A 254,801-nucleotide genomic window follows, 5' to 3' on the forward strand; every position below is an offset into this window, starting at 1 on the left:
ATTCCCTGGTACAAGGCGGAGGTCAGGTGAGAAACAGGTCATCCCAGTGGAGCTGGTGACCCCAGGATAAGGGCCCGAGCCGTTCTCTGGCGAGGAGAGGGAGGGGTTTAAGAGAATGTTGAGGTAAAATTGGTAGCTGTTGGTAATTGCTTGGATGAGGGTTAGGGCGACGCACAGAGGAGGTGGATGGCCGCCGCGCTTCAGGCTTGTGTGAGTTGGGTAGAGAGTGGTGACATTCGCTGAGAACAGAAACACAGGGAGTGATCGGGGTTTGAATAGAGAAAAGGGTGCTGAGCCCAGTTTGGAACGGCTGGATTTGAAGTCCCTGTGATGCAAGTCTCTTTTCAGAGATCGGAAAATCAGAAAATCCTCTGACCTTTTCTTTTCGAAGCCTTTGCTTTTCCTCTCCCATTTGAAAGAACAAAGCTTGTGGTAACAGGTTGAAATCAAGACCACAGTTTTCAGAGAATGTTGTGTGTGTGTGTGTGTGTGTTTTCTCTCTTGTCTCACTCATTACAGGTACATTTTCGTCCTTGAGACCTCAGCTCCCTGAGAATTTTGTAGAATATCCATCTTTCTCTCATTCTTAGTTTGGAAGCAATGGACTCCTGTGACTTTCTACTTCTTACACAGAAGCATAATATTTCATTTCTTTGAATATACCTTGTTTTAGAAATTTGGTTTTACAGCCACAAAACTGTATTCTTCTTTATCAAGACTGTTAAAACTGCAACTTCCCTGGTGGCCCAGTGGCTAAGACTCCGGGCTCCCAATGCAGGGGGCCCAGGTTCAATCCCTGGTCAGGGAACTAGATCCCACATGCCGCAACTAAGAGTTAGCATGCCGCAATGAAGATCAAAGATCCTGCATGCGCCAGCTAAGACCCGGTACAGCCAAATAAGTAAATAAATATTTTTTTAAAAAAAGATTGTTAAAACTATTCTTGGGCCTGTGCCTTTCCATATAAAATTTAGAAAAAGCTTGCTTATTTCTACCAAAAGCCATGCTAAAATTTTGATGGGAATTGCGTTAGACCTATAGATCCGTCGGGAAGATTTGGCATCTTTACTCTTGAGTCTTCAAATCCATGAACATTCTATGTTTCTCCATTTATTTAGGTCTTCTTTCATTTTTTTAATCAGAATTTTGTGATTTTTTTCAACACACAGTGCCTATGCATATTTTGTTAGTTTTTTTTTTGTTAGTTTTATACCTCAGTATTTCATTTTCTTTTGAGCTATTTTAATAAATTTATGTATTTATTTTTGACTGTGTTGGGTCTTCATTGCTGTGCGCAGGCCCTCTCTAGCTGTGGCGAGCGGAGCTGCTCCTCATTGCAGTGCACGGGCCTCCCACTGTGGCGGCCTCTCCCGTTGCGGATCACGGGCTCTAGGCACACGGTCTTCAGTAGTTGTGGCACGCGGGCTCAGTAGTTGTGGCTCGCAGGCTCTAGAGCACAGGCTCAGTAGTTGTGGCGCACAGGCTTAGCCGCTTTTGAGCTATTTTAAATGGTATAGTATTTTCAAGTTCAGTTTCAGCAAATTCATTGTTAGCATATAGAAATGCAGTTGAGTTTCTTGTGTAGATCTTGTATTCTGTGACCTTGGTAAACTCACTTATTAATTCTAAAAGTTTTGAAAATCCAATCCCATGGGACTTTCTAAAGAAGAAGTCATGTTATCTGCAAATACAATTTTTTTTTCTTTCTAATCCTTCCAATGTCTTTATATCTTTTTCTTCTCTTATTGTGGTAGCTGGAGTTCCTAGTACTATGTTGAATAAGAGTGGTGAGAACCAACATCCTTACTTGTTTCCAGTCTTAGGTAGAAAACAGTCTTTTACCACTAAGTATGATGTTAGATGTAGGTGGGGTTTGTGTGTGTTGTTTATCAAGTTGAAGTAGTTCCCTTATAGTCCTAATTTGCTGAGATTTTTTTTTTTATCACGAATGGTGATGGATTTTGTCAAAGGCTTGTGTGGAAACACATTTTCAGCTCCTGTGGGTAAACACCAAGGAGCATGATTTCTGGATCATATGGTGAGAATATGTTTAGCTTTGTTAGAAACCACCAACCTGTCTTCCAGAGTGACTGCACCATCCTGCGTTCCACCAGCAGTGATGAGAGTTCCCGCTGCTCCACATCCTCACAAGCATTTTGTGTTGTCAGTGTTCTGGATTTGGGCCATTCTAGTAGGTGTGTAGTGGTATTTCATTGCTGTCTTAAATTGCACTACCCTGATGACATATGATGTGGAGAATTGTTTCATATGCTTATTTGCCATCTGTACATCTTCTTAAGGGAGGTGTCTGTTAAGGTCTTTGGCCTATTTTTTAATTGAGTTGTTTGTTTTCTTATTTTTGAGTTTAAGAGATCTCTGTATATTTTGGATAAGAGTCTTATTATGAGATACGTCTTTTGCAAATACTTTCTCCCAGTCTATGGCTTATTTTCTCATTCTCTTGATATTGTCTTTCGCAGAGCAGAAATTTTTAATTTTAATGAAGTCTGGCTTGTGAATTATTGTTTTCATCATGTCCATTAAGGACCTGGTCTCAGACCCATCCCTACCCCACTGAGAACTCGAACTTTCTTTGAGCTGCACCAGATCCAGGGACCCAGCTGGTACAAGACCCAAGCTGGACCCGCCATATTCAGAACAGCACCTGCCCGCTGCAACCTTATGGTCTCAAGGTCTCCCCTTGTGACTATGCCACCATTTCAGACCTCAAACAATTCTTACTTAACAAGCATGCTTACTTCTTGCAGCTCCAGTTATCACGCTTGGTAAACAACTCATGTAACTAACTGTATAAGCCTCCCTTCCTATGATGCCAACGCTAGCACTCCTTCAAAGATAAGGTTCTTTTCCCAGGTGCCAGGATCGTGCTGACGCGCCGTGGATGTGCTCATCTCTGTTGAAACCTTGGAAGAACGGACCCCTGTTGTGTTTGGTGTGTATTCTTTGTCCTGAAAAGGTATAAAACTGTGCTGAAAACCATGCTTCTCCGATCGCTTTCCTCCTGGATGGAGACTGTACTCCTGGGCTGGTCCTCAGCTTGGCTCAAGTAAAAACTCTCTTCCATTCCTTATTATAGATGGTTTATTGATTATTCACCTTGACGACTATCACTCACCTGAAATGCCAGGTCCTAAAATTCCAAAATTATGTTCAGCAAAAGATCTGATTTAGAAACCGTTCTGAGATACAGTCTCTGAGTGCAGTGTCACACTGATGCTCTCCCCTGCCTGTCCCGGATGGACAGTCCTTTGAGATGCAACTCATGTCCTGTCACCTTGTTCTTACACGTCATGTTTTTAGCTATAGCTTTTACTTTGCACTTTTTCCCAATAATTTCATATTGTTGATTTCCATCAAAATAGACTCCCGTAAACCCCCTCATATTTACTAGTCTAATCATTATTTGCTTTTGAAATAAATAAAAAGGTGAATTTTTATGAGTGCCACTGAATGCATATTGAAACATTATTTCATTCATTTTGATGAAATGTTCTTTTGCCTTTGCAGTCAGAAGTAGCAAGCTTCAAGGCAACAGATTATTTTAACTCAAATTGTTACAAGAAGAATGTGGGTAGGAGAAGCCTATGCAAAAAAGTACAGATAAGTAAACTTTAGTTGCTCCTTTAGAAGAACGTGCAAAAAGTGTCCCCAAGTGCTCGTGGAGGGGAATTCACTGCAGATTGACTGCATTATTCCCAGAGTGGTCCTTTGCGACACCCTCCCCACTGGGTGTCTCACTGGCCCAGGGCAGAAGTCGAGCATTGATTGTGTTTTATTATCTGCACATTGGCGGACAACCAGCTGAATTCTGCAGCTCCAGAGAGTGTAGACAAAGCCTAGAATGATAAACAACAATCTCTCCCTTCTGCTGAATCTTAAACCTTGTAGAGAATAAATTCTCTGATCTAAATTCTGTAGGTGGAAAATCAGACCTAAGTCATTCATACACTTGAGCAGCAATCTTTAAGATTTCAAACTTCACCACAGCAGAGAAGCATTATTTTAGTTGTTGCAGAAACTAGCATTTTCTTGCATCTTAAAATGGCTTTTGAGAAAGAATGATATCGAGCCTGGTGAAGTCAGCTGTGACACAGAGTGACTGTATGTTAATCCCGGGACTCTTGCATCCTTGCTGCTCTGCGTGGAGACTTTTAAGGGAGACCACCAAAAACATTCTTCCAGCTCTGAAGAATGGGGAATGGGCTAGACTTGGAGAATGTCTAGCCATAAAAGGGAGCCAGAGAAAGATGGATATACCAAAATTATTCACCCTCCAACTTAAATTACATTAGCCCACTGGACTACCAGATATTCATACCATAACTTTCCTTAGTTGGCTATGACGCCAACTAGATTCGGGATATACCATCTGCAGTGCTTGCGTTGCTTTAGAATACGGGATTTTAAGATCCTGCAACATTGTTCTGAAACGTTTCAGTAAAATTACTGGGGAGGAAGGAACTGTCCTCTGCCTTTCTGGGAGCTTCTGGCTGGTCTAAGAATTAAACAGACAGGAGACAGATGAAGAGGAGAAAATCAAACAAAAATTTAATAACATGTACACGTGGGAGAAACCCAGGAAAAAAGTAACTCACCAAAATGGCCAAAACCCTCACCCTAAATACCATCTTCAGCTAAAGACAAAGGAGGATGTTGGGGGTAGAGGTTTGGGACTCTGAAGGGGAGGAAGGCATTTCACGTGGAGTCTGAAAAGCACATGTGTGGTAAACAATCAATGGGACAGAGTGGACACATCCCCAGGTCCCCTGAGCCCAGATTCTGTGCAGACATCTCTATTCCAGGAACAGACCCTTTATCCAAATTCTTTAGGCAGCAAAGGGGGAGGTAAAAAGAAAGACTTCCTGAGTCTTCTGTTTCTTAGAAATAATCGGCCTAAATTACTCCTCATGCCAAAGAGACACATTTTGGGTGACAAATTTTGCTTCTGATGTTACAAAGGTCCTTAATGTACCTGCTACAGGAACAAACCCCGCAAGCAGCTCTGAGAGACATTGGGCTGGTTAAAAAGGGAGAAACAAAGTTCCCTTTAAAAATAGAACAGTGGCTAGAATAAGCAGAAAACTGAACAAGCCTACAGGTGACAGAGGGGAAACACATCAAAAGATGGGCAGAGAGCTGGGACCCAAGGAGAGAAGGTTTGCAGAGAAGAAAGGGTCCTTCCCGGGAATCCAGAGACCAGAGTTCTAACCCTAGCCCCTCACCCAGCTAAAATTGCGGGTTTACTTAAATCTGAGATTTAAGTAAATTAAAGATTTAAATTAAGATTTATCAAAATTAAGATTTAAGTAAATTAAGTGTCTCCTCGTGGTTACATTGAGTCCTATTTGTTGCTTTCTTGTTGCCTGTTGTGTGTCAGGTGCTGTACAAGACAACAAGGTAGTGACACCAAGCAGGACCCCGTAGGGCTCCTAGTGAGACAGGAGGGAAGGGGGCAGGGCACAACCTTCGAAAGAATGACATAGCCCGAGGACACAACATAAACTGATTAAAACCAGATGGGTCCAAGATGGCAGACAAGTTGACTTCCACTAGACCTTGAGCCTCAGTATACACTCACTGTAACACATCAGCAAGCTAAATGACACACCCACAGGTGCCATGACAGTTCCAAGACCGACCCTAAGGATCAAAAAGTGGGCGGTGGCCTAATTCCTGGAAATCCCCGCCCCTTCCTAAAATAGCTGGAATACTCCTCCCATTCATTAGCCTATAAAATTGCCCATTCCTATAAAAACTGACAACCTCATACCTTGGTGCCTTTCTCACCTTCTGAGATGGCCCATACTCTGTCTGTGGAGTGTGTTTCTCTCTAAATAAATCCACTTCTTACCTATCGCTTTGTCTCTCACTGAATTCTTTCTGCGATGAGACATCAAGAAGCTGAGCTTCGTTAAGTCCTGAGACCAGGTGTGTGGTCTCAGTTGGGAGACCACAGGTTTTGGCCCGGTTCAAGTCCCAGCCATGTGGGTTCACATCCCAATCAGGGTTTTGGCTGAGTTTGAGTCCCGGCACGTGGGTTCAAGTCCCAATTTGAGGTGCACAGTTTCAGCTGGCAACCACGAAGGGACAGTGATAAGGTAAGAAAATGTTGAGGGTTAGGTCTTGGTCCTAAAGAGGCCTGCTCTGCCTATGTCTGCTCATTTTTGACCAGCAGGTCAACCCCGTATGCTTATGTACATCCAACAACAGATACAGGAGAGAATTGTTAATCTCTATACTCTGCTTGACTCTGAGGTTTTTCTCCTACATTCTTGCATTCTTGTTCATTCCTGCTCTCTTTCTTCCTTTTTCCCTTTCTTTCTTTCTTTCATTTCTTTCTTTCTTTCTTCTGTTAACCCCTGAAGACCTGTGTGACCACCAAGGTGTACTTTTTATTACTCTTACTCTCCTCCCTCTGACCCTTACAGGTGCTGACCCTTTATTCCCAGCTTGTAGCTAGACCAGCTCCCGCTCATTGTCAACACCATTGGGGACGTCTTCTGTGCCGTTTTGTTGAAAGAACTTCTTGGGCAGTAACACCTGGTTGGGAGACTACCTTGGAACGGATAGCATCTAAAATCGTAAGTGCAAATCTTGACCAAATTGCGCAGTGGATTTTGACTTAAGAGTGGAATTTTGGATAGCTCGGGAGTTAAAGACATCACCTTAGGGCTTCCCTGGTGGTGCAGTGGTTGAGAATCTGCCTGCCGATGCAGGGGACATGGGTTCGAGCCCTGGTCTGGGAAGATCCCACGTGCCACAGAGCAGCTGGGCCCGTGAGCCACAATTACTGAGCCTGCGCGTCTGGAGCCTGTGCTCCGCAACAAGAGAGGCCACGATAGTGAGAGGCCCGCGCACCGCGATGAAGAGTGGCCCCCCCCCACCACCCAAAAAAAAAAAAAAAAAAAGAGTGGCCCCCTCTTGCCGCAACTAGAGAAAGCCCTCGCACAGAAACGAAGACCCAACACAGCCATAAATAAATTTTAAAAAAAGACATCACCTTAGGCTTGTCTGAAATGGGTCAGGCTGCATCAATCCCAACCAATACCCCTCTGGGCCATATACACCAGGATTGGGAAAGATTTAGACAACAGGAATTAAAAGGAAAAACTTAGTAGGTTATATAATCAGGTTTGGCCACAATAAGAGTTAGGAAATTTAAAATGGAGTGAAGTACCCTATGTTCAAATTTTCATGGCCTTGTATCTAGGCAATGGAACCCAAAAGGAATTTCAGGCATGTGTAGCTTGGAGGGATAACTCTAGGAAGGACACAGAGGACATTTTAATTGACCCACCCTACAGGGCCACAGATCCCAAATGAACATGGATCCCTCCTCCCCAGACGCACAGGCCCTTTGGCTATGCATTTCATAGCCCAGTCTGCCCCAGACATCAGGTGCGGAATTCAGAAAGCAACTGCTGGTCCTCAGACTCCAATGAATGACTTTTTCCAATTGGCTTATTTGGTTTTCAGGAATAGGGATATGGCCAAAAAGGCTGAACGCACCCAGAGAAATATGCAGAAGGCCCAAATGATTGCAGTGGTTTTGTCCGCTCAGAGACCACCAAAGGGGAAACCAACTCTTCTGGGCCAACCTGGCCCTGGCAGACCACAAGGCCCACGGGTACCCACACAAGGCCAGTGTGCCCTGTGTGGACAAAAGGGGCACCGGAGGGAGGATTGTGATCAACGTGCCCTTTGCAAACAGCCAGGGCATCGGAAGAGGGAATGGCCCAGATGCCAGAGAGCGACGGGGCCCCTCAGCCATTGATGGTTTTGCAATCAGAAGACTGAAGGGGCCCAAGGCCGAAAGTGGCTCTACCTAGAGATACCATCTACGTAACTAATGTCAAGCCTCAGGTGGTCATTGATGTGGTGGGCCACTTGATAAAAATTTTTTATAGACACTGGTGCAAACTTCTGGTCTTAACCCAAAGGGTTGGAAACCTTAGCAATCATAAGAAATATGTAATGAATGGGGTTGTCAGGGAAGAGACAGGGGCACACTTTCCTGGAACCCCTTTTCTGCAAGATCGATGGCCAGCTGTTTTTACATTCCTTTCTGTTTGTGCCTGACTGTCCCATCCCTTTAATGGGAAGAGACTTATTAACCAAGTTAGGGGCCACTCTGTTTCTCGAGGGGCAAGGGAACCACCCTCATCACCAAATGGTTCTAACAAAATGCAAAAAGGAACAGATAAAATCTGAAGCTAAAATAGAAGCCTTAGTAGACCCTGGAATGCAGAATATTGAGGTTCCGGGCTTGGCCAAAGATATCCAGCCAGAGATTATTAAGTAAAAAGGGTTATATAGTGACTAAATATAAGGTACAAATTTCTTAAACCTAGGGAAGAGCCTCAAAAATGTTTGTAAGTAGATTGCCAAAATACGAGGCCACTGGTCTGACTAAACTGACCATAGCTGATATTAAGAGCCTGATAGGAATTTTGGAAGAGGCCTGCTCCCTTAAATTAAACGAGGAAAAGTAAAACTTTCCAACATAGGTGAATGGGTATGTCAGTCCTTCAATATCATTGAGGTAACCACCCAATTCTTTGAAAAAGAAAGCAAAACTGTCCTTGTTTTACAAATGTAGTCTTTACAGGACCAGAGGTGTGGCTCCAAAAATAATCCAAAACCCACCAATCCTTTTACCACTCCCCAAACCTGCCCTATTTATCTTAAGAGGCTTGTAAGTATTAAACAAAAGGGAGGGACTTCCCTGGTGGCGCAGTGGTTAAGAATCCACCTGCCAATGCAGGGGACACAGGTTCGAGCCCTGGTCCGGGAAGATCCCACATGCCGTGGAGCAGCTAAGCCCGTGCACCACAGCTACTGAGCCTGCGCTCTAGAGCCCGTGAGCCACAACTACTGAGCCCGTGAGCCACAACTACTGAAGCCCGCGCACCTAGAGCCTGTGCTCCACAACAAAAGAAGCCACCGCAATGCGAAGCCCGCACACCTCAATGAAGAATAGTCCCTGCTCCCCGCAACTAGAGAAAGCCTGCTCACAGCAACGAAGACCCAACGCAGCCAAAAATAAATAAGTAAATAAATTTTTAAAATTTAAAAAATAAATAAATAAATAAATAAATAAATAAACAAAAGGGAAACAAAGTCATCCTGGGAGGAACTTGCCTGTACCTTTGAGATGCAAATGTCCTATCTGGTCTTCTCAGGAACCCTTACCTCTGCCATCTTTTTAAAGGCAAATTTTAAAAAAAGCGTAAAGTAATTTAGAACTTGACTTGTCAAGGATAAACAGAAATCTTGTGTCTTTTCTGTAAACACTAGTAAAAAGGATTTAGCCATCTAGGTAGGTGACCTTACAGGGGTCCATCAGGTGTTCCTTACAACATGCTGGGCCCGAGACATAATCGAGTTGCAGAACTTCAAGCGTGGCTGTAAGTGTGCACTGGGATCTCCTACAGCATCCCCGCCACGGGCAGGATGGTGAGTCCCTGGGGGCTATGGGTCTCAGCCTCTGGTCTCACACTACGTCTGGAAGCTACGGCATCACGCTCACTACTTTCCTCATGCAGCGGGTCCTACCTCCGTCCCCACCAGAACACGCGGCAGGCACCTTGGTCACGTTTGTTTGGCTTCGCTCCCCAACCCCAGTCAACACCGGGGAAGGGGCGGCCTCCCAGACGGCTGCGGGGCGGTGGAGGTCGCCAGGAGCCTGGATTCCCTCGCTCCAGGCAGGGCTCACGCACATCGGGGCTTTTCCTCAAGGGCTCTCATGGGACGGAAGGTTGGGTGGGGGGACACAGGCCAGGGAGAAACATCACTAACCTTCATGTTCATGAAGGTGTCTTTGGGGTGACTTCCGACTCTCAGGAGAGCAAGGAAGAAGGCAGGGCCCTGAGGCTGGAAGAAGGTCTGTTTCCAGATGTTGGGAAGGTCCCTAAGGGGGGGGAGAGTCAACCCAGTGGACAGGTCATGCCCTTCTCGACAATGTGTCAGTCATGACCTCTGAGGGTCGTCTCCTCCCCGCCAAGCCCGGCGACCCCTCGCACAGCCCGTTCGGGGTCCACGATGCAGTACTGAGACGGCAGACCGGGGCTGGGGACGGGGGACGGTGACCACTCTGCTCCGAACAACTAGGAAACTTGGGGCCATTTCCTTCAGTGTTCTGGGCTGCTGTCTCTTATGAGAAAACAAAGGGGGTTAGTCTGGATGGCCTCCGCTGCTCCCCAGCTTTCATCAGACACCTTCAGTCAATGGTCTGGCACCCACCTTTGTATGAATTTACCCTGCATCTCCAGGCTGTAGATTTTAAATTTCCTCAGTGGAGAACTGTCCAGATAGATGTCCCCAACTAAACCTGCAGAAGCGGGAAGAAAGGGAGCACGAGGCAGGGAGGATGCAGGGATGTGCCCGGGCTGTGGGCAGCGTGCCCCTGAAAGAGGACGGAGGTTTCTGCAGAGCCCTGCATAGATCCCTCCTCCTCCAGCGCCCGCGTGCACCTCTCAGAGCGGGTTCCCACAGTGACTGCACCTCCTACCGTTCTGGCCAGCACAGTGGTTCAGCTAACTTGAACTCTGAGGCAGGTCAAAGCACGCAGAGAAAAAGAAGGAAGGCGTGTGAGCCTGGGCAGCCCAGGGGAAGCCTGGGGAGGCTGGGGGAGGTCAGGGGAGGCCGGGGGAGGCCAGGGGAGGCTGGGGGAGGTCAGGGGAGGCTGGGGGAGGTCAGGGCAGCCCAGGGGAGGCTGGGGAAGGCCAGGGGAGGTCAAGCATGGGCTCCAGAGAAGGAAGATCAAAGTTCCCAGGGAGGCACTCTGACCCCCTTATCCTCCATGGGCATTTCTACAGCCTCCTTCAAAACCCTCCCGGAAGAGGCAGGGCCGTGCGCTGGCTTGGTGCTTAGAGAACACCCTCGGGGGAGCCTTGAGAAAGGACGTGATCATCCTTTCCCCTCGACGCAAGACTCCGTCAAAGCTTCTAGGCATGGGTGTCTCACTGGTCGAAACAGCCCGTTCTCTTCCACACCATGAGCCTGGCCGCAGCGACCCTCGGCCGCGGTAAGAGCAACCAGCATTTGGTGCTCGATTCTCAGGCGTCTGCGTCCTGGGCCCACCCTTCCTCTCCCCATCGATGCTGGGCCCGCAGGCGAGTCGGCCTTGGCTCTCCACCGGGGGCCTCAGCGTCAGGTAGTCCTTGTAGCCCTGCCCAAGGCACACCGCCAGGTGGGGGCCCCTTAGGCCCTCTTTTGGAGACCAGTGAGGTCTCCCCGAGACTAGGACGAGCTAGTAAGCAGGGTGGCCGACAGACCGCGGGCCTCAGGGTCCCCCCAGACCTCTGGCTCTGGGTCAGGCAAACCCTTCGGCACCTCCTCCTCTTACTCACCCACCCCCTCGCGTGCTGGGCCTTTTGAGAAATAAAGAGTCACTTGAACATTTTACCGGAGACTCTTGAGGCTGGTGACCAGCCCAGAGTTTTTGAGCAGCAAATATCCAACGTGGAAAAGTTCTGCTCACCCAGAGTATGGACACCTGCTCACCCTTAGAGGAGCACATAGCTCATCCCTGCTGGGCCCCAAGGCAAGGAGCAATCCGAAGGTCAGCGGGGGAGAAAACAGACCTTCACGGGGCCAGGCCACGCTTACAGCCGAGCCCAGGGCCTAGGCAGGGGCTAGAACTGTTAGTCCATTAACAGTGGATTATGTGCATTATTCCTGGGAGTAGTCAGCTGTTGGCTGGCATGACCCAGGACTCCTATATACTCGTCATCCGAAAACACCTGCCGAAGACAGAGGGAAAGCGTCACTGGGTCCTGATGAGGAAGGAGGGGAAGAGAAGCCTTGGAAAAGCAAAGAAAAGGGCAAGTTCTAGGAGAAGGACTAACTCAGTCTCTCAGAAGGTTACAAGCTGACCACGAGTTCACAAAAGGGAGCATACTGAAAGCAGCTCTGCCCTGAGGTGTGCGAGAAGAATCCTGACACCAGATCTGGGCCTGGGCCACTGCAGGGGGCGGAGGGAAAGAAAAAGAGTGAAAAGGCCTGCAGGGAATGGTCAGGAAAAGGGAGGCAGAGAACAATGGACACTGTGAAAGACGTGATGACCAAGGGGAGGCGGGGCTCCAGGGGCAGCGGGCATGTGCCTGATTCTAGGGATGACCTGAACGTACACCCATCTCTCTTCTGCTACCCGCCATACTGCTTCCGCCCCCTTCCCCTACAGAAGACTGCTCGAGCCATGCAGGACCAGAGAACGATACACCATTTGCCCCTTAGATTATCTGAGTTAGAACACAATTTTTCAAATGAAATTTTACTAGGAGACTATAAAAATTAAAATCCGCAAGTATTAAAAACATTAATATTATATAGAACACAGAATTCACATTTTAAGCTTATAGTCTAATGACAAGGTCTCTATGCTCTACAATCATTTATTGAGCACCTACTGAATGACTAAATATTTCCCTGGAGAAGGGGTCACCACGGTTAAAACACAAGCCCAGCCCCTGAGAGTTACACAAGTTACACAGAGGGGTGATGGGAACAAAGACTGCCGTGGAGGAGGCTCGCAGGAGGGCGGAGCTGTTCCCATGACAACAGCCACGGGAAAGCGACAGGGGCTGTAAGTGCAGGACAGCCAGGATGGGATTCTTTCTCGGGAAGACAACTCCGGTGGCCCTATGTGGGAGGGATCGGCAAAGGAGATACAGGTGGGCTCTCTGAAACGGGAAGGTCAGGTACGAGGGTCTAACCGTAGTGCAGCAAGAGGCAAAGATGACTCTAAGACCGTGACAGCGTGGATTTTAAAAGAAGAGCAGCTGAGTAGGGCAGCACATCAGGGGCCTGGCGAAAGCAAAGTGTGAGGAAAGGACAAGGACGAGGACGAGGACGGCGGCAATGGCTCCAGGCTGGGAGGCTGGGAGGCTGGGAGGCTGGGAGGCTGGGAGGCTGCAGACTGATGTGCGGAATACACGATGTGATTTATTTACGGAGCTAATGACTTTGGTTTTGGACGTGATGAGTTTGAGAAGCCAAAGGAACGTACATCTAAGCGAAGATGCCTGTTCAGCAAACAGCAAGAAACAAGGGTCTGCAGCTGAGAAGTAATGAGGAGCACAGGAAGCCTAGGAAGATGACGCTGAGTGCAGGGAGCAGCGAGAGCCTGCAGAAGGGCTTCCCTGGTGGCGCAGCGGTTGAGAATCCGCCTGCCAATGCAGGGGACACGGGTTCGAGCCCTGGTCCGGGAAGATCCCACATGCCGCGGAGCAACTGGGCCTGTGAGCCACAACCACTGAGCCTGCACGTCTGGAGCCTGTGCTCCGCAACAAGAGAGGCCGCAACAGTGAGAGGCCCGCGCACCGCGATAAAAAGTGGCCCCCGCTTGCCGCAACTAGAGAAAGCCCTCGCACAGAAACGAAGACCCAACACAGCCAAAAATAAATAAATAAATTTATTTAAAAAAAAAAAAGAATATATATGGAAATGTTCAGATAAAGCAGAGGGTGGACCACAGGACATTTACTGTGGAGCTGATGAAGCTGAGACTTCTGGGCCCTTCTAAGATCCTGGGAGAAAACTTAGTGACTTGTTCTTGTGTGTATGTGTTTCTGTAATGTTGGCAAAGGGAGATACAATCCTGCCGTTTACCTGGAAGAGGCAGACGGGGAACAGCTGTTAATCAGCACTAATTGACTACAACGAGTCATGATTTAAATATTGTCAAGTCCGACAGAAGAGATGTGTAAGTTGAGCAAGACACTTAACCTCCCTGCAGTTCACTGTGCTCGTCTGTGGGATGCGAGTGCTTATTGCACTCTATTCCGAGCCCTTTGTGTGGATTCTCTCACTTGATTCACCAGCTATCCTATGAGAGAGGAACTTTTATTCTCTCCAGTTTACAGGAGGAAACAGGCAGAATTTAAGCGATTTTGCTTTAAGCCGCAGTTGGTGGCAAAGCTGGCAATCAAAGGGCAGGGGAGTCTGACCCCAGAGCCCAGGCTCGAGGGGATGGCAGCACCAGTTTTCAGCAGGGCTGCCCTGCAATTCAATTCCAATAAATTAACACAACAAACATCTCTTGGGTGTAACCTCTTGGGTGTCTGTTCGTGCAAGGACCCCCCTGTGAAAACTAGGAGATAGTTTACAGGAAAGTGTTTTGGAGAAGTCCTACTGTTTTTAAAATAACCGTGAGCAGAGACAGTACTTCTAATTTCTCAAATCTATAAGGGATAGAGACATTTTTAACAGGTGACCGAAACCCTCCTCTGTTTAAACATCCATATACTGGAATGGTTAATTTCTCCTCCCCCGTGGCAGGGTCAGAGTAGAGGCAGCCTGAGGAGACCTGGAAGAGTTCAGACCCCTTGGAGATGCAGTTGTAACTGAGGCACCGTGTCCCCGGCTCAAGCCACCCCCCTTCCCCCAGCCCCAACCCCCGGCCCGGCGCTCTGTGCAGGCCTGGTCCTCGATGCCACACCCCGAGCAGCCTTCCAGCCCGTCAGATCCAGCCACGTTGGGCTGCATCTGGTCACCTGTGCGCGTCCTGCGCCCAACAGGGCCCCTGGCAGTGGATTTCCACAGGACCTGTCTGCTCTGCTTCTGCTGGTTTCATTTACGGACCAGCTGAATGGTCGATGACAGAGATGAGCTCCAAGTTCACTGTGTTCTTGCCACAGGGCCCGAATTCAGGCTGCTGGGAAGCTGAGCTCTAATAAATGACCAAAGGCGAAAGCACGTGTGTGCGTAATCCCAGCGGCTCATCGAGCTCTCAAGGGTACCGACGGCGTGCCTGCTCCGGCCTTGGGTCAGAACTGGTTGCTGGAAGCATCCGGAGGACCGGGAGGCCGTCCAGGCCCCAAGGCGGCACCATACCCACCCACCCTCCTGCTACCTGGCAAGTTCAGGCTCAAGCAGCCTCACCTCGCCGGCTTCAAGGACCTAGCGACTGGCCGGCCTCATGCTCCGTCTTTTCCCACTCAAATTCCTCCCCCACAGGCATCCCAGAATGTTCCTCTCAGTGGATTAACCTCATCACATCTTCCTCATTAAGAGCCTTCCGTGGCTCTCCACTGCTCGCAAAATGAAACCCACACCTCGGCCTTCGTAACGCTGCATCCAGATTCAACTTAAATCTTTCCATCCCGGGACCGCCCCGCTGAAGCAAAGTGTAAACAGCTCCCACTCACAGCCTGCACTTTTCCTGCTCCTGGTTCTTTCCTGTCTGAAGCTGACTTTCTTGGTTATGTTTAAATACCACACATCATCATAAAGGCTTAATTTGAATTCCTACTTTCTCCATGAATTTCTTCCTATAACACTGTGCCGCATCATTCCCTCTTCTGTAGACCCATCATCTTGCACTGCAGCTGTGAAGTTAGGCTTCTGAAGGCAGAAATTTAATTTCAACTTCACGGCAGACCCACAGCCTGTCCCCCTGCACTACCCAGTACAGTGCCTTAGACTTCGAGGTCAAAACAGAAAACACCTGTCATAGCTAAGGGCGCATATGTTGGTCTCTCTAAACACTGACTTATAGTTAAAAAAACACCTTGGATATTTCTTTTATAGAGATGAGATGAAATAATGCAATGATCGTTTATAGCAGGGTTCTCTAAAAAGTCTACATCTTTGGGTATTACTTTAAATCTACTTTCATAAATCATAAACACTACTTGCTTTACAAGGCTATTAATAATTTAAGGAACCTATTTTTAAAAAGTCAACTTGGTCAAGGAGAGATTTTTGTTTATTATCCCAAAGTCTAGTTAAATGTTTAATTAAATGTAATAAAAATTTAAAAAATAGTCGTGAAGGCTTACTTAGAAAGATAAAATAAAAGCCAGTAGACCTGAAAATGGTACAGAGAGGGATAGATTTTATTTATTAATGTAGTGATTAAAAACATTTAAAAAGAGGAGCAAAAAAGCAAAAACTCAGAAAACAAATATACTCAAAGCACTTATAAGGAAATGTTACAGGAACTTTGAATACCATTCCCAGACCACATGCTTCTAAAACAAGTATTCACAGTTCCAAATATCTCAGCCCTTGATATTCAGATAGTCCAGAAGTGCAGATACGCCCTAAATCACAGCTCAGAAGGATTTCCAAACACTCATTTCATCATGATTTACATTCAGAGGAGGAGTTGCTGCAAAGGAAGAGCAGCCCACAGAAACCTTCTGCATCTTTAGCTGAGGCACAAAGAACAGAAAAAGACAGGAAGACACTTTCTCTCCATTTCTCCTTTCCCACTCCTTTGCTTTACAGTCAGGAAAAACCCTCAACAGAAGTACCCAGATTCCCAGAAGAGGGATCTGGTGAACCAGCAAAAGGCAGACAAATCAAGACTCTGTGGATCCAGGAAAGGACAGTGGTTTGGTGGTCAGTGTTCACTGGTCACCCTCTGCGTCAGGAAAACAAGGCGGCACGTCTTCTTGTGACGTTCCAGCCAGGGCAGCTCCTGCCGCCCTTCAGGTGCCGCCCTCCAGCTGACGCTGTGATGGTGCCCTCGACAAGCACAGCCCCTCCAGCGCGTCCTGGACTCACTGTGACAGCGTCGTCCACATGGAACCACTCGACACTGATCCTCCCATTGGAGCCTCAGTCCAGGGGCTACTCCTGCAGCAGGCTTCTTGAGATCAGTATCCGCATCACCTCGTTGCTGCCTGCAAGAGCGAAAGGACGCAGGGGCTTAGGAGCTGCTGGGCCTGAGAGTCAGCGAAGCTCTGACTAGGGATGTAAAGGGCAACGTCGCTTTTTATCTTGAAAGATGTCAGGAAGTGAGGAAAAAATTTACTTTTAAAAATACCTCTTGGGCTTCCCTGGTGGTGCAGTGGTTGAGAATCTGCCTGCCAATGCAGGGGACACGGGTTCGAGCCCTGGGCTGGGAAGATCCCACATGCCGCGGAGCAACTAGGCCCGTGAGCCACAGCTGCTGAGCCTGCGCGTCTGGAGCCCGTGCTCCGCAACAAGAGAGGCCACGACACTGAAAGGCCCGCGCACCGCAATGAAGAGTGGCCCCCACTTGCCACAACTAGAGAAAGCCCTCGTACAGAAATGAAGACCCAACACAGCTAAAAATAAATAAATAAATAAAAAATTAAAAAAAAAAAAAAAAACAAAACCTCTTCTGAGTGGCATGGACATATATACACTACCAAATGTAAAATAGATAGCTAGTGGGAAGCAGCCACGTTGCACAGGGAGATCAGCTCAGTGCTTTGTGACCACCTAGAGGGGTGGGATAGGGAGGGTGGGAGGGAGATGCAAGAGGGAGGATATATGGGGATATATGTATATGTATAGCTGATTCACTTTGTTATACAGCAGAAACTAACACACCACTGTAAAGCAATTATACTCCAATAAAGATGTTAAAAACAAAAAAACAAAAAAACCTAACCTCTCCTGATAGTAAAAGTGATTTTATTAGGTAAAAAACAAACAAAATAAACAGCAGAACATACAACAGTATATGTAGTATAATTCTATTTTTAAAAAATGTATCTATGGGGGGTGAGATGAATTGGGAGATTGGGACTAACATATACACACTATGTATAAAACAGATAACTAATGAGAACCCACTGTATAGCACAGGGAACTCTACTCAATGCTCTGTGGTGACCTAAATGGGAAGGAAATCCAAAAAAGAGGGGATATATGTATACGTATAGCTGATGCACTTTGCTGTACAGCAGAAACTAACACAACATTGTAAAGCAACTATCCTCCAATAAAAATTAACTTAAAAAAATGTATCTGGGGCTTCCCTGGTGGCGCAGTGGTTGAGAATCTGCCTGCCAATGCAGGGGACAGGGTTCGAGCCCTGGTCTGGGAAGATCCCACATGCCACGGAGCGACTAGGCCCGTGAGCCACAATTGCTGAGCCTGCGCGTCTGGAGCCTGTGCTCCGCAACAAGAGAGGCCGCGATAGTGAGAGGCCCGCGCACCGCGATGAAGAGTGGCCCCCACTTGCCGCAACTAGAGAAAGCCCTCGCACAGAAACGAAGACCCAACACAGCCATAAATAAATAAATAAAATTAAAAAAAAATGTATCTATACAAGCACAGAAAAAGGTCCAAAAGAAGATATTTTTGGTCTTAAATATAAAAGGAGCCCAAAGTATTACTTCTGATGTCAAAACATGAATGATCTTTTTTCTTTTTTAACTTTTCCTATATTTTGTAAGTCTTCAACAATAAATATACCAACATCATCAGTAATCAGAAAACTGAATTTTAAAAGAACAAAAACATTTTCCCTGGAAGAAGGGGGGGTCAGTTGCTTGCTTCATTTTTCCACTCTTTTTAATGCAAAAAGAAACATTAACCACCATGAGGAATGAGTAATCATACATCTCGAATAAAATCAAAGCTGAAATTTCCTATCTATCCAGTAACAAAGTCTGGGGTGAAACAAGTGACAAAGACCAGTGCGCCCATTTTCCTACAAGCGGATGATGGTGTGGCCTGAAATAAGCATATCTGGCTTTTCTCAGTTATTCTAACAGGGTTGAAAGACAGAGTCAGAATGAAGGGAAGTCTCCTGCACTCACCAAGGCTGGAAAGTAACAGCTACGTACGACTGGAGTCACAGAAGGAATGAGGCGGCAGGGTTTGGCCTGCGCGCTAGCAACCGTGCTCATAAACAGGCTTTAGGGACAAGGTCTGCAGCAGAAAGCAGACACTGAAGCCTGTGACTTGGACGTGACACCCCGTGGTGGCTCTCAATGTGACAGGCAGGAGCAACCTCACTGAAGCCTCGTTAGCGATGCAGATTCCCAGGCCCACCCACGACCCATGGAGTCAGAGGCTCTGTGCTCACAAACCCTCCCAGTAGTCCTGACGCTGGTCGGGTCCGAGAAGCATGCTTCAGAAGCCACAGGGAGGCCCGTGCTTCCTTCACATTCCTTCACTCAAAGTCACTTCCCCAAGCCTTTGCCTCATCTGCTGCCTTGGCTACAGCGTAACAACCTCAGCTACCTACTGGCTAAACAACAGTCATGTAATTTCAAGACTTCCACACCAGCGTGGAGTGGAGAAGGCCATGCAGAGCCTGACGCCAGCAGCTTAGCCATCTCCTGCCTGTGGGCCTGTGATCAGCAAGAAGATGCCCGTGTGTGACAATTAATTTACTGAAAGCTCCATCAGCAACACTGGTGATCACGATCAGTGTGTAGAGGCTGGAGATCAAACTAGCTCACATCTGCCCTGGAAGTTACTGTGGAGAAGTCCTGGGACCCCTGACGACCAGGTACAACGGTGAAGAACAGCCACTGCTGCAATTTTCAAAATGCTTTCTCGGATGTTACCTTAGTTTGCGCTGTCTCTATAAATGACAAAGGCAAAGGGCAGGAGGGGGGTGACTTGGTGACTTCCGCGGGGACAGAGCAGGGCCTCCTGGCCCCCAGGCCAGGTCAGGAGGGCACAGCAGGCCCCTCCAGAGGGGGCCAGGAGCAAGGAGGAGGAAGACAGGCAGCACGGGGACAGACGGCAGGGGTGACAGCTCCGAAAGGGAGAGAACCACCTTGGCCACGTTTACCTTCGAGGATCTGGTGGACCCTGGAGTCCCGCATGTACTGCTGGACTGCGCAGTCCTTCAGGTAGCCGTAGCCCCCGTGCATCTGCAGGGCCTGGTTGCAGATCTGCAGGGACACAGGGATTAGATACCTCGGATTCTGGGAAGGCTCTGGAACAGGGGCTCCTCTCTCCGCCCCAGCCCTGATCTGGCCGCCTGCCCTGAGCCAACACGAGGAAGGTGAAGGTGCCAGCCGGGCCAGAGGGGCTCCAGTTCTGCGTGCACGGGGACAACGAGGGAAGTCTGCCTCCTGAGCGAGCCCGTCCCCACCCACGAGGGACTCAGAGGCCTCTGCCCTTCTCGCCTGCTGTCTGCAGGGAGAGGCTGCCCGCCCCACACCAGCTGGAGTTCTGGCAAGCGGCAGATGCAGCCTCACTGTGGAAATGGCTCTGCCCCTGACATTTAAGCATGGCACAGTGCTGTGGTCTGACCCTTCTTCCAAAGGCAGCATCTCACCCAGCGCACAGCCAAACGGCAGAGACAAAACATGATGTGCAGCGGCGTGGAGCGGGTGAAGCGCCAGCCGAGAGCGCCCGCGTGGGCCTCTCCCGAGTAACTGACGCCTCACGCCGCATGCCAGGAGCGACGGCCGGCCCACCACGTGCCGGTCACCCAGGAGAGGCAGAGCATCCCACTCACCGCAAAGCATTCGTCTGTAGCGAAGAGCTTGGCCATGGAGCACAGGGCCACCGCGTCCTCACGCCCCTCCTGCAGAGCCACGGCTGCGTGGCGGATCATCAGCCGCGAGGCCACCAGCCTGACCACCATATCCGCCAGTTTGAACTGCAGGTACTGCAGTGAGAGGAGAGGAGAGAACCAGACGCAGACAGGCTCGGAGAGCCACCTCTAACCGCGGGCCGCTTCTAAGGGGCCCCAGGCTCCACAAGGAACGTGCCTTGTAAGTCCTAAGTCCACTGCACTCCCTGCACGTCAGCATCTCGCCTCCTTAGGAAGACGCTCCCTCTGTCCCTTCCACCCACAACCACTAAAACGCCCACAGCTCTGCCCGGCACGCCCTGGAGCCCCGCGCCCCTGCACACCTCACGGGGGGTGGGCTGGGACCCAGCGTGGGCAGGGCCGGGAAGCAGTGGACGTGGTGCCCGAGACCCCTGCCCTGGCAGCAGCAGCACAGGCCACAGCAGCGCCCCGAACCCAACAACCCAGACACAGCGGGGCGCCTGCGACCCCGGCTCCAGCCCCGGCCCCCCCACCTGCTGTGGTGGCAGCGCCCGTGACCCAGGCAACCCCGGATGTGGCAGAGGTGCCCGCCATCCGGTGCCCCTTGAGGCGACATCAGCCACAGGCACAGCCCCGGGCACAGCAAGCACCAGCACGCCCAGCACAGCGCCTCTGGCAGCGGCGGCAGAGGCGAGAGAAACCAAAGCCCACACTGCAGCACCACCTGCTGGAAACCAAAGGAAAGTTAGAACCAAGTAACAAAGCTCTACCCAAGAAGGTACTGGCTGCTTCAAATGGGCCAGCAGAGGAACAACTGACCAAGCACCATGCAGAAGCACGGTAACACATGGGACCGCAGAAAGACGACAATTCTCCAGAAACCAGACTTAAAGTCATGGAATACTGGGACCTAACTGATGGAGAATTCAAAATAGCTGCATGAGGAAACGCGATGAGCTACGAGAAAAGTCAGGTGGGCAGTTCAATGAGCTCAGGAATAAAACTAATGAACAGGACTACTTTACCAAAGAGACTGAAACTCTTAAGAAAGAATGAAACCAAAATTCTGGAGCTGAAGAACTCAATAAATGAGATGGAAAGTGCATTAGAAAGCTATGGGGAGAGAGCCAACCACAAGGAAGAGAGAATTAGTGAGCTCCAAGACGGAAATCTAGAAATGATTCAGGTAGGAGAGCAGAGAGAGCTAAGACTCAAAAAACGAAATCCTACAAGAGCTATCCTACTCCATCAGGAAGAGCAACAGAAGGACAGTGGGCATCCCAGAAGGAAAAGGCAGGGGAAGGGAGCACAGAGCTTGTTTACAGAGGTAAGGGCTGAGGGCTTCCCTGGTGGCACAGTGGTTAAGAATCCGCCTGCGAATGCTGGGGACACGGGTTCAAGCCCTGGTCCGGGAAGATCTCACATGCCGTGGAGCAACTAAGCCTGTGCGCCACAACTACTGAGCCTGCACTCTAGGGCCCGTGAGCCACAACTACTGAAGCCCGTGCACCTAGAGCCCGTGCTCCGCAACAAGAGAAGCCTCCGCAATGAGAAGCCCGCACACCGCAACTAGAGAAAAGCCCGCGGGCAGCAACAAAGACCCAACGCAGCCAAAAATAAAATAAATAAATTAAAAAAAAAAAAAAAGAAGTAAAAGCTGAGAACGTCCCAAACCTGGGGAAGGAACTGGATACACAAGTCCATGAAACTAAGAGAACACCTAATTATCTCAACGCAAAAAGATCTCAAAGACACATAATATTAAAACTGCCCAAAGTCAATGACAAAGAAAGAATTTTAAAGGCAGTCAGAAAAAAAGGGCAATAACCTACAAAGGAACCCCATTAGGCTAAGAGCGGAACAGAACTACCTTACAATCCAGCTGTTCCATTTACGGTATTTTTCCAAAGAATATGAAAACACTAATTCAAAAAGATACATGCATCCCTATGTTCACTGCAGCACTATTTACAACAGCCAAGGTGTGGAAGCAACCTAAGTGCCCATCAATAGATAAATGGACAAAGAAGACGGAGTATATGTATACAATGGAATACTACTCAGCCATAAAAAAGAATGGAATCTTGCCATTTGTGACAACATGGATGGACCTAGAGGATATTATGTTAAGTGAAATAACTCAGACAGAGAAAGGCAAATACCATATGATTTCACTCATACGAAGAGTCTAAAAAACACACAATAAATGAATGCACAAAATAAAACAAAACCACATAGATATAGAGAACAGACTGGTGGTTACCAGAGAAGAAGGGGGTGAGGGGAGGGTGAAATGGGTAAAGGAGATCAACGGTATGGTGATGGATGGAAATCAGACTTTCAGTGGTGAGCTCACTGTAGTGCATACAGAAGTCAAATTATAATGTACACATGAAACATATAATGTTATAAACCAGCATTACCTCAATAAAGAAAAAAGAAAGAAAAACTGGAACACAAGCAAAAGAAAAAAGCGATAAATCATCTAATCACATCCCCCTGAAATAATTACTTTTTGCATTTTTCAGACGTATCCCTGAAAATGTTTTATTAATATTTATACAGGGACTTCCCTGGCAGTTCAGTGGTTAAGACTTCACCTTTCAATTCAGGGGGTGTGGGTTCAATCTCCAGTCAGGGAGCTAAGATCCCACCTGCCTCGCTGCCAAAAAACCAAAACATAAAACAGAAGCAATATTGTAACAATTCAATAAAGACTTAAGAAAAAAAAAATGGTCCACATCAAAAAAAAAAATCTTTTAAAAGAAATTTAGGGCTTCCCTGGTGGCACAGTGGTTAAGAATCCGCCTGCCAATGCAGAGGACACGGGTTCGAGCCCTGGTCCGGGAAGATCCCACATGCTGCGGAGCAACTAACCCCGTGCGCCACAACTACTGAGCCTGTGCTCTAGAGCCCGCAAGCCACAACTACTGAGCCCATGTGCCACAACTACCGAAGCCCATGCACCTAGAGCCCATGCTCCACAACAAGAGAAGCCCCTGCTCGCCGCAACTAGAGAAAGCTGTGCACAGCAATGAAGAACCAAAGCAGCCAAAGACAAACAAATTAATTAATTTAAAAAAACTTATACATATTCATGTATTCTGTAAACAAAGCAGAAGCATACTCCTCTAAAATGTCGTGCTTTTTCTTGCCAGTCAATGCATCACGAATCTTTTCACGACTATAAGCAAAAATTATTAAACAATTATTGACAGAAATAGAGCACAAGTTCTGGCTGAAATGGGGGCAGAACCCACAAGAGACATCAGGGCCCCACAGCTGTAGAGAATGTTCTAGAGACAAGAGCAAATGCTGGGACACCGGGGAAGTTACCTGGTTACTGGCCAGGGGCTCTCCAAACTGCTTCCGGACCTTGAGGTGGTCTCGGGTGAGGATGACCGAAGCATACGCAGCGCCCAGAGAGCAGGACGCTAGGAAGGACGGTACCAACACGTCAAGTGAGCCAGGGGACCGCGCTGCCCGCCCGCCGCTCCGGCCCCCTGGGGTCCTCACCGACATTGATCCTCCCCCCGTTCAGTCCTCTCATGGCAATGAGGAAGCCCTGGCCCTCGTCCCCGATCCTGTTGGCCACGGGGACAGCACAGTCTTCAAAGATCACCGCTCGGGTCGGCTGTGAGTTCCACCCCACCTGGCAAAAATCAGGGGCTGTGTGGCTGCCCGGGAGTTGACCGCTCAGGGCAGCGTCCTCTGCACCAGGCTCTCCTATCCCTGGACTTAGTCCCTCGAGAACGTCAATGAGGAAAAACAGAAAGGTCACACAAAGATCCGTCGACTCAGATTTTCCTCTTTCAGCACATTAAGAGCATCGACTTCCTAGTGCCCGCTCCACCAGAACCACCTGTCCCCACACAGTTCTCACGGCTCCTTCAGGATCGGGCAGAACTCTCCTCCTCTGTGGCACCTCCATGAGTAAATTCTTTCATAAAAAACATTGACAGTGGAAGGATTACTCGGGGTATGTGTCCTTTTACAAGGACAGCACAAGGATAATAATGACCAAGAGCCACGCTCGTCCTTTGAAGAACTCAGCGCTTTTGCACGTGGTGCCGTAACGTCCACCACGCTGGCCATCGGCTGCACAGACCCGGCGAGGTGCGGGCACTGGCGCATGGGAGCCAGTCACACACACCTTCTCCCAGCTTGGCTGCCGGTGACGTCACCCTGGCGACACCATCCCGGTGACATCACCCCGGAAGCCAGAAATCGGTCCGGGGAGAGTATTTCCACCACAGAAACTGGCAAACACTGCACATGAGGGGCTTCTTGGTGGCTGCTTTTCCCAGGGAGCTGAGGCTCAGTGAGGCAGATCCCGAAGAGCACAAGACCAGACAAAGCCCCCGGGTCCCCGACAGCTGAGAGCCCCACTGCCCTCGTTCAGGGCTCCCTGCTGTGGGAAGAGGCGCTCCGTCCACAGCCTTTTACTCAAGGTTTTTCTTCCAACATGGGCTCAGTCCTTCTCTTCTGTCCATCACCCACCCCGTAGCCTCAATTCCACTCAAACTGTTCCGCGAACTGTGCGGCTGGGCTTTTTAAACCATACTTTTGCTTCTCCTGCTCCCTGCCCGGGAACACTCCCCATCCCCAACCTCCGTCAAAGTCAAGCTTCACTGCAACCTCCTGAGGCCCTGCCGGTCGCCTGAGCCAGCACTGACCTCGTTGCCTTTCAGGCCCCCAAGTCTGAAACCTTCCCACACTGGCCTGTGTGGTCTCCCTGGAACTTACCTCCCATCCAGAACATACACACCTGGAACGGGGCAGACGGGCAGACCTTAACAACAGCCAATCAACGAGAACCACATACAAACAGCTGCTACCTCCTAGCCCCTTCCTGTGAAAACACCTCCCTTCTCCCCTGGGCAGAGAACCCCGCTCCTCACCCCCCAGAGCCCCTGGGAAGCTGCGGCCAGAAAGACCCTCCTCCCCGCCCGCCCAGGACCAGGGGAGCCCTGTCCCGTCCGTCTGTCTTTCCTTCCACAGACTGCCTTCCCACCGCCACCCCTCCTACGGGAAAACGCATTCTTCTGTACGAAACCTTTTAACAATTAAATCCAAGATAAAGCAATTCCTCACACCACTTTCCCATAAAGCCAATGCAAAACTGGTTGTTTAAAGCTCTCAGCTACAAAATGTGCTCAGTACGCCAAGTCGAAGCATGTGCTTGCAGGAAAGACGGCCATGGGGCTGGAGAGAAAGACCGGCTGCTCAGGCCACCACGGCAGCCAAATCAGCCATGGCGACCAGTGGGTGACCCTGCACCCGGCCTGCGCAGCCCTGCCTGCCTCTCCAACTTCATCCCACGCCGTTCCCTTTGCTCACGACCCCCCCGGCCACACGGAGAGGCTCTGGCTCCTTCAAAGAGGCTCATCCCGTCCCCACCTCGGGCCCTCCGTCCTACTGCCGTCTCTGCCCAGAACCCTCACGGCCGGCCCCGGTGACGTTGCAGACCTCATCTCAAAGGACACCTCATCTTCAGAGTCGTCTGTCCCCACCCCGAGAAGCTCTCCTCCATTCACGTCGCAGCCTCCCGCCTGCCTTCCCCCCTTGCCCTGAGCGCTGACGGAAGGCACCGCGTTTGTTCCTGCGCCCGCCCTCTGCCCTGCCGCTAACAGGCCGATTCTACAGGTCGGGGCACGTCCGTGCGGCCCCTGCTCTGTCCCACCACTCGGTACAGTGGACCCCTGCCAGCTGCTCAGTGAATGAGACACCATTCCAAATTCCCCACACATTATAGGACAGGTAAAGCAAGATGAATAATTAAGAAAAAAACAAGCAAAAAGAGATACAATATATATGCTTAAAAGCGAGAGGAGACAGAAAGTAAAGGGAAAGAGACGCTTTTTGTTTATGGAATTTATTTACAGTTTTTCTCCAGGCCCTAACCTTGTCAGCTATGGTATGCTATCAACCGATACCAGAAATATTGATGTGTTGAAATAATCATCACTATCTTTATAAGCACAAACACCAGAATCAGTATAACTTGGTCCTGTAAAATTATGTCAGGCTCCATGTCAGTCTGTCTTATAACCCCAAAGAGACATTCCTAGGATTAAGAAGTCTTATAGCTACCTATCTCATACACCACGTGTACACAGCTTACATAGCTTATAAAGGTAAGACGATGTCTTATAATCCCAGACAAGCTGTGGTGATTCTTGTACCCCCAGGAGTGAGTGTAAGGCTTTGCACAGTCGGTGTCTAGCAGGCCCTGCTTTGCTGTACGAGAGAAGGGGCACTGAACCTCTGAGCTCCTAGCAGCTGCAAAGGATCAGGAAGGTCGTGAAGGGACGAATGGGGATCCGGGGAGCCAGGAGAGGAGAGGTAGATTAGGGGCCATCTCATTACTGACTTCTCTCCAAAAGCCCCAACTCTAACAGTACCTGCTGGAGGTGGAGGCCAGGCACCTGGCATGGCCCACCTGACTAGATCCCACCCTCATTACCAGTGACAGTTACATAACCACAGGTCTACTGTTCATGGCCTGACTACTTCTTAATCCTAAAAACGTCTTCCCGAAGCCTATGGAAACACTCTTCCTCTTACATTACTGAAAGACCCACAATCGCTTCCAGTGAGTTTTACTGTATTTTTATTTGGAGAAGAAAAGTGGCCCATATGTTTTTCATTGCTGAGACCTCTAGTCTTCTGTAAGCATTTCCTCCTGGGGGAACAAGAGGGCATCAAGATAAGAAGGTAGATAAGAAATACAGGCCAAAAGTGGCTGCAGGAGAGATGACGGAGAAATCCCTCCCACTGATGAACTTACTGGCAAATGCTGCCACTTCACCAGCGGCCCAGCGCACTCTAACAACGCCCTATCCCACCTGATACACTGTCGAAACCCTAATTGAAGCAACAGCCTCCAAGGCCAGTGAGCCAGTGTGGAACCCATTTCCCGAAACAGAGCAGAGGCTGGTCGGGCAGAAGCAAGAGGCTCACAACCCGACTCTCCCTGTCCAACCGCACTCACCTTTCTCTCCTTCTTGCCAAAGCTGAGGCCAGGGGTCCCCTTCTCAACAACTATGCACGAGATGCCTTTGGGGCCTGGTCCTCCTGTTCGGCACATGACCACATAGATGTCTGCTTCGCCTCCACCACTGATGAAGGCCTGCGGGGTTGGAGAGGGGAAAACACTGCGGTCCCCCGACGATGGGACAGTGAGAGAGATGGCGGCACAGAGAAACTAAGGAGGGTTACAAAGAGCCTGCACCGAGGCTGTAAAAAGGAGACACTAGTGAACGGAACGAAGTGGCCTGAGACCAGAAGGGAAACAGTGACGGTGAACACGGGCAAGTCGGTGTGAGGTTCCCTCCCACACGTACCACCCCCGGGAATGTTCACTCGCAGACCCGGGGTCCAGGCTGTGGAGGCAGGAGGGGGACAGCCTCCGAGCGGCCCGGGGAGGACCGAGGACGGCATGCTTGTACCTTGGAGCCACTGAGCACGTAATGATCTCCTCGTCGCTTGGCGGAGGTCAAGAGGGAGGCGGCATCACTCCCACTGCCTGTGGCAGGGACGGGAGGGAAGCGGAGAGGTGGCAGAGAGCTTGGGAAGGTAAGGGAGCCCCGGCAAGGCTCCACCTGAGAAATCTTCCCTTATAAAAAACACCTCAGCGTTTGATACTTTAAAATCCACACGGCTGAGAAGCTCTCTATACTTGTGAAAACTGCATACGGCAATCAGACCCTTTTCCATCTCCCATCACACTAGCTTGCAGGGAGCCTCCTACAAGGAGGTTCTGGTCTGCAGCCTGGAAAGATTCTGCCCTAGAGAGCTCTTCGCCTTTTGACATCAGGTCACGGCCATCAGGTACCCTTGGTCAACAACGGCTACGTGTGCCGGGGGCTGAGAAGGCACACCCCGTGATTTCCCATGAGTCACACCTCCCGCTGCACCTCATCGGCAGCACGGCAAACCCACCTGGTTCAGTGAGGCAGTAGGAAGCAAACTTCTCCATGGTACAGAGTGGAGGGCAAAACCTGTGCCTCTGTTCCTCACTTCCAAAGGTATCAATCATCCAGGCACACATGCTGACAGGTACACCAAGAAGAGACATTGACAGAGATAAAGACGGAAAGAAAAAAAGAAAAGGAAATTTGAGGGGGGAGGGGAATGGGGAAAGAGAACAAAGGCAGCAAAGTAGAGTGAAGCAGAACAGAGTGGGAAGGGAAAAGTCACAATTGAGAAGATTCATCTTTAAAGCAAAGGCCTGGATTAACACATATTCCTGGAACACGTACTACCCAGACGTACCCAGGGCCAAGGTATTTCTCACCTGGATGCTGTTCATACTATTTCTAGTTAGGTTAACTGAGCTCCCTAAAAATCAAGGAGTCCTATGTCCTTTCCCAAATTAGTGGAGGCTTCATTTTTGGGTTGAGGAAAAGGGAACAGGCCCCAACCACTCCACTGGAGAAGCCTGTTTGGTACCAGGTCAATCTGGAATTTGGGAGAAGGCCAGCATTCTCTAAGCAACATACAAGATGACAGATTCAAGTCCAACAGGGAGCAGCAGAGCCAAGTGTGAACTTTTAACTGTCTAGTCCTTCAAGGACAGCCAACCTGAGAAGAGAAACCTTCTCCCTGTTGATATAAAATTTCCCAGTCAACCCGCATGAGCACGTCACTGTGCTTCCCCACCTTGGCCACTCACTTGTGGATGCTTATGTAGGCTGTGGTGCTGGTGCAGCCTGTGGCCAAGGCTTCAAAGATGACAGAGGTGTCGAGCCGTGACAGTCCAGACCCTCCTACGTCTGTTCGTACGTAAATCCCCCCGAAGCCCAGCTGGGCTGCCTTCCGCATCACGTCCACTGGGAACAGCTCCTGCGCACACAGAGGGCAGGGTCATCGGCAAGTGATTCACAGACGGCCTTTTCTTTAGAGGGCACAAGGAAGGGTCAAGACGCTTGCACTCGGGAGAGAGTAGGGGGTCTCTTAACTCAACATGCCTTTTGTCATCTATATAGTGGAACCAGTTAAAATGCATTCTGTAAGGACTGGTTTCTGGCATGAAAGTTTCTTTTTATTATCAATAGAATTGCCTTGGTTTAAGAGTACCCAAATCTTTGTGCAATTAAAAAAAATGATATCTACAGGATGCGGAAGATGCTTTCCAGGAAAGGAATCACACCACTCCTGGAATTTGCATTCGCTGTGAGAGTTTTAGGTGGAGAATAAATACTGAACAATCTGGGTCATAAGGAGGAGATAAGGGTCACTGAGTGAGGCATCTGTGGGAACATCCAGCACAAGGAAAACCCGCACCTTCTGGTCCCACTCCGCCATGTTTGGCGCCATCTCCCGGGCAGCAAAGTCAAAGGCCACTTTCTGGAACTCTTTCTGCTCTTCGTTTAGTCCCGTAGAAGCTGTGGGCGAGGCGGCATTTACTCGGAGCCAGGACAGGGGTCAGGGAAGTGTACTGCAAGCAAGAAGCGCCACGAAGCCCGGGCCGGCAGTGGGCCTACGAGAGCATTCCCACACGGCACACCACCTCTAGCACCCACCGTCAATCAGCGTCTTGATAGAGCATCACCTGCTTCCTTCCTTCTTTACTCCCAGACAGACTGGCTGACTTCATTTACCTTGTTACTTATTCTTTCAATACTCATCTTTATCTCTTCCTCCTCATGAATCCACATTAAAGGAATAATAAACACACACTGACCCTCAAAATTTTGATGAACATTTTTTTCCTTCAGGATGTCCTGCGTTCTCTGTATTGGAATCTGTGCGTATTTGTCTACCAGCTACAACATATTCATTTTAAAAGATCAGTCAGGAAAGGAAGATACGGTACTCTGGCTTACCTTTCAAATTAAGGAAAAGATCCTGTAACAAAGCTGTGCATTTGACAGTCACTGATAACAATGATAATGAGTCTTCCAGTGTTGAAAACATGGCTAAGGCCTTCCTAAATCCGTCTTCACCTAATGGATTCAGAATTTTTAGAATATTTTCTTTCCTAACTGTTAATGCCGTGACTTTGGGTAACTCCTTCACTTCCAGGTCTAAGCTACTTAAAAGCTAAGGAAATGAACTGACTGAGCGATACCAACAGACAGGTAGTGGAGCTTCATCAGGACAAGTTTCTCTAGAACCTCAAACATTTTGTAAAAGACTATACTATTCCAGTATTTCATTGGAGGTGATACTCTTTAGGAGAAAGATATCTGCATCAGCCTACGTGAAATAGTGACCACTCAATTCACAGTGTCATTACTTTACAACTTTTCTTTAAATAGCCAGTTCCCCGAATGACACGAACACTATTTATTTGCTATGTTTTTTTTTCAAACACTGTGCAGAATGAGATAGGACTCAACTGGAAAGCAGAGCGACAGGCCACCTAGCTGGTCATGTGGGCCTGAAATATTTTTCCCGTTTTGCAAGGTGATAAGACTTTCAGCTAGAGGCAGGCCACAAGCTAAAAGGGAAGAACCTAAGCAAAGCTCCTGTGAAAAACCACAACCTTTTGGGGACCGTGTAGAGAATCTAGAAAAGGATGGACCATGAATCCTGGGAGCCACCATGCAGAAGGGTCAGCAACCTGCACAGGGTGACAGACTTACGCTGCTCACATTATCTTTCTTTTGTTTTCTTAGGACTGCCGTTTTGAAGGGACCGCCTGCCTCACATGTGTCTGCTGCAGCTGGAGGCGCAGTGGTGGCTGAGGAAACGTCAGGGGAAGAGGAAGTGCGGGGCTCTGCACTGCTTTCTAAGGTTTCAGCCTTTTGGTCCTGGGGTGATGTTAAGAGCACCAGAGGCGTGGAGGCACCCCGACCACGACTTCCTTCAGTGCCCGACTGTGCTGCGCGGCCCCTCCCACGGAGAACAAGGGCAGGCGGCAGCACGTGTCTCTGGGGTAGGCCTGGGCCTCAGGAGCGGCTGCTGCGTGAAGCAGGACAAAGCTGTCTGTCTGTAGCAGGACCCTCACCAAAATGGGAAACTCAGAAGTGAAGAGTTGTGAGGATTAAAGACGACGCGACCTTGCGAAGTCCAAAGCAGAAAACTACACTGGGTGTTGCTCTCGGAAACGTGGTCAGGGATAAACAATTCATAGTTCCTTGCCTGGGAGTCGGGTCATTTTCCATTCACAAAAGAATACTGACTGAGTGTCTACCATGGAGCAGTGCTCGGGTGTCAAAGATGAAAATGGTCCAGTCACCCAAAGGATGACGTAAGTGGTGAGAAAGCAAACATCTGACTGTACACGGGCTACAAAACTTCCGTCCCAGCAAGAGCTCAATACGTGTCTACAGATATTATTATTAGTATCTGACAGAATAAAACAAGTAGTTCAGGGTATAAAAGGTTTAAGAAGTAGATCTGAATTGCATACAAAGTAAATAAGAGGGAATGGGTGTACACAATCAGATGTACAGGCGCACCTTGTTTCACTGCCCTTCATTTCTCTCTGCAGAATCTGTGTTTTTTACAAACTGAAGGTCTGTAGCAACCCTGTGTTGTCAAATGATGGTTAGCCTTTTTTAGCCATGAAGTATTTTTAAATTAAGGAATGGACATTGTTTTCTTAGACACAATGCTACTGCACGCTTAATAGACTACAGTGCAGTGTAAACGTAACCTTTACAAGTACCGGGAAAACAACAAAGTCGTTATTGCAGTAGCTGCTTCATGACAGTGGTATGGAACCAAACTGCAGTATCTCTGAGGTGCACCTGTATAAATACAACATAATTACATATTTATTTACGATAGATAATAATCAACTCTAGATAATGGAATGCTAACAAAAGGAGAACACTGCTTGGAGAAAAAAAGTGGAAAAGGCAAGTTAAAAAGTAAATTATACACAAGAAAGCATGGTTACTGAGTAAAAATACCTAAGTTCTCAGAAAACATGCACTGAAAAACAAAACAAGACGAAACCCAGGAACTTCCCTGGTGGTGCAGTGGTTAAGAATCCGCCTGTCAATGCAGGGGACACGGGTTCGAGCCTTGGTCCAGGAAGATCCCACATGCAGCGGAGCAACTAAGCCTGTGCACTACAACTACTGAGCCTGGGCTCTAGAGCCCGCGAGCCACAACTACTGAGCCTGCGAGCCACAACTACCGAGACCGCTGTGCCACAACTACTGAAGCCCGCGTGCCTAGAGCCTGTGCTCCACAATGAGAAGTCACCGCAATGAGAAGCCTGCGCACAACGAAGAGTAGCCCCACTCGTTGCAACTAAAGAAAGCCCTCATGCAGCACCGAAGACCCAATGCAGCCAAAAATAAATAAACAAATAAATAAATTTATTAAAAAAAAAAAAAAGAATCTTTGAATGCATCCAAAGGCCAAACCTAGCCAGAGACTCAACAGTTCTGAGAATCCTGGTGCTCAAGGAATGCTTGGGAAGCTGCAGCAAATCACAATGAGGGAGCGCTGGACAAGGAACCAGGGGTTCAAGAGCTGGGTCTGCAACTATTAATTATACAATTTTCAGGAAGTCAGGCCTCCAGACTCCTCCCTCAGCCTCAGGTGCCCCGTTGTAAAACCAGGGGGCTGCACTAGACACTGAGCAAGTTTCCTCATCTGTAAAATGATGTATCAGATATAATGAAAATCATGACGCTCTTAAAATTACTTTTCACATTAAAATATGCCATGAATCAATGAGAAACATTTGTTGATCACTTCCATTAACTTGATATTCTAATATGTAGAATGATACTCTAAAAGGACAGTTTCCTTTCATTTTACTAATTAAAAGAGGATTAAAAAGCACCTTCAACACTGGTTGAAGTTACACCACTAGCCACCGGAAATACTTATATTTAACCAATTTGTTGCCAATCAACAAAGGTGACCTTGCTTACCGAATTCTAAGTGCTAGGATAGGGTGGCACCCTGTGAAGGTGTTTTAGGACATTGAGAAGAAAACTGTCCTATACCTTGGCGTCCTTTACAGCTCTGGATGTCGAGCTAAGGCCCTCAGAAGCTACTCTGCCGTTTTCAAAAGTGTCATTTATTAAAAATTTTAAGAAAGAAAGACTTCAAAAGGAAAAAGTGGTTAGGCGCCCGACAACGTCACAAAGTGTCTGGTTACCCCCTAGGCGGCCTAGGTCCCCCCCCCACTCCGTTACTGGCATCGAAATTATTTGCCTGGTGCCAGGAGACATTAAGATCTGTAAGCTCTGGTAGTTTCCCATTTGCAACAGGTTATTTTTCTGCAGAAATTTCAACAGTTGAAGTGTTTTGTAGTTACAGGTGTTGTTCTATAATTTATATATGGGAGCAAACCTTGTATCACCGGAGATTTTGTTCACCAATCACAACCAGTCCCGGGCTTTTCACATTCTTACTGCCTTTAAAACCGATGGTTGTGATTTAAAAAAACAAAGTCACGAGCTTCCGCGGCGGAGCCCGTCGTTATCCGAAAGCAGATGGGTAACGACGTAGCTCCGAATTGTGAGAGGAAAGGTCGCAGGGGCGGCCTCACAAAACGTACCGCCAGGTTCATAACGCAAAGCACGGTATGGGCGGTCTGTACAAGGACGGACCAGCATCGGCCACGGGGACCGGGCTGAGCCACCGAGGGTCGCCCGCTCCCGGGGCCGCGCCACGTCTAAGCCGGGAAGACCACTAGGCCCGGGGCGCCCGGACGGGCCGACGCGGTGAATGAGGGCGGCCGGGCCGGCCAGGTGGACGGACTCCTACCCCCCAGCGAGCCTTACGGTCGATGCAGGAGACCACGCCCCGCCGGCCGCTTTCGGCGGGGGCCTGGAGCCCGCCGCGCAAGCCGCGCAGCCGCGCCCCGACACGCCAGCACCGGCCCCACAGCATAGCCGCCGCCTGCTCCACTCTTTTCTGCTCGGGCAGAGGTCTGAGCGGCGGTGACCCCGGCCGGTCGGCCACAAGGGCCGCGCCGCACCGCACGCTGGGAGCTGTAGTGCGCGCCGTGGCCCCGCGTGCGGACTCGGGGCGCCTGCGCGAGGAGCCGGGACTACAACTCCCAGAGGCCCCCGGGGCGCGCGCCAAGACTAGAAAGCGCCGCGGGGACGCTGCGCAGCGCCCTGCGGCGCGCGGGGAGGTGGGGTGGGGGTAGCGCTTCGAAGGCCTGCGGACCCGCACGGGTAGCGGTGATTGATAGAGAAGACCACCGGGGGCGCTCAGCGGCGGTCTGTGCTAGGCGGACATACGGGCGTCGGTAACGCGGGAGGATTACGCGGGCGCCCTGGGCGACGGCGGAACCCTCGCTCCTTGGCGCGCGGGGACGCCATGCCGCGAGCCCGGAAGAGGCCGGCGGGGGCCGCGAGGCCAGGTGAGCCGCGCCCGGCTGCTCAGCGCCGCTCACCTTCCGCCCCTGCGCGTGGGGAAAGGCCCGAGTGGGTCGTTTTGAGGTCCGGTGTCCCGAGCCTCCCACCAGGCTCATGCCCAGGGCCCCTCTGCTGCTTGCTTGTCCGAGCGGTAGCTTTTTGGAAAGCACGAAAAGTAGCTGGGATACGGGCTGTCAGGCGCTGAGGCCGGTCACTTACAGTTCCCGCTCCCCGGGGAGCCAGACGAGGAAAGGAAAGGGTCACTGGGGCTGTGAGAGCAGGGAGGGGTTGGGGGGACGCCTTGAGAGGGAGGGGATTTGAGTCTAGCCGTAAAGAATGGGTAGGAACGCGGGATATCCGCGTTGTGTTCACAAGGATGAATGGCATTCTAAATGGAAGAGGAGCAGCAGCAAAGCAACGAACGGCAGAGAAAGTGCTTCTTCGAGACTGGGAAGGGTTCCGAGTTGCCCACAACACATTGTTACTTAACAGCACACACGGTGTTTACAGTGTGCTGATCAAGTACAGGGGAACCCCCAGGACCCTCGGAAGGTTCCACGTTTTAGACGTCCATCATGATGGCATACGTAGGAGCTTGGACTTGGTTCAGAGGCTGCGTAGGATGGTCGTTAAGTGGATTCAGATAGACCAGCGTGGCAGGCCCTGATGTGTGATCTGGGACACATCTTACGGATGGACAGAACACCTCATAGATTGTGTAGACTGAGTTACAGTGAGGGTGGTAACACATAGGGCGTAGGGTAAGAATTTAACAGCTGTTAGTTACTGGGCACCCACTCTGCTCCAGGCACATTTCCCTCACTCTGTAGGATAAAGTCCAGTCTTGACCATGTCTGCAAAGTCCAGAGTAGCTGTTTTATCCAGCTTCTCTTGGCACCTTCAAGGAGTAGAAAGGAGGCAGGCCACAGAGCATACTGAACAAGAAGGAAGAAGTCGAGGTGACATAATAGCTAATATTATTGAGCATTTATGGTAACGCCAGACACTGCCTCAGCCCATTGTTTGTATTATCTTATTTAATCATCAAAGCAAGTCCGTGGAGTAGGTGCCTGGTTTCCTCGTTGGAGAGAACAGCCCCAGCAAAGGCAGAGGAGAGGGTGAGGAAAAGAAAACGTTCACTGACTACTTACTTAATAGATGCCACGGGAGGTATCCTTATCCCACTGAATGGGTAACCCAGAAGATGTCCTGTAAGGTAGACATTCTGGTCCCATTTTTATAGATGAGGAACAAGTTCAACAATGAAGCTGCCACTGTTAGTAACTGACAGCTCCAGAATTTGAGTCCAGTTCTGACTCCAAAGCATGTGCTTTTCCTGCAACAGAACTTTATCTCTCAGCAAGCAAGAAAGTTCTCTTTTTTCTTCTCCTATTGCAGACAAGAAGGGGCCAGAAGGAAAACGTACCAAAACTGAGAACCCAGGGGAGGCATCAGCTAAGGTGGAGAACTCCAGCCTCCAGGAGACTTCAGCCTCTAAAGACTGTGGGAAGAATCTAAGCAGCTACTGGCTGATGAAGTCAGAGCCAGAAAGCCGACTGGAGAAAGGTGTAGATGTGAAGGTGAGGTCCCGCACCTGTCTCCAAAGTGCATGGGGGACACCACAGGGTCCCATCACCCACTTCTTACCTTCGAAGGGTAGGGAAAAGGTGATAAAGAATAGAATCAACAGGATTTATTGCCATCCACTATCTGTTTTGTGAATCTTCTACTTAGGGCAGGGGTTGACAAACATTTTCTCTAAAGGGCCAGGTAGTGCTGTTGCAACTCTGCTGGCATCACAAGAAAGTGGCCATAGACAAATAGTGTGGCTGAGTTCCAATAAAAGTATCTGCAAAATCAGGCATGGGCTAGGTTTGGCCTGAAGGCTATAGTTTTCCAACCCCCGAACTAGGCAACATTCAGTCTTAGGTTGCCTTTCTCTTGCCACCTGCCATGCTCCTAGGTATCTCCCTGCCAACAGTTGGTACACAGGAGGCGAATGTAAATCAAATTTCATAGTAGCCTGGAGAAAATAAAATTAGAGATACTATAGAAGGGATATATAATATTTTAATAAATGAAATACAGATAATCAGCAATTACCAGATTAATTATCCACTCAGCTAATCCTCTTAATTAGCAAGGCTAACAAGGTAACACAAAGCTAACTTCTACTTGCGCAGTATGAGTGGCTCTGTGAAGAGCTTCCCAGTAAGCTCATAGGCCACGCCAGCTGGCAACACCCTATAGGGGAAGGAACTTGTCTGCTTCCATATATTCTTACCAATTGGCCCAGGATTGTTTACTGAATGACCTTATTTCTTGCTTAGTTCAGCATTGAGGATCTCAAAGCACAGCCCAAGCAGACAGCATGCTGGGATGGTGTTCGCAACTACCAGGTAAGCGGGTTAGACAGGACCTCGAGACCCAGGGCGGGGGATAAAAGCCTGCTTCCTTCTGACTTATTCAGTAGCAAAATCTCTTGGCCAAGGTTGTTTTTTCCCAGAACCCAAACCTGAAAATATATTAACAAATGCCTTGATTGCTTTGACTGCATGCAGTTTTCAAATGGCCTGTGTTCCAGCCAGCGTCCTGATACAACTCTGGGTAAAAGGCAAGAATTGAATTGAACTGCGGGGGGTGCAGCGGGGGGCGGGGGGGAAGCTGCAAGAAACAAAATCTCATCTAATAAAAGCAGACTTGATTTCCGGGGGCTAGTGTTTTCTGGCCGGTGGGAGGATAGTTCTTGTTTCTTCTCTGCTGGAACAGGCCCGGAACTTCCTGAGAGCCATGAAGCTGGAGGAAGAAGCCTTCTTCTACCACAGCAACTGCAGAGAGCCAGGCATTGTGGGGCTTATGAAGGTCAGTTGTACAGGCTTAGGTCTGAGTCCATCTGCTTTCACTGCAGGTTAGGGAAACAGCTTAGGTAGGTAACCCTCCTCCCTATCCCTGCTGTCTCAGGAACATGTGACAGGACTGCAACAAGGCAGGCCTTCATTTCCGGCCCCGCTGGCACACACCTCTCTCCATTTCTGCACCTTGGTCTTTCACTCAAAAACAGGCCTGATGATAGCTCTTCCAGGCCAGGAGTTACCAGGATAGAATTAACTGCAGGTGGAGAAACAGTGGTACCAGTAATAACCTTTAATGTTTGGTTTAGGACATACTTTTAAGATTTTTGTCAAAATAGGGTTGATTTCCTCTGCTTGCCTTAGGCTGTGTATTACTTCCAGATACCTGAGCCCTCAGTAGCTCACCAGTGAGACAGATGGGGTAAGAATACGTAGAGTAGGAAATGATAGTTGGACTTGGACTAAAGCCTGGCCATGGAGCTGACTGGACAGACAAATGATTGGAGACTCGGCTTTAATTTCAGATTGTGAAGGAGGCATACCCAGACCACACACAGTTTGAGAAAAACAATCCCCATTATGATCCATCCAGCAAAGAAGACAACCCCAAATGGTCCATGGTAAAGATACTACTATTCTTCCTATTTCACAAAAGAGAAAGGATGGACAGAGAGGGAGGAAGAAGGTCTGGGGTATCTTTAGATCGGGGCACAGAGCCCCGCTGTCAGTCCGGTGAGGTTACCCTGCTTTTGGAGAGAAGGACAAACACTGGCAGCCAGGCCCCAGGACCCCCTGCAAGCAGCTAAAACACAGCAGGCAGAGTCCAGTGGACACGGCTTTCTGTCCCACACACTGTTGCCATGCAGGTGGATGTGCAGTTTGTTCGGATGATGAAGCGTTTCATCCCACTGGCTGAGCTCAAGACCCACCACCAAGCGCACAGAGCCACTGGCGGGCCCTTACAAAACATGGCTCTCTTCACCCGCCAGAGACTCTCGGTCCAGCCCCTGAGCCGAGGTAAGAACGGCCCTTGCCTTTTGATCACAACGCCAGAGGGACGGTGAATCCACACGTACTATAGCTGGTGAGCCCCGAGCACGGTGGTCAAGGTCTGAGTCTGTCTCCCCACCTGTAACTCCCACGAGGGAGTAGCCCCCCCGAGCTGCCCAGGGCAGCCGTGCTCGGCACCTGTCGAAACGCCCCTGAGGGTTCCGAGTGAACGACTGCCGGCCTTGCGACTTGAGAAATGCCTGTCATGACTGCCCTGTTCAGGAGGAGACACAGACCTAATTCTTCCTCTTCTTCTTGCCCTTTTCGGCAGAGGAGTTTGATTTTATTTTGAGCCTGGAGGAAAAGGAACCGAGTTAACGGAGACACGGCTGCTGCAGTGGGCAAGATGTTGCCCCAAAGTCAAGCTTCCACAAGACAAAAGGCGGCGTGGGGAACATGCTGGTTGTGTTCACCCGGGGTTGTGTGTAGACGTCGGGTTTGGGTCCTTTTTAATAAAACATGAATGTCTGAGTTGGAGGCATTTCTTTTAAATCAGCATCGGGGGTAGAATACTCCACTGCACGTTTTTACATCCTCTCGGCCAGATGCAGGGCCCAGTCTGGTGACACCCACTAACATGGATTGTCTCTACACCAGCCTTCCTTGCCCACCCCTGAAGTATCTGGTCCCAGAGTGGGTAAAACCAGCAGTTTCAGGACAGGTTGCCAGACTGGAGTAAAACCAGAATTCCTTCCTCAGCCACGTGCTTGTCTAAAACAGGCATTAATAAAGTGGGTGTCATTGTTCACCAGGGGCCACAGACACCAGGAGGGCAGGTGTCGTGGGTCAGGGCGGGGCGTCCCCCCTTGTGTGCGGCGGGGCAGTAAGAAGAGACCACAGAGTCTGGTGGACCGTGGGCACGATGCCTCGGAGCCCAGGGGCTTGCTTTAATCAGGGAGACCGCTGAAACAGACTGCTTTGTTTAAAACAGCCATTGAAAAGACACACGTTGAGAAACTTGTAAACACCGCAGCTGCTCAGCCCCAGGCCACACTGCTTGGCTCAGTCCCTATGCTCTGCCAGGGTCCCAGGGATGGGCGTGCCCTTCCCCGATGCACTAAGAGGCAAAGAATGGGGCAGGGGAAAGAACAGAAGCTCCCGAGAGGACAGAAGCAAATTCTACCTCTAGTTCTCTCAGGAGACAGGCTTCAGGGGTCGGGAAGGTTGGGAAGTGAATCTGTGGTCGGCTGGAAGGCAGAGGGATCGGCGGGTACCTAGTAGTTAAGGGGCCAGCTGTCGTGGGAGGCGCCAGAGCCCCAGCTCACGCTCTAGAGAAGGCGAGGGACACAGGAGCTGCCTCTCCCACGCTTAGGCCCCCGGCCCTGATAATCCAGGGGCAGCTGCACAGGTGGTCCTGTCCCCACGGGGACTGTCCTTCACATCTGAACCCGGGGTCCAGCCTGGGGGAACCAGCTTCCCTTGCTCGGTTCTGCTGCCCCCAGCCCGCCTCGAGCGTCACCCCGAACGCCCTTCCCTCCCATCTCAGCTCTGATCCGTGAGCCCTGCCCAGTCCGAGGCCTACCGCTGCACCAATTTCTGAGGAAAAGACGGGTCCCCGTTTTCCACACTAACTGAAAGATGACACAAGAACCAACCCCTCTGCTTCCCAAACGACAGAGAACTCAGACCACCAACTGTTGTACCTGCTGGCCATGGGGGTCTGCTTGGTCTTTCCAGAAGGGAAGAGAGGCCAACAGGAGACAGGAAGGACCTCCACACCCTTAACAGGACAGGCGCGGTGCAGTGCGACAGCGGGAGACCCTCTCTAGCATGACCAGAGCATCCACACACACACACCACCAATGGTCCTAAGCTCTGGGCAGCCGGCTGGTGGGGAGGACGGCGGCTCAGGAGGCCCTCCCCTTCCCCCCAGCTCGCAGGGTGAGCACAAAGCTTCTACGTGTCTGAGACCAAGCCCTGGTTCCCAGGAGTGAGATGGGCAGCAGGGAGCCAAGAGGCTCCACTCCCGGGGAGGCGGGGAGAACGGGCCCTTCCCGGACCTCTTCTCGGGGGAAAGATGTCCTCGTTCAGGGGCCGGGGCCAAGGGCCTCCGGCCCTCAGGGCTGCCCGCACCACGCACAGCCGCCGAGGTCCACCCGCTTGCCATCCACCGGTGACACAGATGTCTCTGTGCCCAGGGACATCAGCCAAAGGCCCTACCACAAGCTCCCGTTCCATCCAGGACGTGACTGACCAGAGTCCCCGGGAGGTGCCCGGTCCCAGCGGTGAGAGAAGGGCCAGAAGGAGGGTGGCCTGTGGAGGCTCCAAAGCACCACATCTGAGGCTCCCAAGGAGGTGGCTTCCTGGGCTTGAACCCTCACTGCCAGTTACAGCGGGGCGGGCACCACACCCCCTGCCACTCGCTAAGGGACGGGGGAGGGGAGTGTGAGACAGGACCACCCGTGGGACGCCCCCCCCCCCCCCAGCTCCTGTCCCGGGAGGCTCGGAGCCCGGGCCGCGCTGTGCTCCTGCGGCCCAGGCAGCCCCGCAGACGGCTCTCCCCGGGACGCCCCCTCTCCCTATGCTCCCATCAGCCACAGCGTCCCAGAGACACTCCCTCCCAACCCCAACCCCTTAGGTTCTTCAGGAAAAAGAATTTACATCAAGAACATGATTTGTTTTCAGGTTGCGAGTAGCGGGTCAGCTGAGCATCTTGCTGCCCCGGCCGCTGGTGCCCGGGGGCCTGGAGCCGGGGTGCGAGCCCAGCAGCTTCCTGGCCCCAGGCCTACTGTCTGCTGCTGCCGTCGGACAGCTGGCCGGGGGTCCGCGCCTCCCCCAGGGGGGCCGTGCCCTCGAAGCGCTGCGAGGCGATGGCTGCCTGGTGGGACATGCTCTTCCGAACGATGTCGCCCTTCCGCCACAGCACCACCTCCTGCAGGATGGGCGGGGCGGGGGGGGGGGGCAGGCGACACGTGAGAGGGAGGCCTGGGGAGGGTCCCAGAGGCTCTGCCTTCTCCCGGGAATCTTAGGCAAAAGCCTCCGCTCATATGTCACCAATGACAGCAGCCGTCCACACCTCTGGGCCCCGGGTGCCTGCTGACGGTGTGGCCGGGAGGGCAGAGCAGCCGCAGGGGCTGGGCCCGAGAAAGCAGACTCTGGGTGTCAACTGGGAACCCCCGTCCTTGCTGTGGGGCTCGGGGTAAACTAAGTGGCACAGAGACTAAGCAGCTCGCCCCCCATCCCCGTCCCGTCTGCTTGACCTTGGCGGGAACGATGCCCTCGGATTCTGTCTGGGCGGCCGGGGCCCTGAGGGCGGCCGGCTCACCTGCTGCTTGAAGTAGCGCCGCTCCTCCTCGTCAATCAGCACCAGGTTGAGGTAGTAGCGCACAGAGAACTTCTTGTTGATGTCCCGCATGGTGGGCGTGAGCTCGTAGCCCGCCAGGAAGAGGCGGATGGGGATGGACTCTCCTGCAAGGGCCGGGCGGGAGTCAGGGCGGAGGCAGGGGGCCCCACCTTACACCGCGGTGGAGGGGCCGCCTGCGGCGGGGGGGCGTTGGACACCCAAGCCAACACTTCTGCCTTCGGGGAGGCGCCTGCCGCTGCCCGGTGAGTGTGAACAGCACAAGAATGCTAGGTAAGCATCTTCTGACTCATTTAATGTGTATAGTTGTTGGGTTTAAGAGCCACTGTCAAACCCCAGCTAACCCACCATGTCACCCAGCAATTCTGATGCCACCATCAGGTCCCTCCATCCCAATTAGCATAGCCCCCACCCCGTACCCCTCCCCTCTAAGACGAGTTGGCAGGGTGTGGTGGTCTGGAAAACAGAAAAGCTTCTCTCTGGACCCAGTTCTCTCCACTGACCCGAGGTATGACTCTGAGTAGGTCTGCTGCTTTCCGTGGACTTTCATTTTCTCATGGGGAAAATTACGATATCAGGCTACATAATATTTTAGATCCCTTCCAGCTCTAACACTGTGCCTCTCCTAAGATAAGTGGAACAAAATCAGGGCAGAATCCTGCTGAGAAAGTCCAAACCTACAGTGCGGCCTAAAGCCAAACACGAACCCTGTTTCACTTCGCACTGTTCTGTGCTTCTCTCGGTGTCCTGTCAGCGCCACAGGGAGGGTGAGCTCAGCCCAGCTGCTCGGCCTGGGAAACAGGGAACCAGCAGGCAGGATGGCTCAGCCCTGCCCCGAGGGCCTGAGAAAGCTATGACACCCCTCCTTCCACGGGGAGCAGACTGGGAAAAAACTGAGTGAAACCTCAGCAGCACCAAGCACTGCTACGTGAAAACACTTCATCATCAGCTGCTGCAGAGCCAACGAAGAACGGACATGACTGCTCCTCCCAATAATCACACAACTTCCCACCCAGCTCTCAGCTCCACTCGTCCCGGAGGTCACGCCGGCACCGTGTGCAGCACTGGGAAGTGTCGGTCAGGGTGTCTGTACTTGGCGAATGAATTCAGAGCACGACTCGTTTTACCTGAGCTGGAACTAAGTAACAGAAATGAGGATTCCGCTTTCATCTCTTGCCCCCCAGCAGCAAAGAAATTCAGAATGTCAATAGGAAAGTGTAAACAGAGCATTCAAACTGTATCTGCTAAACTGGTGCTTTTCAAACGTCTTTTGTTTTTTTAACAGACATAACTCTTGAGATTTAAACTCCAGTACAAGCTCAGTCTATAAACGAGGTCCACATGGACGTCTTCTGGGTGAAGGTGAGCGGGGCCTGAGCTCCACATCCCCGACCTCCTTTTCCTCATTCTCGGGACCCACAGCGCACAGTTAAGAGATTAAGAAATTACAGGCTCCCAGGCCACCTAACTTTGACAGGATGATCCCTGAAGCCCCTCCAACACTGGGGCCGGGCCGAGGCCATGGGGCCGGAGCTCACCTCTCACGGGCGCGCCGTCCATGATCTCGTACTTGGCAATGGTGTCGTTCTCGTGGTACACGTTGGGGCCCGTGCCTGTCGTTTCCCGCTTGATGATGTCTATCTCCATGTGCTTGATCTTGATCCTCACCAGCAGGAAGTAGATCTTCCCCACAATGACATCTTTCAAGTGGTACCTGCGGAGAGGAAGGCGAGAGGTGCGGCCCCCGCACGTGACAGGCCTCCTGGTTCCAGGAGAGGGCGCTGCCCCGCAGGGCGAGTCCCAACGACCTTCTACACTTGAACCTGCGTCACTTCCTCTGCTGTCCCGCCTGCACCTCAGAGCGCGGTTCCGTCACCCTCTGCTCAGCGCTTTAACGAGTGCATGTGTTTTAGAGGCTCTGGTGTGAGAGGCTGACCCGCAAGTGCGGGGACTGGGTCCCGCTCTTCCTCCCGCTTCCAGGAACTGGGCCTTCCCCCCGGGGCCAGCCGGCAGCAGGGCTGCTCTGTACCAGGTGTGGCCACAGAAAGCAAACCTTCAACCTGAAGCTCAGGACGGGGGACCTGAGCATTCGAGCTCCCGGATCACAGGGCAGGAGCCCTAGGGAGTGCAAAGAAGACAGATGACGTGGTGGGATCCGAGGAGGGGCAGACACGGGTGTGGGCCCAGGTTCCCAACCTGCAGGCCTGGGGTCTCCCCACCACTCCACGCCACCTTTCTGCCTCCAGCCTGCCTGGGGAGATGGCGGACGCACAAGGACCGAGGAGAGCAGAACTCTGCTGCTTGCAGCGTGTTAGAAGGAATGCTCAGAGCACAGATTCTCTGGGCATTCAAACGTTTAAAGGGCGAACGCTCCTTTGTTCTAAATGAAATCTTACACACAAGAAACACAAAGGAGCCACGCGTGGCGCCCGGGCCCCGCTCCTCCTTCACGGCACCTTTCCACTGACCTGACCAAACCCCTCATTTTTCAGATGAGAAACCCCAGCTACAGAAGTCTTAGTACCTGCTAACCTGAGCCCAAGTCCTTAGTGGCAGAACGGGACGCTGTCCTAAGCTCCGGGCTCTTCCTGTCTGGTCGGACGGCCTGGCACTCACAGGGCAGCCTGCTCTGCAAGGGCAGGACCCGGTCCAGCCCGCCTGTCTGTGACACGCCTGTCTCACGCTCACCTTGGTCTTGACTGCACTGCTGGCTGCGGCACTTGAGCGCCTTCGAGGTGGCACCCCCTTCACTAGGAGGCTGGGGTGCTGGCGGGCAGGCACTTTGGGGGGCTCTGTCCCAGGAGGGCCCGAGAGCCCCAAGACCATGAGGAGGAAGGGCAGGGGCCTGCTCCAGACTCGCCCTGCCTGTCCTGTAGGGGCCCATCGGGGCCACGCTCAGCACCAGGCCAGGCGGCGGTGGGAAACGGCCTTCCCTCCCCGTCCCGGGAAGCACGTGTGTTCCCAGCCCTTCACAGGAGAGCCGCCACTCAGGCCTCCACCCCCCGAGCCTCTGGAGGCCAGCGGGTCTGAGGTGAGGCCTCCCCACGGGGAGAACCCTCATTAGAGACTCGCGGGGGGAAGGATTAGTTCTCTGTGAATAGAATACACGTTTACTTTTGCATATTTGATTTTTGAACATTTTCAGGAATGTATCATTTTAAAAAGAAAGCTGCTTGCAGCACATTTTTGAACTGTCAGTAAGTTTTATGATTTACAAGCACTTACGTATTTAGATGTTGTAATAGCAGGGACAGTTTAAAACATATATGGCCAGTTAAAATAAAATTATTTAAAGACCTTTATAAAAAGGCATCAGATATTCTTTGTTACAATTCATTTTAATTTAAGGAGGAAGCAGTCAACTTGGCTTTCCTCACTTTGGTTTCTAAAGACACACTGTATACAGGATACAAATGATAATAGAATGGTATTCTGAGGTTAATCTCATCAGTAGAAGGAAACAGATGTACCTAGAATCCAAAACAAATACTTTAAAGTTAGTTTCGCTTGACTTTGAAAGACCTCATAGGATGTTTAACTGAAGTTTGCCCTCTTAAGTTAGTACAGTTCAGCTACAGTGAGATGCAGCTCTTTCCTGACCCGCGACCTCGGCCGGCCTGCGTGCACACCCACCACGTTATTTCTGTGGCCACCCCCGCAGGTCACCACCAGCCAGCCGGGCCCGACACTCACTTGGATTTGTTGTACTCAAACTCGATGTGCAGACAGTCCTCGATCCCAACCTCCATCTTGATGGAGGAGTTCAGCTCCGGGTACGTGCTCAGCGTGTGGACCACGATGTCCATCTCCTTGACGACGTCGTTGAGGCGGCGGCTGATGGTGGCGCGAAGGAAATACCTGAGGGACGCAGGCGTGCGGTGAAGGGCCACTCCCAGCCTCCGGGGCCCACCCCGCAGAGGACCCCTGGTAGAGGTCACCCCCGGGGGCTCCGACTGCCCTGAGCGTTCACCGCCGGGCACCCCCTTCCCAGGAAAAGGCACTCACACACAAAATCCTGCAATTACAATTGCAAGGCGATCAAAGGCCTTGCCCCAACCCTCCTCTGAGCCTGAGCTCCGAGGTAAGAGGTGACGCCTCTCTCTGCACCTCAAGAGCAGCCTTGCTGCCACCTGCCAGGCACTGTGCACAGCTTCTATTTCTTCAGCTAACTCCCGGCTCTGTGGGCACAGGGATCGTATACTCTTATGTTTGCACTCTATTTAACAATACTCGACCAATGAGCATTTTTCAAGTCCCTCACAGTTAAACAACAGGAGTAAGATAATGGAGAATCAGGTCAGTGATGCATTGCGCACGTTTACTGCCGGGCCTAGGACGGATAAGGTGGAGTCTCGCGGGGACTCATCGTCCCCTGGGGGAGACGGGCAAATCAACAGAACAATTAGAACACATGCAAAGTGTCCATTCAGAGGCAGGAATCAAGTGCTTTGGGGAGAGAGGGGCGCCTTCAGGAGGAGCAGGCCTTAGAACTAAAGCAACAGAGGTGGGAGAGCCCCAGGTCTGAACTAGGATGGTCTCCGGCTGAGCCTAGGGTCCTGGGACACATTAGAAAGAGGGAGAAACACAGCGCTGAAGGGCAGTGAGCCACGCCTGACCGCCAGCCAGCCCTTCAGTGTGGCGCCCCCCCGCACCCCTCGTCCCCTTGACTTAACTCTGTGCGGCCCTCTAACAAAGCTGGGATGGGAGGCCTTGGTGGAGACCTTGGTGGCCCTCCTCTGCGGCCTCACCACCCCCCGGCCGCCCTCTCCTTCCGCCTGCTCCCTCCACGCAGCCCCAGACATGGCTCCAGCCGGCCCTAAGGCTCAGGCCCTCAAGCCCCCACGCCCTGTGGAGAGGGGCCTGGCAGCAGTGTAGAAGGGAAGGCTCCACGAAGCTTCCAGCGGCTCGAGCGCCTCTCCTGCGCCAGCAGTCTGGAGGCGCAGGGGACTCACTCCGGGGCGCGTTTGCCACATAACTGCTCTGGAGAGGGACACGGGGATCTATATTTTTTAAAGCCCCCTCCACCCCCCCATGATTCTAACACAGGACTCTTGGTAGAGAACTACTGTCTGGCATCTTGATGCTTCAACTTCCCAACTTTCTCAACACATCCAATCTCTCTCCAGCTAAAGCTTCTTCCTGAGTTTATAAAAAGTCCCAAAGCCATCAATCCCCAGGACACTCCCCAGGCCCACACTCTACCTTTCCTCAGAGACAGCTGTCTGGGGGTCTGTTCTAACCCTGCAGCTTCGTCCCCAGCCCCTATGCCTCGCCCCGGCTTCCGTCTCTACCACCCAACAGGAGCTGCCCTCCCAAAGGCAGCACAGGCCTCCCAGCTGCCAAGTCCAGGGGCTTTTTTTTTTGGCATCAGCTCTGCATTAGAGCGTAAAACACTCCCTCCTCCTTCACGCATCACCCCGCTCCTCCTCCGTCCCCAAGAGGCCCAGTAGGGTCCCCAAGAGTCCCAGTAGGTCCCGGGCTCTCCTCTCCCAGAGCTCCCCTCCTGGAAAAACCTATCAGTTACCAGCTCCGAGCGGGTGATTTCTGACAGTGCATTTCTCTATACTGAGCGACAGGCTTGCATTTCCAATTGTCTGTTCTGCCAGTGCTTCAGACTCCTCCCTGGAACTGGATGAATCGTCTCATCTACAGGTCATCTCCTCCTCCTGATGGCCCTATGTCTGCATCTCCACTCAATGGTCAGTTCTGCTGGCGTCTATTAAATTCCTTGTTTTCTGCCTGTTCCCATGGTGTCCACTAAAGGAAAACTCAGGACCAACACTCCATCCACCCATCAAATACGACATAGTGACTTCAATCTTCTAACAGAAGCACCGCCCTGCCTAAAAACAAAGGAAAAGGAGTCCAAAATAATCTTTTCATGTTTCCCCTCTGCCTGTAATAAGACACAAGCCCTTAATCTGGAATGTACATCTTCCATTAACTAATGTTCCCGATTTTACCTCCTTTCTCAGCATGAATCCAAAAGTCTTTGTGTAATTTAGACAGTAACACTTTTCTTTCATTGTGATAAAATACAAAATACAGGGTGCAGAGCATGCACCCCAGAACATGCCACTCTGGCACGAGGATTCTATTGAGCTGAAAGCAACAGAGAAACAGTGCACACAAGACAGACTCCGGGGCCCTCTCCACCAGGAGAGGCTGCGCGGCCTGGGAGCTGCTGGGGGTGCCGCCCGCAGAGCGTTCCTTGCCAAAGCAAGCCTCTCCCCGTGCTTCCCACAACTCGAGCCCCTGGAAGTGCAGGGCCCCTTCTCTGCCTCCTCACTTCTCTGTTAAGATGCTGCATAAGCCCAAGTTTAACTGCCCCTCAGTCACCGGGCAGAGCTCAGGTGGGAGCAATGCACACGGGAATACACCTGCTTGCTTGCCTCTGGCCAATCCGTCTTCCGTCCATCCGATTTGCAGAGCCCCCGCCAATGAACCTAACATGGTGGAGGGAAAAGTTTTTTCCTCTCCTCCAATATATATAACACAATGTACTGCTTTAACCATTTTTACGTGCACAGTTCAGTGGCATTAAGTGCACTCACGGTGCTGGGCAACGGTCACCACTGTCCATCTCCACGTGTTCACCTTCCCCAACTGAAACTCTGCCCCATCAACCACTAACTCCCCAGCCCCCTTCCCCAGCCCCTGGCAACCACCATTCTACTTTCTACCTCTATGATTTTGACTATCTAACTGCTTAAAAACGTGGAATCAGTATTTGTCTCTTTGTATCTGGCTTATGTCACTGGGAACAACGTTCTCAAGGCTCATCCATGCCTTAGCAGGTGTCGGATCTCCCCCCTTTTCAAGGCTGAATACTATTCCACTGTGTGGATACACATGTTGTTCATCCACTCATCTACTCATAGACACTTGGGTTGTATCCACTTTTTGGCTATTGTGAATAATGCTGCTACAAATGTGAGTATACATAAATCTGTTTGAGTCCTTGCTTTCACTTCTTTGGGATTTATACACAGAAGTGGAATTGATGAATCATATGGTAATTCTATTTTGAAGAACCGCCATGCTGTTTTCAACACCTTTCTTTCTGACATAAGAACATTTATGAGAAGTCCACTGCAAAACATCCAATTAAATAGCAATAAGCCCCCAGCCCAGCTTAAGTGATGACTAGATACTCCTCGCTGCTGCCTTCTGAGTGCAGTCACGCAACGCTGCTGAAGCGGGGCAGCACCAGTGCTTAGACCTCTCTGCACAGGCTGGAAAGGAGAGCCTGCAGCCCCTCTTCTGACGGGAGAGGGGAGAGCTTGCAGTAGCCCACACCATGCCACATGCAGGCCTCAGGTGACACCCAAGACCTGGAGCCAGGCAGCCAGAGTGACATCACATACCCCGGAGGCCCTGGAATCAGTCCCCACCCGCAGAGTTTCCAAGACTGGAACAAGGAAAACAATCCCATATACTTAAAAGGTGTGTATTAATGTTTTAAAACTTGTCCTACTGTGTTACGTTTTATTCCCTCATTGTCCCAAAATATGGAGAGGACGGGTCTAGGATTAGAATCCAAATCTATGACCCGCTTCTCAAGTGACAGAGCTCAGGACCCCGCCGCAGCCTCATGCAGAGCTGGATGAGGATCAGTGGCCTGAGGCCCAGCCAGGGGTGTGTGAAAGCCGAGCGTCCAACTTTCGGGAACTTTCAGAATCAGCTGTTAATCACAACATTTAAAATTAAATGATAGACACTTGCAATCAAATGAATTATATTAAGAACAAAGGTAATATCCTAGCTATTCTGAGGTGTCACGGTCCTCTCTGCTCCTGGGGCAGGGCGGGTGACATCTGGTGTCTGTGCAGCAGCGTGCTGTCGAGGGGCAGGTGCATACCTCTCAACTCTGCACCCAGGGGCGCTGGGTCAGTGGCTCGAAAGGGGCCACGGTGGGGATACTGACATTCCAGAAACGGACAGACAAGCCAGGAGCACTCCTCCTGGAGGGAGGCCCACTGCACACCCCCCCCCCCCGCAGCACACCTTCCCTACGGCCACACAGAGCCTCAGAAACGGGACGGCGTCAGGGCCCGTCCATACGGGGCACCCTGGGGGCGCCACTTACCGCAGCTTCACGTTCTGCCCAGTGTAGGACTCATAGGGCTTCTCCACGTGCGTGAACTCAAAGTCGAACGCCTGCGACTGGGTGACCTCTCCGGGCCGGGCCAGGTCCTTCACCAGGGACACGAACTCGTGGTGGTTCCCGCGGTCGTAGTAGAGTTCTGCAGGGAGAGCGTCGGCCACCTCTACCAGACCCTGAGCTACGCGGCCCGGCGAGGGGGCTCCCAGCTGCAGGAGCCTCCCGCCAACACACAGAGCCCCCAGCCTGGCTTATGGCTCCCTCGCTTCCTGCCCTGCCCCTGCGCTGCAGCCCAGAACCCGACACGCTCCTGCTCCAGGGCACCGGGCAGCACCCGTGGGGGACACACCGGGGGGCCGCGATCAAAACGCCACAGCTCCTTAAACATACTTAAAACTACTGCTAACTTTGGAAAGCATATTCGCAGTTCTTCAGTCACATCATCCTCGTAACCACCTTGTAAGACAGCTAGGACGGCCCTATCACCCATTTAACAGCCAAGGAAGCTGAGGCACAGCGGGGTCGGTGACTGGCCTAGGGTCCCAGGTCTCCCGCTGGACTGCGTCTACTTCTGGACCTGGCGAGATGGGGGCAGCGACATAACGCACTGCAGGTGTTGTGAGCACGGGACGAGGTGAAGCAGGTAGAGGACCTGGAGCGGCACTTCAGAGACGGCAGATGCTCCGGAAGTATCAGCTGCCTCTACCCTTCAGAGAGGAGCCCACGGGGCCGACGGGACACAGGGGCTGTAATGATGCCCCACGTCTAAGCTCAGGGTCCCCAGACTTCTGTGAACATCAGAATCACCAGGGGCTGTGTTAACACACAGATGGCTGGGCCCCACCCCTAGTGTTTTTGATTCCGGGGGTCTGAGGTGGGGCCTGAGAATGGACATTGTTAACAGACCCCCAGAGATGCTTCCTGCTGGTCCAGGGACCACAGTCTGAGGAGCACTGCTCTTCACCCATCCTCCTCTGGAAACAGTTCTGCTGTTTATTATGAGTCAGGCCACCTATTTGTCCTAGATTATATATGCCTGTTTGTCCTCTGCTATGTGTTAACTTTTGCTCCAGGCATGGTCGTTAGAGATAAGGCCTACGTCCCCAGCTTCCTGGCACCCCCAGTCCCCGGCTGTGCAGCAGGGACACTTAATACCGACGGCGACTCTACGTGGCCACGTTACAGTCAAGGGACCACCCGTGGGCACCCTGCAGCAGGACAGGCAGCAGGCAGTGTACTCTCGTTGCTTCTGCCGTCGGCTGCCTGGGGAGAGACAGGACCACAGGGAGGCGTGCCTGGGACAGCCGCCCGCCAGGCCTGGCCCGCCTCTCTGGAGCGCAGCGCGCCAGCTCTCTCAGGGACAGCCAGAGCAGCCTGGGCTAGGGCAGACCCCAGACAGCAAAGGTCTGAGCCCCCCAGGATCAAAGCCTTCTTGGGCTCAAGAAACCAGAGCTCTTGCCTCCCAGAGCCGACAGAGTGTCCAGGCCTGCCCTGGGGACGCTCGGGAGGGGAACATGGTTCCAGGGTGCTTTCGGCCTTGCTGCCCTGGCCGCTGGCCCTGACACCACCACCCCCGGAGCCTGTTCTCCCCAGGCAGCGAGGCATCGGAAAGCACAGTGGGCTCTGTCCTAAGGTGTGTCCCGCTCGAGAAGGCAGCAGCGGTGCGGTCAGTCCCCAGCCAGTGTGCTGCTTCTGTACACACACCCAGTGCACCCTGGGAGCACACCTTGTGCTGATGTCCTACACAGCTACGCTTGGATCCACCTGACGTTACAAACAATCCACCTTCTCTTCCAAACACCAAGTGGAATCAGCAGCAGGCAGCGCTCTGGGTAGGGAGTGATGACCCACAAAGCCGCCAAAGGGGGAGGGCACTTCAAACCTTCCGGGCAGGGGGTGCTGGGGAAAGGTGAACAGCCATCCCTCGTTTTGAAATCCAACAACTGTGCCCCCAACCAAGGTAAGGAAGTTCAGTGACCAGGCAGGAACAGAGCCAGTGGCCAGCCTGTGACAAGGGCCCGTCCACTAACTCTTGCTGGTTCTTTGCTACCGGAGTCTCTGTTGATGGGCACTGACCCCTTAACTGGGGAAAGTGGTGCCTCCGTTCCCAAGCACTGGATTCTGCCATAGTTTCAGGGGACAGAAGCAGGCGGAACAAAGCCCCAACGTCTGTGAACTTTAAGTGGGAAATCCCGGAGTCAAGAGAAAGATGGGAAGAGAAGGATGGAAAAACACACAAATGTGCTCACACAGCCTCAGAGGCAACATGAGAAACAAACCAGAGAAGGATCCACAGTGTTCACAGAGAACAGAGCGCCGGCACCAGGGGTCCCAGCAGAGAAGCCTGGCTGGGCTGGGACCCCCGGGGGGACAGGGCCTTCCTGCCTGGCGGCACGTCCTCCCAGGGCTTCCCCGCCTCCCCCCAAACATCATGAAAGAGTGGCCAGTGCGTAGTCCGAGTGGGGCTTTCTAGCGTACACTTTATAAGCCATTTGCAAGGCTTCTGGAAACACTGTGGGGCAAAGGGGCAGAAATAGCAGCCGTACTTCACTATGTGCCAGAAAGTTTGGTTTCCTCTCGCATAAATTAAAACAGAAAACCCAAGACTGTTCTAGCAGGAGGTCTGCCCTAAAGAGACTGTCAACTGCCTCTTTCTTCCCAAGTTACCCCGAGTTCTCCCCAGCCTCCAAAGCCCACAGGGACCAGCCATTTCAAGCCAGAAGGAGGAACTGACCAGTTCTTTCTTAAGGTAACTTCCCCGACTCAGTCCGCCAGGAGGAAATGACTTCTGTAGTCAGGATGTTTTCACCATGAAACTTGCCACCAATGGCTGAGGAGTGAATTTGCCACTGTGGAAGGAAATTGAGCCAGCTCTGCCCCGTGCGGTCATCCCGTGAAAGGCGCCCGGAGACTCGCCGCTGGGCCAGGCTTCCCACCGGCCTTGGAAGAACCCAAAGCCAACCAGGGCAGAAAGAGCTCTTTCAAACAGCCCGCTCTTCACCCTGACTTTCCCAGCTGCTGTCTGCTGACGGGCAACCTGGCCACGATTCACGCTCGCCACGGCCACTTGGACCTCCTGGGCCTGGTAAACCTGCAGGAGCAGTGCCGTCTCCGGGCTGCCCGTGCACAGCCAGCCGCCGCTCTGCTCCAAGCCCTGCAGCAGACTATTAGCGGGTGAGAATCAGTGTGCCTCTCACTTGGCACTCATGGCTTAATGAATTAAAATACAGAAAGCCTCCAGAGTCTTAACAGCACAGGCTCGACTGGGGCTGATGGGTTTAGACTCACCCAGTGGCATTATTTAACAAAAAAAAAAAAAATCCAGAAGTTCTCTCTCTGGCTTTGGAGTGCAGGGGTATTCAGGTTCTCCCTCCTCGCCAAGTGTGACTGTCTAATTACCTTTGGTTTATTTAACCCCATCAGTCTCCAAGGTGGCCTGACACCCTCCACAAGTGTTCCCCCAACGATTCCACCTAAAAAATGGTCTCTCCATCTTCTAATTACAGAACTTCCCTTGATACTCCTTACGTGCCACACTGTGTTCTTCTAAAAACATGGGCCATCTAGTGACACGGGGGGTGCCCTCAGCACACATTCGCTGGCATTGTTGGAGCACAGACCAAGCCTCTGGGAAGTGCACAGTAGACGCAGGAAGAATCCCAAAGTGGCTCAAAAACTTGAGGAGGACAGAAAAATGCATACAACAGGTGGATGAATCAGAGGCAACACCTGAGCTGTCGGTGCAGAACTGAATGGGGGCCTGACAACTCTCATCTCCTTATGTTAAGGGAGAAATCACAAGGCCTCTAGAATAACGGTGGAAGAAAGGCTTCCGTCGGCCAGGGGAGGTCAGGGAAGGCTTTCTGACGGGTGTCATGCCTGCTGGGCTTTAAGAATGAGTGAGAGCTTGGGTGGTAGGCCATTCCTTGCAGAAAGATGTTCATATACAAAGGGAAGAGGCCAAGACCCCTCTAGAAGGAACATGATACTCTGAGGAAAGCACACGTGGAAGGAGTAAAGGGTCGCAGAGACTCGGCCGGAGAAAGGCAGAGGCAGCTCGGGAAAGAGCTGGATGACTTCTCCCCTTCAACCAGCAGGGAGTCAACAAGAAGAATTTTAAGGAGGTGACTGACCATGTCAGCACTGACGTTTAGAAAAGTACACTCTTACAAAAGATGAACTGAAAGAAAAGACAAACAAAGGCAGGCAGGCCAGTCAGGCTGCTACACACAGAAGCATCAAAGTTAGCAGCATCGAGAGCGGAGAGGAAGCACTGACTCGAGATACCCTACAGAGCCGCTGGAGAGGACCCAAACTGAGACGCCAGTTGGATGCGTAGGAGGGGGAGGGAGGGGTCTCGAGGACTCCCGGATTTCTGAGGCTGAATGGACCCAGGTGACAGGCCAGAGTGGAGAAAACAGGAGAAGCAGCAGGGCTGGGGCTGGAGCAGGAAGAGAAAAAGGTTTCTGGTTTGGATGTGTTTTTGAGGGACCTGAGGAGTATCCAGCGGGAGACTCTAGAAGACGGTTAGAAACCCAAGCATGGAACTCAGAGGAGAGTTCAGGTAAGGACAAAGGATTGGGAGTCATCGGACTCTAAGAGGACACTGCAGTGATGGGTGCGGATGAGGCTGCCAGAGTAGCTGAGAGTGTGAGAAGGGCCAGCAGACAGAAGGGCCCCCCTTCCTGCCCACCTCCCAACCCAAGACGGAGACAGGAGCTTTTCCGAGCAGGGGCTGGGCTGCTGTGAGGCATGGGGTCTGAAGAGGACCAATGCAAAGATCACCAGACAGCTGTCTCTGCCTGGACTCTGGGGAGACCCTTCCACAGGTTTTCCCTCGGGCGAGCGCGCCTGCTGGGAGAACACACCGGGCAGGAGGTGCAGGGAGGCGGGCCTGGCGTGAACAGTCCCGTGGGCGGTCGGCAGAGGAATCAGGGCTGACGTTTTAAAGGTCCAGCCCCTGGAAAGTTCTGGATGGATCCAGCTTAACAGGGATTATGAGTATTTGCGATGAATGCCAAACCCTGCACTTCACGTACGTTGATGATCTCTAGTCCTCACGAGACCCTTGCGAAGTCTGTATCTTATAAACGGAGCCTTATCTAAGCTAAGTAACCCTCTGCCTGATCCTCAATCACGCACCGGTCTGTCTTTCTACAGGAGGCACAGGCAAGACACATATGCTTTCATCTGCAGGCAAAAGAAATTAATCATAAGGATAGGAAGGTTAATTACATAAACCACTTCATTTTCAAGCTGTCCAACTCTTCCCAGGAAGCAGGGAAGGAAGGAAAAAAAGAAGGAAAAAAGAACCAAATCCAAGAGACTATGGTTTGTAAGAAGAAAAGTTCTGAGTGAAACCAATGAGGAAGGTGTCCAGAGCACAATGACATCGCCGTTCTCACCCCCGTCCAGCAGTAGGAACATCCTGTGCATCATCCGTACAGCCAGACCTTAGAACCCGACCGAAGTTCCACCCACTTCATGCAGCATCAAGAAAGCAACGAAGGAGAAAACCACACGACCACAACCACGGGGAACTTACTCACCAGCCTCGCTCCAGTGCCCTGAGGTCAGTTCACAGAGCCTCTCAGGTATAGGACACAAATACACCACACTCTGCCCAAAGCCTGGTCCCTAGACATCTCAACAAGGTGCTTCTGTTATTATCCTTGCCTTACAGGTGAGAAAGCTGAGGCCCAGAGAGGGGTACAGCTTCCCCAAAGCCAAGGGTGGACTCAGCCCAGAGTGCTCAGGGGCCCAGGAAGAGTTCTCAATGAAGCAACAGAAGGTCCTGAGAAATCTGAGCAGGGCTGCTGCCCTGGGATGCCAGGAGACAGACAAGAAGCCAGGCAGGGACGGCGCATCCTCAACTCCCTTTCATTCAGACTGCAGGGAGGCCTGGCCAGCGTCCCCCTGAACAGCTCATTTCACAACTGCTGGGGCACAGGGGGGCAGGGGACGCTCTGGTTACCTTTCATGTATTGGCAAGGTGTCACCCCCTGGAATGAAGGTACAGACACTGGCTAGACATGCCTGTCTGCACTCGCATTGCAGAGCCAAAGAATCCAGCAATGACCTTAAAGCTACGACGTGAAAACACTAATTCTAAGGAGGCAAGGACTTCTTCACTTCTTACATCTTACGCCTAGCACAGAACGCTGTGGGTTCATCCTGTCTACCCAGTGGCTCTTTGCTAGGAGTGAGTTTACCTTCCACGGACATAAGACATTTCTGTGGTTCCGGTAGCTGGCGGGTAGAGGCCAAGGAGGCTGTTAAACACTCACCCACAACAAAGAATGATCAGGCCCACAATGTCGACAGCACTGCTGCTGAAAAACCCTACCCAAGCCGGTAGCAAGAGAGCAGAGGGTCTGAAACTCATCTTCAGCTCCCTTTCAGGCCACTCGTATTCTGGGTTTAAAGTCACAACAAACAGGTTCCTATAGGATCAGCCAACCTCCAACCTGATTCCCTTTCCTCAAACAGCAGCAGCCAATACTCCAGGCTGAGCGCTGGGCTGCAGAGGCAGGCCACACGGCCTTTCCCAGGGCTCCAGCGCTTCCTGCCTCTGTAAAAGGGGAGCAAGTTTCTGCGCGGGGCTCTCAGGGAATGACAGTGAGCATTCAACGAGCTTTCGCAGGAAATCCACCCCCCCAGGGCCAGATGTGCAGCGCCTGGTATGGGGTATGAATTCTCCGCCAGAGGTCTTTTCAGGCCACGTGGGTATTTACTGTGAATCTACTCCTGAACGAATGACAATGGCAATTTATTTCAAAAGCACCTGCGAGTTTTAATAAACACAGTGTCCAAAGAGAACTGGAAACAACCCCGTGCTGACTGGCAGCTCTCAGATCTTCGGTACTGCTACTGCCTTTTATTGTCTAGTTGTAATTGCTAACACTCATGTTAGAAGAGTGTTAGAGCCTTGAGAAATTGTGACCACTTAATTTGGGTCTCAGGAGCATAATTTCTTTAAGAAAATGAGTCTGCCAAAGGCTAGGTTCTAATCAAGAAGTCTTAGGTACGCCAGCTGGCTGGACAGAGGGCTGACGCTGGAGCCCGCGGCGCTGCTTTCTCAAACAGCTCCCAGTGAAGGTGGGATGTGAGAGGGTGGGACACAGGTACTAGAAAGGGGTGGACTGGCCGCAGGACTCGGTGGCCACGACCTGCGGGCGGGCCCAGCAGCACGGAAGGCCGGACAGGAACAAGGAGCCCGGACCCCTGGTGGGCAACAAGGCCGCGCGGCCTGGGGCGGGGGAAAGGGGATACGGAGTCCAAGTAATGGGGGCGGGGGTTAGGAGGCAAGGGTTAGGGAGCAGGGTCAAAGTCAAAGGTCGGGGGTCGTGTCAGGGACCAGGGATTAGTGAGCGGGAGTGGGGGGGTCAAAGGTGAGGTCAGGGGTCAGGGGTCGGGGTCAGGGTTGGGGGTGGAGGGCAGGGTCGGGGGCCGGGGCACGGGGGAAGGGGCAAGGGGCGGGGCCGGTGGGGTGGATCCCGCACTCACCAATCTGCCCGATGAACTCGACCTTGATGCCCTGGTGCTCCAGCCGCTTGTTGGGGTTCTTGAGCGCCAGGCTCACCTTCCCGGACACCGTCTCCCCGTCGTAGAAGAGGAAGTACTTGTCCTTCTTCCCATCCTCCGTCTTGTGCTCGGCCCTCTTCCTGCTGTCCGCATCGTTCAGCAGGATGTCCACATCCACGCTCTGCCCGAAGCCGAAGAAGCTCATGTCCCCGCCGGGCCGGCCGGGCCTGGGAAGGCCGGAGGGCTGGACGCGGCGCCGACGCCCGCGCTCGCCGGGCCGGCGCGGTTCCGGGGGCAGCGCAGAGCAGGAGCGAGGCACCCGCCCGCCAGTGCTTGCGGCGCCGACCAGCCAGCCAGCCGCCCGGCCCGGGAGCAGCGCCCGCCGCTTCCGCTGCTCAGCCGGACGCGCCGGACTCGCCGCGCGCATGCGCACGCCCCCGCCTCTCCTGCTCGGCCGCCGAGCCTCCGGCGGAGCGCGCGCTGCGCATGCGCGCCTGGAGAGGGCCGCCCGGCTTTCCCACAGTTGACATGGCGACCAGGGCTTCCTTCTGGAGCTCCGGCCAGATGTCCCGTAAAATTCAGAACTAAAGATGTCCTTTCTGAATGCCCTGTTTTGCTTTTCCTTTATTTAGTTCGGTAAACGGTAGGCCGCCACCCACACTCGAATGTGTACACCTTCGATGCTGTCTGATGGGTAAACGCGGCCCTTTGACACGCACGCGAAATGCCGCTTGACAGGGGGCAGAGGTGACAATTACAACAAAAAAATCCTGCCTCAGATTCTCTTCAGAGTGTCCCCATTTAGGGAGACGGGGTGGGAAGGACATTAGATTTAGCTCTCTTCTTGACCCCCAGTTCCGAGGAAAAGCTGAAAACCACCCCCCACCTCGACTGCGTGGGTGGGTTTGGGCCCGCCTCACCCTTTGCGCATGCGGCGGAAGGCCCTGCTGATTGGCCAGCGGACGGGCCGGCGGGGCGCGGTAATTGGTTCGTGCGAACCCCGTGTCCCCCTGAGCCCGCTGGGCCTTCTCGGCGCGCGCGCCGGAGCAGCTTTGAAAGTTGAGGCGAGCAGCGGTCATGGCGGCTTTGCGGGACCTGGCGAGCGCCTTGCATCCCTGGTGCCCGCTGGACCTCAGTCCAGGTGAGGACGCGGCCGGGGCCTGGGGGCTGCCGGGGGTGCTGGGGAGGGGCCGCGCCGGGCAGCGGCGTTGGCGCTCCTCCGCGGGCTCCTTCCGCTCTGTGCTCCTGCTTCTCGGCCTTGCCTCCGGGTCTGCGCGGACAGCCCCGCTGGTGCCGAGGCTTCGGCAGCGCGTCTGTTTGTTGGGCCGGGCCGACCTCCTGAACTTGAGGCCCAGGGGTGCGGCTGGCGTCCCCGGGCGCCCATCCTCCCTGAAGGGCAGGAGGTGCCCCCCTCCCCCACCTCCAGCCTCTGGTGGCGGCGGCCCCTCGTCCCAGCCTCGCCCGCCGCTTCCCGAGGCTGCGGTCCAACCCGCGCCCTCGCTGTGGCCCGCCTCGGCGCTTGGGGCATCTCCTGCCCCTCTGGTGCCAGCACTTCCATCCCGACCCGGCCCCACACCCCTTCCGGGACCACCTTGAAAAGGCCAGCGTGACCCGCCGGGTCTCTGACCCTTCAGTGGTTCCCCCGGCTTCCTAAGAGTTACCACAGCCTCTGTTTGCGGCGAGAGGCTTCACCTGCCCCTGCGGGTGCGCTCTTCCCAGAGCTGAGCTCTGGAGTCGGACCTGGGGCCGGCGGCTTGGTCCGCCGCTGAGCACCCGAGCCTCGCGGGCCTCGGTCGCTTGTGTCAAATGGGGGTTCTAAGATTACTTCGCGGGCGTTCGTGAAGATTGATTTAGTACCTGCACCTGCTGTTAACAAAACAAACTTGGGTCCGCTTGCCCGTGCGCGGCAAGGCCAGTCTACTGACCCCCGGCTGTGGTGAAGCAAAGTGCAGCCTTCATTGCAGGAACTGACAAGGCGTCCAGGCAGCTTGTGCTTAAAAGACCCCAACTCCCCAAAGGCTTTCAGGGGAAGAGTTTAAAGATAGGGCGAGGGAGGAGAGTTGAGGGGTGTGTGATCAGCTGGTGAACATTCTTCTGATTGGTTGGTGGTGAGGTAGTCAGGGGTCAGCAGTATCAGCCTGGTTCCAACCAGTCTACCGCGCTTGTGGGCAGCAGTTAACTTCTCCCACCCGTGGAGGCGGGGGTGGTTTCAGTGTCTGCAAAACAGCTCAAAGGACATGGCTCAGGCTAGTATCTGTAGTCCTTGAGGAGGAGCTAAAGGTCCTTGACTTTGTTGATTGGCTAATTTATTATTATTTTGCTCTGCTTGACTGTTTTTCTCTCTGCATTTTCTCACTTTTCTCATTAAATTTATCCTTTGACTCGAGTTGTTCTGCAGACAGAGGCAGGCCGAGCAGGTGGGGGGAGGGGCTGGTCTGGGAAGGCCCCTAGGGTCCCGCGGCATTACACCACCTGCTGAGTAAGTGCTGATAGATAACTCACCCTTCACAGCTGAGCTCAGTGCCGTTACGGTGGTGGTGGTTTCTAAACAGGTGATACTTTGTTTCCTTCTGTGCTTTGTTATGGGGTTGTCTCTGCCTGGGATGCCCTTCTCGGTGTCTCTTTCGCCGGTAACCCGCACGTGTTGGAGCAGCTGAAGGATGTCTTCCTTCCCCCCTCCGCCCCCTGCCTCCCCCTGGAATAGTCTCCAGCTGCTCTCTACTGTTGTACGTGTCTACTACTGCTTTAACACCTATCCATTGTAGACGGGGTAATAGCTGTAATTTGTTGACTACATTGGTTTCCTGATTCCAGATATTTTATCACTGGGACTTAGTAGTTTCGATTCAGAAATGAGGTCAGAAATATGGGTGTGCATTTAAAAATATGCATATAAAATAAGTGGGAGAATGTATGAGAGAAAAAGGCAAGAAAAGATGCAAGAACATTTTTAGGAAGCTGATTGTATTTGTTAGGAGATCAGTTAGGGAAGGGTGAATGAATAATTAAAGCATGTTAAATAGTCATTTGCCTCAGCTGTCCCTTTGTGCTGTACACTTTATTTGGGTTTATTAACTTGATTATAAGATTTTCACAAAGGGACAGCTGAGGCAACCTTTTATCAACCTCCTCTTCTCCAGATTGAACGTATGGGAAGGCTGGATCGTCCCCAAAACTGTTACATCTAAAAAGTGTTTTCCTTCTTGATATTTTTAGGTGATGACCAACCTAATAGCCAGCTGTCAGTTAATGATTAAAAAAAGATTTTCTAATCTCTTCTGCTTCCTTCTAATTCTGCCTCACCTGTATGGTATAGTTAAATGTGAGTTGTGACTAGTAAACTTTTCTCTTCATGAATGTACTCTGAGTCTAAAGCTTATTGGCTTTCCTTATTATAGAACATTTGTTGACTTCATTGCATTTTCCCACTAGAATGGGTGGCCACAGTATGGGAACTGGAATTCACGGAAACTGAGCCTTTGGATCCCACCATAGAAGCAGAGATCGTGCAGACCGGACTGAGCGCGTTCACAAATCTCTATGACAGTCTTTTAACTTTTGCTGCTGGAGAGCTTGGAGCTACAGAGGTAAAAACAAACAAACGAACAAAAAATCAAGCTAGCCATTTAGTTGTCAGAAGTGGAAGATAAAAATCCCTATTATCATCTAAAGCTTAGTCTTCTTAGTGTATAGTTCAGAAGGAGTATGATAAAGAGTGGCATAAAGAATGTGGTTCATTTATTGGGGTAGCCGCATAGCTCTCCTCCCAGAGGTTCAAGGTATTAATCTGTGATTCTTTTTCAAGACATGACCACTGTTTACAACAGCAAATTAAAGGAAAAGAATAAAGGCCAAGGCAAGGAGGGAAACCAGATAAGCGAAATAGGGAAAGATGGCCAAGGACAATGCAGTAACAATTCGGGCATGCCTTAACTTTAGGAAAATTGGATATTAAACTGAAAAGTGATGAGTTGAATTAAAAACGGAAAAAAGAGTTCCTTTAAATACTGAGTTCTACCTATTACTATTTAGATCATTAACTGCTTTTCAAAAACTGAGGGACTCAAAAGCAGAACAAAGAATACTTAGATATTAACATCTCTGAAAGATCTAAATTACCAAAAATATTTCAGTTAGAGGTTTCATGTAGCTGTTCAAAAATTAAATCATCCTGTTAAACATTCATTAAGCGTAATGCTGAGTACCGCATAAAGTACCTCGGCAGATAACATGATGGTTAAGGTACAGAGCCTCCCCCTACCTGGGGGAGAGGGGAGAATTAAGCACTGGCTCTTGGGGCGCCCACTGGCATTGCACTGGCCAGGCATGTCCAGCGACCACATCCGCAGGCGTGGAGAAGCACCAGGCCACCGAAGTCTGCATTGTAGAAACTGCTCTAGGACAGGTTAGATGCCATCTCATAGGGGTATGGAAAAGGGAGCATGGTGAGATTGGGAAGGTCCCAGAAAGAAAGTAGCTAGCTGGAGGCAAGTCTTCACAAATGGATAGAATGTTGACTGCAGTAATGCGGGTCCTAGGGCAGCCTACGGAGGGATCATCACGGTGCGGATGTGCAGCGAGTGCCGAGGGGATGGGGGCAGGGCGGGGCACCCAGGACTGAGCTGTAAGTGGGATCCACAGTGGGGTTCGAGGCTGAGGTGTTTGTGGTATACAAGGTTCAGGTCTAAGCATCATACATAGATTAACCCACTCATCCTCACATCCAGCTCTTGGAGGAAGAGGTGCTAGTGAGCCGTAGACTAAGGAACTTGAAGAGATCTGTTTCAGACGGATGTTCTTGACCGAAGATGGACTGAAGTGGGAAACGCTATATGCAGAGAGGTCCCTGGGGACAGTACAGCTGACCCTTGAACAACACGGGTTTGAACTGCACAGGTCCACTTACATGCAGAGTTTTCCGGTGGTAACTACAGGACTCCACGATTCCAGTTGTTTGAGTCTGCGGATGCAGAACCATGGATGTGGAGGAACTGTGTCTGCAGAGGGCCGGCTCTGAATTCCACGAGGACTTTTGACTTGCCCTGTGTTGTTCAACAGTCAACTGTTCAACTGTGTTTTGCTCATCTGTTTTTTTTAATGTGTGTTGCGGCGTGGTCTGGAGTTACGGTTGTGGAAACTGGGGAGGAGGGCTAACAACTAGGGACTTTTTTTTCAGATGGAGTTAATAGAGTTTTGTGAACTTAGCTTTTATCAGGTATGAAATGCTGCAGAGGTGATTGGGTCCCCCAGGGTCACAGTTACAGGCGAGTGGAGTGGAGCTGAGGTGGCCTTAGGAATGAGGATGTAACTGATTTCTTCCAGAAGCTTCGTGGTGAAGGAAAGAGGAGAGTTTTCCCTGTCTTTTCAGGGAAGCAGGATATACAAGGTCTGATGTCTTGAACTTTTGTGAGCTTATGTTTTTTTAAAGTAGCCCAGAATAAACCATATTTAGTTCCTGCTATGTTTGGTTTATACAAATAACCTATTTCCTGTTCACATGTTTAATAGGAGAAAGCATAGAACCGTGATAAAATTAATAAGATTGTGGTTTATGCTCTAGGGTTTATTTCCTGTCTTACCTAGGCTATTTCTGAAATCTCTTGAGGGAGACACTTTCCGGTATTTCCTCTCCTGCTCCCATTGCCCATAGAACATTTCAATTTAAATAAATTGCTCTGATTTCTTCAGTTAGTAATTTGAGTGATAAATGAATTGGGGTACATTTGACATAGATGGAGAGTAACTTGTTTGCATAATTACTGATGTAGGGTGTCCCCGTAGTCTTGGTGTAGTTTTTAGGTATAGTAATTTCAGAAATATATGTGCTTCTTACCCAAAGTTATTTTGAAAGGTTACCCAAATATATGTGCTTCTTACCCAAAGTTATTTTGAAAGGTTAATTAAGTTTCTTGTATAGTTATTTATCTTTGTAATTTTTTTGTTTTGTTTTGGTCACGCCACGCAGCTTGTGGGACCTTAGTTCCCCAACCAGGGATCAAACCCAGGCCCTCAGCAGTGAAAGCGTGGAGTCCTAACCGCTGCACCGCCAGGGAATTCCCCTTGTAATTTTGAATAATACACTTTTAAATTTTGTTTTAGTCCCTGTGAAGATGACAAACATTTACAATTAGGAGCCAGAATGGTCTGTTCCTTTTTTTTTATAAGGCACTAAAAGTACTCAGAAAAATCAGGTAATAGGAGATTTTCCCATTTCTCTAATTATTGGCTCTTATGGTTCGCCCCTCCCCCAGAGCATTTGGACCTTCTTCATGGAGAACAGCATTTCCCACAACGCGCTGATGGCCTTGTTCCATCACTTCGTTCAGATGGTCCTTAAGAAAAACGTCAGTGCCCGGCAGCGGGAATTTGGCCTTCATGCCGCTGGGCTTTATTTTCTGCTGCTGGAAGTACCAGGTATAGTATGTGTGTTTGGTGTGATAGGACAAGGCTTTTAGTTTTTAATTTGTCTACATTGTTTTGTACTTTGTTTCCTCACTCGGAGGCTAGGTGAGAGGAAATCTGTGAAGCACATGTCACGTTACAGGTGTTCCAGAAAGCTCTCCTGTTTTCCTGTAAATGTGTTTTCTGATGTTGTTATGCTGGGTTTGTAACCTAATACAAACGGTCCGAGAGGGGTAAGGCTGGAGGGGGTGTTTCAGAGCTCCGCTCCGACCCACCCCACCCAGCATACCATCCTGATACCGCCCTGCCTTCTGACACCCTGTCCAAGCTGAGAAAAGTGCTGTGGGGGAGGGGGAAGTGTTGTCTCCCCCGCGTGGCTGTGGACAGTAGTTGGGACCGTTCTCATCCGGTAGAGGACGGAGCACAGCTAGTAGGGCTGAGGAAGGAAGCCCGGGGGAGGGGTCTGTCTGTGATGCTCCCCCACTTCCTTCAGGTGGGAGCCATGAAGGAGTCCCTCCTCCCCACTCACCCCAGCTCAGGGCAGGAGAGGGTGGGGCGCAGAGGGAGCTGCAGCTGTGGGACCTTGAGTTCACGTGGAAGAGAAAATCAGGGTCAGCTGGCTTGCAGCTCGTCGTTGCTCGTGTCGGCGCGTTCATAGCAGATGTTAAGGGCCTATTCCATATGACTTGGGAATTAGTGAAGAGATATGTAAAGCCTGGAACACTGATTTGTTTTACTGCTAATGCTCCCATCATGACTTGAAATAATGAAATAAGCTCCCAGAGAACTCACTTGCTGAGCGATATCTCAGGTGTAACTGGGCTCTTAGCAAAGTGGTGGCCTTGGAAACCCAGTTTCACTCTTCCTTGCTGGGCGCAGCGCCTTCTGATTAAGGTTGAGATTCAGCCCAGAGCTGAGGGCTGGCTGTTACTTGTAGGGCCACTTGCAGCTTTCCAGCAAGTCGTACTTCTGCCAGTTACCTTCTGTGTTTAAATGTTTCTGGATTATGGTTGGGGTACTGTTGATACTTAATATTTGATCACGGTTTGTTCTTTTTCAAGATCCCTTGCATTTCCATATGAATTTTAGGATTTGCGTGTCAACTTCTTTCCAAAAAGGCAGCTGGGGTTTTGACAGGGGTTGCATTCACTCTGTAGATCAGTGTGGGGAGTGTTGCTGTCTTAGCAGTGTTCAGTCTTCCAACGTGAGCATGGACGTCTTTCCATTTATTTAGAGCTTTCATTGGTTTTGATGATGTTTTGTAGTTTTCAGGGTACAACTCTTGCACGTCCTTGATTAAATTTATTCCTAAGTATTTTATTCTTTTCTGTGCTATAGTAGTAGATGAACTTGTTTTCTTAATTTAATTTTCGAATTGTTTACTGGTGGTATATAGAAGTACAGCTTATCTTTTTTATTGAAGTATAGTTGATTTCCAATTTTGTGTTAATTTCTTCTGTACAGTAAAGTTATTTAGTTTTATATATATATATACGTACACACACACACACACACACCTGTTCTTTTTTATTTTCTTTTCCATTATGGTTTATCACAGGATATTGAATATAGTTCCCTGTGCTGTACACTAGGACCTCGTTGTTTATCCATCCTGTATATAATAGTTTGCATTTCCTAACCCCAAACTCACAATCCATCCCTCCCCCACCCCCTCCTCCTCGGCAACCACAAGTTTGTTCTCTATGTCTGTGAGTCTGTTTCTGTTTCGTAGGTATGTACATTTGTGCCATCTCTTAGATTCCACCTATAAGTAATATCATATGATATTTGTCTTTCTCTTTCTGACTTACTTCGCTTAGTATGATAATCTTTAGGTCCATCTGTGTTGCTGCAAATGGCCTCATTTCATTCTTTTTTATGGCTGAGTAGTATTCCATTGTGTATATATACAACATCTTCTTTATTCATTTATCTGTCGATGGACACTTAGGTTGTTTCCATGTCTTGGCTATGGTTTTTTTTTTTTTTTTTAATATTCATTTATTTTGGCTGCACTGGGTCTTCGTCGTGGCACGTGGGATCTTTGTTGGGGCATGCAGGGTCTTTAGTTGTGGCATGTGGACTTCTTAGTTGTGGCATGCAAACTCTTAGTTGTGGCATGCATGTGGGATCTAGTTCCCCGACCAGGGATTGAACCCAGGCCCCCTACATTGGGAGCATGGCATCTTACTCACTGGAGCACCAGGGAAGTCCCTTGGCTGATTTTTGGTTATTGATCTTGTACCCTGAAACCTTGCGGAACTCATTTACTGGTTCCAATAGGATTTTCTGTATATAAGATCATGTCATCTGTGAATAGACATAATTTTCCTTATTCCTTTCCTGTCTGTCTATACTTACTTGTGTGTGTATGTTTTAAGTGCTTGCTTTGGGTGTACAATAAGTACTTAAATAGTCTATCTTCCGATAATATTCTACTTATTTATAGATAATGTTAAACCTTAAGACAGTGTGCTTTCCTTTCTCCCCTCCTGTTTGTGCTGTTGTAGTTATACGTTGAATTTCTGTGTCGTAAACCACACAATTTATTCATAACATTTTTCTCTGAATTATCTTTTAAATAATTTTTTTAGAAAATGAAAAAATAAATGTCTTTTCTTTTTAAAAGATTTCATCTCATGTAATTTTCTTTTGGCCTGAAGAACTCTCTTTGACTGTTCTTATGCTGTGCATCTGTTAGCCGTCCACTGTCTTGGATTTTGATTCCATGAAAGTATCTTTCACCTTCAAGAATGTTTTTGCTGAATACAGAATTCTAGGTTGACAGATTTTTTTCTTTCAGTGCTTTTTGGGTGTTACTGCATTGTCTTCTGGTTTACTTCACTTCTGATGAGAAGTCTGCGTGACTCTTATCATTGCTGTTCTGTAGGTTTGTGTCTTTTTTTTTTTTTTTTTTTGGTGTGGTTACCTTGAAGATTTTCTCTATTAGTTTGTTTTGATTTGATTAGATTATTATTAGTTTTGATTTGATTAGATTATCTACCCTTTGGTGTGATTTCCTTGGTGTTTATCATAGTTTGGTTCATTGAGCTTCTTGGGTCTGTGAATTTGTAGTTTTTAACAAATTTGGAAATTTTCCAGTTATTATTCCTGCAGGTATTTTCTTCCCTCTCTTTTTTATGGGATTCCAATTACTCGTATGTTAGATTGCTTGATATCCTCCCATGGGTCCCAGGGCCTTTATTAACTTTTTTTTGCTTCTGTTTCTTAAAGTTCACCTGCCTTTGTTCCTGTAGCATCTCATCAACTGTTGAGATCATCCAGTGAAGTTTTCTTTTTCAGATCCAGAAGTTCCATTTGATTCTTTAAAATATTTTCATTTCTTGCTTTGTTTGCTACTGTTTAATTCTTGAGCTTATTTATAATATCTGCCCTAAGGTTCTTCTCTGCTTGCTCTGTCATTTCTTGGACTGTTTCTAGTGACGATTCTCTTCTCACCACAGGGCACGTTTTCCTCTCTCTGGATGCCCAGTACATTTTTATTGGATGCTGGACATTTTGAATGTGAAGTTTTTGAGTGTCTTGATTTTGTTGTTTTCCTTTAAGTATGTTTTGATAGGCAGCTATTGGTGCATTAACTTGGTCTTTTTGAGGCTTGTTTGAAAGCTTTGTTGGGGCAGCTGTAAAGTAGCCTTTACTCTGGAGCTAGTTTAGCCCTGCTGTTAAGGTGTGTTTCTCTCCGAGTGTGTCGTGAATGTTCCAGGTCACTGTGGCTGGCTGGGGCTCCGACGTATCTCTCCCCTGTGTGCGTTCCGAAAATCGTCCATCTCCCACCTGCTTGGAGGTTTTCTTTGCCCACTGTCATGGATTTCGCCCCATGCGTCCTAGCTAAGGTCAGCCCTGTGCAGACCTCTCAGCACTGTCTCCATGTGGCTTCTCGTTTCCAGTGCTCTGCTCCGTGCATTCCAGCCACCCGGCCTTCCTGACACTGATCCTTGTATTCCTGACGTAGTAAGGCCATCAGAATGTGCTTGGGGTCACCGTTTTTCTGCTGTTGTCCAGACATTGCCTCCAGACACAGAATCGGGTCAATTTTAGGGTTTGTCTCACTGGTTTCCCTTTTCTCAGGGGTTGTGTGGCTAGGCTACCTCTTGCTCTGGGTCTTAGATGGTCACTTTATAAATTTCTATCCAGTTGTATAGTTGTTTATGGCAGGAAGAAAAGTGTAAAACCAGTTACTCTGCTACGGCCAGCTGCAGAAATCTCATTATTTATTTATGATGAGGCCTGTTGCTCACTGCCTAGGGCTGAAGTTGAATGGAACTTTTTTGCTAAAGGTTCACTGTTATTCAAAGTTAAGGAAAAGTCTGGTTTTGCTTTTTAATTTTTCGTTGTTGTTACAGACTTATTTCAAGACAATTAAACCTACCCTGCTTACTCTTTATTCTTTACGAATAGGCAGTATAGCCAACCAAGTTTTCCACCCAGTGATGTTTGACAAATGTATTCAGATTCTAAAGAAGAGCTGGCCTCAGGAATCCAGCTTGAATCAGAAAAGAAAGAAAGAACAACCGAAGAATGCTCAGGCCAACCCAAGGGAGAGTAGGAAGAGAGGAAGGCCCCCCAGGAAAGAGGAGATGGAGGTAAGAGGGAGTGGAGTCATGAAGCATATCTGATTTATTTAAGAATTGATATTAAGGTAGAGTTTCAGGGGTCACGATTATACCAAAGCCCTAGCGTGCTGTCCGCCATCCTTCCCGTAGGACTTGCGGTCGCCTCGTGTACCGCTGAGCATACGTTCTCCTTACCGTCTTCCCAGCCTCCCCATCATCTCTCTCCCACCTTGTTCCCAGGTGTGCTCACCACAGGCCAACAAGTGTGTTTGCCACATTATCTTATTGTCATTAGAGACGGTGGTCGAAGGATCCTGAGGACTCTCGTCCGTAGAACATAATAGAATAACGTTAATTCCTAATTTTTGTGTGACTGGGTAGAGTGGTAGAGGTTCATTGACACCAGAACTTCTAAGAAACCCAAGAAATCTCACTGACGTGAAAGTATGGAACTAGAAACTGTGGTAGCTTCCATCTGGTCCAGCAGCTAGTGGCTGCGGCGGTGGAAACCCCGAGCAGTCGAGGTGCCTGGTCAGCGACCCAGCGCCCACCTGGAGTTTCACTGCCCTTGACTGGGTACGTGGAAACCATGGGACAAACTATTAGGCAGTACTACACAGTCAGCTGTACATTTCTTCATAATCTAGATGGATGAAGTGATTGAAGAACAAGAGGATGAAGAGAATATTTTTTTTTCTTCCCGAGACCTTTGTCAAATTCGAAATGCCATCTTTCACGTCTTGAAGAATTTTTTAAGGCTTCTGCCCAAGTTTTCCCTGAAAGAAAAGCCACAGTGTATACAGAATTGTGTAGAGGTAAGTGAGAATTCCAGGAACCTTGGGCAAGTTCAAAGAGCGAGGACAAGGGCTAATACTTAAAGAGTGGGAAAAACCAGGCCTTTTCTTTGTCTCTGTTTTCCAGGTCTTCGTTGCATTGACTAATTTCGAACCAGTTCTACACGAGTTTCATGTTACACAAGGCAGGTGAGCCATTAAATCTTCCAGTGCTAACGTTTAATTATGGTACAGTGAGTTTTGCTCCATCAGAAGCCTTACTGCCATTTTACCCTAATTGGCACACAGGTAGAATTTATTCATTTAAATATAGCTTATAGGGTTAGGAGCTATTCCAAGTGAAATCACATCCATTAACTAATCTTTTGCTTTTTTTTTTTTTAGAAACCTTAACCAAGCAAAATACATACCAGAACTGGCCTATCATGGACTGTATTTGCTGTGCTCCCCAGTTCACAGGGAAGGCGATAAGGTAAAGGGACAGGACCCCGCTGAGTTACTGGTTGAAGTGGAAGCATGTGGGTCGTGGGATGGAAAACGCTGGAAGCATTCGATGTGATGCCGTGTGAACTCACTAGGTCATTGTCATGACTCGAGGACGTTTGTATAATGAAAATCATCCCCGTCACTACGTGGTGCCCACTGTTCATTCCAGGCTTGTATCCAAGTACCTGGTGGCCACAGGAAGTTCTTGTTGGGTTAAGGCATAAAGAATGGGTCCAGTGTGACCTGGGTAGAGGAAAAGATAAGCTACTGAGCATTACTTTTACAGAAGTATTTACCAAACTCTTCTGAGAAGAGTAGACAGTCACAGACTTCCCAGTTTCCCTCAGCAGTTCCTGTGTGCCCCTGTATTTCTGTTAGTGTTTGTGTTTTAGTGGATGATTGTGCAAACACGTTCCTGGTTAGCATTCGTATATAGATTTGCCCCCAGTGACCTTCGAAGCCCCGCAGCTCTAGACACTGGAGTTAACAGCTCTTTAAGCAGTAGGGTGTTACTAAACCTGGATGTTGTTAATGAAACAGGAGTTTGCAAAAAAACGTGACGGACCAAGGTCTTGTGCCTTTGGTGCCTGCGATACACCTAGTTTCCAGGGGAACGATGTGTGAATGAGAAGGCCCTGGGCACTCGGGGCTCTGCACTTTGTCCAGACTTGGGCCTCCCCCCTCACTGCCTGTGTGTCCTCCTGTGAGGCCTCAGTTTCCTCATCTGGACAGAGAGGGTGAAAGGCTTCCCTTCCTCGTGGATTTCTCAGGAGGATTACAGGGAAGAATGCCTCTGCACAATGCCTGCTGTTTAGAAAGCGTCCCATGTTTCGTTAATTTATTATGTCATTGTCACTTCTCTGTTTGAAATATGGATGTGATAGCATTCACAGTAAAACTTAATTCCTGTGCCCTTTTTAACATTTTAGAAGATAAGGAGGTTGGGAAATTATCCTTTCAGGCAACAGTGTCTCTAAGGACATGGTGTTTTTCATTGTGAAAGTGTTGCCCTGATGTTGGGCGACATTGGTTGTGGCCTGACCTTTAATTACTTGACTTCGGACAACTCAGCTTGGGAGTCTTTTATTATGTATAAAGTAGAGATAATAGTAAAAGTATTAAGAACAAAATGGAAAAGCCTTGCTGACCTCATGGAGTTGAGAGGTTTCAGAGAAAGTGTGGTCAGATCTAGTAACACATGGACGTGCTTAATGCAATACCTGCCACATATTTGGTTTCCAGTAAATTGTTTTATCTACTGGATGAATGAATTAAGTAGCTGAGTAAATGATGTGTGATGGTATATTGGAAGGTGCTCTGTAAGCTTCAGGTGTAATACAGGTGTAAAGAATCATCACTTTCCTCTTTTCTGTAAGGGGTAATCAGTAGCATCCTTTGCCCTTCGTAAGTTACAACTAATTCTCTATAGTCCCTAATTTCTGGGCTGGAGTGTGAGAGGGCGAGCAGAGAAGCCAGCTGGAGTTCCTGTCATTATCCGTAGGCAGCACTTTCACACTGCTGCGTTGTGCATGTATTGATACCTGGTCATCGGCCAGGAAGTGCATCCTTAGTGTTGAACCAAAACCTGTGTCAGCCTCACTTAACTTCAGGTCCTTGAAGTGGTTCACTGTGGTCTGCATCACGGTCTCCAAGGCCCTGGGATTCTCTGTCATGCCTTAAATTGAATTTTCTTTTCTCTTCCAGGTTATCAGATGTGTTTTCCATCGAATGCTCTATGTAATATTAATGTTAGAAGTGGGCAAAGGCTCCCATCATGCCCCCCTTGCCATCACTTCTCCGGCCATCAGTGGTAAAAACCAGGCAGTCCAGTTTGTCAGGTGAAACACAGCTTGGATCTTTACTCTCTGTCGCTCTCCCAGTCTTCTGGAGCCTGTACTAACCAGGATTTCTGACACCTTTAGCAACTAACAAGTGTCTGGGCTGTTTGTGGTTCAGGGTTCAAAGTAAAGCACTTGGTAGCTCATCTGGTTTGTGTGGTCTGGGGTGTTGCGGGGATGAGGGGTCTGCAGTTTGTGGGCCAGCCCGTGAAGTCAGCTCTGAGTTCTGGCAGTGGCCTTAGTATTAGCCGCTCCAAGTCTGCCACCGCCTTTGCTTTTTCTCTCTCCTCTTAGTCTCCTTCTTTTTGTTCCTTGCCACTTTTTTTTTAACTTCTTTAGCAATAATTGATAGACTGATTCTCCCCTCAAGAGTCTCTTAGCTTCACCTGCGAAGTCCTGTGTCTGGCCTTTACTGGGGAAGACATGTTTGCTGTGTCGTCAGCTTTTCTTTCTGTTACTGGCTACTCGGCAGCAGCGTGGAGGTGGTGGGGAGAAGGGGAAGGTGTGCATGTGAGAGTGTGCACATCCCTGGAAGCAGCCGCGGTGCGTGCTGTGGGTGCAGGCGAGGGCTGTGGATGCTGGAATCCAGGTGCAGGCTGCTGTCTGATCCTTGAGCGAGTGTCTCGTTAAGGACTTTTTTAAACATTAAATACCTAAGATGTTTTAAGTAGAAACACTCATTTTAGTTCTTCCATGAGTGCATGATGTCACCGATTGCAGTAATATTCCTATAATGGTACAAGGAAACGTAACACTGAAAATGGGTCCAATCTGGGCATTATAATAATTTCTATTGGGGTTACAGTTTGGAGAGGTACTGTTAGAAATGCATTTCACTGGGCTACCACCGGGTGGTACTGTGTCTCCATCTATCCTCTACCGCAAAAGGATGTATTTCAGCCTTAATCTGAAACGTCGTAGGCAGTCCAAGGGCCCTGTGAGGACGGCACCCCTGCCCCTCGCTGGCTGGCTGGCTGGCTGCTCGCAGCAGCTGGGAGAGCGCCCGGGCCGGGCCGTGGTGGCGGGTGCTCTGCTGCGACACTTCGTCTTCAGGCTCCAGGCACTCGCGGTGCCTGCAGTACAGGGGTGGGTGGTTTTTAACAGTTAGGCTTTCAAAAAGGTAGAAACTTCTCTGTTTTTGAGAACAGATTCAAGGAAAATTGCTACTTTATTGTCACTATAGGTGTATTACAAACCGTGGCTGTGTTTCTTTCCTTTTGTAGCTCACTTGTGGATGAGCTAAAAGAAAGTATGTTTCCAGTCCTTCGTGTCTTACTCCAGCACATCTGTGTCAAGGTACTGTTTGCTTTAATGAGGGTGTATAAACACACATGAAGGTAAACGTGCGCGTGTGTTCTTGGAAATGAGTCTACATCATTACTGAACGTTGTTTTATTTAGTATATTCACTAGGTGTTCCCCTCTGGTGTGGTTTTCGGGGGAAAACAACTTTTTATTTTGGAAAACTTCAAATAGAAATAGAGTAGTGTGACGAACACTGTCTTCAGTGATTTTGTATAAGCTGTAGCTCCTCCAGCACATACGCACACTGGATTTTTCTTCTGAAGCAGATTTCATCATACCCTTTCAGACATAAATATTTCATGTCTCTCTCTAAAGGATAGGAACTCGTTAAAAACATAACCACAAAATATTAACACACCTAAAAAATTCACAGTAATTCCTTAATATTGTCCAGTATCCGGTCAGTGTTTGCATTTCTACTATTGTCTCATAAATTTTTATAACAGTTTGGACAGATGATTCTTTACCTGAACTCTATGGACCCTAGGGGTCCGTAAACTCTCTGAAATTAGGCTCTGAGGAGTGGGCTTACAGGTTTCTTATAGGCTAGTTTCCCAAGGGGTCTGAGACCTAGAACTGGTTAGTCATTTCTGTAACACGTAAACGCTCGGCACTGTCGCGGAGCCAGGCGCACTCAGCGATCATCCGATCGCACTACCACATGCGTCTCCGTCGTCCTGCTGTGGGTACTGGCTGGGCAGCTTCTCAGGGTCTGTGTTTCAGGTGGTCGATAAATCCGAGTACCGGACCTGTGCAGCTCAGTCCCTGGTCCAGCTGCTCAAGAAGCTTCCTTGTGCGGAATATGCTTCTTTCGTGGCCTGGCTTTATGGATATTCACGAAATGCCAAGGTAGGAGCTACATCTGCCTGAAATCGTGGCTCCTGGCTCTGCAACCTTCTAGTGACGGCCAGATCTGAAGATCTGTTTCTGAAGATTAGTTTTCTTTGTCTCTGACGGAGATGCGTGTGGTTTTGCTTTACCAGATCCCGTACCGGGTGTTCACTCTTGATGTTGCCTTGGCTCTGCTGGAACTGCCTGAACGAGAGGTGGACGGCACGCTGCCCCCGGAGCATCAGAAGTTCCTGAAGCATAAGTTCTTGGTGCAGGAAATCATGTTTGCCCGCTGTGTAGACAAGGCCCCGACTGTGCGCAGCAAGGCACTGTCCAGTTTTGCGCACTGCCTGGAGTCCTCTGCTACAGCCGCGTCAGAGAGCGTCCTGGAACTTCTGGCTAACGGTGAGTGTGCCGAGCACCACGAGACCGGGTCTGGCTCCTGCTGGTCCAGAAGCTGCGGCGGCAGGAATGATAGGTGTGCTGTGATAGACTGGGACCCTCAGAGACCCTTTCAGTAGGTTTTACTGTCGAATGACTTCTTGGACGAGCCTTTTTAAGCAGTTCACGTGTTCTTGACCTCAGGCTGAGGTTGTTGGCCGCTCTCACTATTCCTTTGCGTCGTTGGTATTGGCTGTATCGGGTCTGATGACCAGTTTAATGCACAGCCAAGGAGAACACTGAACTGTCAGCATTTAGACTCTGTCTTGTCTTCAGGCCTAATTATCTGGGTTTTGATTCCTCTGTAAATATTTATGTATGGTTTTTGATACTAAGACTTTTCTCTCTTATCTACCTGCTAACTTTTAGCTCCTGCAGTTTCAGGAATAGAGAGCCACCATGACACTTCACTGAAAAATTCATCAGGTAATGAAATGGGTCAATATTTTATCAGATATTGAATAATTGTCCTTTTAATTAAAGGGCTTGCTGACTATTTGCATGTTTTTTTCTATCTCCGTATTAACCTGTTTTAATACTGCACTTTTTTTCTTCATCAAAGAAATTGAAATTCATTTCAGTAATGATGTGTAGTAACTTAAACGTGGAATATGCCATGCTTATATTACTTAAAGGTATAACAAGTTTTTACTGTACTGACTGGGCCTTTTTAAAATTTATTTTTAAGCTTTTTCCTATCAGAGGCAGACATTTAACCCTTCTGGAGGCTCAGAGGTGATCAATATAGACAACAGTGGTGAAACAGCTGGATATAGGGGTACGTCAGATTTTATTCCTATCAGATGAGTAATAACTATTGGATTTCAGACAACTGTAAGTAGAGCCTCAAAACCTTGGAATTTTTTTCTAACTAATTCACCCTCAAGAATTGGAAATTTTTTTCCCTTAAAAGTAGATTAATTTTTATTTTATATCTTTAATCAATGTCTTTGCACTATACTGTATTTCATTTTAAGGTAAAGAATAAGCTACATTTCACTTGTCGTGTACTGAAACCCAGTATTTCTGTCACACTTAAGAGAATGTTAGCAAATATTTTATTTCCTTAGTGGAGTCCGTTGTTCTGAACACTTGGGTTTGCTGGCCAGAAAGGACCAGTTACTAGGAAAGGTGCAATAGAAATTAAATTTGTGTTTGGAGAAAAGTCATCACGGAAGAGGGGAAAAGATAAACAATACTATGGTACTCACCCTTGTGTCTGTTTTTTATTCCTTATTACTTTTCCACCTGGCATCTTGACTCTGATTAAGCCATCCCAGAATCCATTTTTAATACATGGTAGGGAAATGTGAGCCCAAGCTTCCATTGAAAACGTTCAGAATTTAGATAATTTCTCTTCACCAGCAGTATGAACCGTTCTTTAATGGGTCGTACGCATCGTGTGGCGTGGTTATAGGGTGCTGTCTCCCATGGATCCCAGCACAGGATTCTGAACACAAATGATGCCTGTTCTCTTTCAGTGACTTATTGAAGCCAGAATAATCTGGGATGGTAAAGTGTCAGTGTGATTCAGGAGGGAAGAAACACACCTGGGCTAGGTAGTAGATAGACCTGGAGCTACTCTCAGATTCTGTTTCTGTCTAGCTGTATGGTCTTGAGAAAGTCACTTTCCTTTTCTGGGCTTCTGCTTCACTTATACTATGACTTAGCATAATGTAGTAGGGGAAAAACTACATTAGAAATGAGAGGCAATCTGAATTCTTATCCCAACACTGCTACTAAAGAGCTGCATGACCCAAGACATGGGAGTCAGCAGAACTCCCCACCTGCTTGTCACTTCTGATCCTAACACCTTCCCTGTCTTTCACAAAGGGCTGTTGTCAGGTTTATAGAAATTATGTTTAGAGAAGTGACTTTAAAAGAAAAAAGAGAGAACATTTGCAGAGGATAAGTGATATAATGAGATTTATTAGTTTATTCGATAACCATGTGTGTGGTCCCTCCCAATCTGTGCAAGGCATTGCAGGTACAGACTCTAACAAAACATAGTTCCATCTCTTAAGGAGCAGTGGGAGAGGCAGGTATGTGTGTACATAAAATCGTAATATTGTGAGATGGATGCTGAAGCATACGTAAAGTGCCATGAGGGTCATTACTTATCATTGCAGCCTGAAAGATTACGTTTAAGTGACTAGATATAAGCATGTGTTACTCAAATTCAGAGCAATAACTCAATATGTATAAACAGATCCCTAAAATATGTAAAGAAATTTAATCTGGAAAAATGTCTGGTTTAATTCCAGTCTGAGCAAGTTACAGATTCACTGTTGCACAGACACTTCCGAACACTATCGAGTTGTACTGATTTAACGATGCTTCCAAAGTATAAAAATTTGCCAGATGTATAGCGACCATGTTCCCATCTGACTGTTTGGTTTTTTTTTAATAAATGTATTTATTTTATTTATTTATTTTTGGCTGCATTGGGTCTTCGTTGCTGCATGCGGGCTTTCTCTAGTTGCAGCGAGCGGGGGCTACTCTTCGTTGCGGTGCGCGGGCTTCTCTGCGGTGGCTTCTCTTGTTGCAGAGCATGGGCTCTAGGTGCATGGGCTTCAGTAGTCGTGGCTCGCGGGCTCTAGAGTGCAGGCTCAGTAGTTGTGGCACACAGGCTTAGTTGCTCCACAGCATGTGGGATCTTCCCAGACCAGGGCTCGAGCCTGTGTCCCCTGCATTGGCAGGTGGATTCTTAACCACTGCGCCACCAGGGAAGTCCCCTATCTTTTGATAAACTAAAGTAACTTTTTTTTTTTTTTTGGACTGCGTTGGGTCTTCATTGCTGCACGCTGGCTTTCTCTAGTTGTGTCGAGCGGAGGCTACTCTTCATTGTGGTGCGCGGGCTTCTTGTTTCAGTGGCTTCTCTTTTTGCAGAGTACAGGCTGTAGGCACACAGGCTCTAGAGTGTCCGGGCTTCAGTAGTTGCGGCATGTGGGCTCAGTAGTTGGCGGCGTGTGGGCTCTAGAGCGCAGGCTCAGTAGTTGTGGCACACGGGCTTAGTTGCTCCACGGCATGTGAGATCTTCCCGGACCAGGGATTGTACCCGTGTCCCCTGCATTGGCAGGCGGATTCTTAACCACTGCGCCACCAGGTAAGTCCCTAAGGTGACATATTATTGGCATTAACTTTACTTAAAAAAATTTGTATGGTTACTACATGCCAGTCACTGTGCTAATAAGTACCTTTGTTGGTGTTTTTTCGTTTTGTTTTGAGAGAGAATTCACATATAAAATTCACCATTTAAAGTGTATTGAATTCAGTGGTTTTTAGTATATTCATAAAATTGTGTAATCAACTTCCAGAAACTTTTCATTAGCTGAAAAAGAAACCCCATACCCGTGAGCAGTCACTCTCCAGTCTCCCCTTCCCCCTGCCTCTGTCTCTGTGGATTCACCTATTTTGGGCATTCCACATAAATGGAATCCTACAACATGTGACCTTCTGTGGATAGCTTCTTTCAACTACCACTCGTTTTCAAGGTTCATCCGTGTTGTAGCATGTATCAGTACTCTGTTCCTTTTTATGGCTGCATATAGTCCATTGTATGGATAGACCACATTTTGTGTGTTCATTCAGTCTGGCAGTTCCTCAGAACGTTAGGCATAGAGTTACCACATGACCCAGCAGTTCCACTCCTGGGTGTGCACCCACAAGGAATGAAAATATATTCATACCCAAAACTGGTACAAGAATGTTCATAAGAGCATCGTTCATAATAGCCAAAAAGGTGGAAACAACACAAATGTCCACTTATCTTTTTGAGGTGAAAGTTCTTCATCTATTCTGCATCCAAGCTCCTCATCAGATATAATTTGCACATATCTTTTTCTCATTCTGTGGGTTATCTTTTCACTTTCTTGATGGTGTTCTAAGAGTTTTATAGTTTTAGCTTTTACATTTTTGTCTTGGTTCAATTTTGAGTTAATTTTTGCATATGGTGTGAGGTAGGGGTCCAGCTTTCACATGTGAATATCAAATTGATGGAGCACCCTTTGTTTAAAGGACTGTTTTTTCACCTTTGAATGCTCTTGGCACTCTTGTCAAAAATCAGTTAACCATAGGCATGTGCGCTTATTTCTGTACTCTCAATTCTATTCCATTGATATTTCATTGTCCATCTGTATGCCGGTGCCACTCTGTGTTGATTACTGTTGCTTTACAGTAATTTTGAAATCAGAAAGTGTGGGCTCTGCATCCTTGTTCTTGCTTTTCAAGATTGGTTTGGCTATTCTGTGTCTCTTGTATTTCCATATGAATTTTAGGTTCGGCTGTCAATGTCTGCAAAAAAGCCAGCTTGCGTTTTGATAGGAATTGACCTCTTAATCAATGTGGGATGTATTGCCATCTTAAAAATACTAAGCTTTCCAATCCATGAACAAGGGGTGCCTTTCTATATTTAGGTCTCCTTTAATTTGTTTCAATGATGTTTTATAGTTTGCAGTGTATAACTCTTGCTCTTTGAACATATTCCTAAGTATTTTATTCTCTTTGATACTATTGTAAATGAAATTGCTTTCTTAATTTCATTTTTGAATTGTTTATTGCTAGGTTTTACAACTGATTTTTGATGATTGATCTTATGTCCTGTGACACTGTTAAATTTGTTACTAGCCTTAAAAGGTTTTGTGTGTGTGTGTGTGTGTGAGATTCCTTAGGATTTTCTACATATCAGATCATGCCATCTGTGAATAGAGTTATTTGTTTTATCCAGCCTGAATGCCTTTATTTCTTTTTCTTTCCTATTTTCCCCAGCTAGGACCTCTAGTGGTGTTGAAAAGAAGTGGGGAAAGCAGAGGTCCTTGTCTTTCTTCTGTTCTTAGAGGGAAAGCTTTTCGTCTTTCACCATTGAGTGGTTAGCTGTGAGTTTTTTCAGGATGGCCTTTATCGGTGTGCAGGAGTTTCCTTCTGTTCTGAGTTTGTTGAGTGTTTTTATCATGAATAGGTGTAGGATTTTGCAAACACTTTTTCTGCATCTATGGAGATGATCATGTGGCCTTTGTCCTTTGTTCTATGGTGGTATATCACAGTGAGTGATTTTCCCATGTCCTGGGATAAATCCCAAGCATGGGGCTTCCCTGGTGGCGCAGTGGTTGAGAATCTGCCTGCCAACGCAGGGGACACGGGTTCGAGCCCTGGTCTGGGAGGATCCCACATACCGCGGAGCAACTAGGCCCGTGAGCCACAACTACTGAGCCTGCGCGTCTGGAGCCTGTGCTCCGCAACAAGAGAAGCCGCGGATAGTGAGAGGCCCGCACACCGCAATGAAGAGTGGCCCCCGCTTGCCTCAACTAGAGAAAGCCCTTGCACAGAAACGAAGACCCAACACAGCCAAAAATAAATAAATAAATGAATTAATTTTTAAAAAAACTTACTAAAAAAGAAAAATCCCAAGCATGGCGTATAATCCTTTTTGTATCTTGCTAGGTTTAATTTGCTAATATTTTGCTGAGGATTTTATGTCTGTATTCAGAAGGGATTTGGGTCTGTTGTACTCTTGAGCTGTTTTGTCTGGTTTTGCTCTTAGGATAATACTGGCTTCACAGAGGGAGGTGGAAAGTGAAACAGAAGAGATTCTGTTTTTTGAAAGAGTTTATGAAGCATTGGTATTAATTTTTGTTAATTGGCGATTTTGTTAATATTTGGCAGACTTTTCCAGTAAAGCTGTCTGGTCCTGGCCCTTTGTGTATGGGGGGAAGTTTGTCTTTGTTTCTTCTTGAGTCAGTTTCCCTAATTCTTATCTTTGTAGAAATTTCATCTAGGTTACTTAATTTGTTAGCATAAAATTGTTTGTAGTGTTCGTAGTGTAACCTTTTTATTTCTGTAAAGTCAGTAGTAATGTTCCCTCGTTCATTCCTGATTTTAGCAATTTGACTTTTCTCTCTTATTTTCTTAGTCTAGGAAAATGTTGTTAATTTTGTTGATATTTTTCAAGGAACCTACTTTGATTTCATTGATTTTCTTTATTGCTTTCCGTATTCTGTTTCATTTTTTAATGTTCTTTCTTGTACCTCAGCAGTTCTTAAGTGTGGTTTGGGGTCCCTAAGCCTCCTTCAGTGGGTCCTTTAAGTGAATACAGTTTTCATAATAATATCTAGATGTCATTTACCTTCTACACTCTGATTTTCTCACAAGTGTAACTTGGAGTATTGCAGAGGTCCCAGACAGACAGAAGCAGATAGAAGCAGAGATGAGAATCCATCAGTTGTCTTTTATTAAGCCAGACATTAAAGAGTTTGCAAAAATGTAAATCAGTGGCATTCTTTTCACTAAATTTTTTTTGTTTTGGACAATAGTTATTTTTTAGTTAAAAAATATACCATTTATAAGTGACGTGCCTTGCTATTTTAAAATGAATTATTAAATCTTTTTACAATTCTCAGTTTAAATTTCTAATTCATATTAAAAGATATAATCCACGTTAAAAAAGCTCTTAGGAGTCTTCAGTAATTTCTAATAGTGTAAAGGGACCATTAATGGAAAGGTTTTAAAACTACTGTTATGTATTGTTTTACTTAGTCTTTAAAAAACCCGATGGTTTAGATCTTACCATTTGTAGTAAACAGAATAGAGATCTAAATAATTCATTCAGAATTTTAGACTTAGGAGCCTGGATTTAAAACTAAATTTTCCAGAATTTATGCCCTTTTAAAATTTTACTACTCTGCCTTTTGCATTATTGTGAATAGCTAATTATTTGAATTTTCTTCTTTTTCTATGTCATTTCATGCTCTGATTTCTTATGATTTAAAACCAGCTAATGAGTCAGTCTTGGATTACAGCATGTTCTCAGGATTGTGTGGTGTTCTCAGGCTGTAATGACTGTGATGTTTCCTCAACAGGAAGGGGTCTCATGATGATGTTGAGGAGCAGGGTCGGAGACGAGAAGACCAACGTCAGGAAGTCTGCACTCCAGGTGTGAGTTTTTCTGGACATTCTTTTCATGTACTCTTTTTAAGCACTAACAACTTGAAGATGCAAGAGACTATTTTAAAAACCCTTTGGCCATATTCATTACTCACTTTTCTCCTAATGTTAGTTCACCTTGTTCCTGTTAAATGTAAATTACATAGATGAACTGAAGGATCATCTGTTCTTAAGTGTTCCTACTGGGTTGCTGGCTTTTTAGGAATCACAATTTTATATCCTTAATTTCATTTTTTAGAATAAGGATTCTTAACCTGGGGACCATGGATGGATTTTGATAGGGTTCATGAAACCCCTGAAATTGTTTCAGAGTACTAGTTTGTATAAAATGTATGTCAAGTTTTCTCCAGAAAGGTGTTAAATTTCATCAGATTCTAAAAGGTGGGATGTTACTGGGAAGGGGGATGGATCTATGATCTCAAAAATGAAAGAATCACAAACTTAAAAGGCAGTGTTTTATCTGCAGTTTTGCTTTTTGTATTGACATTATGCCTAAGTCACCCCTTCATGTTACACATGACCTTCTAGGTCTTAGTGAGCATTTTGAAGCACTGTGATGTCTCGGGTATGAAAGAAGAGCTGTCCATCCTGCAGGACCGGTGTCGGGACATTGCTGTGTCTGTCCGCAAGCAGGCCTTGCAGTCTCTCACCGAGCTTCTTACGGTGAGACGCAGCCACCGTGTGTCTGATGGGTGGTATTTTACGTTACAAATAATTCAGCTTGATGAAGTACCTGTTAGAAACTCTCCTAAGTCCACTGTAGGACTCTACAGTGTAAGAGAAAGAAATCTGTCCATTACCTCTGGTAGATTGCATTTCATATTAAATATAATATGACTAATGCTAGAGAATGCTAATGGTTAGCATTCTCTTGACTTCAGGTTAAATCTCATATAGAAATGTGAATTTTAAAATTAATTTGATTAGGCAAGAGGCCTAGATTAATTTTTGTCCATTAAAACCTATATAGGTGATATTGCCAAAAGAGCAGATCCACTAATCCTATATGTAATTTACTTTTGCCAAATAATTAGTTTTTGAAGAATTTTAAAAGTGAGTTTTTTTCTTTATTTCATGATAGAAGGCATTAAGCAATGCATGTTTTGACTTTCTCTGTTAGCATCTATTCTAATTACTCCTTAGGATAAAAATTTATTATTTGCTCTCGATCGTGAATTACGAAAAAGTGCTGCTTCACTACCAATAATAAGATAATCACTGTGTAAGTCTAAAATTCCAGTATGGGATTTCCCTGGTGGTGCAGTGGTTAAGAATCTACCTGCCAATGCAGGGTACACAGGTTCAATCCCTGGTCCGGGAAGATCCCACATGCCACGGAGCAGCTAGGCGCATGTGTCACAACTACTGGACCTATGCTCTAGAGCCCATGCTCCGCAACAAGGGAAGCCACAGCAATGAGAAGCCCGTGTGCAGCAACGAAGACCCAATGCAGCCAAAAATAAATAAATAAATTTAAAATTTCAGTATGCACTGATTTACAGTTACTGGAGCTTGAATTTGGTTTTCACATATATTTGGAATGTTGTTTTTTTTCCCACTGTATGTTTTATTTGTAATTATGTGAGTAACTACTTGTAACATATCCTAAAACATCGATCACAGCTTCCCCGATTTGTGTTCAGACCTGTGATAGCGTAGGCGTCTTTATGACTTCCTGACTTTCAACTCCTCAGGCACAGCCTCAGTGTGTCCAGGTGCAGAAGGCCTGGCTGGGGGGCGTTGTCCCGGCCGTGATGGACGGTGAGAGCACCGTGCAGGACAAGGCCCTGGAGTGTCTGGACCAGCTCCTGCTGCAGAACATCAGGCATCATGGTCAGTTCCACTGCGGGGACGGCAGCCAGGTGCTCGCCTGGACGCTGCTGACAGTGCTGAGCACAGAGCGCCCGGAGCTGGGGTACGTTCGCGTGCAACTGGTTGTCCTTAGGAAGGGCTTTCGTTGCCAGTTCCTGTGTCGACCTCGGAAAATCAGCTCTCCGCATTGCTTAATATACGAAGACTCAATCTTGGTCTTTTTCCCTTGACCTAGTTCAAATCTCTTAGCATTTTTGTGGTGACGGTTTTTGTGAAGCCTTCCTTTGCTTTTCTCTGAGTGTTTTCCAGCTTCGAATTGATGTCTTAATATGTAGTAGAAAGCATTAATGGATTTGCTGTATTAACGTTAACTTTCCACAGTACTAGTTACTATGATAGATGACTTCCTGGGTATGACAAGTTAGACTTTTTCTGACATCGTATCGGGTTGGTTGGCTTAATCACACTGCAGCATTTTCTCCATTTGATAACATTTGCTGGGTGTTCACTGTGCAGTGAGCAATGCAGTGAAGAGTTAGCACCTGCACTGATCAATTTTAATCTCTACTGCAGTAATCTTGCGGCTGGTTTGTGTTTGTGCTCCCTTGACTGTCTTTTCCTTTCCTTTTTTTCTTTATCATACAAGAAACACCTCCCTGCTTGTTTACATGTACTTTTGGAGGAATTATCATACAATAGAAAGAATAATAGATGTAGTATCATAATAGATACTAATAGTTGTTAACCATGCTCCAATATAAAATAAAAATTAAAAAAAAAAAGATACTGATAGATAATAATAGATTTAGTATACCGTCTGTGGCCCTGGCAAATCACCCCATCTCTCTGGGCCTTAGTTTTCTCATTTGTAAGAAGAGTCGGTTACACTACATGATCTCGTAAGGTCCCTTTTGTTGTTAAAAATCTGACTGAAAATGCATTCACTCATTAAATATTTTCTCAGTACCAACTATATGCTTTGCTGAAATTCCTGGAAGAGAGAGGAATTTAGCCAGCAGTAGAATCAACTACTTTTTTTTGCTTTTCTTAGGGATATCTTACTGTGCACACCCAGTGTATACTAGCTCATGAGAAACTGTTGGGAGGTTTATTTCATTTCTTTTTTTTAACTTTTATGTTAAAATATAACATGTATAGAAAAACGTACAAACTGTAAGATCAATAAATATCAAAAAGAAAATATAGCCATGTAACCACCACCCAGGTCCAGAAATAGAACATTGCTCGGCCTGAGAAAACTCTTCCTTCCCATCGCTCTCCTTCCCTCCTCAAAGGGCACGACCACTGTGATTTTAACACCATGTGTGAGTTTTCTCTACTCTTCATCTTCATGTAAGTGGAATTATGTGGTATGTATTCTTTGTGTGTCTGACTCCTTTTACTCAAAGGAATACAAGATTTCATTCAAGTTATTGTGTGCAGCTATAGCTCATTCACGTTCATTGCTCTGTGTGTGTGTGTATGACATTTGTGAATAAGCTACAGTTTATGTATCCAGTCAACTGTTGATAGATTATGGGTCGTTTCCAGTTTTTTATTACGAGGTATAATGCTGTTGTGAATATTCCCATGCGTATCTTTGGCACACATTTCTCTTGGATGTACACCTAGGAGCAGTGCTGTTGAGTATGCTTTTGTTCATCTTTCATGGTTACTGCCAGACAGCTTTCCAGAGTGGTGGGACCAAGTTACATTTCCTTGCAGCACTTAATGAGAGTTCCAGTTGCTCCATATCTTGGCCTGCATTTCGTGTTGTCAGTCTTCCTTTTTAGCCTTTTTGGTCCATTTTGGACCAATACTGGTATTTCTTGGTGGTTTTAATTTGCACTGCCATGTTGACTAATGCAGTTGAGCCTCTTTTCGTAGGTGGATTAGCATTTAGATATTCACATTGTGAATTACCTGCCCAGGTCTCTGGCCCTTTTTTTTTTTTTTAATTAGGCTGTCACTCTTTTGCTTGTTCAGGCAGAAGTGTTCATTATATACTTATGTACAAGCATTGTTATATGTATTACAGACATCTCTCCCATCCCATGATTTGCCTCTTTACTCTCTTAATGATGTCTTTTGATGAGTTCAGTTTGTCAGTGGTTTTCTTTATAGTTAATGTATTTTTAAAGAAATCTTTTCCTACCTCAGAATCATATACATATTTTCCCATATAATCTCCTAGAAGTCTGATTTTTTTCTTTCCCCTTTATAGTTAGGTCTTTAACTTACCTGCAATTAAGATGTGTCATAGCTTCCTTCATAGGCTCTCTGTTTTCATTTTAAGATGGGGGAAACACCTGTGCATATTTGAAGTCAGAAAACCAGTATGTAGAAAATATCGAGGATGATTGAAAGGGATAAAGTTTCTGAAAAAGAACAATATGTGAAAGGATACACTTTATAAAGTAGGAGGAGAGAGCTCCAGAAATAAAAGGAAACACAGAGAACAGGAAGAGAGAAACACAAAAGAGGACATAATATAAGCACTAGAGCTTTCAGCCTTTTTCTTCTCCGTAAAGTGATGCTCAGTGTTTGCCCAGTACAGCATGTTCACAGCAGCGTGATCCACAGAAGCTAAAAGGTGGAAACAATCCAGGTGTCCATGCACTGGTGAAGAGATAAATAAGATGTGGTCTATACACGCAATGAAATATTACTCAGCCTTAAGAAGTCACAAAATTCTGACAGATGCTGTAACATGGATGAACCTTGAAAACATGCTAAGTGAAATAAGCCAGACATGAAAGGACAAATATTGGATGGTTCCTCTTATGTGAGGTCCCTAGAATAGTTAGACTCTGGGAGGCAGAAAGGGGCGGTGGGGAGGAACTGCTTAAGGGGTACGGTATGGAGTCTCAGTGTGGGGTGAGAAAAAGCTCTGGAGGTGGGTGGTTGCACAACAGTGCAAATGGGCTTAATGCCACTGATCGCTGTACTTTAAAATGGTTAAAAAGATAAGTTTTGTTATGTACATTACCACAATTTAGAAAACAATGTATTTGCCCAAGTTAGGAAGGAGAGGGTGGAATTAGGGGCAACAGTTCTCAAAGTGTGGTGGATTCAGGAGCTTAGACTCTCTTGTCGTCTTAAAAACACACATACACAGAGAGAGCTGTGAGTTCAGTTTTATTTGGGGTTTACTGAGGACTGTAGTCCAAGAGACAGCCTCTCTGTAACTGAGGAACTGCTCTGAAGAGGTGGGGGGGGGGGGGCGGGTCAGTATATACGTGATTTTGGTGAGGGGCGTACGGGCAATCAAGCACACGTCTCGGCAGAAGGTTGCTGCTGGTCACGAGGAGCGGATGTCTCTGTTAATGATTTTAGTGCTTTTCTAGGTATGAGAAGATGCAAGAAGTTGGGCTCATAAAATCTTCTGAAAATACCTACCTATCTGAAGGCCTGTTCTGCCAGTTTTCCTAGAGCACAGAGTGCGTCATTCCTGATCTCTACCCTGAGCTCCTTTTATAATTCTAAAATTTCAAGTTACCAAATATCTGGAGAGATTATTTTTAAGTAGACATTCTTAAAACATAATTAGTCCTCAAGAGTTCACTCAAAAGTTCTTATTTCATTTACATTTAATTTACTTTAAAGAATTTCACAATACCAAGTTATTTTTCTTGCTGACAGATTTGCAGCAGACATAATAAGATCTTACTTGACCTCTGTTAAACCTGGCTGCACTGTATTAAACTTCATGTTGTTGGCTCTAAAGACATGTCTGTATTAATTAAACCAACAGACTTTAACACCAGGCGTTAATACTGAATATTTCCCAATTCACATGAGCCTGAAATTCATTTGGGTTAGTTTCTTTTATATTTCTGAGAGTTTATATAAGTGCTTAATTTCCTTTAAGCCAATTAAGTAGAGCTCATTTACAAATTAATTTTGATAATACCATCCAAAGATAAAAAAATTTATATATATAAAAAATGCACATATAGACAGACACAACCAGAGATCTCATGGCTTCATTTTAAAACTTAGTCATGAATCAGGTATTACAGTGTAAGACCATCATGGCTGCTCGGATCACTGAATGGCCAGTTCTTGTATGTGACCCCTGGATGAGCAAGTGTTCTAATTAATGAGTGGGTTTCCCTCTGGGACCACTGCGCAGTGTGAGGGCTCTGCCTCTTCCATTCCTGTAAGTTTCTCAGTTGCCTGAGAAGGCCGTGACTGACCACGGGGACTCTTGGACCTTTTCTTCAGAGCAGCGCTCTCACGTAATATCTTCACTTTTATCCTGACAAATTCTGTTCAGGCAGCTGAATTGGGGAAAGGTTTCAGGTCAGTCTCCTACCTAAACACTCAGCTCAGACTGCCCAGTGTCTCAACTGAGCAAGGGGGCCAGGTACCTGTTTTATACTTTGAAATAAAGCTCAAGGTTATCAACTAATATGGCAGATCTGAGAACCAGGAGAGACTCACCCAAATTCGTCTGGACTCTCTGAGGAGGTGGACGGGTGCAAGAGGCCTCTGCTGGTACCAGGCTCTGGTTCTTGTAGAGTTCAGACAGAGAGAAGTCTGCTCTGGGTCCTGTTTTTTTTTTTCCAAAGGTTTTTTTTTTTTTTTGATGTGGTCCAATTTTAAAGTCTATTGAATTTGTTACAATATTGCTTCCGTTTTATGTTTTGGTTTTTTGGCCTCAAGGCATGTGGGATCTTAGCTCCCCCACCAGGGATTGAACCCGTACCCCCTGCATTGGAAGGCGAGGTCTTAACCACTGGACCACCAGGGAAGTCCCCTGCTCTGGATCCCTTTGTGGTCGCCAAAACTGTCAACAACAAAAAAAACCACACAGTGTAACAGCTGTGAGTTCAGTTTTATTTGGGGCTTACTGAGGACTATAGCTTGGGAGACAGCCTCTCAGTAGCTCTGAGGAACTGCTCCAAAGAGGTAGCAGAGGGGGGAGGTCAGTATATACGTGATTTTGGTGAGGGGCGTATGGGCAATCAAGCACACGTCTCAGCAGAAGGTTGCTGCTGGTCACGAGGAGCGGATGTCTCTGTTAATGATTTTAGTGCTTTTCTAGGTATGAGAAGATGCAAGAAGTTGGGCTCATAAAATCTTCCTGAAAATACCTACCTATCTGAAGGCCTGTTCTGCCAGTTTTCCCAGAGCACAGAGGGCCTCATTCCTGGTCTTGGCCCTGAACTCCTCTCAGGAGGTGTAGAAGGTGAAGGGACTGCAATGGCCAGTGACCTTATCCTTGTAGAGGCGGATGGCAAGTGGCAGTTTTTAGTTGGCAGCCTTTATCGTAATATTAAGATGTCATGTGCCATTGCCACTTTTACTCTTTGACAGTACTAGAGTTCCTAGAAGCCATGTGATGATATTGAAACAAATTGAATGGAGAATCAGATGTAAGAATGCACGTCTTTTGTTTAAGCCAGGCCATAAGGAGATTTACAAAAGTACAAAGCAATGTCACTGTTCTTACCAAGTTTTTTTTTGTTTTGAGAAAGATACCAGGTTTTGGGGGGGGAAAGAATTGCATTATTTATGTTAACATGTAATTAGCTTATTGTTATTTCTGACAAATTAATAGATAAGTATTTTTAAATTTCTGTTTTAACTTCTAGTATGGCAAATATTGATAGGTATAACCCGCATGAACAAAAATGGTCTTCGAGGTGGTCAGTAATTTTTAAGAGTTTAAAAGGGCCCTGAGCAGAAAAAGTGTGAGAGCCACTGAACAAGGGAATCAACTTTAAAAAAGGATTGAGAACAGTTGGGCTAGTGGAATAGAGTTGTATAAATAAACTCTTGTGATCACAAGTTCTTTAATAAGCAGAAGGTAACTGGGATTCCAGGAGCTGCTCGGGACAGGAGACTCCGCAGAGCAGGTGAGCTTCGAGTTTGGACCTTGGCGGTTAACAAGGGGCGGGAGGTGCTCTCGTGGAGGACGCAGCCAGTGCAGGGCCGCGGGCGCATGCGTGGTGTGTGCTGCAGGGGCCCCAGGAGTTCATAGCACAGGAGGTGTCACGGATCGGCTGTGTCTGTGACCAGAGTCTGAGGACACAGGCCACCGGTGAATGACTCGAGCTCAAGGCGTGGCGACCGGGTCCAGGGGAAGCAGCTGGCTGCAGAGGAGCTGTCCAGCGGTGGGAAGCTGGGGAGGGGGGACCGGCTCTGAGGGCTGAGGACGCCCTGCGCCCTCCACTCTGGTTGCCCACAGGCCAGTGGAAAGGGAGTCACGGCAGCCAGGAGGGAGCACGTGGAGCAGCATGGTTTTTTACCTTTTTTTCTTTTGTCAGCTTAGGGTAGCTTCCTTTTGATGGTGGTGTGACCTCAATCATCCCTAGAGGTGGAAAGAGTTGAGAGTAACCAGTCAGGCCTAATGGTGAGGGTCTCCAGGCAGGAAATAGCAACGCAAAGGCTTAGAGGCCCGCCGCTCCAGGAATCCTAACTGAAAGGGCTTCTGGGTGGGGTTGCTGTTGAACAAGGCCCGGAAAGCAGAGGTGGGGCGGGGGCGGGGGGTGGAGGGAGGGCTGGGGATGGAGTCCCATTTTCAGGGTGAGCTTACGACGATCCTGGTGATGGAGGACATCGCCCAGAGTTAGGTTGTAGGTTAGAGAAGATGACTAAGAACAGACCTCTTCAAAATCAGCCGTTGGTGTGATTAGAAGAAAAGGAATTAGTGAAAAGGTCAAACAAGTCGACTGGAGTGTAAGGGAGAGCGTGGTCAGTTCTGTCCAGCAGGGGGCACTGAGATGGGCACTGAGGGGGGTTGCTTTGGTTTGATATTAGGATAGAGGTCTGCAGTGCTTTTCAGGAAACCAGGTGGTGTTTGCTGAACCGCATTCTGAGTGGTGAAGCATCCCCTGTTTGTGATGGGCAGTGCGGCTAATGGAGGGTCCAGTTGGGAGGCTTTGGGGATGGCTCAGCCCATGTGGAGGGTGTGCGTGGTCAGAGAGGAGCCAGATTTGAGATCTCAAAGCTGGAAGTTCAGAGGACGTTTTGTTGTTCTGTTTGCTTCCTGCAGTAAACTTCAGTTAATATTCTGTGTGATGCTTGTACGTAAACTTTTAAATATTTGTTGATTTCATGTATCTTGCTTTTGGATAGCAGTCAGATATAAATTATGTTAGTCATTTGCAGTAAAACTCTAGATAGATTTTTAACCAAAAGCTAATTTATTAATAAAACCATTCATTTATATGCATATGCTTATTGTGTGTAGATGTGTTTATTTTCTTATAGTTGCCTTCTGCGTGCTTTGAGAATTCTTTTTTTCATTTAATGAGAAAGTCTTGCTAATCTGAGTGTGTGTGTGTGCCTAGCAGTAGAAGAAATTAATTGGGGGAAGAAATGTATTTTTCTCTCCACTTAAATATATAATACTGCATTTGTCTCATGAGTCATATGATGTCATTCAGTGCTATAGGAAAAAGTAAAATAAGAAATGGTTTAAAAATAGCAATGACATCACACAAACACTTTAATACATCAGAAGCATTTTTTATTTTAGAAAAGTTTGATATATGTATTTCTGAGTGGTATTGGCAGGTCATAGCAAAGTCGAGCTCATTTCATATCACCATATTTAAATGCTAGGATGTCATTTCTCTCCAATCCTTCCATTGAAAAAAGGACAACGTCTACATTTTTTTGTTACTAAAACCCTGTAGACTCTGGATGTACCTGTTATTGGTAACTTACCCCATACGTTTGCATAGAAATTTTAGAGGGTCTCAAGTGAATTATGAAATTTTATTATTTTCTTTAAAAATAAATACTTTATGGGCAGGGGAGGGGTAAATATACCTTATTCAGTGCAATAATAATTAGAAAGATACGTAGTTTGCTATCAGATGAGCCACTAGCCAGGAACCTCTGTTTGCATGTTTTATGTGCCAGAATCCTGGAGCAGAAGTTGATACCCTTCACCGAGGGTCAGGTCTGAACAGTTTTGTGTATTTACGGTTACAATTCTGCTTTCTCATCTTTTTTCCAGCCGCTATTTAAATAAGGCTTTTCATGTCTGGTCCAAGAAAGATAAGTTCTCCTCCACTTTTGTAAGCAATGTGCTCTCCCACACTGGCAAGGAGCACGCTGCCCCGGCCTGGATGCTGCTCTCCAAGGTTGCTGGCTCGTCACCCACGCTGGACTACACCCACGTCATAAAGTCCTGGGAGAAAATAAGCAGGTTCGCGTGCTTGTAATGTAGCTGCCACCAGACACAAGAGAGTCTTGGAAACAAAGCTCATGTCTTAAGGAAGTGGGCTCTTTCATAGCTGCTAATATACCCAGATCTTTTCTTTAAATTCTGGCATAAAAACAAACAGGAAAAAAAGAATCACTTTTAGGCTTTCATTGTCCAAGTACATTAAGTGCCTTAATGCTCCCCAACTCGACTCCTAAACCATGCTACCCTACTTCCTCCAGTACTGATAATCCAGAAGAAAAGTATTTTGTTGGCAGCAATTTTTACTTTGGTTCTATACTGATATTTCTTCTGCCCTTTCCACAGGCAGCAGGACCCCAATGCAGACACCTTAGGGCACATCCTCTGTGTTATCGGGCATATTGCAAAGCATCTTCCTCAGAGCACCCGGAACAAGGTGACAGGTGAGTGTCTACTGGAGAATCATGAAAAGGCTCTGCCTCTCACTTTATATATATTTTTAAGAGTTAAACTTCAAGGGAATTGACTCTCTTTTTTAGATGTTATCAAAAGTAAGCTGAATGGATTCTGGTGGTCACCAAAGTTGATCAGCCCAGCTGTTGATACTTTGCAAAGACTCTGTAGAGCATCTGCAGAGACGCCAGCGGAGGAGCAGGTACGCTACAGACTCTCCTGGGTGTGTCTGTCATTTGTCTGTACGTAGACGTAATGCTCTGCCTTGAAGCTGGGGATGTGTTCTCCGCGGAGACCTGGAAGGGTGGGTGGTCCCCATCAGTTAGTTCTCCAAGGAAGCACCTACGTGACAAGCAGTTGACGTTCCCCAAGAAGATCTTGGCTGCTGAAGACACACAGCTCCTTTAGGAGGTCACCTCCTTGGTTCTGGGTACCAGTGTCTTCTAGGAAGCACACCAGCCGGACACCTGTTCCCAAGATCGAATCTACAAGGTTGTCTTTTAATCATCGTAACCTCGGTGCTCACAATAGCTTGTTAGACCCTCCTCCCTCACTCCAAGGATGTGTAAGTGGTTTCCTCCTAGTCACGGCTTCCCTCCAGACCAGAAGATTTCTGATTAGTCATCATCCTGTCACGCTAGTATCTCTTGTCCCCAGAGTTCCCAGAGCCTCCTGCTGACATTCCCTATGGATTCATCATCACAACCCCAAACCAGCGTTCTGTGTGACAGAGAGGGTTACTTTGACTCCCCAAAAGCTATCCATTTAAGTATCTCTAATGATAAATTATCTTACTACCATGTATTCAATTTTTATCATGAAATATACTCCTAGACAGTGCTAATCATAATGAAAAATTTTAGGACTGGGGGTTATTAATAATGATTTTAGAAGTCAAAAATTAATTTAAATAATTGCTGAAATATATTTAAATCTCCCAGAATAAAAACATTATTGCTTCATCTGAGCTACCTGCCACCTTCCTAAGCTTCATATTCTCGTATAGGTTCTTTTTAAAAAGTCCTTTCCTGATAAGTTAACCATTGTAGTAAGACAATATACTGTAACTTTTTTGCTTAGGACTTAAAACAGGTTAAAATTTAGTTAATTAAAAATGCCCAGCTCTTTCTGTGTCTGGTGTTTACCTGGCATAAACCTTTTGGCACTTTTTGGTGAAGGGGATACTTGCTTTATTTGATTTTCTGTTTATCTCTGATCCAAGAAAGTGTGTGAAAAACTTTTAAATAAGGAACATTACCTAAGTAGGGAGCATATTTGAATAGCAGAAAACAGGTAAAAACAAAACAAAAGGCTGATGATGAGGAACGAATGCTGTAGGAAAAAATGGAGGTTCTGTGGCAGAATGTGAGGGCGCCGTCCCCCAAGTGTCTGCGGCACGTCGCTCGTTAGTGCGGAGCCAGGCCTGCACCACGGGCCCCTCCCAGACTCTGAGGTCTTCCTCTCACTAGCAGCCGGGTGCTGGGCCTAAGGACTCAGCCAAGCTGGGACAGAGCGCGTGCATTTCAGAAGCTCCAGGTTGTGCAGTCTGTTAACATCTTAAGTGCAGTCATTTTGTAAAACGTTAATAAAGACAATAGCTTTGACACATTTTAGGCCGAGTCAGACTACGAATGTCTGGATCGTGATGATGGTTTGCCAGCAATTTGGCAAACTTAGAGTACCGTCTTGTGGTATTGCTGCTGGGCACTCCCTGGGGTGTGGTTCAGACTGCCCCTTCCTAAGGCACCTGCCGCATAATGTGGGAGACCTACACGTTAACCTGTAATCCCAACGTCTTAGAATAATTCCTGAAACGGAAGCAAGTGTCTGGTAACGTGGCGGTCCTGGGGCGGAGCCACTCAGCTCACCCTGGGTGTGTAGGGACGGCCTCCCGGGGAAAGTGGCTTCCGGGTTATAGGGTGTGACCGAGCTCCTCGGCCCATAAGCGTGGTGAGATGTGTGGGCTGGAGGTGGGACCCCCTTGAGGTCACTTTAACTAATAAGAGACTCTGAAAACTTGCCTCTGATGAATACATTTCAGGAGGGTAAAAACTGTTCTTTTTTATTCTGTCTTTTTGAAATATACTCTTTATTACAGTAGTTAATTCACCATCTACATATGCCAGAAGAATTGCAATGTTTTTCTCTATTGGAGGAGCACTGCTATTGCAGATCTCTTATAAATTAGGGCAGTAGATCTTCCTAAATAGATGTCTTTCCCTCTTATAGGTCAAATGTAACAATAGAAAGAAAGATAATACATAAATATATATGTTTGTAGTAAATATAGCATATTACAAAGAGCATAGATAAGTGTTCTTCGTGAATTCCACTTAGCCAGTTCGCATTGCCAGATTGCTGAAAGAGCAAAGATGCAAAAGCATGATGGCTGGGGTTTCCATGGCTTGCGGTTTATGCATTTGAAGGCCGTAGAGTTTCTTGTGAGCAAGTTGTGTGTCGCGGCAGTGTGATGGATGCGCGGTGCCCTTCAGAGATGGCCTTTGCCTTGCCGCAGGGATTACTGGTGCAGGCGTGCGAGGACGTGCTCTCCGCCTGTGTGCGCTGCCTCTCCGACATCGTTCTGAAGGAGGACGGGACCGGGAGGATGAACGAAGACCTGGCGGTGAGTAGCTGCCGCTCTTAGCGTCCTCCTCCCCTCTTCGCGTCGGCCGGCCCTGTAGACGGCGGTGTGAGGTGCGTCTTCAGTACTCTTAGCAAGAAAGGGATTTTCCTAGCCTGGGGCTTACTCTTGTTTCAGAAGAACTTTTTACTGGTGACCTATTCATTTTTCTCTCCCATACTTATCATCTGGGGGAAAATGATGGTAAATCCTTCTCCCAGGTGGGTCCTGTGAGATTCCTGATCCGACAGGGAAAACACAGTGTGTGTTGTGAGCTCAGAAGTAATAGGTGAGAAAAGAGTAAAGTGAGCATCCTCTTTGTTCTGTCGGCTTGTTGGTTTGATGTTTTTTTTAAAATTGTCTAATGTGTCTGGCAAGCTGTTTGAATATCAGACTATAGAACAGCTCCCAGGTAATGTCTAAAACAAATGAGATATTTGAAAGCTGGAGAAGCTGCTGCCCTGGGAGCAGTGAGATTGTGTGGCATGCACCCTGCTTTAGAAGTTGTGCCGTGAAGAGGTGCCTTTGAGCCAGTGAACGCGGGGCCCGTTTTCTGGTTCAAGTAGCTGACTGTCAGCAAAACGTGATTCTGATTCCAGCATCTGACGCTGTCCCATAAGGGCAAAAATGAGCTGCTTTTTGATGCCCTTCAGACTAGGCCATCATTTCGCCAAAACTGGTCATTTTCCTTGTCTGTTTGAAAATTAGTAGAGCACTTCCCTTCTGTGTTCAATTCCTTCTTTGCCCCCTCACACTTGGACCTGGGGATTGATGGCCATGTTTAGATTTGTTGGAGGAGAAGACCCTTTGTGCCAGGGCATTAATACACACCCAGTTCGGTAATAAAAATATCCTGATCAACGAGAACCCAGATGTTTTGGGTCAGAGGCCACAATGTTTAGAGTGGTCCCGACCCGGGGTTTCTCTGGAGGGTCTTGCTCCACTCATTTGTCTGGGATTCCCGACCCAATCTAAGAAAAATGCTTACTATGACCAGTGAGTTTTCCCCGCTAAGATTTTTTTTTTTCTGTTAAATATGTCACCAAAATTTACCCTTTGGTCAAAATATATGGAGAAGTTTGCCCTATATATATTGTTTACTTCACTCTTCTTTAAATATAATTCAAATGTGCTGCTAATCCACTGAGATACAGTGTGTTCAGTTCTCTTTAAACACACACATCCTTATTATTAGCTTTTTTACTCTAAAAAGCCTTTATTCAACATTTTGCTGTTTATTTAGCATCACCCTTGTATTTTTGCGATTGAAAAAAATAAGTATTACTTAACTGTTAAGCTGAAGGTCCTTAATAAAGACACAGTAGTGGTGGCTTGAGGAAGCACGTTCTCACAAGTTCTGGTAGGAGTCTTACTAGTAAGCTAAGCAGGAGGACAGTGTGGAAGTGAGTTTAAAGCGTGCAACAGGCTATACGCCCTCTCACCCCGCACGTCCCCTCTGAGGAGGCAGAACACTGTCCCAGGGCACAAAGGTGTCCATCAGAGCTGATGCAAACAGGAAGGGATTAGGTCAACATAAATGTATAGTAATAGTGCGGTCAACCTTGATGACATTCAGAGTTTTTAACATACTTAACGTAGTCATTAAACATATTGATCGTATATATTGACATGAAAGGATGCCTGATACTGAAATTTAGAATCACAAACTTCAACCTAGTGTGATTGGCAAGTGTGTGAGAAAAGCCAACATGAAGCCGTGTGACTGTAAAAAGAAAGTCATACAGAAAAACAAGGATGGTGTCTGTGGGTGGCGGGATTGTCAGTCAGCTGTTCTGTGTCCCCACTTACCTGGAAGCACCGAGGTCCACTCTGTTGTCACAGCACCCCTTTGACTTGCAGGAGTATCTAGATATAGATGATAAACCTATACAGTCACCCTAGTTGAAGCAGTGACTGGATTTTTACAATGGCTGTGTGTTGTTGTGGGGGAAAAAACCAGCCATTTAATTTGGGGGACAGAAAAGTACTCCACTGACATGGCCTTAACCTAGATAGAGTTCGTTTTCTTTTGCCTTATTCTTACTGCAAAACCCATTCCCTTGGCAGGTGAAGTACATTTTCACCTTAGGAGACGTCGCCCAGCTCTGCCCAGCCAGAGTGGACAAGAGAGCCTTCCTGCTGATGCAATCCATCCTGGCTGCTTCCGCCAGCACGGAGCATTGTAAGGCCCTTGGCGTGCCTTCCGCGCCTGCTGCCTCGGGGTGGGTTTGCCCTGTGGCAGTGCAGCAAGACCTCTCCTCCCTTCCCTTCCCTCCCGTAGTGACCACGTCGGACCCAGGCGGCAGTGAGGCCACATCCTCCCAGCCCATCTCCCGGTTCCAGGGCTCTGTCATGCCCTCTGTGATCAGAGCACATGCCGTCATCACCTTGGGTGAGTGAGGAGACACAGGGCAGCCTCTCCACGTGTGCTTTGTGATTTATAAGCTTGTAAGCTCGGGGGGTAACTGTAGGAGCGCCCAGCTCTGCAGGATACTCCCTGTTTAATTTATTACCATCAAACCTGTGATTGTTTTATACTCATAATGTAGCACCATGAAGTCTGTTCTTCAAGAGCTGTATGCCAGACACTGCACTGAGTTCTGGGAATGAAGAAATAAGTTTGCAGTTCACATCATAAAGAGATGGAGAGCATAGGCAGAACTCTCTATGACAAATCACAGTAAGATTCTTTTTGACCCACCTTCTAGAGAAATGGAAATAAAAGCAAAAATAAACAAATGGGACCTAATGAAACTTAAAAGCTTTTGCACAGCAAAGGAAACCATAAATAAGACGAAAAGACAACCCTCAGAATGGGAGAAAATATTTGCAAATGAAGCAACTGACAAAGGATTAATCTCCAAACTTTACAAGCAGTTCATGCAGCTCAATATCAAAAAAACAAACAACCCAATCCAAAAATGGGCAGAAGACCTAAATAGACATTTCTCCAAAGAAGATAATACAGATTGCCAACAAACACATGAAAGGATGCTCAACATCACTAATCATGAGAGAAATGCAAATCAAAACTACAATGAGGTATCACCTCACACCAGTCAGAATGGCCATCATCAAAAAATCTACAAACAATAAATACTGCAGAGGGTGTGGAGAAAAGGGAACCTTCTTGCACCGTTGGTGGGAATGTAAATTGATACAGCCACTATGGAGAACAGTATGGAGGTTCCTCAAAAAACTAAAAATAGAACTACCATATGACCCAGCAATCCCACTACTGGGCATATACCCTGAGAAAACCATAATTCAAAAAGAGTCATGTACCAAAATGTTCATTGCAGCTCTATTTACAATAGCCAGGACATGGAAGCAATTTAAGTGTCCATTGACAGATGAATGGATAAAGAAGATGTGGCACATACATACAATGGAATGTTACTCAGCCATAAAGAGAAACGAAATTGAGTTATTTGTAGTGAGGTGGATGGACCTAGAGTCTGTCATACAGAGTGAAGTAAGTCAGCAAGAGAAAAACAAATAGCATATGTTAGCACATATATATGGAATCTAAAAAAAAAAAAAAGGTTCTGAAGAACCTAGGAGCAGGACAGGGATAAAGACACAGGCGTAGAGAATGGACTTGAGGACATGGGGATGGGGAAGGGTAAGCTGGGATGAAGTGAGAGAGTGGTATGGACATATATATACACTACCAAATGTAAAATAGATAGCTAGTGGGAAGCAGCTGCATAGCACAGGGAGATCAGCTTGGTGCTTTGCGATGACCTAGAGAGTTGGGATAGAGAGGGTGGGAGGGAGACGCAAGAGGGAGGGGATATGGGGACATATGTATACGTATAGCTGATTCACTTTGTTATAAAGCAGAAACTAACACACAGACACACACAGAGATAGTTTATTTGATACTTTGCATGACCTCACACTGTTGTTTATCTTAAGAAGACTGACTTCTGTCAGTATTCACAAAAAAATTTGAATTTTTTTTTGTGATTGTGTATGCTCAACACGTGTTACGAATTTTTTGGTAATAGTTATTTTTCAAAAATCTCAGAAGTGTAAATAAGAGCAGAATGTTCCCCAGGCCAAAAAAAAAACACATACAAACACAAAACTCAACAACAGCCTTCCTTCTCCTAACTATGAACAAGAAATGAAATAAATGACACGATTATGTATTCACCTAGCTCAGATTTCAAGTTCATTATTAAACTTTTTAGCTTCTATCAATTATGTGTATAATCAAAAGTAAAAAGTATCATCGGTTACATTTTATTGGTGTTTTTCCAGGTAAGTTGATAACTCCAAAATTCAGATGTTGACTTTGAAAGGAAGTGAAGGAACATCTCGGAGTGTCTGTCTCATGAAACCCGGGGTTATTTGGCACTTCTTAATATTTAGTATGGGTCTGTCTGCCTTGGATTTTTTGTTTGTGATTGTTGTTGATGTGATGTTTTAACTTTGATTAAATAAAATCCATAGCAGGATACAGCTGGAGAAAATGTGAGGCAGAGAATGACAGTCGAGTCAGGGTGTCTGTCTTTCTCGGCGGCAGGGAAGCTGTGCCTGCAGCACGAGGATCTGGCGAAGAATAGCATCCCGGCCCTGGTGCGGGAGCTGGAGGTGTGCGGGGATGTGGCCGTCCGCAACAACGCCATCATCGTCCTGTGCGACCTCTGCATCCGGTACACGGTCATGGTGGACAAGTACATCCCCAGCATCTCTGTGTGTCTGAAGGACTCGGACCCCTTCATCCGCAAGCAGACACTCTTCTTGCTCACTAACCTCCTGCAGGTGCGCACGAGGGCTCACCCGGCCGGCCGCTCCTGTTCGGGGGTCTGAGCAGTGTAGGAGTCGGGCGGCACTGTAGTAGAGGCACAGGTATTTGCTCACGTGCAGTTTCACATACCACTCTTCTGACGTTCTGGACAGACGTTTAAACAGGTTGTTACTTCCTAATATTCCTTCTGGGTGTTTGTTCAGAGACCCCCTTGTGCAGGGTGAAGTTTGTTTTCACAAGTAAACAGCACGTAGAGAAAAGCACGTATAGACGAGTAGGTCTGGTTCCGATTCTGTGAACGGTCGGTGTTCCCAGACGGACCTTCATCGTTTGTACAATGAGGACCCTCACGCTTGCCCGGGTGACCTCGCAGACATGCTCCGAGATCCCGCAGAGACACGTCTGCGTGGACAGAGCTCGAGCGCGCATGTGTAGCCTGATGTGAGGGGAAAATGCTGTTTGATCTCTAAGTGTGTTGTGTGTCTGTTCTGATGTGTCCATGCCCTCACTGTCTCGTGCGGGGTGCAGCCGCCTCCCCGCAGGCAGGGGCACTGAGTCACGGTCAGTCTCTCCTGCCCACACTCTCCCATGTGAGCGCCCATGGCCCCAGGGACAGAGGGCTGTGTGCTGAGGCCCCCGTAAGCATGAGCCTTCGTTCTCTCGAGCAGGAGGACTTCGTGAAGTGGAAGGGCTCCCTGTTCTTCCGGTTTGTCAGCACGCTGGTGGACCCGCACCCAGACATCGCCAGGTGAGTCTTTCCTCGCGCCAGCCAGCCGGCCGAGTGATTGGCCTAGTTTCTGGAAAAGATCTCTTTTTCTTTAAAACTGGTTTAGAGTTGCGTTATTTATGATTTAGTGAGCTTTTGGCAGTTGCCAGAAAATTAGCCAGTTTTTAAAATACTAAGCTGTGTAACAAAGCTTTAGTTTTCACGTAAGTTTAAAAACAAAAAACGAAGAAGCCCTTATCCAGATTGACCATAAAATAATCCCAGCCCTGACCACATTTGCTGACACTTTGTTCTTCCAAACGGAGGAGGGAAGAGCAGCGTGGGCCTCTGCCGTGGTCAGCTGTCGAGAGCAGAAGCCAGTAAGTGTTGGCTTCTAGGCCGGTGTAGGAAGAGTTCAGACTTTCTCCTGAGTGCAGAAGCTGCAAGGAAGAAATTCTAGGGATTAACACAGAATTGCTCAGTGTGAAATCATAGGGTATGGTTTACAAGGCTCCTTGGAAATGGGTATTTCCCAAGAATTGGAAGGCAGGGGGACTGCCTTGCCACTGTTAATTCTTATCCTTCTATAATTAAAGATGTATTTTCAAGGGGTTTAGAAATGATCTCACAGAATTTGCTAACCTTGATTATATTATATGAGTAATTCTTTTTAAAGCAAGTCTGCAGTTGGAAAATATAATGTTGAATGCATGGCAGAAGCTACCACAGTTGGGAAGAGGTCTTTACAGATTCATTAACTATAAATAGCATATAGTAATGGGTCCCTCTGGTTCCAAATATGGTCACCAGTGGTTTACTCTAGTTCCGTGGAAGGATTTCTGTTCGGTTTCCTTTGGGTATATTTTTCCAAGGAGAAACATTTTACATAGTAAACTGGTAGAAGGTTAACATCCTAATTAGCACGTCTAGAGTCAGAGAGGAAAGCTAAGGCTGCTATGCTTTCTTTTTCTGTGTATAATTGGGAAAGGGATGGGGCAGCTATGCCGTGCCCTCTCGCCTTCCCCTTCTGCCACAGGCCGGCCCTGCAGCCCGTGTGCCACGTGCGGCCCAGGAGCAGGCAGGAGCTCCAGCGCTGGGGGGCTTGGGGAGGACACGCCCGGGAGGGGAGGGTGGGTGTTTAACCTGCCTGTCGGTGTCTTCCCCACTTGCATCAGCTCCTCCACGTGTATGTTACGGCCTTGTTCGCTCCATAGACCATGTGCAGGGCCTGTGCCACAGGTGATGAGAGCATGAGTCAGAAGGAAACTAGAAGGACAGGCAGAAATCTCCACTGTAGTGAGAAAACCAGTACTTCTGGTAGCATTTTCTCCCTCCCCCTTAAACCTTTCCATTTTATCCCTGCGTTCTGGATTTGTTTGAACCATGGTAAAAATGTGGAGCATGATTTGAAAAGCTTTGAAAAACTAAATTAATCTGTCCTCTATTTTTAGGCCAAAGGTCAGGCCTATCTGCTTACTTTAAACATCTTAATTTTTCCATATGTATCTGGTAAGACAGATCTTCCCAAGAGACTATAGCGGCAGAGCCCTGTGAATTTATTTTTGGTCCAGGTGGTGGATTTCCTGGCAATTCTGGCATGAACAAAGATGCATGACATTTTTTTTAATTAATTTTTATTGGAGTATAGTTCATTTACAATGTTGTGTTAGTTTCTGCTGTACAGCAAAGCAAATCTGTTATACATATACATATATCCACTCTTCTTTAGATTCTTTTCCCCTATAGGTCATTAGAGAGTATTGAGTAGAGTTCCTGTGCTATACAGATCCTTAATAGTTATCTATTTTATATATATTAGTACATGTATGTCAAGCCCAATCTCCCAGTTTACTCCTCCCCTCGTTTTCCCCCTTGGTAACCGTAAGTTTGTTTTCTACATCTGTGAATCTTTCTGTTTTGTAAATAAATTCATTTGTACCCTTTTTTTTTTTTGGTTCCACCTGTAAGTGATATCATGATATTTGTCTTTCTCTGTCTGGCTTACTTCAATCAGTATGACAATCTCTAGGTCCACCCATGTTGCTGCAAATAGCGTTATTTCATTCTTTTTCATGGCTGAGTAATATTCCATTGTATATATGTACCACATCTTCTTCGTCCATTGCTCTGTCCATGGACATTTAGGTTGCTTCCATGTCTTGGCTGTTGTGACTAGTGCTGCAGTGAACATTGGGGTGCATGTATCTTTTCGAATTATGGTTTTCTTGCACAGCATTTTTAATTGGTCCTATAAACCCCCAATATGAGGGCTACAAAATTGTATGACCTGTTTCCTCGTCTATCCACTAGGTGGTGCCCGTGTAGCACAGCAGGCAGGGTGACGGCCAGGTGGCAGGTGGGCTGTTTCAGGGGAGCCGGGCAGATGCTCTGGGCGTGCAAGAAGGCAGGGGCCGGAGGGGTTCAGGGCAAGATGGTGACTACAGTGATGGGCCATGGAGATAGAGAAGGAAGTAAGGCAGAGATGGCTTGGTTTGGGAGAAAAGGGAGGAATTGAGGATCTAGAGGGCTCCGTGCAGGACACGTGAGGGGATGAAGGAGTCAGAAAGCTGCATGGGTTGGCAGGTGAGGGTGGGTTGTCCGACCTCAGAAGTGGGGGCTTCGGTGTCGTGACACAGAGTCCTGGTGGGGGGCGGTCCCTGAGTTGATGAAGCCGGGGGACCAGGAGGCTGTGTGGACACTGAAAGGGCTCTGAGAGATTGTCCCAGGCCTTCTGGGCTGTTGGAACAAGTCCCACAGACTGGGCAGCCGATAAACAGCAGGAACTGCCCCTCCCTGTTTGGAGGTGGGGAGTGTGAGGGGAGGCGCTTCCAGAGAGCAGACCTCTGACCCTGTCCTCACGGCACCGTGTCCTCACGCTGCGGCAGGGGAGGAGGGACTCGGGCTTCGTTTATAAGATGCTCACCCCGTCGGTGAGAGCTCTGCCCTCGTGACCCAGTCACCTCCCACAGGCCCTCCTCCTAATACCACCCGCTCGGGGCTCGGTTTCCGACATAAGAATTCGGGGGGATACAAACTGGGATTCAGACCATAGCAGCGATGTTGGGGTTTGGAACGGAGAAAACCAGGCAGCGCTTACCGAGGGGTCAAAACAGGCACGTGGCAGGAGCGTCCAGAGGAAAGGCCGAGCCCCGCGGGAGCCTGGTGGAGGGCGTGGCTTCTCAGCAGCAGCCCGCCCTCTCCCCTCCCGCACGCCCTCCCCCAGCCAGCTTCTGCTTCACACCACCTTTGGCAACACATTCTGTACGGTTTCCATAACATCTGTGCACCTGGTGGAACACAGGCTTCCCCGAGAGGCAGGGGTTGTTTTGTTTACTGCTGTATCCCTCGCATCTGAAACTGAGGAGACACTCAGTGGACATTTTGTGCGTGAATGAATGAAAGTGTGGGGGGAGTGTGGTCCTCGTGCCTGGACTGTGGGTCCTTGGAGGACAGCCCGCTTGTTTATGAAGAGGAGGGACAGAGTGGGAAGCAGCCGACACGTCGTGGAACCAGGACCACAAAGCATACAGCGGGAAGATGGCAGGCGGGAAAGGACCTGGGAAGCGAGCCCCGGGTGACAGCGAGGAGGGCCGGAGAGCGAGGGCGCGTGGGTCAAAGTCCGTGTGGATGCAGGGAATTGATCCTGGTGTGGATGGCTCTGAGCCCCCGTCCCGGTCTGAGAACGGCCAAATCAGGACTCTGAGTCCATCCACAGCGGCCTTCGCTGAGCAGATAGCTGCTTCAGAGTAGCATTTGCTCGGGAAGACATCTGAAAGAAGTGGGGTTTTTATGATTCTTGCTAAATCTAAAAGAGGAGGGACTTCCCTGGTGGTCCAGTGGTTAATACTCCGAGCTCCCAATGCAGGGGTCCCGGGTTTGATCCCTGGTCAGAGAACCAGATCCCACATGCATGTCGAAACTAAGAGCTCGCATGCCACAACTAAAAGATCCCGCGTGCTGCAACTAAGACCCAGTGCAGCCAAATAAATAAATAAATTAAAAAAAAAAAAAAATCTAAAAAAGGAAGTGACCAGACGGCTCTTCTCTTGTGGCCTCATTGGGCTGATTGAAACCGAGAATTGGATTCTTAGTATTACTCGGGATTAGCTGGCCTTCCTTCTGTTTTACGTATGAGACAGTTCCTGCCGTGTGAAATCTGCAGTGTCCCTGACCTGGTGGTTTGTTGTGTGTGGTCCCCGTTAACTGTCCTGTGGGGTGAGGAGAGTGAGAAAGGGTGCCGGCCCTAAGAGGCATCATTAGGATGCTGGTTTCTTTTAACTTGTCAGCTGACAAACTAAAAAAACCGTCCCTCTTGCCCAGTTGGTCAAGCTGGTGGGGGACCTGTGAGTCTTAATCCAGTCAAGGCTGAATCTTGTCCTGTGGGTCCCAGTCATTATGCAGCCAGCAGTATTAGTGCTGGGTTTTACCACTGACTGTGCACCTGTTCTGGTGACGCCGAGCCCCAGCATCCAAATCCTCCTTTGCATAATTTATGTTAAACTGGATTTTTTTTTTTTTCTTCTAATGGCTGCGTTGGGTCTTCGTTGCTGCCCGCTGGCTTTCTCTAGTTGTGGCGAGCAGGGGCTTCTCTTCGTTGCCATGCGCAGGCTTCTCATTGCGGTGGCTTCTCTTGTTGTGGAGCACAGGCTCGAGGCACATGGGCTTCCGTAGTTGTGGCACGTGGGCTCTAGAGTGCAGGCTCAGTAGTTGTGGCACACGGGCTTAGTTGCTCCACGGCATGTGGGATCTTCCCCGACCAGGGCTTGAACCCGTGTCCCCTGCATTGGCAGATGGATTCTTAACTACTGCGCCACCAGGGAAGTCCCTAAACTGTGGAATTTATTTGTACAGTTAGTTAAGCTGGTTATTCACCAGTGTGCTTGCCCATCAGTCACCACCTGTACGTGTTCTTGACCTAAAGTGAGTAGATGAGCATTTGACATCAAATGGAAGCCTAAAGCAGCCCATCTTCTTGCAGAAGCATCGCTGGATTCTCTCTGGTTGTATGTATTCATAGGAATGACTTCCAAGTCTGGCAGCTGTGAAAACCCTTGAAGTTAACCCGTGAAGGGTTAACTGTCATCAGATACCTCAGGGGTGAAGTCAGGTTGTTTCTTGGGGATGTGTTTGTTTATTTAGCGGTTTTCTCCATTCGTGGTCACTGCTGGTCTAGCAGAGTAACCTTGTCAGGAAAGCCCCTCCTCTGATCCTGTGGCCTCCGCCCCCAGCCTGCTTTAAGAGCCTGAGCAGGTTTGTGTGGAGTGGACCGAGGGCGCTTACGGCGCTCGGGCCTCCTCCCCAGGGAATTCCCTTCGGTAGGTAGAGTTTTCGCTGTGCTGTGGTTGCAGGTGCGTCAGGGTGAACAGTCAGAGGGTTGCTGTTGGCAGCAGGTCACTTCACTGTCGAGATCTCTGACCTGCCTCCTCTGGCTCGTAGTGGGTGTGTGTGCTGTGAACAGACTGATTTTGCCCTTAGCCTGAAGGAGAGCATCAGGGGGGAAGGGACTCTCCTGGGGTCCCGCGCGTCCCAAGGCCAAGAGCAAAGTGCTCAGACTGTGCTTGTTGCTGCTCCTCCCGCCAAGAGCGGCGGGGCTCCTGTCGAGTGGAAGTTCCATTGAGCTTGAACAGGTTGGTCTGGCCGGTGTGACCGATCAGAGCCAGGCTCCACTGCCTTGGGTTGACCCCCGAGCGGAGGCCAGGCCTGGGCGTTCCCTCGCCTGTCCGCGTGTGCCTGCTTTGGGGTCGTGGGCACTGGGCCCTATGTGTCCCTGTGCAGCCTGGGTTGAGCGGTTGCTGCCTGTGGCGGGTCCTTGTCCTGCTGACCCGAACTAACCTGCTCTTGTGCTTAATCCCGGTGCTCGAGAAGGTTCAGAGTTCAAGTTGCGGTGGGAGGGTGAGGTTCACTCCGGGTGGTTGTGGCCAGCGGGTCCGCCTGAAGGAGCCGTTTTGGCTGGGGAGGGAAGTTCTGCACGTGAGGTGTAGCTCAGTGACAGCGGCCTGTGAGTTTTGCAAGGAGAGCTGGTGGTGAGACCTGGGTTCACAGGGCAGGACAGGCCGAGGAGCCGAGTGACGGGAGTGCAGCTGTCGCCACCCTCTCCACGGTCCCCTCTGTTGCAGGGTCTTGGTGTGACTTAGAGGCTGTCTCCCGGTAGCACACGGTCCCCTGTCCCCTTCTCCGCAGCACTGGGAAGTTCTGCCTGGCCCACCTCCTGCTGAAGAGGAACCCTGCCATGTTTTTCCAGCACTTCATCGAGTGCATCTTCCACTTCAGCAGCTACGAGAAGCATGAGAAGTACAACAGGTTCCCCCAGTCGGAGAGGTCAGCGCCGCTGGGGCAGGGTGCGGGGAGATGGGCAGCATCGCCTCCTGGGCGTGCGGGTGGCTCCAGCTGCCATTGGAAGTGAATTCCTCTCGGCCTCGCCCACGGGCAGTGCTCAGAGGGTCCTGTTCTGCTCTAGAGAGAAGCGGCTGTTCTCACTGAAGGGGAAGACAAACAAGGAGAAGCGGATGAAAATCTACAAGTTCCTCCTGGAGCACTTCACAGACGAGCAGCGGTTCAACATCACTTCCAAAATCTGCCTGAGCATCCTGGGTAGGCAGGACCGGCCGGTGTAGGGGATGAGATGTGTGTGAAGGACCCAGCTGCCCTGCAGCCGGGGGGCGCTTATGTCCTTGGCCGTCAGCTGTGCTGTTTAGGCCGACGGACCACCGGCTGCGCATCCCCCCTTGCCCCGCCCCTGGCAGCGTCTCTCAGAAGCCCATCTCTGCTTCCTCCAGCGTGCTTTGCTGACGGCGTCCTGCCCCTGGACATGGAAGCCAGCGAGCTGCTCTCGGACGCGTTTGAGGTGCTCAGCTCAAAGGAGATCAAGCTGCTGGCGATGAGGGCCAAACCAGACAAGGACCAGCTCGTGGAGGAGGAGGACCTGGCCCTGGCCAACGTGGTCATGCAGGAGGCGCAGAAGAAGCTCATCTCCCAGGTGAGTGTGCTGCTCCTGAAAGGGGCCTGTGCGCCCCCTGCCCCGAGTCCCGGCTGTCTGCCAAGGCCCCGCCTCGCTCTTCCCAGCGGCCTCCACGCTCACCTGGGGGGGCTGTCCTCCACCTGCGCCCGTGGCTCCAGCGGCTCCCGTGAGCCTGGACCTGCGAGCCTGTGGCCTGGCTGTGCTGCGGGCATCTCAGGCAGAATCGCTCGTCTCTCCTTCCTCCTACGTGTCTCTCTCATTGTGGTTCCCAGGGGCTCTGTTGTGGAGAAGAGCACCTTTATCTGCCAAGTTACCCTAAAGGGAGCCCGAGTCTGGCAGGCCAGGCACAGAGCACTGCTTGGCCAGTGCATGTGAGGATTGGGATTCGAACAACAGCTGTGGTCCTCACCAGGCCCAGGTTCTGGTACCGAGCCTGCATTGCCACCTGAGCCCTGAAGGCTTCTGACCCCAAAGGAGTGGACTTTGGTCACATCCAATGTGTCCCCAGGTCCTGTCCATTCATCCCACAAATCCGTCTGTCTCACGTTCCCACTAGCTCTGCATTTATTTAACCTGTACCACTTCCATCTCTTGTTTCTTTTTGTTCTAGACTGTGCACCGCCTTGCTGCCAGGACAGTCTTTTTTTTCTTTTTTTTTTTTTTTCTTATTAGGCATCAATTTTATACACATCAGTGTATACATGTCAATCCCAATCGCCTAATTCAGCACAAAACCATCCCCACCCCACCGCAGTTTTCCCCCCTTGGTGTCCATATGTCCGTTCTCTACATCTGTGTCTCAACTTCTGCCCTGCAAACCGGCTCATCTGTACCATTTTTCTAGGTTCCACATACATGCGTTAATATACGGTATTTGTTTTTCTCTTTCTGACTTACTTCACTCTGTATGACAGTCTCTAGATCCATCCACGTCTCAACAAATGACTCAATTTCGTTCCTTTTTATGGCTGAGTAATATTCCATTTTATATATGTACCACAACTTCTTTATCCATTCGTCTGTTGATGGGCATTTAAGTTGCTTCCATGACCTAGCTATTGTAAATAGTGCTGCAATGAACATTCGGGTGCATGTGTCTTTTTGAATTACGGTTTTCTCTGGGTATATGCCCAGTAGTGGGATTGCTGGGTCATATGGTAATTCTATTTTTAGTTTTTTAAGGAAACTCCATATTGTTCTCCATAGTGGCTGTATCAATTTACATTCCCACCAACAGTGCAAGAGGGTTCCCTTTTCTCCACACCCTCTCCAGCATTTGTTGTTTGTAGATTTTCTGATGATGCCCATTCTAACTGGTGTGAGGTGATACCTCATTGTAGTTTTGATTTGCATTTGTCTGATAATTAGTGATGTTGAGCATCTTTTCATGTGCTTGGTGGCCGTCTGTATGTCTTTGGAGAAATGTCTATTTAGGTCTTCTGCCCATTTTTGGATTGGGGTGTTTGTTTCTTTAATATTGAGCTGAATGAGCTGTTTCTATATTTTGGAGATTAATACTTTGTCCGTTGATTCGTTTGCAAATATTTTCTCCCATTCTGAGGGTTGTCTTTTCGTCTTGTTTATGGTTTCCTTTGCTGCGCAAAAGCTTTGAAGTTTCATTAGGTCCCATTTGTTTATTTTTGTTTTTATTTCCATTACTCTAGGAGGTGGATCAAAAAAGATCTTGCTGTGATTTATGTCAAAGAGTGTTCTTCCTATGTTTTCCTCTAAGAGTCTTATAGTGTCCAGTCTTATATTTAGGTCTCGAATCCATTTTGAGTTTATTTTTGTGTATGGTGTTAGGGAGTATTCTAATTTCATTCTTTTACATGTAGCTGTCCAGTTTTCCCAGCACCACTTATTGAAGAGACTGTCTTTTCTCCATTGTATATCTTTGCCTCCTTTGTCATAGATTAGTTGACTATAGGTGCGTGGGTTTATCTCTGGGCTTTCTATCTTGTTCCATTGATCTATGTTTCTGTTTTTGTGCCAGTACCATATTGTCTTGATTACTGTAGCTTTGTAGTATAGTCTGAAGTCAGGGAGTCTGATTCCTCCAGCTCCGTTTTTTTCCCTCAAGACTGCTTTGGCTATTCGGGGTCTTTTGTGTCTCCATACAAATTTTAAGATGATTTGTTCTAGTTCCGTAAAAAATGCCATTGGTAATTTGATAGGGATTGCATTGAATCTGTAGATTGCTTTGGGTAGTATAGTCATTTTCACAATGTTGATTCTTCCAATCCAAGAACATGGTATATCTCTCCATCTGTTGGTATCATCTTTAATTTCTTTCATCAGTGTCTTATAGTTTTCTGCATACAGGTCTTTTGTCTCCCTAGGTAGGTTTATTCCTAGGTATTTTATTCTTTTTGTTGCAATGGTAAATGGGAGTGTTTCCATAAATTCTCTTTCAGATTTTTCATCATTAGTGTATAGGAATGCAAGAGATTTCTGTGCATTAATTTTGTATCCTGCAACTTTACCATATTCATTAATTAGCTCTAGCAGTTTTCTGGTGGCAGTTTTAGGATTCTGTATGTATAGTATCATGTCGTCCGCAAACAGTGACAGTTTTACTTCTTCTTTTCCAATTTGTATTCCTTTTATTTCTTTTTCTTCTCTGATTGCCATGGCTAGGACTTCCAGAACTATGTTGAATAACAGTGGTGAGAGTGGACATCCTTGTCTCGTTCCTGATCTTAGAGGAAATGCTTTCAGTTTTTCACCATTGAGAATGATGTTTGCTGTGGGTTTGTCATATATGGCCTTTATTATGTTGAGGTAGGTTCCCTCTATGCCCACTTTCTGGAGAGTTTTTATCAGAAATGGGTGTTGAATTTTGTCAAAAGCTTTTTCTGCATCAATTGAGATGATCATATGGTTTTTCTTCTTCAATTTGTTAATATGGTGTATCACATTGATTGATTTGCGTATATTGAAGAATCCTTGCATCCCTGGGATAAATCCCACTTGATCGTGGTGTATGATCCTTTTAATGTGTTGTTGGATTCTGTTTGCTAGTATTTTGTTGAGGATTTTTGCATCTATATTCATCAGTGATATTGGTCTAATTTTCTTTCTTTGTAGTGTCTTTGTCTGGTTTTGGTATCAGGGTGATGGTGGCCTCATAGAATGAGTTTGGGAGTGTTCCTTCCTCTGCAATTTTTTGGAAGAGTTTGAGAAGGATAGGTGTTAGCTCTTCTCTAAACGTTTGATAGAATTCACCTGTGAAGCCATCTGGTCCTGGACTTTTGTTTGTTGGAAGATTTTTAATCACAGTTTCAATTTCATTGCTTGTGATTGCTCTGTTCATATTTTCTGTTTCTTCCTGGTTCAGTCTTGGAAGGTTATACCTTTCTAAGAATTTGTCCATTTCTTCCAGGTTGTCCATTTTATTGGCATAGAGTTGCTTGTAGTAGTCTCTTAGGATGCTTTGTATTTCTGCGGTGTCTGTTGTAACTTCTCCTTTTTCATTTCTAATTTTATTGATTTGAGTCCTCTCCCTCTTTTTCTTGATGAGTCTGGCTAATGGCTTATCAATTTTGTTTATCTTCTCAAAGAACCAGCTGTTAGTTTTATTGATCTTTGCTATTGTTTTCTTTGTTTCTATTTCATTTATTTCTGCTCTGATCTTTATGATTTCTTTCCTTCTGCTAACTTTGGGTTTTGTTTGTTCTTCTTTCTCTAGTTTCTTTAGGTGTAAGGTTAAATTGTTTACTTGAGATTTTTCTTGTTTCTTTAGGTAGGCTAGTATAGCTATAAACTTCTCTCTTAGAACTGCTTTTGCTGCATCCCATAGGTTTTGGGTCGTCGTGTTTTCATTGTCATTTGTCTCTAGGTATTTTTTGATTTCCTCTTTGATTTCTTCAGTGATCTCTTGGTTATTTAGTAACGTATTGTTTAGCCTCCATGTGTTTGTCTTTTTTACGTTTTTTTCCCTGTAATTCATTTCTAATCTCATAGCATTGTGGTCAGAAAAGATGCTTGATATGATTTCAATTTTCTTAAATTTACTGAGGCTTGATTTGTGACCCAAGATGTGATCTATCCTGGAGAATGTTCCGTGCGCACTTGAGAAGAACGTGTAATCTGCTGTTTTTGGATGGAATGTCCTGTAAATATCAATTAAATCTATCTGGTCTATTGTGTCATTTAAAGCTTCTGTTTCCTTATTTATTTTCATTTTGGATGATCTGTCCATTGGTGTAAGTGAGGTGTTAAAGTCCCCCACTATTATTGTGTTACTGTGAATTTCCTCTTTTATGGCTGTTAGCAGTTGCCTTATGTATTGAGGTGCTCCAATGTTGGGTGCATATATATTTACAATTGTTATGTCTTCTTCTTGGATTGATCCCTTGATCATTATGTAGTGTCCTTCTTTGTCTCTTGTAACCTTCTTTACTTTAAAGTCTATTTTATCTGGATGAGTATAGCTACTCCAGCTTTCTTTTGATTTCCATTTGCATGGAATATCTTTTTCCATCCCCTCACTTTCAGTCTGTATGTGTCCCTAGGTCTAAAGTGGGTCTCTTGTAGACAGCATATATATGGGTCTTGTTTTTGTATCCATTCAGCAAGCCTGTGTCTTTTGGTTGGAGCATTTAATCCATTCACATTTAAGGTAATTATCGATATGTATGTTCCTGTGACCATTTTCTTAATTGTTTTGGGTTTGTTTTTGTAGGTCCTTTTCTTCTCTTGTGTTTCCCACTTAGAGAAGTTCCTGTAGCATTTGTTGTAAAGCTGGTTTGGTGGTGCTGAATTCTCTTAGCTTTTGCTTGTCTGTAAAGCTTTTGATTTCTCCATCAAATCTAAATGAGATCCTTGCCGGGTAGAGTAATCTTGGTTGTAGGTTCTTCCCTTTCAGCACTTTAAGTATATCATGCCACTCCCTTCTGGCTTGTAGAGTTTCTGCTGAGAAATCAGCTGTTAACCTTATGGGAGTTCCCTTGTATATTATTTGTCGTTTTTCCCTTGCTGCTTTCAATAATTTTTCTTTGTCTTTAATTTTTGCCATTTTGATTACTATGTGTCTCGGCGTGTTTCTCCTTGGGTTTATCCTGTGTGGGACTCTGCGCTTCCTGGACTTGGGTGGCTGTTTCCTTTCCCATGTTAGGGAAGTTTTCGACTATAATCTCTTCAAATATTTTCTCTGGTCCTTTCTCTCTCTCTTCTCCTTCTGGGACCCCTATAATGCGAATGTTGTTGCGTTTAATGTTGTCCCAGAGGTCTCTTAGGCTGTCTTCATTTCTTTTCATTCTTTTTTCTTTAGTCTGTTCCGCAGCAGTGAATTCCACCATTCTGTCTTCCAGGTCACTTATCCGTTCTTCTGCCTCAGTTATTCTGCTATTGATTCCTTCTAGTGTAGTTTTCATTTCAGTTATTGTATTGGTCATCTCTGTTTGTTTGTTCTTTAATTCTTCTAGGTCTTTGTTAATCATTTCTTGCATCTTCTCAATCTTTGCCTCCATTCTTATTCCGAGGTCCTGGATCATCTTCACTATCATTATTCTGGATTCTTTCTCTGGAAGGTTGCCTATCTCCACTTCATTTAGTTGTTTTTCTGGGGTTTTTTCTTGTTCCTTCATCTGGTACATAGCCCTCTGCCTTTTCATCTTGTCTATCTTTCTGTAACTGTGGGTTTTGGTCCACAGGCTGCAGGATTGTAGTTTTTCTTGCTTCTGCTGTCTGCCCTCTGGTGGTTGAGGCTATCTAAGAGGCTTGATGGGAGGCTCTGGTGGTGGGTAGAGCTGACTGTTGCTGTGGCAGACAGAGCTCCTTAACACTTTAATCCACTTGACTGTTGATGGGTGGGGCTGGGTTCCCTCCCTGTTGGTTGTTTTGCCTGAGGCAACCCAACACTGGAGCCTACCTGGGCTCTTTGATGGGGTTAATGGCAGACTCTGGGAGGGCTCACGCCAAGGAGCACTTCCCAGAACTTCCGCTGCCAGTGTCCTTGTCCCCACGGTGACACAGAGCCACCCCCCGCCTCTGCAGGAGACCCCCCAACACCAGCAGGTAGGTCTGGTTCAGCCTCCTCCAGGGTCACTGCTCCTTCCCCTGGGTCCCGATGCGCACACTACTTTGTGTGTGCCCTCCAAGAGTGGGGTCTCTGTTTCCCCCAGTCCTGTCGAAGTCCTGCAATCAATTCCCCCTCGTCTTCAAAGTCTGATTCTCTAGGAATTCCTCCTCCCGTTGCCGGACCCCCAGGTTGGGAAGCCTGACGTGGGGCTCAGAAGCTTCACTCCAGTGGGTGGAATTCGGTGGTATAAGTGTTCTCCAGTCTGTGAGTCACCCACCCAGCAGTTATGGGATTTGATTTTACTCTGATTGTGCCCCTCCTACAGTCTCACTGTGGCTTCTCCTCTGTCTTTGGACGTGGGGTATCCTCCCTGGTGAGTTCCAGTGTCTTCCTGTCGATGATTGGCCAGCAGCCAGTTGTGATTCTGGTGCTCTCACAAGAGGGAGTGAGAGCATGTCCTTCTACTCCGCCATCTTCTGGTTTCTACCAGGGCAGTCTTTCTTAAGTGCAAATTTGATCATTTTATTCTCCTGCTTAAAATAGACTGAGGCAGAGGGGGAGCAGGGGACTTTTGGGGCCATGGATCGTGGGTGATTGTCTAGGTGCGGTGTTGGTTACTCAGCATATACTTGTGCCAAAACTTGTTCATCTGTTCACCTAACATGGGTAAATGTTATGGTATGTAAGTTACACCTCATCAATGATATCTTTAATAAGTGGGTTGGTGGCTTCCTGTCACCTTCTGGATAAAATCCCAGTTCTTCTTCAAGGCACACAGAACTCCTGTGTGCACAGCATGCCCTTCCCTCCACGCCTCCTCCCATCCCTCCAGCCCGCTGACTCTCGGCCTCCGTGGAGATGTGCTCTCCTGCTCTGTGCCTTTGCACGCTGCCGTTTCTGCCCAAGGTGCCCTGTCCCACCCCGTCCTCGCCTGCTGCCACCCAATCCCTGCACATCCCAAAGGTCTTCCCTGATACACATCCCGCCCTGCTCCTTCCCTCTTAGGCATCCCCCTTCCAAAGTCCCTTAACACCTGCCACTCGTCACCTGGCCACACACTGTAACGCACAGCCTGGCCTAGAAGTAACTTGAAGGCAAGAGTTCTTGGCCTCATTTCTGTAGCCCTGGGGCTTAGCCTTGTGTCTGGTAGAGAGAAGGTGTTGGATGATATTTGTGGAGTGAATGCATTTAAGCCATTTTTTAAGGCTTTCCCTATACTTAGCCTCTGCTCAGACTCATCTTTATTAAATTATTTATTCCTTTAGTCTTTGCCCTCCTGTTTCAAGAACTCTGATAAGACTTTTTAGAAATGAGTGGATTACAAGTAAGGAACATATACTAGTGACTGTAAATGAGGAAAAGAATAATTTTCAGATTCAGAATGATAGTCTTGCATATGTGGGCTACTGTAATGAGGTATTTTTAATTCTAAGAGATTTAGTGCAGACCTTTGTGGTTAGTGATTGTTCTTGGTGAAGACTGCGAAGGCACTGTGTAAATTTACCCAGCACATTCTAAATGTGTGCAGAGTTACAGAGGGGGACACGCAAACCGTCTCCAGGCCTGGCCCCTCCCGTGTCGCCCTCCCACCTGCAGGGACGCAGATGTCCCCAGTCCCAGGGAGGATGTTGAAAGGAGGGGTCCGGCGAGGAGCCAGAGGTCCGTGGTGGGTTGTGGGGAGGTTTGGAGCTTGTGTCAAGTTCTTCACTCAGTTGTCCCTTGAGCAGTGCAGGGGCTGGGGCACCTCTTCCCACGCAGTTGAAAATCTCTGTAACTTACAGACTGGGGTTGTTCAAGGGTTAACTGTATTTCTAGTTTCTTTTTCTTGTTTAGAAATAAGAATAGTACTTGTCTGCATCCTGCTTTACAAAGCCCTCTGAGCATTTTTTTTTTTAAAGGATTGGCATTCTTTTTTTTTTTTTAAATTAATTAATTAATTAATTAATTTATGGCTGTGTTGGGTCTTCGTTTCTGTGCGAGGGCTCTCTCTACTTGCGGCAAGTGGGGGCCACTCTTCATCGCGGTGCGCGGGCCTCTCACCATCACGGCCTCTCCCGCCGCGGAGCACAGGCTCCAGACGCGCAGGCTCAGTAGTTGTGGTGCACGGGCCCAGCCGCTCCGCGGCACGTGGGATCCTCCCATACCAGGGCTCGAACCCGTGTCCCCTGCATTGGCAGGCAGGTTCCCAACCACTGCGCCACCAGGGAAGCCCCCTCTGAGCATTTTGAGGTAATGGTTTTACAGTCTCCCCAGCTGAGGTGGCGTTCCTCTCCAATCCCCAGAATCATATCAAAAATGAAAAGTAAACTTAGGTCGTGTACGAGATCAGCCACGCAGGCAGAACTAGGCTGAGGGAAAGTCTTTGTCTTTCAGAACTTTGTGCATCTCACACAGTCTTTGTTTGTGTTACCACAGGTTCAGAAGAGGAATTTCATAGAAAATATTATTCCAATTATCATCTCCCTGAAGTCTGTACTAGAGAAGAATAAGATCCCAGCTCTGCGGGAACTCATGCACTATCTCAGGGTAAAGACGGCCTTGGGATTTGTGGTTGGTGCCAGCCCCCGTTGGTTACTCAGGATGTCCCGCAGTCCTGACCATGGGTCCATCTGGGCTCGGAGCTGTGCCCCAGACCGGCCTTTGACTGGGGGGAAGACAGATTGACTCCGCAGGTTCCTCGGAAGCTGGTCCTGCCTTTTTCGGGCAGTTGAGTCTGTCCTTGCTGACAATTACATTCAGTTTTGAAGCTTCTCAGCTGCGGCCACAAGCAGAGCCCTCGTCTTAGTTTACTCGTGTGGGATAAAGTGGAAATGCTCATCGTTTAATTCAGGACTCTTGCCTCCAACGCTGTCTCTGGGTTCCCAGTCGGGAGACGCTGTCCAGAGCAGTGGCTTCGGGGCGTCCTGACCCTGGTCTGCGCAGTGGGGCACGCGTACATGCAGAGCGGACATAAATGAGGCCTCAGGCCTCTCTGCAGAATCTTTCAATTAGAAAGAAATGCAGCATTTTTTTCCTTTTTGTTTACACTAGGCTATTTTCTTCCTCAGAAAATGCTAAGAATCATTTTTTTCCACAAAGGGCTCTGAAAGAATTAGATTGAATAATAATTTTTCAAATATCTCTTTATCATACAGAAGTGAAGGTGGGAAAGACAGGCTGACTGTGGAGAAAATGAGGACTTCAGGTCACTCATGTTTTTCTTGCCCTGCTAAACCTCAGAGAGGAATAAAAAGAGCTTAGGTCCTAGGTAGACTCCTTAAACACGTGAGGAAAGTAAGTCCCCTTTTCTGAGCACACACCGAGCACGGCCACACGGCTTCATGTGGACCCCATCGGAGCAGCTCCCGCAGTCCTCTCCTCCACCTGGGAGCTCTGGGGCGGCTGGAGGACTGGGTGGGTCTCATCCCCTAGTGGTTGGGGCCACGGTAGATCTTTTCTTCCTCCAACATGTTAGGGAAAATGGTGTCTTCCTTATGGCAGAGAGGCTGGGTCCTAGCATCCGTCCTTAAGACCTGAGAGCATCCGCGCCCTGATGTGCTCGCAGCCTCCGTCAGGACGTGCAGATGGCTCCGAGCCGCAGCTGCATCCCCTGAGAAAGCCGGTGTGGGCAGCTCCCCGTGGCCGGCTCCAGCCAGGACACTGTGTTGCCCGCTCCCCAGCCTCTGGCTGGGATTCCTGAGGGGCTGCCTCGTGGCACCACAAGAGCCTTTGCACTGGTGGTGACCCAGAGCCGAGCCAGGCTGCCCAGATACACCTCCACCCCCATCCAGCTGTCAGGGCAGTTCTGTGCCCTGTGACGGGCTGCTTTAGGCTAAGATGGTGGGATTCCGGGTTACCTGGCAGATACGCGGGAAGCGTCCAGGGGCTCAGGCCCCTGCCCGTGTGGTCAGTACAGTGCAGCCGGCACTTCCTGGGGAAATACCGTCAGGTTCACTCGTCGGTCGACGTAGTGGAAACCGCCTGCTCTCAGCACGTGTCCTCAGTGCTGTTCCTGTTATTGATGATGTCATGTGGGAGAGCTCATTCCCTTATTCAAGAGAATGCTCACGGATGCCTTGGGTCTGTTTTAGGAGGTGATGCAGGATTACCGAGATGAAATCAAGGATTTCTTCGCGGTTGACAAGCAGCTGGCCTCAGAGCTCGAGTATGACATGAAGCGGTACCAGGAGCAGCTGGCCCAGGAGCAGGAGCTGGCGCGGCGGGCCGAGGCGGACGGGGCGGCCGCGAGCACCGAGGGGGCGTGGGCCGGGCAGGTGGGTGGGTGGCCCCTCTCCAGTCTGCTCCCTGCCGCCCGCCTCCCCGGCGTGGCCCAGCATGCACGTGTGAGCGCCGTCGTCCGAGCGAGGCCCTGGGGTGGCTGGAGGCCTGAGGGTGGCTCAGTGTTCCTGTGTCCTGCGGACAACATCGCCAAGGGCCTTCTCTCCGTCGCCCCCGCCCATCTGGAAAGTCACTGAGCCCCAGTGGGGGGAGCGTGCGAGTTCCCGGAGAGCGAGGACCCTGCTGAGGGTCCCTGCTCTGATGGCAGAGAGCCTGGTCTCCCCCGCAGCCCCCCGGGTGCGCCGCCTCCCAGACTCCCGGACAGCCCTGTGAGTGCCGTGCCAGGCAGCTGCCGGGGCCACCGGTCTGACACGGAGCTGCTCAGAGGGTGTAAACATTTCTTGACGTTAAGTGTTGGAAGATACATAGTCTTAATTTCTCTTCTGCGACAGGTTGTTCCAAGTTTGGAAACGCCAGCTCCTGCCGGCCGAGAAAATGGCACCATGGGCACCGCCGCCAGCCAGCCGTCCACATCCAGGCCCCACGCTGCCCACATGCCTGCACCTCTGTCCCTGGACACCGGGCCACTGAAGAGGCTGGTGCCCAAAGCCAGGTGTGCAGGGCCGAGTCACCACGTCCCCAGAGGCACCTCCCAGGTCACCCTGAGCATTGTTCGTGTGTTGGCGCAGATTGGGCCCGAGGGAGGATGAGGGCGCGTCTCACCTCTGTGCTTCACTGGTGTCTTTGCAACAACAGGCCCATGTCGCCGAGCACCATCGCCATCCTGAATTCCGTCAAGAAGGCCGTGGAGTCAAGCGGCCGGCATCGCGGCCGGAGAGTGGGGCTGCCACCCTTCACCATGTGTCCCGAGAGCCCAGGCGAGCCCCCTGAGCGCGGTGAGTCCACCGGGCGGCTCCAGGGCTCTCGGAGACCCGGGCCCCCTTCTCCTTCCCCATCAAAGCATTTCTGTTTGTTGTCTTTAAACAAGGGACTTTGGGGACTTGGGGTCACAGGGAGTAAAACAATCCTGTTTATGATGGAGGATCTGGAAAATGGGGTGATGTGGAGACCCAGCCGTAGCTGTGAGGTGTGTGTGTGGTTTTGTGTATGCAGTTGTGGTGGAGGTTATGTGGCTTCGTAACTGTCCTGCACACAGTCCCACGACCACAGCAACACGGGGAGGGCTTCCCGTCGCCCCTCTGCAGTGCCTTGGCGGCCATGACGTGTTCCTCACCTTCCTGTTCCTGGAAATGTAGGTTTTCTCAGCGTTTTGAAACAAAGCACATCGCAAAGAACATCCTGGAACATACAGTCTTGTATGTGTGTGATCTTTAGGATTAATCCCCCTGAATGTCTTTAACCTTTTGATGGTCAGACTGTCGTCTCCAGTTCCCCTCAGTGACACCCCTTCCGTGGCCCATGAGAGCCCAGGTCCTACGGAGAAACACTGGTTTCATAATTTTCCACTTTGTCTGCTGAGCTTTATAGACCAAAAATTTTCATTTTCATTTCCACTTGTTTGAATCCCAGTGAGAAAGGCCGTTGTTTCTTGTGTTTGTCATTTATTTGTATCTTTCTGAATTACCTCTTTAAAAGAACACTTTATTGGGGACATTAAGTGTATTGTGTAGTTGCAAGTGTTTTTTCTCATTGGAATGTTTTGTCCCTGGGGCTGTTTGGGTTTTCAGAGAGGTAACGCTCTCCGATTTCATCCCAGTGTCCTCGCAGGGCTTGGAGCAGGAGTCCAGCGGAGCTCTTGACCTCATAACGAAGCGGGCGATCAGCACCCCTGACCGTAAGTGGTTCGCGGGGACGAGCCGCTCTCCTGGCTCTGCGGCAGGTACCGCGTGTGCGGGGGTCGCAGCAGAGCTGCTTCAGCCGTGTCACGGGGCATCAGGTCAGACTGGGCACAGCTGGCCGCCGCCCTCTTCCAGGTGCTTTTACACCTGTGACTCCTCAGGTGGCCAGCACCTCAGGCCACCCGCTTCAGGGGCCAGGTGTCAGTGCTTGCGGCACCGCGCGTCACTGCGGGCTGACCGAGCGGGCTGAGGCCTCCCCTGCTGGCCGTGAGGACAGCCTGTGTCCTCTCTTTCCCACTGGGAGGCTTTTCTAACGTCCCGTGCTTTCCTTCTATTTAAATACAGAGGTGAGTTAGAAGTGTGTGTATTCCTATTACTCATTTTATACAGCCTATTATCTCAAAACCCATAAAAACCATTATTTTGAGCTAAGTACTGCAGTATGAAGAAACTCTGCCTGTCCAGAGTCTGTAGGATGTTTGCAGGGCCCCGCCTGGCGTGGCCCATAGGCCTCTGCCCATCTCCCGCCACCTGCCCCTGGCTCTGCACCCCAGGGTGGGCAGTCCTCCCAAGGGTGCAGGAGCCCCGCTCTCCTGTCATCCGCGTCCTGGGGCCCCTCCCCTGGCCGTCACCCCTTCACTTCCAGAAGAAGCCCCGTTTGACCCTCAGAGTGGATGAGGTGCCCCTGGCACCACACTTGCAAGTCCTTCACCGTCCGTCTGGCTTTGGTTTGTAACTGTTTGCTCTTCCCCATGTCCGGGGGCTCTCCGGGCCTGGACGCTGAGGGCTGCGAGCCGGCGTGGTAAGAGGTCAGGTGGGTGGCCGAGCTGGGCAAGACCTCGGGTGCTCCTGCTCCGGCCCCACTGCGCTCTCGGCACTGATCGTAGGCGTTGTTACAGGAGGAGCGGAATGAGCCGCTGCCCGTGATGCTGAGGCCTCAGGGCGTTGGGCCGTCGCACAGTCTGCCCCGTCAGCGAGCACTTACTGGGCGCATGCTGTGTTCGTGCGCCTTGCCTGGTGGCTCTGTTACCTGTGAGCTCTTAGAATCCTTAACCGGTTAGAGATGATTTTCATCCAAGTCGTCCTTTTAAGGGAGACTAATGGATGAACAGAACTCCTACCCCACCCCTCCCCAGATGACGCCTGAATCGTGACAGCTTTTGCCATGAAGAGCAGGGGTAATTTGGGCTCCTGTATGTCTAACGGGTCGAATGTTATGTATGTAAAAAGTCACCCTTTTTCAAGCAGAAGAGTGCAGTGTGTGCTCTGTGCTCCTGTCCTGGCGGTTTGGTGCCAGACGCTGTGGGAGGGAGTGCAGTTCCCGTCCTCTGCTTGTCCCCCAGTCCCTGCTCTGTCCTGACTGCATGAGCCCCTCACAGGAGGCCCGGCTGCTGCCACTTGGATTTGCACTGGAAGTGAGACTACTTTCTCAAGTCTCTTGAATGTAAAATTCCTGGGGCTCTCTCCTCACACTGAACCAGAAAGAAATGCTGGAAGATTTCCTCCTAGCTCTCCCTCCTCTGAGAATTATCAGATAACTTAAGAAGCCCACGTTCTGCCTTCTCTGGTTTATATACCGGTTCTGTCACCACTTCTCAGGTGGGGTGACCATGGGGAAGTGGTCTCAGCTGCACTCGGTGTGGACACAGCATTTCTGCCGAGTGGAAATGAGGGATTTTCAGAGCCAGATTTTAACTGAAAATGGGGGGAAGTGGGGGGTAGCAAGTCCCTCTTACGCTGTAAGTCGGTGGTGAAGGTGCTGCCGCCTGGACGCGCCAGGCTGTGCAGGGAGGGGGCTCGGAGCCCCCGGGGGCCCAGGGTCTCTGGACAGCAGCGGTGGAAACATGCCCTGCTGCTGCCTGTTCAGGGGGCACAAGAGGCTCCTGGGCCCACGGCACCACGGATGCACCGACAGACGCTAGCCAGCCACGGCGCAGGGGATGCCCAGAGCCTGGCCGTTCTGGCGCGTGCGGTGACAGCACGCCTACCGGCTACGAGGTGGGGGCGTCTCGGGGGCAGTGGGGGCCAGACCCCCTGAGCACGGAGCCACCGGGGTGCACACGCGGATCTGGGCACAGATTTGCCTCTGGGGATGGGGGGACCCAGGGTAGTAAACGACAGTCGTGGTTCAGTGTTTTCAGCACTTACCTTGTACCAAGTACTGTGTTAAGGACTTAACACAAGTGATCTCATTCAAACCTGGCAGTTCTCCTGAGGGAGGTGCATGTGTCTCCCCTTTAGAGATTAAGAAATTCGAGGTTCCCACAGTAGCTCGCACAACCGGTGGGACGCAGAGCCCGAGTCTGACCAAGGTGGGAGGGGAGGTGGCAGGCAAGGGGACATCTGGGGTAGCAACAGGGCTGCAGTGACCAGAGGGAGGGAGGGAGCAGGGCAGCATCTTCAGGGGACTCTGGAGCAGTGACAGGAAGAGCAGGGGACTCTGCAGGGGGATCTGAGCTGCGGTGGGGCCTCAGGCACGACAAGTGGCCGGCGAGAAGCCAAGGCTGTGCGCGCTGGTTCTCGGAGGGCAGTCAGGCCAGCGGTCTGGTGCTGCAGGGTGGCCCGATGACGGAGGCCGGGCTCGGGCACCGCGTGGGCCTGAGTGGACCCGCATCTGACCTCGCTCAGTTCCTCTCCCTGAAGGCCTTCGCTAACCCTCCCCTGACTCTCCCCGCCACCCAGGGACCATCCAGAATGTCACGTTTGGAGCGGGACTCAGCTACATCAGCTCACCCCGGACACCCTTTCCCGTCAGAGGCCACTCCCCCCCGGCCAGGTCCACGAGCCGTGCCGACACCTCAGGAAGTCTGGGGGTGTCCGAGGCCCCGGGCCAGGGGGACAACGTTCTTTGTCTGTCGCTGCCCGACATGCCGTAAGTTCCCCAGCCCCCGCCCAGACGTGTTCCTGTTGGGGGGCGGGGGGGCCGTCCCACCCCAGGTGACACCCCAGGTGACACGCCTATTCCCCCCAGGCCCCCGCAGCCTCCACAGTGGAAAGTGACATCTCCCGCCAGAGGAAAGGACAGCACAGCCCCCAGGAGGTCACGCCGCAAGGCCCCCCTGAAAACAGCCAACTGACCACTGCCCCTGGCCCCAGACGCTTCCACCGTGAGCAAAGGGCTCGCCTGTGAGTCCAGCGCCGCCTAGCTTTTCACCTGTGTGGTTGGTCAACCTTTTCAATTTCTCCTTATGAAATACCTGGTTAAAAAGTGTAAAATACTAGAGAAATGCCTTAGGCATTTAATACTGTAACTTTACTCCAGACGGAAGGAGGCTGTCAGAGGGCGGCTTCCCACGCTGCTTCTCCTGAAGCTGGAGAAGGTCCTGCTCTTGCAGAAAGGCCTCCTTCCCCGGCTTCTCCCCACCGTGGTTTGTGACCCTCTTTTCCCCACTTCAGCCAGCCTGTGTCATGTGCTAATTGTGTGCAATAAACCGAGAGATTTGTGAATTTAAAAAAAAAGCTTTGAAAATATCCAGTCCCTTCTCATAAGCGCTGTTCTGGTCGTTAAAGAACACAATCCTTGAGCTTTCTCTTCTGTAAGTCAAGCTTCTGTTAGCTGGTTTCAGTTTGTTATACTAAGTACATAGTTTCCCGTATCTGATGTCAAAATCTTGATTGTAATATTTTTTCTATTCTTATTTATAAATTGCAGACTTTTAAAGCTTTTTCAAATGAATAAAAGTATGAGTACAGCCTTCGAGAATTTTTAGCGCAGGACTTTTATCGGTAGTCATTTAATTGACATAAAGTGTTTAAGAACCCAAATCTTCCCCGTTAGGGAAAAAGGACTCAATCTGTCTTTAACGTCCAGGTCCTCTGTCCCTGCCTCTGTCTGTCTCCTCACAGCAGACATCTTAGCACAGACCATACGTCTCTGCTTAAGAAAACCCTGTGTGTTCCCCACCCGGAGCAAGAGCGGCGCTAATACGCACGCAGTCTGCTAAGGGCTGTTCCTGCGGGAGAGTGGCCTTAGGTTCCTCTGTCGGCGCCGTCAGGTAACCTTAAAGCACTTGTATGTGTGTGTTTTGTCCAAGAATGACCAGAAAGAAATCTGTTTGGTTCACGTCTTAATCCCAGTTCTACAGAAGTAAAAGCACAGGGTTGCTGCTTGCGTGTCCTGCACGTGACGGGGCGGTTGGATAAGAGGGTGGATGTCGTGACCCCCCAGCTCCCGTGTGTGAGCTGACACGCGTGTGTGGAATCAGTCACAGGGCTGCCCCTAAGCGAACACCCTCACCTCCGTCCAGCGCTTCAAACCTAGGGCCGCGCCGGACACGACACAGGAAGGAGAGGAATGAAGAGGCTGAGCTGCTTTTTATTTTTTTAGAAGCTTTTATAAATGAGGTTTAAGAAATACCAACTCACAGGTGTGTTTGTTAGTAGCACAGGTCTGTGGCACTGTGTACAGCTGCAGCCACACAAAGGCCCCAGCAGCCCACGTGGCCTCGCGTCTCCAGCAACGTTTACATCTTAAAATCACTCGATGCTCCTTTTCTGTCTGCGTTTTTACAGCAACGCGCAGCAACCTCCCAGACCCCACACTCACTCCTCTCTCCTCCGTCAGAGCCAGGTCACGTGGCAGCAGGGCGGAGGTTTTAGGGTGCAAGAAGACTACCCCATCACTGTGACAGCCGAGGAGGAGGCTGGAGCTGCCCCCACAGGCGGAAGGGCCCTACCCTTCTCCACCCAGAGGAGCTGAGGATGAAGGGACGGTCTTAGGTCTACGCTCTCAAGACCCAGACGGAAGAAGTCAGGCACCCCAGCGTGACGAGGTGCTGCCCTCTGCTGCTGCAAATAAATACTCCACGACAGAGCGTTCACACGACTCAGAAAGAAAGGGCAACGGAAGTCTCGAGTATTCAAGTAAGAAGACACTGAAAGTTTCATCCCAAGACGACTCTGTTCTACATAAAAACCATCCTGTAACACAGTCGGAGGCATCCTTCTGAGAAGCTCCTTGCTCCCAAGGGCTTCACACTGAGTTAACACAGCAGCGTGTCTGAGGCTGAGAACAAAGGGTGCTGTTCCTGACGCCCCCACAAAGCAGGCAGCATGTGGGGCACGATCAGGAAGTTGCCTTTGACTCAGGCACACACTTTGCCCATCGTCAGTCGGGCCGTCGCCCGGCCGCCCTTCCTGCTGTTCTTCAGAGGCTGGCCTTGCAGCCCTGCAGAACAGCTTCCTGTGAGGCGAGACAGAACCTGCGCTGTCTTTATGGCAGAGAGGGACAGTGGGGTTCATTGTCTTTAAAAATATATAAATGTAGTTAACAGATTTGATTTCAAAACTGCCTTTGGCCCTGGACCGTCGTATGAACTACACAAGTAAGTAAAATGAATTTAAAAGCCGGACAGCAGGGCTGCTGTTTCCTGAGCCATCTTCAGCCAAAAACCTCTGTCCCAGGGAAGCTAGGCTGGGGTGCCACACCGAGGACCCCGCCCTTGCCGCCGTCCTGGGTTGACCCACGTGGTAGGTGAATGGCACCCTTAGGTAGGGCTGATCCACGCACGGTCAGCGTCGGGGCATCGGACGAGGGTGGGTGGGCGGGCGGGCAGGCCTGGAGTCAGGAGCCAACACCACTCCGAGCAGGTGTGCGGCCCAACCCCGGGCACCAACCAGCACGGTCTGCACACTGCGTCTGGGTCTGGGGCAGAGGTGGTCTGAGTAGCCCGAGGAAGAGGCAGCGTGAAGCTAACCCGAGAGCCCCTCATGTCCCTTCTGGAGAGATGCCAACAGACCAAGACAATACTCAACTGGAATTTTCTTAAAGGTTTCCTAAGCACAAGAAACAGTGGTGTTTCCAATTGAACAGGAGCAGCTTGGGCTCCTGCCTTAAGTTGAACTTTTAAAAAAAGAGGTTATTTAACATTGTATGACAACTTATTTACAGTTTAAATAGAAATTTTCAATAATCAAAATACATCTTTAGCAAAAATTTAGAATGTAAAATTTTATAAAATAAACACCCATAGAAAAGCAGAACGTTGTATCAGTACCATTTCAGATTTAGCGTAAGATGCAGGTCTTCCTTCAGCACTGGGACCCCCCAGGGATGAGCAGGGTTCCCACAGGTAAGAAGATTCCCTCCTCCTAACGAGCAATTTACCTTCCTGATTTGGACTGTTGTTGTAAAACGCTGACCCAAAAGATTCCCCAAGATGGACACTAGGGCAGTGACAGCAAAGCCTCAGGGCGAAGTGGCCTGACCACTTGGCCCCCGGCTCACGGGCCACCGTGAAGCCAGGTCACTGCAGCTGAGGCTCACGCCTTGACCCCCTCTGCCAGCCCTTGGATACCGATGCCAACACCACCTGCCACGGGGCAGATCACCACGCCTCCCGGGCCCTTGGCGCCTGCCCTGAGGCCACCCAGACCCCGATGGGGTCGGCCTTGAGAACCCAGTCACTTTTTGGCCTTGTGACGGTGCCCATCTTGAGGAAAACTCTTTTATTCGTGTGGCTTGTTAAAAAGTAAGAAAGGAGTAGCGGTCAACTTTGGCCAAAACAAAAAGCTTTCGTGTGCATGTCCAGCCCCGTCTGGCTCCCCTCGTGGGGCTGCTCCCAGCAGGGTCCCCCGTGGAGGTATCCACGTGTGCATGCGGCCGTGCTGCCGTCTAGATCACGAACGAGGACTTGTGTCTGAAGTCACCCTGCAAGGCCAACGCCGGGTTAGAGGGCGGCCCGCGGCCACGCAGGGCCCGGCGTGCGGTGGGAAGGGAGCCTGACACCGCTTCCCCACAGCGTGCTCTGAGGAGAGGCCGCGAGGCCTGTGGACTGAGTGCCCCGCGAGCGCACAGCCAGGGGCAGGGCTGAGGGCTCGCGCTTCGGACGTGACTCAGAAATCTCTTCTACGGACCTGCTTGGTTCTCAGGGGAATGTCGTCTTCCCTGCTCGGGACACTGCAGCCTCTAGGCTGCCTTACCTCCTCGTCCGTCCTGATGTAGTTAACTCCATCCGGCTTCCCTGGGTTCTTGTAGCTGAAACAGAGGAGGGGGAGCCGAGTGACCCCCAGGGGACCACAGACATGCCCACTGGAACCTCGTTCGTGTAGGACAGGCTCACCTTTCCCCGTTCTGCTTATTGTTGATGAAGTAGCCACGTCTGTAGGCACAGCAGATGCCCACTGTGATCAGGGCCAGTACAGTCAGGACAACCAGGACTCCCCCAATAATCCCGCCGATGTTGAGGTCATCTGGAGAAGAGGAGGGGTCAGAAGACGCGGCCTGCTGCCCCTGCCCCTCCCGGCCCGGAGCACCTCCGCCCACAGGCCATGACACCCACCCGCTGCACCAAAGCCACGTGGCATTGCCTGTGGGGGCGTCACAATCCTCTGGGGACATTATTACTGGACGACATGGTTACACTACAAAGACAGAGCTAGGAGCCAGAGTCCTAAGGAAGAAAAAATTCCGAAATTTCTAGGGCTGCCCCTTTGCTGCGGATTGTTTTTAAAGGGGCAAATATGAGGTGCAAACGTGGCCTCGCGGCCACCAGCCATCCCACAGGAGACCCTCAGCTGCATTCTCTCGTTTCAGTATGGGGCCCTAAAAATGCAACAGAAACTACACGGGGTGTAGCGACCAAAGCCATCTAACTCGGAAGCTGCTGAAATTCTCCCTCTAGTACAGTGTTCTTGAATGTGGGTGCACTGTTATTTAAAAATAAGTCCATTTGAAATTTTGATTTCATAATGTCAGTTCCCAAGCTCTGTCCGTAGAGTCCAGAGGTCTGGGGCAAAGCCCAGGAATCTCCCTCCTGCCGAGAGCAGCTTCCCAAACCTGACAGCAGCCAGGAGAGTCGCCTGGAGGCTGACTCCACAGGCGAGGGTGGGCCCTGGAATCTAACCCTGTCCTGCCCTCAACCCCCCCCTAGAGCCAACACGCCCAGAGAAAGAAGCACCCGAACAGGGTAGAATTACTGGGGCTAAACCCTGGCTTTCAGCTTACTGCAAAACGGTTAAACTTGATACATTTCTGGAGAACCTTGTGTCTCGATAATTCTATCAGTTACCAAAGAAATGGAGTTCATGAAACTTCGTTAAAAGTTACATGATGAGGAGAGGACCCGCGTGTCAGTCCTACAGCTGCTCGTTGGTGCGTCCTCGCCTCCTCCCACCGGACCCGGGTGGAGCCCGTGTGCCCGTGCAGAGGGGTCACAGCTGAGGGGCACCAGCGAGCGTGACCGTCCCATCCACCTGCCGGCCTGCAGGGCGAGGCTCGGCAGAGACACTCACACACTTCCATGTCCTGCTCCTCGCAGCGGGCCGAGCCCGCGTCGTTGGATGCGATGCAGTAGTACTGGCCCGAGTCCTCCTTGTGGATGGCGCTGAACACCTGTTTGGGGACTGGGAGTGAACGGGGACCCGACGACAGGGCTCGGTGCACAGCGAGCCCCCTCCGTGCCAGGGGCACCAGAGCCGGCGCAGCCGGGCTTCACTGCGCGCGACTCCAGCCCGCTGCCTCCTCACTTCCCACCACAAGGTCGTCCACCAACATCTGTGTGTCTCTGGAAGGACTTTTTAAAGTCGTGCCCACGACGCCACGACCGTGCTGAACGCAGCCAGCAGTTCCTCAACATCAGACGTGCGGCCGGGGAGCAAGTCCCAGCTGCCTCCCGACTCTGCCCCGAGGACAGCACCGGTCAGGCCACCTACACCCTCCTCAGTCACTGCCCCCTTTCCTTGGCCCCCTTACAACTTTTCTGTCTGTAAAGGGAGGGCAGGGTCCCCGACGTGTGGGGTTCGGAGCTGCCGTCTCGTAAAGTTTACTGTCTCTTAATAACCACTCTTCCCACGACACAGACGTGCGCACCCGCCCCTCTTCGGAGAGACCTTACCAGAGTGCCCGTGTCAGGGTTGAAGAGGAAAGAGGAGTTTCGGAACCGGGGATTGGCCCTGGAATCTGTGGGCAGCGGCACGTCGTTGCGGTACCAGCTGTAGTGCGGCCGGGGGTAGCCCTCGCCCTCCTGGCAGGTCAGCGTGGCCGCCTTGCCCACAGGCACAGCCCTCGGCACCCTGCACAATGGGGGCACCGGCTTCACTGCAGGAGAAGCACGGCAGGGGGTTACGGTCAGCAACAGGGCCCTGTTCTCACCACAGCCCACGATGAACCTGCTCCAAAAACGAGAGAGCCAGCCGGGCTCCAGACACCGCATCACGGGCAGGCCCGCTCCCCCGCGGCTCGTGCCGCCTGTGGTTGCCCCCGTAGATGACCCCCCCAGCGTTCCCAGTGCCTCCACCCCCTCCAGCAGATGGACAGACGAGGCAGAAGCTCCCCTTCTCACCTCCAACCCAACGCAGGCAGCCTGAGCTCCCCCTTCCCCGCCCTGCCCCGCCAAGCACCACACCCCCAGGGACGTGACCGTAGAAGCAAAGGAAGGAAGGAAGCCGGTCTTCTCCCCACAGGCAGGCGCGTGAGCCGAGGGCAGGGGCCGCCACCCCACGTGCACCCGCACCTTGCACGGTTAACTCGATGACAATCTCATCAATCTCCTTGCGGTCGTGCCGAGCAACCACCTCACAGCGGTAAAGGGCTGAGTCCGTCCGGGTCACATTCCAGATCTTCAGAGAGGTTTTCCCCAGCAGTTCTGCACGGCCAGCCAGGTCTCCTGTACAGGAGAAGACAGGGCACTGAGGGGCTCTTTACAGACAGCTCTGCCGCTTGAAGGAGGAGGTTCCGGGGCCATCTCTGGTGCCTCGGCAGGAAAACTGCAACTGGCTCGTCTCCGTTCCTGTGAGAACGCCGAGCACCGAGGGAGCGCCTGGGCTGTAAGAGGACTTGGCCGTGTGTCTCTGTTGTTAAGGCAAGGGCCTCTTTTTCTTTTCATCATTCCCAGGAAGGGTTCCCCATTAAAAGAGAAAACAAGTCAAACAACATTAAAAGACAAGCAGCATTCCACAAACGGTGCTGGGACAGCTGGGTACCCACGTGCAAGAGAATGACGTGGACCCCTACCTCACACCACACACAACACAGACCTTACTGCACGAGCTGAAACTGTGAAACCCTTAGGAAAAAACAGAGACATGAATAACCGTGACCTTGGATTAGACAGTGATCTCTTAGGTCACCAAAAGCACAAGCCCACACACACACAAAGTTATATCAGCCTTCACGAGTCTTTCATAAAAAATTAAAAACTTTTGTGCTTCAAAGGACAGAAGCAAGTAAGACAATCCGCTGACTGGGAGAAAATCATATATCTGACAAAGGACTAGTATACAGAACGTATGAAAATTTGCAATTCAACAAATAAACAACCTAATTAAAAATGGACAAAGGATTTGAATAGACATTTCTCCAGAAAGATACACAAATAGCCAATAAGCACGTGAAAAGATTCTCAACATCATTAGCTGTCAGGGAAATGCAAATCAGAACCACAATGACATACCACTTCACACCCCCTAGGATGACTGGAATCAAAACAATGGATAATTGCAAGCGTTACTGAGGATGTGGGGAAACACACAGCCAAGGGGAACGTAAAATTGTCCAGCCACTGTGGAAAAGAGTTTGGCAGTTTCTTAAAAAACTAAACATGTGATACCATATGACCCCACAACTGTACTCCTGCTCATTATCCCCAAGAAGTGAAAAATCACATTTGCACAAAAACCTGTACAATGTTTATGAACATTATTGATAATAGCCAAAAAATGGAAACAACCCAAATGTAGAGCAGTTGATGAAATGCATTAAAAATGTGGCATATCTATAATGCAATATTATTCATTGATATAAAGAAGAACAGGGACTTCCCTGGTGGTCCAGTGGTTAAGAATCCGCCTTCCAATGCAGGGGACACGGGTTCAATCTCTGGTCAGGGAACTAAGATCCCACATGCCGTGGGGCAATTAAGCCTGCGCGCTCTAGAGCCCGTGCGCCACAACTAAAGATCCCACATGCCGCAATGAATATCCCGCGTGCTGCAGCTCAGACCTGACAAAGCCAAATAAATAATTTTTTTTTTTTTAAAAAAAGAAGAACAAAGTACAGACACTTGCTACAACATGGATGAACCTTGAAAACGATACGCTAAGTGAAAGAAGCCAGGACCAAATATTGTATGACTCCATTTATAGGAAGCATCCAGAACAGGCAAATCCACAGAGACAAAGTGGATTAGTGGCTGCCAGGTCGGGGAAGAAGGGATGGACACGGTTTCTTTTTGGGGTGGGGATGTGCTGGAATCTGACAGTGACGGCCACACATCTTTGCTGAATGTACTAACCACCAAGTACACGCTTCAAAACAGTGAGTTTCATGCTATGTGAATTACTGTGTCTCAATTAAAACATTTTTAAAGTATAAAGGACACAGTAACTCTTTCAAAGAAGCACAAAGAACCCAGGCACTGACAAATAGGGAAAGAGTTAGAAAAGAAAATGACACAAAAATTAGAAACGAATTTACTAAACCTGCCAATTGGTGACAAGTCTAGAAAGGATTTACCACACGTGATGGAAACAGCAAAATGCTTTTGATAAGAGAACATTTCCGAAGGCGTTTTCTAGTGGGAAGGTTTGTCATCCAGGCATCAGCAGGGGTCAGAATGTCCACCGTGTGGGAAACAAGTAAATGCAAACCCATCAGGCGCTGTTGGCACAGCCCTGCCCTAAGGCAAGGTCTCCCTCCAGGCCTCTATTTTGTGTGGCAGTTTCTGGGAAGAAACAGAAAGTTGCTTAAGAACATTCCTGCTCAGTCAGGGCTTATCAAGAACAGCCTGAGGAAGCTGCCAGAGAAAACCGATTTGTTTCCTGAGAATAACATTGCCATCTCTTCGTAAATCAGAGGTGGGAGGATACTGGTGGGGAAACAGAACTGTTTTTAAGAGCCCATGACCCCTGATGATGTGGAGGACCTGAGGCAGAAAGGCCGTGACTTCAGGTTGATCTGCAAAGCCTCCACCCCTTCCCTGAAACCCACACTGTCACGTTCTCAGAGGGCTCGGGGCGCCCGCCTCTGCAGCTGCGCTGACCCTTCCATCCGCCTGCTGTCCCCCAGGGTGGCCCCCTCGCCCCATCGCGACCCCTCACCCCGTCCACACTACCCTGACCCCCTCCTGGCCTCTGCAAAAGAATCCCGAACTGGGCCCTGCTCTCAGCTGTGCCCACCACCAGCCCCCTGTCTGCAAAGCAACCACCCCCGTCTCTAAAGCATCAGTGGGACCACATCACACCCCTCCTGAGGCCTTCCAAGCGCCATCCACCTCGTGTCCGCCCTCCGCTGCTGGGCCGAGAGCCGGCGGTCCCTCCGAGAAGCTCCCTGTGCTTCCATGTCTTTCTGCCCCACGTGCTCCTGGCCCAGCACCTCCCTGCAGCCCCGACCCTGCCCTCCCACGCGGTGCGCTCAGCACCCAGGTGTGTACAGTGGGCGCTGTCCCCCTGCTGTTCCATACTGTCCTGCTAGTGAAGTCACTTATATAGTCGTGGGTCACAATAGGGAGGTGGCCTCGGAGAATGTTCACTCAGGTACCTCAAAGCGACGGCTGCGTGTGGACTAAAATCCTAACTGATGAAGTGATAGTTACTGAAGCAGGGTCACAGGTGCAGGGAGGTTCCATACACTATTCTCACTACTTTTGCACGTTGACTTTTCCATACGTAAAACAAGACAGGACACCAATCCCGGCTACAGATGCAGGTCCAGTTAGAGCAAAGTCTTGGCCACAAGTGCATGCCTGGGCCTTCTGTACAAACGAGAGGACCACAGGATCATACCCTGAATTTTGTTGTCAAAAAACACATATGTGGTTTGTTCATCTTGGATTTTCTTCCACTCAATCCTGGGGTCATTTGTCTGTGAATCCGTAATGATACAAGATAGTTCCACACCTAATGAGCAAAGGAAAAAAGAGAACTGTCAGTGAATGTGGAACAATTCTAGGTTCACTTGTATACCCAGACCCTGCAAGCTATATGTATATTTAGGTCTGTCATGTAGATTAAAAATCTAGCTAGCTCCAGGCTCCAAGAGACTTTAGTTTTAGCCAGAAAAACAATAAAGATGATTAGCAAAGACTTTTATTAAAGAGAGTACACGTTCCCCCTAATACTCTGCTTGTACATAAGAACATTCTTGGTTGTGTAAACGCAAAGCCAGGCCAGGAATCAGGTTTCAGCCAACAGAAAGCCTGCAGAGTTGCCCGTGGGCTACTGAAGCAGTGCTTCACTCACACGTGCACATCAGATGACTGCTGGGGAGCCAGCCACCCCCAAGCCTCTTGGGCAGGGCACATCTGTGTGTGTCTATCCTGCATCGGCTGCCAGACCACCAAGTGGTGCCCCTTTGCCTAACCCCTCCCTTGTACTTACTTTCATATTCCTGTACCACTGGGTTTCGGTTGCTGGATTTGAGATTCACAGCCCCTATCAAGCAGCCTGAAGGAAAAAAGAAAAGTAAAATCAGACACAATGCAACACTAAAAGAGCAGAGAACCCGCTCTTGAGATCAGACTTTCCCTTCATGGAGGCTTCAATCACTAACCACAGAGGATGTAAAATGTCATATTCCAAAACAAAGTCTCATAGATACAGCAGGGTGACTGCTTTCTCTCAGTCTGACCTTCACTGGAAGGAACCCAGGAGAAAGAGAATTCTCAGAGTGCACTTTCCTTCTTGGTCCCAGAACAAAGCCCCTACAACTTTCAAGACCTTCCTCTAAGAATGTACTTTTTAAACAGGATTGTAAGAGAGTTACACAACAACAGATTGGACAACCTAGAAGAAATGGACAAATTCTTAGAATCATACAACTTTCTAAGACTGAATCATGAAGAAAGAAAATCTAAATAGATCACTAGTAAGGAGACTGAAACAGTAATCAAAAGCTCCCCCAAAACAAAAGTCCAGGACCAGTCAGCTTCACTGGTAAATCCTACCAAACATTCAAAGATTTGATACCTGTCCTCAAACTATCCCCAAAAATTGAAGAGGAGAGAACACTTCCTAACTCATTTTTCAAGGCCAACATTACCCTGATACCAAAACCGACAAAGATAACACACAAAAAGAAAATTACAGGCCAATATCTCTGATGAACACAGATGCAAAAATTCTCAACAAAATATTAGCAAACTGAATACAACAATACATTAAAAAGATCATACACCATGAACAAGTGAGACTTACCCCAGGGATGCAAGGATGGTTCAATATCCACAAATCAATGAACATGATACACCACATTAACAAAATGGAGGATAAAAACCATATGAGCATCTCAGTAGATGCAGAAAGAACATTTCACAAGATTCAACACCTATTTATGACAAAACTCTCAAAAAATGGGTATAGAAGGAAGCTCAACATAATAAAGGCCACAAATGACAAACCCACAGCTAACATCACACTCTACAGCAAGGGTCCCTAGCCTCTGGGCCGTGGACCAGTAGGCCTGTTAGGAGCCAGGCCACATAGCAGGAGGTAAATGGTGGGCAAGCGACCAAAGCTTCATCTTCCACTCCCTGTCGCTCACGTTACCGCCTAAACCACCCCACCCCCAGTCCGAGGAAAAACTGTCTTCCATGAAACTGGTCCCTGGTGCCAAAAAGGTTGGGGACCGCTGCTCTACAGTGAAAAACTAAAAGCTTTCCTTTAAAATCGGGAACAAGGTAAGGATGCCCACTCTCACCGCTCCTATTCAACACAGGAAGTCCTAGCCAGAGCAATTAGCCATGAAAAGAAAATTAAAACATCCGGGGACTTCCCTGGTGGCGCAGTGGTTAAGAATCCGCCTGCCAATGCAGGGGACACAGGTTTGATCCCTGGTCCGGGAAGATCCACATGCCATGGAGCAACTAAGCCCGTGCGCCACAACTACTGAGCCTCTGCTCTAGAGCCCGCGAGCCACAGCTACTGAGCCCATGCACCACAACTGCTGGAGCCCACGTGCTCTAGGGCCTGTGCTCCGCAACAAGAGAAGCCACCGCGATGAGAAGCCCGCGCACCACAACAAAGAGTAGCCCCCACTCGCCGCAACTAGAGAAAGCCCGTGTGCAGCAACGAAGACCCAACACAGCCAAAAAATAAATTTTTAAAAAAAGAAAAAAAATTTATAAAAAAAATAAAAACATCCAAATTGGAAAGGAAGAAGTGAAATTATCACTATTTGTAGATGACATGATTTTATATACAGAAAATCCTAAAGACTCCACCAAAAAACTATTAGATATAATAAATGAATTCAGTAAAGTTGAAGGGTACAAAATCAACATACAGAAATCTGTTCTATTTCTAAACATTAACAACAAGCTAGCAGAAAGAGAAATTAAGGAAACAATCCCATTTATAACTGCAACAAAAAGAATAAAATAACCTAAGAATAAATTTAACCAAAGAGGTGAAAGGCCTGTACACAGAAAACTATAAGACATTGTTCAAAGAAACTGAAGAAGACACAAAGAAAAGGAAAGACATTCTGTGCTCATGGACTGAAAGAATTAACACTGTTAAAATGTCCATATTACCTAAAGCAACCACAGATTCAATGCAATCCCTATCAACATCCCAAGGGCATTTTTCACAGAAATAGAACAAAAAATTCTAAAATTTATATACAACCACAAAAGACCCTGAATAACCAAAGCAATCCTGAGAAAAAAAGAACAAAGCTGGAGATATCACACTCCCTGATTTCAAACTATATTATAAAGCTTTAGAACTCAAAGCAGCATGATATTGGCAGAAAAAGATATAGCTCAATGGAACAGAATTGAAAGTCCAGAAATAAACCCACACATATATGGACAATTAATTTATGACAAAGGAGCAAACAGCATACAATGGAGAAAGGATAGTCTTCAATAAATGGTGTTGGGAAAACTGCACAACCACATGCAAAAAAAAAAAAAAATTGAAACTAGATGACTATCATACGCCATACACAAAAATCAACCCCAAACGGATTAGAGATTGAATGTAAGCCATGAAACCATAAAACTCTAAAAGAAAACATAGGCAGTACTCCTTTGACATCAGTCTTAGCAATATCTTTCTAGATATGCCTCCTCAGCAAGGGAAACAAAAGCAAAAAAAAACAAATGGGACCACATCAAACTAAAAACCTTTTGCACAGCAAAGAAAACAACAAAATGAAAACACAAGCTACCAAATAGGAGAAGATATTTGCAAATCATATATCCAATAAGGCATTAATGCTCAAAATATATAAAGAACAACCAAAAAAACCCCCAAATAACCTGATTAAAAAATGGGCAGAGGAACTGAACATACATTTTTCCAAAGAAGACATACAGATGGCCAACAGATATGAAAAGATGTTCACCGTCACTAATTATCAGGGAAACGCAAATCAAAACCACGATGAGATATCACATTATATCTATCAGAATGGCTGTTATCAAAAAGGCAAGAAATGACAAGTGTTGGCAAGGATGTGGAGAAAAGGAAACCGCGGTGCACGTGGATAATGTAAACTGGTGCAGCCACTGTGGAAAACAGTATGGAGATCCTTAAAAAACTAACACTAGAACTACCATATGACTGAGCAATTCCACTCCTGGGTATTTATCGGAAGAAAACTAAAACACTAATTATAAAAGATATATGCACCCCTATGTTCACTGCAGCATTATTTATAGTAGCCAAGATATGGAAGCAACCTAAGTGGCCATCAATGGAAAAATGGATAAAGATGTGGCATGTGTGTGTATGTATATGTGTGTGTGGAATGGAATATTACTCAGCCATAAAAAAGGATGGAATCTTGCCATTTGCAACAACATGGATGAACCTTGAGGATATTATGCTAAGTGAAATATCAGGTGAAGAAAGGCAAATACCATATGATTTCACTCATACGTGGAATATAAAAAAACAAAATGACAAAATAAATGAACCAAACCAAACTATAACAAACATGTAGATTCAGAGAACAGAGTAATGGTTACCAGAGGGGGTGGGGATGGGTAAAGGGGGTCAATATGGTGATGCGTGGAAAGTAAACTCTTGGTGGTAAGCTGCTGTAGTGGATACAGAAGTAGAAGTATAATGTTGTGCACACGAAGCTTATATAATGTTATAAATCAATGTTACCTCAATAAAAAAAATTTTTTTAAAGAATTTTCTCTTGCTTAGAGTCACTGTTAATCTTTTCATCACCTCCCAGACCCACATGGGCCTTCTTGTCATTCCTCCCTCCTGCCTGGTACCTTCCCCTGCAGGATGGCATGGACATTCTGGGTACGGTTACCAACCAGGTGAGAGACCACCTTGCTGGATTAGCTGTTTATCTAACCTGTGATTTCCATCCATTAAAAAGTTTGCACCAGTCTTTGGTAAAATAAGAAAAATAACAACATGGTGATTTTCATGAAGCTTAGCTGAATGAAGCTATCGATGAAATCAAAATATGCTATTTGCATGGTGATCTCTTTCAAAATTAGCACCTGACTATCCACGTGTTTAAACAACGTTGAAATCAGTTATCATGGTCTCAAAATGGCTTAGCTGATTTTCCTGGAGACAAGATCAACTAGGTACATTGACCACCTACAAAATGTCATTCTTCAGCTACTTGGCCTCTAGGAGAATATGCCATCCCCAGAGAAGGCCTTCCTACATTAACCCTCATTAAGGTCCCTGGACCTCAGCTTACCACACCAGGTAAGAAAATGTGAAAACTTGTACTCTGAGCTGCAGGTCACAACAATCCATTCTTTTATTTTTAAATCTTATTTAATGGTTCAGCTACATGTATACATTCCAAGTATATGTTTTGATGCTTTCTGTCTTATTTAGTAAGACTTCATTAATTACAGCAGAAGCCTTAAAGAATGTAATAATAGGGATGAAAACCAGAAGTATAGGGGCTTCCCTGGTGGCGCAGCGGTTGAGAATCCGCCTGCCAATGCAGGGGACACAGGTTCAAGCCCTGGTCCGGGAAGATCCCACATGCCGCGGAGCAACTAAGCCTGTGGACCACAACTACTGAGCCTGCGCTCTAGAGCCCGCGAGCCACAACTACTGAGTCCACGAGCCACAACTACTGAGCCTGCGCTCTAGAGCCTGTGCTCCACAAGAGAAGTCACCGCAATGAGAAGCCTGTGCACCGCAATGAAGAGTAGCCCCCGCTCGCCGCAACTAGAGAAAGCCCGCGTGCAGCAACAAAGACCCAACAGAGCCTAAATAAATAAATAAACTTTAAAATTAAAAAAAAAAAGTAGTATAATATACCTGAACTGTCATTAGTTGCTACAACAATCACTTCTACTTCAGATTGCAGATCCAGGACAAGTGGCACCTGCTCTGTTTTGTTTTATAACCACGTGCTACTCCTTTTGGGGAAACCCACCCACACTAATGCAGCCCTTTCCACTGCTCCTTCCATCCAGAAGCCCCCAGGGACCCACTAACAGAGAGGAACACGAGACGCTCTGAGTATCTACCAAGGCCACACAGGTTCCCTCTAAGGAAAGTGACCTCAGACAGTCCTTTCAGTGCGATCACTGTAATTTAGGTGATGAGACACCAAAACTGTGGTCCCAAATGACTATGACCAGGGATCAGCTTCTGACCCAAAGGCCATCTAAGGGGCCTTAGAGGTAAGTCACGAGAGCTTTGCCTGACTGGATAATGACAGGACAACCCAATCTGAGGCTTTCTCTTGAGAAGTATGAAGCTGAGAGAAATAAGAGAATAAACTAGAGAGTGTACAGTCACGAGAGAAACAGCTGAAGTAGAGCCTGAGGACGCAGAGCTGGCGACAGATGAGCCAGGGGACACTGAGGTTACTCTAGTGTCCACAAAGGTCACACTGTCACGGGGGCGACTCTTCACAATAAACCTCTTAGGGAAACCAAGACCACTTGTTTCTTATAACCTAAAAGAAGCTAAGGTAACACAGTCCCAGATGATGGAGATGATCACCTCTCTTTTCTCCCCCTGCATTGTGGCCAAGGTGAATGCACCCCAAGGCCTGACTCTCTCCTGCCCAACCACATGAGCGAGGGCAGAGCTAGACGAAGTGATGGCTCACAGCAGCCGGGCCCTGGCGCTGCCGAGGCCCCACGCTGAGTCTCTCCTCAGCGTTCCCTTCTGCTCCCAAACTGTTCTTAAATGTAGAAACGGTTACGCTCCTTACTTTGCCCACCTCCAACAGCCCAGGGTCCCACTTTAAACTACAGAAGTAACTTGTGTATCAGAACGGTGTCGTGAGGATCGGAAGCCCCAGACCGAACGCTCGAAGACATCATAGGTGACTCCTCCGGATATAAGCCAGTGCCTGGGCACGAGGTTCTGACATAAGCCAACCTGGTGCTGCCGGAATACACTGAGGCTACATTATGTAAGACTGAGCAAAGGGTTTTGGGAAGGACGGAGAAAAAAGGGGGAAATCCGTTACAGCATCCATCACATGCAGCTGTGCCTCTTTAATTTCGTACCAACCTTGGCTTGCCTGCCAGACTCTAAGCTCTTTGGGACAATCCAGTCATTCAGCAATTTTTTATTTATTGCCTTTTATAAGCCAGATACTGGCCTAAACATGAGGGATGATACGTGAATAAAAGATAAAAATGTATGCCCTCATGGAGCTTACATTCCATCAACGGTACAAAGACACAAGTATCATACGCACTCACCTTGGTATCTTCAAATCTAGTGTGGAATGGTATTTAGCAGGGACTCCAAAAGTGTTTACCGAATAAATCAATGTGCATTTTTTATGTTCTAGGTTGGATCTCCTTGAGTTTTCCAAAACATCATTTAGTTGAATTCAGTTTGCTCACAGAGCTGTAATGTGGCTACTCTCTTTTTCATCTTGCCCAGGAACCCATTATTAAATCTTGGACTCAGAAGGAATCTAAGACGTGTGTAGTTGTCTGTTTCTATTCAAATCCTCTGAAAGAAATGTAAGACTGTCCTCTGGAGGCAGGCGTGGTAAGTTCCAAGTATACTGTGTTCACTTAATGTGACCTTGAGCCAGCCTCCCCCAATGGTTACATAATTACAGCACAATATCAAAACCAGAAAACTGACGCGTGTAGTGTATGTGGATGGTGGTACATCATTCATCACACGTGAAGGTTCCTGTAACCACCACTGCAGTCAAGACACAGACCTCTTCCATCACCGAAGACCTCCCTCCTGCAGGCCCTCACCATCCCTCAGCACTGGCAACTGTTCATCTGTCCCCCATGGCCATAATTCTGTCATTTGGAGAATGCTATATAACAGGAAATACACAGTCGGTGGCCTTTTGAGGCTGACTTTTTCGTTCAGAATAAAGCCCTTTGGATCCATCCACCTTGCGTGTAATGACAGTTTGCTTCTTTGTACAGCCAAGCAGCGCCCCGCACCGGGGATGCACCACACTTTGTTTAACCACTCACCCACGGAAAGACATCTGGGTTGTTTCCAGTTTGGGGCTATGATGAATAAAACTGCTGTGACATTTGTGCACAGACTTTTGTATGAACATAAGCTTCCTTTTCTCTGGGACAAATGTCCACGAGCACAAACCCTCGTCGTATGTTGTGGCATGGTTAGTTTTTAAAAGAAACTAATAACTGTTTTCCAGAGTTGGGCTGGACCAAAAATTCATTGTAGGAAAGTTTTCTTTCTAAATTTTGTTTTTTAAACTTAGCAGGGTACACTGGACCACTCTGTACTACCTTTGCAACTTCTTGTGAATCTATAATTATTTCAACATTAAATCGTAGAACACTTCTCTATTTCTAAAATGATGATAGTGAAATCAGTATGGCATTTGGAATCGGTTGGGTATGCAAAAAACTTAAGTAACAGTTTTAAAGCACTGATATTCACAATACACCAGAAATCATATACTTAACAACTATTTAAACTTAGATAAAAATTTTTATGTAAGGTCTCCTGAATTCTTTCAGTGAGTACATCAGTTAAAAAATCAAGTGGCATGGGACTTCCCTGGTGGTCCAGTGGTTAAGAATCCGCCTTCCAATGCAGGGGATGCGCGTTCGATCACTGGTCAGGGAGCTAAGATCCCGAATGCCGCAGGGTAACTAAGCCTGCACACCACGACTACTGCGCTCACGCACCTCACGCGCCACAACTAGAGAGAAGCCCATGCACCGCAACAAAGAGCCCGTGTGCTGCAACTAAGACCTGACACAGCCAAATAAATAAATATTTTTTTAAATTAAAAAAAAATCAACTGGCGTAACCGTATTCATGACCAAAGTATATAAAAGGAATACTCGTGTGGTCATGAATAATCTGCAGTGCATTTCACTGAACAGTAATGTCTGAGGTTTTGCTTTTGGAGTCTCTAAAAAACAGCAGCAGCAGGTAGAAAGTCTGCTGTTCCTACCCAGCTGAAGGTTAGTGAACAGAGAAAACAGGAGTCAGGGTGACATCAAGATCCCCTCCTTTATCAAATGTGGTATTTTTATCTCAGGAGATTCTTACAACTGAATGTGAGACGTGGGGCTCCGCCCTTTGTACGCTCACTGCGTTTTCCACTTTTCCCACTGTCTCACCATCATCACTATTTAACAATGTTTTTCATTCTGGTACAACATACACAACATAAAATTTACCATTTTAACCACTCTTAGGTGTAAAACCTCAGCGGCATTAGGTACATACACAATGTGTGCAGCCAACACCACCATCTGTCTCCACAACTTGCTCATCGTACCAAACAGAAACTCCATCCCCATTAAACAGCAGCTCCCCACTTCTTTGGAACCCTGGCCCCTGGCAACTTCCAGGCCATTGTCTCTGGACTTGCCTACTTGACAGACCTCACAAGTGGAATCACACTATATTTGTCCTTTTATGTCTGGCTTCTTTCATGCAGGATGAGGTTTCCAAGGTACATCCATGTAACATGCAGCAGCATCCCATTCCTTTCAAGGTTGAATGATACGCCACTGTACGTACACAATCATCCCTCGGTATCTGCAGTGGATTGGTTCCAGGACACCCCTCGGCTAGCAAAATCCATGAACGCTCAAGTCCTTCACATGAAGGGGCCTAGTGTTTGCATATAACCTACACAACCTCTCAGGTACTTTAAATCATCTCTAGGTTACCTATAATGCCTAATACAATGCCAATGCTATATAAAAAGTTGCCAGGGCGAGGCAAATTCAAGTGTGGCTTTTTGTAACTTTCTGGAATCTTTTTTCAAATATTTTGGATCTGCATTTGTTAAATCCATGGATATGGAACCCATAGATACGGAGTGCTGACTGTATACCATGTCTTGTTTATCCATTCATCTGTTGATGGACATTAGGTTGTTTCTACCTTTTGGCCCTTGTGAATAATGCTGCTGTGAACAGTGGTGTACAAATATCTATCTGAGTCCCCGCTTTCAACTATTTGCGGTATGCACCTAGAAGCTTAATTACTGGATCATATTGCAATCCTATGTGTAACTGTTTGAAGAACTCCCAAACTTTTCCACAGTGGACACACCATTTTATGATCCCATCAGCAATGCAGACAGATTCTAATTTCTCCACATCCTCACCAACATTCGTAATTTTCTTTTTTTTTTTCAGTAATATCCATCCTAATGGGTGTGAAGTGGTGTCTCACTGTGGTTTTTATTTGCATTTCCATAAAGGCTAATAATGCACATCTTTTCATGTGTTTATTGACCATTTGCATATCTTCTTTGGAGAAATGTTTATTCAAATCCTTTGCCATTTTTTAAATTGGACTGTTTGGGGTTTTTGTTGTTGAGTTGTAGGAGCTCTTTATATATTCTGGATATCAATCCCTTGTTATATATGTGCTTTGCAAATACCTCCTCCCACTCTAAGTTGTATTTTTACTCTCTTGATAGTATCCTTTGATGTACAAAAGTTTTTAATTTCAATGAAGTCCAATTTAACTATTTTTTTCTTTTGTTGCCTGCCTGTGCTTTTGATGTCATATCCAAGAAATCATTGCCAAATCCAATGTCATGAATATCTTCCACTGTTTTCTTCTAAGAATTTTATAGTTTTAAATCATATGTTTAGGTCTTTGGTCCATTTTAATTTTTTATAAGGCAAGGATCCAACTTCATTATTTAGAATGTGTATATCCAGTTTTTCTTACATCATTTGTTGAAAAGACTGTGCTTCTCCATTCAATGGTCTTGGCACCCTTGTCAGAAATTATTTGACTATATACACAAGAGTTTATTTCAGGGCTCTCTGTTCTGTTCCATTGGTCCATACGTCTCTCTTTATGCCAGTACCATACTGTTTTGATTACTGTAGCTTCATAGTAAGTTTTGTAATCAGCAAGTGTGAGTCCTCCAACTTTGTTCTTTTTTTTTTTTTCAAGATGACTTCGGCTATTCAGGTTCCCTTGAGATTCCATATAAAACTTTAGGATGGGATTTTCTATTTCTGAAGAAAAACCATTGGGATTTTGATAGAGAATGTATTGAATCTGTAGATGGCTTTCCATAGTTTTAACAATATTAGGTTTTCTAATCCATAAACATGGAGTATCTTCCATTTATTTGTATCTCCTTTAATTTCTTTCAGCAGTGTTTTGTAGATTTCAGTGTACTATGTCTTTTACCTCCTTGATTAAATTTATTCCTAAGTATTTTATTCATTTAGATACTACTGTAAATGGGATTGTTTTAATTTCCTTTTCTGATTGTTCTTTGTTAGTGTATAGAAATGCAACTGATATTTGTATGTTGGTTTTGTTTTCTGTTTTCCTGTTATTAGCTCTAACAAGGTTTTTTGTTTGTTTCTTTGTTTTGTTTTTGGTGTAATCTTTCGGGTTTTCCACGTATAAGATTAAATCATCCATGAATAGGGATAATTTTATGTTTTCCTTTCCAATTTGGATAACTTTTAAATTTCTTTTTGTTGCCTAATTGCTCTGGCTAGAAATTCCAATGTTATGTAGAATAAAAGTGGTGAGCTCTGGTATCCTACTCTTCTTCCTGATCTTAGGGAAAAACCTTTCAGTCTTTCACCACTAATTATGACACTGGCTATAAGGTTTTTCATATATCTTTTATTATGTTGAAGGAGATCTCATCTACTCCTAGTTTATTGAGTGTTTTTATTATGAAAGGGTGTTGAATTTGTCAAATATTTTTCTGCACCAATTGAGATAATCATGTGGTTCTTTTCCTATATTCTATTAATGTGGTGTATTACCGTAATTTTCATATGTTAAACCATTCTTGCATTCTGGGAACAAATCCCATTCATTCACGGTGTATAATCCTTTTAGTGTGTTGTGGAATTCCATCCGCTAGTATGTTTCGGAAGAATTTTGCATAAATGTTAAGGAATATTGGTCTATAGCTTTCTTGTAGTGGCTTTGCCTGGTGTTAGTATCAGGGTAATGCTGGCCTTATAGAATGAGTTAGGAAGTATTCTCTTCAATCTTTGGGAAGAGTTTGAGAAGGACTGGTATTAATTCTTTAAATGTTTGGTAGAATCCATCAGTGAAACCACCAGGTCCAAGCTTTTCTGTTTTTAATTACTGTAGTTCTATTCAGATGTTCTATTTCTTTCTTTTTTTTTTTTTTTAATTAATTTATTTATTTTTGGCTGTGTTGGGTCTTCGTTTCTGTGCGAGGGCTTTCTCTAGTTGCAGCGAGCGGGGGCTACTCTTCATCGCGGTGCGCAGGCCTCTCACTATCGCGGCCTCTCTTGTTGTGGAGCACAGGCTCCAGACGCGCAGGCTCAGTAGTCGTGGCTCACGGGCCCAGTTGCTCCGCGGCATGTGGGATCTTCCCAGATCAGGGCTCGAACCCGTGTCCCCTGCATTGGCAGGCAGATTCTCAACCACTGCGCCACCAGGGAAGCCCCAGATGTTCTATTTCTTAATGACTACATTTTGCTAGATTTTATGTTTTTAGGAATTTGTCCATTTCATCTAGGTTATCCAACTTGTTGATATATTTGTTCATAGCACTGTCTTATAATCCTATTTATTTCCATAAAATCAGTAGTTATAGCCCCACTTTCTTTGCTAATTTTAGTAATTCAAGTCTTTTTTCCTTACTGAATCTAGTTAAATGTTTGTCAACTTTGCTGTTCTTTTCAAAAAAGCAACTTTTGTTTTCATTGATTTTTCCCTACTGTTTTTCTTTTCTCTTTTTCATTAACCTCTAATCTTTATTAATTCCTTCCTTCTGCTAGTTTTGGGTTTAGTTTATTCTCCTTTGTCCAGTTCCTTAAGGTGTAAGATTGTTATTGATTTGAGATTTTTTTTTTGAAATTTACATGTCTTAGTACTGCTTTTGCTGAATCCATTAAGTTTTGTTTTCATTTTCATTTTCTCCAGGTATTTTCTAACTTCCTTTTTAACTTCTTTGACCCATTGGTTAAGAGTATGTTGATTTCCACATATCTGTAAATATTCTAGTTTCCTTCAGTTATTTACTTCTAACTTCATTCCACTGTGATTAGAAAAGATACTTTATATGCTTAAAAAATTTTTTTAATTAAGACTTGTGTTTTGACCTAACATATGATCTATCCTAGAGAATGTTCCATCTGCACATGTGGAAAATGTGTATTCTGCTGTTTTGGGGTGTAGTGTTCTGTATATGTTAGGTCTGACTGGTCCATATTGTTCTTCAAGTCCTATAATTCCTTATTGATCTTCTATCTTGTCTATCTGTTATTGAAAATAGGGCACTGAAATGTCCGATTATTATTGTAAAACAATCTGTTTCTCGCTTCAATCCTCTCAATGTTTGCTTCATATATTATGGGGCTTAGATATTTCATGTATATGTTTATAACTGTTATGTTTTCTTGGTGAATCAATATACATTGTCATTCTTTGTCTCTTGTAACAGTTTTCTGACTTAAAGTCTATTTTGTCTGATATGAGTATAGCTACCTCAGCTCTCTTTTGATTATTATTTGCATAGAATGTCTTTTTCCATCCTTTCACTTTACCAACCTATTTGTGTTTAGGTCTAAAGTGAGTGTCTTGTAGATAGCATAAAGTTGGATCACATTATTTTATCCATTCTGCCAATCTCTGCCTTTTGACTGGACAGTTTGATCCATTTTCATTTAATTAACTGATAAAGGACTTACTTTTGCTATTTTGCTACTTGTCTTCTGTGTATATTATTCTTTTGTCCCTCATTTCATCCATTACTGCCTTCTTTTGTATTTTGTTGATTTTTTTTGTACTGACACATTTTGATTCCCTTCTCATATCCTTTAGTGTATACTCATGATAACCAAACTTTGTGGTTATCATGAGGATTATCATAACATCCTAAAATTATAACAAACTTGAATTGATACCAATTTAACTTTAATTGTATACAAAAACTCTACTGTCCTTCCCTTTATGTTACTGAAGACACAAATTACATCTTTATACATTGTGTACCTTATCAATAATGGATTTATCTTTTAAATTCTACAGAAATAAAAAGTGCAGTTACAAACCAAAATTATAGTAAGACTAGCATTTATATTTGTCCATTAATTACCTCTACTGGAGACCTTTAGATCTTCATACGCTTTGAGTTACTGTCTAGTAATCCTTCAACTTGAAGGATTTCCTTTAGCACTTTTTGTAGAGCAGGGCTAGTGGTCATGAACTCCCTCAGCTTTTGTTCTTCTGGGAATGTCTTAATTTTTCCCTCATTTTTGAAAGTCAGTGTTGCCAGATATAAAATCTTCTGTTTACAGTGTTGTTGTTGGTTTTTTTTTTCTTTCAACACATTAAATCTTTCATCGCACTGTCTTCTGGCATCCAACATTTCTGATGAGAAATCAGCTAAAGATCTTGTTGAGTATCCCCTGTATGTAATGAGACACTTCTCCCTTGCTGTTTTCAAGATTCTCTCTTTGTCTTTAGCTTTTGACTGTTTGATTATAATGTGTCTCAGGGTGGGTCCTCTTGGGTTTATCCTACTTAGAGTTCACCGAGCTTCTTGGATTTGTAGATAAATGCCATATGTCAAATTGGGGGAGTTTTCAGCCATTATTTCTTCAGATAATCTTTCTGCCTCTCTCTCTCCCTCTTCTCCTGGGACTCCCATAAAACATATGGGATGAATTGTGAATTGTGTCCCCCTGCCACCCAAATTCATATATTGAAGGCTTCACCCCCAGCAACCCAGAATGTGACTATATGTGGAGATAGGGTCCTTAAAGAGGTAATAAGTTAAAATGAGGCTGTTAGGGGCCCTAATCCAATCTGACTAGTGCTCTTATAAAAATAGGAGATTAGGACACATAGAATGATGTGTGTGCAGAGGAAAGACCATGTGAGGGCACAGCAAGAAGGTGGCCATATGCAAGCCAAAGAGAAGCCTCAGAAGAAATCAACTGCCAATATCTTGATCTTGAACATCTACCCTCCAGAACTATAAGAAAGTAAATTTCTGTTGTTTAAGCCACTCAGTCTCTGATATTGTTATAGCAGCCTAGCAAACTGATACAGGCTCTGTTCACATTTCTCCATTATTTTTCCTCTCTGCTGCCAGACATGATAATTTCAATTTTCTTATCTTCTAGTTCACTGATTCTTCTGCCTGCTCAAATAAGCTGTTTACCCCCTCCAGTAAATTTTTCATTTCAGTTACTACACTTTTCAGCTCCAAAATTTCTTTTTGATTCCTTTTTATAACTTCTCTCTTTATTGATACTTTGTTGCTCATATGTTTTCCCTTAGTCTGAGCATATTTAAGACAATTTGTCTTTGTCTAGTAAGTCCAATATCTGGGCCTCCTCTGGGACAGTTTCTGTTCATTCATTTTGCTCTTTTGAATGAGCCACGTTTTCCTGTTTCTTTGTATGCTTTGTGATTTTTTTTGTTGTTGTTGAAAACTGGGCATCTGACTATTATAAAGCAGTTTCTCTGGAAATCAGATCCTCCCTACCCAGGGTTTGCCCTGTGTGTGTGTATGTGTGCACACGTGTGTGTGTATTCAAAATTATTATTGTTGAAGGCTGTAGGAGTCCGTTTGTTTTGAGTTCCAAACTTTTTTCTCAAACACTATTTCCTTTCAAGCATGATCACTGAGGTTCCTTTACCTCATCTTCAAATAATGTTCTGATTAAGAGTCCCTTGAACGCCAAGTGCTAAAACAAACAAAAACACCAGGAGGGAGAGAGGGAGGGAGGCAGGGAGGAGCCCCCTCTCCCAAGTCTTCGCAAACTGGCTCTGTAGGTACTCCTTCACCTTTCAGCTAGGCTTGCTTGGAGTGTAGGGCTCACCTTGAGATGCGATGTGGTTGCTTTTGTCCTACCGTCCCCGTCTCACCACAGTTTCTCTCCTGAGCCTCAGATGGCCTATTGTGTGCCTCCACCAGAATCTCTTCAGGCAGTTGTGGGTTTGTCATCCCCTTGTAGCTCTTACAAGCAGTGCCTGCTGCCCTTCCCACCTACATCCCAAGTCATGGAGACAAAGACAAGCCCCTCGTCTAGTTCCTTCAGGTATCCCCAGGCAGGTGAGAATGATGGACACAATAATTTGCAAATAGGGTTTGTTCTGCTCCCTCCAATTTGGTGGGAGGAGGGGAGGAGGCTGTGCTGGGTAGAGGGTGGGGCAAGGGTGAGAAAATGTCTCATGAAACTTTCCTACCACTCTGAAGATCTTTTTTTCTTGATCAGGCATTTATGTGGTTGCTATAAACCTTCGACTGTTTCCAGATCTCCTACACAGTTGGTTCGGCTCCTGTTTGTTTCTCCAATGTTTCTGTCGGGGAACAAGAGCCTGGAGTTTCCTATTCTACCTCTTCCTGATGTCACTGCAGGTGAAAATTGCTGCTTTTTTTCTTTTTTCTTTCAGCCATTCTTATGCATCTCCAATTCCCTACCACCATACCTGAGATGCAAGAGTTTCTGGAAATGTTATTGACTGTGAGGAAGAGAGACACGATTTCAATAGAATATGACAAATGTCACAAAAGAAGCCTGCAGAGCACAATGAAGCTAGCCGGAGAACCAGGATCCAAGCCCAGGACTGTCCAACTCACCATCTTTGCCCTTTTGGTGTCACTTCTGACAGTGCACCTCTCACTGTAAGTTGGGAAACTGGCAGGTTTGGTTTCCATGATTTCCCGGGATTCACTGCTTCAAGTAGGACTGACAAATGTGTTTCCAACACAGAAGAACTATAGGTGGTCCAGTCCAGGACAGAGGACCGATCCAATCAGTCTTGGGCTTGTAATTTCATTTTCAAAGCTCTTCTATATGTTTTTTTTTAAAGACTGATTGATTGATTGATTGATTGCTATGTTGGGTCTTCGTTTCTGTGCCAGGGCTTTCTCTAGTTGTGGCAAGCGGGGGCCACTCTTCATCGTGGTGCGCGGGCCTCTCACTATCGTGGCCTCTCTTGTTGCGGAGCACAGGCTCCAGACGCGCAGGCTCAGTAATTGTGGCTCACGGGCCCAGTTACTCCGCGGCATGTGGGATCTTCCCAGACCAGGGCTCGAACCCGTGTCCCCTGCATTGGCAGGCAGATTCTCAACCACTGCACCACCAGGGAAGCCCAGCTCTTCTATATGTTGAAGCTATGAACTACTATCAAGAATCTGGGCCCTATTTTTAATACTCCTATTGACTTTCAGTGTGATTTTGTACCCCTCATTTCTTCCAACTGTAAAATATTATTAGAAATTCTTTACCCTTCTTTCACCAGTAATTGATGATAAATAAACATTTAGAAGAGGGGTCATTTATTATCATTGTTATTATTATAGTTGCTTTATAGGAACCAACATTCTTCTAGTGGCCCAAGGAACAGTAAGTTTCATACTTAATGGCTTTAGGCCTGAGGCCAGAAAATATATTAACCCTGGATACCATGAGTGGAATAATACGAATGAGAATTCCAAGAAAATTCAATACAATGTCTAAGACATGAGAAGGAGAGACAGGCTAAAAAAGAAAAAGGAAAGAAAGAAGGGGAGCAAGAGGAACTGAAAAGGGGAGGACTGAAAGGCAGTGAAAAAGAAAAAAAAATAAATGAAAACATCAAAGTGATGATTCCTGACTTTACACCAAATCCAGAAATTCTAAATCTTTTGAGCATCAAAATATGCTTGAATTCATAGCTGGCAAAGGCTGTTGGTCTTCTGGCTCGATGGTGTTTAATCCCAGCTGGGGTACAGATCAGTTCTGAGGATGCAGACACTGGGGTCCACTCCTGGGAGGCCCATCTCTGCAAGTGAGCAGAGATGACAAAGGATTTATGAAACCACACAGAATGGCATTTCCAACTATGTTAAGGAGAAAACCGGACCTCAAGCTGGTGTGTTCTCCAGCTGATAATAATTACAAAAATATACCAGCTCAGTGCTGAGCCAAGGTTTAAACCCAGGAGGGAAATCTTTTTTTTCCTTTCTTTTTTCTTTTCTTGTAAATAACACCCAAAAGGCTCTGACTTTATTGTTACAAGCAAAAAATACCACCACTTGGCTCACGGTGAGAACTGATATGTGCTTTCTGCACGCAGGTACCTCATACCAACCGAAGAGCCACGCTGCCACACTCCGGGGCAGGGAGGGCAGGGTCAGGAGCTGAGGACGCATGCGGGGACAGGACGGCCAGCCTCGTGGGTCTCTCTCCCTGTTGTTGTCCTCTGTGCCCTTCTTCATGTTATTCTAGGAGCAGCAGTGGTCACTCTATTCTCCACTGGGACTACTTGTTTGAAAAATATTAAACCAAGTTGTATCTCCAGAGGCATCATGCTGTGAAGTGGCTTATTACAATGGCGTTCTTTATTCTTGAAACCACGTCCATCAGAGGTGGCACAGCCCAGGGCTGGGGAAAGAGGTGAGGATGATTCCAACTCCTTCCTCAGCTCACGCTTCAAGATGGTGAGGGTGAGTGGCATTTCCAGGTTACGAAGCAGCAGCTAAGCGACTGGCCTCAGCGGAGGATGCAGCTTGTCCTCTAGCTCATCCTCAGACTCAGTCCCACACTCTTCCCATTTCACTGTATTGTCTACAGTTCCTTCTTTTCCCTGTGGCTCCATGAAAGAATTCATTAAAATGCGGTTGGGGACTTCCCTGGTGGTGCAGTGGTTAAGAATCCACCTGCCAGTGCAGGGGACACGGGTTCGAGCCCCGGTCTGGGAAGATCCCACATGCCGCAGAGTGACTAAGCCTGTGTGCCACAACTACTGAGCCTGCGCTTTGGAGCCTGTGAGCCACAACTACTGAGCCCATGGGCCTAGAGCCCATGCTCCACAACAGGAGAAGCCACCGCGGTGAGAAGCCCGTGCACGGCAACAAAGACCCAATGCAGCCCAAAAAAAAAAAAAAACGCGGTTCGTTTTATATGTGATGCCCACGTGACAAGAAATGTGGCAGATGACAGAAGTCTGAGAACTCTTCCTCTACAATCTAACCACTTATTTCCCCAATGCTAGATGACACTAAAATGGCCCAAAGGCAAGGCTATTCCACGACACGTCAGGGCCAGGTCACCTCTGCTCCATGGATGCCAACCACAGCAAGCTCCTAGAGAGGCCACGGAGGACCAACCCGCTCTCCTCGGGGCCCAGCAGCGGTACAAGCAGCGGAGGACCGACCCGCTCTCCTCGGGGCCCAGCAGCAGTACAAGCAGCGGAGGACCCACCCGCTCTCCTCGGGGCGCAGCAGCGGTACAAGCAGCGGAGGACCGACCCGCTCTCCTCGGGGCCCAGCAGCGGTACAAGCAGCGGAGGACCGACCCGCTCTCCTCGGGGCCCAGCAGCGGTACAAGCAGCGGAGGACCGACCCGCTCTCCTTGGGGCCCAGCAGTGGTACAAGCAGCAGACTTGGGGAGGAAGAGGCAAAGCCAAGATTCAGGAAGGTGACATGTGGGACACGCCCAGGCCACGAACAGCAGCGTCTGGCACAAGTTTTCTAGTAGGAAGACCTGACCAAGGCTGACTGCTGTCCTGGCTCGTCAAAGATGTCCTGAGCCATCTCCACCACTCGTCTCCAGACCACCCAGTAGTGCCCCTTCCTGTATCTGTCTGCCAAGCCTGAAGGACAAGGTACTACTGTGAGGGAGGGCCCCAGCTGGGAATCCCGCCTGGAGGACTCAGAGACAGGCCCCCCGGGTCAGGAGGCCTGCACTCAGACACAGACGACAGTCATGCACAAAAAGGGACCCAAAGGGCCCTACAGCGCGGGCTCAGCTGGAAGAAACAGAGAGATGGCGGCAGGGCAGGCACACGGAGGCATCGTCTGCGTAAGTCACGGCCCTGGACACCAGTCTTTGCCCCTCGGCTGGGGTGCCCGGCACAGCAGACGCAGAGTAAGAGCCAGAGGACCGGAGTCCATTTCTAAGTTCCAGTATCATCTGGCTAAGCAACTGGGCTCCAGGATGTCAAGGACCCCACCCCTCTGGACAGTGGTCTGCAAGGGAAACATGCTCTTCCTGAGACGACCAGGGTGGGCTGGGGCAGGGGTGCCGGACAGAAAATGAACTTCACCATCGGCAGGGCTCCGGGAGAGGAGCTGACGGACGGGGGACACGAGGCCTCGATGCGCACAAGGAGTCGGGTGGGAGAGTGCAGGTCCACCGCTGCTTGTGGCTCAACCACGATGATGCTGAAAAGGAGAACTGAACCGCTGGGGCCTTTTCTCGGAACAGGACCGATGCCCAGCTTGCAGGACGACCTAACACGGAGAGAGGAACCAAGCAGGAGGGGGTGGGAAGGCCCGGGTGCTGCGGGGGCCTCATCCTGTGCGTCGGCTCCTGCCCCCCAGCTCCCGTCGCGGGGAAGGGGGACCACTCGAGCCCAGCTGGTTCACGTCTGTGAGCAGAGAGCGAAAACCAGAAGCCAGGAGTGCCGACGCCCAGTCCCTGCTTCCCTGCTCTAGCTCACAGTCTCTCACAAGAAGCAACACGCCCAGAACCAGAAGAGACAGCAACAAGGGCGTGTGAGGAGGAGCGGAGCCTGAGGAAGCCCGGCTCATATCCCACTGTTCTTCCGGACCTCCCTCAGCCCAGGCGCAAGGGACGCGGCCTTGAGAAAGCCTCGCGAACCACGGGCAGACGGCATCTCCAGCAGCCCCCTTTCCCTCCAGGAAGCCGGGGGAGTCGGGGAGCAGGCAGACGCGGAGGAGGCCATGCTGGGTCCGGCGGCTCCTGGCCCCTCGTCTGCCCGTCTCTCTCCCGGTCTGGAACCATCCCAGCAGCTCTTAGCCACAAGTACAGTTTCTTACTTCGGTTGCGGGAGACCTTTCAGAAATCCTGCCAGGGCCTGGGGGCCTGGTGCCAGGCAGGCTGTAGCGGGATCACCTCAGGGGGCCCGTCTAAAAGCCCGCTTCCCAACCCCCCTCCTCGGCCCGAGAGCACACGCCCCAGATTCTAACTCAGCAGCTCAGGCAAGGCCCGGATCTGTGTCTCTCCAAGCCTCTCACGTGATTCTCATGTGCGGCCCATCTGGCAACCCCACTGAGCCCTTCATGAAGTCAGGGCCACCCCAAATCGAGCGCCGGGTCCACAGAGGCACAGCCCCGTGGCTGGGCTTCAGGATGCTGCCTGCTCCCCTTTACTTTCTCAAGAAATTACTAACCACAAAGTGCTTGTGAATCCTCAGGCAAAGGAACTAATAACAACAGAAAATATTATCATAAAAAAGTACATTTAAGCCGGAACAGCTGTGGAGGTAAGGCAGTCCCGGCCCCAGGCTCCCTGACCCAGCAGAGGCTGCCTTGCTGTGGTCAGCTCTCCGAGGAGCCCACACTGGAGCTCGCGTCCTGGCGCGGAGTGAGACCAAGGGAAAACGAAACGCCGAGGTCGACCTCTCAACCCACATCCAGACACGTCAAGGCTGTGAAGTGGAAACTACCCGTCTTTTCCTCCTGTGGAAGCAAAACCACTCTGAACACAGCAAGACAGGCCTGCTGGCTCCTGGACGGGCACGGGGTGGGGGCCTTCCTTCTACCTTCAACAGCACCTGTGATCATTTAACTGCAGAGACAGCTCTCAACAAGAAGTCAGACTGATTTGGGTTTCTATTCATTACTCTAAACCGAGAGGGAAAAGCAGCTCTTTTAGAAAATGTTCCCACTCCAAGTCAGATGTGTGTCTGGCTCTGTAAAGAGTTATATTTAGCCTCTGACATTCCATCCAGCATGTCCCCCGCTCTCGACCAGGCCTGGAGCAGTACGGGCGCACGGTGGCTCCACTGCGGGCCTCGCTGCTCCCCCGGGCTCCAGGCTAAATATAAACGGCAGCGCAGGCTCTGCAGCGAGAACACTGCATGGCCATCCTCAAGACAACTTCTGTGTGCTTGCTTAGCAGAACCCATCCTAGAGAAGAAAATACCCCATCACAGCATGTTTTCAACACTGTTCTGGTTCCTTAACCAATTTTTAGAGGAATTTAAGAGCAGGGGGAGAAGTCCATGTCCGTGAGATTTTCCAGACACACAGCAAAGAATCCACAGTAAACCCATCAAGTATGGGCTCTGACGAGAACACAGGCAGCTGAAGCTCTGGTTAAAGATGGCCCGCTGTTACTCTGGCTAAACTACATTGTTATCCAAAGAGACCCTTAAAACTAAAGTATAGGGCTTCCCTGGTGGCGCAATGGTTAAGAATCCGCCTGCCAATGCAGGGGACACAGGTTTGATCCCTGGTCCGGGAAGATCCCACGTGCCGCGGACCAACTAAGCCCGTGCGCCACAACTACTGAAGCCCGCGCACCTAGAGCCCGTGCTCCGCAACGAGAAGCCACCACAATGAGAAGCCCATGCACTGCAACGAAGAGTAGCCCCCGCTCACCACAACTAGAGAAAGCCCGCACACAGCAACGAAGACCCAGTGCAGCCAAAAATAAATAAATACATACATACATACATACTAAAGTATAAAGAGACCCAAACAAACATCATGGAATTCCAAATAAATCTGGCTGTGATGGTCCAAGTGTCAGCTTGGAGGGTGTTTTGGGATGCGATTAACATTAAATTGTGAACTTTTAATGCACTGCCTTCCGTAATGTGGGGGGCCTCATCCAATCAGTTGAGGGGCATGAACAAATCAAAAAGACCAGTCTCCCCAGGCTGGAGGGTGTTTCTCCACCAGACGGCACCCTCAGACCTCCTGGGTCTCCAGCTGGCAAGCCCGCCCTGCAGATTGTCTACTCACCAGCCTCCGTAATCACACAAGCCAGTTCTTTATAATCAATCTCTTTATCTGTACAGAAGATATATACATAAGGTAAATAAATTCTACTGTGTTCTATTCACACACACACACATCCTGTTTGTTGTGTTTCTCTGGAGAGCCTGACTCATACCCTGGCCACGGCGTGTCTTGCTCTGAATCCCGAGTTTATCGGAAACTGCTCACGTGCCCCATGAAGAATGCTCAGTGGCGACACCAGACAGTCTCAGCACCGTCACATCCTGCTTCAGGGGTCGGCTCAGCAGCAGGACGTCAGCTGAGGCACTACTGACGTGAGTTCACTTAATTCTGTCTCCAAGCCAAAGCCGTGGAAGATTTCTGACCACGAGTCCGACTAACCAGGCCAGGTCAAAGCAGATAAAAGTCCATCAAGCGGTCACCTGGACAGAGTGTCTGAAGAGCTAACGCTCTGGAGGGACCCCCCTCCTTCTTTCATCTCAGGCACGGTCCAGGGAGACCGTCCAGGGTTACCAAGGGAGGAGTGTCCGTCACTAAAGGAAGCCGAAGGGGACAACCGGGGGGAAAGGGGGAAGGGCTGGGTCCTACACGCCCGTCGGCATCAAACCACTCAGTAAACCAGAGCTTGGGGAGTCGGCCCAGAAGGGCAGAGGAAGGGGGGTGCAGCCGAGCAGAGTGGGGTGGAGGCAGAGGGCCTGGCAGAGGAAGGGAAAGGGCACCCAGACAGGCAGCACGGCTGCGGCGCCAGTGCAGTGGTCCTCGGTGTCTGTAGCAGCTCCAGGCGCATCTGTGCAGGGACAGAGCCGCTGCAGGGCCCTGTTCTCCCCGTGAGCTGGGCTTGTGCTGAAACGGGTACCAGCTGCACGGGCTCCAGTGGGCCTGGCGGACGGCGGGCACCATCGTCACATGAACCCAGCACCGCAGACCAGTCGGACCAACTGTACGCCAGCCCTGGCTCTAAAGCCCAGATCAACGTACAAAAGCCTCAGAGGCACTGGGGTCTGACAAGTATGTGTGACCGTCGCAGACCATGTGTCAAGCACGTCATTCTGTAAAACGCCTCCCCGGGAAATAAGTCCCCCAAACCTGGCCCTGAGCGTGAGCCCCGTTCTGCTGTTACAGATTCTGGGGTCAGAGAATGCCAAGGGTGAGAGGACGAACGCTCGCAGCCGCAAAGAAACCCTCCAAGTGCGTCTGCGCAGCCCATCCCAGAGGCGCTGGGGGTTGCCTGCCGCTTGGGTCAAAGGCCCGAGGGGTGTGTCACTGCCGAGGACCACAGCGGAGGCAGGGCTCCCGATGGTGCTGTTTCTTTCGGCCGTGTCGGGTCTTAGCTGCCGCATGCGGGATCATCCTTGTGGCATGCAGGCTTCTCTCTAGTTGTGGCGCTTGGGCTCTAGAGTGCGCAGGCCCAGTAGTTGCAGCACGTGGGCTCTCTAGTTGTGGCGCTTGGGCTCTAGAGTGCACAGGCCCAGTAGCTGCAGTGTGCAGGCTCTCTACTTGTGGCACTTGGGCTCTAGAGCGCACGGGCTCAGTAGTTGTGGCGTGCAGGCTTAGTTGCCCTGTGGCATGTGGGATCTTAGTTCCCCTACCAGGGATCGAACCCATGTCCCCTGCATTGCAAGGCAGATTCTTAACCACTGGACCCCCAGGGAAGTCCCCTAATGGTGCTGTTTCTGTTCCCGTTTTATTCCACTGATTCACCAACAAGAGGAAACAAATTCGAGCTACAGTAAGTGGGTTTTAGGGTCAGCATGTTGGAAAAGCTATGAAATACTCCAGTGGGGACCGAGGTGCTGGGGTGGGGAGGTGGAGGGGGTCTATACACACTGGTTTTAGCGCCGTCCCACCTGAGGTGGAAGAATAGATTCTATTTCTTCTCTAACATGGGGGGATGGCCTCTGAGTCATACACAGACTAAACAAATCATTATAAAGCAATTTAATTTGCTTTTTCTTGTCTCAAGAAAGAGTGAAGCATTCAATCCACTTACATTTTAAATTCAGACCAAATTAAACATATATATTCAAAAATATAACTAACGCTAAAAAATAAATATTTTAATTTTACATTAAAGCTAGTTGTAAGGAGACAAAGAAACAAGGAAATATGAGAGAAAAATCTAGAGTTTAGTGACACAGGCACAGTCACGACTAAATACATAAAGTTTACTGAATAAATGCACATATAAATCAATTCAGGAAGGGAATCCCTGGCAGTCCAATGGTTAGGGCTCCACACATTCACTGCCAAGGGCATGGTTTTGATCCCTGGTCGGGGAACTAAGATCCCACAAGTAGCACGGCAAAAAAAAAAAAAAAAAGAAGAAGAAGAAGAAAAGAAATAGCATTAAAAAACGAACATAGGAAAAGGGAGAAAGTGCAGAAGTGTAAGAAAGGAGATAGAAGAGGAAAAGGAATACAGACCAACAGTCGGCACTAGAGATTGCTCAAACATCTGCCGTGGCAGCTTCAGTCTGATTTTTTTAACCTGGTCTTTACCAGCTCCAGTATGGACAGGAAAATCAGAGATGCCTGATTTTCTGAAATTCTTCCCTGGGAAGCCACATCAAAGACTCTACCACTCTGGGACAAAAAGCGAGCAAAGCCATGGTTGTCTTCGCTTGTTTCTCTGCTGATTTCAACCTAACAAGAACTCCAGCTCCGGCTGACCTGCACGGTATTTCATGTCAAAAGCTGCTCTGAAGAAATGACTTTAGCATTATATGGTTTATTTTAATATCAAAATACACTATAAGGATCCATGTAATAACTTATTTTAATAAATAACTTCATTTTTAAAAAGAGGCAAGGGGCTGCCTGATAGACATATTAGGGTGCAGTACTGTGATGGTGAATCCATGGCCAAGCATTCACCAAACCCTTCAGAACTCTACACCACAAAGAGTGAACTTTATACTGCATGAACATTTTAAAAATATGTATCATACAAAATGTCCAGGGAACCGGGATGGAATGTGTACTCTGAGAAATGAAACTAACTGTATTACAAGTAAAATAACCTCACTTAAGGAGATGGGGAAGAAAGGAGTTGACATAAATGACTTTGGGAAACAGCGTTTTGACTGGATATAACAAGGGTACCAAGAGAAGAATTTTGCACAAACACTGCACTCTAGCTGGTAAATTTACTTCTCATAGCAGCATGGGTTAGCAACTCTGAAAATACTTTACATGTATAACAGGGTTGAGTAAATAAGAACTATAAAGATGTCATCAATAATGAGCGCCACGTTTCTCACTGTCAAAGAAAGAAGTTATGAATATGAAAGAGGGAAGCTAGAAGTAGCCCTGTAGTGCTGGACCAGTCAGAGACACTAGTACAAATCAATGTTTATTTCAAATATACACAAATAGAGAAATAAGTACAGACATGTGTGCATACATGGGTTAGTATAAATACATACATCTCCTAGCCCTGTCTACCAAGAGCCTAGAAGTATTGACACCTCCATAACAAAGAGCACACTCAGTGCCCGGATCCTGATTTCTAAATACCATTCTCTGGTAAAGGGAACTAGGGGTACTTGGAAAAATGGTAATTCAAAGGCTGGGGCAGGGAAAATACAAGATAAGCCTGGAGCATCTTGTAGTGCCAGAAAGTGAGGAAGTGTTAAAACAAACAAAAATATCAAAGGACCAGAAGCCCAACTGAAAGAGCTTCCAAAGGCTAAAGCTGGAAGATCTGAGTAAAAAATAAATGACAGACTGTTATAACACAAAGAATAAAATAAATATCTATGAGTCCATAAGATATGAATAAGCAAATGAATAAGCAAATGGAAGGGAGACAGAGAACTTTCTTTATGGAAGAATCCCAATTAATAATGTAGAATGAATGAGGGAAACAGAAAACCACCTTTAGAACAACAAAGTAATAGTTGCTTCAGGCAAGATCCACTGATGACTGACAAACTTAGTTGAAAAACTTTAAAGAGAAACAGAATATTTGGACAGCTTCAGAATATCTGATCCCACCAAATATTTATTAGCTATTGTGGTGGTTTCTCATATGTCCACAAATTATTTGATACTCTGCCCTCCCCTTGAGGTAGGCTGGCTGAACCTCTAATAGTGTTCAAAAAAGGAAAAACAGTAACTTCACAGGGGAGAAACCCAGAAGCCACCACCTAAACCCAGAGATCAAGGCAACATCATCAGTGAAATGTCATGGTAATATGATGATAAGAAGGGTACTACACCTCTATGGAATTCTGCCACCTACCCCCTCAAAATCTATAACCCAAGGCCAATCATGAGAAGACACCCAAAAAAACTCAAATTGAGGGACATTCTACAAAATACCCAACCACTACTCTTTAAATGTGTCAAGCTCATGAGTAATAGCTAAGAAACTAACAAAGGAGATAAAATAAAATAATAAATGATCTGAAAGAAGTGAGAAAAGAGGAACAAAGAACAGATGAGACATGTAGAAAACAAACAGCAAAATAATAGATGTAAACCTAACTATAAAAATAATCACATTAAATGTAAATGGTCTAAACATCCCAATTAAAAGGCAGAGATTGTCAGAGTTCTTTAAAATGCAAGACATCTTTAAATATAAAGATACAAAAAGATTAGAAATAAGAGGATATATTGGGTGGGCCAAAAGTTTCATTCATTTTTTCCCATAAGATGGCTCTAGTAGCACTTAGTTGTCTTTAACTTCATTCAAAACAATTTTGTTAGATTGTATGTGACAGCTGTCATTATCAGCATGCATTTAAAAAAAGACTTATCAAAATTGGTGAATTTTTGTGTAGCCATTTTAACACTGAAGATGGAAGAAAAAAAGCAACATTTTCAGCATATTATGCTTTATTATTTCAAGAAAGGTAAAAACGCAACTGAAACGCACAAAAAGATTTGTTCAGCATATGGAGAAGGTTCTGTGACTGATCGAATATGTCAAAAGTGATTTGCTAAGTCTCATGCTGGAGATTTCTCGCTGGACAATGCTCCACCGTCGGGTAGACCAGTTGAAGTTGACAGCGATCAAATCGAGAGAATAATTGAGAACAACCAACATCAAACCACACAAGAGACAGCCAACATACTCAAAGTATCCAAATTAAGCACTGAAAATCATTTGCACCAGCTTGGTAATGTGAATCACTTTGATGTTTGGGTTCCACATAAGTTAAGCAAAAAAAACCTTCTTGACCATATTTCCGCATGCGATTCTCTACTTAAATGGAACAAAAACGTTCCGTTTTTAAAACAAATTGTGACGAGCAATGAAAAGTGAATACCATACAATAATGTGGGACAGAAGAGATCATGGGGCAAGTGAAATGAACCACCACCAACCACACCAAAGGCCGGTCTTCATCCAAAGAAGGTGATGTTGTGTATATGGTGGGATTGGAAAGGGAGTCCTCTATTATGAGCTCCTTATGGAAAACCAAACCATTAATTCCAACAAGTACTGCTCCCAGTTAGACCAAATGAAAGCAGCACTCCACAAAAAGAGTCCAGAATTAGACAAAAGAAAACGCATAATCTTCCATCAGGATAACGCAAGATTGCATGTTTCTTTGATGACCAGGCAAAAACTGTTACAGCTTGGCTGGGAAGTTCTGATTCACCTGCCATATTCACCAGACATTATACCTTCCGATTTCCATTTATTTCGGTCTTTACAAAATTCTCTTAGTGGAAAAAATTTCAATTCCCTGGAATTGAAAAGACACCTGGAACAGTTCTTTGCTCAAAAAGATAAAAAGTTTTGGGAAGATGGAATTATGAAGTTGCCTGAAAAATGGCAGAAGGCAGTGGAACAAAACAGTGAATATGTTGTTCAATAAAGTTCTTGGTGAAAATGAAAAATGTGTCTTTTATTTTTACTTAAAAAAACCAAAGGCACTTTTTGGCTCACCTAATACTATGCTAACACTAGTCAAGAGAAAAGTGGGGTACCTATATTAATATCAAAGTAAACTTTAGAGCAAAAACTATTAACAGGGATTTTTAGAAATGTCATTCATGTTAAAGGGGTCGATTCATCAAGAGGACATAATTACAATTTATTTATTTTTATTTTTCTTCCAGTCTTCTTGAGATATTACTGACATACAGCACTGTATGTTTAAGGTGTATAGCATAATAATTTGATTTACATACGTCATGAAATGATTATCACAGTAAGTTTAGTAAACATCTATCACCTCATACAGATACAAAATTAAAGAAATGGAAAATTTTTTTCATGTGATGAGAGCTCTTAGGATTTACTCTCTTGACATCATTCATATATAGCATACGAGTGTTAATTACATTTATCATGTTGTACATTCCATGCCTAGCACTTATTTATCTTATAACTGGAAGTCTGTACCTTTTGTCTGCCTTCATCCAATTCCCCCTCCCCCTAGCACCCACCTCTGGTAACCACAAATCTGATGTCTTTTTCTATGAGTTTGTTTGTTTATTGAAGTGTAATTGACCTACAACACTATGTTAGTTCCTATTACACAACATAGTGATTTGGTATTTCTATACATTTCAAAATGATCACCATAAGTCTAGTTACGATACATCACCATACAAAGATACTACATAGTTATTAACTACATTCCCTACACTTCACATTTCATACCCATACACCTATTTCTTTCCTCCCCCCCACCCCCTTGCATCTGGCAACCACCTATTTGTTTTCTGTATCTATGACCTTGTCTCTGTTATGTTTCTTCATTTGTTTTGTGTTTTAAATTTCAAACATAAGTGAAATCATACAATGTTTGTCTTTCTTTGAATCATTTCACTTAGCATAATACTCTCTAGGTCCATGCATGTTGTTGCCAATGGTAAGATTTAATTCTTTTTTTAATAGCCAAGTAATATTCCACAATGTGTGTATGTGTGTGTATGTATGTATGTGTGTGTATGTGTGTGTATATATATATATATCTATATATATATCTATATATAGATATATATATATATCTATCTATATCTCACATCTTCTTTACCCATTCACCTATTGATGGGCACTTAGGTTGCTTCTATGTCTTCGCTACTGTAAACAGTGCTGCAATGGACACAGAAGTGCATATACCTTTTCTGATTAGTATTATTGTTTTCTTCAAATAAATATTCAGGAGTGGAATTGCTGATCACATGGTAGTTCCATTCTTAATTTTTTGAGGAATCTCCATACTGTTTTCCACAGTGGCTGCACCAATTTACATTCCACCAAAAGTGCATAAGGGCTCCCTTTTCTCCACATCCTCACCAACATTGTTATTTGTTGTCTTTTTGATAACAGCCATTCTGACAGTTGTGAGGTGACATCTCATTGTGGTTTTGGTTTGCATTTCCCTGATGACTAGTGATGGTGATCACCTTTCATGTTGACCATTAGTATGTCTTCTTTGGGAAAATGTCTGTTCAGCTCCTCTGCCCATTTTTTAATCATGTTGTTTGGGGTTTTTTTGAGGTTGAGTCGTATGAGTTCTTTCTACATTTTGGATAGTAACCTTTTATCAGATATATCGTTTGCAAATATCTCCTCCCACCCACTAGGTGGCCTTTTCACTTTGTTGATAAGTTTCACTGTGTAAAAGCTTTTTAGTTTGATGTAGTCCCATATGTTTATTGTTGCTTTGGTTTCCTTTGCCTGAAGAGACAGATCAAAAAAAAAAATATTGCTAAGACTAATGTCAAAGAGTGTACTGCCTATGTTTTCTTCTAGAAGTTTTATGGTTTCAGGTCTTACATTTAAGTCTTTAATCCATTTTGAGTTTATTTTTGTATATGGTGAGAAAGTAGTCCAGTTTGATTCTGTTGTGTGTAGCTGTCCAGTTTTCCCAACACCATTTATTGATGAGGTATATTCTGGCCTCCTTTGTCATAGACTAACTGCCCATATATATGTGGGTTCATTTCTGGGCTCTCTATTCTGATCCACTGATCTGTGCATCTGTTTTTGTGCCAGCACCATACTGTCTTGATTACTGTAGCTTTGCAGTATAGTTTGAAATCAGGAAGCATGATACCTCCAGCTTTGTTCTTCTTTCTCAAGACTGTTATGGCTCTTTGGGATCTTTTGTGTTTCCAAACAAGTTTTAAGATTATTTGTTCTAGTTCTGTGGAAAATGCCACTGGTATTTTGATAGGGATTGCAATGAATCTGGAGATTGTCTTGGGTAGTATAGTCATTTTAACAACATTAATTCTTCCAATCCATGAAGTTGGTGTATCTTTCCATCTGTTTGTGTCATCTTTAATTTCTTTAATCAGTATCTTATAGTTTTCTGAGTACTAGTCATTTACCTCCATAGATTTATTCCTAGGTAGTTTATTCTCTTCTGGTGCGATTGTAAATGGGATTTTTTTCTTAATTTCTCTTTCTGATTGATTACTGTTCGTATACAGAAGTGCAACAGATTTCTCTATATTAATTCCGTATCCTGCAACTTTACCAAATTCATTGATGAGCTCTAGTAGCTTTTTGGTGGCATCTTGAGGACTTTCTATGTATAGTATCATGTCATCTGCAAACAGTGACAGTTTTACTTCTTCCTTGCCAGTTTGGATTCCTTTTCTTTTTCTTGTCTGATGTGCCTAGGAGTTCCAATACCATGTTGAGAGTCGGCATCCTTGTCTTGTTCTTGATCTTAGAGAAAATGCTTTTGGCTCTCCACCACTGAATATGATGTTAGTTGTGGGCTTGTCATATATGGCCTTTATTATGTTGAGGTATGTTCCCTCTATACCCACTGTTTTGAGAGTTTTTATCATAAGTGGATGTTGAATGTTGTCAAAAGCTTTTTCTGCATATATTGAGATTACCATATGATTTTTATTCTTCAATTTGTTAATAGGATATAACAATGTTAAACAAGTATGCACCTAATAACAAAGCTACAAAATATATGATATATAAATCCAGTTATTATTGGGTACATTTCAATACACTTCTCTCAGTAATTAACAGAACAAGTAGAAAGAAAATCAATAAGGATATAGAAGATTTTAAAAAGCACTGTCAATGTGACTTAGTTGACATTTATAGAACATTTTACCCAAAGACAGTAAAATACACATTCTTCTCAAGTGCACATGGAATATTTACCACAGTAGATCATATTCTGGGAGATAAAACAAATCACAATAAATTTTAAAAAATTCAAGTCATACAAAGTCTGTTCTCTAGCCACAAAATTAAACTAGAAATCAATTACAGAAAAGTATCTGAAAAATCCCGAATATTTGTAGACTGAATAACATAATTTTCAATAACCCATAGATCAAAGAAGAAATCAAAAGAAAATTAGAAAGTATTTTAAACTGAATGAAGATGAGAACATGACATAAGAATTTGTGGTAGGCCACTAAAGCAGTAATTAGAGTGAAATTTATACCAGTAAAGGCCTACATTAGAAAAGAAGGTCTCAAATCAACGATCTCAGCTTCTACATTATGACAGCAGAAAGAGAGAAGCAAATTGTATCCAAAATAAGCAGAATAAAGTAAATAACAGAGATCAAAGCAGAAGTCACAAGAGAGAAAACAGACAAATAGAGAAAAACTAATAAAACCAAAAGGTGGCTCTTTGGGGCTTCCCTGGTGGCGCAGTGGTTGAGAGTCCGCCTGCCAATGCAGGAGACGCGGGTTCGAGCCCTGGTCTGGGAAGATCCCACATGCTGTGGAGCAACTGGGCCCGTGAGCCACAACTGCTGAGCCTGCGCGTCTGGAGCCTGTGCTCTGCAACAAGAGAGGCCGCGATAGTGAGAGGCCCGCGCACTGCGATGAAGAGTGGCCCCCGCTTGCCACAACTAGAGAAAGCCCTCGCACAGAAACGAAGACCCAACATAGCCATAAATAAATATAAATAAATAAATAAACAAACAAATAAATAAATAAATTTATTTTTTTAAAAAAAGGTGGCTCTTTGGAAAGATCACAAAATTAATAAGCTTCCACCTAGACTGGTCAGGGAAAATAGAAGACACAGAGTAACACTGTCAGAATTGAGAGGGGTGACTACAACTGCACAGATATTAAAAGAACATTGAGACAACATTATGAGCAAGTTTATGCTTATAAATCTGACAACTTGGAGTAAATAAATTCCTTGAATGACGCAAACCACCAAAACTTACTTGAAGAAATGAGTAACTTTCACTCAGAGTTTTACTTTATGAGTACTTTTACTTTCCTTTACTCCTTAATAAAGAGATGAATATCTATATGTCTATTTTTTAAAAAAAAGAACTTAGGGACTTTCCTGGTGGCGCAGTGGTTAAGAATCCACCTGCCAATGCAGGGGACACGGGTTCAAGCCCTGGTCTGGGAAGATCCCACATGCCGCGGAGCAACTAAGCCTGCGCACCACAACTACTGAGCGTGCGCTCTAGAGCCTGCGAGCCACAACTACTGAGCCCACCTGCCGCAACTACTGAAGCCTGTGCACCTAGAGCCGGTGCTCCGCAACAAAGAGAAGCCACCACAAGAAGAAGCCTGCGCACCACAATGAAGAGTAGCTCCCGCTTGCCACAACTAGAGAAAGCCCGTGCGCAGCAACGAAGACCCAACACAGCCAAAAATAAATAAAATTTTTTTTTTAAAAAAAGAATAATTTATAGGTTAAAAACCTCCCCACAAAAAAACAAACTCCAGGTCTACACAGCTTCACTGGTAAATTCTACAAAACATCTTAAGGAAAAATAATACCAATTCTGAACAAACTGCTCCAGAAATGTGAAGAAAAGGAAATATTTCCCAACTTATTCATTCTATGAGGCCAGCATTACCCCAGTATCAAAACTAGACACATTATAAGAAAATAAAATACAGACCAATATATCTCATGAACATAGATGCTTGCTTAAATATTTGAAAACCAATTAATATAATTCATCATACGATCAAACTAAAAAAGAAAAACTATATGACATTCTCAATAAATCCAAAAATAATCTGACAAAATCTAACCATTATCCATTAACCGTCTAACCATTATCTACCATTCCTGATAAAAATTTTTGTAATAGAAAAGAACTTCCGGGCTTCCCTGGTGGCGCAGTGGTTGAGAGTCTGCCCGCCAATGCAGGGGACGCGGGTTCGAGCCCTGGTCTGGGAGGATCCCACATGCCGCGGAGCAACTGGGCCCGTGAGCCACAATTACTGAGACTGCGCGTCTGGAGCCTGTGCTCCGCAACAAGAGAGGCCGCGATAGTGAGAGGCCCGCGCACCGCGATGAAGAGTGGTCCCGGCTTGCCACAACTAGAGAAAGCCCTCGCACAGAAACGAAGACCCAACACATGCCATAAAAATAAATAAAAATTAAAAAAAAAAAAAGAACTTCCTTAGATAACAGAAAAAAAAAAGTCAACAAACCAGCTTGAGAGAATTTCCTAATCTTGATAAACAGTATCCACAACAAATCTACAGCTAAGATTGATTATAATTAATGATAAAAGACTGCTTTCCCCCTAAGATCAGGAACAGGACAAGGATATCTGCTCTCACCATTTCCAGTCAACATTGTATTGGACAGTTTAGCCAGTGCAATCAGGCATGAAAAGAATTTTAAAATGCATCCAGATTGGAAAAGAAGTAAATCTATCTTTATTTGCAGACATCAGGATCATCTATGTCAGGAGTCAGCAAACTACGATGCAAAGGCCATATACATCTTGCTCCCTGTTTTCTCTTGCTGTTGTTTGTTTATTTGGATAAATAAAGTTTCACTGGAACACAGCTCCACCCATTCATCTACTTACTGCTCTCACCCCAAAGCGGCAGAGTAGAGTAACTGAGACAGAGGTGTTATGGAAAGGAAACACAAGAAAAAATGCTCCCCATCTTTAGCCATTATTGAAATGTAAGTTAAAGTAATGAGACACCACTACACACCTATTAGGATGGTTAAAACTAAAAAGACTGACTAGGTCAAGTCTTTTCGCAACAAGGATGCGAAAAACTGGATTTCTCATCCACCGTAGGTGGGAGTGTAAAATGGCACAATCACTTTGGAAGTGAGTTTGGCAGTTTCTTTAAAATTTAAACACATACCTATCATTTGATTCATTTTATTTATCTATATATCATTCTATTCCCAGATACCTACCAAAAAGAATGATGTTCAAAGAAATACTTGTACACAAATATTCACAGCAACTTTATTTGTAATAGCTAAAAACTGGAAACAACACAAACCACCATAAACAATGAATAGATGAACAAGCTGCAGTTATTTCCATTCACCAGTAAAAAGAAGTGAATTACTGACGCTGCTGCAACATGGATGAATCTCAAAATAATTATACTGAGTGAACTAAGCCAGATGAGAAAGAGTACCTGTGGTATGATTCCATTTACACGAAGTTCTGTGGAATCCAAACCAGCATGCAGTGACAGAAAATAGTAAGTGGTTGCCTGGGGCCAGGGCAGGATGGGGTGGGATGCGGATGGTGGGCAGAGAGGAAGGGGCACTAGGAAACTTGGTAGCGGTGGACAGGACCAAAATCTTGACTGTGGCAGAAGTCACAGGAGTTCATGTACAGGCCAAACTTATCAAACTACACTAAATATGTGTGGTTTATCATATGTCAATTATATCTCAACTGTTTTTTCTAAAAGTTTCCAAAACTGAAAAACAGGTGCAGATGGGTGGCCCTGTGACATGGTGACCTGCAGAATAAGGATGCAGCAGCTCTAAGCCAGAGCCCTCGCTCCCAAGACTGGACACAGGTACAGAGGAACCCGAACTTCTTCCTTTCTGAGGAGCTTAGGGCATAAGGATACAGGACTAACACGGTTCCTTGAAGATGCCGCTTTGTCCTCACTACACCTTTCCTACGCCGGGGCTGCACCCCACACACCCATTGTTTAACTCAGCTACAGAAAGACACCAGTGACAATTCAAGCACCTTCATTTCTGCCCTTCTGCATGATCCTATGGGTGAGTAAAATCATAGTTTTCAAAAGGAAGGAGCTCCTAATTTTTCTCAGACCATGTAACAATCTTCCCCACACATCCAGAATTAAGTTTTTGGCCCTGTTTTTGAACTTTAAAATGGGACCCTACAATGTACCAAAGAATAAAGCAAAGAATGGGAAAGTGCAGAAATGGTTAAAAATCACAAGTTAAAAGCAAACTGTAAGGACTTCCCTGGTGGCGCAGTGGTTAAGAATCCACCTGCCAATGCAGGGGACACGGGTTCGAGCCCTGGTGTGGGAAGATCCCACACGCCGTGGAGCAACTAAAAGCCCGTGCGCCACAACTACTGAGCCTGCACTCTAGAGCCCATGAGCCACAACTACTGAGCCTAAGTGCCGCAACTACTGAAGCCCGCGTGCCTAGAGCCTGTGCTCCACAACAAAGAGAAGCCACCGCAATGAGAAGCCCACGCACTGCAACGAAAGAGTAGCCCCTGCTCACTGCAACTAGAGAAAGACCACGTGCAGCAACAAAGACCCAATGCAGCCAAAAAAATAAATAAAATATTAAAAAAAGCAAACTATATAAAATAAACAAGGTCCTACTGTATAGCACGGGGAATTATACTGAATATTTTGTAATAACCTATAAGGGAAAAATATCTGAAAAAAAATATAACTGAATCACTGTGCTGTATACCTGAAACTAACACAACGTTGTAAAACAACTATACTCCAATTAAAAAAAATTACATGGCACATATACATGCACCTTAAATGTATTTGATTTTCATTTCTCAAAAATAAATAAATAATTTGCAAAATGAAATGGAAAAAGCAAACTGGAGCTTCGAAAAAAATGTGTTGTTCTCATTCCCGATAAATAATAAAGCAGGAATCTCTGTGTTCTTTTTAGATAATTTGTCTCAGCGGAGAAGTGTTTCACTTTTTCGTTTCTGTAGATCCATAAATTAACAGGATACCCACATGCCCAATCTCCCACTGTTATAACTCAGGCCCAGCGTATTCCCTGAGCCAAGCAACTCAGCGATCGGGGTCCAGCCTCTCCTCCCTCCTCCCCAGCCTCCTTAACACACGAAGGCGAAGGCGGGTTTCAGAACCAAGGAAGACAGCAGGTCTCTAAAAACAGAAAATAGCTTGTACGTGACAAGCAGCCCTCTCATGTGGCAACATTTAACACAGGAAAGCAATTTAAAATGAGCTGTACACTCGGGAACAGGAATGACATGCAGGTTCCAAGTCAAACTACAGCCATACGCTAAACAAGAATGCAGCGTGTGTGTGCACATGACATGAATTACAGATGTTCACACAGATACAGGGCTGTGCACCGTCTCGCACACACGCACGCGCACCGACGTCCTCAGGAGCACGCCTGCGTGCCAAGCACCGGCCCCTGCAGGCTCTGGGCTCTCACAGTCCTCCCGGCAGCCCCGCGAGGCAGCACTGTGATGACCGCACCCCCAAACAGAGAGGCGGGCCCGCGGAGAGGCCCCGCGGGGAGAGGGTCAGCGCGGCCCCAGACGTGCGCTCTCGCCCGGGCTGCTGTCCTGCCGCGTGCGGTTCCACGCATGCTGCCGCCAAGGAGTACCAGCTCACCGCCAGCTGGGACACATCAGCGAAGAGCGGGACCGCAAGGTGGTCTCAGAGCTCACGGGAGCCTGATGACAGGTTTCTTCATCCTGCTACCCGCCCCCCCCCCCCCACCCCGTTCAACGTGCAGCTTCCTGAGGGATTTTCCTCGTCATCTGGGCCTGAAAAGCACGGTGCTTCCCCTGCGTCGCGCCCCCCCCCCCATCAGGAAAGGCTGTGTGGGTGGACCCTGGGCCCTGGGCCCTGGGGGGGCTGGGGCAGGGGCGGTGGGGGGGGGCAGCCATGCCTCCGGAAACGCGGGGTCTTGCAATTAAGTCCCGGAAACTCGTCTGGATCAGAGAAGTGGTCATTCCACGGAAGGTCCAGAGAAAGGCACTAAAAAGGGGGACAGGGGGTCACGTCAAACCCTCTCCTAATGGAAGCAGAAGCTTGGGGATAGTTCACCCGGCCGGTTGCATCATGTTTCACCGCGTGTACCGGACCCTCCACCACGTAGAGGGCGGGGGTGAGGAAAAGAACCTCTAGACCAGGAGCGGCCTCGGCGCCCGCCAGGCCCGTGCTGCTGTAACCGGCCCCCCAGCCCCGAGAAGACCTCTGCAGGAGGTCGGAGGAGGGGGCCGGCGCTGGCTCTTCAGAAGACCATAAAAATCAGGCCTGAAAACACAAGAGAAGGCAGTGCTGTTGGTCTAATTCACAGCCAGTCATCAGCTGAGGGCCCTGACGGCGCCCTGGGGTGATGGATGCAGCGGAAGGCTTCCCACCGGTGACAGGTGACAGGTGACACTGACCCACTGCACAGGGAACGCGGCCTGGGAGCCTTTCGGCTCAGGGACCACTGGTTCTGGCTTTACATGCCCGGGAAAAGCAGATCTTGCCCTGGAAGAAACAGTTCACACCTTTCTCGGCTCATTAAAGCTAATTTTGAAAATTCCGAATATCTCACGTGAACCTTCTAATGGATTTTATCTGGCTTCGGTTATTGTGCTTTTTGTAAGAACTAGCTCGCTTCAATAACACACCTCTTTCCAATGGAAGCTTTTGTTAGCTTGGAAGCTTTTGTTAGCTTGGAAGCGTTGAGCCTTCCTCTCTGAAGGTGAACTTTCTGGCTCTCTCCTTAGACAACAGCCGTCTACACCGCAGTCTACACTGCAGCCTCCGCGTTCACAGGCAGGCAGAGACCCACAGGGAGAGGAAGGAGCGGCCAGCGGCCAGCGTGGTCTCCTCCCGGGGGGGGGAGGGGCACGGCCTTGGCCACGCCTCATCGCGATGCCCTGTGCATACAGCAGTCACTCAATAAATACGGACTGGACCCAGGGGGTGGGGGTGGGGGACCCTGAGGTTTGGGGAATGAAGTGGCAAAGCTCAAGGGGGATGTTTCCCGTGCGCCCTACAAAGTGGACAGGTTTGTCACGGACTGGAAATGACCGGAAAAGACAAACCGTGCTCACAATTGCGAAAGCATGAAATGTTCCAAGAGCTCAAGGGCTAGAGCCCTTAATAACGGCATGAACTCAGTATCCATCTTACAGCACCAAGAAGGGCACAGATCGGGAAGAGGAAAATTATGAATAGGTTTTAAATTTAAAAACCTGAAGATCACACCTTAAAATGACTTTCCATGATTTGGGGGATTTTTAAAGTGGCATCTTGTAATAGAAAAAGAAAGCAAGAAAACATAAACCTGAAGTAAACATTCTTTGGTCAGAAATATAACAAATATTATTTAAAGTAAAATACAGTTTTAAATTGTTTTTAATTCTTTGTAGTTTGGATTCTGCGTTCCTAACAATGCTTCCTTCTCCGCTAGTAGGAAAAAACCTGCAGAGCTGACTCACAACCACAAGCCAGCCTGCTCCCCGCTCAAGGCCAGCGCAGGCCAGGAGGTGTCTCTGCAACAGACACTGAGCTTGTCACTGATGCCCGAAAGAGACCCCAGCAGTGTGAGTTGAGAATGTCACTAATCTAAGGTGAAGGTGTCGCTCAGCACCCTGTTTCCCACACACGAGGTAGGGAGCAGGTGACCAGCCAGGACTCCATCCAACGTGCAAAAACGCCCTGAAATGCAGAGCAGCAACTGCAGATAGTTTTTAGGAGGTATTTCCACTCCGCGTTAATGTAGGGGAAACTGGGAAGTGGGTGTAGCTCCACACTCCCACTCAGGCGGGAGTCATGACCCAAGCTGGGCACTGCGTGTCTCTGGGCCTCTCACAGCAGAGGGTCTCCACTGCAGAGACCCTGCCACCCGGGTCACCCGGAATCCCCTGGAGTCGTCTCTGGGTGTCACGGCTGGGGGCGCTGCTAGTGGCACTGAGAGGCCGGGGTGCTGTGTTTATCCACAACACACAGGGCCGCGCCCCCAAAACAAAGGATTAACCGGCCCAAAACGTCAACAGCGCCGAGCTTGAGAAACCCTGTCTCACAGTCTCTTTCAGCTCTAAAGCTCTATAACCTACATGTCTGTTGAGTTGAGGGGTAGATACTACTTCTTTGGGTATAAAGCTAACAAAGAGGATTGAAGGACTTGCTGAGACCAAGTGTAAACCAAGGTGCACCCAGGTCTCCTATAACCAGACAGGTAGTGAGAAATCAGGCCTGTAAGACGGTTCCCTCCTCCACAGAAGTCCAACACCAACATCCCTCGTAGGAAGAGGGAATGGTTTTTCGCATCTTATCTCGCGGGTCTGGAACGAGGCGGATTGCAGGACTCGGCTCTTCAGCTGACGCCCTGAACTGAGCAAGAACGTAACCCAGGAGAGCTGGGAGGCCACACTCCATGCCTAATGCATGGTCTGTTTTAGCACTTCTTGGAAACTACATGCCCCTTGGGTCTAAACAGAGGCATGTGACTTGCTGAGTTCCTGAGGGCTTTCCTTCATCCTCTCCCCTACTTTCTCTGGACACGCTCGCAGCTGAGGGCGCCCACCATCATGTGGCACCCTGGTCCCAGGACACGGGATTCCTGTGGATACTGAGGCCTATATACTCACGTGACATTTTCTTGTCCTGAACTCATCCATTCTTCATAGCTATTTATCTAAAAAGATGCTTATTTTTAATGTAAACACACTGATTTATATTGGCAGCTCCTCTACTTAAAGATATGCTGGAATTTCCACTGAAACTTTTTATTATTCAAAGTTTGCTAGTGCAGGCCTAAAAATGTCCCCAAGCAAAAGAGGTCTAATCTTTTCTACAAATATCACTGAACCACTTTTTAAATCCAAGAATGTCAGATAACTTCTTCTTCTTTACTCTTGAAACTTAAAACTGGATTTTTGTTTTCCTAAGAAAAAATCTGGACACCAATCTGTACTTTAGATGAAATGTCTTTCCTACACAGAAAAAATAAATGTAAAAACTTTCTATCCCATCAAAATAGGCCATCAGGGAAGCTTTAATATGAGAAAGTTCCTCTAAATTAGGTTTGTAACCTAAACAACCAGAGGACTATATATAAAATAGATAACTCATAAGGACCTGCTGTACAGCACAGGGAGCTCTACTCAGTACTCTGCAATGGCCTATATAAGAATCTAAAAAAGAACGGATATATGTATATGTATAACTGATTCACTTTGCTGTACAGCAGAAACTAACACAACATTGTTAACCAACTATACTCCAATAAAAATTAAAAAAAAAAAAAAAGAACCAGAGGACTAATGAAATTCTAGAACCCAAGGGGAATAAAGCCAAGAATGATACTGTTTACATCCGCACAGCACTTTATAATGTACAGGACCACTTTCACGTACAGTCTCACTTGATGCACATAAGAGTCCTGTAAAGTGGGTATTTATCTATAGATAAAGAGAAGAGGGCTCGGATATAGTAGGAGACAATCACAGCCTCAAAACTTGAAAGTATCAGAGACCAAAGTAGAAACCAGGTCTTCTGACTCGAAATTATTTTAAAATAACAATTAAGAAACATACAAATTAGGCCTTGGTTTCTCATCTGTCCAGGTTGTAATTTGTTTGAATAGAAATATGTGTCAGCCCCCATCTAAATGTCTAGTGAAGCCCCTGCCCCTTTCCCAAACCACAACTAAGAACAGACACTCACCTCCCTGTGCTGGGCCAGTGCAAGGCCACGAAGGCAGCAGAGGGGAAGAAAAGCACAGTCTTACCTGATTATAGCTAAGGCGTCTAAGTTCTGCAAATCTGAGGACACTGCTAGGATGAAACCTGGGGCCTCGGAAGGGGCCTCCTTGTAATGGAGGAGTCCAAAAGCCTACGCTTGATAAGGTTCATTTTCAATTTGCCTCTGATTAACTGAGCATTCAATGAATTGTAGTAAAGTAGTAACAGCAGCATCAACAGTTAGCAGTGACAGTAAATCCCGAAAACCCAGCACTGAGAGCTTGTTACTATACCAGGCCCTCTGCTAAGCACTTAATGTAATTAATTTTAATTTTACTATATCGATTAGTGTAATTTTTGTTATCACTCATACAGATAACTTTGATAGGAACACTATAATATAGTCACTGGTTTGCAAAACAATCCTACAGAGTTATACGTTTTTCTACTCTTTTATAGATAAGGAGATTGACTTGGACAAGTCCTACAGTGGAGCTGAGATTCAAACCTTGGTCTAGCTTACGTTCTTCCTGATGAACAGGAATTCAGAAAGGAAGAGATCGCTACAGGCCAGAGACCTAAAAAAGCCTTTACAGAGAAGTGTGTTGAGCTGGATACTGGGGATGAGCGGAACTGAACAAAGAGGGTGACCTGCACTGGGGCAGGTGGGCGATGACAATAAAACAGAAATGGCAACGCACAAGGGTGACTCAGGAGACAGTGATGGAACACTTCTACAGAGCCCAAGACCATGCTCCAAATCGTGTGATTTCCCCGACAAAACTGAATTAAGTGAATACACTCTTAGGGTCAATTTTCTCTTTATGACATAGCCATTATCTTGTAAAGGAAAAGGAAAAGGCTACGTTTCTCTAGAGCCCAACTCCTCTACGGAGAGGGCTGGTGTGGACGCCAAAGTGCCTCGTCTCTGCCACCCGAAGCCCAAACCTGGCGATTCTCCCGTGAAGGCAGCGCCCCTGCTGGAAGCCCAGGACTGTACAACCCAGCCCTGTGGGGCAGGGCAGGAGAGCCGAGACAGGACCCCCAAACTGGAGCCTCTGAGCGCCAGTTAAAGAGTCTGCCTCCAAGTTTCGTGAGAAGTAGCTTCAAAACTGGGAGCTGAAAGGCGCTGCTCGCACAAGGACAGAAGCACCAAAGTCCTAACACGTTTTATTTACTCTGCACCTAGAAAACGTACCTGCCGAGGACAGCACAGAAAGCAGATCTGTTAGTGGAAGAGGGAACAAAACACGAAAACAAACTCGTCCCAGAGAACGTCACCAGCCTGAGGATGCCCGGGGGAGCAGAGACCACACGGGGGTGGACAGGGGAGCACGGTCAGCCATGGGGCCGCCGGGAGGGTATCTGTTCCGGCTTCAGCAAGGGCCAGATCCCTCATCCAACGTCACGAGACGTCCTTTAGGTCTGTCCTCTCATCACCATTGCCTAGGGTAGAGACAGACAGACAGACACGGACACCGAGGGAGACGGAAAGGCAGCTCCAGCAAGGGTTTCTCTGCTTTTCCTGGGGCTTCACCCTGCACACCTGCTGGAGCTGTGCTAACGCGACAGAGCACTGCGGAAATCACAGAATTAAGCACCTCTGAAGCCACATGCATACTTTGTTTTCCATTTAAATCAAAGTCTTCCCTCTGACCTACCCACAGAGCGAGCTAAACTGGAAATGTACGCAAATTACGACCAGATGCTTCACACGGCCAGTCACCATCCATAACACAGCCTCACAGAAGCGTCAGGCTGGGACGGAGTTAAGGGAAAGAAGAAGTAACAGAATAATAAAATAACACGCTTGTATACCAGTCCTGAGCTCTGCATGCAGTCAGCATCTACCTCAGAAGACACGCACTCCAGGGCCCCTGGGCCCCTGAGAAGGCCTCTCAACCTGAGGTCGTAAATGATCTTCTGGGGGTTGTAACCCCCAAAGTAGTATATAAAACTTCCACATATGTACATGAAAGTACTATTTGGAAAAAAGGGCCATAACTTCCATCATCTACACGGTGTTTCTGACATAAACTACTCCACAGATGAAGGTCTGAAACAGGACCTGGTGAATTAAAGACACAAACATTTGTTCTTACTAAACCACTGCTCTACAGATTCACCGCTAACGTTCTCTACCAGCAGTGGACTTAAAAGCGAGACCAAATATGGTCAGAGTGAAAACTCCATATCTGACACTAGATATCAAACAACAGATTACCAACCCAACCAAATAGTGGTCTATTTTTTTCTTCCTGGTAAACAAACACAGGAACTCTTAAAACACTAGATATAGTAAGTACGGTTGTAGCAGATTAAAAAAACAAAACAAACACAAAACCTGAGGTTCTGAAAGATGTAATTTCCTAACCTCTTGGAGTAGAAGAGGGCTTCAAACCAAGGTTACCCAGCTCTAAAAACTTCCAAACTTTCAGAAGAGGAAGACATTTCTATAACTGGGCTTTCAAAACCTTCAAATGCACTTTTTATTAACAAATAAAGTAATTCAACGAATCAGTTAAAAATTCTCTTGTATTCCCATAAAACCACTTCTTTGGATCTGAAACTCACACTGTGAGTTATCTAACAGGGGAAAGAAATGTGAATGTGTTGGTGGTAGGGGAAGAGGAATGCTGCTTAAATTACTTTCAAGCGACTTGGATTAAAACCAATATTATTTCCCCAAGGTCCCAAAATGAATCACGTGCAAAGCTGGGAAGTGGGTCCAGAATTCCTGACACCCACGTGTGCTCCCCCCTCCACCCAGAAAAGTATCTGAGAGGCAGCGGACAGCGGAGTCTGGGATGGGTGGTCCCTCTCACCTCACCCTGTAGGAATCTGAATCTGAAAATCTGGAGAATTCTTCACCTGTCCTGTTACCAGCAGAGTGGGGAGCTGCTGTCCCAGACACCTGTCGAGTGTGGGACGGCAGTAATTCTCCAAATTTTAAGTTGCTGTGTCTCAAATGATCAATGCTCACTGCTCTTCAGATAAACCCACCCAAGGACAGGGATGACGGCTGTGCAGTTGGGTATATATATGTCTTTATAACAGGACAGCCCCATCCTGACAGCAGTGATGCTTAGCAAGACTCATTCAATCCCTTCCCTCAACCCTATCAGACCTTCGTGGGTGCATATGTGCTCCGAAAAAACAGAGCCAATATTTTAACTTCGTTTTATACTTGAAAAATGAAAACAAAAGCATTACCTTCAGAATATAAACTTTTAAAGGAAGGTGTGTGACCCTTAAGTTATATAGAAGGGGGCCTACGTTAGGTACAGCCGAGGTTCTTGTTTCCAGCTCCAGCCGTGGCTTAGCTTCTCCAAAAGGCCTCGGCACTCCAACTTTGGAGAGCCCACGCAAGCAAACTGTAGTTTTTACTGCACCTCTGGGCTCTTGGGAAGTGGGCGATCTTTAACGCGGGAAGTGGGCGATCTTAAACGCAGCAAGTGAAATAGCTGTAGTCTGAACCCAGAAAATAATAGGATGGGTGGGGCATGACCCTGAGGGTCATTAGGGAGACTGTGCCAATGGGCCAGCAGGAAGGCAGAGCTGAGCCTGAGATTTCCAAACACTGCCAGGCCCTGAAAGCCATCCCAGATGACCATCGTCTCTCACACAAAGCGTCCCCAGATTTGCACAGGTTGCGATCAACCAAACACTGCCAGGGCCCCTGAAAGCCATCCCAGATGACCATCGTCTCTCACAAAAAGCGTCCCCAGATCCGCACAGATTGCGATCAACCAAACGCCATTTACAAGTAAAGAAAAACAAGTCACTGAAAGTAAGAGTCATAAGAAACAACAAACATTAGATTTAGACCCCCAAGAACTTCAGATATTTGAAGTCTCACATGCAGAATATAAAACAGCTGTGCGTGAAATGTTTAAAAATAAAAAAGTAAGGGCTTCCCTGGTGGGGCAGTGGAGAACCCGCCTGCCAATGCAGGGGACACGGGTCCGAGCCCTGGTCCGGGAAGATCCCACATGCCGCGGAACAACTAAGCCCGTGCACCACAACTACTGAGCCTGTGCTCTAGAGCCTGTGAGCCACAACTACTGAAGCCCGCGAGCCACAACTACTGAAGCCTGCATGCCTAGAGCCCGTGCTCCACAAGAGAAGCCACCGCAAGGAGAAGCCTGCACACCACAACGAAGAGTAGCCCCCGCTTGCCACAACTAGAGAAAGCCTGAGTGAAGCAACAAAGGCCCAACGCAGCCAAAAATAAATAAATAATTTTTTTAAAAATAAATAAATAAAATAAAAAAGGAGTGAAAAATTAGCAGGCAAAAGAAACCAGATTATAAAACGAACCAAGTAAACTTTTAGAAATGAATATAATGGGTTAAAAAAAAAACTTCATACATTGGTTAAATAACAGATTAGACATGGCTGGCAAAAGAAACAGTTGTAAAACAAAACTAAATAAATAACCCAGAACAGCACAAAGACAGAAGACCATGAAATTACAACAGAAAGGTTAACAGTCTTGGAAGATGGAAGACTGAATATATCTAATCAGAGTTCCAAAAGGAAAGAGTTACGAAAATAGAAGCTGGGCAGTATTTGAACTCACACTACCTGAGAATTCTCCAGAAAGATATAAAGTCACAGATACACAAAGTATAACAAATTAACAAGTAGATTAAAAAGAAATGCACCCTAGACACACATAGTAACATTTCAGAACGCCAAAGAGAAGACAAGATCTTTAAAGTAGCTGGAGAAAGACAGGCTGATGACGTGACTGCAGGTTTCACAACAGGAACGATGGAAACCAGAAAGCATCCGTGTAATGGAGCCCAGGCTCCAAGTCAAAATAACTGTCAACCTAAAGTTACATACCCAGTAAATCTATACTTCAAGAACAAGATGAAAATAAATATATTTTCGGATATAAACAAAAATGAATTCAACATCGAGAGACCTACCCTAAAGGGAGTGACTGTGAACTATTCTAGACGCTTCCTAACTGACCTTCCCTCTCCCACCATCTTGAATATAATATCAGTCCAACACATCTAAAATCATTTGATCAGATCACTTTCTGCTTCAAACTGCCACATGAATTTCTAGAACCTACATAATAAGGTCCATGACCATCTATCTGGCTCCTCAACTTACCAGCTGTGACCTGGGCCAGGTAACTAACCTGCCTGAGCCTCAGGTTCAGCACCTGCAAAGTGAGCCCTATAGGGACTGACCGCTGACATGGGCTAAGACCCCCATAACGTAGCGCTCTCCGCAGTGCCTGGCGCACTTTCAATAACTGGCAGCTGTTATTAGTTATCATTATGATAACTCATTGGTCCCAAAATACAACATATGCATTCCCAATGCCACACCTGTGCTCACGGTATTTCCTCCACTTCACTGGCCCCTAACACGTCCATTCCCCAAAAATCTGCACTAAGTCAACCAAATTATTGTCAAAAGTCCAGCTGCTTCTTGAAATTTTCCTCTACCAGGCCAGCCCAAAGTAAGTGCTCTCGCTTCTAAACACGTAAAACATTTACCCAAAGTGCTACTCTGTTCATTAACTACCTAAACTGTGCGATGTTTCTGGTCTGGGGCAGCGCTTAGCTTAGCTGGCCCTGTTCTGCCCGTGGAAAGCTCTACTGCCATGAAAACGGAGCTTTTTGCCTAATAATGATGGATTGGCTGATTGAGCTCCAGCACCCTGGTAGAGACACTTTAGAGGAAAAACATGGCACCAAATTTAAAAAAAAGAAAAAGGAAAGAAAAGGCAGTTGTCTTAGGATGTGCTGCATTCCTTGTAATTCTCCAGACAGCTGCACTTCATTCTAAAGACGTCAAATATTTTCCTTAGAGAAAGACATCCCATGAGGAAGTCCTGGTGGGCAGGAAGAAGTGATAAGGGAACTTCAGCTGTCGGCTTACTTCAGGAAACATCTTTCAGAGTCTGTTTCCCAAGGAAGTCAATTTGACCTGGTATTTGTATCACCCAAGACAAAGAAAACAGTCCCCCAGGAGCTGCCCGGCTGGCACGAACGAGGGGTCCAGTAAACACGGGCTGATGCCGAAAAGGCAGACCAAAGCAGCTACTCAGATGATTCCGTTTGTTTGTTCAAAAAAAGGAAGAGGCAGGTATTCTCATCAGCTCTCTTTCAGTTTGCCAGCTAAGCACTTGCTGAGGGTGCCACACCTGGCTGCCCCACCCAAGAGCCAGTAACAGCAAATCTCTCAAATGAGTCACAAAGGATGCGTGATCAAACCCAACTTCAAGGCTGCCCGTCCTTCTTGCACTGCAGCTGACATTAATTCAGGAGCTAGAAAAAGCCACAATCACATGCTATCACTTTTAACTAAGTTTTCCCACTTTAAAAGAAAATCCTTACTAAGTGTCAATTCTAAAATTCCACTATTTTGTCTAGGAGGCCCCAAAAAATGCAATTGTTTTCATTATATATAAAAAAATCCTTATCCAAGAAAACTTGGGGGGAAAAAACCAAAAGAATCAGCCAGAAAAACAAGAGAGAAGTAGAAAACAATCAGCCATTAGACCTGGTGGTCCAGTGGTTAGGACTCTGCGCTTCCACTGCAGGGGGCACGGGTTCGATCCCTGTTCGGGGAACTAAGATCCCACGTGCTGCACAGCACAGCCAAAATAAATAAATAATAAAATTTTTTAAAAAAATGAGCCATAAGACCTGCTACTCAAAGACAGCACCTATCAACATTTTGGTTCACTATCTTCCAGATGTTTTTCCTCTAAGGATAAGATGTTTTGTGTAATTGGAATCCTATGGTATACGACTGTGTTACTTAAATGACTTCACAAGCATTTCCCCATGTTTTTTTCTTCTTCTTAACCTCATAAAACTACATAGAGTAGATGAGAGAAAGAAGATGTTTAAAGTAAACCAAGTCAAGAAATACCATTCTCGTTCTTCCACAAAAACTGTTTTTACTGTAGTAAAAAACAAGAATTTCCAAAAGTTTCTGGGGTCATTGGAGATAAGATACATAAAAAGATGCTTGGACGCATAGGAAGTGTTTAAGAAATGTTAACTGACTTTCAAGTGACAAAGACAATATTTACTATAGCCCCTGAAAAGATACAAAAGAAATTAAATTCAGCCTCTGTTCCCAATGAATTTTTAATAACACTGAGAAGATAAAATGTATTTACACCCAACAACTAAAGTGCAACATAATTCGGCATGCAATAATCCTGGCTCTTCAAGGGCTTAGGATGCCTTATTCCTTTCTGCACCCCTAGCATGAAGGACATATTACAGATACTCAGTAAATGTCTGTTGTACTGAACAGAACTACAAACTACAAGCCATGCTTTAGAGACAGTAAAGATCACTGTGAGCTGAGGTTAAGTTGGGCAAAGCAGACAACGTGAACATGGCAGAACTTGATTAAGGCCTTAGATCTCCATACAGAGAACCACATTGGACACTGTCCTTACTAAACTAGGTGTAAAAGAATGTGCTTACCAAAACTTTCTTTCAGGAACCCTTTAGACTCCACTGAAGCTATCTGCATATACTGTGAGCATCCAGAGGGTAAACACAGGAGATCTGAAATCTGTTTCAGCCCTAACAGCATCACATTCACCACCTGATTATAAACTTGTCTTAAAGAGAATCCAGCTTCATGACTAGGGTATCACTCAGCAGACTCCATACACCCTAACTTCATCCACACACAAATTTTCCTTTGTTTTACTCCACTTGTGCTTGCGAAAAAATGCAAAGAATTTATGGAGAAGGAATTTGCTAATATTACATCGCTAACAGCTGCTGGTTGGATTGTACTAAATCCACAGCCTCTTCAGTCACATTATATGGCCAACTCAAAAAGTGGGCTATTAATACAAATCTGGTTTCTTTCAAAAGAATTGATTTAAGCCTACCCAGCCAGGCTGCCTTAAGAGCTAGTTTCCCAGAGCTTGGGGTTGGGTGTGTGAGCATTTTGTCTGTATGTAACGCTGCAATTACTTGTGATTAAGAATCTCTAATAGCTGCCCATTCAGTCTCCCCAGCCTGAAGCACTCAGAACAAATGCCTTCAACAGGCCTTTCAGGAATGAACAGCTGATCTGAAGCAGTGCATGCTTCTGGGCAGGTGGTCCTTGTTTTTCTGAACACACACATGCACACGCATGTCTGATAACGCTTATATCAGTCAGATATAATTAATTCAAAAGACTGAAAACAACACAAAATAGGTCATTTAAAAATGTTTCAGAGGTCCAAACATACGCAAATGGAAAATTTATAATTTTTTTCAAAAATTTCCCGGAAATTATGATTTTCAGATTTTGCTAAACTTTCACACACAAATTGTCTTATCCCAAGAATACAAACTGTAACTGTTTTAACTCTAAATGAAGCACTTCTCTAGGACATCAAAAGATTTGGAAACCCAACGATAATTACCACATAATCATTCAAAAAAGACATGTGGTATATAACATTTGCAAAGAGGAGTTGCACCTGTCACCAATTCAACAAAAGAATACTTTATCTACAAACCACGCAGCGTTGAACATTTAATAATCTGGTTAAAATGATCCATAACAAGAACTCCATGTCAAACGGAATAATACAAGTAACCAAAAAAATGGATTAACACAAATGGTTGATTTCCGCATCTGAAACACATGGGATGTCACCCGGAGCAAGTTACTGAATCTCTCCGTACTTGTTTCTTAGTCCACAAAATGGGGAAAATGATACGAACAACCTCTTAGAGTTATTCATATTAAATGAATACATATTAAATTTTTATAACAGAACCTGGCAAAGGGTAGCTAATAAAGAATGTTTTTATTAAATCAGGAACCAGATTTTTTTAAAATGAGAACACGCAAAAATAATAGCAATTGAAAAGTGTAATCATGAAAATAAAAGAGACACAGCTGTGATGCCCTGTGAAGGAATAGTTTTCAAGATATTACTGTATATTTAGAGCATAAGCAAATAATAGAAAAGAGCTCCCTACTAAAAATGATAGCTACATCCCTTCAAAGTGTATTAATACATCCTACCACCTCTATTCTTTGTCATTAGTGCTATTTTGCAAAACTGTGATTATTCCTCCTATGTTCTACAGGTGAATCCCAGTCCTTAACATTAAGAAAGGCACACAAGTAGCCCCTCCAGGAGACCAAAAGAAGAAGTTAATGGAGGCTTTCCTGGCGGTCCAGTGGTCAAGACCCCCGCTCCCAATGCAGGGGGGAAGGGTTCCATCCCTAGTGGGAGAACTAAGATCTCGTATGCCACACGGTGTGGCCAAAAAAAAAAAAAAAAAATTAAATTATATTAAAAAAAAACGTTTTTTAAATAAGAAGTTAAGGGGATGTGAAGGCCTTAGCATCCACTAGTTTCACTAACAAACCACCAACTTGAAACTCATTCCTGAACTAAACTGCCAAATGTTTCTGCAATGAAAACTGCAAACTCTCATGTGAACAGATCTTCTCAACAATAGGGAGTTGTTCCAGTCTGTGAATAGGACAGTGTCAGTGTGACCAACAAAGCCGGGAGGGGACATTCCTGACACCCCTGTCCCCTGGCTAGCCTTTGATCATTCATCTCTCCCTACCACACGTTTATGGAAACCACTTTCAAGCACAGCATAGGGACAACATCGACTCCCAGAACTTATCCCTCATCACAGAGCCCTGCTCCCCGGCTTCTGCCCGGACCCTCACTGTTCACGCCACCCCTGAGGACCACCCCCCAGTGAGCCTCCAACACAGGAGCCTTTGTTTTCCTAGTACGCCCACCCCACCCCCCAACAGTCACTTGGGGCTTCGCTGTATATACTCTGGCAAACATCATGGGATGACGATGGCAACTCAGCAGACCACAGACCGACCCGAGAACGGGGGGGAACTGCTGATGCCCCAGGCGAGGCTGGTGCGGCGCTCGGGACCCCGGGTCTGAGTGTCCCTTGCTCCTGGGGGCAGACTTCGGGCTCAGTGTTCTCTCTGGACTCTGCTCTGAGGACTACGTGGGACCGCGGTCTCGAGCGCCCAGCGCGCGCCCACGGCCCCCAGCGTGTGGTCCCGCCGTCCGGCTGCCCGAGGCCTCCAGCCGGGGACTGGGGGGGCCTGGGGGGAGGAAGGACAGACCAAGGCCCCGTCCGGGCGGCCCCCGGGCCACTCCAGGGCGGGCTGCAGGGCTGGGCGCCGGCGGGACAAAGGGGACCGGGAACGGGTCGGCTTTGTTCGCGCAGTGATGGAGCGCAGGGCCACGGGCCCCGGGCCGGACTCCGCACCCCGGGACGCCCTGCACCCAGACCCCCAGACCCCCGGGACTCCGTACCTCCGGGACCCCCCGACGCCTGCACCTCTTCCCCGGCCCGCACCCCCTACCTCGACCCGGGACCCGCACCTCTGCGCCCCCCGCACCTTCGGGGCCGCTCCCCGCCCCTCCCGGACCCCGGGACCCCCGCATCCCTGACCCCGTACATGGGCCGGACCCCCGCATCCCCGGGATTCCCCTCCCTGAACCCAGGAACCCCCCGCACCGCCCACCCCCGGGCCCCCGCGCCCGCCCCCCGCTCCGCCCGGGCCCCTCCGGCCGCGCCCGGCAGAGGCCCGCGGACTCACCCCGTAGGAGCAGCAGCAGGGCGAGCGCGGGCCGCCGCCTCAGCGCCATGTCGAGAGCAGCTGAGGGGCCGAGGGCCCGCTCCCGGCGCAGGCGCCCTGCCCGCGGCCCTGCGCCCGCCCCGGTCACCATAGCGACCACGGCGGCGCGCCGTCGCCATGGTGCACGGGAAGCCCGAGACGAGTCTGGTTGCTATGGAGGCAGGGATGCTCTGGACCGGGACCCCGGGGTCTCTTTCAAAGAATTTGGTAGAAGGAGGTGAAGGAGCGCTTTCAAGAGTGGGCGGGGTTAATTTCCACATCTATAAAATGAATCCGTCACTACAGATCCGGGAAGGAACGCTCCATTAAAATTTGAGAAATGAAGTGCTTCTTATTTTACAAATAAGGATGGAGCCCAGTTACCGTGGAAGCATTATTGCCTGCGCCTCTTTTGGGGCCCAGATTCTAAATGTGATGAGAGGGAAAAGCACTGAAATCTGTATAAAACATAAGCAAGACGTGCATTATACAGTACATAAAAGTGATGTATTTCTAAAATAAACATAATCCTTCGTTTCTGTGTTAGATCAAAAGCATGATGGTATACCAAATAGTTTGTTATGCAGAAAAGCAAGATAATTCTTTGCTCTGATTTCTGAATATTGGGAAATGTTAAGGTTAGGGAGGAAAAATGGAACAGAATCTTATGAGGACCAGCACACAAGATGAAGAGAAGGATTAAACATACTGGAAATTGGACTCAGGGATGCAGGAGATCTTGATACGTTTAATACTGTGGGAAATTCTTTTATTATTTATTTATTTATTTATTTATTTATTTATTTGGCTGCGTGGGGTCTTAGTAACAGCACACAGGATCTTTGTTGTGGCGTATGGGATCTTTAGTTGCGGCATGTGGGATCTAGTTCCCTGACCAGGGATCGAACCCAGGCCCCCTGCATTGAGAGCGCTGAGTCTTAACCACTGGACCACCAGGGAAGTCCCACTGTGGGAAATTCTTGAAATAGCTTGTTTTACATCCAACGTGGAAAGTACATCCTTAATGCTCCAGGAAGCAACAGAGTCAAAACAGAATTCTCAGTATAGTTATTAGTAAAATATGACAGAGTTTCTTTCCAATGACTAATATTTTTTAATGTTTAACTTAGGGACTTCATTTTTCATACAGTCACCCTAGGATTTTTTTGTTTTGTTTTTTGTTTTTTTAGTATTTTAGTATTTTTAGTTTTTACAAAGTAGAATTTTGTAAGTGTGTATATATGTATGTATATACAGGGACTTCCCTGGTGGCACAGTGGTTAAGAATCCACCTGCCAATGCAGGGGACACGGGTTCAAGCCCTGGCCCGGGAAGATCCCACATGCCACGGAGCAACTAAGCCTGTACGCCACAACTACTGAGCCCACGCTCTAGAGCCCATGCTCTGCAACAAGAGAAGCCACTACAATGAGAAGCCCACACACTTCAATGAAGAGTAGTCCCTGCTGGACACAACTAGAGAAAGCCCGTGCACAGCAATGAAGACCCAATGCAGCCAAAAATTAATTAATTTAAAAAAATAAGTATGTATACACATATATAATTTACTATACTAAATTATGAATGCCAAGAAACATGAAATAGATTGAAGTTGTTGACAAGGATATGCTTCAACTGCCATCACTATATGATCTTCTTTCTAAGTCTTTGTAACTGCTCACACTTTTGTAAGTGTGAATTAATTACATTCCTCCAAATCTCATAAAGACAGAATAAAAATATTGAAATAACTCCATCACCTCTTGTGTTTCTATTGTCTTTCCTTTACTAAACATTCTTTCTGCTCTAGTTTACCATGTTCCCAAGTCACAAGTAAAAATTATTTTATGGTGATGGTCTGTCCCATCACTAAACACAATAGAGAAATTAAAAACAGTAGAATTCTACTTAAGCTCACTGACTTTTTTTCCTTCTGCTTTCTCTTTGCTCTGCCATTCCCTTTAGCTCCTGGTTATATGCTCAGGCATGTTTGCCATTGTGGTGACCTGGGAAATACGAGGTGGTGTCTGATTGTGGAAAGAGCAGTTTTCAGAAGCAGTGCCTCTTTTCTCCTGCTGAATTTCCTGTGTTTGCATTATGAAATTGTTCTGTCTGTTAAAGGGTCTTTTCTGCTAGGGAATCTTTTGAAACTCAGAACAAGATCACAGAGAAAGGCTCCACGAATATTCTATATGGAGCAGAGGTTCCTATGAGACTGAATGCAGGTGCTTCGTTGTAAAACATTGATTTTCCTCCACAGATGGAGTACACATGTCATGACCAGTGGCTGAGACAGGATCCTGGAATGGAGCCTAACTAGTGACATGGTAGGAGGCACTTGACTGTCAAGTGATCTGCTCCTGCTTATGATTTCACTGTTCTCTGGAGAGCTCTGGCCCTGTGCAGAAAGGCAGCAGAGCCCCGGACGCATTCAGTGAGTAAGGCTGTGGAGTCTGTGCTTCTTTCACCACATTATCCAACTAACTATGCTTGTTTCTAATGGTGGCTTACTAAGGAGAGATACATGTCTTAAAAGAGCTCAGGGAACTAAATGTATGTGTGCTAAACTTGAACAAAAGCATTTGCAATGCTTTTCAAACCAACACAAAGTGCAAATAGAGTAGCAAATAGAGTAGTGGAATTTTCTTTCGAGACTTGAAATCAAGCAGGACCCTGTGGGGTACCCCCAGGTACAAAAGCCTTTCCGTGTCCCCCGTTTCTTATTTGTAGTGTTGACTGAAAAAAAATGCACAACCTAAAAGTTGAGAATTGGGTTTCATTTGGCGGACTTGCTGAGGACTTAAGCCTGGGTGGCAGCCTCCCCGATAGCTCTGAGGCACTGCTCCAAAGAGGTGAGGGAAGAGCCAGGATATATAAGAATTTTTGCAACAAAAACCAGGTTGTCAGAACAGCAAGAGATTACTGTTAATTAAAGAAAAACCAGACATCTCAAATTAATGAATTAAGTGCTTTTCTACATATAGGAAGATGCAAGAGTCTGGACTTACTGAAATCATTCCTTTGATATGCTCCTTAACTATCTAGGGCCAGTATCCTGTTTTTCTCCCTCCTGAGTCCCTTCAGGGTATACAGTTGGGGGCGGCTCCGGTGGCTGAGGGCTTGATGGCCGAAACATCCTTTGTTTACTGATATGGAGGGCAGACATTCTTCGTCCACAGCAGGGAAAAGGCTTCAGCCTCCTAGACCTTCCCTGCGTTCCAAAGGGCAGATGCAAATGGTTACTGATTAGAGAAGAGAGGGGCTGCAGAGACAAGGGAGGAGCAGTTGAGAAACCATAGTGCTTCCATAAAGAGGGGTCCTGTTTCCTCCTTAAGGGATTTACATAACAATATGTCTTTGAGTTCTTCAGCAGGAACCAGGGCCCCCACCCAGGTGGAGGATGGTAATTTCAGGCTGAGCACAAGATTCCTGGGGCACTGCCCTGTTACGTCCCCACCAACCAAACAGAAGGAAGTCACACACCTTGAAGCCCTCACCCCCAATTTGGCCTTTAAAAACTGTTCCCCAAAAACCACCTGGGACTATGGGGGTTTGGGGCATGCGCCCTCACCCATTCTCCTCGCATGGCCCTGCAATAAACCTTTCTCTGCTCCGAACTTCAATGTTGCGGTTTGTTTGGCCTCACTGTGCGTCGAGCACACGAACTTGGGTTCAAAAACAAACTCACCTCCAAACAGACTGGAGAGATGCTGGAAGCAACATGGGGGGGACATGGGCTCTGGAGTCTGAAGGACAATGATTCAAATTCTTGGTTTTTGTAAACTTGGGAAAGTTGCTTAACTTCTCTAAGCCTTGGATTCCTTGTCTGTAAAACAGGGATAACAATACCCACCTCAAATGGTCATGTTGAAGATCATGTGAGATAAAGATTTGGAGCATACCAGGGGCTCAATACATGTTTGTTGCCTGGACCCCTTCCCTTTCCTACTATTTTGGTTCAGATTGGGCAAAATGGTATAACATTCCTGGAAAGTCTTGATAAAAAAAGAAACTTAAGCCTGCAGATGGGTCAGAAGGAATGAGAAGCAGAGAGGGAGTTTTACATCAAAGTGTGTTTATTCTCTTGGTGTTGATGCCGAATCCAGCCTCTGTACCCCAACACTGAATTAAATCTCAGACACAAAGTTTTGGTGAAGTAGAAAAGAATAGCTTCATTGCTTTGCCAGGCAAAGGGGGCCACAGCAGAGTAATGCCCTCAAAACTGTGTGTCCCGCCCTGGAGGGGGTAGTGAGGAGTTTTATAGTGATGGTTCAGACAGGAGGGTGTGACCAGCTGGTGGACGTTGTTCTGCAATCAGAAGAATTGGTGGTGAGGTAATCAGGGGTCAACATCATCAACCTGGTTCCAACTGGTCTGGGGTCTCCGTGCTCATGGGTGGCAGACAGTTAACTTCTCCCCCCTGGAGGGAGTTTCAGTATCTGCAAAACAGCTCAAAGACATTGTGATGTGCATTCCCTGCGGGGGCAACAGGACCTGCCTCACGGCTGCACTGTGGTTTCTCCACTGCTCCTCCCCTGTCTCTGCAGCCCCTCCCTTCCCTGATTAGCAACTGTTTGAACCTGCCCTTTGGAACTCTGGGAAGGTCTTGGAGGCTGAATGAAGCCTGTTTCCTGCAAACAAGAAATGGGGGACACAGAAAGACTTTTGTGCCCTGGAGCCCCACAGGGTCCTGCTCAGATTCAGTGTGACTAACTTCTGAAAAAGTAACAGGACTGTGCTTCTGTTCCTTTGCTGTGCATTCTACGCCAGAGCAATGACCTGAAGTCAGCCTCCCGGCAGGAGAGAGTGGGATCCACTGACAGGGAAGTCACTGACCCCAGAGCCTCCCATTAAAGCGCCCCCGCTGGGTTGATCCAAGGTTCTGCGGCTCCAGGTTCCCTCTCTTCAAGTCCCAACTTCTTGCAATATTTCCAACTCTGTTCTCACACATTTGTCTCGTCTATCATCTTCTCTTTCTCTTCAGTGTCTTTCCTTCGGGTTTTTTTGAATAGGAGGACACCTCTCCATAAGCTAAGGAAACAGTATGTGGACTGAAAAAAAAACGCACAACCTGGAAGTTGAAAGTTATGTTTTATTCGGGACCTTACTGAGGTCAGCAGCTGGGGAGACAGCCTCGCAGATAGCTCTGAGGGACTGCTCCAAAGAGGTAGGGGAGAGCCAGGATGTATAGAAGTTTCTGCTGAAAAAAATCACATGTAGTCAAACATCAAAAGATGACTGCTAATCACAAAAAACCAGACATCTCAAATTAATGATTTCAGTGCTTTTCTATGTATGGGAGGATGCAAGAGTCTGGGCTCATTGAAATCAGTCCTTTGATGTGCACCTTAACTATCTAGGGCCTGTATCCTTTTTTCCTCCATCCTGAGTTCCTCCCAGGGCTCACAGCAGGGTGGGCTGCAGTGTCTGATGGCTTGCTGGTGGGCAGCATTCATTGTTTACCAGAATGGCAGGCGACATTCTTTGTTTAATGAAATGGCAGGCAACAATTTTTTTGTGCGCAAGTAGCAGACATCCCCTTTAGCAATAGGGTAGGGGGTCCCCGGAGACAGAGAACCAGGCATGGCTTTCTAGACATAAGAGAAGGCATTTTTGGCCTAAGCCATTTTGTGATCGAATCTTGGCCACAGTGCTTGCCCTTGAACAGGTCTCGGTGATCCATGCTCTCAGGGAAGTAAGGGAATGTGGGAACACAGGATAAGCAGTCAAGAAACAACAGCTCAGAAGTAGAACAGAGTCCCATTTCCTCTTCAAGGGCTACATATAACATGTGATCCAGTCTCTGAGCTCTGCAGGAACTAAGGCCCCCACCCAGGAGGAGGACGGAGCAATGATGTGGACCCTCAGGTGTGGACTCTGTTGACCTTTGCCCCAATTCTATGCTGAGTTTGCCTCTGCTCAAGCCCCTTCATGAAGATGCACGTGACCCTTAGGGTAAAACTTCCCCAGTTTTGCTCTTCGGGTAGACACTGCTTCGGCAAAGATCCCCTGTGTTCTCCTCACTTGCTGCAAGTAATAAATCCTTCCTTCTCCCACTCTTTGGCTTGGTTGTGTCTTTTGGCTCCACACCCACCAAGAGGTGAACCCAGTTTTTCTGGGGTAACAACCAGACATGCTGCTTATGCTGGATTAAGAAGCAAAATCTGCACTTTGATTTATTTGCACGTTCCTCTCCTTTGTAGGGGTTCACTCGAAAAAGGTCATATTAATGCTAAAGTTTGGGCTTACAGTGGCTTCCTAGAGAGGAACTTTTGTAAGAAGCGATTGAGCAGGACTTACACGTTTCACCCGAAGGAGGCTCGGTGTCGTGTGCTAGAGTGTGTCAGTGTGCGTGTGTGTTTAAGTAAAGATATCATACATGCTGTGGGTGAAAGAAAGAGCCCCTCCCCTCTGCCCAGGGTCAGCATCAGCCAGGACCTCTTTATTCCCCAGCGTGCAGGCAGCCATGGCACCACCAACAGGGGCGGACAGTAACACGGCCACGAGGAAGCCTGACGTAGGAGCTGCTTCTCCCGGGCTGAGAGCCCTAAGCTCCCTGTCAGGGCGTCAGCCTCAGCACCTTCTCTGAGGAAGCAGAGAAACAGGGCTTGGCTGAGTGCCAAGACGCCAGGGACGAGGGTCAGGGATGCTGATAAACAGCACTGCCCATCGCCTTCCGGAAGGACATCTGGCGAGAGATAAAACAGACCAGCTCCTTCTTTCTCTCCACTTGGCCTCAAGAACATTTCCACTGACCTGGAGAAAAGTGAGAAACTTTTCCTAATCTATGCTCCGGGGCTGGGGACACGTGTGCGACCCGGTTGTCCTGGAGCAAAGCCAGGAGCGCCTGTGAGGGTGAGAAGACGCAGGGCAGACAGGTACCTGCAGCCCGTGGTGCCCCAGTCGTGTGCCTCCAGGACGCCCCAACCGACGTGTTTACAGACTGGAGATATTTTTATACCAACCCTCCAATGAGAGCTAATTTTCTCTTCACACAAATGGTACTACGGAGTGTTTACTTCCTAGAGGCACCGGAGAGAGACCAGGGTGTCCTCTTCTGCTGCAGGAGGCCTGTCTGCCTTGGAGTCCCTCCGGGGGTCAGCCCCTCCTCCAGGGTTTGGGGTTAGGGGAAGGAGCTCCTCCCTGCTCCTGCTATTATGTTTATCTTGGGGTCTCTGTCCAACATTCCCAAACCCCAGGGGCCACAGCTGCTCAGCCTGGGGCCCGTCTGTCTCCTGCCTCAGTTAGGTACAGACTTCTGCATATACATTCAGTTAAATTTATTTATTGTGCCACTTAAAAGGTCAATATCTTTGCCTTCCTTTTTTACTTTAGTTATTAATATCTGGGAAAGTTTGGTTAAATATCAGGCTGTGATTATGGATGTCTCATCATTGCGGTTCTATGTTTGCTACACGTGCACAGGTTCGGGAGCACCGTGCCATCCCGAGGACACCATGGGGCAAGCTTGTGGCTTTCACCCTCCTGGCCTCCCCTCCTCCCCTCCCCCTCTGCCTAGGCCTCAACCAGGAAAAGGCTGCCCTTGCCAGCCTCAGGCCTCAGCAGCCTCTCCCTGTCAAGTTCCCTGAAGCCTTAGCTGCTCTCCCAAGCGGGCCTGGTGAACATTTTCCTCCAAACAGACATAGTTCTCTCCATAAGTGAAATCACGGCAAACGATCATGTGATAGCCATGCTTTCCAAGTCACGGCCTCCAGCTGGAGGACCACGGGTCAGTGCTGGCCTTGTGTCACGTCTTCTGAGGGCCTGCCGCACGGCGCTTGCTTGATGACCGCATTAGAATGTTGAGAAACACATGCACATAGACGTCATAATAATGACATATGCTACAGAATCTCCTGTAAAAGATCTTTCAGAATAAAGGAATATCTTTGTGTTTGGAATGATTGAGGAAATCTTCTTCCTGCAGATGTGGAGAGAACTGTATAACCTTTGATAATCACCTTCCATCATTTAACTATCCATCCGGCAAACGCCATGCGTATTGTGTTTGTGCCTGGTACCAAGCGAAGAACCAGAAATAATATGGGCACAGTTTCCTTCTTCAAGGAGCCCACAGTCCGGTAGGAGAGAGAGGGGGAAAAATAATCATGCCCTAGGCATCAAGTAACTCACAGAATGAGCTAACGTGGATCTCCACTGCTCTGTTGCATCACACAGGGAGATTCTCAATAAAATAGGGACAGAAAAATTAAAATGCATATTGAGTTTGAAATAAAGAAATCCATAAGCAACAGAAACAAGGAAAAATTAAAATGCATGTTGAGTTCGAAATAAAGAAATCCATAAGCAACAGAAACAAGGAAGGAATTTAAAGCCAAAGTAGTAAGTCTGCAAACTGAAGCCACGGCAAAGCTAACGGGAGGAGGGGGCTGTGCAGAACCAGGGGAGCAGTTCATCACCACACCGGGAAGGGACAGGCCTTAGGGCCCATGTGAAGCAGGGCTTCAGAGGGAAATCCCGGCTCCCTCAGGGGAATTTGGCTGGGAAAAACCTCCATCCATCATTTTCTGCCCTAGGCTCTGGGTAAGAAAAAGAAAACAGTTTCCTGTGAGAAACTCAAATTTCCAGGTGTGGGATGTGAACTTACACCATCTCTCAGGGTGTGGGAATCCCCAAACCCCCAAATTAATGTAAAACTTGTTCTCACAGTGGGGAAACCTCTGGGCAACCAGTTGAAGCAAACCGACAACTCTTCCTGGCTGTCCTGAGGGCATAAGGGCCCCACAGAATAAACAACCCCGCAAGGATGCTAAGCATGATTTACAAGCTCCGGAGAAGACAGCCTGCCTCAGAGGCAGCCCGTGACCAGCAGGAGACTCACCCCTCAAATCCTGAGATAATGAAATAATCCAAAATAAGTTGCCCTACAAAGTACACAGAGATAAGAGGGCTAGAAAACATGGAGGAATAAAAGGGCATCGGAAGGACTAGGAAGACAAGAAAAAGAGCCACAGAGAGTTTCTGTTAACGCAAGTTCGTGTGCCCGATTACGTACAGTGAGGCCAAACAAACTGAAATGTCAGAGTTTGGAGCAGAGAAAGGTTTATTGCAAGGCCAGGCAAGGAGACAAGGCAGCTCATGCCCTACAAAGCCCCAAGCTCCCTGAAGGGTTTTGGCAAAGCACTTTTAAAAGCTGGGGTGGGGGGGTGGCGGGGGGGCAGGGGGAGGTGACGCAGGGTAAATGATCAGCTTGTGCACAATTCTCTGGTTGTCTGACGGTGAGGTAGCTGAGTGGTGTCACAGGAGTTAACATTATCAGGAGGCCTGGGGCTCTGTGCTCATGGTCCTCAAGTCGTTAACATCCTCCATTTGTTGGAGAGGGGGTTTTTTACATCCACAAAACAACTCAGGAAGTGTGCATCAAACACTATTATCTAGGTACTTCAGAGAGGAGCAAAGCAGAGGATATGGGGGAGGGCCTGTCCCTGGAAGGCCCCCATGGGGTCCTGCTCACATTTCTAGGAATGAAACATTTAGGAGGGAAAAAAAGAACTCAGTGGATGAATTGACAGTTGACTGAAAGAAAATTAGCAAAGTGAGAGATCTTAGGAAATTACTCAGGATGAGGCACAGAGAAGTAAAGACATGAAAATGTGAAAAAGATGTTAAGATATGCAATAGAGGATAAGAATTGTAGAGGAATAAAATAAGAACAAGGAAAAAGCAGTAACTGAAGAGATAACGGCTCAGAAATTCCAGAATTGATGAAAGACATGAATCCTTAGTTTGAGGAGGTATCCCACATGATAGCCCAGGATAAAGAAATGTCTCCTTTTGGTTTAGTCACCCAGCCACATGGACCATCCCTAGACATAACAGGGTGAAGTATCAGAACCCAAAACTAGAAGAAACATCCCAAAGTTAGTTACGTTGAAAAGATGGTCTATTTACAAGGGAATAACAGCAGTAATAGTAGAGGCTGGAACAAAAGGAAATAACTGCCCCAAAGAGCTGAGGGAAATGAGAAGTCAGTCCAGGATTCTATCTCCTGGTAAAGTAGGGCTCAAGAGTTAAGGTAAAAAATGTGAGAGCAGATCAGCTGTTTAGGTGCCGAAAGAGATACTCAAGGATGCTCTAAAAGAAAAGCATAAAAAGAATAGGAGGAAACAATCCAGAAGGAAGCAATGGGATGAAAGAAGCAAAGATGAGCGAAAACTTTGGTAAGCAGGTGGGCATCTGCAAGTAAGCACTGGCTCTACAAACACATAATAATATAATAATAATAACCTATCCTGTGAATTTTGAAAAATAAAGCCAAACTACTAGACACTAATAACATAAAAAACTAGGGTTGGAAGACACTTAGAGCATAGGGAGGACAGTTAATGTTTAAATTAGACTTTTAAAATTAGAGCATGGAGTTGGAACATTTAGTGGGTGCCCCTTAAAAGAAAAGAAGTGCTCAACTTCCAGATCAGTGGAGCAGGTGAAGGGGTCTTCAGCAAAGGTCCTTGGATGCCAGGCTGAGCTTTGTACCACATCCCACAGGAGACGGGAATTACGGAAGGCTTTCTAACAGGGGATCGAGCCCCACCTTACACACCCGACACACCCCGGGCAGAATTAAGCACTTACTCCATGTTCCAAAGCCTCTTGGAGGGTATCTCTGAAATAGCATCTATCACAGTCTGTCGTTATTTATGTACACATGTATATAGCATGCAACTGTCTTTCTTCTGGTCTGTGAACTCCTAAAGGGAAGAAACATTTCAGAAATCTAAGTTAGCTACCTTTTATGGGAATGGTGAGGGTCTGACACCAGCGACCTTTCTGTGAGTGGCAGAGGGTGCCGGCTCTATGCTCTCCCAGCTTCTGTCCCCTCCCTTGGGTGGCCGGCCCACCCCTCTTCGGGGCACTGCCTGGGGCCCCCAGGGCACCCTGCACCTGCTCAGGGAGCCCAGTGCCTGGGAGTCAGTGTCGCAGGTGGGGAGGGGCTTCTTCTGCTAGGATGAGGCCCAGCTCCCTGGCTTTCCCTCCAGGCTCCTCTAAGGATGGGCTGGGGCTGAGGCTTTGCCTGAAAGGCACCCTTTCTCTCCCCTCCCTGACCCGCTCCCCACCCTCTGACTGTCCCCCCCTGGGGGGGCACTCTGTTCCACACAAATCCTCACCACCTTGGGTCTGCTTCCCACGCTACCCGGAAGGAGGCCGGGGTCCTCAGTCACAAAGCACTGGGTCTGGGCTCAGGGCATGCTGGCTCTGACCCAGCCACTGTCGCAAGTTCAAGTCTCTCCAGCTCTTTTCTTTCCTCCCCCCTCCCCCTCCCCCTCCTCCCTCCTCCCTCACCTCCCCCGCCTCCCCCCTCCTCCCCCTCCTCCCCCTCCTCCCCCTCCTCCTCCTCCTCCTACCTCCCCCAAACTCCCCCACCTCCCCCCACCCCATCTCCTCTTTTCCTTCCTCCAGGAGCAAATCAGCCACCGTCTTCTCGGGCTGGGCCGGGCGGGGAGCAAGGATGCCCAGGGTTGTCCACTGAGCAGGCAGTCCTGGGTTAAATTCTCCCAATTCTCTGGGTTTGTTTTCCTAATTCTTTCACGGGGATGGATCGCGTGGTCTCCCGTCCTGTGATGATCTACGGGGAACAAGGGACATGAACTTCGGAAGAAGGAAAAGGAAAGGGCCCACGTACAGAGGATGGGTGTTCTGTGCAGGTCGGTGGAGAAAGTTTTCCAGCCACCACGTCCTCCTACCCCCCCTGGCTGGACGTCCAGGTCGGTGGATGCAAGGAGGCCGGGTCCGGGTGGGGAGGGCCGCCAGGTCCCTCCGCAGGCCTGGGAGCGCTAACGGAGCGCGGGAGGATTAGCCACACGCCGCTTAATTCCTGTTAATCAGGATTGAGGGGCCCGTGTGCTCCTAAGTAGCAGCTGAGCTGCCAACCGGCCGCCTGGGCTCCCCGCCCCCGCACTCCCATCGCCCCAGTCCCAGGCTGGTCCTCCCCCGGCCTCTCAGCTTCCATCCCCTCTCCCGCCTCTGGGATTTTTTTTTTTTCTCCCACTGGCTCGTTGGTCTTCACCGTCCCAGCCGCTGCTCCCATCTCTGTGGTGTGGTCCTTCCCTTCTCCTGCAGGTTCCCCCTTGTTTTGAACACACGCAGCCCCACGCTCTTGTAACTTCTGTTCTTGCATCAACAAACTCCCTGACCCTTGGTTGACCTGCAAAGGCCAAGTTCAAAGGCAACCCTTCCTGGCTCCTGCGGAGCCGGGCGCATCTCCCTCATACCTGACCTCACAGAAGATTCCAAAGCTGGGGCTCCCTCTCCTCATTGCCGAGGACAGACTGTCCTGTTTCTCCTCCTCCACCTCCACGTCTACCTCCTCCAGCTGAGCTCAGAGCCAGCCTGTGCTGAGTGGGAAACAAACTTCCCACCCAAGGTCAGACGGTGATCAGGCCTCACCCTGCGTGGGGTTGTTATTGTCTCTGCATCACCCTGTGTCTGCTGTCTCGGTGTCTGTGTGTGTGTGTGTGTGCGCGTGCGTGCATGTGTGTGCACAGGGGCGTGCATCTACCTGTCTGCGTGGAGCAGTGCCTATGAGATAATATGCACGAACTCTGTGTGGAGCCCCCGTGTGAGAAGCGTGGGGAGGTGGAGTGGGGGGGACGGGGGCTGGCGAGGGGAGGAACCCGTGTGCGCAGATGCGTGTCTGAGCTGTGTGTTGCAGAAAGCTGTTGGGGTGTGTGTGTGTGTGTGTGTGTGTGTGTGGAAAATGACATTTGTAGAAATGCATATTTAACCACAGAAATGAACTGAGGTGGGAAAAGTGTTTGATTGTGTGGACTTTGGGAAGGTTGGGTTTTGGATGAAAAACAGAGAGGAAGCTTCTTAGAAGCATCCAAACGGAAGTTGACTACCTTTTATGGTTATCTCATGGATAAGCCCCTTAAAATGTCCGATTCTGGGGCAGCAGCAAACATCCAGGGTTTGGCTTCCCTCCAAGAACTGGCTTTGTTTCCAAGAAGCTTGTTAGACTAAGAAAAAAGCATCTTTGACCTTGTCCCACCCCCACTCTCAAACTCCAAGGACAGGGACTTCCCTGGTGGCGCAGTGGTAAGAATCCGCCCACCAATGCAGGGAACACGCGCTGGAGCCCTGGTCCGGGAAGATCCCACATGCTGCGGAGCCACTAAGGCTCTGCGCCACAACTACTGAGCCTGCGCTCTAGAGCCCGTGAGCCACAACTACTGAGCCCACACGCCACAACTACTGAAGCGCGCACGCCTAGAGCCCGTGCTCCACAACAAGAGAAGCCACCGCAATGAGAAGCCCGCGCACCACAACGAAGAGTAGCCCTCGCTCGCGGCAACTAGAGAAAGCCCATGCACACAGCAACGAAGACCCAACGCAGCCAAAAAAACCCCAAAACAACTCCAAGGACACACACACACACACACATCCCCCTCCTCCAGCTCCCCCCCACCCCCGACGCTGGCCCTCTCACCTGAGCAGGGTCCAACCGCGTGGTCCCCAACGGCTGACAAAGGAGAGGAGGGGGCAGAGAGCAGCCCTGGTCTGGGCCTCCCCCGCGCTCCGATCCCGCTGCAGAGCCCACCGTGGCCCCTCAGGATAGCCACCCGGCCGCCCGGACAGCAGGTGTCGGCCACCAGCGGGCTGGCCGGGCGCCAGGCTCATGGCGCCACCTGGCGGCCACTCCTGCCGCCACAGCTCCTTCCCCGCCCACCCAGCCCTAACGCAGGCCGTGCTGGCTTCCAACCCCAGCTGTTTGTTCTGTGTCCACTGTTCAGAGGGACTTCTGTGGACTGACGTGGACGGGGCACAGAACCAGAAAGGGTTATAGCCCTGAAACCCACGGGTCAGAGACCTGGTTGGGGTGAGGAAGAGGAGAGGGGCCAGCTAGGAAAATTCCAGGTGTTTCAGTCTGGGCTGGGCCGGGGCGAGCCCCTAACCCAGGCTGTGAGATGACTTTTCTACCCTCTTTAAGAGCATTTCCGTATTCATCTAAAAATGCAGGATTGGGAGCCGGGCAGCCTGCACTGGCGGCCTGGGGTCTACCAGCCGTGAGGGCGAGACCCCTCTGGCGGCGGGGGAGAGGGGAGTGGGCCACAGGGAGGGCCCCCAAGCCTGGGAGGGGAATCCGCGGCCTAGGGCCAGCAGAAGGAGCGCTGGAGGTGAATGCTGCTTCTCTACTCACTCTGTGACCTTGAGAGAACTGCTTAGCCTCTCTGGGCCTCGCCTTAAATTTCAGAACCACCCGCTGTAAGGCCTCGGTCTGTGTTCAAGCCGCAGCCGCCATCATGTCCTCTTTCGTGCTGCAGTCACACCGGTCTATTCTCCTCCTCCCAAACAGACATCGCTGGCTCTTAAAGTCTGCTGGTGTCATTCTGTTTGCTTGGGGTGCCCACCCCACCTCATCTGTGCCTCTAAATTCCATCCATCCCCACAGTGAACCCAAATTCCACTCCTTCCCTGGAGCTTCTCCTGATCTTCCCAACTGCATATCCATCCCCTCGTCCTCTCCTGGACCCACCCAGGGACCCTTCTCCTGGGTGATGCTTCACAGTACATCCCGGTCGTCTGGGCCTTTATCTTACACCCTCGCCAGGTGGCCAGCTCCACCAGTGGATACCATCCTAGCTCGTCTTTGCGGAGCCTGCCTGGCACTGCTCTGGCCACGCTGCGTGCTGAGCAGACCCCTTAGTGAATAAAGGGGAATGTCCTTTTTTTTCATATCTCAGCTTAGGTGTCATTGCTCCCAGTAAGTCTCCATGAACATCCCACCCCACCCCACTCCTGCTGCTTCTAGAACAAGCCTTCCTCCTGTCCTCCTGCTTAGCGCACTGGCCTGCAGCTGCCTCCTTGCCTTTCTCACCTACGCGGCGATTAGCTCCTTGAGGAAAGACTAGTCTTTGGGTCACCATTGCCTGGACTGTTCATGACACATGGTAGGAGCTCAGTAACTATCTGGTGACGGAATAGGTGGATATGTGCGTGGATGGGTAGGTGCCTGGAAATGCGGAGGCTGCGGACGGGCTAAGGGTGGTCTTTAAGACCCCCTTACAAGCTAATATTTATGATTACAGAGCTGGGAGCTCTTCTTTGAGGGAGAGTAGCCCCGGCTATTTGCGAAACCACAGGGTGATCTTGGTGGGCTGCAGACGTTGTTGTCCCCTGAAGGGACGTTGTTTGCTTCTGTGGGGATCTGGCCTCCCACTCCACGGGGAATTTCGTGTTCCCTGGGCTCAGCCTGGCCCAGAACTTGGCAAGATCTCTGGGGTGTTCTTTTTGTCACCAGCCCGGGTAGGAGGGCGGACGGGTGGGTGGGAACCGTTTTGGGAAAGAGTGTTGGGGAGTGTTTGTGTGTGTGGTGAGTCAGGGCCTCGGAGCCCTACTCTCTGCCCCCCTCTCCGTGGGGGGGGGTTCTCACCACTCAGAGGGGGTGGAGGGCCACCAACTGTCTTTGGAAAGTTTTCTGAGTCACAGCTTCTCCCAAGTCAGCTGGGGCTTATGTAACGGGCCCTCTGTTCTAAAGACAACAAGACCTGATGGGCCGGGATGGCTGCTGCACCCCCAGCAGGACCTGCCTGCTCCAGCCCCTGTTACCTGCCCAGCCAGGTGGTGGCCCCCTTAGGAAGTAGCACTTTGACGTTTATTCCCACTGGAAGGGGGTTTAGGTCATCTTCACAGGCCCCGTGGGGATGCCTTCCTTTCCCTCCCGTTGGTCCCGCATCAGGCGGGGCTGATGGGAAGATGGGGCGCCCACAGCACCCTGTGACTCCTGCATCCGCCCGAGCCCCAGCGGCAGGTGAGGTCAGGGCCGGCTCCCAGGTCCCTGGCTGCTGCAGGGCCGCCCTCTCTCTGCTCTCTTATCACCTCACTCTCCAGGCAGAGGGAGATGCAGCTTTGGGCTTCCTGTCTCTGACACCAGAGCCCATTTGCCTGTCACAACATGGTTCTGTCAGGGAGCCCAGATAAGGCCCAGAGTGATTTTGTAGACAGACTGGCGGGGAGAGGCTTGGCCAAGGGACGCAGGCCCTGGGGCCCCGGGAGAAAGCAGGGCTCGGGAGTCCGTGGAGAGTCGAGGGGCTTCCACAGGCTTCTGTGAGGCAGCCGGAGGCCCCTGGGGATGCCCAGCGTTGCTGCCCTTTACGACTTGCTGGAAGGAAAGCGCTTTTTCTCATGCCTCAGGTTCAGGGGGCTGGGGCTGGAAGCTCTGGAAAAGCGGGGAAAGTAAGGAGGTGTGTTTTGGGGGGCGACCCATTGCAGCATCCTGCCGGCTACTCCCCAGAACGAGAGGGAGTGACACCAGGCTGGAAGCTGAGGATGAACTTCCAGACGGTGAGGATGGCCACACGGGCCCAGTGGCCTGGGAGGGAGCATGTTGTAGACAAGAAGGAGAGCTTAGGGTGGCAGTCGGAGCAGCTGGTGGTCCGCGGGAGCCTCCAGCCCATCGCAACCCTCTGCCCCTTCCTCAATGCGAGGACGTTTCATGGGGGCCCAGGCGGCCCTGAGCCCAGACGGGGGAGCTAGAGGAAGGACCTCAAGGGGCCCTGAGATGAGCGGGACCAGCTGAGAAAGAGCCGGGTGGGCAGCAGGGAGGGAGGCAGGCGGTGAGCCGGGCCCGGATGGCCCAGGTGGATACGGACAAGTCCCAGAGGAGAGGACACCAGCCTTCCCTCTGCCCGGGCACCTGGAGGCAGGAGAAGCACAGCAGACCTTCCTGGGTCCCATTGAGCAAAAGCTGGGGAGACCTGGGAGGGGAGGCAGGAACAGGAGAGGCAGAGAAGAGGGAGAAAGGACAGAAGTGCCCAGCAACCAGCAGGGCTGGCGGTGGTCGGGGGGGTGGGGGGGGGGACGGGTGACAGTGCAGGGGAGGGAGCTGCGGCCCTGGGCAGGGGCCAAGCTGAGCCAGGATTTCTGAAGTGAGCTCTAATTTCATTTCGGGCTGTGGTGGAGCCAGGGGCAGGATCTGTTTCACCCTCACAGGCTGAGCCCCGAGGCCCTGGAATTTCAGGCCCTCCTACCTTATCTGCAGCTTGGGGACATAATCCAACTGGTTAGGTAGGGCCTGGGGAAAGCGTCCAGGAGCCCTGACCCAAGCCTGAGGCACTCACTGTGGTCAGCGCCCACACGGGCATCCCTGGCTGGGGTCTGTCGGACAGTCCACTTCCTCGGGCAGGTCTTCCTTCCTGGGGTGCAGCTGTCCCTGCGCTCCTTCTGGACCTCAGGGAATCTCCACTGCTCTGAAGAGGAGGGGCCACAGTGCAGAGGTCACACCTGCACATCGGAACCCGAGCCTGGCTGACCCCCAGGCTCTCCCTGAGCCAGTCACCCCCGGCCCTGACCTGCGTCCCCTTCTCAAGGGGAGTCTGCTGACGGGTCTCACCTGGGGGCGCGGGCGAGGACCCCTGGGACCCCTGGGACAACGTGCGCAGAGACATCTGCCTCTTTGGCTTCCCACGGAGTTGGCTCTGGTTTTCACGCACCACCGACCTCACACACGTGATCCTGTTTGTCCCAGATGGAGACCGCGTGTCCCCGTGACGCCTGCCTCTTCCTCCTGCACCGGGAACAGCCCCTGCTCAGCCCCCTTTTCTTGCCCATAAATGTCCTCCCACCTCCAGTACAGAAAACGCGCTAGTCACCCGCACGGCTTTTTGGAGAGCCGCCTCTTTCCCAAAGCCCCCGCTGAGGGTTCTAACCCACTCAATTCCTTCCTCCTCTGACTTACTGTGTTTCCAGCCAGCGCCTGGAAATTTAACATCGAAATCATAGAATGATAGAGTTTGCGGGCAGGAAGGGCCCTGACAAATGACCCCTGTCCGTTGCTCTTAATCAGGATGGTGGAGAAGTAGCAATATATTGACTGGCATCCTCGGGCATTCCCCACCGGTGTCACAAATCAACCACAGCCTCAGAGTCCTTCTCAACCCAGCGCTCCAGGCAGAAGTGCTACCGCCGTCCTTAACCTAGACAGTCGGAGGTCACCTGCACAGGTGGGGAACCCGCTTCGGGCCGCACAGTGCGGGCTGGAGCTCTGGTCTAGTCCTTACCCAGTGCTCCTTGGACCACGCCGGGGCCTCTCTGTCTTCTGGTTGTCCTCTGCCCTCCCCATGAGGCGATGTCTTAAACTGCTCTGGCATCGGGTCAGGACTCCACCTGTTCACCTGCTGATGGCGTGGCCCCCTGGGGTTTCTCCCCATGTCCTGTAACTTGTCTTCAGAACCCGTGTGAAGGGGCAGGGGAACCGGGGCTAAAGGAGGTTCAGTCTGCGTGCTGGTCAAGCCCACCCGGCTCCGCATCCTCCCCTTTGCCCCCAGCAGCTCCGGTCCCTGGGAAGCTGCAGAGGGTGCTGGCCTCGGGGCCAGAGTGTCCTCTTCTGTCTGCGGCTGGTCTGCTGAGGGGCCTCTGTCTCCACCCATCCAAGGGAGAGGAGGAGGAAATCTGATGCCCACCTCTCGGGGCCCCAAGGGCGTGCGGAAAGGTCTCCTGAAGGGGGTCCTGTGTCCTGGGGGAAGGGTGGGGGCAGTGGAGGGGACACGGCTGACGTCCAGGTTGCTGGAGGTGCTTTTGCCCCAACTACGACTCCTGGAGGCCAGACAGAGTCTTTCCCTGCCCGGTGCCCCAAGCTAGAAGCCTCAGCATACCCCCGGCCCCGGCCAGTTCTCCGGGTACCCCCTCCTGATCTCCCTGCCACCCTGGGCCTCTCTCATGGCACCTTGCTGATCTGCAGGTCTGCAGGGCCCCTAGTTGAGCTCCATAGTCATGTCACAGCTTCGCTGGACTTTTCTCTCCAGAACCTAGATTTCCTCGTGCTGTTCTCCGCCGCAGCTCGCCATCAGTGCACCTCCTTCAGGGGGAAGGCAAGCTCCTTGCCCCGGTTCCCAGCCTCTGCACCCTTTGCCTCTCGGATCGCGTGCTCCGCCGTGCTCTGCAGGACGTCAGCACCATCCCTGGTCTCTGTCAGCTAGAGGCCTGTTCCCCCAGCCCGGCAGCTTTCACCAACCAACATGTGTCCAGACACTGCAAAATGTCCTCTGGGACACCATCGATTGAGAACCACTGTCTTCGCTCACAGATCAGGCCGATAATAATGACTGATAAGTTAGTGTGTATTTCACCCTTCCCCTGAGTGAATCTTCAGAACCTCCCTGTGGGGCGGCCCTATCAGTATCCCCACTTTATAGATGCTTAGAAGGCACCTCTTGGAAGGGATTCAGATCTTTCCAGAGAGCCAAAGATTTTCCCTTCCATGTGGGGTGAGAAGAGAGGATTATAATTCAAAACCTCTTCTCCTTGAGGCCAGGTTGCTGAGCCAGAGTCAAGGCAGGATCTGAAACTGGGCTGCCTGCTGGCGGGGTCTGCCTCCACCCCCACCCCCACCAACCACACCCCTCCCCCTCCCCCTTCCCACCCCACCTCTCCCCACCCCCGCCCCATGCGGCCTGCTCCTCCCCGCCACCCCCAGGCACTGTCTACCCTCCCCAAGCCCACACCTTCCCAGGGAGGTCTCCGCATCACTCAGGCCCAGGGAGACCCTCTGCCCTCTTCTCTGCAGGAAGGGGCAGTGACCCACCCCACCCCGGGGCGATGCAGGCTGGGACACAGCCTTGGTGTCGGGTGATTGCACAGGGCTGTGATGGTCAGGGGCTCTGCTCTGCTCTCCGTTGCAGTGAAGGGGTGCACGCTCCCCAGATGCTTGTGGAGTGGGATGGAGCGTGGGGACAGATGGTCAGCCCTCCGAGGGCCGATGCCCAGTGTCCATTGGACACCAGGAGCTACAGAGCCTCTGGGCGGACAAACCGGACACATGCCCCCTCCGGGCACATGGGCTGGGTTCGGGCCCCTCCGTTGGCCGGGGCCTTTGAGCCGGGCGTGAACTACAGCCCAGCTCAGCGGGACGTAGTGGAGCTCAGGATGCCCAGAGGCTCTGTAGCTCCTGGTGTGTTATGGACACTGGGCATCGGCCCTTGGAGGGGCTGGCCATCTGTCCCCCCCTCCATCCCGCCCCTGCAGAGGCCAGAGCGGCTTCCGGTGAAGGCCTTCTGGAGCGTCCTCGTCTCTCTCCGCTCCCCAGGGAGCAGCGCAGGGCACTGCCATGTGTCTTTTTTGTCTGCCCACGCATACACGCAGTGGGCACACACCTGCACCAACCCCCCCCAGCGAAGGTGGCCACACCCATGCGCAGGGACACCGAGAGTGTCTGTCACACGCTGTGCAGAATCTGCACGTGTGCACATGTGCCTTGTGACACCAGGACACATGCTCATATATGGTCACGTCAACGTAGACCCTGGGTAAGGGACACACAGGCCTTCTAGATCTCCGAAGGACGTAGTCTGCGCCCTGCACTATCCCTGTGGAGCGGGGGGAGAGGAGGCCGCTCTGGCCTGTGCAGGGGCAGGTGCCGAGGCGGAGAAATCAGGGACCACCTTCCCTCCTCCTGTCCCTCTTTCTGAGCTGCCTCTCCGAGCAGCGGCCAGGCCCCCAAACCGCTGCACAAGCTGGCCCCAGCTAGCCGGACCACTGCTGGGCTGGGGAGGGGGCTCTCAGGGCCAAGGGAGGGGGGTGGGCTGGGCTGGGTGAGTCTCCAGAGAAGCCCAGTTCTTGTTCCCTAGTGACAATCAGAGCAGAGAAGGGCCTTCCTGAGAACATGTCAGTGTTTTGGGGTGAGGATGGCGGGCAGAGAATCGAGAAAATTCAGGGGCCAGGGCCACTCCCGAGACAGGGGCCCAGGACTGTGTCTGTGGCCACATATTCACGTGAGGGCACCCACCTGGGCGGGTGTGAGGGGCTGTGGCCTGGGAGGGGGCAGAGGTCAACAGGAAAACGCAGAGATACAGCCCAGCCCGGTCAGAGTGTTCCTGCAGGTGGGGGAAGGGCAGGGACCTTGCTTGTACGCCCACATGTGCACGCACCAGAGCAGGGGACCACTGTGCACCCGCGGACCCCTGTGTGCACCGTCCCTGCACCCCCAGGGGTCCCCTCTCAGCCCAGACTTTGCCTCACATGCGTACACACAGCTTTCACTGCCCCCAAATTCCTCCACTTCTGAAAAAGACAAGGGGAAAAAGGGCCAAGATACAAGAGGAGATAAAAATAGCTGAAAATAAGCTCTTTGGGTCAGAAAGCTCCCCTTTTCAGTGAGTCACCAGTTTTCCAGACTGAGCACACATGCACACACGCACACACACGTACACAATCCTGCCTCCAAGTCCTTGCACAGACCCTCGGTCTCACGCTCTGTCCTCAGAGGTAAAATTACCCTCCAAGGGGGGTCCTGTGGGCTTTGGGGAGCTTGGCAGGCAAAGTCCCCACCCTGTCCCCTGCCCCTCGCCCCCTGCGCTCAGCTTCTTCGACTGCCCTGCATTTCCTGGTCCCCCCCGCAGCGGGGCACCCGCAGGAAAGGGTGGTCAGGCGGGAGCATCCGAGGCTGGAGTGGGCAGACAGGCGCCCCCTGCCAGGCCCTCTCGGCCAGGCAGGATCTGTGAGCGTGCTCCGGGAATTGCATCGGTGGCTTTGGGGGGGCACGACGGCGTGGCGGCCTTCCACAAGGCGAGGCCAGCAGAGGCATCCTAGCGGAGACAGGGCTCCCTGAGATCCTGGGCCACCGCGGCCCCTCCCTGCCTTCCCCAGCCTCCTGCAGACACGAGGGGTGTCTCTGCACAGCTACTGTCCTGAGCTGGGCAGGACCAGTCCTGCCCTCCTGCACTCCTCCAGGCTCCTCTGGTGCAGACAGCAGCCCGGACGGCAGCCTGTCCTCCAGACCCCACTGCCTCTGTCATTCATTCTCTCCCCTCTTCCCCCTCCTCCTCGCCTTCCTTTTCTCTCTCTCTTTCCCTCACATCCTTCCCTCCGTCCTCTCTCCACCGCCACCCCTGTGTGTGAAGCCCAAGTCAGCTTCATTCCAGGCCTTTAAAGAACTCAGGTCCTGAGCGGCCCCTCCCACCTGCTCCCAGGAGCATGACCCCCTGGTGACCCTTCGTCCCTCTGAGCCTCTGGGGTCCCTACTCACCAGGACTTAGCTGGACATCACGTCCCTGGGCCTTTTCAGGAAACGGGGATGTGGTGGCCAGAGAGGATTTACCTGAAAATGCGGAGCAAATCTGAGGAAGTGGCTCTGGGCCTTGGGACGTGTCCTGTGTCCAGGATTACGACGAGCCCTTTGGAGGGTGGTGCTGGGGCCACCACGCCCGTCTCCTCGGGGCAGCTCTGGGACCCTGTGTCCTCTTCCCAGACCGTTGTACCCAGGCCAGCTGGGCCTCGCCGTGCTTGGGGTGGGCTCTGCATTCGGGCTGCGGCCTCCACCTGATGGCTCTGTGGCTTTGGCGAGTTCGCGTCTCTGGGCCTTTGTTTCTTCAACTGCCAAAGGGAATAATAATACCACCACCTACATCATAGGGTCCTTTTATGTCTGTGGTGCTTCAAACAGTGAAAGCAGGCCCCTGGCAAGTACCTCACAAGGGCCAGGTCAGCTGGCTGAGTCTTTCCACGGTTCCTTCCCCTCAGAAGCACCGTCCCGAGGAACCCCATCCCTTCCCTGGGGGAGCTTCTGGGGCGTCAGAGTCAAGATGCAGGACCTGAGTCTCCTGTCTCCCCCAGGGGGTCTCCCGTTCCCCCCGGGGGGGTCCCCCGTCTCCCCAGGGGGTATCTGTCCCCTCTGGGGGTCCCCTGTGTCCCCTAGGCTGTGCCCGTTTGGGCAGCACTTGAGTGTTGCCCACCTGTGTCCCCTCTTTCCCAGCCTGAGCTGAACAAGGGAAGAGAGGAGGCTATTTTTAGCCCCAGACAGAAGCAGCAGCGGTGCAGCCACTGCACAGAGCTCCGCTCTCCAAGGGAGGGTCCAGCCCCCAGGCAAGCCTGAGGAAGGAGAGGAGGGCCGGTCCAGGGGGCCTGGGACCCCAGCTCCTTGTCCTCCCTCCTGGGAAGGCAGCCTGGCCCCCAGATGAGCTGCCCTCTGGCCCCCTCCCCCAGTGTCTTAATCCCCGGGGGGCTTAGTGGCTGAGCTGCAGAGGCTGCAAAGTGGGACAGGAAAGTAGGGTCAGAGGCAAGGTGGAGAGGCTGGGGGTTGCAGGCTGTGTCCTGAGGCCGGGCACACTGGTCCTCGGTGGACTCAGAATTCCTCTCTCTTTGCAGCTGAGGACTCAGGCTCCCCAGGTCCAGGGTCTGAGACATGCCAGGCACAGCTGCCCTGCTTCTGGAAGCTCTGCCCTCCTGTCTGCACGAGCACCTACCCCCCTACCCCACCGAAGGGTCTTGGGCAGTGGTGGCATGCCTCCCAAGATGCGTCAGGAGGTCTGGGTTTGCCTTGATCTCCCCAAGGTGACCAGTCTTTCACAGGAGATGAAAAGGGTGCTGAAAAATCAGCATTGAATCATAAAATGATTCTTGCAATTCTTGAGTCACAGCCTCCGTATGACTGTGATTCTTGTCATCACTGCAGACCAGGTAGTGGTGGGCATGGAAGAGAAGTGCCTAGATCAATACGTTAACCACATTTTCATCTGCCCAGGCCCTGACCCAGGCTCTAAGGATGGCTTAGAGAGTGAACAAGTGGGCCAGAAACTTACCCTTGAGAAACTTACATCCTAGAGCTTAGAAGCTCTTTCATATTGAAAAACATACACGCATAAACCCAGGGAACAGGAGCCCAATGCTTTTATGTCTGTAAATGCTGCAAAGGCGCTTAGCAACTGGTTGTGAAGATCTGATTTCTCTGGAGTCTGGATTCCTGATGCTTTCAGGCAACAATTCTCAACCTTTCACATCCTGCATCTCTTTGTAAATCAATTAAGGCTGTACGCTTCTCTCCAGAAAAATGTCCAGAGCACAGACACTCAGAAGTCTACCTCGGACTGGAAGGGCTCACAAGCCCGGGAAGCTGACGCAAGGGCCTGTGCTTAGAGGCCCTGTTTGAAGAGCGGGAAGCCGCTGCCTGGCCTGTGCTGAGGGCTCCGTTACTGCGTCCCCAGCGACAGGTTGCGGCTGAATTTTAATCACAGTGCGGATTAGGGCCCAGACAGCCCAGGCTATGGAAACATTTCTAAGTCCTACCAAACTATAGAAAACCCATTTGCAAAAATCCTAACACATTAACATCTTGGTGTGGCCTAACAAGCTCTGTGACCTTGGCCAAGCCCCCCCCGCTTTGGGGGTCTCAGCTTTCTCATCTGTGGAATGAGGGGGCTGGACACTGAAGTAGAGCTGAGGTTCCTCCCAGCACGGATGTGCCCAGAACCTCCGCCGTGGTCCCTACAGGTGTGTCCTCCACTGAGGGGACGGGGAGAAGAGCCTCCACGTGCCCACACCTCAGGGGGGCCGGGACCTGGGCCCAGACCGAGCGCTGGGGAGGAGTCTCCAGCAGCCAGTCCACCCACGCTGTGCTCCCGGCCACCCGGCCCCTGCACGCCCGCCTCCTTCATCAGTCACACCCCCTTCCCCCCCCCACGCCGCCCTGCTGCTGGAATTAGGGTTTAGCCCCTGCTTTGGGCCTGAGGCCGAGGTCGCCTGCTCTGACAGAGGTAACAGCCTCACAGATCAGCGCAGCCCAGACACCTGGAGATGGAGGGGGGCAGGCTTCTCCATAGCGACAGGGTCGGCTTCCTGGGCAGCTGGGCGCCCTGCACGGGGGAGGCCCCGCGTCCTCAGCCTGCGGCACCTGCTGGGAGCGGACGGGGTGGGGGGAGGAGATGCAGCCCCTCTGCTCCAGGACCTGTGGGCTGCGGCTCTGGGCATGGAAGGGGGCAGGTCCTGGCACCACCTGGCCTTTGCGCTTCTGGGCCAGCGTGGCTTCAACAGGACTCAGGGGCTCCAGGTGCCGAGTGATAAGATCTGCAAACTCCAGTCCCTCCTTCGGAATCCATGCCGCCTTTTCCTCCCTCTTCCTGGGCCTCCTCGGCACTCCTGGAATTTAAATGTCTCTAACTGACCACTCAGGTCCTCTGTAGACTGCAGATGTGGAGGGCAGCGAGTGGAGGTGCTGCTGCAGGGGCGGCCAGGCTCACTCACCTTTTTGTCCAGGGAGGAAGACCCCCTGAGGCCCCTGGGAGAGGAGAGCAGAGGCGCCTGACTCAGCATCTTAGCGGCAGCACCAGGAAGCGCCTGGCCCAGGTGTGCTAGTTTCCTTTACACACTTGCTCACCGGCGCCCACACACAGGTACACGTGTGCACACCCGACGCAAAGGCCACGATCACGGACACATGCGTGAACCTGTCTGCAGAACTTCCTTCTTACCGTCACCCAGACAAACACACGCAGACCCTGCTCACACCTCCGCAGGAAGACATCCTTCCCTTGCCTGGGCATTTTCCCGTCCCGCGTTTGTCATGGCTCGGGGGCCGACATGCACGCTGCACGGTGACCCCCAGCACGCTCACGTGCCTTTCCCAGCTCACCTTGAAAACGCGCAGTGCAGTGCGTGCTCACACGCCCCGAGCCCCTCTGTTCCAGGCCCCATGCAGGGTGACAATCCACCCGTCGCACACCCCCTCCTTCCTCAAGCAGCATCCCTGGGGGGACACATCTTCCCAGCCGCGCCTCTTCCCTCAGAGCTGAGTATGGGCAGCAATGTCATGTGGGGAAGGAGGCTGGGAGCCTGGGCTGTCTGCTCAGCCCGGCTCATAATAAGTTCCTTGGCTCATTTATCCTTGCATAACCTCACTTGCCTTGTGAGGCCATCAATAAACAGATACTCAAATCCGGCCTCACTTTCCTCATCCATAGAGTAAATGAAAATACCATCGCTTTATCTCCATCATGGCAATGTTATGGGAACCAACCCTGATATATAAGGAAGCAGCCTGGGAAGTGTAACGCGCATGACACATGGGCTATTAGGGCCATTGGTCCCGTGTGTGATGTCCAGTCCGAGAGCCAGCAAAGGTAGGGGCAGCATTTTCCCGGTGTGAGTGGGTCCCAGAGCTGGTCTTGCCAGGGTTCCTGGTCCAGGGCTCAGTGAACCAAAGCAGAAATTTCACTCCCAGTCACCCTTCCTTCCCGCTGGTTTCACCCTCATCTTCACTCTCGTCTGCCCCAGACACATCCTGTCTACAGAGCCAAGGTCTTAGGAAGAGCCAGGAGTGCCGGCATGGGGTCCAGCATCCGCCCTGGGCGTGTGGGCTCACGTGGGCCTGGCTCCCAGGCTCCTGTGGGCTTGTGCCTGGGAGAGCTCCTCTCTGCTCCTGGGCCCTGGAGCCGTGCCAAGCAGCTGCCAGAACGGGAGGCCCTGTGGTGTGGATGGGCTGCTCCTGAATCTGCGATACCCCAGCTCCACTGCCCCGAGGCAACCCCCACTAGCACCCTGAGCCGGGCGTGGGAAGGCCGGGTTTTGCCCAGCCTGAGTCCTCAGTGAGCTGTGCCATGGTGGCTGGTACAGGCTGGGGTAGCACAAGGAGGGCGGGCAGCACGCTGGGGCCAGTGCCAGCTATGGAAGGAGGCCAGCAGCTGGCCTCTAGCTGGCTTTTGTCCACAGGAACATGTGAGAGGTGATGGGCCCATTCTGTAGGAGGGCTGTCTGGCTTTGGGGCTCAGAACAGTCTCAGAGTCAGCTCAGAGCTTTTATTCCTTTAGCTCAGCGCTAATGAGCCCAGGATAGGGCCTGTCTCCCTGGTAGTCCTCCCGCAGCACTATTTAGAGAAGATATTCCACTGGGACACCTGGTACTTTGCAGAGCAGAGGAACATTTCTGGACTTTCTGGGGGGAGAGGGAGGCTGAGGCTGGGATATCAGGAAAAGGGCCTCCTGCCAGCAGGCTCAGGGACTTGGAAGCTCTGGGCTCCCCTAGGTGGACGGGGATGGGGTGGACGAGGGCCCCAGGTAAGCCTTCTGCAGGGGTGAGTGTGCGGGGACCCTCTTCCCTTCTCCCTCCTCCGGCTCTGCAGTTTCCGGAAGGCAGGCTGGCCTGGAGGCCTGGTTGGAGCTGGGCAGACAGACAGGGCCTGGTGCTGAGCTGGTCTGGGGGTGGAGCCTGTGAAGTCCGCAGAGCTCCAGCCTGACTCCGCCCCTTCCCTCCCGCAGATCAAAGGGATGACATCACCCGAGTGAGGGCTCCGGCCTGCATGGGCTGCTATCTGGAAGCTGGCACCGCGGGGCTCCAGGACTTCCTGGGTAGGCCAGGCCTGCTTCTCTGCTCATCTCCTGAATCCTGCTCGGGGCCCCTGGGTCTCTGCTTTGGGGTCCTGGAGCCAGCACCTGGATATTCAGACGTCCAAGTCTGGGGCTCGGTTCTTCCACCAGAGACCATCCCTGGGGCAGGCGGCCGGGCGTTCCTCCCCACCCGGCCTGCACAGGCTGCTCCGTGGTTCTGAGGCTCCACGGAGGGGGACTTGACCCCCCGCTCCGGCCAGGCGACAGTTAGCCGCAGCGAATCCACCGTCCCCCTGCTGTGGGTCCACACCTCCCCAGCCCACTGGGTGCTGGTGGCGCCTGCTTGCGGAGCATATGCTTGGCTGGTTGCTTGGTGTCTGCTGTTTATTCGTCTCTTCCCACTTAACTTCTGTTCCCGCCAGGCCCATCTGGCTCCCTGGGACCTGTCTTTCCCGCGGGTGCCCCCCTGCCCCGCTGTCCTCCTCCACCGCTTCCCTCCCAGGGCCTGGCTCTCCCCTCTGGGCCACCGAGGGAGCCCTTGACCTTGGGTGTGGGGGCAGTGAGGGGCATCGGTGTCCCTGCAGTGTTCAGGCCACCCTTGGGGAGGGAGGTTGAGGTGGGTGGTGGGGGGTAGCATGGGAGGGGCCTGGACGGGAGAGGGGGCTGGGGCTGGTGGGAACCCCGCCTTCCCCGGTCATTCTGAGCGTCCTTCGCATCAAGGGCTTTGCTGGGCTGCGGAGGGGCCGGGGTGTGGGTGGGACGCCGTGTAGATACTGCCCTCGTCCCGAAGCAGGGGTAGGAAAGTGACCGTGAGTAGCAGCAGGAGAGCATGAGGCCAGGGAAGCCCCAAGGTTCTTCTGACCCAGAGCCTGGGGTGGACCCCAGCCCTTCCTGCTGAGCGGGGCCGTGGCAGTCTGGTGGTTTGGGTAAAAGGAAAATCGGTGGCAGCGAGAAGCCTCCCCTCGGCCAGCAGATCAGTCCCGCCCCGGCCCATCGCCCCCGAGTCATTGCCCCTCCCCTGGCCTCCTGCCTGCTTGCACACCCACACACACATTGCACACACTCACCCCCAGAGCACATCTCCCGGGTGAGATGTGGCGGCTTCTGGCTCCACTGGGACCCATGAGGGGCTGGCGGAGCCTGAAGGAAGACGGAGAGGAGGAGACGGAACCCCGCAGGGCAGGGACTGGGCCGCTCCTCTGGGCTGCGCGGGGCCCGAGTCAGCAAGGACCCTCCGCAGGCTCCCTGGAAGCATCTGCTCCCCTCGGGAGCCGCGGGGCGTGGCGGCCAGGCCTTGCCGTGTGCTGCTGCGTCTGCCCGCTCCGCCGGCTCCTGGCCCCCTCCCTCGGCCTCCATTCCTCTCCCCCTTCCTTCCTCCTGAGCCTCCTTGTTCCTGCCTCTCCCCCATCCCTGTCCAGCCACGTCCACCCGTGCCACAGTCCCAGCCTTCCCCGCCTCGGCCTTCATCTATCCAGTTTCTTCTCGCGTCTCTGCTGTTTCTCCCGTGTTCAGATTCTCTCCATCATACATATTCAGTGGCTCCTTGAAAATCCACCTAGATTATTCTCAGTGCTAACAGCCTGGATCTGCTTCAGGAATAAAGAATAACACTTCTCACGCTGTAATTCTGCGTCCCTGTCTCCGACCCCGGCCTGCGTTAACTGCCTGGCAAGAGCTGGCGAGGCCGCCTACCCTCTCGGTGCCTCCTCCAACGTGAGGCCTGTGCTGCACGGCGAGGACCAGCAGGACACGAGGTCAGGGGACACGAAGCCCCATGCCTCGGGGACAGGTTCCCGTGGAAGGGATTTGAGGAGTTCAGTCCTAGAAATTCACGTAGGCTCCAAGCATCTGACCCTTTGGTGACTGACAATCCTTTTACACCTGCCCTATTGCACACCCCTTACAACTCGTGTGGGAGGTTCAGAAACGGAGGAACTGTGGCTCCGGGCCGGGAGTTGCTCCACCAGCACCTGCAGTGCTGGACCAACAGCTGGGCTTGGGATTCCAGCCCTTGGCCACGGCCGCTGAATGAACAGAGAGATCCGGAAAGATGTGGGGAGTGGCCATTGAGGGAGGAGGGCCTGAGACGCTGCACCCTGACCCCCGGGGGGAGGGAGGGGAGAGGAGGACAGGGAGGAGGGCCTGAGACGCTGCACCCCGGCCCCCCGGGGGGAGGGCGGGGAGGAGGGGGAAGCAGGCCCGGCGGGGCCACAAGCGCGGGAGGCGGGGCGGGGCTCACGGTCCCCCAGCCCCCCGGTTTCCGGCTCCTTTCTCTGCCCAACCTTCATGGCACCTGCCCGTCTTCCCCCATCCTTGGGGTCCGGCCCCCACCTCTGCTCCCCTTCTTTTCCGCCTTTCCCATTCCTCACCTCTCTTTGCCCCCGACCACCTCCTTGTAAGCTGCCCGGCCTTCGTCTCTCAGTGACAACGTGGCCAGTGCAGCCTCAAGGTGGCTGGACCGACCCTCCTTTATGAACCCCGTGGGCTGTCGGAGTGGACCACATCCCTCCTCCACAGCTCCTGACTCTGGGCTAAACTCCCAGGGTGGGCCCCGTGCACCCCTTCTTTATGAGCCCTGGCACCCAGCTGACGGGCACCCGGCCACACGGACTCGCCTCGAGGCTGGTCGTGGGGCCTCGGGCAGCTGTGGTGCAAGCAGACCTCCTTTTCTCCAGGGAAGGCTCCCGCCACCCCCTCCTGCCCACACAGCCAGCCTCCGATACCCAAAGAGGACGGTTCCACCCTGAGATGCCTACCTCGGTTTTACATGGGACTCCTGGGCCAATGTCCTAATGTTTTATTAAACTTTCTTTTATTTCTGTCTGGAAAAGAAAAACAAATCTAACAAACCCTTCAACACCCACTCTGTTTCAAACACTCTGTCCCACCGAAGAGGTTCCATCGATGTGGTCCTCAGGTGGGGAGGGAAGCCACGCCCTGCGGCACCCTTTCATCACACCTCCTTCCCTGCTGACCCCCCCGGCTCTCATGCCCCGAGCCCTGGTCTCCCGTGCAGTGTGAGGAGGTGCAGGGAGAGCTTGGGCTCGGGGTCTCCGGGCCCCCTGCCCTGGGGCTGCAGGTGGTGTCGGTTTTAGGAGAGCAGTGAGCTGGGGCCCCTCGGATTCCCCCGGGAGATTCCCCGGGGCGCAGCTGGTGCCGGGAGAGCTCAGTGAGCCCAGCTCGGCCCGGCCGGTCCAGCTGTGAGGCCTGGGGCGCTCATGAGCCTCTCTGAGCTCAGGTCCTTATCTGTGAGGAAGCAGCAGTAATAACCCTGCGTCGCCGCGTTGCCGAGAAGATTAAATGAAGAAGCAGGAGTGCAAGCATTGGGTGCGTGCACAGAGCTCTGGAGACGCAGCATGGAGTGCCGAGGCGTCGGCACCACACGGGGAAGACGGGCAGCCCCTGCCCTCGGGGAGGCTCAGCGAGGAGCACCGATGCCCGGGGCCTCCGGAGAGGCCGGCGACCTCACTGCCTACGCCAGCTCCGTCAGCGTCCCGTCATCTGCCTCGACGGGCACAGACGGCACATCACCATCTTCAGACCCTCGCCTCTGGTGCCAGAGATGCGGGAACTAGGTCAGCCCATCCAGGCCGGAGGCGAGGCCCCGGCAAGAGAGAAGCCTGATCTCCTGCCTGGATGAGAAGGCAGGAGGTGGGCACAGAAAACATGATCTCACTGTAAAATTGACAAATACCGTTGGTGCGGGAAACAGCAGAGGCACTGAGGAACTCTTTGTCCTTCCGCGGTCTGTGCCGTATTCTTGGGGAACCACAAGTCCTCCCGAGAGCCCTTGTCGGCTTGGATCACACGTCTGCACCCAGCCTCGCAGACACGTCCACTTAATACAGGTTACTTGACTGAGTGACTGGGAAAGAGCAGGGACAAAGAGAAGAGAGCTGAGCTGCTTTATATAATCCGTTGTGCAGAAGGCCCGAGCTTCCCGGCTTTTGTGCTGACTGGGGCACAATTTAAATACGACTTCCTGCCTCAAAAGAAATCATAGCACCAACAAACCAAATGCCTTGCACGCTTTGCATTTTGGCAGGTTTGCATAGGACAGGGGCACCTGGCTGCTGGGGGCGGAGGCATCGCTGGGTTGGGAGGGGGCCGAGGAGCTGCAGAGCTCGGAGGATAGTGCAGAGTGTTAGGACGGGCCAGCGAGTCCGGAGACTACAGGAGAGGAAGCCGAGGCCCAGACACTCAGGATCACCCAGCTTGTTGGAGGCAGAAGTGGGAACAGCACAAGTATCTTCTGACCCCCAATCTTGAGCTCTTCCCAGGATTGCAAGCTTCCCCCTAAGAAATAACTCCAAAAAGGGACGTGACTCCAGAGACAGGCTGAGCTTGGTCAGCTTCTGGCACAGAAGGCGTCCATCCCCGAGAGAGGGGTACTGAGGACACCCTGAGATCCTGCCGTGGCCTGCAGATGTGAGGGCTTCCCAAGGAAGCAGAGATATGGAGGAAAGTTTGGAGATGCACAGCCTGCAGCTTGGGGCAGAGACCCCGTCTCCAGGCTTCCCCGCTGACCCTCCTTTGTACTCAGGCTTGGTGAGGACCCCAGTCTCCACCTCTGCTGTGGTCGGAGAGGGGGATGGGGTGAGAGCCTTGCTCTGGCTTCTGCTTGTTGGCTGTGCCTCCTGGTCTCCTGCTTGGATGCAGCCAGGAGGGTAAGAAGAACGGAAAGAGAAATAAAAGTAGCTGGAGGATGAAGGATGCCCATCTGCCGTGTGGTGATGGGGCCTGAGGAGGAAGAAGGACTATGTAGGCTCCCAGCTAAGAGGCTGAATCGGGGCTCCCTGGCGTCCACAGGCCCGAGGAGCAGCCCCTGCTTGTGGGAGGTCAGAGAATAGAACAGAAAGCTGACAGACTTGGAGGCAGTTAAATCCGGGCTGAGGTCCTGCTGCTCTGGGTCACATCGCCATCCTCTCTGAGCTCTCTCCATAACACGGGCAGCACTACCAACCTTAAAGGGTTCGAGTGAAGATTCAACAGTACAGTTCCAGCCCAGCTCCTGTGAAGCACCTCCACTCAGAGCACAGAAACCAGCACCACGCCCATGATCCCGGGTTCCTGGGACATCCGCGGGCTGGTGCACGCCGCCCGCCTGCTCCCAGAGTACACAGGCCCGAACCACGAGGAGAAGAAGTACACGATGGGGGACGCTCCCGACTGTGACAGAAGCCAGCGGCTGAGAGAAAAATCCAAGCTGGGCCTGGACTTCCCCAATCTGCCCTACTCAATTGACGTGGCTCCTGCGCTCACCCAGAGCAACGCCGTCCTTCGCAAGCACAACCTGCGGCGAGACAGAGCAAGAGAAGATTCGCGTGGACGTATTGGAGAACCAGGTTGTGGATGTCCGCTTGTACATGGCCAGGATCTGCTACAGCTCTGACTTTGAGAACCTGAAGCCTGCATACCTGAAGGAGACCCCTGAAAAGATGAGGCTCTTCTCGGGTTTTCTGGGGAAGAGGCCTTGGTTTGCAGGGAACAAGCTCACCTATGTGGATGTCCTGGCTATAACCTCCTGATGTGCGCTGCACACGCGAGCCCGAGTGCCTGGATGAATTCCCAAACCTGAAAGACTTCATTTCCCCTTTTGAGGGCCTGGAGAAGACCTCTGCCTACATGAAGTCCACTCACTTGCTCCCAGGCCCTCTGTTTCTGAAGATTGCTATGTGGGGCAACAAGTAGTGCCCTGTAACCAGGAGATGGTGCCCTGGAAAACAGCTGGATCTCCCTGCACCCGGAACCACCTGTCTTTTTCTGTCTCCTTCTATTCACTCTAGATGCCTTCTTGGCCCCCTTATCTCCCTCCCAACTCCCTTTTCATCTATCCTTTAAAGCTTCAGTCCCCACTTTTCTTCAGCAAAGTTCCTCCCCGCCCCACATTGTCCCTCCTGCACTAAAGACAACCAGACGACCCTTCCCTTCCATGGTTGCTTCTGCTATGAGGAGCCCAGCCAGAACCCTGGCCCACAGAGCTCGCTCTGAGCTCCCAGCCCTGCCCTGGAGACCGGAACTGGCCTGGTGTGCAGGCCCTGCTTCCCGGTGTGGTTCCGGCCCAGCCCTGTCTGAACCCCAGGAAAGCTTTAATCATACCTGCAGGAAAAAAAAAAAAAAAAGATTCAACAATAAATGTACTAGAATCCCTGGAGCGTAGTAGGTGCTTCTAACTGCTAGTTCCCTTCCTCTCATGATCCCAGCCAGCCCAGCGTCCTCGCTTTGCCCTCCAAGCTTCTGAGAGCAGAGACCAGGTGACGTCCTCCAGGTGCCCCAGTTGTTCTGGCAGCGGGGGGTCCAGTGACTCCTGTCCAGGGTCTTCTTCCTGTGGAGCTTCCTGGAGTCACCGCCAGGCACCAGAGACCTGGTCACAGACTCTTGGACACGTGTCTTAAAGACAATGATGCCAAGTGATCGCACAGCAGATCCCGGGGTTCAGGAGAAATGTAACTGTTGGTCTAAAGCCACACGTCAGGGCTACCCTGGTGGCACAGTGGTTGAGAATCTGCCTGTCAATGCAGGGGACACGGGTTCGAGCCCTGGTCTGGGAAGATCCCACATGCCGCGGAGCAACTGGGCCCGTGAGCCACAACTACTGAGCCTGCGCGTCTGGAGCCTGTGCTCCGCAACAAGAGAGGCCACGATAGTGAGAGGCCCGCGCACTGCGATGAAGAGTGGCCCCCACTTGCCGCAACTGGAGAGAGCCCTCGCACAGAAACGAAGACCCAACACGGCCAAAAGAAAATAAATATATAAATCAATTAATTTAAAAAAAATTATAAAAGAGGACCTGTTTCTTTCTGTTAAAAAAAATAAAAAATAAAAATAAAGCCACACGTCACCAATGCACAGCGAGGGGGCACTTTGGCCACGAGGGCCCTGAACCCCAGACCAGCTCGGAGGGCCTGCCCTTGTCTGGAGAGGTGAACAGGTCATAGCCTCGCAGCCTTGGTCCCTCTGCCACCTGCTGGCACATCAGTAAGAGATGGATCTGCAGGCAGACAGACGTCAGTTCCAATCTCAGCTTTATTACCTTCTGGCTGCACGACGTGGGCAGGTGGCTTGACATCCCTAAGGCCAGCTCTCTTGTCTCAAAAGGAGGACGATGGCTCGCTCGGAAGGCAGCCTCCAAGAGCAAGCTGCGAGAGGCATACCATTTAATCACCACCCAGTGGGGATGACTGGACAGTGCTTCGGGTGATGGTGGTGTTAAGTGGCCCAACAACCAGACCAGTGACTGGTGGCCTGACACGGTACTTCACTAACCTCTGACCTCATCTGTCCCTTTGTCTCGCTTAAATCAGACCCAGTGCCATCAAGTCCCAATCTCTTGACGCCTCCTGTCAGCCTGACCCTCCGTGGTCCCCGCATCTTCTGAGTGGCCCTGCTGGAAGAGATCCATCCCACCTGGTCGCTGGCTCACCTGGAGCACAGCAGGTAGGTCTCCCTCCTAGGGTGACTCCTTGGGCCAGGAGCCAGCGGTCCCCGGCAGGAGGGGGCCGGGGCCCCTGGAAGAGGGATGGGCATCCTGCTTCTGGGGTTGGCCCTCTGCTTGGGAGCTGGCTCAGGCCCGTCACCGGTCGCTCAGGCTCCCGGGGAGGCTGCCGTGTGGGGTGTGTGACCAGCCCTTTGCCCTCTGTGCCCCTGGCCCGCATCCGGCAGACCCGTTCACACCGCAGTCAGCCACTTAGGGAGAAGAAAGAACAGGGGGAGCTGGAGAAATCTGTCCAGACCCCAATGAATAGCTTCCCAAGCCTGCCAGTTGCCATGGCAGCCAGCCGGGAGCACCGTTTCCAGGGCCCGAGGCGCTCAGACCTGCATAAGGGGCAGCTCTGCTGGGCTGCTGCCCACTCACCTCCCCCACCCAGCCTCCTGGCTCCTTAGCAACTGCCGTCACCAGCGCCATCGCAACCACCGCTGCAGCTTCTGCACTGGCGGCTGGGCGTGGGGGTGGGGCACTGTCCAGGGATGCTCTCGGGGGGAGCCAGGGAGTGCATGGCCGGCAGAGCCGAGGTGCTTATGAGCTTGGGAGGGGAAAGCCTGGGCCAGCTTTGCTGCCACGGCCCCGGGATCCTTCCTGACTACATGGAAAAGCAGCTCGAAATCTTGGGGTCAGATGATCACCCCTGATTTCTAAGAACACGTTTGTGTATCTCTGTGTATGTGGAGTTTTCTGAGAAAGAGTTTATAGTTTTTATCCAACTCTCAAAGAAGACTAAGATCCCCAGTAGGTAAGAGCTGCAATTACGGAGGCTTTTGCTTTCAGAATCAGAATTATCTCAGGGCCTGGTTGATCCACAGGCTTGGGAGGTGCGCGCAGAGGAAGGGCTGAGCGCGGCAGGGTAGGGACAGACGGCGTGCTACCCGGGGACCCCCACAGGGCCTGAAACCTCCCATCTGCCCCACTGGGCGCCTCTGGGAATAGGGGGTGGGGTGTCTCTCCTGACCATCCTGAACGTTCCGTCCTTCCCGCCCTCCTCCGCCCCGCAGCTCTGCCCCGAGGTCAGCCGTGTAAACCACACGTCTTTGCTGCGCCCAGGCCCTGAGCTCCGCGTCTTACACACCCTCTCCACAGGGTCCCATCAACCCTCACGCCGGGGGAGGACGTTCCCTCACCACTGCTGTTTAGAGAGGAGAATATTGAAGCAACAAAAAAGTAAGCCATCTGCCAAGTCGATGCAGTTAGGTGTCGGAGGAGCGAGGGGACGTGGACCAGGGCGCCCCGGCCTGACCCCAGCCTGTGAGCTCGGGGCCCGGTCTCTGCTCTCCCAGCCACACACCGAGGATCCTGACGAGTCCCGCCCCAAAGGAGTTAAAAGAGGCAGCACGACATTTGAAAAGCGCTTAGAGCAGCCCCTACCACCAAACGAAGCAGAGGCAGAGCAGGGTGCAGCCACATTCCGTCCGGTTCTGGCGCTCAGGCGCCCCGAGAAGGTGTTCGTGGTGCTCCGTGTCATCTCGCCAGGGCCGGACCACGACACGCGGAGTCACTGCTCCACACTTGGTACCACGTCACCGAGGTGGGACAGGTGCATGGGCTCCTGGAGCTGGGTTTCCCTGTCTCCCAGGAGCAGGGGTCACAGTGTACCCTATTTTCTTGGGGGACACTGTGTAGAGTCACTGTTGGCTATGCGCCGGTCAAAGGAAGTGACCTCAGAGAGTCCTTGTAGATTGTGCTACAGAAATGCGCCCATGCCTGTGGGTCAGGGCAGAGAGCCCGGGCTGGGGTCCCTGGGCGGGTGCCCCTGGGCAGGCAGGTGGCACGGTGCCTCTGGGCGCCATGCGCCTGCATCAGCGGCCAGAGCGAGGAAGCTCGGCGATTCCGAGGGAGCAGGAAGGCAGCAGGGGCCCAGCCGCCCCGGGCTTCGCTGGCAGGTGGTAGGGGGGCTGGAGAGGGAGGTGAGGGGAGCTGCGGGTGAGCCCTGGAACGCCCCCAGGCCGGGTGGGCTGTTGGCATCCTCGCAGCGGGTGATGGGGAAATGATGGCTTTATTTGTCACTGCTGGGGAGAAGCACAGGGTACCATCCGATCCGCGAGCAGAGGGGTCAGTCATCTGCGGGCTCTGGGGGAGCAATCTCACGGCCCCTCTTCTTGCCCCAGAGGCGCATGGTGTTGAGAGCAGATGGTGAGGGGGAGGCTGGTGGGTCCTGATTCCTGAGTCACTTGTCTGCCGGGCTTCCTTTCGGGGGTGCCAGCAAGCACAGCACGCTCCAGCATCGTGGACAAACAAGCAGCCGGATGGCAGGGAGGCGAGGGTCAGACAAAGGAGGTGACGCCGTGAGTGACTCGCTCTCAGTCAGCAGCCGTAATCGGAGGTGATTAATCCCCGGAGGAGAACGCCTGGGCGTCATCACCGACTTGGGGCCACCGCTTCCTCGTGGCTGCTCTGTTCCCCGCCTCGCCTGCCCCGCTCGCAGGCTGGAGGGGGAGGCTTGCTGAAAAGGTGAGTGATTCAGAGGCACTTTAAAAAGCAGCGTTTCTTAAGCTGATGAGCTTCTGATTCTGAATCAAAGGGTTTTTTTTTTTCTTTAATTTTCCAGTGGTAATGTGAGGAGGTTGGGGTCTTTTCTGAGAATTAGGAGCGGAGCCCAGGGTGGACACTGCCAGGGCCCTGGCCAGGCGAAGCAGTGATATGCCCACACCAGAAAAGTGAGGGGCTTGGGGACGGCCCTGATGGGAGGGGCTGGCAGGCTGTCCGGTTAAGGGACCTGGCCATGAACCCAGTTTGGACTCCCTAGCTCTGCTCAGGTGACCCCACCTCTCTGAGGCTGTTTCCTCACCCGTAAGAAGAGAATAGAATTCCTGCTCATAGGGATTGTGGGGACCAGACTGTAGCAGCAGAGGCGGGCAGGGCAGCACTGAGCATCTGCCCTAAACGAAGAAGGTAACTTTTCATCAGTTTCTCGCCTCTGCTCCAAAGGCAAGGAAGAAATCCTGACCAAGGGGACCAGGTTTACAGTACACTGTGGTCACAGTGGAACAGTAAGTTGGGTGACACAATGATGCAAATTGCCCTAAAAAACACAATAAATATTTAACGAAAGAGGCCGTTTTATTATTGGCAACTGCCTTTGGGAAGGTACCAAAGGTGCACATATCTTGAAAATGCCTCATTGGCTTCTGAGGAGACCTAGATGGTACCCCTTCTGTCCTGGGTTCGGAGTCTTAGAAACTAGAAGTTGGGAAAGTGTGAACATTCAGTGTAGAATGATCAAGATACCATTTTCATAAATAATCAAGATACTAGACCTTGGAGGGTTCGTCAAATGCTCCACCTCAGGCCAGGGCGACACCAAACATATGCCTTGAAAGAGAGTCTAATTCTTTTCCAACTTTTCTTTTCTTTTAGTAAGCTTTTTATATTTATTTATTTATTTATGGTTGTACCGGGTCTTAGTTGCGGCTTGCAGGCTCCTTAGATGTGGCACGTGAACTCTTAGTTGCAGCATGCATGTGGGATCTAGTTCCCTGACCAGGAATCGAACCCAGGCCCCCTGCATTGGGAGCGCAGAGTCTTATCCACTGTGCCACCAGGGAAGTCCTTCCAACTTTTCTTTATCCCAAAGGAGAAGGAAGAATCCTTGACCGGTGAGAAGAACAAGGATGGGACTTCAAGTGGCTGCCAGAATGCAAACACGGGATGGTTGACATGAGGTGCAAAGGTACAAAGTTAGGGATGTCACCACGTTAACCTCTAGGAGGCATTGGCCAGAGCCTGCAGGGCGATCCCAGACCAGCGGACCACCCGGCAGCCCCAGAGCCCCTGTAAGATCACAGCTGAGGACACCCACCTGAGGGGGCCAGGGCTCTGCTGGGGCTCCCGCCAAGATGCTGCCTCCATCCTGGTGTCCGTGGGCTCCCTCCTGCCCTGACCACCCCGACTGCCTGACCGTTCTGGGCACCGTGGCCATGAGCCGGCCTGTTCAGCTAGTGTGAGCCACTCACACACAGCTTTCCTTCTGTTTCCCAGTGTTTGTTATGACCTTGGGAGGAGCAAAGGCCATTTTTCCTTGGCAGGTCTGGGCTTCGGGCCTGTCTGAATTCTGGATGCAGAATGCATCCAGAACAGCCCCACAGACACAAGAGCTCTACAATCAGGACGACTTAACCATCAGATTGGGAGCCAAGTCACCAAGATCCTGGTTCTTACACCTGCCGGTGGGAGGGGCCTGATGCCCTTGAAGCATCGTTCTCTGCCCCCAGAAGCCAGTGCTTCTCCCAAAGTCCAGCTCCTCACACACGCCCCGGCCTCCCCTGGCGTCAGAGCAGCAGAAAAGGCTCCTGGGAAACTTCCTCCTCACTTGGCGCGTGTGGGCTGCAGCCTCTTGCCATTGAAGGCCAGGCCAACAACCATCAGTGTGTAGATTGAGCTGCTAACACGGGAGGAGCAGAGTGAAAAGGGGGGGTTGCAGAGCTGGGTGGGCTCTTCTAGGGGAAGGTGGCTTCTCCGACGAGGGGTCAACCAGCCGCTCCTGCCACTGTGCCAAGAAGGGGAGGGGCCTGAATGGGGGGCTATCCCAGCGCCCGCCCCCCACAGGAGCAGCAGGAAGGGGCAGGAAGACAAGCTGGCTTGTCTCCGTCCCCTCCAGCTGTCGGTCCCAGGCCGTCACTCCGCACACGTCCCCCATGCTGGAAGGATTTCCCCTGTCCATCCTCTAGTCGGATGTTGGGTCTTGGTCCTCCTGTGAATTTCTGCCACAAGCAAAACTTTGCTGAGTCTGTGACCACAAGGCATTTAAGATGCAGAGTCTGTCCCCGCGGGGTGGGGGGAGGGGACAGGACAGAGGGGTGGGGCCCAGGATGGCGCTCCGTGGGGAGCCAGAGGGGCAGGTAGCTTCAGGGTACACACTTGGGAGTCCAGGTGAGGCAGCCGACACCTGGCGAGACGAATGGGTTTGTTTAGGAGCTCCTGCTCGTCGGCTCCTGCACAACTACGCTCAGGTCATCAGAGGCCGGGGCCTTCCTGCCACCGCAGAGGCCGTCCCGTCCAGCATGACGTGGTGGCACAGCTCTGGGGGTGGAGTGGCAACCCCGTGTAACCTCGACCCCTTTCAGGCATCCCGTGCCTGGCACTAAGTGTCTCTGGAGTCCTGAGGTCTGCCTGGCCTGACCGCCTCGGCGGTGGAGCACGGGGGGCGCTGGACCCTCTGGGGTTTCAGCCTGGAGAAGCCTCCTGACTCTGCAGGAACCAACGCTCGGAGCAAGTCCCCCGGTCTCTGCTGCAGCCTCTGTGCCTCCCACCTCCTTGATCTCTCCTGCCTCCAGGGGGGCTCGTGGCCTTCCCGGCGATGCCGTCACTTCCTTACACTTGGACTCGTCATCGTCTCACTCCCACAGCTGATCCCGAGCGCGCCCCCCACCTCCTCCTCCTCTCCACGCGCTGCTCCGGGCGCAGCTGCTCTGTCCCCACCAGACGCGCTCTCCAAGCCTCGCTCCTGCCCGGGGAGGGGCGCCCACCTCTCTGCAGACCAGACTCCTGCTGGCCACGTGAGCTCTTCTGCACACACTCAGCAAACGTCTTTTGCACCCTTGCTATGTGCTGGGCGCCATGCTACAACCGGCTCGCTGCCCTCGAGCAGTGCTCAGGTGAGTGAGGAAGCCGCCAGGTAAATCAATGGCTTCACTGCAGCGTGATGGCCCATGTTTGGCCATAATGGACACAGGCAAAAGGAGTTTAAAAACAAAAAAGAGGGATAGTCAAGTCAACCTGGGGAGCAGGAAGCTCCCGGAGAAGGTGGTGCTTGGCTGGACCACTGGGGGTCAACTAGGGGAAGGGCGTGAGGGAAGGGAAAACGCAAAAGGGAGAGCGCCAGGCGGGTGTCCAGCTGCCTGGAACTCACTGGAAATCTCTCCTCTCCTCACCGAAGGGAGGGTGTCATGGTGGAAATGTCCCCCCAGCAGGAAAGTCAGATACAGGTGTGGACCCGGGGCAAGTCACTGACCCTGAACTCATGGAAAATGAGAAAATTGGACACCATGGTCTCTCAAGTCCCTTCCAGCCCCAGAACCGCCCTCTCCCCCTAGACCACTCTAGAAACCCAAACAGAAACAGATACGGTTCGTGGGCACCAAGGCCTCCTCCCAAGAAGGCAGGTTAGGCAGCCCACCCCGGAGATGGGGCTGGAGGGGAAGAAGGGAGCTTGCCCCCCTTTGTTGGGCAGGATCCCTCTACCTCTGGGCAGGAGGACATCAGGGCAAGAAACCCACAACTGATCAAGATGCCAGTGGGAGCTCTTCTGTCACGATGTTTCACTCCAGCGCCTTCATTTCTATTATTACACCAGTGATTTATTCCAAAAACATAAACCCAGCAGCAAAAGAGTAACTGGCTCCCTAGGGAGAGGTCTCCCCCCTGCAAGCCGCCGCCCCAGCTCAGTGTGCCTGCTGTGCTTGGGCTCAGTCCCACTCTTGGGCGTCAGTGGGCGGGGGATGACAGCAGGGCTGGCCAGGGAGCCTTCATCTCAGAGTCTGCCCGGACACTGGGCCTTACCGAGCAGTCCTGTCAGCGAGGCGCTGCTCTCATGGATTTGAAACCTGGGTGAACGACATTCTGCCCTCCGAGCTGTAGTTTCCTCACCTCTGAAATGCGGAGGAAAATTCTTGACAGTTTACGAACCCAGGGAAATGCAAAGACTTGGGTCCCGGCCGGGGGACGGATTAGATCCAAACGGTGCCGTGTCTCCTGTTGCCTGGTGCTCCCCATCTGAGAAGGATGAACACAGCTCACAGCAGTGCGCCTTCTCCAGGGGCCACCACGGGCACCTCCTGTTAGCTCTGCTCCCAAACCGCAGGGCTGGGCAGAGATATGCTGTCATGGACGGCAGGGCCTGGGACCACCCGCTGTGTCCTTGAGCCGAAAAACCTGGAGTTTAAAACATCCGCCCAATAATCCACTGTGCTTGGCTTCTCCTGGCTGAGGGGGAAACCGGTGAAGGTTGTGTAGGGGGCTGGGCTGGGCAGACGTGTCACTGGGGCATTCTGGGTAACTGCTTCCTCCTCGGGACCCAGGGGGATGTTCTGCTTTCACAATGCTGTCGTTTGTCACTCAGCATATGCTAGCATGTATTTCAGTGACTTTAAAAAAAATATAGCCCGTCTGCATTTCAAGCCTTTCAAGGGAAAGAGCAGAGTGATACACACAGTAGGTGTTCAATAAATGGCTGGTTTTCTAATTGCTGATGATTATAACCCCAGCTTCAGGGTTTATGAGTTTATTAAAGAATTAGAATTGTGAACTGTCAAAACATAGGGGTCTTAAAGTCCCAGGCCAACTTCCTCACAGACCTGCACAGCATAAGCTGTAATATTTCTCTTTAAAATCCTCTAACAGGTGTGTGAGACGGGCAGGCCGACACCTCTCATCATTTGGCTCTCACTTTGCATCTTGCCCACGGTCCGTCAGCAGCGACAGAGTCGGGCTGGAACACTGACTCCAGGCTCATTTTTTTTCTACCACATCCTGAGTCCTTTTGGTGTGTGGACCAAGGCAGTGGTTTCTGGATGGTTCTGTGAACTTAGCTATGGGTCAGAAGGCTGAGGCTACAGAGGAGAAGGCAGCCTCTCCAAGTTCCAAAGTGCAGTGCTGGGCCCTCTGGGCTCTGGAGCAGGATGGCCACACACCCCCCCCCATACTGCCCCCCCCCCCGACCCGCTGCCATGTCCCCTTCCACCGGGGGAGGAATATGGTCACGGCCACGTCCTGCGGGCAGTAAAGGCCCACTGGACACCGCCTGGGGGGGGTGTGTTAGACGTGTAGGAGTGGAAAGTAGTGGATTAAGGCTGCTTTCTCTTCTCTCGCCAAAGGGAAGTCCCTGCACAGCTATGAAATGGCAGCGAGCTTTGAAGAAGGCTTTCTAACCACCCAGAGCCAGTCCTGGGTTTTGACGCTCTGTCACTTAGCACAGTTCCTTCCCCACCAACTGTCTGCTATGACACCACGGAGCTAAATAGCAGAGCTGCCGAAATTACAGTCAAAGGAGAGGGGAATTAAGACACCAGCAAGGGAGGAAAGATTTTTTTGAAGCAAGGAAGGGAGTAAGACAGCAACCAATAAAACAGACAGAAGCAAGATGCCTGTTCCAGGTGGCGAGAGGCGGGGATGTCTTGTCTGTGGCACCTTGGTCTAAGATGACGAAGAGGCTCAAAGAGCGTGTGGTGACAGCAGCCCCCGCCAACAGGGGGCATCTCATCACGAGCTACTTACCCCATCACGTGACCTCGGGGGCCAACCAGATGGCTTACGAGCTTAGCAGTTCTTCTTCCTTAACTTCAGCAAGAGAAGGCTTGACCAGAGGAAGGAGAAGGGGCCACAGGGAGGGCACATCTGCCTGTTGGACGCCTATGATTTCACAGAGGGAAAGAGCGGGAGTCCTCGTAAGTAAGGGCAGACGCCTGTGTAGAAGCCAACCACCGTGCTCTCTGACCAGGCTGTCCGCTCAGCCAGGACCGATGGATCTGCTCCAAGAACACAGAGGTGGGTTTTCCAGATGATGAGGGCAACGCAGAACAGGCACTTGGCACAAAGGCTTGAACAGAGAACAGCTGTCTTAAGACCCTGCCACGCTTCTAGCCCGAGTGACTGCTGCTGAGTGGGTCTGCCCTCTCTGCCACCTGCCCCGTGTCTAAATGCACGGTGAAGATCCGGGCAGGAGTATCATGATAGGGCACCTGCGATTTGTCCAGGAGCAGGAATAAGTATTGCATGTTCTCCTCTGACATAATCTTTTCTCTTCCTTGGTCCCTTCCCCTCCCCTCCAAGTCCCCAAAGGGGTCAGCTTTCTCAAAAGAAGGTCTTGGTTCTCCTCCCCTAGTTTCTTGCCTCTGTCTCCCCAGCCCCCATCCTCCTCACTAACCCCCGCCAAGTGAAAAGGTCTTCATTTAATTAGAAGACTACTGGCCCCGCAGCCCCTGTCAGTGCAGGTTTTCTGAGAACTGGATTCTGCCTGGCCACGATTCCCTCTTCTTTGTGACATCAGAGGCGTCCAAGACTCCACTACGAATGACTGAGAAACTGACTTGCCAGTTACCAGTGGTGGAAACTTATAAACCCCAGGACTCACCATTTAGAATCAAATTCTTCTCAAGCTGGGTGAGATCTCCAGAATGACGCAGTGTTAGAGGCTGAAGAGGTCTTCGCGATTTTCACCTTGACTCCTTTACAAGAAGAGGAACCTGAAATCCAGAGGTGACCAAGGGCTTCCTCAAGGTTCTCCCCCTACCCCAACTCACCTGTAGTTCACCCTGCCCTCACCTTTAGATGTAATTGCTTTAAAGTCATCTCTCCTCTTCCTAAACTTCTTATAAGGGAAAGTGTTTTTAAGCTTGGTATGCAGAAGATGATCCAGACGCTTCTAAATCTCTAAGACAGGATGTGCCATCCTAACATCAGTAAAGTCTTTCCATCTAACTTCCATTGGTTTTGCTGCCATCTTTCCTAAACCTCTGCAGTAAAGAGAGAAAGGGGGTCCCACCTTATACGTACCCTTATGTATTTTTCACTGGGTGTCAAATAGGCAAATCTGATCTCCCTGTGGCCTTGCTTCCCTTGTTGAAGTTGACATATGAGAACTTCCTTGCTCATAAGCCATCTGCTTAGCCCCTGAAAGTCAAATGAAGGTTGTCAGTCCATTGGAGAACTGACTCTTTGCCTAATGACAGAAAAGTAATATCTTTAAAAGCTTTCTCTTTTATTTCATGCCAAAGTTCAGGTTGATTTATAGGGTCGATCCAGCCTGGGCTTCTGGCACCCAAGCCCGTCAGAGAGGAAAACTGGCAGGAGAACAAGACAGAGACCTTCGTAGGTGGGACTGTGGAATAAAGATGCAGTGGGCGGGTCTTGGGAGAGCTCCCCAGTTTTGTACTATGTAGTTCTCGAGACGTACCCGTGAGCATCTTGAAGCATCTGAGGAACTGCTAAGAAGCCAAGCTAAAAATACCAGGGAACAGCGCAATCAAGGAGAAATGCAGAGCTGGGCGTGAGCTCCCCCTGGAAGGTGTGAGACTCGGGCACGGGGGCCAGCCTGCCGTGCACACCTCGGGCTGAACCCCGAGTCAGTCTGACACAGGTGCGAGGAGTGGATGTTTCTGGCTTTAGACCCTTTTATTTGTAAATCCTCCAGTCCAGTTGTGCACAAGTGTCTCATGAGCACCGACCACGTGCCTGGAACTAACAGGGGAGGACACACCGCTCCTCGGGAACGTGACTGTGAAACCTGTTGCTGCTCCCCTCGCCCTTGGTGACAAGTGTGACTTGGCTTCCGTGGCTTCTGGCTCTCTGTCCACCCCACTTTCAGGATCGTACTTCTTCTAACACTTAATCATGTGTCCCTGACAAATATTTTCTCTAGTCTGCTTTTACGAACCGTCTGTTCCTGATTATGGGGAACATTTTACCATTATCACATCCTCCCACCCCTAACCTCCAGGGGTTCCATCAGCAGCTTAATGGTCTCTGGGCAGCAGGACCCACTCCCCTCAACCTTTCTGCTCGAGACATTGTCGAATCTCAAAGGACCTCCCCTCAAGGTTCTCTTAACTTGAGGAGCAGGGGGTGGGGGGGAGGAATGGTGAGTAGGGGGACAGTCTTGCTTTCTTCCTGAGGGTCCTGTTCTCCATGTTGGTGAAAACCACTCAGAATCATGTACTTTTTCATGTTTTAAAATAACAATTGTTATTTGAGACAAAGACTTGTCTTTGAGGAATCAGAAGTCTAAAGACAGACATCCTGATACGGGCAGCCATCCACAGGACAAAAAGAGCAAACTTTAAAAAAGTAACACGAGACATTAAGCATTTATATCATGCATACATTAAGGTAAGTGGGTTTGCACTCTGATATAATTTGGTTAATCTGTTCCTGGCTGTTCCCTCAGGAAACGCTCCCTCCCTTGGATCCTAAATTATTTTCAAAGACTTAGAGGACAGAGGTGCAGATACGGGTAACCTTCTGGCTGTAGCATCTTGCTGCTGTCTTGTCACCTGTGAGAGGTGGATTGAGCAAGAGGTCACGAGGTGACTCAAGAGAGCTGAGTGCTAGTGATGAACTTTTGGGCAGGTTTTCAAAAATGTAAAATACCTGTTTTCATTTGTTCAGACTTGACCCCTTTGTAAAATTTTCCTTTTGAGCGCCGTATGGAAATAGCCCGTGCACACAGTATGTGTGGTCTTACTTACAAGTCAACAAGCTTACCTTGGCGGTAGGTAGGTTCTGCTTTTCCTAGGAACTCTGAAGGGCTTCGCATTTTGTGAATGGAGAAATGGTAAGTTCCTTACGGGCTGGAGCCCGGAGATGCTGAAGCAGGTCTGCTTTTCCCGGAGCCAAGATCCCCGTGTGGCCTGTGGGCTGCTCAACACGCGGTGGACGCCTGGGAGGCAGTGAGCAGGTGAGGAAGGACGTGCTGGTCCCTCCAGGCATCCCCGCTCCTTCCCAAAGGGTCGTTCTTTGGGAAATTCCTGTAAGTACCAGAGCGCCTCCTATAGGAGTTGGATTGAGAGCAGAGCCCTGCAAAGTCCCCACCTGCGGGCCTGACCACGGCAGCCTCTTGGAGGAAGTGGAGCCGGGGCTCCGCCGTGGGGCGTTACTGGAGGGGAAGGACCCAGAGGCTAAGCCCCTCCCGGGGAGTCTGCCATGACCGTGTGGGTGGGGTGCGGCGCTTTCCCAGGCGACTAAGACGGGGACAGGGAACGTCCTTGCGCTGAGCCGAGGTTCTCGGGAAGATGCTGTTTTCTCTGCCCCCGGGATCTGGGGATCTGCGTCCCAGCCCTTCCTCTGGCAGTCCCGTTTGCATAATGTGATCTTGGCCGGATTTGCTGCATCCTGGCAGAGATCCCGACACCTACTTCACCTACCTCGAGCCCTGAAGGGCGTGGGAGCTGGTGGAGAAGCTCTCCCCCAGGGGGTCTGAGGTCGGCCTCTGCCGGCTTCTCCTGTCAGATGGCGTCATTTCGTGGGCGACAAGGTCCTGGCTGCCCTCCCATCTCTCCGTCGGCCTGTCCTGCCCCTGGTCCTCCCTCGAGGGACAAAGCATCTGAGCAGATGGGCCCTGATTTTATTACTCACCAGGGTAAGTGGGGTCATCACAACCCGTGATCTCTGAGTTCAGACTCACTGCCCCCATGGAGCTGGGGGCCGGGGTCACAGCCACTCTGTGCGGTGGCCCAGACAGAGAGTGGAGCACTGCTGGAGAGTTTCCCCGCACCTTCCTCGCCTTCCTTCCATTTGGGAGGCCAGCTTAGTGGCTGTCAGCCTCTCAAAGGTGCAGCCGAGACGCTGCCATCTCTGCTTGCGGGCTTGGGTGCAGCCTCCAGGGGCATAACTCTGGGCAGAGGCCACAGGGCCACTCAGTGCCTGCAGGCCGCCTGGCTAGTCCTGTGCCCAGCCTTCCGGACCTGGCCTGCCGGTCTGGAAGCACTCCCGAGGGATGCGCCCCAGGCAAGGACACAGAGCCTCAGGAAACACACTTATCTGCTTCGTGGGAAACCGGGAGCCTCACAGGGTAAAGCTTTTAAATGTAACTCATGGTAATTTCTCAGTTACAACACCGACCACATAAATCACTAAAGGGAAAAAAAATCCCAGCCAGACCCAGTTTCAGCGTCCAAGCTGATGGGCCTCATGGAGGCTGATATCCTGGTGAAAACTCCTAGTTCGAGGTCTTTATAAATGCTTCTTTCTTGGGATTGTCCTAGGACCCCATGAGGAAAGAAAACTTGTGAGGCTTGGACTGTGGAACGAGGGAAGACCGGAGCCCCAGCCAGGGGTGGGCTTCAAGCACCAGCTGGATGGTTTCCTTCGATGGGAAGAGCGTGGCAGCTGAGCGTCCAGGAGGATGGCGTGTCCCTCCCCAGGCCTGCCCGCCTCCCCTCTGTGTCCCAGAGCTTTGACTGCATTGCTCACGCGCTCCCCCCCAGCACCCCTTCTCTCTGCTCGCCACCCCTCCCCCAAGGCGGCATCAGCCCTCCCACTGCCTCTGACCCCTCCCCGGGCTCTGGCTTGCCTTCACTCCCTGCAGCGGGGTTAGGCTCCTGGTGGCCAGACCACCGCCCACCTTCCTAACAGGGGAGGAACACCAGTGGCTTCTGCGTGCTCTCTGACCTCTATCCCAGTGGATGCCTTTTTTCCTTCCTCTCCTTGCCTTTGGCTAGAATTGTTGTCCCCTGTCCCCCTCCGTGGCCTAAAGTCCATTCTCTTTCTCCAATCATCCATGTGGTGGCCAGTCTCCAGCATGGCCCCCGATGACCCTCACCTGCTGGGACCCACACCCTTCGAGGTCCCCATCCACACCTGGGTGCCCAGTCGGAAGCTGTAGAGGCACAGAAGGGGGAAGCCGCGGGAAGCCGGCTGCCTCGTCAGGAGGTAGCCCAGCAGCCCCGTGGAGGGGCCTACCAGGGACGAGCTCCTGCCAAAAGCCAGGGGAACTTCCCGGCGTGTGACTGAGCCGCCGGGAGGTGGGTCCTCCAGCCCCAGTCAAGCCTGTAGGTGACGCAGCCCTGGCTGACACCTGCCCGCAGCCTCAGGAGAGACACCCTGAGCCGGGACCATCCAGCAGAGCTGCTGTCGGCTTCCTCCTGGGTTCCACAAACTGTGCGGAACGATTAATGTTTATTGTTTTCAGCCACTGTTTCTTTCTCGGAGTGGTTTGTTAAACAGCAGTAGATTATTGATACGGTGTGTTTCTCTATGATGGGGTTTCTTTCACCACGCCCTGCCCAATAATGTCTTTTACTGGAGCCGAGCCTGTTGATAAATCAGCCTTCCTTTATCCAATCAAACTGAAGAATGTTCCTCTCATTTATTTTGTGGGCTTAGCATAGTGCCTGGTAAATAGCTTGTCTCAGTATTAAAAAATATGGAGCAAATGCCAGAGGAATCAGGCGAATTAATTAAATCAATGAATTTCAGTATCTGTCAAATAAGTGTTACTGATAAAGTTAAAACACAGTGAGGGGCTTCCCTGGTGGCACAGTGGTTAAGAATCTGCCTGCCAATGCAGGGGGCAAGGGTTCAAGCCCCGGTCCGGGAAGATCCCACATGCCGTGGAGCAACGAAGCCCATGCACCACAACTACTGAGCCTGTGCTCTAGAGCCCGCGAGCCACAACTACTGAGCCCGTGTGCCACAACTACTGAAGCCCACACGCCTAGAGCCCGTGATCTGCAACAAGAGAAGACACCGCAATGAGAGGCCCGCGCACCACAATGAAGAGTAGCCCCCGCTCGCCGCAACTAGAGAAAGCCCATGGGCAGCAATGAGGACCTAACGCAGCCAAAAATAAATAAATAAATTTATTAAAGAAACAAAAACAGAAAAACCGCAATGAGCTTTTGCCTCATTGCAGCTGAGAAGGCAACATGGGTCACCAGCAGCTCTACTGGAGCCATCTGGGAAAATTCGGCCAGGGTTCTCACTCAAACCGGCACAGTGTGATCCGGAAATACGGCCTCAATATACACCGCCAGTGTTTCTGCTGGTACGCGAAGGACATCGGCTTCATTGGGTTGGACTAGGTGTGAACTTCTTGAATGGGTCATCAAGCATATCTTCCTCAGAAACAATACTAACTCTTTGCATATAAAATAAAAATTTTAATGCTTCAAAAAAACCCAAAATGAAACTCATTTCTGGATATCGTCACGTGACTTATGGGGGAGGGGAAGTCAGGTGGTAAAGTTTACCTCTTATTGCTAGATTGATAATAAAAATTACTGCTGTTCGCTAAATACACACCAGCTGATGACGGTGGGGCACCGGAAGCGCATCTGGCATCAGAGGATGGCAAATTATATATAAAAAGTGCCGAGGCTGGTCTTTCAGTTAAGTGACTAGTCCCATGGATGACTGGATCTGAGCCCAGACCTTCACAGTTACCTCGGGTGTCTGGAACACGGCACCCATGGGGTCACCCTTGCAGGTTCCCAGCCACAAACTCTCACTTCTCTCATCTAGCTGAATTCTGTGGCTTCCGTGACAAAGGAGAAGAAATTCTAAGAAAGAGGGAATGAAACTCTTAATGACCTGGGTCCTTGGACTCATTAATCAATAGAAATTGATCAGAGGCCAGAGGAGAAATTCAGGCAAGGCTTTACTGGGGCCCCTGCAGCACAGGGACTGTAGGCAAGTAACAGGTGCCCTTGCTGCTCCCCAAGGAGGGCGGGCTGCTCCCTTAAATGGGGTGAGGGTAGGGATGGATCCAAGGGTCTGGCCAGAGGGGGGCCTTAGGTGGTCTGCCCATCCCCTTAGTGATGTGTGTGCAGGGATCGTGCACAGGACCCTGCTCTTGCCCCCAGCACCTCAGAAGTGGCTGTTGGTTTGTGACCTTTTTGTATCTTCTTGTTGATAATTTGGCCCCTTGCCAGGCCTGCAGTTATTTTTAGTCCCTTATAGTTTCTTTGTATCTGTTGCTCAAGGAGATGTTTGTCCAGGTGCAGGTCCTGCAGCAAAGGGCCCAGGGCCCAGCCTGTCTCAAAACCAGAATTTACTCTATGGCAAATGAATTACTTACAAAGTTACATTTCAACTTTATGGTGACCTTGTGAGATGGGAGCTGTTATCCCTGTTTATAGATGAGAACCAGGGTCCATTCTCTTAAGCAACATGCCAACTTCACATAAACGAGGAAATCATGAGACCATCATTCAGACCAGAATCTGCCTGGTTCCAGTCTTCCTGTTACCAGACACAAGTTCATGTGCCCAACACAGAATGAGGCCAAACAATACCGAAACATCGGAGTCTGGAGCAGAAAAAGGTTCATTGCAGAGCTCAGCAAGGAGACGGGTGGCTCATGCCCCCAAAACCCCCCGAACTCCCGAAGGCTTTCAGCAGAGCATTTTTAGAGGCCAGGTGAGGGGGGCGGGTCGCAGGGCCTGCGAGCAGCTCGTGCACAGTTCTCTGGTTGGTTGATGGTGAGGTCACAGGGTTAACATGATCAATCCTGAGGCTCCAGGAGGCCTGGGGACTATGTGCTCACGGTCATCAGGTAGTTAACAACTTCCATTTGGTGGTGGTTTTAGCATCTGCAAAACAACTCAGGAAGTGTGCATCGGATACTATGATGTGGCTACTTCAGAGAGGAGCCCAGCGGAGGATACGGGCGAGGGCCTGTCCCGGGAAGGCCCCATACGGTCCTGCTCGGTTACATTCCCACTACCATTGTTCGCAGAACCCAAGATCGGGAAGGCAGCTTTGGAATCTTCTAGACGAGCTCCTCTAACACACCTGAGGAGACGGAGACTAAAAAGTCACGAGTGATGGAATTAGCTCAGCTGTTAACGGTGTGACCAGATTGGTTTGGGACTTCCGGTTTGGTTTTCTTTTCACGCCACCGTTTGAGGGTAAGATCCACCGTGTGCATCTGCACCGCTCCTAGAAGAGCACTCAGAGTTTATGAGGACTTGGATGCGTGACAGAGTTTTAATCCACATCCTTGAAGACATCCTGCTTTTTAAAATCAACGTACATATCACGCTCTTGAAAATGGGGGAAGACAGTGGTCTCACTTGCCGGCTGCCCTTTGAGCCAGCGGGGCTGGGGGCCGGCAGAGCAGGAGGTGCACCGGCCCCACGTGTGCCGCGCCGGCCATCCCGGAGGGGCTGAGGGCCCAGTGGGTGGCTTCGCAGACGCAGGGGACCCCCTGGGCGGATCGTGGCTGATTCCGAGGTCTTCTCTGATAATAGCACCAGTTTAATTATAATCCAGAGTGTAAACTCGAGTTTGCTTACATCTCGAGTATGTTTCATTTCAAATGTGACTTTCCAGCTCCTTCTCTCTCCTTTTCTTCGCTTCGTGCCATAAAATATTTGCATATTTGAATGTCAAGATTTTCCAAGTGCTGGAAGCAACAGGCTCTGGTATGTTCTCAAGTTATTTTGTACAGGCAGCATCTGTCTTGTTTCAGCAGTCACCAGAGCTGAGAAGTGACCCAAGAGCAGCCTGCCAGGAAGATAGAGTGTGGGATCCGAGGGGGTTCCTCCTAAAACAGAGCCCACCAGGGCCGGGGCCCTGCCGTCCCAGGCAGCTTCAGAACACATGTTTCCCCAGCTTATTTTTATTTATGTATTTATTTTAAAAGAAAGGCAGATAACCAAAGGAAACAAATACTGAATTGACAGCTACGGAATGTATCTTTGGAACTTGCTAGACTAATTACTGAGGCTCCAAAATCACTTTAAAAGCAACACATTTTGTTTTGCAATATACATTCTTGTTGCCAATTTTTTTTTTTTTTTTTTTTGTAATTTCAATCAGAATCCACCTCAAACTGGATTGTTGATTGCCAGAGAAGTGGCATCAGGAGGGAATACTCTCATTAGGGCAGCACATTTCAAGGAATTGCCTGACTTTTTTCTGTATATAGAATGATGTCAGGAAAACTTTTCTACAATGTTTTCTCAGAGCCGTATACGGCTTCCTTCTGAAGCAATGCCTTCTGTTCAAGCAATTATAATAGTAGCTGCTTACACGTACCAGGAGAAACCTAGCCTAATCCTCACAGCTCCCCTAGGTGGAAGGCATCCTTATTACCTGCATTTTAGGCGCGTAAACTGAGGCTCAGGGAAGATGCTTTTCCGAAGGGCATATGATGGAAAATGGTGGAGACTGGATTTGGTTGGAGATTATTTGCATTTACTGTGTGCATTGTATTATTGTTATTTGTAAAGAGAGCAGGACAGCAAGATCTACTCATTTAACCTCCTGATGTTTGAAGGCTCAGACCCTGAATTTTCTAGGGATCGTTCTGATAATTTCCAGAAAGTATGATTTTCTGTTAATATTTGATCAAGGAAGTAGGACTCTGGCTTAAACGCAGAAATGTGACTGCTTTGAAACCACACTTGCCAGAAACATTTGTTCATTTAACAAAAATGTATTAAGTACCTACCGTGTGTCAGGGACTGTGGTCCCCACTGGGGAAATAATTGTGAGCAAGTAGAGCTATTCTGGAAATTCAGAATATGACGCTGAGCACAAGGGGGAGGTCCAGATCGTCTGGTTGGGGCCGTTCCGTCCATCTCATCAGAGAGTCTTTTACCCTAATCGGAGATGCTCTTGGAATCCGATAGGTGACCTAGTTAATCTGAGCATACTTTGCTGTTTCATCCACTCATTCAATTATTTATGTAATTCATATTTATTTAATACTTAGTACGTACCATGGACCTCAGTCAGGTACAGTTCCTGTTCTCATTGAGCCAAGAGGGTGATGACAAATATGAACCAATAAACACGTAAAAAATACAATCATGACTTAGCAAGTCCTAGGGGCCGGGGGCCTCTGTGAGGAATATTTGAGCTTGGGGGCTGCTCTGCTCGGCTCTGGGGATTGTCGTGGGAGAGGTGGCAGCCGAGTCCAGCCTGTTCTCCGGGCTGAGGGCCTGCACGGCCGGCGCCGCCCAGGGTGGACACCTCCTCCTCATTCCCACAGTCACCTTTGCGGGGGTGGCCCCGAGGAGGTGCCAGCCAGGTGCGGCAGGGTGACAGGAGGGCGGCGTGGGTGGGCTTGGGGCGGGGCCTCGCCAGCCACACGCGGCCGCGGGACTCGGTCTCAGTGCGTGAGAAGCTGTAGAAGCTTCAAGCAGGGTTTGTATTTTTGAAAGCAACCTCCATCTTCAGCCTTTTCGCAGGGCCTACACCCCCAATCTCCCCACATCCTCTCTAAGCCACTACCCCGTCATCTGTAAAACAGGTGTTCATACCTGTTAAAACATCTGTTAAAACAGGTGTTAATACCTGTGTGTTTCCAGGCTTTTTAAAAAAGTAAGTGACAAAGTGACACATGTCAGGTTCCCGTGAGCACGCTTCTCGGGGGCCTCCGCGCAGAGGAATCGTAACGGACGTTGCTCGGGATTGTGGGTCGAGTCCCACAGACCAGGTCCTCCGGTTTGCCATCAAGAGTTACGCTTCCTGTTTGGAATAAGAATTGTTCTGTCACGATGATTCAAAGAAGGTCACAGCTATTGATTGGGGGGGTCCTTGTCCTTTGCACTTGCCTCTCCGACATCTGTCTCTCCGTCAGTGCTGATAACTCAGAAGGACTGTGGGAAGAACCTCAGCCCACCCATCCTCAGCACTGGTGTGTGTGCGCACGTGTGTGTGTGCACGTGTGGTCTTTGCAGGCAGTCACCCAGAGGACGTGATGTTGCTGTAAGCTCCTTTAACTTGAGAAAACTATAGAAGATGCAGTTTTTAAAAGCTGACACCTCTGTTATATTTTGGTATCTGTCTGAACGAGCGCAGCATTTAGAGACCCACAGAGTTCTCGCCGACAGCTCTGCAGGTACAGTCTGTCCTGAAAGGTATTTCCTCTGGCTTCAGGCCCGGCTGAGATGGATAAAGTGGGGCCCCTGGGGGCGGGGACATCTGGGCTGCGTCTCAGGCCACTGGAGCCTGTGGCTTTACCCATCAGGATGTGGCCGTGACTCTCTCCTCCCCTGCCCGGGCCGCCGCAGGGCCTGGCGGGCTTGTTGGATACTGCTGTTGAGCGGCAAACAGACAGGCTGGACCTGGTGCAGCTCACAAGGCGGCTGGAGCTCAGGAGGCTGCGCGGGGTCAAGGGGTGACGTGTTCAAGGTGTACGAAGTGATGAGCTGACTTACACGATGTTCTGTGTCAATCACATCTCAGTAAAGCTGGAAAAATAAATAAATAAAACTCTTCTGGAAAAAAAATGAGGTGAGGTAAGGACTATCGCAGTTAGAAAGGCGTAAATGCTCTGAAAGTAGGAAACATCTTAGATCCTTAGACCCAAGGTTCTGACCCAGGCCGCTAAGCCCTGGTCCTGGCTCTCAGCTCCTTTGGTGAAGGGGCAGAGGAGACCCCCGGGACGCAGGCCCAGGGAGGAGACCACTGCCTTGCTGCTGTGTCTAAATTACACATGTTTTCGTCAGATCTGTTAGCAGCATGTCACCGCCTTCTCAAGTACAGCCAGGAAGTAGGAATCCGCAGTCCCGAGGGGGAGACTTTGAGGGGCTGGGCCCAGCTTTGTAAACAAAGTGGCTGGTTTTTCATTAATAAAATGGCTCAGGCCTCTGGTTTCTCACCCACCTCTGGAGTCCACCTTCAGTCCTTAACCCAGCTCAGCTTCTAGAAGGACTAGTCCTGCCCTGAAAGTGCCCAAGACACAGACGGGCACAGCCCTGCCCACCTGTCTCTCTCCTGCAAGCAGGGACGGAGGGAGGTACGGGCTGCAGGGCTTCGAGCAGGAAGGCTGGTTTGGAATGACTGGGAGGGGCTTGCTGGCACGGGGAGGATGGGGACCCGCCCACTGCGGTGCTCAGGGCTGTCTTGGTTGTCACACTCACCCAGGTCCCACGTCCTGGGAACACTTCCGTCCCCAGATGGCTGGTCACCCCGGGAAGGTACTAATGATGCCGCCACAGGCCTCCAGCCAGCAGACCGGCCTTGTCGCAAAGCCTTTCCTGGTAGAGGTGTCACATCCGACCAGGATTTTCTGGGCTCTGGGACAAGAGGAGATGTTAAGTGCAAGCGTGGTGTCGTGGGACGTTACCACCAGTGTCCCCGTGCCCCCTTAGCCCCTGCTTTGACCGCTCACCAAGCAAGCAAACAAACTGCAGACCTGGAGAGAATCTGGAGACCCCCGGCCTCCTCCTCCAGTGCGTGCGTGCCCCGCCCCGTCCTGCTCCCTCCAGAGGGCAGGCACTTCGTCTGCCCACAGCGGACGCAGCTTCCTGGGCTCCTCCTGCCCAAGGCCTCTTGTTTTCATCAGGTAACGGGTTAAGGGTGAGATTCATGGCCAGAGGCTCAGGGACAGAGCTGGGGGTAGACATCCAGGGGCCAGTCTCCTCCACCAGGTCACAGAGGCATGTCGCTCAGTGAGGCAGGGCCTTCTGGGCAGGGCCAGAGGGGGCCATGGACTGGCCCGGCCCTGTGCTCAGCCTTCGCATGTAGCACCTCGTGAAATCCTCCCAAGCCTCAGGACGTGTTGCCGCCCCCTTCCAGAAGACAGATGAAAACCCGGGCTCAGGGCACACGCCGAGGTCGAGGCAGAGCTGAAACCAGAAGCAGGTCTTCTGACTCTGGCCCAGGCCCTCGATCCCCAGGGGCCTCCGTGGAGTCCTCTGTTTCGGCGGTGAGTGTGCACCGTGCAGGGGTCTAGAGGTGGCCACGGTCCGCCTCGGTCCTGCCCAGAGGGGCGGGATGACTGGCCTGCCCCCCACGGCTGTCCCGTGGCCTTGCCTCAGCCGGCACCGCGGCGGGCTCCCCACTTTGGAAGAGAGTCTTCCCAGCCAGTGCCCAGAGATCACGCTGTTGGTGGCGAATGGTCTGGAAAAGCTGTAATTACGCCTTCTCAGCCCCAGGGGCGCTGCACCTGTTTCCTGTTTAAGGTCCCTGTGTACAGACAGCATCTCTGTCCTCACAGGTGGGCGGGAAGGAGCACGCTGAGGGAGGCGACGCGATGCCACGTTGACAGCCGGCCGTGGCTCTCGGCTGTGGTCCGGCGTGGTCACCAAGCTCCCCACCCCACCTGGAGGCTGGCAAAGTTTCCTTATTCTTTCCTTTAAAACACGTATAATAAGTTCCTCCTACGTGCCTGGCACTTTTTATCTGGAAATATTACTCATGAAGTAAGTTTTTTTTTCTTTAAAATCACTCCTGTGGGCAGCTACTTCCCTTCGGATGGGAGAAATGAGGGAGGTGGAGGCCCCCCTAGCCCGTCTCACAGGCCCCTTCCTTCCACGGGGTCGTGGGGATGGGGCTGCTGGGGGAAGGAGGGCAATGACTGTCCCTGAAGGGAGTTCCGGGGGAGCCGGGCACCAGCGGGCGTCCCTGCCACTCCTTCTGGGTCAGGACCCGCCGACTGGAGGTCAAGACATGAGAGCAGCTCCCGCTTCGCTCCTGGAGACGAAGCTCCTAATGGCCACGTCTGCTCTGCCAGGAGGCCCCGCGGTGCTGGGCAGCCCGGGCTCGCCCAGGGCCTCGGGGCCTCGAGTGACACTGGGAGGGTCCACCGCAGCCTGGGCGGGGGAGGGGGGGAAAGATGGGCCGGAGCATCGGCTCTGGCCTCTCCCGTCCTCCTCACAGGCTCATCTGTTCACTAACTTGTTCACTCAGCAAGTTATCTGTGTCTCTGATACATGCCGGATGCGGCTCTGGGCATCAGAGACACGGTGGAGACGAAGGACATGATCTCCCCTCTCGGAGCCGTCCTGCTAGTGGGCAAGCCAGACAGGGAGCAGGTACACAAACTGCCTGGAAGTGACGAGGGAAACCAGGGGGCGGGCAAGGCTGGGGGGGTGGTTAGAGATGGGGTGTGTGTGGTGGTTGTGCGTGTGATCATAGTGTGTGATTGTGTGATTGCGTGTGGTGGTGTGATTATGTGTGTGGTTGTGTATGGTTGTTGCATGTGTGGTTGTTGTGTGTGTGATTATTGCGTGTGTGGTTGTTGCGCGTGTGGTTGCTGCGTGTGTGGTTGTTGTGTGGGCGGTTGTTGTGTGTGATTATTGCGTGTGTGGTTGTTGCGCGTGTGGTTGCTGCGCGTGTGGTTGCTGCGCGTGTGGTTGCTGCGCGTGTTGTTGTTGCGTGTGTGGTTGTTGCCCACTGGTCTCGGCCTATCCGTAACCAGCACTGTGGCAGGACAGGCCCTGTTGTTCTCGTTGATTGCAAGATGCCCTCAGCAACAACCATCGCGTCCTGGAAATTACACGGCACACCTGGGGCCACGCAGCGAGTTGTGAGGGGCTGCGGGGTGGGGGGTGAGCGAGCGAGCAGGGCCTGGGGCTCTGCTTTCACTGGGGTCGAGGGTGGGGGCCTGGGGTGTCACAGGCTCAGGCTTTATTGGTGACTTTAAAACAGAAGAGCAGGAATTTAAAGTGCAAAGAGAGAAAACAAGTGGCCCCAGCTGTCAGTCACTGAAATCAACCAGGGTCTCTAAAGCAAAGGGGCCTGGCTGGGGGTCCGGCCGTGTGGTTATGCGAGATGCCCCCTACCCCTGCTGCCCAGGAGTGGTTGCCTTGCAGGCACAGCCTGTCAGGCACTTGCTTTACAAAGGAAAAACTGAGGTCGGGCCTCAGGCACGGAGATTACATGCAGAGTGATCAGGGAAGGTTTCCCCAGACGCTTATTCATGTTTAGCAGATACCTGAGCAGAGTGAGGCAGGGGCTGCATGGAAGCTGAAGGAGGAGGTAGAGTGAGGCAGGGGCTGCATGGAAGCTGAGGGAGGAGGTTCCAGTGAACACACAGCACGTGCAGATGCAGCCACAGTGACCTGCTTAGGCGAGGAGGCCGGCCTGGGGTGGGCTTCCTGCCCCTGTGAGTAAATGGAAGTCCTTGCTTTAGTGTCCGCGGCCCCCGGGACCCAGCCACAAGACCACCTCTGGGATCTGTCTTCTGCGCCCTCTCGTGTCCTAAGGAGCCACCCACGCTCACTTCTCCCCCGCTCCACACGCATCCAGGGCCCCGAGATCCCAGCTGTCTCTGCACTGACCTGCCTTCTGCCAGCGAGGACCCCATTCACCCTCTCACTCAGTTCCGCATGCGGCCTCCAGACCATGGACACTCTTTCCCCCATGACGACGTTCTTCCAGCGTTGACAAAACACTGCCAAATACATGAGTGACTGTGACCCTCACTACAGGGCAGTGATGGGCAACTTTGTGTGTCCACCTGGCTGGGCCAAGGTGAGCAGATGCAAGTCAGACGTGGTTCTGCAGTGTGTCTGATAGTTCCACGAGGGTATTTTTGGACGAGATTAACATTCAAATCGGTGGACTTAGAATAAAGCAGAGTGTCCTGCATGATGTGGGTGGGCCTCGTCCAATCAGTTGAAGGCCCGAATGCAACAAAAGCCTGACGTCCCCTGAGCACAGGAATTCTGCAGCAGACAGACTTTGGACTTGAGCTGCAACATTGCTCCCCTGGGCCTCCACCCTGCAGGTGTTGGAACTTCCAGCCTACATGATCATGTGAGCCAATTCCTTAAAATAAACTTCTCTCTATACACATCCTGTTGGTTCTGTTTCTCTGGAGAGCCCTGACAAATACCGGTGAGAATTATCCCCTTTTTACAGACATAGAAATTGAGGCTCAGAAAGGTTAAGTCGCTTATTCATAGCTGGTTCAAGGACTCGAATTCAGCTCTGCTAGGCTTTAAATCTACCAGGTTTTCCTTAAATGCCTGCCCCCTTTTGTCCCTTTCGGCTCTGACATTGTCAACAGTTTTTCACGTCTTAGGGCATTGTGTCTAAACTCCTTGATGTTGAGGGTCTTCATGACATAACTTTATTTTCTCCCTTCCAGTCAGGCAGTTTGTCTCAGCTTCTCAGGCACCCATGGGGGAGCAGCTCCTGGGGAAGCAGCGGAATTTATACCCTAAACTGAAGAGACACGGGTCATCCAGCAGGTTAAAGGTATAATGAAAAGCTAAAGATATAAATCTGCTTTGCAAATATGATGAAAGTAAGGCATCTCTTCTTGGACTAAATAGGGGTTGAAACATAAGTTCCAATGTCAGTGATCTCGTAACCGACAGGGAAGGATGGGCTGGCCATTGATCGGAGCCAGACAACCCCAGGGTGACAGTGGTGTCTGGGGGCCATGTGGTCACCAACTGAAACGGGCCCACAAGCCACATCTGGCTCTTTAAATTTAAACTAACTATGATGGGGGGGAGGGATAAATTGGGAGATTGGGATTGACATATACACACTACTGTATATAAAATATTGGGCTGGCCAAAAAGTGCCTTCGGTATTTAAGTAAAAATAAAAGACACATTTTTCATTTTCACCAAGAACTTCATTGAACAACATAGTCACTGTTTTGTTCCACTACCTTCTGCCATTTTTCAGGCCACCTCATAATTCCATCTTCCCAAAACTTTTTATCTTTTTGAGCAAAGAACTGTTCCAGGTGCCTTTTACAGTCTTCCAGGGAATTGAAATTTTTTCCATTAAGAGAATTTTGTAAAGACTGAAATAAATGGAAATCCGAAGGTGCAATGTCTGGTGAATATTCATCCTGGCAGATGAATCAGAACTTCCTAGCCAAGCTGTAACACTTTTTGCCTGGTCATCAAAGAAACATGTGGTCTTGCGTTATCCTGATGGAAGATTATGTGTATTCTGTTAACTAATTCCGGACGGTTTTCATTGAGCGCTGCTTTCAGTTGGTCTAACTGTTCCAACAAGTTAGTGCTTGTTGGAATTAATTGTTTGGTTTTCTGTAAGGAGCTTATAATAGAGGACTCCCTTCCAATCCCACCATATACACAACATCACCTTCTTTGGATGAAGACCGGCCTTTGGTGTGGTTGGTGGTGGTTCATTTCACTTGCCCCACGATCTCTTCCGTTCCACGTTATTGTACAGTATCCACTTTTCATCGCCCGTCACAATTTGTTTTGAAAACGGAACGTTTTTGTTATGTTTAAGTAAAGAATCGCATGCGGAAATATGGTCAAGAAGGTTTTTTTTGCTTAACTTACGTGGAAGCCAAACATCAGAACGATTCACATAACCAAGCTGGTGCAAATGATTTTCAGAGCTCGATTTGGATATTTTGAGTGTGTTGGCTATCTCCCGCATGGTATAACATTGATTGTTCTCAATTACTGTCTCGATTTGATCGCTATAAACTTCAACTGGTCTACCCGACCGCTGAGCGTTGGCCAGCAAGAAATCTCCAACACGAAACTTTGCAAACCACTTTTGACACGTTTGATCAGTCACAGCACCTTCTCCATACACTGCACAAATCTTTTTTGTGTGTTTCAGTTGCATTTTTACCTTTCTTGAAATAATAAAGCATAATATGCCAAAAATGTTGCTTTTCTTCCATCTTCAATATTAAAACGACTACACAAAAATTCACTAATTTTGATAAGTCTTTTTAAAATGCACACTGATATGACAGCTGTCACAATACAATCTAGCAAAATTGTTTTGAACGAAGTTAAAGACAGTAAAGCGCTACTAGAGCCATCTTACGGAAAAAAACAAACTAACCTTTTGGCCAACCCAATAGATAACTACTAAGAACTTACTGTATTGCACAGGGAGCTCTACTCAATACTCTGTAATGACCAATATGGGAAAAGAATCTTAAAAAGGAGTGGATATATGTATTTGTATGACGGATTCACGTTGTTGTACAGCAGAAACTAATGCAACATTGTAAATCAACTATACTCCAGTAAAAATTATTTTAAAAATGAACTATGATTAAATAGAATTAAAGCCTCAGTTCCCCCGTTGTGTTACCCTGAGGAAAGGCCACCTGTGGCTGGCAAGAGGTCACCATGTTGACCGTGTCCACCACGGCACCAAGTCCTATCAGACAGCACTGACGTGGGGAGACTGGCCCCAGATACAAACGTCCCCGACACAGCTGGCTAGTGACCGAGAGAAGGCCGAAGAATCTTCACGGTTAAATTGGGGACTCAAATGCCTGTGGGAAGAATCCCTCCCTCAGTTCCGGGGTGAAGAGCAAGGCGTGGGGATGGCAGCTGGGCTGCGGGCAGAGGGCCAGCCCTGCCTAGACCAGGTGCCCAGGGCTGTCCCGCAGGACTCAGCCAGGAGCTCCTTGCGGTTGGAGGCCCAGGTGAGGCCTCAGTTCCCAGCTGCCAGGTGGTTTCAACAACTATGTTAGATATGCTTGATACAAATCTATAGATCCAATGAAAAGACATAACATTAGAAAGTTTGACTACAATCTATATTGCAAATTATGTTATTTATTAGAGTGCGCTGCTGTTATATCGTAACTTATTCAGTTTGAAGGAAAATGGGGCATTTATAGATTTGATATTATTTTGAATGAACAGAAATCTCAAATCCTGAAGACACTTGGAAACTCTGTCTCTAAGAAGGTCATTCCCACCTGCACAAACAGGTGCCCTGGGAGAAAGCAGTGGCTGTGTTTTCTGATTTCCCCTTTTGCTTTTCTCCTCTTACATTTCCAGAATAATTTCAACCTTGTATCAACCAACCTCAGGCAAACAGGTGATTGTTCCTACTGCAGGGACAGGGCAGAGATCAGATCAGCACCCCTGGGGTGGGGATGCAGGGCTGCTGCCACTGGAGAGCAGACAGTGCCGCTGACACCTGGTGATCCCCACCTGCCTGGGGCGCTCCCTTCCCGGGAGACCGGCTCCAAGGGGTGACCCGAGGCGAAATTCTGAAACAAAAGCCTCTGTCTCAGCGCGTCCTCCCCCTTCCTTTTCGGTGCGCTTTGCTTTTCTGGCTCCCAGCTCATGTCTGATCTGTTCTTATGATACAATGAGAACCTGGTAATACTGCTGTTCCACGTCTCCCGGGTTGTATATTAAGAATAACATTTACATTTTTAACAAAAAGCTTCCGGAGACAGCGCTGAACTCCAGGCAGGGGGGCGGCAGGGAGGGGGGCGTCTGGCTGAGGATCCGGTCAGCGTCGCTGGCAGCACTGAGGACTCTTACAACATCTGTCCTGTTTCCGCCGCTGTTGTCCGCGCACAGCCCTGGAACGTGGCTTCTAGAGGTGCTGTCAGGTAAGAGGTTTGCCAACGCGCCATCGCGATGGGACTCCATCGACCCCGAGTGCAGGGGGCCAGCGAGGACCAGGTCAAACGTCAGTCGGCACCCGGTCCTGGGCAGGTGGTCTGCTGGTCTGGACCTGAGCGGGTTTATGCACAAGGCAGGCCGGGGTTCTGGAAACCCGAGTTGGAGGAGGACTGAGAGAAATCAGGTCTGGACAGAGCAGGGGCTGTGGGAACCCTGTGCCGAGGCTGCTTCCTGGGCCAACAGCTGGCCCTCGGGGGCTTTTCCGAGGGGCAGCTCTGGACTGGCAGGTGTGAGGGGGCCCCTGGGGCAAGTGGGCCCTGGTGGGTGGTCGGCCCCCGCGAGTCAGCTTCTGGAGGGCCTGGGGGCAAGGCTGGTGGAGCTGGAGGAAGTAGAGGGGTATCTGCGGTCAAGCAGGTAGAGGTGAAGTGGCGCCAGCACTCCCGTGGACCGGGGCCAAAACCTGGTCGTACCAACACCTTGGTGAACACGTAGGAGCTGGGCCTTCCCCCAGGACCGCCGCGTCAGGGGAGAGGGCTTGCCCTACTTTGTACTTTCCGTGCCCAGCACAGCGTGTGGCTCACTATGAATGCACAATCTAGGTCTAATCAACACTCACTGAGCTCCCACTGTTCGGGGAATATGGGGCTGAGTGATGGGATGATCTGGTCCCCATGCGAGTAGACGGACAGCGGTGAAGCGGGACGCGACAGCCACGGTCACCTCTGAGGGTTCTGGTGAGTAGAATGGGGGACTGGAGCGTGTCTGGGCGGAGGGACCACCTTGCATTGGGTGGTGGTACCTGAAGGACGAGAAAGAAGCAGCCACGCCACCATCTGGGGGTGGGGAGGCGGCTCCAGGCCGAGGGCAAAACCCCTGGGCAGCAGGGAGCTGGCTGTGTCTGGGATGCAGAAAGGAGGCCAGTGTGACTTTGGCAGAGGGCACGAACTTGGAGAGGCCGGCGGGCATCGATCCAGAGTTTCTGAAAGGAGTGCTGCGGGCATTTGGGGTGAGACGGGCGTGGGTGTTAGGTGGTGTTTAGCCCGCTAATTGTTAATAGCACCTCATCTCCCAAGTCGTTCTGACAACCAAAAATCCCCCAGTGCATTTCCATTCCTACACACTGCCTAACAGGGGCCACTCTACACAGGACACATGTATAGGAAGATATTTATCATAAGGATATAAATATGCAATTATGCCCAAGAGCTGCAGTCAGCAAGTTGGACCCGGGAGAGAAGATGGTGTGAGGTCCAGTCTGAAGGCCAGCAGTTTCAAGACCCAGGAAGAGCTGATGTTTCAGTTTGAGTCCGAAGGCAGGAAGAGACTGCTGTCCCAGCTCAAGGCTGTCAGGCAGGAGGAGCTGCCTCTGACTCGCGGGAGTGTCAGCCCTTTTGTTCTACTCGGACCGTCAGCTGATTGGGTGAGGCCCACTCACACGGGAGAGGGCAATCTGCTTTTCTCAGTCTGCAGATTCACACGTTCATCTCATCCGAAAGTCTCATGGGCTCACCCAAAATAATGTTGTCCGAATACCTGGGCATCCTGTGCCCAGTCAAGTTGACACAAAATTAAGCATCACAGTCATGTAGGGCCCTGATAGTCTTCCCGTGTGTTAAGACCCGGGTGGAGTGAGCTTGCTGGGGTAAGTCATGGGGAAAGTGGGAGGTGACAGTCCCGAGGCACTAAAACTGCCCCGGCCCCGCCTGGTGGTGATCAGGTTTGGGGTGTGTTGTCTTGTACGAATAAGAATAGTAAGAACCATTTTTAACAGTGCTCAGCAAACCCACACACAGGATCTCATTTCACCTCCTGGTCGTCTCGTGAGGCTGGCTAAGGATGATGCACTATCATTGCTGTTTCACAGAGAGAACAGCCTCAGAAAGGGTCAGAAGTTTGCCAAGGTTGTACATGTGGTGCATCAGGGCTGGGGTGACAATGTCTCCCGGCGCTGGGGAGGCCGAGGTGGGAGAACAGGGTGGCCGCAGCGTCTGGAGGGAGCTGCAGAGGGCGGGGGGCAGCCACGCGTGCGCTGCAGGCAGGAGAAAGTCTTCAAGGACGTGGAGCGCTGCCCGAGCCACACAGGGTGATGTAGCAGAGCTGTCACTCACAGGGAGAGACGGCTGTGGGCACGGAGGCTGCCGGCAGTGGCAGCCGGGGTCAGGGTGACTCAGGGAGCAGAAACCGGGGCTGGCGGGGAGGTGGCCAGACGGTGGGGTGAGGAACGGCCAAACCTGTCACCTAAAGCCTCAGAGGGAGAGGCCGGGGAGACGGAAGACAGCGTGGGGGGACGGGGGCTGCCCCTTCCTGGAGATGAGCTGGGGCTGCTGCCCGCCCTGCTTCCCTCCCCGGAGGGCTGGGGCTCGGGAAGGTCTGGAGGAGGCTGCCCGGGCCTTTCGGTGCCGATGGCGAGGGCGCAGAGAAGCGGGCAAGCTGAGGCCTCGGGCGCTCCCACCCACCCCCCGGCATCTTCTGTGAGCTGTTCCAAGTTGGAGCCCGGTGTGGACACCGTGCGCGGTACCTGCCTGCCGCAGGGAGAGGGCAGGGGTGGGGGAGAGGAGGCGGGAGCCTGTCCTGGGGGGTCTCCTCACCGCGTCGGGGAGGATGGCTGGCTCACGGGCCCGAGCCACCCGGGGACCACAGTGAGCTGTCCCGTGGGCAGGGCTTCCTGTGTCTCAGGAGCAGGTTCACGGCCACAGCAGAGTCTGGGCAGGGAGGCCGGGAGCGAGGCTGCGGGGAGGCTGGGCCATGGGGGTCCTGGACCCGCAGAGAAGCGCGGTCACGTGGAGAACAGAGGGGAGAAGACCCGGAAGTCTGGAAAACAACGGCCTTTCTCCGCGCGGAGTCCTCGGAGGCGGCTTGGTGGGCGGAGGCACCGGCTTTGGGTCGTGGCCTGGAGGAAGGACAGCGTGGACGTGGACCTGGTGCCCCCTGGAGCTGGGCCCACACAGGCCCTGCCGGGGGCCGGGGGCCGGGGCTGGTCCCTCCCTCCGTGCGAGGTCCAGGCTGCTGGGACCTCTGCCCCGCCCATCTTTCTGGCCCTGTGCTCACAGGCACGGAAGCCCCCTCGTTTCTGGGCCAGCGTCACCCTGCTGCCGGGTGCACACCCCGAGTTCTCACTGAAGCCAGGCCCGCCTTTTCCGTCACACAGCACAGTCCTGTCAATCCCCGAGCTTTGCCTTGCTGTGTGTATCCGCATCCATCACCTCTGTTCACGGCTGTCCTACACCCATCCATCCATCAACGCATCTAGCCATCACCTGTTTTCCTTTTTTAAAGTGATTTTATCCAGGTATGATTGACCTATAACATTATATTAGTTTCAGGTGTACAACACAGCGATTTGATATTTGTGTACACTGCAAAATGAGTCTAGTTAACAGCTGTCACCATGCATTGCTACAAAAAAACTTCTTTCTTGTGATGAGAACTTTAAAGCTTTACTCTTTGAGCAACTTTCAAATATGTAAAATAGTATTAGTAACTGTAGTTGCCATGCTGTACATCCCCATGACTTATTTATTTTATAACTGAAGTTTGTACCTTTTGACCCCCTTCACCCATTTCACACCCCCCTCCCCCTCCCCCGACTTGTGTGGCCACCAATCTGTTCTCTGTAGGTATGAGCTTGTTTTGTTTGGTTTTTAGATTCCGCATATAAGTGAGATCATACAGTATTTGTCTTTCTCTGTCTGACTTATTTCACTGAGCATAATGACCTCAAGGACCACCCATGTTGCTGCAGATGGCAAGATTTACTTTTTATTTATATATGTACCACATCTTCTTTATCCATTCACCCATAGATGGACATTCAGATTGCTTCTATGTCTTGGCTATTGTAAATAGTGCTGCAGTGAACATGGGAGTGCAGATATTTTTTCAAATTAGTGTTTCTGTTTTCTCTGCCCAGAAGTGGAATTGCTGGATCGGATGGCAGTTTTATTTTCAGTTTTCTGAGGCGCCTCCATGCTGTTCTCCCCAGTGGCTGCACCAGCTTACATCCCCACCAGCAGTGCACGAGGGCTCCCTTCCTCCACACCCTCGCCAGCAAGCTCATTTTGGTGCTAGAGGGTGGGTGAGCCGTGGCCAAAGATGACAGTGCGCCTGAATCTAGGTTCCCAGGACAGATGTAATGCGCTCCCCCAAAACGGGGAAGGAAGAGCTTCCTAGTAGCAAACTGATGGGAGAAAACTTAAATGAACATATTGTTTGCTTTTAATCTGCACAAAAAATGCTGCTCTCCAACTTGCCTTTTTTGATTAAACAGAACAAACATTTTTTTCTTGTCAATAAAAAAACCTTTCTTACCAGTTTTTAAAAAAGGCAAACACTGGGCTATTATCAGAATTCAGGCCTCTGGTCTTCCTTTTCCCGTCAACAAGTCCCCAGAGAGTGACCCCTCCCTGAGACGCTCATTGCCCTGCCTGACTTCCGTCCCTGGGTCAGGAGCACCTTGCCTGAGAGGGGGGCCGGGGGCCACCTCCTCCTCAGCTGGCCTGCCCCCCTGCCTGGGGGAGAACTCCCACCCCAAGAGGGTCACCAAGGGGCCTGTGGGCTGGGCTGGCTGGGCAGGGTGGTGGATGGGGTCCCTGGCAGGATGCAGGGCAGTGAAATCGCCTCAGGAACGGCTCCGCTCCCTGCTCCCCATCACAGGGTCCGTGGGCGGCTCACTGCGTCTTAGGTGCCAGGGAAGGGGCTGCCAGCCGCTGGTGACCAAGGCTGTCCTGCAGAGGATTAATCCAGCACCGTTCACCAGGGTGTTTGTGGCCGTTTCCCCTGATTCTGATGTTCAGTTTTGATTGTCTAACTAGACATTTGTTGCTCCTCCCTCTCCGTCCTTTCCATGGTCAAGTGGGATGTGACCTCGGAGCGTGTTTGAGCCGTGCTGCCCTCATAAACGACCGGCAAGGGGCTTCCGGGACCGCGCCCTCTGGTCCGCTCCATACGCTGCCCCGTCCCCGTCCCCGCAAGTCTCAAGTAGAGCAGGTGGGCCTGCACCTTGTCCCCAGCATCGCACCACCCAGAGGCTCCAGGGCACTCCTCCCTGTTTATGCAGTTTCCTTCCGGAGTGGTGTCTCTTTCTGTCTGCAGGGTAGGGAAATTAAACCAGTAGGCGGGAGTTTGCCCCAAATTCCTTCCGAGCTGTTTTCTGTGCCTCAGGCTGACACAGGCTGTGAGAAGCGTCCTCCCGGGGGCACGGAAGTGGCCGGGTCCCAGCTCTTGGGAGGGCGCCAGCATGACTCCACCCCAAGGCCATTTTGTTCAGCCATCAGCACCAACTGTCTGCTGAGTGCAAAGCATTACACTAGGTCTGTACTCCTCCCCCCACCCTCTTCCTTCCGTGTATCTCCCTGCCTCCCCCATCTCAGGACCGCCGGAGAGGCGAGGGGGAAGACCAGCCTTCTCTGCAGCCCCGCCCCTGATGATGTGGGCAGTGCCCCCAGGTCCTCCGGTCTAACGTTCTGCTCCGGGGCCCCAAGCCAAGCTGTAAAGCCGGCTCCCTCGGCCTGGTCTGCTCACTGCCACGCTCTCTCCTGCACACTAACAGCCAGGGAGAGAGGAAAGAAACTCTGGAAGGAACCCAAAGTGCCCATTAGATGACTGTTATTATGTTGCAGCGATATAAGTGTGAGGTCTTAATAAAATCCAGCATTTTCCAATTAGCTGTTGCTTAATTAACGTCATGAATATTCAGAGCCTCACGCCCTTTTGCATCCTCCCCCCTCAATCTCTCCCAGCCCAGCCTGCTCCATCAAACTGTACTTGGGACACCTGGGCTGGGAGGTGGAGACCCGCAGAGCTCAGGCCTCCTCTGCCTCTGCAAGGCTGGGCGTCCGCAGGACCCCTGAGGTCCTAGTTCTCACTACCTCCCCCTTCCAGGGGCAGGAAGCCTCTGGCCATCCAAGCTCCCCACTGGGAAAGTGCTAAATGTACAGATTTCCTTACTTGCCACGAAGCCTGTGAGGATGGTTACTTCTGCAGAAGGCCCCCCTGGACCTTTAAGCACAGGCTGTTCGAATAATTAATACACCTGGTTGCTCCTGGCTGTTGGTGGTTTCCTCCCTCTTGCCTGCCTTCCTTCCGTCCTTCCGTCCTTCCCTCCCTCCCTTCTTTCCTTCCCTCCTTCCCACCTCCCCTCCCTCCCTCATCCAGTGTGTTTCCCGGACGGCTCACCTGGGAGACCGTACAGAAGTGCAAGCCCAGGGGCTCCTGGTCAGATGGAAGGAAGCCGGTCTCCCCGTTAGAAAGAGGACAGCAGGCCTAAAGTGGAGTCACGTGTGCTTAAGCCCCGTCACCAAACCGAGACTTCATACCTCACTTAATCACAGCTTCAGCCTCTCCGGAGTGGACTCTTGAACGAGTCCATGTGGAATGACCTGGTCCGCACTAGGGGGGTGGTCTGCCGGGCAGACCCCTGCCACCCGGCCCCTGAGGGAGGGTGGCTTTGCCACGGCCAGCCTTACCGGCGTGCTGCTGGTAGTTTCCTCCCCCCGCCCTGCCTGTGGAAGTCCTTCATTTTGCTCCTTGGAGCCCCTTTCTGTCTGCTGGATGGACGCAGCCCGATTCATGAACATTTGAATGAAGCCAGTAAGAGCTTTGACACCTTCTCGGTAGAACTTTGCGTTTTAAACACCCCGAACTGCACTAAAGGCCGTCTTCTTCCCCTCCCGGCTGTGGGAGGACAGGAGAGGAAGAGCCCCCCCGGGCAGCCTCCCACCCCGCGAAGGCTGCGTGTGCTGCAGTGGCTGTAATTTGGGCTTAGCTTGGAGGTAATTTCCCGGTGGCGCCTGCAGCTGCTTAATGCAGGCTGTCAAAATGATGTAAAATTGTGCTCTGCCGGCCGCCCGGCTGACTTTATTCAGCTCCATCTAACGTGACAATTTTGTCACAGCTCGTATTACAGAGCGGTTTTGACTGGAGGTTAATGCAGCCTTCCCAGTCAGCTGGTCTCCACGCCAGGAGCGAGAGGTGACGATTTCTCCGTGGAGAAAGGTCTCTGTGCCCGGCGATGACCCGGGCCCTGCCCTCCCTGGAGCTTGCCCGGCCTGGGGCTGAAGGCTGAGGGGGGCAGGTGAGGAGGGGGCTGGAGTCTGTGCTAACGGGGCAGTTAGGGGCCTCGGATGCACTCGGGGACGCTGGAGCCGAGAGCACTGTCGGGACGGGCCCAGGCTCCGGGTGACTTGGTGAGTCCCCTGGTCCAGACTCTTTGCTGGACTGAGGTCTCCCCGCTCTGCATCCGGGCGGAGGGGCAGCTGCCGGGGCCCTGGGCCAACAGTGACAGACACGCTTAGAACCCCAGCCGGGTTCTAAGTCACGTGGCTCATCCGAGTTCCGGTTTCCTCATCTGCAGACCTGTGAGGACTGAGCACGGCGTCGCGGGCAGAAGATGCAAGACGGCAGCCTCCACCCTCCCGTCGTCCTGCCCCTGCTCCTGGCAGAACGGAGTCTGAACCGTGCACCGACGTCTGTGTGGACGTGGAGGAGAGTCTGACTTCTGCTTCCTCCGTGTCTGTAACAGCCCAGCTTGATTTTTAAGCTCTCGTGTGGGTAAGAGTTGGGAATTTAATACATATTCCAAGGACCCCGTATATTCCTGCAGAATCCTTGGCCCCTGGTTTAGATGAGATGTCTAATCAAGTGTTTTATCTTCTATAATTTAAACCAATTTCTCTACCCAGTGGATCTTGTCTTCTGAGGGAAACAGAACATGAAGGAATGGGTGAGGCTTGTTGAGACCTGCCCCCTGCAGGCCCTTGCCTCCCGGTATACCTGTGACACACCTTAACCAAGGCCCCGTGGCCTGCAAAGCGTCCAGCTCCCTCCGCTGGGATGAGCCCGAGCTCAGGCTGGAGCCACATCATCTGGCACCCGGCCTGGCCACTGCACCGTCGTGCCTGTGAAGGCACTGGTGCGGTGGCCACCACGGCTCCAGCCTGGAGAAGCAGCAGCTCCATTCTGGGCTGGGTCCTGAGAGGTGTGGGCAAGGGACAGCCTCCCAAGGGTCCTGGGCCAGGCCTGCTGCGGGGTCAGGGACTGCACCTCGTTGCCTGGCTTTGGGACGTCCCACTTCGCCTGCTTCTCAAAACGGCCCCTCCTCTCTGCCAGCTGTTGGTTATTGATGCTTATTTTTAACTTGCTTGCGATGAAGGTGAGTCAGAACTGCCCCCACCAGCTGCAGGTGGTCCTAACTGGGGAGTTAGGGGTTTGGGCCTCTAGGTCCCCTCTGGGGCTCTCCTCTATCCCCGTCCAGTTGAATTGACTCTGGCCACTCTGATGTCCTGTCCTGCTCCCAGGACCAGCTGACTCGGCCACAAGAGATTCTTTGGTCCTGTCTGAATGCCCGGGTCCTGTCTCTCCCCTTCCTCGGCACCCCTGGGAACATCTGCACCATGGAAGGCACTTTATTTGTCTTCATCAAACAAGAGTTAAAAATAAAAATCAATAACCACCAGATTATCAAGGGAGGATTAATTCAACTTCTATAAATGCTAATGAGATCAGGAACGCTAGCCAGCGAGGAAGGCAAGGATTAGCGCCCTTCTGCTGGGCTCTCAGAGGGCTTAACAGGCTCTCTCACAGAGGCCTGTGGACTCCGGCCCCGTGACCTCAGCCTGGCGAGGCCTGAGCCCCCAGGACTCGGGCTGCATCTGGCCCCAGTGTCGCCCTGCTGATGTGTGGGCAGAGTGTGACCAGAATGCCACTTTCCTGGGAGCAGAATAGACTCTTGGTCAGGACCCGAGGGTCTCTGGTTTGGGGCTGCTTGGGGGGCTGGGTGTAGCTGTGGCGGGTTAGGGAGGCCGCCCCCTCCGTGGGCACGTGCTCTGGTGGGCTTTGGTGCCCTCCCATGCTTGGCTCCCCAGGATCTTCCGGGATGTCGCGGTCCCAGGGGGAGGCTGAGCCCCAGGCCTGCAGGACCTGCACCTCCCCCGAGCCGTTGTGCGTCACGAGCTGTGCTCCGGCGGGACCCCCCCTCCTCGAAGGGTCTCCTCGCCAGGCTGCTCGGCTTCAGGAATCAAGGGGCTCCACTCTCTCCTTCAAGGCTTGGCCCAGATGTCTCCTCCTCCGTCCCTAAGCCCGCCCCCTGCCCACACCGCTGACTCCCCTTGCCCTCCTCTGTTCTGCTCCAAAGCCCCCAGCACCTCCTGACACCCCACACTGTCCGCTCGGCAGGGTTACAGTTTGGTCGTGTGCACCCCCAGTCACAGGGTGTGCTCACCTGTGGGGGACCCAGCCCACACCCGCTCAGGGAGAGACGTGGAAGGGCAAGGTGTCTTCCCTTCCTTCCTCTGCCCGCGATGTGAGGAAGGGATGGAGGATTCATGAGGCGGGCCTAAAGGGCAGGGCCGCAAACTCGGGTCCATCCCCCGGGGACACACTCAGCAGACAGCACGAGCCGCTGGTGCAGGAAACAGGCCAGCGACTCGCCCAGACGCGCTGGAGGGAAAGCCGGTGGGAAAGGCTACGGACCGCGTGCTTCCGTCTGTTAGACACACGCGGTGGTGACGGGGAGCGGATCAGCGGGGTGGGTGAGGGCTTGCATACTAAGGGGTGGTGGAGGGAGTTTAGGGGGAGGTGATGGCGCTGTCATGTGACCTGCTCAGGATCGTGGTTATACGGACCTATATGTGGGTAGGAATTCATTAGAACTCTTCACCAAAGGAAAAAAGAGCCGCGTTTGCTGCTGTATAATAATTATATGATAAATAAAAATATCTTTAAAAGAGGAAAGGGTGGCGTTTATCCCGAGGCACAAGTCCTAGGATTGCCCGTCACTGGAGTGTGAATCCTCAGACACCACAGGCCCTGTGCTTGTGAGTGGGAGGGGTGTGTCCCCCCCGCCCCACGTACACACGGCAGCTGCGATGCAGGGTGTCTGCGTGCACTTTTGAAAGGACAGCAGGGTTTTAACACAGAGCAAGGCCTCTTTGGCCAACCATTTACTGCGACAAGAAGGAAATACACCATGAATAGACTTT

At 49.7% G+C, this 254,801-nt stretch overlaps 5 protein-coding genes and 1 pseudogene across 14 annotated transcripts; 3 read left to right on the plus strand and 3 right to left on the minus strand.

Moving 5' to 3' along the window:
- Window positions 1–16,455: 16,455 nt before the first annotated feature.
- On the minus strand, window positions 16,456–34,164 carry ACAD8 (acyl-CoA dehydrogenase family member 8). The gene is made up of 11 exons (XM_082477482.1): window positions 33,949–34,164; window positions 29,534–29,634; window positions 28,923–29,092; window positions 28,190–28,299; window positions 27,697–27,773; window positions 27,240–27,377; window positions 23,762–23,897; window positions 23,582–23,679; window positions 20,207–20,359; window positions 19,532–19,634; window positions 16,456–16,652 (listed from the first exon to the last, which is right to left on the minus strand). Exons 1-11 carry the CDS (start codon window positions 34,055–34,057, stop codon window positions 16,600–16,602), a joined length of 1,248 nt encoding a protein of 415 aa, XP_082333608.1. The 5' UTR covers window positions 34,058–34,164; the 3' UTR covers window positions 16,456–16,599.
- Window positions 34,165–34,258: 94 nt separating this feature from the next.
- Window positions 34,259–38,903, plus strand: THYN1 (thymocyte nuclear protein 1). 3 transcript variants are annotated; one of them, XM_082477488.1, is made up of 7 exons: window positions 34,259–34,535; window positions 35,929–36,110; window positions 36,861–36,929; window positions 37,300–37,392; window positions 37,907–38,002; window positions 38,249–38,399; window positions 38,704–38,903. In XM_082477488.1, exons 1-7 carry the CDS (start codon window positions 34,493–34,495, stop codon window positions 38,748–38,750), a joined length of 681 nt encoding a protein of 226 aa, XP_082333614.1. In that variant the 5' UTR covers window positions 34,259–34,492; the 3' UTR covers window positions 38,751–38,903. The 3 variants fall into 3 exon arrangements, with proteins under 3 accessions (XP_082333614.1, XP_082333616.1, XP_082333615.1); XM_082477490.1 differs by lacking the exon at window positions 37,907–38,002; XM_082477489.1 differs by lacking the exon at window positions 37,300–37,392.
- A 378-nt stretch (window positions 38,904–39,281) lies between these two features.
- On the minus strand, window positions 39,282–57,789 carry VPS26B (VPS26 retromer complex component B). The gene is made up of 6 exons (XM_082477483.1): window positions 57,344–57,789; window positions 49,823–49,979; window positions 45,427–45,591; window positions 43,272–43,447; window positions 41,698–41,840; window positions 39,282–41,304 (listed from the first exon to the last, which is right to left on the minus strand). Exons 1-6 carry the CDS (start codon window positions 57,786–57,788, stop codon window positions 41,158–41,160), a joined length of 1,233 nt encoding a protein of 410 aa, XP_082333609.1. The 5' UTR covers window position 57,789; the 3' UTR covers window positions 39,282–41,157.
- A 67-nt stretch (window positions 57,790–57,856) lies between these two features.
- Window positions 57,857–122,214, plus strand: NCAPD3 (non-SMC condensin II complex subunit D3). Of its 4 annotated transcripts, none has more exons than XM_082477478.1 (34): window positions 57,857–58,502; window positions 60,794–60,948; window positions 63,613–63,775; window positions 68,183–68,367; window positions 68,985–69,152; window positions 69,259–69,320; window positions 69,516–69,603; window positions 71,322–71,455; window positions 72,679–72,751; window positions 73,483–73,608; window positions 73,743–73,995; window positions 74,401–74,457; window positions 74,720–74,809; window positions 80,886–80,959; window positions 81,499–81,633; window positions 82,665–82,885; window positions 90,758–90,949; window positions 91,274–91,371; window positions 91,468–91,583; window positions 93,897–94,004; window positions 96,069–96,183; window positions 96,283–96,393; window positions 98,536–98,774; window positions 99,429–99,508; window positions 105,647–105,784; window positions 105,897–106,057; window positions 106,243–106,442; window positions 114,862–114,972; window positions 116,517–116,768; window positions 117,156–117,316; window positions 117,460–117,599; window positions 118,421–118,498; window positions 121,185–121,374; window positions 121,474–122,214. In XM_082477478.1, the coding sequence occupies exons 1-34, from the start codon at window positions 58,439–58,441 to the stop codon at window positions 121,577–121,579; spliced, it is 4,644 nt and encodes a 1,547-aa protein (XP_082333604.1). In that variant the 5' UTR covers window positions 57,857–58,438; the 3' UTR covers window positions 121,580–122,214. The 4 variants fall into 4 exon arrangements, with proteins under 4 accessions (XP_082333604.1, XP_082333606.1, XP_082333605.1 ...); XM_082477480.1 differs by having other exon boundaries at window positions 57,858–58,502; window positions 116,517–116,699; XM_082477479.1 differs by having other exon boundaries at window positions 57,858–58,502; window positions 105,924–106,057.
- Window positions 122,215–122,814: 600 nt separating this feature from the next.
- Window positions 122,815–182,891, minus strand: JAM3 (junctional adhesion molecule 3; the record flags this gene model as incomplete). Of its 4 annotated transcripts, XM_082477485.1 has the most annotated exons (10): window positions 122,815–123,684; window positions 124,257–124,344; window positions 125,424–125,478; window positions 125,564–125,693; window positions 126,735–126,834; window positions 127,337–127,539; window positions 127,955–128,107; window positions 131,223–131,336; window positions 131,817–131,882; window positions 182,762–182,891. In XM_082477485.1, the coding sequence occupies 9 exons, from the start codon at window positions 182,889–182,891 to the stop codon at window positions 124,267–124,269; spliced, it is 1,029 nt and encodes a 342-aa protein (XP_082333611.1). In that variant the 3' UTR covers window positions 122,815–123,684; window positions 124,257–124,266. The 4 variants fall into 4 exon arrangements, with proteins under 4 accessions (XP_082333611.1, XP_082333613.1, XP_082333610.1 ...); XM_082477487.1 differs by lacking the exon at window positions 124,257–124,344; XM_082477484.1 differs by having other exon boundaries at window positions 122,815–124,344.
- A 29,397-nt stretch (window positions 182,892–212,288) lies between these two features.
- LOC309668028 (glutathione S-transferase Mu 1 pseudogene) lies at window positions 212,289–217,375 on the plus strand (annotated as a pseudogene). Its single transcript has one exon. The product of its transcript is annotated as a glutathione S-transferase Mu 1 pseudogene (transcript).
- The last annotated feature ends 37,426 nt before the right edge of the window (window positions 217,376–254,801 follow it).

This window comes from Balaenoptera physalus, assembly GCF_965194825.1.
Source record: "Balaenoptera physalus genome assembly, chromosome: 10".
Taxonomy (NCBI): Eukaryota; Metazoa; Chordata; class Mammalia; order Artiodactyla; family Balaenopteridae; genus Balaenoptera; species Balaenoptera physalus.

What these genes read in the sequence shown, in the direction of transcription:
- ACAD8 (XM_082477482.1), bottom strand. Translation starts at nt 34,057, where the DNA reads ATGCTGTGGGGCCGGTGCTGGCGTGTCGGGGCGCGGCTGCGCGGCTTG. An exon ending in AGCCCCTGGCCAGTAACCAG is followed by an intron (nt 20,360 to 23,581) that starts GTAACTTCCCCG and finishes CTCTCACTGCAG; the next exon opens with TACCTGCAGTTCAAACTGGC. An exon ending in CTACAGACGAATGCTTTGCG is followed by an intron (nt 19,635 to 20,206) that starts GTGAGTGGGATG and finishes GTGTCCCTGCAG; the next exon opens with ATCTGCAACCAGGCCCTGCA.
- THYN1 (XM_082477488.1), top strand. Translation starts at nt 34,493, where the DNA reads ATGCCGCGAGCCCGGAAGAGGCCGGCGGGGGCCGCGAGGCCAG. An exon ending in AGAAAGGTGTAGATGTGAAG is followed by an intron (nt 36,111 to 36,860) that starts GTGAGGTCCCGC and finishes TTTCTTGCTTAG; the next exon opens with TTCAGCATTGAGGATCTCAA. An exon ending in ATGGTGTTCGCAACTACCAG is followed by an intron (nt 36,930 to 37,299) that starts GTAAGCGGGTTA and finishes CTGCTGGAACAG; the next exon opens with GCCCGGAACTTCCTGAGAGC.
- VPS26B (XM_082477483.1), bottom strand. Translation starts at nt 57,788, where the DNA reads ATGCGCGCGGCGAGTCCGGCGCGTCCGGCTGAGCAGCGGAAGCGGCGG. An exon ending in GGACGGCGCGCCCGTGAGAG is followed by an intron (nt 41,841 to 43,271) that starts GTGAGCTCCGGC and finishes CGGCCCTTGCAG; the next exon opens with GAGAGTCCATCCCCATCCGC. An exon ending in GGCGCTACTTCAAGCAGCAG is followed by an intron (nt 41,305 to 41,697) that starts GTGAGCCGGCCG and finishes CCCATCCTGCAG; the next exon opens with GAGGTGGTGCTGTGGCGGAA.
- NCAPD3 (XM_082477478.1), top strand. Translation starts at nt 58,439, where the DNA reads ATGGCGGCTTTGCGGGACCTGGCGAGCGCCTTGCATCCCTGGTGCCCG. An exon ending in TCTGCTGCTGGAAGTACCAG is followed by an intron (nt 63,776 to 68,182) that starts GTATAGTATGTG and finishes CTTTACGAATAG; the next exon opens with GCAGTATAGCCAACCAAGTT. An exon ending in AGGCTGGTGCCCAAAGCCAG is followed by an intron (nt 117,317 to 117,459) that starts GTGTGCAGGGCC and finishes TTGCAACAACAG; the next exon opens with GCCCATGTCGCCGAGCACCA.